The 288,358-nt window shown below is 41.8% G+C and overlaps 6 protein-coding genes and 1 pseudogene across 8 annotated transcripts; 3 read left to right on the forward strand and 4 right to left on the reverse strand.

The window, feature by feature from the left end:
* Positions 1 to 2,233: 2,233 nt before the first annotated feature.
* Positions 2,234 to 2,882, forward strand: LOC119826455 (FUN14 domain-containing protein 2-like). The gene has a single exon (XM_038347794.1). The coding sequence runs from the start codon at positions 2,334 to 2,336 to the stop codon at positions 2,880 to 2,882; it is 549 nt and encodes a 182-aa protein (XP_038203722.1). The 5' UTR covers positions 2,234 to 2,333.
* A 7,386-nt stretch (positions 2,883 to 10,268) lies between these two features.
* Positions 10,269 to 35,550, forward strand: LOC119826453 (major facilitator superfamily domain-containing protein 8). Its single transcript, XM_042055983.1, has 12 exons — positions 10,269 to 10,485; positions 16,664 to 16,755; positions 16,958 to 17,001; positions 18,700 to 18,940; positions 20,124 to 20,237; positions 22,053 to 22,197; positions 23,866 to 23,921; positions 26,630 to 26,738; positions 28,995 to 29,129; positions 30,524 to 30,627; positions 30,713 to 30,960; positions 33,514 to 35,550. Exons 1-12 carry the CDS (start codon positions 10,421 to 10,423, stop codon positions 33,718 to 33,720), a joined length of 1,560 nt encoding a protein of 519 aa, XP_041911917.1. The 5' UTR covers positions 10,269 to 10,420; the 3' UTR covers positions 33,721 to 35,550.
* Positions 35,551 to 36,638: 1,088 nt separating this feature from the next.
* On the reverse strand, positions 36,639 to 54,404 carry Plk4 (polo like kinase 4). Of its 2 annotated transcripts, none has more exons than XM_038347299.1 (16): positions 54,176 to 54,404; positions 53,429 to 53,524; positions 52,663 to 52,758; positions 52,472 to 52,586; positions 48,135 to 49,044; positions 47,132 to 47,232; positions 44,464 to 44,825; positions 43,223 to 43,327; positions 42,821 to 42,923; positions 42,081 to 42,230; positions 41,498 to 41,631; positions 41,328 to 41,419; positions 40,595 to 40,739; positions 40,144 to 40,272; positions 38,333 to 38,439; positions 36,639 to 37,133 (listed from the first exon to the last, which is right to left on the reverse strand). In XM_038347299.1, the coding sequence occupies exons 1-16, from the start codon at positions 54,203 to 54,205 to the stop codon at positions 37,031 to 37,033; spliced, it is 2,778 nt and encodes a 925-aa protein (XP_038203227.1). In that variant the 5' UTR covers positions 54,206 to 54,404; the 3' UTR covers positions 36,639 to 37,030. The 2 variants fall into 2 exon arrangements, with proteins under 2 accessions (XP_038203227.1, XP_038203226.1); XM_038347298.1 differs by lacking the exon at positions 54,176 to 54,404 and adding an exon at positions 53,659 to 53,875.
* An 8,307-nt stretch (positions 54,405 to 62,711) lies between these two features.
* On the reverse strand, positions 62,712 to 108,631 carry Hspa4l (heat shock protein family A (Hsp70) member 4 like). Of its 2 annotated transcripts, XM_038347302.1 has the most exons (19): positions 108,311 to 108,631; positions 104,284 to 104,341; positions 101,819 to 101,959; positions 96,620 to 96,742; positions 93,281 to 93,380; positions 92,822 to 92,955; positions 89,260 to 89,504; positions 89,048 to 89,124; positions 88,403 to 88,554; positions 87,754 to 87,860; positions 85,495 to 85,628; positions 83,298 to 83,497; positions 77,614 to 77,712; positions 75,230 to 75,367; positions 72,454 to 72,579; positions 72,120 to 72,227; positions 71,452 to 71,571; positions 68,193 to 68,354; positions 62,712 to 64,524 (listed from the first exon to the last, which is right to left on the reverse strand). In XM_038347302.1, exons 1-19 carry the CDS (start codon positions 108,415 to 108,417, stop codon positions 64,336 to 64,338), a joined length of 2,520 nt encoding a protein of 839 aa, XP_038203230.1. In that variant the 5' UTR covers positions 108,418 to 108,631; the 3' UTR covers positions 62,712 to 64,335. The 2 variants fall into 2 exon arrangements, with proteins under 2 accessions (XP_038203230.1, XP_038203229.1); XM_038347301.1 differs by lacking the exon at positions 75,230 to 75,367 and having other exon boundaries at positions 108,311 to 108,561.
* Positions 108,632 to 123,919: 15,288 nt separating this feature from the next.
* Positions 123,920 to 135,463, reverse strand: Slc25a31 (solute carrier family 25 member 31). Its single transcript, XM_038348200.1, is given in 8 exon segments — positions 123,920 to 124,120; positions 125,935 to 126,030; positions 126,032 to 126,061; positions 127,240 to 127,394; positions 128,315 to 128,341; positions 128,344 to 128,428; positions 130,897 to 131,023; positions 135,228 to 135,463. Coding segments are annotated over 8 exon segments (957 nt in total).
* Positions 135,464 to 141,804: 6,341 nt separating this feature from the next.
* Positions 141,805 to 207,415, reverse strand: Intu (inturned planar cell polarity protein). Its single transcript, XM_038347584.1, has 16 exons — positions 207,193 to 207,415; positions 194,592 to 195,130; positions 186,495 to 186,580; positions 178,231 to 178,434; positions 175,869 to 175,987; positions 172,419 to 172,508; positions 170,144 to 170,221; positions 166,617 to 166,806; positions 160,313 to 160,366; positions 157,327 to 157,389; positions 156,009 to 156,230; positions 154,854 to 155,324; positions 153,658 to 153,755; positions 147,704 to 147,893; positions 145,415 to 145,572; positions 141,805 to 142,666 (listed from the first exon to the last, which is right to left on the reverse strand). Exons 1-16 carry the CDS (start codon positions 207,336 to 207,338, stop codon positions 142,555 to 142,557), a joined length of 2,820 nt encoding a protein of 939 aa, XP_038203512.1. The 5' UTR covers positions 207,339 to 207,415; the 3' UTR covers positions 141,805 to 142,554.
* LOC119826512 lies at positions 191,337 to 191,830 on the forward strand (annotated as a pseudogene).
* Positions 207,416 to 288,358: the final 80,943 nt, after the last annotated feature.

Here is a 288,358-nt window from a genome sequence, read left to right on the forward strand (position 1 = left end):
CCATCTTGGAAATCTGTAGACCAGGCTGGCCTTGAACTCAAGAGATCTGCCTGCCTCTGCCTCCAAATAATGGGATAAAAGATGTATGACACCACTGTCTGGCCTATTTCTCAAACATTTCCAACAAAATTTGAATATCTACATGAACGTTTTCCAGTTAAAAAGTGTAGCTCTGGGCTTGAGATGTAACTAAGACAGAGTGCTTGCTCAACAGCTTGAAACCTTCAATCACTGCTATTATAAGAAAGCTACAGTTCTGATTTATGGGCAAACCTGGTTCAGATTGAAATTTAAGTGAAAATTAAAATTTACATTTCCATCAATTAATAAATATATACTGCTTCAAAATTTTGAAACAAATAATCAACATTTACCTATATTTTGTTTTTTTGATATATTACAAATTTAGTTTATCGTGTTTTTTTCCTTAGGGGAGGGGTCTCAAGTAGCACAGGTTAGTCTTCAACTCACTATGTAGTTGAGGTTACCCCTGAACTCCTGATCTTCCCCAATCTTTGCCTCCCAAGCTCTAGGATTACAGGTACGAACCACCTACCATGCCCGGCTTTGTTTTGTTCTCTGTTCTTTTTGAGACAGTATCTAGCTCTATAGTCCATGATTGTTGGTAGAGCAGGGTTGTCTCAAACTTGTGGCATTGCTTCTGCTTCAGCTCTCCAAATGGTAGAATTTCAGGTGTACAACAATCCTAGCTGCCTTATGATTCTCTCTCTCTCTCTCTCTCTCTCTCTCTCTCTCTCTCTCTCTCTCTCTTTCTCTCTCTCTCTCTCTCCCTCTCTCTCTCTCCTTTCTCTCCTCTCTCTTTCTCTCCATCTCTTCCTACCTCCCTTCCTTTTTTTTTTTGTATGTTTGTTTTGTTTTTCAAGACAGTGTTTCTCTGTGTAGCCCTAGCTGTCCTGGAACTCATTCTGTAGACCAAACTGACCTTGAACTCACAGAGGTCCGGAGGACTCTGCCTCCTGAGTGCTGGGATTAAAGGCGTGCACCACAACTGCCTAGCCAACATTTTTCTTTGTATAGTGTACAGCTTAACCCACACTCAACTGAATTGGCACTTTACTTTCTTCTTAGGACTGGACCAGCAAAGCAAGGTGTTCATACTTTCTCACAGTTCTCATGAGCAAATACTAGATTTGTCATGAGATACTAGGTACGCCTGAGGCTATCACAAAAACTGTCAAGCCCACAGCCCTGCATGAAGCCTACTTCTTTTTTTATATTTATTTATTCATTATGTATACAATATTCTGTCTGTATGCCTGCAGGCCAGAAGAGGGTACCAGACCCCATTACAGATAGTTGTGAGCCACCATGTGGTTACTGGGAATTGAAATCAGGACCTTTGGAAGAGCAGGCAATGCTCTTAACCTCTGAGCCATCTCTCCAGTCCCATGAAGCCTACTTCTATGAACATCTTTCCAGTAACAGACAGTCCTAGGTGAAGAGTTGCAATTGTCTAAACCACAATTCTGTAATCAGAATCACTTCTCTGAAGACTCTCCTAGTAAACAACACAATAGTGTGCAGCAAGCCTCTGTAACCAATGAATTTTTGTTTCAAAACAACCTATATGTACTTCTATTTGCCTTAAAAATTTTAACTTGTCTGCAGAGATGGCTTAGCAGTTAAGAGCACTTACTGAACTTCCAGAGGTTCTGAGTTCAGTTCTCAGCAACCACAAGGTGGCTCATAATCATCTGTAATGAGGTCTGGTCCCCTCTACTGGTCTGCAGGCACAGAACACTGTATACATAATAAATAAATAAATCTTTAAAAAAGAAAAAGTTAACTTGTCTCAGTCTCTTTAGAGTACACATATCCTAGGTTGTAATCACTTGCATAGCTCCAAGTAAATTCACTTCTTTGAGAGTGTCTCTGCTATTAAATGTAAAGAAGTAACACTTCTTATGTGAAATCATTCATTTGAATTTCTTGTAAAATACTTCTGGTTGAATGTATGCAGCAAACATTCGTGGTAATATTTTGAAATTTACTTTTTAAAGCCTTGGTTGTACTTTGTAACAAATCTTGTTTTAGATTGAGTATTTAATTGAAATCCCTTTTATTTGGGCAAACCCGCAAAATCGTCTAACTAGTATTTATAATATACTTTACTTTTCCAGTCTAACAAATATAGACAACCGAGTGAGTTTTAGCCTTTTCTGATCCTTAGGACACCCAGTTTGATAAAGGCCAAGGTGGCTTTGTGACGTAGCTCCGCCTGAAGAAAAGCTGAGGCGCATGCTCCACCTGCCCTCTTTCGCTGCGGCCGTGGGAATGGATACATCTGCCCACGTGCGGAAGGTCAGCAGGCCATGACAACGACCACCACCACCGTAACCGCAAAGCGCTCTATCTCCTGCCCTACTGACCCTCTGCGGCTGTCCTCTCGCAACTCGCAGCTCACAGAGATGGCCACGACCAGTCAAGAGCACTTTGACGCTCATGAGGCATTAGATCTTACAGAATTTGCCAAAAACCAGCCTTGGTGGCGCAAACTTTTTGGGCAGGAGACACGGTCCAAGGGCGAGAAGTATAGTGTGGCAACCCAGCTACTGATTGGCGGCATCACTGGCTGGTGCACTGGCTTCATATTCCAGAAAGTTGGAAAGCTAGCTGCCACAGCAGTGGGAGGGGGCTTTTTTCTCCTTCAGCTCGCAAACCACACTGGCTACATTAAAGTTGACTGGAATCGCGTAGAGAAGGACATGAAAAAGGCCAAGGAACAACTGAAGATTCGGAAGAGCGCCCAAATACCACACGAGGTCAAGAGTAAAGCTGAGGAGGTGGTGTTGTTCATAAAGCAGAATGTTTTAGTAACCGGAGGATTTTTTGGAGGCTTTCTGCTCGGTATGGCATCCTAAAGGGGTATCACTCCACTTCCACGGTTCAGCAGCCTCTATACACCATCGTAGAAAAATCCAGAGGCTTTCCACTTCCTCTTCATGCCTGCCCTCCTCCCTGTTGTAAATCTGAACGGCTTCCATGGGCATCTGCCCATGCAAGTTAACACAGGTCCTCCCATGGGCTTGACAAGCCACAGGGCAGCGGGCACTCCATCTGGAGGTCAACAGGAATGGTCCTTCTCCCGTGTGTAAAATCTACCCTAAACCATCTTTAAGATCTGTCCCTAACAGTCGAGCTGGAAGAGCACTATATGGAAAGGAACTGAACATATCTGACTTTGAGCATGGGAAGAAAGTAAAGCAGGGACAGTTGTGGGAGTACCACCCGCTAGTCAGCCACTTTAGGGGGACAGTCTCCTTACAAAACTTTACAAGTAAATTGATGCTGTCTTTTCCTCTGGACAACTACTCCAGTAAACTATAATTATAGTTATCTTAGTTTGGAACTCAGAAGTGTGACACTCTTCAAAAAGGGCCATGATCTAAATACCTGAAAGCTTCACTAAGACCTTTTTCTTTTCTTTTCTTTTCTTTTTTTTGGGGGGGGGGTAGGGTAGAGTGGTCATAGGGCCTTGCTCCTACTACTCATACTAGGCCAAGGGCTACCACTGAGCTATATATTCCCAGGCTTTTGGGTATTTTTCATTTTGAGAGGTCTCACTAAATTGCTCTCACTGGCCTGGAACTTGACATTCTTAGTCTCAGCTTCCTGTGGAGGTGGGATTACAGGTCCAAGTCACCGGGAACAGCTTCCCCAAGACCTTAAGAAAGAACTGAAGAATGCATCTCCGAGTCTACTTTGCCTCTTCTCAATCTTCTTATTTGCCTTTCCCCCCAGGACTAGTTTGCAATAACCCATCTAGCTGGGCTCTCTACTTCAGGGCCTCGACTACTTCAATCAAACGTCAGCTGGGTGAAATTTTCATCTAGACGCTTCAAGAAGAAGAATCTGCTTTCGGGCTTAGGTCTGGGGTACAATTTCTATATTTGCAACTATAGGATTGATTCACATTTTGTCCTTTGTCAACCAGAGGACCAGCTCGGCTCTGGGAGGCTATCCACACAGTTCATCTCACACGGACTTTGCTCTCGCCATACAAATCAGAAACAGCACTGACTTCTTTTCTTCACGACCAGGTGGAGAGAGAGAGGGCCCTAGGGGTCCAACAGCTCTGCAGAAAGGGCAAGTGTGTGAGTGCAATCAGTGTTTCCATTGCCTGTTGGTCAGAAGGTAAAAATCATGGGTTCTGCCCAAACTCAACACTGTGAGCAACGGAAAACAATGATCTTAAGGACCACCTTGGAAACTGTAAGCTACGTGGGAAGAAGAAATGGTTACTTCTCTGCCTTTGAGTATGTCTGGGTTTCCACCTTTAATACCAGGATTAGATCTTCATATTCTACCAATGGGGGCGGGGGACCCTACTAAAACCACAAACTCCATAGACCTGAGCAACAACCACTTGATTATAAGCCAATTGGGTCTTTATAGTTTAAATCATGTTTATATTCTTCCATTCACTTAAAACTCTTACTTAAAAAAGAACCCCTCCAAAGGAAAATGTCAATTAGTACTTTGTTTTCTTTCGTTTTTTTTAGTAACTTAGAAGTCATTAAACAAATGGTAAATAAAAATTGGTTTTATGGTTTTCTTTTTGAAACAGGATGTCATATAATTCAGGCTGACATCAAATCATCTTGTAGCCAAGGATGACCTTGAACTCCTGATCCACCTACGTCCACTCACAAGTTCAGGAACCACATGCATGTACTGCCACATGCATCTGGAAAATTGACCCTCCCAACCCAGATAGAGCTTCTCTGTGTAACAGTCCTGTCCTGAACTTGCTTTGTAGACCAAGTTGGCCTTGAATTTCTCAGATTCACCTGCCTCTCCAAGTACTGGGATTAAAGGCGTGCACTTCCATTGCTTGGCTGAAGATTACTTCTTAAAGGTAATCTATCTGCATTATATATGGACTTTACTGTAAATCAAGTATTTTCCACGGACTGGCTCAGGGGAGCCACTCAGACCGTGGGAGAAGCAGGGTCTTGGGACACAGGAAGGCACAAGTTCGGCGAATGACAGACACAACATACAAGAGAGTGGTTGGAATCTGCTGTGATTTTACTGAATTCATGTTTTTATTATATAGTATTCAAACAAAGAACAAATCAGAATGTCACATATCATTGGTTGGGACAGTATGAAAGCTTCTTTTAGTCACATCAATATTTAAGAAAAGCATATCAGGGACAGGTGTTAGACATAAAACATCCTTAGAAGAGGAAATCTTGTCCTTGGGAACGTAAACCTTAGACAAGTGGTTTCATCTTATGAATAGAAAGTTTCTGTCTCATCACTTATCATGGCCCTTCCTCTTTCTAACCCTTTATTTCATCTAGTGACCAAATATGCCTAATCATTTCTCAGTACCTGCTGAAATATACTTTTTTGTACCTTCTTATGCAGCAGACACCATGGGGGGATCTAGCAAGCCTATCCATAAAGTTCAAAGTATAGTATAACAGTCTTTGTCCATCAACATTAACCCATCTATTCCTTTGCTCATCGTATACCCCGTGTATGACAGAGGTTCTGCTGTAGTCTTATACATTCCCATACTGTGCTTCCCTATCCCAGAGCTGTTCCTGAATAGATAATCCTTGTCTTGTAGATACATAGAATATAATTATTAAAAGAGGTTGTGCAAAGCCCATATCCCGCATAGTCAGCTAGTCGAGAAACCTGTCTATGTCTCAGTAGTGGCTAATACCGGACCGTCTGCCATTTGACCTCCAGGAATCCTAGTCCCATAGGACACGTAGGCTCCCGTCCAGCATAAAGACATATGTCATGTCACACAGACGACACTGGAGTTGGTGTGGCAAGTATTAATATAAGTATATATATATGTATACTAATTATTTTTCCTTTAAGAATAAATGTCCATGTTATCTAATAAAGTGGAGCTGCATCTTAGTATGGTGCTTTTCTGGCATACATAAAGCCATTCCCTGCACCAACCGACCAACCAACCAAAAAAACACATTGTTTAGCAAGATGTAGTGACAGCTGTCTATAACCCTAGCACTTGTAGGTTGAAGCAAGATGGTCCTGAGTCTAAGGCCAACCTGGGCTACCACTAAGACCTCATCTTTAAAACAAGAGTATCTGAGAGGCTGCTGGTGTATGTGAAGCATGGACAAACCTAGGACTCTATAAGACCCAGTTCCTCCCAGGGTTCTTGCTACTGAGGTGGCTCATAGTGAGCATAGTGGCAAAAAGTTTCAGGCCACCAGAGAGATAATCCACATAATTAGAAGGTTGAACTTCAGGCCAGTTTGGAGGATGGGAACTGCACGTTATGTTCTATCACTGGGTCACATAGTTTATCATGTCTGAGTAATATAACCCCAATATAGACTCTACACGCTGGCTTTGGTGGAATTCTGTTGGACAGATATGGTGATGTATGAATGGAGATACTCCCTGACTCCATTTGTAGAGACCACATCTCAACATTTTTGGCTGTTTTTGTGTTGTATCTATCCTTTATTATAAGTACTTTATAATTTAAAAAAATAATCACTGTATAGGGTTTTTCAGAGTTCTGTCAGTCATCCTAGCAAATTATTGATCCACAAGAAACTTAAGAAAACTTTTCTTAAAGTCAAGTCAGAAGGTATCTTTATGATGGCCTGGATACCCCTGAAGTGAGACTGGCATCTAGGGCAGTGGCCTCTGTGAACCTACACCTTTAATTTGGGGGTTTGCACTAAATGGATTGTGACTATTAGAGGTGAATTAAACTGGTAAAAGAATAGCTTTACCTGAAATAATTACATGGAAACTGTATTCATTTAAAACACTGCCTGGCCCATTAGTTACAGCCTCTTATTGGCTAATTCTCACATCTTGATTAACCCATTTCTAATAATCTGTGTAGCAGCACAAGGTAGTGGCTTACCGGGAAGATTCTAACCTATGTCCATCTCGGGCCAGAGCTTCATGGCGTGTGCCTGACTGCTTCTTCCTCCCAGCATTCTATTCTGTCTACTCCGCCTATCTAAACTGCTATCCTATCCAAAGGCCAAGGCACTCTCTTTATTTAACCAATAAAGGTAACACATAGAAGACCCTCCTATATCAATTTCACTTTTATTTATTTATTTTTTTGGATTTTTTTTCTTTTTTTGATTTTTCGAGACAGGGTTTCTCTGCAGCTTTTTTAGAGCCTGTCCTGGAACTAGCTCTTGTAGACCAGGCTGGCCTGGAACCCACAGAGATCCACCTGACTCTGCCTCCCGAGTACTGGGATTAAAGGCGTGCGCCACCACCGCCCGGCTTTTTTTTGGATTTTTGAGACAAACTCTCTACATAACCCTGGCTGTCCTGGAACTTACTACAGAGACGAGGCTGGCCTCAAACTCCACAGAGATCTCCCTCTAGCCCAGGAGTGCTGGGATTAAAGCCAAATTTCAACATGCCCCATGCCCAAAGCACTCTAAAAATGAACAATATTGGGCCGGACGGTGGTGGCGCATGCCTTTAATCCCAGCACTCGGGAGGCAGAGGCAGGCGGATCTCTGTGAGTTCGAGACCAGCCTGGTCTACAAGAGCTAGCTCCAGGACAGGCTCTAAAGCTGCAGAGAAACCCTGTCTCGAAAAACCAAAAAAAAAAAAAAAGAACAATATTCATTATAAACCAAAGTGTTCAGTCCTTTTCAACCCTACACTAGAAAAGTTTCCCAAATCATTTTGCTTTCCTATGTAGTAGACCACTCCAAGTCTAAAGGCAAGCTATTTCCTTGCTATATTTACCAATTCACAGAAGAACAGAAAGCAAATCACACTCACACACACAGAGTTTATTGTGTATTTGGTTCTGAAATCTGGTATTATGCAGGTCTTCTTATCTAAATGATAGTTCTCTTTTGATGTATGTGTGTATTGTGTAGTCGTATGTGTGAGTGTGTACATGTGTGTATGTGTGCAGGGTCCCATGCCAGTGGAGATGCAGTGGCCAGAGGACATTGGCTGTTCCTCTGTATCACTCTGCCTTGAGAGCAGGTTGCTCACTGAACCCAGAGCTAGGGCTGGCAGCCAGCAAGCCTTAGCAATCTTTGTGTCCGTCACTCATACAGTGATAGCGATGACAGACAAAAGCAGCAATGCCCAGCCTTTCTCAAAGGCGTTGGAGACTTGAACTCAGATCCTCCCACTTGTGTAGAAAGTGTTCTTACCCACCGAGTCATCTCCCCAGTCTCTGAAAACAGAGCTTTCTAGGCAGGGCTGGCTAAGTTCAGGCTCTCCAGAACCATGAGTTTTCTAAGTTGGGATAAAATCAACACCACTTTACCATAGAGAAATGCCATCTGGAACTGTTCCAGGTACTAAAAGCCCTCAGGACAAGCAAGAGGGCAGTGAGATCCTGCAGAAGCAGCAGCCACTTTTGAAGTAAGAACCAAGCAAATGGAAAGGGACCCATCTGCCACCTCCATTTTTAAATAGCAAGTAGGAGCCGGGCGGTGGTGGCGCACGCCTTTAATCCCAGCACTCGGGAGGCAGAGGCAGGCGGATCTCTGTGAGTTCGAGACCAGCCTGGTCTACAAGAGCTAGCTCTAGGACAGGCTCTAAAGCTGCAGAGAAACCCTGTCTCAAAAACCAAAATAATAATAATAATAATAATAATAATAATAAATAAAAATAAATAAATAGCAAGTAGGAAGGAGAAAAACAAAGTGGAACAAAAATAGAAGTATGACCACAGTGCCAAGGACTGAAATGCCTTTCCTAGAGATGAGTTTTACTGCTATCGCAGCACTCACTGCTATTAATGTTACTCCATCTAGTACTTTTTAATCTCCTACTGCTCTGATATCTAAGTATTTAAACAAACATTACTTTTTCTTCCTAGACTGTATCATGTGTTTTTCTCAAAGGCATAAGCACATATCAAAAAGTGTCACCATGGAGAAACCCATTTCTGCAAGCTGTCTTCTGATGTTCTCACAATTTACCTATTCCATCTGCCCTTCGCTCTGGTCTACTTGAAACAAATACCTCTCCTCCTTATTGTAGGGATGACAGGAGGGAACTGAATAAGCATTCCTTTAACACACACAGCACATTCTGCTTGGTGGAAGGCTAGTTAACATTTTCTTCTTCCGCTATATATGCGCCACCAATTGTGTCAGCCTCGGGGTTAGAAAAGATAACGGTGACTCAGGAAGCAGTACCATGGTTGGAAAATGCTTCATTTTCTACCCGTCTATACTCTTGTAACCAATCAGAAGCAGCTGCATGTTTTTGTTACTATAAAGGAATCGGCAAAACTGAGAACGAGCAAGTATCTAATAAACCAGAGCTGGGTTAGGAAGATAATTGACAGAAGACACTTTTCAAATTTAGCCGTTCTCTAGTGGGATTGGCTGGCTATAAACGAGATGATGACAAGCGAACGATCAGAGGTGGGGTAACGGCAACTCCACACAACAGAGAGCTCACAGGAGGCAGGACAAACGCTGAGCGCTCCCACTAATGAAAACAACGGAGACTGGGTCCCAACTCTGTCACCTCCCCACCGAGATTCCAGGTAACTTATCTCGACCTCAGGTCGCGGTAAAGTAGAAGTGCGTCTGCTTTACACATCTCCTAGGATAGAGAAATCACATGACAGTGTTATGTAGAGCTAGCAAAACGTTGCGACACGCAATGATTTCTGGCACCTATTAGCCGACAAGTCCCATGGCAGGAAGTAAACAGCATCTGGTGAATATCCGTGCTCCTGATGGTGAAAGCAGCCGGTGGGCGCTAAGCAGGCTCTGCTGAAGGGGTTTGGGCGAAGCTGAGCCTCGAGGGGCCGGGAGCCAGCGACGCAGCAGCAGCTGGCTGCCACCTCAGTCCGGTCCCTCAGGCCCCTCAGGTGAGGAGCCACGGGCCAGCAGGGGAGGGCAGGGGCCGCCAACGCCCTCCCTAGGACCATGACCCGGCTGCGCTCGTGCTGCCCGGCACGTACGCAGCAGAAGCCGGGAGCGCACCGGCTGCTACTTACGGGCCGCTGCAGACGTACACTTGAAGGGGAGTCCGCCGAGGCGCCTGGCACCGCCGCTCTCCGCGCTCTAGGGACCGGACTTTCGCCTCAGCTCGGACAGCCGAGAGCAGATCTTCCCAGGTACCCAGCAGCCGGCTCGCTGCCAGCCCGGCGGGCAAGGAGGACGGACGCGGGGCGGGGCTCCCTCAGGACACGCCCCGAGCGGGCGGTTCCGGCCTCGTCGCGCCCCTTCCGGCCTGCATCGCCATGACCACCGCCGCCCACCGCCCACCGCCTCCGTCACCCGCGAGTCCCGGGCCTCCCACTTCCCCTGCCCCGCCGGTCCGCTTCCGGCCCTTCGGCGCGCACGCGCAGTCGCGGCGGTGTTTGACAGCTCAGGCCGAGGAGAAGGAGCAGGTGTCGCGAGAGTTGGCGCGCCGCCTGGTGCGGGCTGTCATTATGGCGAGCCTGGGAAGCGAGGCCGAGCGGGATCCTCTCCTGGGCCCTGGCTTCCCCGGAAGCAGGTGAGCAGGTGGGGTGGGACGGGCTCGGTCCTGCGTGTCCACTGCTCTGTTCCCGGACCCTGCCGCGCATGCGTGAGCCGGCCTGCCGCCCCGGAGCCGCTCTGGACAGGCTCCCGGGTAATTGCGTTTACTTGGGAATAGTGCGGAGCTTTGGACTTGGGGAACTGGGGTACCCAGGACGCCGGGGAAGGGGATGCTCACTTAGGGGTCGGAGGTCACAGCAGCTTCGCATTGGCTTCAGGCTCCTGTCTGAGTCCTGTTACGGGAGTTCCTGCTTGAGAGCTACTTCGTTTCCTTTTCCACTTTCGATTTTTCCTGTGTGTGTATGTATACATTACTCACGCAAATAATATTATTTATATAACAAACATAAACTGCCTCTTTTACAGCAGACCCTGCATTCCGTTGACCCGATATAGCTGACCACTGCCCAAAGTTTGCAAAAGTCACAATTTGATCCCCTCGTTATGACCGACAGGCTTGCTTCTTTTACTTTACTGCACAAACTTCAATTTAGCTAGCTAAGAGCCATGATCAGATTTATTGATCTAATTGCCTTAGGTCCTTTTTTTTCGTCTAGTGCTTCCAACTAACCTACTTTATGAGTTTCATTTAAGAGGTCAGGTGTTGGAACACAATATTTAAGATTGTTCAGACCTAAAGACAAAGTCAAGGATAGTGTAGATATTTGGTCAACAAAACAAAATCCACAAATCATAATAAATGAGGTAGATTGGTTTGTTGATGAAAGAATTTAGACTTGGGAGTCTTCTGTCATCAAACTGGTAACAAATATTCACCTGTAAATCTTAGTGTTTGCTCTCAAGCTACTGACAGGTGTGTTCCGATTAGGCCTGCTGTTAGGGTTTGCTAGCCCTACCTTAGAGTTTCCTGAAATGCTACAGGAGCCCCCAATCCTGTTGTAGCCTTACTGTACTATCTGTTCCTACATTGCCTGCACCTCTCCCCCGCAACTTCTTCTTTTTGCTTCTTTCAAACAAATTCTCATTATGGAGTTCAGGCTGGCTGGCTTATAAGTTGCTTTGTGGGCCTTGAACTTTCCGTCTTCCTGCCTTCCCTCCCAAGTAGTGCAGTAACGGTACCAGGCAAGTGGTATGTGCTCGTCTTCCAGTGCACTCCTTTATAAGACGTTTTTCTTTGTTATGTCTCTCCAGTTCTGTACATCACCAGCCTCTCAGGAAGCATATCCTGCTTTCTCTCCAGCCCTGAGTCTGGGTGTACTGCTCTTGAGTAGTGGAGTCCAGAGCTGTCCTTTTGTGAGTGCAGTGCTGCTGTGACCCCACTCGCGTCTGTGCTGAAAATACACTGAATCCAAAATGTAGCACTTGTTCCTATTCCTGTTCAGTTTTACCTAAGTGCTCCGTTCACACCGTGTATTGTGTACTCTTCCTGGATTTTAAGTCACACGTTTGTTAAACATTCTGTCATTGGGAGCTGTGGCTCTGGAAATGTTAGACCACTGCAGTTTTACTTGGGAGAGAATTCCAGTTGGAAAGTTAATGCCAGAATGTAGCACTGATAGTAGACAGAAAGGAAAAGTTGAACGGATTCCACTGGATATAAGTACAGCTTTTCTTTCTTTTGCTTGTTCGTTTAGAGAGGATCTCATTGTGTAGCCCTGGCAGGCCTGAAACTTGCTCTATAGACCAGGCTGGCCTCAAACTCAGAAGTCTTCCTGCCTTGTTTCCTGAGTGCTAGGATTAAAGGTGTGTTTCACCATGCCCATCTATAGTATTTCTTCTTACACTCAGGTAAAGCAGAAGTCTGTAAAAAGTAGTCTCAGCCATGTTTGTGTTATCAAAATTAAAGAGATACAAGAAATGTAGAAGCTGCATGGTGGTGGCGCAGACCTTTAATCCCAGCCCTTAGGAGGCAGAGGCAGGTGGATCTCTGTGAGTTCAACGCTAGCCTGGTCTACAGCGAGTTCCAGGACTGGCTCCATAGCTACTGAGAAACCCTGTCCCAACAAACAAACAAAAAAACAAAAAAAAGAAAGAATTACATGGAAAAGTTGAGGTATATTGGATGCGTAATACCTTTTCATTTAGTCTTTTCCACACCAATCAACTGTCTTTTTATACACATTTTTTTTGCCAAACTGAAGTAAGTTTCAGACATAATAGTGCTTATTCCAAGCACATTTTCAAAGCCTGCATCTTACACAACTCCATCATTGTTGTACGGCTAGAAATACCAGTTTAAGAGTATTATACAATTTATACTCTGTATTCCTTATTTCTGTAGCTGTCCCAATAATAAACATACACACTCATAATCTATACACAAGACAATCACTGTTCATATGTTGGTTCTATTCTGTTTTAAAATCTTTAACTTAGAACCTTCCGGCACTCAGGAGGCAGAGGCAGGTGCATCTCTGCAAGTCTGAGGCCAGTCTGGTCTACATAGGGAATTCTAGGACAACCAGGACCATATAGAGACTGTATCAAAACAAAACAAAATGAACTGTCCCTGGACGTATCTCTGCTCATGTCACAGTTGACTCCTAGTTTAGGTCAGTGTTCCTGAGGCTCTCACAATTTGGATTCATGAACTGTTTCTTTCTTGATCACAAGACTGTCATATAAGCAATATTGAGAAATGCTAGTACATTCCATCAGAAGTGCAGGCTGCCAGGCTCCCATGATGGGGAATCCCCATGATGGGGAATGCCAGACTCCATCATTTGTTAGAATGGTGAACACTGCAGCTTTCATTATGAATGTTCATTTCTTTTTCTGCGATTAGAGTTTAGACAGTGTGGGTTACTGTCCTCAAATAGCCCTTCAACCACAATTTGAGCATTTTTGTTTCATCCATTCTATAGAAGGTGGTCATTAAATCCTAACTTTAAGTTTTCTCATCCCTTCAATTTTTAAGAGATAACATTTTAAGAAGACAGTTAGGGGCTGGAGAGATTGTTTAGCAGTTATGAGCACTTGTTGTTCCTGCAGAAGATCCAGGTTTGGCTCCTAGCATCCATATGGCAGCTGATAACCATCTGTAACTCTGTTTCCAGGGCTTCTGTCACCCTCCTCTGGCCTCCATGGGCACTGAATATATTTGGTGCAGTGCACAGACATGCATGCAAGCAAGGCATCCATGTATAAAATCAAAAGCAAATTTAAAAAGTGAAAAATATGTCTTAAAAATTTTAAGAGAGAGTCTTGCTATATATTCCAGGCTGATGTTGAACTTGACATCTTTTCCGTGTCTTCCCTTTTCTATTTTGCCAGAGTCTTGGAGCCCAGGCTGGCATTGAAGTTATTACATAGCCCCAAATAACCTTGATGTCCTGATCCTCCTGCCTAGTGCTGAATGGTTGAGGCTTAAACCACCACAACATGTTTTGCCTCAGTTTGTTGAGTGCTGGGATTACAGGTTTGGCAAGGAAGTGTGTTTTTAATTTCTTTTTGAGACGCGTCCTCACTCTATAGCCCAGGCTGCCCTATATTCACTACATAGCCGAGGCTAGCTATGTATGTCCTTTTTTTTTTCTTTAACTGGAGTTACTTAAACAGTTTTATTGTCTTTCTTCACAAAAGTAATTTACTTCTCATTTCCTCAGCTGAGAAAGAGTTTAGGGAAATAAATATTTGAAATTCTAGATTGTCCTGATACTCCTTATAGAGTGATTAATGTGTTTAATTTCTAATCTCCAGAGAATAATAATGGGTCACTAAAAGTATAACACTAATCATGTATTAAATTGATATGAGAGACCATACTCTGGGATTAAAAAATGCATGCTTTTCTCAGTGTGTAGTTAACCTCAATGGTATACATTTAATTCGGATATGTTGATTTTTTTTTTTTTTTTTCGAGACAGGATTTCTCTGTGTAACAGTCCTAGCTGTCCTGGAACTAGCTCTTGTAGACCAGGCTGGCCTTGAACTCATAGAGATCCCCTGCCTCAGCCTCCCGAGTGCTGGGGTTAAAGGCGTGTGCCACACCGCCCAGCTGATATGTTCATTTTTTAATAGAGGCATCTTGAGTTCTGCTATTTTTCAGGTATTTCGCATCACAATTAAAAGGTCTCTGTGTAGGTCAGAATATTATATATGCAGTTTTCCAGCACTTTAAATGTTTGAGTAGTGGGGCCTGGAGAGATGGCTCAGTGGCTGTGGGAGCTTGCTTCTGAGCCTGATGACCTTAATGTTGATAGAGAGGACGACTCCCAGTTTACCCTCTGAGCACCACATGCATGTCACAGCACTCAAACCCATACACAGAACACAATAATTAAGATAATGAGTAAATGTAAAAAAATGAAATACATGTATATCAGTAATGATTATCCTTGGCAAATAGTAGATCTGAAAACATGTTTCTCTTGCTGTTCTCTCATTTGTAAACACAGCACATTTGAAAAAAGAAAGCTCTTCACTGGGGATATATGACAGCATCAAGGTCTATTTTATCAAATGCTTTGGACCACAGATACTGTGGTACAGAACTTTACTGAAGCAGGAGTCTGGGTCCACAGCAGCAACATCAACAAATCAACCAAGCCCTTTCTCCAAAAGAAATCCTCCTGGAGAATAAGTAGGCATTCTGTCTTTAAGTATATTTTGATTTTTGGAAAGAGTAGTGCTCACACAAGGTAAGTTTGCCAACTCTGGTACCTTTGTGATCACTTAATGAGCATAGACACTCAGGTATCACCTAACAGAGGTAGGATGTCAATTGATATATTACTCTTAGCCCTGATAGCAAAGGTCAGTGCTCCAGGAAGCTCCCCATGGGACTGTCTTAGGTGACATCATTCCAGTCAGGACAGCTCACAGCAAAGGTAATATGCTGCCATCAAGTAGGACATGTCAGAAACATAGGAGTAACTATTGGAAAACCCTTATCTTTACTGTACTTATTCATTTGTGTGTGTGCAGACACGTGTGCCATGATACACCTGTAGAGTTCGGTCAGCAATCTGAGAAGTCAGTTCTCTCCACCATATGGGTTCTAGGGAGGGAATTCAGGTCATCAGGCAGGAACCTTTTCCCATCTTACATTCGTGACAGTAATTAATTTTTCATATATCCCATTTGTGGGAGAAGTATTTCTTGTAACTAGTTTATGTAACTTTCCTTAAGAAAATTTATTCAGTCATCCTATTGATAAACAGAATTATTGTGCCAGGTGGTGGCGCAGCATGCCTTTAATCTGAGCACCGGGGAAGCAGAGACAGGCGGATCTCTGTGAGTTCAAGGCCAGCCTGATCTACCAAGTCAGTTCCAGGTCAGACTCCATATCAAAAAAAAAAGAGGCTGAAGAGATTGCTTAGTGGTTAAGAGCACTGCCTGCTCTTCTAAAGGTCCTGATTTCAGTTCCCAGCACCACTTGGTGGCTTACAACCATCTGTAATGAGATCTGGTGCTCTCTTCTGGCCTGAAGGCATGCTTGCAGAAAGAATACTGTATACACAATAAACATATCTTTTAAAAAAATCCTATTGCCTTCGCAATAGAGAAGTACAGTTGGGGAAATGGCTCAGAGATTCAAATGCTTGCTGAGGACTAGAGTTTGGATCCCCAGAAACGCATGTGTGTGTCAGGAGGTATGATGGCCCACTTTCCGCATCAGAAGTCAGAAATGGATTCCTGAGCAACCTGGATAGCCAGACTATCAGGCTGTCTACTATCAGGCCTCCACATGTGCGCCATGTAAACAGAAGTCTTTAAAGTTTTACCTCTGTAGACCAGACAGGCCTCCAACTCACCTGCCTCTGCCTGCCGAGATTAAAGGTGTGAGCCCAAACCGCCCAGCTCAGTGTTTTCCTTCTTAAAGGTGTCTTGTGTCTTCCATCCAGTGAAATTTAAAATGCTTATTCAGAGGTGCCAATATTAATAAATTATGTCTGTTATATAACTCTTACCTTTAGAGAAAACAGAGTAAAATTATTAATGAATAAATACCTGCCCCTAAAAACCAGGAAGTCAGCCCTTGTGCATTATCTGAAATGCTTGGGACTGTGCAGTTCTTGGATCTTTGAAGGAGATGGTACAGAGTGTCAATATGATTGCATGTGTGTTTTTGCTGTAATTCACTGGCTGAGGTCGATGGTAGAATCCCACACTCAGTTACTCTAACATTTTGGATTTGGAGTTTTGAGATTACGAACACTCAACCTGTAAACCCTCTTCTTCTTTCCACCTAGAGAATGGGACATGGTAGAAACCCAAGAGCATTACAGGAGTAGATGGAGATCCATTAGGATTCTCTACCTCACTATGTTCCTCAGCAGTGTGGGTAAGTGCTGGAAGTTACACCCACTTCTACGGTTCACAGTAAAATGCTTTGTGCTAGTTGTAAGATTATTTACTTATCTATTCATTCAGTTATTTATTTATTTTAAGAAAGGATTTAAAATCTGTGCTATATTTCCAAAAGCTATACTTGTAATAGTGATTAAATTATTATAACACTAATAAACATTTCTGCCTCCTTGCAGGTTTTTCTATTGTGATAATGTCAATCTGGCCATATCTTCAAAAGGTTTGTACATTTAAATCTGTTCTTTTAAGAAATAGTAGAGGCAACTCTAGTGTTGTTAAGCATTGGCTAGAGAGTGTCTTTAATATTCTCTAGTTTGATCTGTCCAGAATAACTTAAAATAATTGTTTCTCAAAGGAGGTGTAATTTGGTCATATGCTTTATTGTCCAAACCAAAACAGTTACAGCAGAAAGGGTGCTATGCCAAGAATAGACTCATGCCAGGAAAGAGGCAGGCAGAGTGAAGGTGTGCTCACCTTCTTACCCAGCCGTGCTCACATCCGTCACCACCTCCCTTCTGAAAGCAGCTCAAGTAGACAAAGTGATTTCTCAGAATGTACAGATGATATTTCCGAGGACTAACTTCATGATATTCCTGTGGAATTCATTTGGGCTTTCAGGAGAACTTTATGAGAAGGATGGGAAATAAGGCTGTCTCTTGCTATTCCTGTGAGATTGGTTTTCAGGTCCTCTCAGAGTATAGCACAATGTTTGGATGTGCAAGTCCATTAAAGAAAGTGATGTATTTGCATGTAACATGCGCACATTCTCCTGCATGCTGTAGTCATCTCTAGATCACCTATGATGCCTATGACAATGACAACATTATATAGTTGTGAATCTGCTCTATCCTGGAACACTGACCAGAAAGCAGTCTCTGTTCAGTTCATTTTCTGTCGTTTTTGTGTGAATGTCAGGGCTTACACTGTCCTCTCCTTTGTACCAGCTTTTGTCTTAACTCTGATTACTTAGTCTCGAACTCTCTGTATCTCATCAGCTCCCTCCTTGCTTACTGCTTTTCCAGAGATCCATCTGTGTCAGGCTTTGGCCTATAGCAGATAAGTGGGCAGCAGTGAGGTAGACATACCTTCTTCAGTGTCCCAGGTTCTGCAGGGCCACACAGTCACCTTTCCTAGCTCCTTTCCTGCTCCTTACTCGACTCCCATGCTGCTTTCCTTCTCTCCTTCCCTTCCTCCTCCTGCTGGTATTCACCCTGCAAGCCTGTGCTCCTCTCATGTCCTCTGGGAGCTTTGATTGTCATCACCCATCCTGGGACAGGTTTTCTGTGTACAGTTGGTCCCTCTCTTTGGGTTTTGAATCCAAAAATTCAAGTAACTGTGGTTTGAAATATTTTTTAAATCACCTGTACTATTTTTCTCATTATTACTCCTTCAACTCTACTGTGTGGCATCTATCTTTACAGATTATACATTGTAGTTGGCATCATATGTGATCAGAGATGACTTACACCTATAGAACGTATTTGTAGTTGCTGTGCAAATGTTCTATACGAAGGGCTTGTGTGTGCATCATTCTGGTGTTCTTGGGAGTCCCAAGTCAGTTGTGGGGACATCAAGGGAGGACTTCACTTCACCTCTGTGTCCTTACTACTTACCATACTTGCTATGATATTGAATATATAGTGATGGACTCCCCCATGGTTATTAAGATGTTCCAGGAGTTCTCCACAGAAATACTAACCCCCAAAGGTTCAGCTACTCTGGACTACAGCCTGCATATTTGTTACAAAGCTAAATATAGTTTCCCTAACTGATCTAGAAGTCACGTTTCCAGGTACTTAGTTACCTAGTGGTCTAAAGACTTACATTCACACAAGTCTGCCTTGGAATGTTTGTAGCTGCCAGAAGCTGAAGACTGTTGTCATGTAAGAATTCTTAAAGCATTTACTTTTCTCTGCAGATTGATCAGACAGCCGATGCAAGTTTTTTGGGCTGGGTTATTGCTTCATTTAGTCTTGGCCAAATGGTAGCTTCACCTCTATTTGGTTTATGGTCTAATTATAGGCCAAGAAAAGAACCTCTTATCGTCTCCATCTTTATTTCGGTGGCAGCCAACTGCCTATATGCATATGTCCACGTGCCAGCTGCTCATAACAAATACTACATGTTGATTGCTCGTGGATTGGTGGGATTTGGAGCAGGTAATTGCGTGTGTATGTATGTCATATTCTTCCTGCTGCTCATAGCCGCGTCTCCCGTGTCTCACATCCCATATACGTCTTAGGAACAGGCAGAGGTCTTTCTGTCATTTGCCTTTGCTCATGATCCTCCTGTTACCTAAAGGTCCTTCCGTTGATTTCCATCAGTCTTCACCTTCAAGACACACATTGAGTGCTTTATCTAGTGTGCAGTTTTCTCGAGCTTCTTGCCCTTGAATGGATCCTTTTCTGACCTCTTTCTGGTCTTTGCTTGCCCTGCTGCACTGGTTCCATCTTTTTTCATCAATTATAGTAAGCTTTTGCATTAAAAGCAGTAAATGATATTTTTTAAATATTCTGTGGTTGCTAGTGGAGTCTGTACTATAGCATAAGTGCTTAATAATTAAAAAAACCTTTTATTTTTATTGTGTATATGTATGTGCCTCTGTGGAGATATGCATGTGAGAGCAGTGTCCTCAGAGGCCAGGGCGCAGCATTGAATCCCCTGGGGCTGGAGTTAGAGGTGCTTGTGAACCGTCTGCTGTGGGTGCTAGGAACTGAGCCCTGGGCTGCTACAAGAGCAGTGTGAATGCCTTACCACTGCGCCCTTTCCAGCCCAAATTCCTTAGTTACATTCTTAGTGGACTCTTTCTGTTTCTGTCTTCCATTATTCCATGTCTCTGCATGCCTTCTGTTACATAGTCCTGATAGCATAGCACTCTGCTGTTAATGCACGGTCTGGTTTTTGATGAGAAAACCTTGGTATTATAACCATTTTTAAATCATCTGAGAGTGTTTTTATTCATGGGTGGGCTTGTTTTATTTTGATTCTTGTTTTTTTTGTGTGTGTTGGTTGGTTTTGAGACAGAGTCTCACTATTTACCTTAGGCTGGTTTAGAACTCACTATGTGGCCTAGCCTGGCCTCTGTCTCCCAACTGTTTGGATTACAGGTATGCACCACTCAGCCTAGCTGAGTTTTTGTACAGTCATACAGTTTTTGTATCAGTGAAAATACTTAGTTCCTTTAGTTACATGTTTATTCCATGAAAATCTTACACGCTTTGTACGATGGCACAGAGGAAGAAGTGACCATGGTATTTATCAGTATTTCTTGCTCTGTGTCAAGCCAGGCAGGTGAGTATTGTGGCTGATGGCTGATTCCTTTACTTATCACGGTCTCTTTAGGAAATGTGGCTGTTGTCCGATCGTACATTGCTGGTGCCACTTCCCTTCAGGAAAGAACAAGTGCCATGGCCAACACGAGCACGTGCCAAGCCTTGGGCTTTATTCTGGGTCCAGGTAGGTGGTCTGTATGATCTCCTTAAATCTGAGTTGGGAAAACCTTTGAGGTTCAAATTTAAATGTAATCCGTATATGAAGCTTTGTGGTCAAAGGGAAAAGGAGAGAGACTTTAGAAGGGATGGAGGGAAGGAGCCAGGGAAGTAAGGGAGTTAACATGAGAAAAGTACAGTGATGTTTATGCATAAAAACATAATGGAACACATTTCATGTGTTAACTGAAAAGCATAAAATAAAACAGTAATTCCTTCAGACTGTGTGCGTGTGTGTGTGTGTGTGTGTGTGTGTGTGTGTGGTACTCAAGACTTCATACATGCTAGGCAGCACTACCACTGAACGATAGCCTTATCAGGGAGGGACATTAAGGTTTTTAATACACTAGTATTGCTAGACTGTTTTTCCTGGACACCAGAGCTCTTAGTTGAATGCTGCTTGCCTCATTTTACAGACGAGGATCCCACAGTATAGAGAGTCTGTCCAGAGTCACCAGACAAGGTGGGGAGCCGGGGCTCAGAGCTGACATTTTTCTGGGTGTTTTGTACCCAGTGCTGTTGTAAGGGCAGCATCTGTTTTTGGTCTCAGTTGAAGTTAGATCTCAGTTACTGACAGGCCCATGGGAAATCCTCTCAACCAGGATTTGAACTGTTCCATCCAATTTTTCCTGCAGACTTAAAGTACACAGAAATACTCAAAATATTTTACTTGAAACTGTTATGTTTTCTTTCTTGTAATAAAGTTGGTCAAGTTTCTAACTAATTTAGCCAACAAGATTACTCAGTGGGTCTTTGTGCTGACTGCCAAGTGTGGTGGACTGAGTTTGATCCTGGAGACCACTTTGTGAAAGGAGACGTTACAAGTTGTTCTCTGGCCTTCACAGGTGCGCCTGGCAGGTGCAAGCCCTCCTTTCCCCATCAATGTAATTATTAGAATTTATGATTTACTCATTGAATAAGTTGTGTAGATTAACTCCTATAGAGTAGTTTTCTTTCATTTTTTGTTTTATATGTTAGGAGATACTGGGGTTTAGAGTGTAGCTCAGTGGTAGGGTGGCTACTTAGCAGGCTGAAGGCCCCAGTCCCTAGCACTCTTCCTCCCCTGTCAAAAGAGGACTCTAAATGGGTGGTAAATATGATAAGAACACACTATAGATCTATGAAAATGTTATAGTAAATTCCTTTATTATGTAAAATTAGTATATGCTAATAAAAAGGATCAAGAGGAAATGATGCTGAGTTGATTGATCAAATGATATAATCTTTATGAATGTACACATCTATATCTCATCATTTTAATACTCTCTCCTAGAAGAGCTTTCTTAGATGTTTTTCCTGTTTATTCTATCCTGCATGAAAATTTAATACCACATATCCATCAATATACTAATATGTTAGGGGGCTGGAGAGATGGCTCAGAGGTTAAGAGCACAGCCTGCTCTTCCAAAGGTCCTGAGTTCAATTCCCAGCAACAACATGGTGGCTCACAACCATCTGTAATGGGGTCTGTTGCCCTTTTCTTGCCAGCAAGCATACAGACAGACAGGATATTGTATACATAATAAATAAATATTTTTTTAAAAAATATATATACTAATATGTTTGAACACACACACACACACACACGTATATCTATGGATTATACAAGAGAAGAATAAATTGTCTTTACCAACCAAGAGCCAATTTTCTCACTCCAGTTGAGATTCCTTAATACACACGGTGACTTCATATAGACCCCAACAGTTCTGTAGTAAACACTTTTACAGTTTTTAGCTCGTGCTTCTCATATCAAAACTTACTTGTACACATAATACTTTATTAGTTTTTCAGACTTGCTTGGCACTCATTGGAGAAAACGGTGTAACGTGGGACGCCATTAAGCTGCAGATCAACATGTACACAGCACCGGTTTTACTTGGCGCCTTCCTGGGAATTCTAAACATTATTCTGATTCTCTTTATATTAAGGTAACTACATAGAAGCAGTAAGATATGTTTGTAAATTCTAAAAGTTAACAAGCTTTCTTACAACTGAAAGATAATTATCCCTATGAGGTCTTTTTGTATTTGTAGCACTGGGCATTGTCTCTTAGCAAGCCCTTTACTGTGTATCTTCCAGGCCCCTAGCCTCCATTACAAAGATTTATTTTTATGTTTTTAAAGTCTTTTGCCTATATGTATGTATATGGACCACATGCATGCATTATGCTCAGGAACCAGAAGGGAAAATTGGGTCCCCTGGAACTGGAATTACACACAGTTGGATGCCAGGAACGAAACCTGGGTCTTCAGCAAGAGCAGGGAGTGCTCATAGCTACTGAAAGCCCTCTCCAGCCCTTTTCAATTTCTACTCTTTATTTTGATAGAGGGTCCTGTTTAGTTGCCTAGGTGCCTTCAATTTCTAGTTCTCCTGCCTCAGCCTTCAGGACCGAGATTATAGACCTGAGCTGTGAGGCCTTGTGTTTTGCTGTCTATATCTGGGTTTATAGTTTTTAATCAGCTTAAGCGTGTTATACTGGTAACTGCATTAATCAGATGGATGAGGAATGAACATAGATTATGAAGATCTATCCCTCATTTACTAACTATAAGATCCTAAGTACAGAAATGGTATTTCGCCTGGTGGTCGTTGAGCACGCCTTTAATTTCAGCACTCTGGAGGCAGAGGCTGGCGGATCTCTGTGAGTTTGAGGTCAGCCTGGTCTACAAGAGTGAGTTCCAGAACAGTCAAGGATACACACAGAGAGACCCTGTCTCAAAAAACCAAAAGGAAAAAAATGATTATTTTATTTTCTAAAACTAGTATCATTACTATTTCTTTCTTTCTTCCTTTATTAAAATTTTAGCTTTAGAAAAAGTCTTACTGTGTAGTCAAGGCTGCCTGTGAATTCAGGATTCTCATGCCTTAGTCTCTGAAGTTTTGGAAATATAGGTGTATTACCAAACCTAATATTATTATGTTATATTTTTTAGAGAACTTTATTCATTTTCCATAGCCACTTATAATTTTTAAAACATTGAAAAGCTGAAATATGTACTAAGGAAAATCATGAATGCTTCTAGATAAATTTTGAAACAGTTTCATATTCTATCAGGAGAGTGAGGTGTGGGCTGACTTCCACCCCAGTGTTTGAGAGCAGCCTGGACAACAGTGCTGGGCCTCTGCTCAGCCCTGCTCACACTGTAGGGTGAGCCCAAGGCTTTGGGGCACGCTTGTCTAGCATGTGTGAGGCCCTACGCTTCATGCCCAGAATTGACAGAAGAAAAAGATTTTTTTTACATATATTGGTTATATTTATTAGAAATTAATAACTCTTACTTCTCAGAAGTCAATAGAAGAAATTGTGTTGGACTGTGGAAAAGATAGGGTGCCAATAATAAGAAAACTGATTCTGGCGCTGGAAAGATGACTCAGCGGTTAGTGGTTAAGAGCACTAGCTACTCCTCCAGAGGTCTTGAGTTCAATTCCCAGAAACCAGATGGTGGCTCATAACCATCCATAATAAGATCTGGTGCCCTCTTCTGGCCTAAAGTCATTCATGCAGATACAGCGTTCATAAACATAAAACAAAAAAATAAATCTTAAAAAAGCTTCTGAATTAAGGTCTTATTAATATTTCTGCTTTTCTTTTTAAGAGAACATCGTGTGGATGACTCAGGACGGCAATGTAAGAGCGTGAATTTTCGAGAAGGTACTGTTAACCTGTTTAGTGCCATTTAAATTCTGACTGTTCACTTTGTATTTATATGGCTTTTGCCTCTAAGTACAGTATGGTTGGTGACTGGGAAATATCTTCAAAGGCGAAAGGAACCCATGCCTATGAGTTATGTGGTGTTTATTATTGGCAGGGCTAAAAGCCATTGCTAAAAATCACTTGTGTTCTTCGCAGAGTCAGTGTCCTAAAACTCTTGTGCTCCTTGCTGCGCTTCTGGTAACCCTGGACAGGGAGTCCTTTCTGTTTCAAGACCTTTTCCAGTACAGTGTCTCAGAATGAAGCCCAGGACATGCTTGACAAAGCTGGCCTAGAACTTGAGATCCTCTTGCCTCAGCCTTGTATGTGCTGGGATCCCAGTTGTGCTACATACACCTGGCTTCCTGCAATTCCCATACCTTAATCATGATAGTAGGCACTCTATTATCTTATAAATGTATCCTTTCATCTTTCAAATTGTTTTGTGGGTGTGTGGTGTGTGCAGGTACCATGGAGGTCAGAGGGCCTACATCAGATGTTTTCTTATTTGCTCTCCACCCTACTTTCTGAGACAGTCTCATTGACGTGGAGCTGGCCATTTTGAATAGAATGGCTGGCTAGTGAGCCCAAGAATCCACCTGTCTCTGCTCCCCCAGTGCTGGGTTACAGTGGTTAGCACCACCGCGTTTGAGTTTCACGTGGATGCTGGGATTGAACTCAGATCTTCATGCTTGCGCAGTGACACTTTACACACAGCCCATTAACTCTTTGGTTTGTTTATGAGTTCCCGACCTGGTAAGTGGGGATGTTTTACTTAGTTGTTATTTAGTTACTGATTGTAGCCTTCAGCCATATGAAAAAATGCAAGATGGCACTTGCTCAGTGATTTTATAAAATCACACAAAAATCAAAGTATAATTTTACCAAATACTTTCACATAAAATTATTTTTATACTTTAATAAATATCTTGATAAAATATATCTGGTAAAAACTTACATGATTTTTTAATATTTAAAGATGTTCAAGTTTAAAGAAGTTTTCTTTGAGTGGGATTGTAATTTCTAATTACATAAAATTTGGGGGCAGGTGGCATTGATGGCTCAGCAGTTGAAAGCACTTCCTGCTTTTGCAGAGGACCTGGGTTCAGTTCCCAGCACCCACATGGTGGCTCACAACTTTTAGTAACTCCAGTTTCAGGGGATCTGAAGCTTTCTTCTGACTTCTGCAAGCACCAAACATATACATATATGTAGCAAAACACTAATACATATTAAAAAAAAAACAACCCATCATTTAATTTAAAAATTGGATCAATATACTGTGTCTTTCCTTAAAATTACATTATTATTATTATTATTATTATTATTATTATTGTTATTGTTATCATCATCATCATTTTGTGTGTGTGTGTGTGTGTGTGTTTGAGAGTTTGTCTTTGTAGCCCTGGCTGTCCTGAAACTCATTCTGTAGATCTTGTCAGCCTTGAACTCACAGAGATCCACCTGTCTCTGCCTCCTGTGTTGGAATTAAAGGTGTGTACCACCACTGCTTGGCCCTAAAATTCTTGTAATTGGGACACTTAGTCAGTTTCCTCATCTGGGATAACTTTCTGAGATTCCTTACAGCAGCCAGTCCTGGGTAGAGCCTGCAGTGAAAGCCATCTATGTAGGAAATTTCGGTCTGACCAGGCATCATTTGTACTTGTTTCAAAGAAGTCAGGACAGGCCCGAGGTAGTAACTTAGAATTAGAAAGGGGTACCCTAGATAGTACAAAGGCAGAATAGGGGCCTGCTTGTGTGAAGGTGGCCAGTACTCTGGTGTGACTGATAAGAAGAGTCAGAAGCCACTCCCTATAAATAATACCAAACATTTCTAAACCTCCTTTCCTGAGGTAGAAGGGCAGACACCATTACAAGAACATACACAAGCTTTGTGTGTCAGGAATGTCTGTCCTTTATAGAGTTTGATTGCATAGTTCAAGGTGAGAAATTATGCTTTACCCTCTAAAGCTACTGCCCTGCAAAGATACAAATACTTTTTATATTTGAGATAGCTCTCGTTATATAGCTCAGGCTGGCTTTCAGCTCATGATTCTGTTGCCTAAGCCCCCTGAGTGCAGGGATAACTGTGTATAACAACCAAGCCCAGCATTAACATAACTTCTAATTAGTATATTCTTAGACAGTTTCATATACGTACGCAGTACATACTGACCACTCATTCCCTCCCGCCTCTCATCTGCCTGCTACCTTTGTTACCCCCTTCATCCGTACAAATCTAACATAACTTTTTCAGTAACAGGGAAGAGAGAAATTAAACATTTATTTATTTTTTGGTTTTTCGAGACAGGGTTTCTCTGTGTAACAGTCCTAGCTGTTCAGGAACCACCCTTATAAACTCACCTGCCTCTGCCTCCTGAGTGCTGGGATTAAAGGCCACCATTGCCCGACCTGTGTCCACTTTATGTAAATACCATTTGAAAACTACTTACTTTCTGAACCTTGTTACTTCTTTCCTTTTCCTTCCCTCTCTCTCCCCCAACGCCCCTTGGCACAGGCTGGCCTCAGACTTGCTGTGATCATCCAGCCTCAGTCTCCCAAATGCTGGGATTATAGATGTGAGCCACCACACCCAGTTAACCGTTTCATATTACTTTATCATCATATGAAAATTGCACATATAGGTAATATTACTTTTCTATTTATAGAAAATACAGATGAAGTTCAGATTTCCGGAGGACATATCGATCAAGTTGCTGTTGTGGCTACCAATATTCTGTTTTTTGTGGTTTTGTTTATCTTTGCCCTTTTTGAAACGTAAGTTTTATTGTCTTTATTTAAATCCAATTCCTTACTAATCCATGTTTCTTAATGTAGTGTTAATTATGTATATAGATTTTGTTTTTAAAACTTTTGTTAGGCACATTTTTTTCTTAAAATTTTTGGATTTTTTTTTCATTTTGGTTTTTGGGACAGAATCTGTGTAACCTGGCTGTCCTGGAACTCTCTATGAAGCACCAGGCTGGCCTTAAGATCTGTCTTTGCCTTCCAAGTGCTGGGATTAAATGGATGTGTCAACATGACTAATTTAAATATAAATGTATGTAGATTTTATATCATGACATAATTAACACTTAGTCTGGTGGTATTTAATCCTTGATGGATAATTATAAAATTCACAACTGTGTAGATTTCATTCATCCTTTTAAAAAAATCACATGACTCTTTCAAAAGAAAATAATATGCAAATGCAGCATTATACACACACACACACACACACACACACCCTGCAAAAAGCCACTTCATATTTTTCACGTGGGGAGGGGAAGAATGTGTGAACATTCCCATAGCTGTGATGTCATCACTTGGCTTATTTCCATATAACTGTAACATGTCTGTGTCAGTAGATGTGCTTGGTATGTATATTTTCAAAATTACTCATCCACATGAAAGTCATAACTCATTTTAGGAAACATTTTTAATGCAAAATACACATTACATAAAATTCACCACTAATATTGGGGATTAAAGTTAGGATCTCAAGCATGCTGGTCAAGGGCTTTGCTACTGAGGCACATTCTCAGTCTGCTTTTTATTTTGAGACAAGTTCTCAATAAGTCATCCAGACTGGCTTTAAACTGACTCGGTAGCTCAGGCAGGGTTTAAATTTGTGATGCTTCAGTCTCAGCCTCCTGTGATTGGCTTACAGATCTGTACAGCTGGGCCCAGCATTTCAATTGTTTTTTTTTTTAAGTTTTAGATTTATTTTTATTTTTTTAAATGTGTTATGAGTGTTTTGCCTGCATCTAATATGTGTGCACCACGTGTGTGCCTGGTGCCAGTAGAGGTCAGAAGAAAGAACCGGGTCCCTGAAACTGGAATCGCAGATGGTTTTGAACCACCATGTAGTGATGGGAACCAAACCCAGGTCCTCCTCAAGAGCAGCAAGTGCTGTTAATCGCAAGCCATCTCTCCAGACCCTTTAACTGTTTTGGAAAAGTTGGATACAATGGCATTAAGTATTGTCGCAGCCTTGTGAATCATAACAACCTCATCGTCATCCCAAACAGGCTGCACACCCTCTCTCAGTCCCCCATGTCTTCAGCAGTCTGATGGCCTGTCTCATACGTTGCATCGTGCAACATTTGCTTTTGTGCATGCCTCATTTCATTGAGTGTGAGGTCTCAGGGTTCTTGTTGTGTAGGTCAGACTTGCCTAGCTTGCTCTGGCAGTTGGCTGCCCACTCACCTGTCCACTTTTGGCTCCATGTAGCTAAGCTGAGTGACACCGCTGTGCAGGTGTCTGCTGGAGTTCTGGCCTTCAGCCCTTGGGCCTGTACCCAGGCGGAAGTGCCAGGGCACATGTTAACCATTTAGCCCTTAGAGAAAGCATGCATCTGTTTTCTATATCAGCTCATCTGATTTCAATGTCTCAGATACTATGTTTATTTTTAATACAGCATTTAAAAATAAACTGTTTTGTTGTCAGCCAACAGAAGATGGTAGACTATAGGAATAGACTTGGCAAGGAAGAAGACAGGCATATAAAGGCAGAGGTATTCATAGGGAGGGAAGAAATACATAAAGTGCGGGTGAAGGAAGAATCCCCTAGGCTCGGAGAAGTAGGCACTAGTGACACGACAGTGTGACACTGCCGGAACATCACACTTTAATAGCGAGGGCATAGCGTCTAAAAAGTGCACCTCCAGCAAAACGGAAATAAATTTCTGATTTTGAAAATAATGTCAACATAAAAGTTTACTTTTGTAGAGGCTCTTTACAGTGGCCTCTTTGTAGATGTGACTCCCTAAAGGGAGGCTAGTCATAGAGTCTCACCCCCAAAGCTCACAGTTCCACCAAGAGAAGGGATCAGTTTCAACCACAGTGTAACCGTGGATAGTTGCTGGGAGGGTGGGACTGTAACTGACTTACGGTGTCTCCTCTTTGCAAACCTCCGGCACTGTGACTGTGCTCCTTCTGTAAACTGAAACGAAAAGCCTTGTACACTCTTGAAGGTATTATTATAAATGTTTATACTTCATTCAAGTGAATAAGCCTGACTTTCCCTTCCTAGAATCCTCACTCCGTTAACAATGGACATGTACGCTTGGACCCAGGAGCAGGCTGTGCTCTATGACGGGGCAATCCTCGCTGCTCTTGGAGTCGAAGCCGTGGCTGTTTTCATGGGGGTTAAATTACTTTCCCAAAAGTAAGTTATATGCTTTTAGTTTTATTTCAAATCCTTGTTTGAAAAAAGAAACACAAAACAGTGCTAATATAAATGAATGTGCTAGCACATTTTCTCATGTGTTACAGCTGTTGTTAAGGCAGTCTTACTGTGTAGCCTTGGCTAGCCTGGAACTCACTATGTAGACCGTCACCCCCCTGAGTGCAGGGAATAAAGGCATGCACCACCATACCTGGCTGTATTATAGTTCTTGAAAATTTGCAAAGAGATAAAAACTTTACTGAGAATGCATGGTATTCTTATATTTTATGGCATCACTTTGGTAAAGTAAAATGCCTTACAAAATAACTGTACACTAACTGTTGTTATATATTGTGTTTTAATGTATATATTACTAAAAGTGTATTTTATAAAACACTGGTTTTAAAACAGGGTTTCTCTGTGTCATAGCCCTAGCTTTCCTGGAACTTGCTCTGTAGACCAGGTTGGCCTCGAACTCACAGAGATTCTCCTGTCTCTGCCTCACAAGTGCTGGGATTAAAGGCATGTGCCACCCTCGGACTGGCATAAAACATTGTCTTTGGAGATTGAATGATTAAGTTTGGAAAATTCTGGTTATTAAAGCCTCTACACTGATGGCTGAGACAAGAGGACCATGAGTGCCTGCCTGCTACATATTAAGACCATGTCTCAAGGAACAAATTGAACTTACATAGATTTTCTGTGTGTGTGTGTTTTGGAGTCAGGGTCTCATGTACCCTGGCTTCCTCCACCTCCCATGCGCTGGGGTTATAGGCTTATAAGCTTAGGTCTCCATCCTTATGAATTGAATTCTCCCACTGGTCTACTTCTCTCTGTGGTGCTGGGGTTGAACCAGGGGATCACACATGCCAGGCAAGGCCTCTACCACTGAGATATATATCAGCCTGCCATAGAGGGTTAGCACAGGTTATTAGCTGATGAATGCTTTAATGGTTTAATATTCTTAAAATGTTGGTTGAAAATGAGCATAGGCAGGTATAGGCATGGTTGTTCTTCACACTGGTTCTGAGTCTCTGCCATAATAGTTACTGACAAGCTCTACTTCATCATCTAGAGTCCAGCCCCTAATCTGAAATCAGCAATTTATTAGAGAACCCTTTTCTTTTTCCCAAGACGGGCTCACTATGTAGCCCAGGCTAGCCTTGAACTCCCTTCCTATGGTTACTGCCCTGAACCTAGGTGCTGGGGCTACAGGTGTACACTGCCGTGTATGGTACTAGGTGCTTTCAGTGGGGGATTCTATTTAGCATTGCATTAATTGATAAATATAATGAATTGTATAACAATTTTACTTAAATATTTTTTTTAGTTATCATAATGGAACTGTGAATTCATATTGCATTTCTGTTTCAATCAGAGTTTCTGTTCAACAGGATTGATGAGCGTGCTATTCTTCTGGGAGGACTCGTGGTTGTATGGGTTGGCTTCTTTATCTTGTTACCCTGGGGAAATCAGTTTCCCAAAGTACAGTGGGAAGGTATGGTGATTTTAACTCCGTAGCACCAGCCCCTGCCATTCTTTCGTAGTAGCGGATGATAGCTAATCTTAACTTTATTTTTCAGACCTACACAACAGCTCAATCCCTAATACTACATTTGGGGAAATTATCATTGACCTTTGGAGTTCTCTGAGAGAAGATCACAGTCAACAGCCAACTGGGTGCCCAATTGAACAAGCTTGGTGCCTGTACACCCCGGTGATCCATCTGGCCCAGTTCCTGACAGCCACTGTCCTAGTTGGAGTAGGCTATCCAGCCTGCAACGTCATGTCCTACACACTATATTCAAAAGTTCTAGGACCCAAACCTCAGGTAACAGTCCTGAAGCCATGTAAACTGTAGCTCCCACATCTCCTTTTCTATAGTTCTGTTCCTACACAAGCTGGCTTAGCAGACTTTAAAATCTGATTTAGTATTTCAAATGAAAAAAGAAAACAAAACAAAAGGCTAATTTTGCAGGAGAGGTGGATTTTTAGGCTCTGCAGCTGGAGCTCACTTGTATACCATGCAGGCTCGAGCTTTAGGTTCTACCTCTGATTTCATCACTCACAAGTTCTGTAATGTGTGGTAAGATTTATCTGATAAAACACAAACTTGCTAAGTCAGAACTCAGATGTCTTGGATTCAGTAATCATGAACTCAGAATACTTTTCATGGAAAAAAAATCTCTGAACTTTAAATTTCTTCTACTCATTCTTAAAGTAGACAGGAGAAAACCAAAACTGGCAGCCAGAGATGGTTTAGGCTGTTACAGAGATGAAAACACAATAGTCTTAAGCAGTTTTGGCAGCTGTGTCTATTTCTGTTTCTGTGTGTGCTGGAGATTAAACCCAGGACCTTGCTGAGCTATACTGAGACCTACCTTTATGTGTTTTAATTGTTTGTTTTGTAGTGCTAGGATTGGATCCTGGGCCTTGCACATGCTAGGCTAGTACTCTGCCACTGAGCTAAAGCCCTGGTCCAAAATTAATTTTTAAATAAGAATGTCAGGACTGAGCTGGGTGTGGTCACACACACCTGGAATCTCAGCATCCAAGCAGCTGAGGCAGGAGTATCATTGTAGGTTCATGCCCAGCCTGGTGGACACAGTGAGGTCCAGGACAGCCAGGCTATATAGTAAGACTCAGTCCCAAATAATACAAAAGCACACAAAAAAATTCCTAGGCTAGAAGTACAGCTCAGTGGTAGAGCTTTTATCCTGGAATGCCTGACACTCTAGGTTTGATCTCTGGCCCACACAAACAACACAAAACAAGTAATTTCTGTATTCATTATATAAAATAAAAAATATGTAGATACAATATGAATAGTAGTTTCAGAGAGGTCATAATTACTAATATTTTAATAAAGTCAGGCTCCATTTCTAGTCCCTTCTCTTACTATGTAAATGGGTATATACAGTTTAAGAAGTACGTCATTAATTCTTCAGAGTTACTTTCAGTGAGACACCATTTCATTTTATATATGTAGTATCACTCATAATCATATTGTTTACTTTCTATATGTTTCTAACTTTCGTTTTTAATGGCAGTTATATAAATGGCCACAAATTATCTTAACCTTTGTTTTTTGGTTTTTTTTTTTTTTTTTGGTTTTTTCGAGACAGGGTTTCCCTGTAGTTTCTAGAATCTGTCCTGGAACTAGCTCTTGTAGACCAGGCTGGCCTCGAACTCAGAGATCCGCCTGCCTCTGCCTCCCAAGTGCTGGGATTAAAGGCGTGCACCACCACCACCCGGCTATCTTAATCTTTAAGAATTAGTGGGGCGATGGTAGCACACGCCTTTAATCCCAGCACTTGGGTAGCAGAGACAGGCCATCTCTGAGAGTTTAAGGCCAGCCTGGTCTACAGAGCTAGTTCCAGGACAGCCAGGGCTACACAGAGAAACCCTGTCTCTAAATACCAAAAATAAATAAATGAATGAATGAATAAAATTAACCTGAGATGGCTGTGGTGGCACATGACTATAACTCAGCATTTCAGAGGCAGGAACAGGAAGATCTCGAATTTGAGGCCAATCAAGGCTACTGGGTGACTCTTAGGCAAATCTAGACTATACTGTAAGATCATCTTTTAAAAGCAAACTAAGGGATGGATACAAGGCTAAGCAGTCATGAGTGCTTACTGCTCTCCCAGAAAACTGAGGTTTAGGTCCTAGCACCCAGGTCAGGAGGCCTATGTGACCTGTGACTCCAGCTGCAAGGGACACACTCTCCCTCTCTGAGACTAAATGAACAGTCAGGCCTTTAGTACCAGCACTCCTTGGCCCAGAACTCAGTATATATGTAGGCTAGGCTGGTTGGCTGCCTGGGGAACCCAAGGGTTCTGTTTGTCTCTAACTTCTCAATTCTGAGATTCCATGCACCTGTAACTACACCCCATTTCTTTATTATTTTTATTGAGAATTTCACATACTGCATTTTGATCATATTTGCTCAGTCCTCCCCCACTCCCCCATCATGCCCCAGATGCCCAGCTTTTAAATTAAGTTCTGGGGATTGAACTCAGGTATTTGAATTTAAAAGGCAAACACTACCAATCATTGAATCATCTTTCCAGCTTAGGTCAGTTTTTGTTCTTTTTGGTTTTGGATTTTTGAAACATGGGTTTTTCTAGCTGTCCTAACTCTCTCAGATCATATTTTTTGTTTGTTTGTTTGTTTGTTTGGTTTTTCAAGATAGGGTTTCTCTGTGTAACAGCCATGGCTGTTCTAGAACTCACTTTGTAGACCAGGCTGCTTTGAACTCACAGAGATCCACCTGCCTCTGCCTCCTGAGTCCTGGGATTAAAGTGCCCGGCTTACTGTTTTTATTTTAAAACAACTAACCCTGAATGAATCTGTTGTCCTCTGCCTTACCCCCTTACAGGGTATGTACATGGGCTGGTTATCTGCTTCTGGAAGTGCAGCACGGATTCTCGGGCCTGTGTTCATCAGCCATGTGTACACTTACATGGGCCCACGATGGGCATTCAGCCTCGTGTGTGGAATAGTGGTACTCACCATCTCACTCATGGGAACCGTTTACAGAAGACTCGTTGCCTTTTCTGTCAGATATGGGAGGATCCAGGAATAAGCTAGCAGTCTGGGCTGGATGCTTGCTGCCAACCATCTCTAACTCAGCCTTGGGTAGCAAACCATGTGCTGAGTAACTTAGCTATGAAGGGTAAGATGTGCAAAATCATTCTGGGTCATAATCTCCTCATCGGAGGTCATGAACTCAACAGAGGATGGAGGAATAGGTGTGAAGCTGCACCAGTGTGAACTGGAGCTCTCTAAACAATGGGACTATGCAGTGGAACTGGAGGAAGGTTCTGGTTTAATCAGCCAGAGCAGAAGGAAAGTTTAAAAAAAAATTTTAAAACAAAAGTAATTATTATTCAGCTTCCTAATGAAATAAAACTGAGCCTTAAATTCTTTTAGCCTGCTCACCAGCAGACTAGGCTTTAGTTTCTTTTCTGCCCAGGGTGAACCCATCCATTATCTCTCCCTCAGTGTAATTTGCACACTGCACCTTTGTCATTTTAATTTAGGATCTCATTTCTAAATTACCAGTGAGCAAGAATAATCTAAGGCTGAGGAGTAAGAGGACTAAGCGAAGGTGGCCCTGACTGCCACCTTCCAAGTGCTAGTAAATTCGCATCAGAAACCTAAGACAAATGTTTTAATATGGTATTAGCAGAAAATGGATTCTTAGAATTATCATATTTCCCAAGTCCTCTAAACTCTAGCGCAAACTTTGACCTTTTATGCCCTTTCTCAGTAGTGAGGAGCAGCTGTTTGCGGCTGTCTGCAGCAGGACTACAGCTGCACTTTGAATGCTGTGACACTCCCTCTGCTCAGGCCGATTTGAGGGAGAATGGCCAAAGGTGACTGATCACACTGCATAGTTTCTACCTCTGTGTGAATACAACACTGATGTGTGTACGGGAGTAACTGCAGACCATGCAGAGTGTTTTCCCATCCTGTGGCCATGGTTTCAAATCTGAGTGTGAATGTCTGTAGTCTGCTGAAGCACTAAATGACAGCAGCATTTTGCTTCCATCAGTTTCTGTTGTCAGGCCCTGGACTTTAGTCTTTTGGGTCACTTCTGATCTTAAACTCCACCTTTGTGTGTTATGCGGAGACAAAAGCAGTAACTGTAAGATCCTGCCTGCTTCCCCGATACATTCAAATGGATCGACATAGTTCTTATCTAAGTGTCTTCAGAGGCTACTACCTCTTGACTGCTGCACTTTTCAGAACAGGAAAAGTGCCCATAAGTTACACTACCAGTTACTTAATTGTGCTGAATTACTCGCACTATTGACCAGATTTGTAAAAATATTTGGGGAAATAAATTTAACAGAATGAATGAAGAAGCTTTTATATCAGCATACCATGTTCTTAGCAAGAACATAACAGAAGTTTCCCAGCCCTAGAATTATAATACTGTAATTCAGGTAATTATAACCTTGCAAAAGCTACTGCACTTTCTTTTTTACTGAGGCTTGTTTCTTGGGAGATTAGACTAATACACCTCACCAACAAAGAAGCGAGGGAAGTGACAGGTTTAGGAAAAGGGCTAGGAGGGAAAAATCAGCACAAAAAGACTAAGGTATGAAAACGTTACTAGTGTATAGTAAAGAAGGTATTGAAAACCTAGCAAAGGACTGTTTCCTTATTTTGAATGGACTGTCACTTCATGAGGCATCTCTAGCCATTATGCTTCTCTATCAAATAAGCTCTTCAAGCTCATTTCTTGTATTAAAATAAACTTGTAATTTTTAATTTAATGATGATAAACTATTTGTATCTGTTTAATACTAACAAGAAAATGCTGACTACCATTTACTATTGAAGATTTATTTATAACTGTCTTACATTGTGAGTGTTCATTTCAAATAAAGCAAGACTGTAAAGATAATGTATCTGTCAACTTTCAGAACACATTAAGAACCCCTAAACACATGCCTATTCCCATGTTCTTGTTGAAATCCGAGCAGTAACTTCTAGGCTTCCATCCCCCAGGAGCCTTAGACACTAATGAGCTGGTACAGATGCTTATGGTTGGCTGTGCAATGGTAATGAAAGCTAAGGACAGAGACCAGAGGAGCCCACCCTGAAGAAATTCCTCTAGGAAAATAAGGATTTGCTGGAACCTGGTGTAAGAGAATGACTGGAGTGGGAAAGGGTGGAAGAAATGCACTTTAGTAGAAGGCAGGACTTGCAAGCATCCTAGAGGTAAAGTATTTTGGAAGGCTTCTCAGAACTAAACCAAGTCCAAAGTGTCTGGAGTATAGCGACTGGTGAGTCCTATTAGTTCAATATGGATTCCTTATTAAATTCAAGCTTCTAATTACAAAGAAAATATGAACAGTAATTATGAACACATTTACAAATGACCACAGTAGACCAAATCTCAATATAAGGGAAATGATAAACCTCAGTAATGATGCCCAACACCTAACTTACAGGATTAAGACTTCACATTTTAATCTGGTCCAGAGGATTACTGTGCTTAACTCTTATTTATGGTGGACTTGGAACCAACTGAGTTACAACTGCCTGTAACTGAGACCCAGGGTATCTGACCCCTTCTGACCACTGTGGGTGAAATAGAACTTACAAAGGGTGCCTATATAGGGCACAGTAGGAGCTGCTAGCCAATTTCTTCTCTACTGACTTTCCAGAGGGGCCTGTGCAGGTTAATAGCCTCCCTTTGTGCAGACAGATGTTTTCTCTGACTGCCCAGCAGCCACTCTATCGCCCCCAAGTCCCCTTCAGGTCCCATGTCTTGTCTGCCCAGTAACCTCATCTCTCCTGGGGCTATGAAGGAACGCCCAGCAGAGGGAAGGTGGGAGCAAGAGAAGATAGAGAAGACAATCAGTGGGTTAAACCAACAAAAGCCCAGTCTCAAAAAATAAATAAGGGGGTGGGTGGGTTTCTTAAACAACAAACAAAATTTAAGAATGATCAACCTATTTTAAAACAAGTATTTAACCAAATACAAAGTAAACTTACCAATGTGTTTATTTTATAAAATGTATTTGCAGAAATATTTAATCACACACAAGCGCTACAAAAATAAATATAAAATATACATGTTTACTGCTTATATATACATTATTTACATATTCAAAACTATAGGCTGTTTTGTCCATGATTCTCACTGTCTTACTAGTACAGAAACAACAAACACAAACACAACACACAAGGTTTAGTGCAATACAAACATGAGCACACAGTCTATTCTATTTTGTTTCCTTAGCATATATTTTTTTATGATACAGATTAGAATTCTGTTTAATAGAAAGGCTTTCTGAAGTCATAGTAAACTAAAAAAAACTCACTTTACTTGAAAGCCAAACAAAGTCATTTATTAAATACATCTGAAAGGACTTTAGTTAGTGAACACTGGGAGTTGGACTAGAAAACATCAGAAGGATGGACGAAAGACACTGTAATTTCTGTTTGATGTATTCTGGCAATTTTTCATTTTCTCCATACCTAAATGAAGCAGAAAAACAAACAACTTCAATCCTTAGACCTTAAGAGAATACTCAAAAGCACATTTCTCATTTAAAGACAAGTGGTAAGTAAACAATACACTTACTAGAATTCCAAAATCAACTGAAGTGTATGCAATTTGTTTCTTTCAAAAACAGAACACTTGTTTTGTTTCATAGGTGTATATACTCAGTACAAGCACAGTACTTTTTTTAAATAAATATTCTTGATCTGTGATTAGTTGAATATTCAGAGATAACACTTATATATCGTGAGGACTAGTGGCTTGCCTTTAAAAATGATTGTTAGTACTGGTTGGTACAGTTCAGATACAGGGCTTGCAAAGCATTCACAAGGCCCAAGGTTCAATACCTACCATAAACAACAACAAGTCTTAAAACTCTTTCAAAAGTTGGGGGATACAACTTTTTTTTTTTTTTTTTAAAAAGACTGCCCGCATATATGCCTGCAGGCCAGAAGAGGGTACCAGATCTTACCACAGATGGTTGTAAACCACCATATGGTTGCTGGGAATTAACTCAGGACCTCTGGAAAAACAGGCAGTGCTCTTAACTGCTGAGTCATCTTTCCAGCCTGCCGACTGATGGTCTTTGCACCCACCACATCCAGCCTGAGGTCAATGTTAGATGTCTGTCTCAATTACTGTGAGACAAGGTTTCTCACGGAAACTGAGGCTTACCTATTTGACTAGATTGGGCGGCCTGTGAGCCAAGAATCAGCTTGTTCCCAGGGTGCATACTGCCTTGCCTTTTGCATGGGTGGCTGGGGCTCTGAACTGAAGTACTGCTTGCAAAGCAAGTACTTTAGCAACTGAGCCATCTCTCCAGCCCTCCATGTCCTTTGTGTTTGGTTTTTGAAACAGAGTCTCACTGTGTAGCCTCTGGCTAGCTTTGAGTCTTTATGTAGATGTGGCTGGCTTTGAGCTCTGTCTCCTAGGTGCTGGAATTAAAGGTATGCACTACCACACCTGGCTCCTCCATGTTCTTTTAAGTAAATAATCTATACACTGAATAGGGTTATTCAGTGAAATTCAAAGAAATCCTACCACTTGAGTTGATTATGAATAGTGTAAATAAAAACTGTCAAAACACTAAGCTCATCAAGCCACTTATTTTAAAGTATAGAGAAAGGAAAATGAGAGCAAGCACTGAATCCCACCCAGCGCTGTTAAAACTTACCTAGTCGTCTGACCATCTGGTGATGTGTAACTGATGGAAGATACTCCTGCTTGGACCACTAGCTGTGACCCATCATTAAACTGAACCCACACAGCTCCGCTAGTTAGCTAGAAAAGCAAGAAGCATATAAAATGACTATGCAGAAGACATAGAAAATGACTATACAGAAGGTACTTTTTTTTTTTTTGGCAGAGGTGGGGTAGTGTTGATGGTGGTTTTGAGACAGGGTTTTTCTGTGTAGCTCAGGCTGTCCTGGAACTCACTCTAGTGAGTTCTATACCAGGCTGGTATAGAGATCTGCCTGCTTCTGCCTCCCAAGTGCTGGGATTAAGGCAGACACCACCATTGCCCAGCACAACTTTCAGTTTTTAAGGGCTAGCTTAAAACGTGTTCTTAAAAGTTTTGTTTTATTCATTCAGTGTTTTATATTCCCCCATCCCACCCAACCCCACCCCTTTTGAAATAGTCTCAGCATAAGCACTAGCTGGCCTTGAACTCATAGAGATCTACCTGCTTCTGCCTTAAGAGTTCTAGGATTAAAGGCACACATCATACTTATTTTATTTTCATGCCTATGGGTGTTTTTCCTTCATGTTATGTCCATGCAACTTGCTCACAGAGCCTGAAAGGTCAGAAGAGGGCATCAGATCCCCTAGAACTGGAGTTACAGTCAGATGTGAGCCGCATGTAGAATAAAACTTTATTCTGCAAGTACTCTTAATCATGGGGCCGTCTCTAGCTCCGCAGTTCATTTTTAAGGCAGGGTCTCACTCACTACATAGCCCAGACTGGCATCGAGTTCACTCTGCTTCTACCTCATAAATACCAGGATTCTAGGCAGGTGCGAATATACCCAGACCCAATACAGCTTTTAAAACAACTGTCTCCAATAACTACAAATTTGGATTTGTAATTATTTTAAGCACTGAAAATACTATTTTCCTTTTTTCTCTTCAGATCATTCTTCTAGTGGCTAAGGCACCATAATATTAAAATGACTCAATAAATTTGGTTTCTCACAAATAGCCACTGGGTTATTTATGCAGTTGTTTTTTCCATATAGCAATTTTCCCAAGATAGGACTGAACGGCAAAAGCTCCCCTATTTTATCTCTTAGCTACTGAAGGTTCTCTACTACAAACGGAAAGGCATGTGGTCCAGGTGAGAACAGTATGGCCACCTGACCAGGACAGTCCTGTATTCACATCAGAATACAGTCACACACTGCAGGACTGTGCAAACCAACCCATCATTATAAAAAACTGTAATTTTACTGTCTTTAAAAGGCAAACTAGCCTAAGTTTTACCAGATTACTTTAGAGAACAAACTAGACAATGTGAGAAACACAGGCCCACACAGCAGGTGGTATTCAACAAATGTCAACAAACCCCATGAAGTACTAGAGTGAATTTGTACTTAATTGTTAAGTAAAAATACATGTGCCATACTCCAAAATTTCCACACTTCAAAACTTCCGATAACATACACAATGCAATATATACTGACATACAATTTCGCAAATTTCAATTCAATGTTGATTTCATTTCTGCAATTTCAAATATCCTACACATCACTCACTACTCCGCACAACCCTTATCATGACATCATTTACACTTTGGCAACCTGATATCAATATCAGAAGCTGCTGATATATACCAATTTAAAAAAAAGCCAAACTTTTAGGAATATATCCAATAAAAAATGTACTTAAAAATTCCTGGAAAAAAGTTGTTAAAATAATTTATATTATTGGGTAATAATTTAATCAATGAAAACAGTGAGGAAATCATCTTTCTCAGAAATGTCTTACCTGTGTAGCCCAACCAACATTTTTCACAAAAACAGATTTCAAAAGCTGTGCTGACTTGGGAAGACTCGAAGAAGAGAAACTTGCTCCTGTGGAGGTGGCTGTGTGGCCGCGTCCTTCAGCTGCAGCAGTCTACAAACGGTAAGGGAAAGGAGGAGCTTGCACATTTGTATAGTCTTTACTGGTATGGCAGTTCACTGGGGAAATCTAATTACTCAGTTGTGAGCGTGAGCCATGAAGCAGCTGATAGCACATGCAAGGACCTTTGGCTAATTCAAGCAGGCATATTGCAAAATAGCTCAGTGAGGCCCAGACAGTAGGTGATGCTTTATTTTCTTGGGTGGTGCTGGGATCTAACCTATGGACACGTTAAGCATATATTCTACACCTGAGCTGTACCCACAACCCACACCTTCACTTTATCTAAGGGCTGCATGTGATCATATTTACTTACAGAAGGGTTGAGTACTGGTGCCTGTGCTGGAAATGCCGCACTGTTCATGTTCAATCTGCTGGGTAATGCTTGCTCTCCCTTTGAGTAGCTTGAGTCCACAGGAGGTGGTGATGAGGCTTTAGGTGAACTAGTATTACCAGGTTTTCTGAAGGAAAGAGAAAGGTACCGCTATAGTTACCGAAAGCTTTTCAATATACAGAGAACTAAACATTTATTTAGCTTGTGTGTATGTGTTTGACACAGGGTCTCATTATGTAGAGCAGACTGGCCTTGAACTCAAGAGATCACTTGTCTCTGCCACTCCAGTGCCAAAATTAAAGGTGTATGTCACCTCACCTGGCTAGTTAAAATTTTCACTTTCAATTTTATTTACTATGCATGTATGTGTAAATTATATGGGAATATAGACACATATATGCTCCAGTGTGTGTGTGTGTCTGGAGGTTAAAGAATGACCACTGGAGTAAATTCTTGCCTTCAGTTTTATATGGGTTTCAGGGATCAAGCTTAGGTTGTTAAAGCTTGCATTTCAAGCACTTTACCCAGTGAACCATCTCACTGGCCCTTGTAGCTGTTTTGAGGTACAGTGGCCTCCAATATTTCCAGCCTCTACTTCTTAGGTGCCAGGATTATGGAGTGTGTCACTATGGTGCAACTCTAAAATCATTTATAATGTGATGTCCCAATTGTATCTTAAACATTTTAGCCATAGTTAGGAATTTTAAGATTTTACCTTCCTACAATTATTGGGAAGAACGAAGAGCTCCTGCTTCTCTTTTCCTCTTCTGAGATTACAGATTCTAGTGCCAAGCAGACACGATGACCCTATTACAGAGACGATTGCCTCTTGTCAGTTCACAGCTTTAACATGTGATTGTTAGTTGGATTAAAACAAGTACATACCTCATTAGCATGGTCCATATATATTTTCATTTCCTCTTTCAAGCTGGTAATTTCACTTTCACATTTTAAAGTGTACGATTTACCAGTTTTTTCAATCACGTGAATGAAATCTTCTGTTTTGTGTATTTTGGCTCCTGAAAATTAAGCAGAAAACCATTCTTTTTCTGTTCTTTTACTGTTCCTATACTGAATTATTATACTAGTACATAATGGTGGTCAGAAAAGTTATTCCCATCATTTATTGACAACTTGTAAACGGCACTCCAAGTGCCCAACAAAGGCAAGGCACCGTTTCTCTTGCAGCGTGTGTCTGACCTGACTGCACACAGGCACAGCACTCACACAACAGCAGGGATGGCGGGAACCATGTACTGAGGTGTGCACATGGGAACCCTTCATGGAGAGAGACAGAATGCTCAAACAGACTGTTAAACCCGTCCATTTGGGTTTCAAGGAAGATATGGATATTGCTTTTCATGCAGTTTATGTTATGAGCTGATGGCCAAGAGGACTATATCTCATACATTACAGATGAACTGCTGGATGTACAGCCATAAATCTGGATCACATGTATTATACTCACCGTCATAAAACCAAACCTCGAAATCAGCACCAGGAGAATTCTCCATCAAAATACATTTAGCATATCTTGTAAAATAAGTGATTTTGGGAGTTTTAGATCTCACGAGCTGAATAAATCTGGAAGCATACTGATATTTCCGCCAGTATTTTTCTGAAGAAAAAAAAAACACATAATATTACATAAGGATTGACTAAACATACAGTTATATCTGCATTCAGATTTCTGGTAAGGTTTTAGACAGCTTTCTTGTTTTTGAAAACAAGATGTGTTTATTCAGTAGTTATGCCTCAAATCACAGCTTCTAGGAACTTTTGCAGGAGGTAGTCAGTTACCAACAATTCAATTATACTATATATATATATAATATCTCTCCCTCTCTCCCCATATATATATATATACATATATATGTATATATATCTGCAGTGATTTCAAATGTGAAAAACTAGATACTTCATGCTGAAAATTCTGATGACTCTAGATAGACCAATAACTAAACAACAGTTCTGATGTTATTAATGCTTCAGAGCTAGTTTTCACTGAAGGGGTTTGTGGCAGTATATAACACATGAACGGTAGACAGTGGAGTAGTTAAGATACACCAAATCGTCCCAGACAATAAGTACAAGAACATGACCAGCAGTCAGACTGAAGCCAATGCAGTTACAATTTACAACCATACATGCAAAATTTATGTGCATATACATCTATTATCTCAATCCATGTCCTGAAAATGTACATACCTGGCAAATTATCAAAGCTGTACCTACTAATGTTGTCAGTAGGCAAGGGTGGTCTATCAGCAAGAGGAAAGCCTCGTCCATCATTTGGGTAATAAACAGTGATCTGATTAAAAAATAAATATATAAAACTTCTAATTGTATGCTATTAAGTATTATCCTTTGTTACCAAAAAGTACATAAAGTTCTGTTAAGCATTAATTTAGAAAAAACATTAAAATAGTTTCTAAAAGTAATAAAGTATTCTAATCTAAAATTTTAATTTTATTACTAGTTACAATTATTTTTATTTTTCAGTTTGTGAATTCCAAAGATACAGATTAAATACCATATTGTAAAAAGACCTCAGTGCCAAATGTTTAATGCCACACCTAAAATTACAAGTGAATAAAATCAGTACGCTACCATAGTCCCGTCACTAGAGATCTGAAGAACTTCTTTCACGTGTCCTTCAGATGCACATTCTTTTAGAAGTTCCACACACACCTCCTCTGAATCAAGGATGCTCACCTAGGGAAACAGAAAAAAAATCAATAAATTGTTTTTTAAGAACACTTCTGGCACATAATATTTAAGAGGGAAAAAAAGTATTCAACCATAGCAGAACTGTAAAATCCAACAGCTGCTTCACTTTCGCAGTCTAGAACAGCGATGTAGTTGGGTGCAGTTGTGAGCCAGAAGGTATAAAGGTGAGAATGTGTAATCAAGTGTGAAATGCTAACCAATGAGCAAAAGGCAAACAGAAGGTAGGGTGGGGAACAAGAACCCTGAAGACAATGGGGAGCCAAACAAAGCAAGACAGGATGACATGGGAAGCAAAGAACAAAGGGGATCAAGATGGAATCACAAGGTAATCATTCTATCTTCACATGTACTCAGTGGCTTCTCAACACAGAAATGCATATTGCTTTAATTTTAGTGGTTTTTTTTAAAAATTGTATTTTCTATATTACTTTTGATTTCAAATGAAATGCAGAACATCACCAACGGTAGGTGTAAATAAAGTGTTTAATGTAGCATGTAGCCAGTACTATTTTCACAGAACTGTCTTTTAAATATAAATAATTTAGGGGCTGGAGAGGTGGTTCAGTGGTTAAGAGCACTTGTTCTTGCAGAGGACCTTGGTTCATTTCCCAGAATCCACATGGTGGCTCATATCTGACTGTAACTCCAAAGCCAAAGAATTAATGCCCCTTTTTTGGCTTCCCTAGGCACCAGGCAAGCATGTAGTGCCATACATACATGTAGGCAAGACACTCACAAACACAAAATCGAAATAAATAAACTTATTTAAGTTCAAAGTTCCCTATTTATCAGAATCAACTAGCCATTGTCAGAAGCTAGAGGGTAGTAGGCAGGGTGGTAGTATACACCTGTAGTCACAGCATTCATGAGGTGGAGGCAGAATATTCAAAGCCAGCCTGGATTACCTACTGGAAACTCTTAAATACGCATAACAAAGCCCAAATATTACCTATCGAAACTAGAGGGAAACAAAGGCATTTTTCCATGGATACTCAATTTTTTCTTGTTAAGTTTATATATCTCAACTTCCAAAGATATAATAGGAACTAAAAAGATCACACTTAAGAATTGTATTCCAAGGAGAATGTCAAATAGTAACTTAGAAAAAATAATTGACATACCACAGCCTTTTTTGTTTTTTGTCTGATTGGTTTTAATCTGTGAGCAATCAACGGAGATGTAATGCTTCGTAAGTTTGGTTTCTGGTGACCCAATGTTGATTCCATACTTGTATTCTTGCTTTGTTCAGAACGAGTATGTAAGACCAGCTCTTGTTGCATGATCTCAGGTTTACTATGATATGCAGTCATGTACTTCGTGGTACTCGACTGCTTCACAGGATGAATATTAGCAGAACTATCAGCATTCTTGTTGGCTCTCGTATCAGTCCAAGCATTTCTTAACATGTCCCGTGAATCTGGATAGCCCTGGAAATCTCTGTTTGGGCCAACGGTGTTGTGCTCATTAGTTTCTCCTAAATGAGCTAAAATATACATTAAAAAAAATCAGTTTAGTAAAATGTAGCACAATGTAATTATGAGAGCATAGCAGGGAGGATGGTCTTTCTATGTAGTTCGGACTATCCTGGAACTCAACAGATGGGCTTGCCTTGGCCTCCCGAGTTTAAAGGATTAAAGGCATGCTGCTCCACACCCTGACTCTAAATAGCACCTTTTAACAATAGAAAAAAGTCAATTATAAACATTTGTGTATTACAGGTTTCTTTAATCAGTAAGTTGTAGTTGTTCTTTGCCAAACGGGGAACTGTGTACTGAAATGATAGCCATGCTAATTTCTTACACAGTAACTGTTTACTATCTATAACTTTATCATGTATCTTAAATATATAAAATTTCTTTTAAAAAAAGAAGCTATTAAGAAAATGAGCTCTTAATAAAGTCAAAAAGTAGTTAAAGGAACATTTAAGTCAGGTTGAAAAACTTTTAGTATTATTACGGCTATGAAAACGCACTAATATGAAATCAATTTTTCTTTCTTCCTTAGTTTTTCGAGACAAGGTTTCTCTGTGTCCTTGAACTCAGAAATTCGCCTGCGTCTGCCTCCTCAGTGCTGGGATTAAAGGCGAACGCAACCAATGCTTGGGAAATCAAATTTTCAATCAAAGCAAAGCCAAGTCAATGTTCATCAGAAGGGGCTCTGATAAAAATAAGCAAATTCTTTTAATATAAAGATTGTTTATCACATCTCTACCTAGAAAATGTGCAACTAAAAGCAAAACATTGACTTCTTTTAGTATTCCTATTTGCACCTATTGCAGTCTTACTAAATTCTACACCATATTTCATATGGTTTTCAGATTTTACTTCTAAAGAATTTTGTTGATGCATGTGTCTGTGTGCCTTTGTGTGTGCATGTGTGCTATGTACATGCAGTACTCAGCTACCAGACCTCCTGGAACTGGAGTGGCTGTGGGGAACCTGTGTGGATACTGGGAACCGAACCTGGGTCTTCAAGGAAGAACAGCAGGTGTTCTTAACCACTGAGCCATCTCTCCAGGCTAGAATTCCCTTTTTTAAAAAAGCCTTAAATAAATAATTTAATTATATAAAACTCTCTGTGGTAAATTTTAATTATTTTACTTTTTTTTTTTTTGAGACAGGGTCTCACTTATGTAGCCTAGCTGGTCTTGAAGTCATGGTCCCTATACCTCAGTCTTCCAAGTGGTGTAATTAAAGGCATGGGCCACCATGTCCTGATGCTATTTTTTTTAAGCTTTAAAATGATCAGTCATATAAAACTCTAGTTCTTCAGTACAAACTCTCAGAATTTTCATAATTTTATCTTAAATGACTGTAAAGTTTCTTGTCCTCACATTCTCATTATAAGGGAAAATATTTTCTATCAAGTAAAATACTTTAAAATTGAAGCACAACGATTATATATTTATATAAGGTTTATTTTTCCATCTGAGAAAAGCCCATATTACCAAGGAAAAATAACCTGTAAATAAGTATAAGAATGCAAAACTAAGTTCAGGGCAGTTTTGTAGTTTAAAAAACACACAAACAAACCAGTAAGCACATATGGTCAGATTAATTCCCTTTTAGCCTTCTGAAAATCCTATTTCTTGAGAAGGAAAAGATTCTCTTTACAGGGCATAACAAGTCTGCCTCATGAGAGCTATTATCTCTCACTCCACACAACACCATGGTGAAAGATGATCTCCTCCAGATGCTGCCTTTTAATTCTCTCTTCCCACCACTATTTCCCCCCACCTTCTGTGAGTGCTGTTCATTAATGAGGGACACTTAATCTCCACAGTCTTAATAATGACCTAGGGACAGCTGCTTAAATGTTTAAGGTTTTAGCTGTGTATTTCAGGATGAGGAACTATTGGAAAATTAAAATTCTCACATCAGCTTCTCACAAGTCAAGTCAGGCATCCTCTGATTACTTCATGGGCATCGATAACAGCAGTTTTTGACACAGTTTTCACCAGAATAGGCTTTAAGGTCCAGCCTGAGCCAGGACTACTTGAGAATCCTTGTTCTACTTAATCACAGATCAGTAGTGCAAACTGAGTTGTGTACACTTTGCTCATGTATAAATAGCTTTCTTCTTAATATTTGTAATGAAAACTTAACAAATTAACTAATCATATACCGTGAATATTAAGAACAGATAGGTTAAATATTCAGAAATGTTAAGTGTTTATTATTAGAATACATTTTATTGAAATTTATTAGAACTGTTTTCTTAGATACAAGAAAACTGCAATGTTTAGCAGGTTCAAGGCCATTAAATTTTGATTAAATATTAAAAACTCACCATTCATTTGTAGATTCCCAAACCACTGTTGTACCATTTCCATCTGAGGTGTCTGGTCTTCAAATGGAAAAGGAGTTTTTCCTAGGCAATGATGATTAGAACTAAAGAAGGGGAAAAAAGAAATCTCATAAACCAATTATTGGGGAAAGAAGGACTGGGGACAGAACCTGGGGGTACATACATACACACTAACTATGTGTTCTATGATAGCAGAATTCCTACACACTAACATTTTAAGGCAGAAACCTAGAACAGGGTTGGATACCTGAGTCTTGATAGTAACCGTAGAAAACAGTATTTGTATAATCATCTCTAAAATTCCTATGTCAAAACGCCATGGCACTATAATGGCACCACTGTATCTACTAATCTTCTACCCAGTTTATATTCCAAATATTAAAAGATTACACACAAAAACCCACTTAGGCACAAAAATTAGTCAGTACCACAGCTCCTCCTCACTCAGCCTCAGCTTCCCTATACATGCAGCAACTATTAATCTTATAGGGATCAAACCTGCTCATTAAATAGTATGTTTGTGCTAGAGATCTGCTGTAAATAACATACCTAAAAATTTAAATATATTTATGAATATATAGGTTTTGCAGTGCTGAGGACTGACATGAAGGCACTATGCATGTTCTTCCACTGAGGTATATGCACTTAAGAGACCTTAACCAACATTAACAGCACAAAAAGTTTTGAAAAAAAGACTAGAACTTGCTGCCACATAGACTGGATTCAGCTGTATGAACCTTCTGCCTGCCTGTGCCTCCCAAGTTCTAGGACGCCTGGCTCAAAATTGTAATTCTAATTCTATCTTCCCACCTTGTTTAGATGCAGCTTTCTATCTGTGCTTATACAATGTTTATCAAAATGCTTTTGACAGAATTATCCTTACAGTGCTTGGTCATTATTATGCCTTACAAAAGATCTACAAGTATTGGCTGTTTTGTCTTTAAGAAAATTTAAAAAACTGATACTGCTGTTTGTGGGGAAATACCTCTCTTCATTTTCATCCAGGGATCTTCTGGGCTTTGAAAGCATTTCTACTGAATGACATCGTTCTAGTGAGTGTGTTTTTGCTCGAGATGGAATAGAAGTGCTGGATCTATCAGAAGAATGAGCTCTGCGAAGGTATCGAGAATGTGGCCTCTCTTCTGCATCTTCAATTACTCTTCCCCGTCCCCTATTACTAGTTTCTTGGTCTGGGTTTCCCCACTGCATACAAAAATTGCTTCCATCTCCTGAAGAAAAGTCACTTAAATTCTTATTTTTTGGAAATACAGTAATTTTATTTGGAAGTGACTGACCAATCAAAACTCTTCTTCTGTCAAGTAAACTACCATTCAAACTGGTACTAGAAGCTGTCATTGTGGAAATTGTGGCATGCCCACTATCCATTGAATCCTCTACAGTCCCCAAGTCTTTACTTTTTGTTGAAGGATTTCGTGACATAAAAGGATGGTCCAACACAGAAGACAGACTTAACCGATCTGCAGGATTTCTACGAAGTAACTGGTGGATGAGGTCCTGGGCCTCTCGCGACAAAAAGGCTGGCATTTCATAATCTGCTAATACTACTTTATTCAATGTGTTCTTGACTGTATCAGTGTCGAAAGGTGGTCTTCCAATAAGTAATGTATAAAACATACAGCCCAGTGACCAAATGTCGGATTCAAGTCCATGTGCACTTCGAGTTGCAATCTCTGGTGAAATGTAATTAGGAGTTCCACACAGTGTGTAGTGCTTTTCATGTGGCATTTTCAACTGCGTTGCTAGTCCAAAGTCAGCAATCTTTATGTTCATATTACGTGTAAGTAATATGTTAGAGAGTGTGAGGTCCCGGTGTAATATGCCATGAGAATGAAGATACAACATTCCTGTGATGATCTGGTGCATGAAGTGCCTAGCTGTGAAGATGGAAAAAAAGACAATTCAAAAGTTTTGGAAAAATCCAATGTTTAGAATACATGAAAAAAACCAAGTATGCATGCCAGACTATTACATTAAAATCCTAGCTTGCAGCTGAGATTTACCAACTAAAACATGATTCTAGCGATGCTATCTAATTCCTCTTAAGAAAACTTAGGCACCTCTTTTAATCTTTGCTTTTGCCAACTTAAGAACATAGGGAAGCCAAATTTTATACCAGTTCAAAGTGTTTAGGGTAACTAGAGTAACCAGATATTCACAAAAATTAAAAAAATTATTTAGACAGATTCAATGCAATGCCCATCAAAATCTCTCAAAGACCTCGAAAGAACGGTACTCAACTTCATATGGAAAAGCAAAAAAACCAGGATAGCCAAAACAATCCTGTACAATAAAAGAACTTCTGGAGGCATCACAATCCCTGACTTCAAACTCTAGTACAGAGCTACAGTACTGAAAACAGCCTGATATTGGCATAAGACAGACAGGAGGACCAATGGAACCGAACGGAAGACCCGGATATCAATCCACACATCTTTAAACACCCAATTTTTGATAAAGAAGCAAAAAATATCAATTGGAAAAAAGAAAGCATATTTAACAGGTGGTGCTGGCATAAGTGGATATCAACATGTAGAAGAATGAAAATAGACCCATATCTATCATCATGCACAAAACTCAAGTCCAAATGGATCAAAGACCTCAACATAAGCCAGCCACACTGAACCTTATAGAAGAGAAAGTGGGAAGTACACTTGAATGCATTGGTACAGGGAACCACTTCCTAAATAGAACCCCAGCAACACAGACACTGAGAAAAACAATTAATAAATGAGACCTCCTGAAACTGAAAAGCTTCTGTAAAGCAAAGGACACAGTCAACAAGACATAATGACATCCTACAAAATGGGAAAAGATCTTCACTAACCCCACATCAGAGGTCTGATCTCCAAAATATACAAAGAACTCAAGAAATTGAACAACAAAAGAACACATAATCCAATAAAAAAAATGGAGTACAGACCTAAACAGAGAACTCTCAACAGAGAAATCTAAAATGACTGAAAGACACTTAAGGAAATGCTTAACATCCTTAGTCATCAGAGAAGCGCAAATCAAAACAAGTCTGAGATTCCATCTTACACCTGTAAGAATGGCCAAGATCAAAAACACTGGTGACAACTCATGCTGGAGAGTCTGTGGGGAAAGGGAACACTTCTGCATTGCTGGTGGGAATGCAAGCTGGTCCAACCCCTTTGGATGTCAATGTGGTGATTTCTCAGAAAATTAGGAAACAACTTTCCTCAAGACCCAGTAATACCACTTTTGGGTATATATCCAAAGGACACTCAATTGTGCCACAAGGACATGGGCTCAAGTATGTTCATAGCAGCATTGTTTGTCATTGCCAGAACCTGGAAACAGCCTAAATGCCCCTCGACCGAAGAATGGATAAGGAAAATGTGGTGCATTACACTATGGAGCACTACATAGCAGATAAAAATAATGACATTTTGAATTTTGCGGGAAAATGGATGGAGCTAGAAAACATTATTTTGAGTGAGGTAACCCAGACACAGAAAAACAATTATCACATGTACTCACTCATAGGTGGTTTTTAAACATAAAGCAAAGAAAACCAACCTACAAACCACAATCCCAGAAACTTGGACAACAATGAGGACACTAAGACAGACTTATATAGATCTAATCTACATGGGAAGTAGAAAGTAGAAAAAGACAAGATCTCCTGAGTAAATTTGGTGCATGGGGACCTTGGGGAAGGGTTGTGGGGGGATGAAAGGCAGGGAAGGGAGCAGAGAAAAATGTAGAGCTCAATAAGTATCAATAAAAAAAAAAACTAAAAAAATTTATTTAGAATTGTACAAATAATTCATAAATATATCAGCTGCTAAGGGGAATCTTATTTTTAGTTCCGGAGTGCCAAGTATGATAAACAGGCTTCTACACCCATAAGTGCATGCTTACATATATTTAAAGCTACAAACACATTATAATAAATGCCTTTAAAATATTAATTAAAAAACGGTATAAAAATAACTTCATTACCTTTCCTTTAGTGTATGTCTTACAGTTATTTCTCAAACAACATGATAGATTTTTATCTTACTTGTCATTAGACATTTGTATAATTTCTGATGTTTCAAGATTACAAATAATATAGAAATAAACATTTTTGTTGATGCTTACTTTTTTTCTATATGTTATGTGAGTTTTTGTGGTATGGTATGTATTATATATGTTGAATATATATTCAAAGATATAAAAATTTATTACTTTCATGCCTTAGCAAGCTAGCCTTTCAAAAGGCTGTATTCTCATACACATCCTATTAACATCAAATGTCCTCAATTCAGTATAAGAAAACAGTCCATTATTTCAGTCGTCACCTTCATGACTACTGCTGAGTCTGTGTATCTTTTCATGTTTGTTGGTTGTTTGAGTTTTCTACTCTGTGAATAATGTGCTCATATCCTATAGTTTCTTATTTGATTATCCTTCCCCTTTAAGGCACACCTTTAATTTTCCAACATGAATTTTTTAGCTATATACACTGCACACATACAAATACATCAGTGGAAAACAGAACCCAGGGCATGCACTTGGAATAAACAGGCTACCACTGAATGACAGCCCTAGCCCCACTGCTCATACATTTCACAGGTTCTTTCCATCTTTGTCTTAAATTTTGTTGGTGGGACGGAGGTGTTATCTCTGGTTGCATGTAAGTTTTTAAGCTTAATTCAGGCTAACATAATCTTTTCTTTATAATGTCTTAATAAATCCTTAATAAAAAAATTACATAGCAGTCTCAAAAAACACAGATGCACACTCATACACACAGCTAAAGAAATAAAATAAATAAGAAAGAGAAATTGTTGAGGCTGAAAAGACTGCTTAGAGGGGTTAAGAGCTCTGGCTGATCTTCAGAGAACCTGGACACCCACATGGTGGCTCACAATCAAGTTCCAGAGACAGAATATCTTCTGCACTCCTTGGGCACCAGGCATACATGTTCACAGACGTACAGACAGACAAAATCCCATACATGTAAAATAAAAAATTATATATATATTATCTTTGGTGGCATGTAAGTTTATATATTTAAATATATAAAAAGTAAGCTGGGTGCAGTGGCACACACGGAGGCAGAGACAGGAGTCTCCCCTGTTACTTCAAGATCAGTCTGGTCCATATATTAAGTTCCAGGACAGCAAGAGCTACATAATAGACCTTGTCTCAAAAACATAAAACAATTTTTTTACTAAATATTACAAAACAGCATTTTTCAAAACAACACCTTCAAAAGTCAAGTGTTTACCAAATGAAAAGAAAAAAAAAAAGAGAGAGAAAACTCTACCCCATCCCAAAGAAGACACTTACCTTCACTTTCTGAGAAAGGTTTCATCCGGTTCTTTAGATACCTGTTCATTTCTCCATTATGGCACATTTCTAATACCAGGTATACATAATTGTTATCTTCAAAGTAATTATAAAGCTGAAACAGAAAAGGGCGCAGTCAATGACACAAACACCCAGCTTTCCTAACTAATTCTATACACCTTGTATCTTACCTCCAAAACAGAAGGGTGTTTCAACTGGCAATGTATTTTCACCTCATTTTGGACTCTCTGAACCATTCCAGCTTTGTACATGGCTTTCTTGTCGATCTAAACATAAGAGGCCAGATTTATTTGATGTTAATGATCCTTTGGTTTGAACCCAGGGCCTTGTGCACGCAAGAGAAAAGTACTCTATCACAAAGCTTCTATCCCTAAGCTCAGATGAAAGCCCAAATATCAATCTAAAATTGTACTAAGTCTTTTTATATATCTTTAAAGTCAACTTACTCTTATTTATTTTCCACCCTTGCACCTATTGAATGTACCTATCAAAAGAATTCGCAGCATGTTCAAAACAGGTTGGCTTTGGACTTCTGATCTTCTTCCTTTTCCACCTCCTCAGAGCTGGGATTCTAGGCATGCACCACCATACTTGACAATAATGGTAGTTTGGATTACTATAGCCACACATAAGCGAAATATATAAATTGTTCGGATGTCTTCCCATCACCTTAAGCATTCACAGTAACAAAATATATAAAAATGTATAAAACCTTCACGTAAGCAAGGTTAACAGTAACACTGCTGAACTTAGTAACACTGTCTTTTGGTTAGGTAATGTATTCTACACACACAGACACACACACACACACACACACACACACACACACACAGCAGGGTGGCAGTGTGCACAGCCTCTAGTGGATAATGACTGTGACATTTTTAAATAGCATGCCTTTCTGGAACCTTGCAAAATATTGGAGAAAGAGTCACTAACCATTTTGATTGCAACTTCCAAACCGGTGTGAATGGACTCAGCTCTGTAGACTCCAGCAAATGATCCTTTACCAAGTAGATTTCCAACCTTAAAGTCCTTTTTTAAAAAAAATTAAAGATTAGATGTGATGACTCGCAGAACTAGAAAGTAAGAAAGTTGGGTAGGAACTGGAACAAATCTGGTAAAAAGGGCAGAGAGGAAAGAGGACAAGGTTCAAGCAGTCATCAGACCTCGATGATGCAGGTGCCTGGGATGTCAGGCATCTTGCCGCTCTGCGGGACTTGCTGAGCTCCAGCCGGGAAGGAGACTGAGCCCTCTAATGAGCTGTTTAGCTCGGCTCCCTCCTCCCGTCCACCCGGCTCCCGCCGCCGCTCCCGCCATGGTAACCGCCATCCCCGGGGAGGGGCAGGCGGAGCGACTCCCCAAGCGCGGCTTTGGAGGCGGGAGTGCGGCCCCGACGCCTAGGGCTGGGGACTGGGCGGGGCCCACAGCGGGTGACACACCTGCTGGGTGTCAGCGCCCCACGGGAGGGGAGGGGGAGGGAGGAGGGGAGGCTCCGAGGGGCGGGCCGCTCCGCCAGCCTCTCCGCCACAGCACCCGCCCGCCTCCGTTCGCCCGCGGGGCCCCAGCTCACATAAGCGGGCCACCGAGCCCCGGGGAGCTCCTGCGCCCGCCCGCCCCGCTCCACCCGCGTCTGCACCGAGCCTCACCGCGACCTTCCGTCGGCTCCCCGTTTGCCCGCCTCACCTCGATCCGCTCCCCGATGCACGCCGCCATGTTCCCGGGCCGCGGGCGCCCCGGCCGTCTCGCAGTCCCTCCGAGGCAGCGCTCCGAGCAGCCAGCGGGTCTTGGCGCCCATCAGGCTGTCCTTCCTATGCCGCCGCCGCTGGCGACGCCACCAACGCCACCGAAAGGTACCCCCGGTACCTCCGGAGGCCTGGGCGGCGCCTCGGTGCTCCCATTTTGAAAAATTCCCGCCGGCGTCTGAGCGAGCCAGTTTGGGGGTGACGTCAGCAAGCTCGCCACTTCTGAGAGGGCGAGAGCGACGCGCATGCGCAGGAGGAGCTTCCGGTCCTTCCCGCTCTAGGCCGGAAGTGGGTATTCGTTTGCGGGAAAGCGGTCAGTGTGAGACTGACCAGAACGCCGACTTAGCTGTGTGCGTTTGCAGGTGGTAGGTTGTATTTTGACCTGAAGGACGAGTCTGTTTCAGACTCAGGGACGTAGTGCAATAGTAGAGGGTCTTCCTAGCACGCTCCGGGCCTTGGCTCTCCCTAGCAAATCTTAAAAAAAAAGCGTTTAGACTTAGAGTTAGCTGGAAAAAAGTCCAGCCGGGCAGTGGTGGCGCACGCGTTTAATCCCAGCACTCGGGGAACAGATGCAGGTGGATCTCTGTGAGTTCGAGGCCAGCCTGGTCTACAGATCCAAGTTCCAGGACAGCCAGAGCTGTTACACAGAGAAACTTGAAAAACCAGAAAAGTCCATTGCTTTCCTTAGAACACCCTCCATGTACTCCGTTGTGGTAATGTGTGTGGTGATTTAAGAAAATGACCTGCACAGGCAAAAGTGCCATCTCTGCTTTAAAGTAAAATACGGTCTGGGGATGAAGATGAGTCTAACATGTTCCAGGCTAACCTGGGTTACTTTTCTCTTTTACAAAAATTTATTCTGAGCTGTATGTGAGTGACTTAGACTAGGGAATCAACACAAGTTTCCTTGAAAGTTGTTCTGGAGGAAAGAGTAGGTCCAAGGATCTTTACAAGCAGAAAAAAAAGGTAATTACAAATCAGTATTAGTAACTTTCCAGGCAGGGGTTTGCTTTTTTAACCTAATTGTCCTGAGACGCTGTCAGATGGAAAAAGATCAAAAGTAATAGCTTGTTTCCTGAAGGCCCCAAGTAGTGTGTTATTTCTCAGTCTGCCTGTTTTACCTCCTTTAAATAGAAACCCGATAGCGTTAGTCAAGCAGGTGTAGATGCTATCCTCAAAAGTCAGTGACTCCAGGACAAGCAATGAGGCAGGGGAAAGATTCATTTGGAAAGTCAGCAGACCAAAATGGCAGCTCTTTGGTTGCTAACAAAGATCATCTTATGGGACCCCAGGTCTCAAAGGGCAATTTGTAGTTAGGGATAGGAGTTAGAGGCAGTGGGCACTTTGTGAGGGCCTCATTCAGGGCCTTTTTGTCTTTGCTTGTAATATCTTTGAGATAACCAAATTTAGATCAGTCTCCACACATTTTAGATGAACACAGGGTTACCCTGCAAGCTAAGCATTATTTCACAAGTACTTGGCCGGCATTTTTCAGTTACTGTGAAAATCTGTTGGACTGGAGATTTGGTGCAGTGATTGAGAACTTCCTGCTCTTGGTGAGGACCACATTTGGTTATCAGCACTCATGACTATCAGCTTCCCTCTTGTTAACTCCAGGTCCAGGGTCTCTGATGCCATCTTCTGGCTTCTGTGGGCATCACACTCACGTACACCAATCCTTAGTCACATACACTTTGCAAAAATAAAATTTAAAAGCAAAAATCTCATTATGTGCTGGACATTCTCAGAGTTGCTTGAAAACAAAGATAAACATGCCAGAATGCCTGCTATTTAGAGCTTGCATTTTTGTGTGATAAGAGATAGTTTAATTGTATATGTATATATATATATATATATATATATATATATATATATATATATATACACACACATACATACACATCAAACAAACAAATCCATCTGTGGGATTTAATGGGTTCAGCCTTAGTTTAAGGAATATTTACATTTATAGAAGTAGTCTCTAATTTTCGATATGATTTAATGCTCTAGAATTTTAATTTCAAGCACATGAGCATATAGAATTTCTTTTGTAATGTCTTACTAGGCAATAAAATTTTTTGACATAGGGTCTTGGTATGTACCTCAGACTGGCCTTGAACTCCAGATCCTCTTTCAAGTGCTGGGATTTTAGGTGTATGCCACCATGTCTAGCTTCATAGGTGAATTAGACTGCTCTCTAAATTCTGATTTTGGTATTCCTGGGCTTTACTTTGTAGCCTACCATTTCTGTAAATATTCCATGTGTATTTAAACTGTGAGTCCATTAAAAAGTCCATGCCTGTTGCTATAAATCCAGTCCATCTGGCCACTTGTGTTGTTTTATTTATTTACTGTCTCCATCATCACTGTTCCTTTGGGCCTCACCTTCACTGGCAGTTGCTTCCTATATTCTGAGACTGTTGTGTCAGAGCTGCTACAACTCTGGTGAGTTGTCCGTAATCAAAGCAGCCCTGTTTACATTCTAAATGATTCATTTATCCTATTCATGTAGAGGGCACAAAATACTTACATCAACACATTCAGTAGGCATTTTCTTACCATAACTTTTCCTCTCTTTTACCTTCTTTTGAGTCTTTTGGAAAGCCACAAATAGTCTTCAAACTGCAAATGTATAACACCTTTTAGTTACTGGTCTTAGGTTTTTATTTGTTTACTTGGATACACGGTCTCTGTAGCCCTGACTATCCTGGTACGGGGTATGTAGACCAGGATGGTCTTGTACTTGCAGGGAACCCCCTCCGTCTGCTTCCCTAGTGCTGAGGTAACCAAAATAAGTGCCCCATCTGGCTCTTAGATTTTATTTTTATTTTGTGTGATTTTAGTTATTTAAATTATCTCCTACTCCTAATGTCATTCTTGTCATCTACAATGACTAAGAAAACCATTTCAGGTTTAGCTTGCTCTATTGGCAGTGAGTAAACAGGTGGCCAAAGAATCACTGGAGAGTGCTGGGATTTTAACATCATGCTGCCTGTGAGATTTGTGGGCTGTGTGAACATCTTGAATCATTTATCCAAAGGGGGAAAATTTTGAAGGTAAATTATAAAAGACACACACATAATCTGACGGTTCCTTGCCTCTAAAATGTTCTCTTTCCTCTTATGTGAGCAGTTGAACTGAGTAAACACCTATAATTCACCCATCGAAGACTTTAGAATATATGTATTTCATTTGGAAGTTTACAGTACATGGTATAAATGTTTTTTTCGAAATTGAGGACACACCTTTTAATTTTTTAAGGCTTTCTGACCCCCCCAAAGATTAATATTGCATTATTTTTTTATTGCATTAATTTTTATCAGTCAGTCACAGCAATTATTTTTTGTGCCTGGAACTGACTTTGTAGATCAGACGGGCCTTGAGCTCACAGAGATCCTCCTTCCCCTGCCTCCCAAGTACTAGGATTAAAGATGTACACCACCACTTCATCTTATTTTTTGCTTCAGATCCACATGCTTCTAATTGAATTTTACTGAGACATCTCCCCAGCCCCAGGACCAGCATTTCCTTTTATTATTATTGTATCGTGTATGTCTATATGTGTGCACGCGCATGCATGCATGCCATAGTCAGGACAACATTGTATAGCTGGTATCACCCCTTCCATCATGGGATCTAGGGAACAGACTCAGATCCTCAGCAAGCGCTCTATTGGTTGAACCACCTTGACAGCTCCAGGAGCAGCAAGTCATAAACAGAGGACACAAACCTCTCTTCTCAACTTACTGAGAATTTCCAAAGCTTTCCTTCTTCTCAACCTACTGAAAACTTCCAAAGCTTTCCTTCTCAACCTACTGAGAACTTCCAAAGCTTTCCTTCTCAACCTACTGAGAACTTCCAAAGCTTTCCTTCTTCTCAACCTACTGAGAACTTCCAAAGCTTTCCTTCTCAACTTACTGAGAACTTCCAAAGCTTTCCTTCTCAACTTACTGAGAACTTCCAAAGCTTTCCTTCTCAACCTGCTGAGAACTTCCAAAGCTTTCCTTCTCAACCTACTGAGATCTTCCAAAGCTTTCCTTCTCAACTTACTGAGAACTTCCAAAGCTTTCCTTCTCAACTTACTGAGAACTTCCAAAGCTTTCCTTCTCAACCTGCTGAGAACTTCCAAAGCTTTCCTTCTCAACCTACTGAGAACTTTCAAAGCTTTCCTCCCATCAGCACATCTAACATAAACAAACTGCCATATAAGGTTTCAGAATTAAGTGTCTGAGTTTGCAGATTTTGCCAGGTTACTCAAAAACTTTGATTGGTATGCAGATTTCTTTAAAATAATTTGGTGACCTGTCCTCAGTGTTTCATGCAATGCAATGATAGAGTTCAACACTTAAAAATTAAACCTCTGGTGTGCAAAACTTGTGGTTCAAGGAGCAGGTAGACTGTATATTTATTGTTATTACATGACTTCTTGACGATGTGGACTGACATCCAAAGATGAATTTCATTTATTATCAATTGTTTGTTTACTAGTATGAAGATGCAATGTACATACATAGGAAATGTTTTATATGCTTTGATCATTCCATATGCAAACATTTTGTGGATATATTTGTGAACCAAAGTCATATTCCAAAATATTTGTAGAATATTATCAGTAACATTGAAAGCCATTCTAATGTCTGTTCATTGAAGGTAATGGTCTATTATGTCAAAATTATTTTTATAGAAATGTCACATTTGATTAAAATTTTCTGCATTGCAAACAGAATTGATAAATCAAATGTACAGTTCTAAAAGGAAGGAAACTAAGAATAGTTACTAAGAACAAAACTCAAAGGTTATTTTACAGGAATGACTGGAGTAGAGTCACTTTGTACATAGTTATAAAGGTTGTGAGATGACTGGAATACCATTTACCAGAACTGAATAATTTAGGATAGCTTCCTTTCAAATGTGATGCTGAGTAACAGTGGCTTCTTTCTACCAGATCTAATAGGTGACCACTTCGTGTTAAGATGCTCCTTCCAAGAAACTAAGTCACAAAGTTTATTTTAAGGAAAAATGTAACTGTAAAGCTTCTTTTACCTAGTTTTTCATTTTAAATTGCTTCTTAACATGTACATTCTAAGCAGGCTGTCATGATTTTTAAAAGTATTTTCACTTAATTTCTCAGAAGGAACAAACTTAGAAAACTAAAAATAGTAATGCATACAAAGTTATACAGTGCTTATTTTTAATCAGAAAGCATCAAAAAGAATCAAAGGTGTCTGCTCTTTAACTTTCTGATGACCCTTGTTATTTTGTCATATTTAACAGACAATACTCACAGACTGACTTTTTTGGGTCCAGAACTACTTTAAATTACCTAACACCTAAAAGATGGAGAATCTATTCAATGCCACTATTAAAACTGGAGATTGTTAAAATTGGAGATGTTGAATACAGACGGAAGTGTATAGTCTTGTTTATTTCATATGAGTTAAGAGCCCCAAATCCTAAATATAAGACTCAGTATTACAAAGGAAAAAAAGGGCTGATCGTGGTGGCACACACCTGTAATCCTAGCACTGGAGGCTGAGGCATGAGAATCACAAGTTGGAGGCCAGCCTGAACTATGTATCTAGACCTAGTCTCAAAAATAAGGGGAGGGAAACTCCTAAACCTGTCTAAATTGTTAACTTAAACATCGGAGTGATTAAGATTTCAATATCATGAAAGAAGAATGAAAGAAAAATCAAGTTTTTTGGTTTTTTTTTTTTGAGACAGGTTTTTTTTTTTTTTTTTTTTTTTTTTTTTTGTATAACCGTCCTAGTTGTCCTGGAACTAGCTCTTGTAGACCAGGCTGGCCTTGAACTCATGGAGATCCGCCTGCCTCTGCCTCCCAAGTGCTGGGATTAAAGGCATGCACCTGGTGAATATCAAGATTTTAAAAGAGCAATACATTTGAAAACACTGGCCATATAAATGACATTTTATATACCATTGATTGTGAACGTGTTATTTATATGCTATAATACAATCTAAGACATGTATCTCACTGCCTCTTTATAGGATTTTAGGGTCTCAATAAGTTTCCTTAATCATTCTGTGACTTGGGTGATAACACTTCATACTTCAAGCATGGGCCATGTTATTTTCATTACTATGGATTTGACTGCATTATAACATCAGATGGTCATGACTTAGTTACTATCTTTGACTCCTTGATTTGAAAGCTCCCGTTTTCAATATATTTTGATGAATATGTCGTTTCTGTTACTATTTGCCCTAATAATATGCTAGATTCATCCGTAAGAATCCAGAAGATGAGGAAGCCTTTGCAACTGTAAAATGCTGACCACCTCCACAGGGATTTCAGTTTTCAACTTTCCTTTGAAGCAGTTTGATGTTCAACATTCTCAATATTCTAGATGCCCCTTTGCTGTTTAGAATAAGAATTTAGCCATGTTGGATTGTCTGAATAAGAATGGCCCCCATAGCTCATATAGTGAATGCTTAGTCACCAAGGAGTAGGAACGTTTGAGAAGGATTAGAAGTAATAGAAGACAATGAATGTTAGTGAGGCTGTCTACTCCAGAGCTGTCCCTGCTCTCAGACCTATTACATAGAATTATTATAAAGGACTTAAATTTGTCTGAGTTACCAACCAACCTCCAGCTATCAAAATCACATGGAATTGTTTCAAGGGTAACCATTACATTTCAGATGCATAAGAACTAAACAATGGCTTTACCTATTTTAGGTCACACTGATATAGTCACTCTGTCAAGGTCTCTCGCCTTTTCAGGTAGATTTTTCACAAGTCACAGATTACCTAATCGCTAACTTTGTGTGTGTGTGTGTGTGTGTGTGTGTGTGTGTGTGTGTGTGTGTAGCATTGGCTGAGTCCAACTATATAGTCTAGTCCAGCTCACTCTGCAGACCTAGCTGGCCTGAATATAGAGATCAGTCTGTCTCTGCCTCAGGAGTACTAGGATAAAAGGCATTTGCCACCATGACTGGTTTAATACTGTCTTCAAACTGATTATTGAGCTCCATAATTTAAAGATGTCTAGCTAGGAAATAATCACAAACACATGAAAACTTTCCTTCCCCATTTGTTCCCAGAAAAGTACCTAGTCACTATTTTAAAACTGACATCTGTTATTCCAGTACTGAGTTATTTGATATGATGTTTCTACCTTTTTAGATTTTAAGGATTCTGTACACTACTTAAAGAATCAGCCAGGTGGTGGTGGCGCACACCTTTAATCCCAGCACTTGGGAGGCAGAGGCAGGTGGATCTCTGTGAGTTTGAGGTCAGCCTGGTCTACAAGAGCTAGTTCCAGGACAGGCTCCAAAGCTACAGAGAAACCCTGTCTCGAAAAACAAAAAAACAAAGAATCAAAGCAAATTTGCTTTCTGAGGTAGGATGTCAGTATACCCCTGCCTGACCATGAGCTCAGAATCCTTCAGAAGCAAAGCACTTCTGGGTGCTTCCACCTTGTCTTGCAGTTTCTTTTTAGTACCATTTAACAGTCTTTGTATCAACACAGTATAATTGTATTAAGGGTTGATTTCTTTGGAGGGGGTAGTGGGTTCAAGACAGGGTTTTTCTGTGTAGCTCTGACTGTCCTGGAACTTGCTTTGTAGACCAGGCTGTTCTTAAACTCAGAGATCTACCTACCTTTGTTTCCCGAGTGTTGGGATGAAAGGCATGCGCCACCACTGCCTGGCTTAAGGGTTGGTTTCTTTCTTTTTTTTCTTCAAGACAGGGTTTCTCTGTAACAGCCCTAGCTATCTTGGAATTAGCTCTTGTAGAACAGGTTGGAACTCACAGAGATCCATCCGCCTGCCTCTGCCTTCTGAGTGCTGGGATTAAAGGCGTGTGCCACCACTGCCTGGCAAGAGTTGGTTTCTTAAAGGAAGATAATTTGTACTTTCGGAATTAAACCATACTAAGAAACTTTTAGTTTCTACCCTTCTTTAATAGTTTGATGAATGGTAACATTGCTTTGGCTATTTATGCTTTAAATAATTCACTATGTTTTGAAAACTCTTAGATCTAGAATTACCTAATTCAATGTATATTATAGGTGAGTTCAATCTGTCTACTAAGGAGAATGTATTTTCCTTTCTTTAAATTCCATAAATAACATGGGATTTTGTTATTTTCTCTTAACATTCACATCAAATTTAAAAACTATGCAGATTAACTTTGGATGTATTTAACTTATTAAACGAGACATTATATAATCACAAAAATATGTTACCTACTAAAACAATAAACTACTGCAAGTGACTTCAGAGCAGGGTGGAAAATGTGAGGCTCTGTTGGACATTCGGGTGCAGGGAGAGATGCTTCTGCCACTTCCAACAGGGTTCTGAGGAACAGCTCCTTACTGAGTGAGTACAAGTGTTAACCAAGAAGCAGCTATACAGTCTCTGTGTGGTCACATACTCCCTTCACAACCATGATTTTTTTTAAAGTGGACCTATGTATATATTCACCATACAAATGAAAAGTAACTGATAGCTACTTAAAAATGTATTTCTTCATTTATTGGATCTAATTATTTCATGTTAATAAAAGATTAGACATTTAAAATATGTTGTGACTATATGATTTTCTTAATAAAAAGGGATGATATCTTCCCCCAAAAAGCTGAATAAAAATTCCTGTAAAATGACCACCCACCCTCCTACAATCTCTTTTCAATGCAGACTACATTGTAGGAACAAAATCTCTATTAGAGAACTCATTTAAGAAATGACTATCCCTAAAGATAGTATACTCTCAGTCGTTAACTACTTAAGAAAAGTCAGTGTTGTTTAATATAAAGATTTGGGACAAGAGCCTTTGAAAACTGGAACTGAAGTCGATCTTTAGTAAACTAGCATTAGGAACACAAGGACCTGTACATCTGTCATGCTTCTTTCCCTTGAAGATCGATGCATCATTCCAGCCCTCCCCATGGTTAAATAAATAATTCCAAGCCTCAGGATAGAGCTGAATGGTGTGAACAAGTCTGGTGATAAACCACAGACCAGGTCCTTAATAGAGCTGAAGTACACTGTGCCTTTTCCCACTTAAGAAGCACCAAACCTGGAGCCAAGTTTTCAAAAGGCAATTTAACATCAGGAACTATAATTTAATCACATCATATCATATTACACTATGTAACATTATGTATTTTACCTACCGATGTAACACAGTTAAGTTTATTACAAGCATTATTTCCTAAGACTTATGGTACAGGTATTCCTTTTTTAGGAATTTCTGCTTATTTAATAGTGTTTATCTACATTGGAACATTAAATCAGTGATAGGTATATATAATGCAATGAAGTGTGCAATTTTCCCTACCCCAGATTAAGGTATTATAAACAAAAATCAATTAAGAAAACCAACACAACTATAAAAACTGAACTAAGCCTGTCGGCAACCTAGATGCACATCTGAACAGGTCAACAGTGCTTCCTCATAACCTGAAGGTATAGGCTTAGCATTGGTGTAGTAGCAGCTGGTCTTTAGGACAAGTAAATCAACAGTTTAAACATCAATCCATTCTACTAACAAAAGCAGCAAAGGCTGGTGACATCTGAATATCAAACTGCATCGTCTCTTTCTGACTCATTTATGTGATGACAAACTGGAGTTCTTGAGGCGCACCAGTGAGATGGACTAGTATGTCAGAACCTCTCGTTTGTTTTAATATTTAAATGGTAACAATGTGGATACCAGGAAAAGGTCAGTGCTGGTGGCTCTAAACCACATGAAATTCAGTTTCCTTTCACAGTAACAGTGCATTCAGGTCCCTGCCTCTGCAACAAAAGAGCGATGCAGTATCCCCTCCTGCACAGAGGAGCTGAGGGCTCTGCAGTAAAAGCCGGGACTAAGGTAGATGGATGCGAGTCCATAGCAGTCCTGCACACTGTCACAAAGTATGTGAGGAGAGCTCAAACTGATTTGTACATCTATATTCAGCTAAAGCTTCACAGCAGCAATGGGCATCAACAGTGCACTCAATATCGACACTTTTCAAAACTACTCCAGAAAACAAATGACAAAAGTAGTTAAGAACAACTGAACATATGTTGTGTGTACGGGCGTAAAGGATGAATGGACCCTGTGGTTCTCCCACTGCTGGAATTACATGAAACTTAGTCCACGTCCATCTCTCCAGATTCTGTATGCTGTGAGCTGCCTTTTGCTGGATCTGGGTTGGTCTCTGTACCACTCTGTCCATCCATTGGTCCATTGTGTTCACCGTTGGCTTTTGCTTTGTCTTCAGGAACTTCTACTTTTGGTTTGGGCTTATAAACGATGGGGTTACAGAAATTATCCAGTTCCTGAAGACAGAAACAAACCATGCCAAATATTACACAAAATGCTTAAGATGTCTGACAGTACTCTAACCTCTTAAAGCTTGCATTTATTACATTTAAATAGTTCAACATATTTAACATTTATATTACTGTACTTTTTTACTTATATATTTTGTTCTTTTTAAAAAATATTTATTTATTATGTACACAATATTCTGTCTGTGCGTATGTCTGTAGGCCAGAAGAGGGCACCAGACCTCATTACAGATGGTTGTGAGCCATGTGGTTGCCGGGAATTGAAATCAGGACCTTTGGAAGGGCAGGCAATGCATTTAACCACTGAGCCATCTCTCCAGCCTCTATATTTTGTTCTTTCAGGACAAGGTTTCTCTGTATAGCTCTTGCTGTTCTGGAACTCACTCCGCAGACAGGCTGGCTTTGAACTCAGAGATCTGCCTGTCTCTGCCTCCTGAGTGTTGGGATTAAAGGCATGTGCCCCTACAGCTTGGCTACTGCATGCAGTCTTTAATTCTTTATAGGTCAGATGTTTTGAGAATTATGTCAACACATTTCAAAAATTAAACTTTCTAAACATTTATATGAAAACACTTTTAATAAACAGAACCATAGTATCCTTTTGAAAATAGCTGAAGGATGAACAAAAACGCAAATGCATTTTAATTTTAAGTTTTATGCAATTTGTGTTTTAAAATTGTTTAATAGATTATAATTATATTTCCTCTCTCCCTTTCCTCTCCATATGCTCCTATAAAACCTCCTTGCTTTCTTTAAAATTCATGGCTTCTTTTTTGTTGTTATTGTATGCTTATATGTATATGTGCTTACATATATATTCTTAAATATAAGCTCTTCAGTCTGCATAATGTTACTTCTATATGTTTTCAAGACTGACCACTTGGTATTGGATAACCAATACCAGGCTTTTCCCTGGTGAAGACTCCTCTTGCTCTCAGTCTTCCTTAGTAGCCTGTAGTTCTTTGGGTAGGGTTGAAGGCTCATGGACTTTTCCCCTTTTACTTTGACATATCTGTTATTGTCATCCTGTTTAGCTCACATTTAGGCAATCATGATGGTGAGACTTTGTGGCAATTTGCTTTTAGTTTTCCTAATAGGCCAAGAAAGCAAATGCAAATAATTTTGTTTAAATGAACCCAAGGCATTTTCTCTTTCCTTGCTTTTTACAAAGAAATGAAAGATCCTTACTTCAAGTAATGGAATTGTAAAGTTTCTCCAGATTCTCCTAGGGGTTGGGTTAACATCTTTTGACAGAGAGTGACCCCTCAGGGAGAATGGTCTAGTTACAAGTTGCTTTTATGATCTTATTTGATTCACAGTGAAGTACTTATAAGCTTCTGGACAAAATAGAGCTAAAAACCCTTTTGTAAAACTTTAATTATACAGTATCTGCTTTTAAGAAAAAAGAGGAATATCATATACAAAAAAAATCAAAACAAGGTAAATTTTTTTTTTTTTGGTTTTTCGAGACAGGGTTTCCCTGTAGTTTCTAGAGCCTGTCCTGGAACTAGCTCTTGTAGACCAGGCTGGCCTCTAACTCAGAGATCCGCCTGCCTCTGCCTCCCGAGTGTTGGGATTAAAGGTATGCGCCACCACCACCCGGCAAAACAAGGTAAATTTTAATATTAATACTTAAGTAACTACTGTCTCTGTCTCTCTTTCTTTGTCTCTCTCTCTCTCTCTCTCTCTCTCTCTTTCTCACACACACACACACACACACACACACACACACACACACACACACACACTGTGTGAACTGAAGTTCCTAGAAGAATGCCAGAATGCCCTGTCTACACTGAGATTCTGCAGGCTGACTAATTAAAATGCTGTGACTGTGGAGAGTTGAAGTGTTGATCTAGAGCTAAAATTATGGGATATCTTAATTTAGGCTGGACTAATTTACCAGCACAGTAACTTTCACCATCCCCAAAGCCAACTGTGCCATCAGATAGTGTCTGAAACCTGGAATGGGATTTCCCTGCTGCTATAACATCTCTATCTTCAGCCCCTACAAATGCATTTGGTCAATGCCTTGATTTATGATTTACTTTTGTTCAGAAACTGCTGTGGGACAATGATCTGTACCCTATCATTTGTATTTTAAATAAACACTGACTGGCCAGTAGCCAGGCAGGAAGTATAGGCAGAACAAGACAGGAAGTAGAGGTGGGGCAACGAGAATTCTGGGAAGAGGGAAGTTTCAGTGTGCAGTCATCACTCAGACAGAGAGGAAGCCAGACACAGAGCAAGCAAGATGTGTCTGCCTCGCTGAAAAATGTACCAAGCCACGTGGCTAACACAGACAAGAATTGTGGGCTAATATAAGAGTTAATAAGAAGCCTGAGCTAATAGGCCAATTAGTTTATAATTAATGTAGGCCTCTGTGTGTTTCTATGTCTTTCTTTGGGACTTAATGACTTCAGGAACTGGGCAGGACAGAAACCTCAGTCATCAAGAAACTAAAGTTATAAGACCACTTCCATAATGAAATGTTACTCAGTGCAACCTGTACCTGTGTTCATGGTCCGTGATCACTCACAATAAAATGATGTCCTTATTTTGAAGCGAGAGCTGTGTTTTCTGCCTACAAATGTGATCTTAATAGGGTTTTATAATAATTTTTACTCAATATGTTGTAAAATGTTTATAAATAAAACATTTGATAGTTACATTCCATATACAGTAATAATTTCTAGAATTTTTGTAGTAATTTCTAGAACCGAGAATTTTGGCTAAGAGTTATAATGTACTCACTTCAAATGTCTACATATGTTTGTATATTATATATTCTGATACAATGTCCCAGGAAAGTTGTACACATTTAAATTGGTCAGAGGAGAGTACCCACTGCTCCACATCCTTCCAACTATAGCATAGATTATAAATGTGATCACAGCAAATGATGCAGACAAAAACACCTGCATTCTTAGTGACTGCGTACGCATCTCTGTCAGCCCCCGACCCAGTATCTTCGCTTATTTACATCTTTATGTAATTTTGGTGCCATGTTTTCCATGTTTTTTTTATAGCTTTTGACATTTTTATTATCAATGTTTATTAAATTTCAAAGTTTATCTAAGATTACATAAACTTAAAAACAGGACTTCACAGTGAAAGATTTCACATTCCAAAGATAGACATATTGCAATAAAGATATTAGAGGTTGCAAGGAATCTGGATATTTATGTTGGTCATATGGTGTATTTCATTCTGTATTACTCTTGGAACTTAAAGCCAGAAATGTCTAGCAGGTTGCAAAAATAGGTAGATACCCTCATAACCTAGAATTGTTGATGTCAGCAAAGCAAAGCCTGGCTTTAAACTTCTCTTCTGTGTTCTTTTGCAAGTTGATTACTTCTCAGTGTATACTCATTAAGTTTTTGGTCCCTAAAATTATTTTAGTGTCTAAACCTATTACAAAGGATGTTTTAGGTAGTGATATGGCTCAACAGGTAAGAGTGACTGGTAAGAGTGCTGGGTAAGCCTGGGAATCTGAGCTCCATTCTTGAAACCCATACAGAAGTGGAGCCAAGAGTCAGCCTGCACAAAGCTGTCCCCTGACCTTCTGTGAGCCATGGCATACATGTCCATACACTCATTGTGTCCTTTAACACACACCACAAACACATTTCTAAAAGGGAATTTTAGTTTCTTACCTTTGACCTTGCAACTATTTCTGAGACCTTTACCACAGGATCTTGAGTAAGACTTAGCTTGTTTTGAGCATTCATCTTACTGTTCAGCCAGTTCATGGACTCGCTGATGTACTGCTCAACCTTTTCCATTTCAGCATGATCCAGATGTTCATACCTTTCATCCTATTACAAAAGTAATACAATTGTAAAAGGAAAACAAGTAACTGAGTTTTCATAAGTAATGACTTATTGATGATTTCTTCTTAAAACGTTCAAGTTCTTATTATATGCTTCATGTATATTAATGTAAAGATGCTACATACAAGGTAATAAAAGCTGAGAAGACTGGGATATAATATAAAATCAGGATGGACTTGCAAAGGACTCTCAAAAGAGGTCAGCTTTGGAGAAGAACCATCAGTAGAGGCTCTGCACTGGGCAAGAGAAGCTAGGATAGAGTTGAATGAAAGTAGGTGCAGAGGTATATAGTGAGGGGAAAGAAAATTCTGAACATACCATAAAACTAGGTGGTACATCTTTGACAAAAAAAGACAATGAAATTCTGTCCAAACTACACAGTTGCAGCTTCTACATCCAGAAAACCAACCATGGTCACAGTTTGCATCAGTAACCAGCAGAACAGAAAGAAGCAGCAACATAACATAAAGCAAGAGGATTTCCTGATAAAGATTATGGATTGCATAGAAAATGCAGGATGGACAAGGAAAAAGGAGTTGTTGAGGAAAGAGAAGAGGACAATAGGATGCAGGACATGAAAGCAGAAGGCAGGGAAGGGTACATGGGTGTAGGAGAAAGTAGAGAGGGTAAAGCATTACCTTTGGAAATTCCATAATGAAATCCAATACTGTATATGCTAGTTAAAGTTCTTTTAAACAAAATTCTTTCACTGTATTTATTTTCCTTCAGATTTTTGAGACAGGTTTTAACCTAGCTAAACTAGGGCTTGTCTTTAGAAACCTTAGTTTCTTCAGCACTGATTAAACCCCTTGGGGATACCATTTTCAAAACTCTTAAGCTTTTCCAGTTTCCTTTGTAAGATAACAAATTACAATCTTCATATTGGACTTGGCTTCTAGGCTGCTACATTTTATTCACTTTCTTACTACCTCATGAATTAGGTTTTCCTTGCTAGTTATTTGCACTAATCAATATACATGTCTTTTAAAAAATTATCTAGAGCCCAGAGCCTTTCCCAGAACTCTCAATTCTAATCAACTTGAGGCTATTTGTAAAGTCTGAAATCTATACTACTACTATTATAACTACTAATAAACTGATAACTACTTTTTGAGGTTTTCTCCATGTCAGTATAGTTAAAAATGAAGCCAATTCATAATGATCTTTGGAGTAATTTTGGAATGTTACATTTGTATCTTATAAACAAAATAAATGCAGAACTCTAATCACTCTTGGTCTTTCATGATCAGGTTTGAGCTTCTATCATTTCTTGATTGTTTTATTCTAATGTCTTAACTAGTCTACTACTAGACTCTTCACAAACTAGGTCAAGTCATATTGCTTGTATGTTCTGAAAACCCCAAGCTACCTGTATCAGAGTAAACCCCAAACTTTCACAACAGCCCAGATAGGCCTGTGAGGAGACATCTGTCCCTTCCCCAGACTTAGGTCACACCAGCTTTGATGTTTCTTTTGTATGTTCCCCCAAGTAAGTGTGTGTGTGTGTGTGTGTGTGTGTGTGTGTGTGTGTGTTGGGGAAAAGGCTGTATTTGAAGGTCAGAGGGCAACCTACAGGAGACAGGTCTTTTTCTTTTATTGTGTGTGACCTTAGATCACCAGACTCAGTGGCCTTAATGACTCTATTTTCAAGAATATTTCTTCACCATCCATTCTGGCTCACTGGTCTGCTCTTTTCTCTGACTTAGCTCCTTAAAGTCCCTTACTTTCTCCATAGCCCCTTTGTTAGCACTTTATTTTCCAACTGAAGCATGAGACCAAAAAGGCCCAGGATTTCTGTTTGCTAAAGTCCAGGACCCACAAAACATCCTGGTATATAATGAGAACTCACATGCCTAATGAAAAGTAAAGTCTTAGTTTCTTTTGGATGGTATCTTAAACCCACCCTCAAGAAGACCACTAGGGTCAGAGGAGCACTAATCATGTCAGGAACTATATGAGATTTGAAATATGCTTGCTATTTTATCTGCCTCATTCTTTACTTTTCTGTTATCCATATATTCTGTTTGTGAGAATGCAGGCAGACTGGGCTAATAAATTATACATTTTCTTTTACAACACACATAAATCTTTTAAAATAAAAAATTAAATTGTATATTGGAAAACTGTATATACTGAGAGGTTGTATAACACTGATACCAGCTACTTCGGTTCCACTCCTGACTCCTATCATTTATGATCTGTGTAATCCAACAAGCTGCTTAAACATCCAGATCTTCTCATATGCGAATTGAGACAACAGCAGTCATCGTTCATGGGTAATAAATACCCTGGTGAGAACTGTGTGAGATAACCCACACACAGTGCTTGAGGAATCTAAGCGATTGGGATGATGCCATGCCTGAATGATCCTGGTGTTGCCCTCTCCTGTATATGAATGCAGTGTTAACATCAATGATCAAATCTGGTGATAACAGTATGTAAGTGGGGAGCAGTATATCTGACCCCATGGAACAACCTCAACAAGATGGCCTGTTTCTCTTGAGTTTGCTGGAACAGGGCTGTGTCTACTGGTGTATTGTGTTTATTGTTACTGCAATAGAACAACAGCGAAGAAGAGGTGAATGGACACAGTAAAGACTGTAAGGTACAGACCAATAATTTCCTAAACAGTCTGCTAGGCCTGATTGGTTACTCACTGTTCCATCGAAGTGGACACATGTTATATATAACCCTACCTGAAGCTTCAGAACAGAGGAGAGTTGAGAGAGATTTGGGTGTGTACAAAGAACGAAAAGAGATTATGGATTAATGACAGAAGATTAACAACAAATTAGGCAAGAAAAAAAATAGTCTGGCAGTATAGCAGCGAGGAAGACTTTTTTTCTTATAAGAAACACAAACATGAAAACAATGGGTTTTGTCACTGCATTAACTTAAAGCATGGCTTCAGGGAAATCTAAGAGGTGAAAGCCTCAGATTTTAAATGTCTTGGAGTCCTCTACTAGTAATTCCTCGTTAAAAAACTCTTGGTTAGGTGTGTTCGGTCTCTTGAGAAGCTGCACTCTGGGGCTGAGGGCTTCTCCACACGTCGTTCTCCGCAGCTGCCCTCACCCCCCAGTACCTTGTTTCTGTGTGCTTCTATCACTTTCAAGACAAGTTGAATTTTTTTTCCCAAGTCGTTTAATGCTTTCGGTCTCTCCTCATGCTCCACATACTTCATTTGAATGGGCTGACCATACTTCTATTAACAAGAAACATTTAAAAAGAGTGAATAATTTTAACAGGATACATTTATTTATCCCTTAGAGAATGATAGACAAAGAAGATAGCTAGACAAAAATACGACTTTTCTATTTTCCCACAAAAAATGTATTTCAGTGGCCCTTATCCTACTTTATAATATAACACTTATCTAAAAAAATTTACTCATGATTACCTCTTGACTCTTTTCAAAACCCAAAACCTAATCCAAACTGTCAATCTTTTCAAAGCAAGGTGCTAAAACTTTTAGAACCATTTGAAAAAGAAAATACGAACTATTTGGAATTTGCAAATTTAAAACTTGGTCTCAAATTTTATTTTTGAGACGGGGTCTCTCTGTGTAGCTCTGGCTATCTTGGAAATCCCTATGTAGACCAGGCTGGTCTCAAACTCACAGAGACCCATCAGCTTCTGCCTCCCAAATGCTGAGATTAAAGGCAAGGTGAACCAAACTGAATACCAGTGCTTTTGCATCATAATTTTTATAAAACATTAATATTCACTTACTACTTAAAGCAATTTACTAACCTTTAGCTCCTGAAGCTTATCCACATAAACTTGTTTAGGTTGGTCTTCTCCTTCTTCATAAAGCCAATTTTCTGTGTCTTCCAATATTGTGGACAGTTTGTTCATGTCCTAGTCATACATTTAAGAGACACTAATTACAAATGTCTTGGAAATAGAGGTCAATACCAGATTCTTCTGACCTTATTCTTAAAAAATGGTTTCACTATCCTCCTCCAACTTAAAAAAAAACGAGCCATCAAGAAAAACTGACAATAACAAATTTGATATACTTTTAAACATAATTCTTATGAAGATTTTCAAATAAACATTCAAGTTCTTACAGCTTCAGACTTACTTCTGGAGTGATGAACTTTTCGTAGACGGAGCCCAGTTTGTCTCTGAAGTCATAGACGTATTCTTCCACAGCGTTCTTAGCATCATTCCTTTCTTTCTCTAACTTATCCTGCATTATCATCTTCCCCTATTGAAAAAGTTTTAGATTGTCATAACAATATGCATTAGAGAACTGTTAGTTAAAACTATGACACCACTTCATACCTTGTAAGAGGAGCATATCACAACAACAACAGGTAAGGATTTTTGGACTGTAGAGACTATAGAGAAACTGAACTGGTGGAAAAAAAACACTCTACAGCTGTGGACCACAGGAACAGTGTGAAGGTTCCTCAATGTGTATATATATATATATAATATATATATATATATATATACACACACACACACACACTCTCTATATATATACCAGTTGTAGTGACACATGCCTTTAATTCCAGCACTTGGGAGGTAAAGGGAAGCAGATCTCTGAGTCTGAGGCCAGGAAGTTCCCTACTCCTGAGTATATACCCAAATGAATGAAAATCAGACACTTCATAGATATCTGTATGCTAGCATTTAGTGAGCCATTATTAATTATCACCAGAAGTATAAACTGAAACACCCATTAACTGATGAATGGATAAATGATATGTGTACACATACAACAGAACTATGAGGCTTAGAAAGGAAATTCTATATATACGTGAACCCCAAGATCATAGTAAAACAACCCAGGCAGAAATGGACAAGTATTATCTGCTTCAATTTATGCGAGCTGTCTAAACAAGGCAGATTCTTTTTTTTTGGTTTTTTTTTTTTTTTTTTTTTTTTAGAGACAAGGTTTCTCTGTAGCTTTTTTGGTGCCTGTCCTGGAACTAGGTCTTGTAGACCAGGCTGGCCTCAAACTCACAGAGATCTGCCTGCCTCTGCCTTCCGAGTGCTAGGATTAAAGGCATGTGCCACCACCACCTGGCAACAAGGCAGATTCTTAGGAGACAGGAAATAGAAGAGTGTTCTATGAGAACTGGGAGAAGGAAGGAGTGGAAAGTTTGAATTCCATGCTACAACATTTCCATTTGGGACAGTTGAAAGCTTTGGAAATAGTGGTGATGGTTGTATAATACCAAATGTGATAGTTATTAACACTGTATACTTGAAAATAGTTTTAAGATGTCAAATTTTAAACCACAAGTATTTAAAAAGTAATAATATATCCTCTAACCACTGACTTGTATGCTTTGAGTGAATGTATTATGGTATGTGACTTACACCTCAGTAACAGCATTTGAACACATCTATACATGTTTCAATTCCAGCATCCCCATTTACTAGCTGGAGACAGCAAAAGTCATCTACTCTGCATGCATGTTACATTGGTACCCTCAGTGACTAACTCCGCATGGATGTGCAGTATATTCCTCCACACGTGATGCACTACCATTGGTCAGGGATAGATTAACAGTGGTTGTGATGCTGAGCTTTGGAAACTGATGACCTAAATCCAAAAATGAACATTATTGTCTGACTGGGGTAGCATACTGCACACAGACTTCAGTTTTCTTGTCTGTAAGCTAAGCCCTTAACAGGATCTACGGGTTATGTTTGTTTTGAGAACCTAAAAGATGTTAGCAAGAACTATTATGACCAAAAACAAGGAAAGAATGCAATTATAATTTTTGAACAAAATTTTCACTTAAAAGCACCTGGTTTTCTAAACGCAAGGATTCCTTGACAAGCTGTAATACAATGACCTAGATTTAAAAAGAGACATTTAAAAAATTAATGAAAGTCTCATTTTGTACACAAACCTACTATGGTTTCCTAAAGTTAGTCCTTTGGAAAATTAGACTATAAACATATACATTCTGAGTATTATATGAGTTCTTCAGGAATTACTATGCATGAATAGATCCTTGTTAATAGATAGGTATTATGCATTGGTACTTTAAAAAAGAAGCCTTATAAAATCAAAATCTCTTCATGTAATGATGGACAGTAAACAGTTGAAAGCAACATGCTTCAAACACTGACCTAATGTCTACAGATATTAGGAACCACCATTTCAGTATAAAATTAGAGGACAAATACAATCACTTCATACAATTACTGCTAAAGAAAGAATTCACTTCCAAGAGACTGGAACTCTAAATGAAAATAGACAAGGGCATGTAAGAAAATGTTAATAAGGACAACTGTTTAAAAATCATTAATCAACACTCTGAACACATTTAAGAGAGGGGTTTGCTAGGCCAGTGGTGATGCTACATGCCTGTGATCTCAAAACTCAGAAGGTGGAGGAAGATTCAGGTCCGCCTAGGATATATAGAAAGACCCTGCCTCAACATCTCTTTAAAATGAAACACAAAGAATCGCCCAAACCAAGCCAAAACAAAAGTGGGCTGTTTCTATTTTATGATTGTTAGAGAATAAAGGAGGGACTGGGTGGTGCAAATGTTTACAATCCTAGCATGGAGGAGGTAGAGGCAGGAGGGCCAGGACTTCAAGGTTATCTTTAATTACACGATGAATCTGAGGCTAGTCTAGGCTACAGGAACCCTGATTTTAAAAAAGGGTGGTGGTGGTTATGAATCAGTCTCAGAAAGGTTTTTCTCTATAATAGATACCGGTTTTCATATAATTAAGATGAAAGTACTATGTACAAATACAGTTTATTATTTTGATAATGTTGTAATTCCTTAATAATTGCAGCTCAGATGCTGAGCTTTCAACCTCTGACTTCAATATAGTATCAGAATGCATTAGCAATTATTCAACCACAACTCCAACTTATATACCTCATTTTCAATGTAGCTATTGAGAAGATCTTGGGTCAGTTGTCTGTACAGGCTACTCTGGATAGGTAGATCAATACTCTTGACTTTGCCTTTTTTAATAGTCTGATTTATGCGGTCTTGCTTGTCTGAAGGAAGTGACTAGAAAAGAAAACCAAATCAAAAGTGAAATTTTCTAAAACTAACAAATTTTAGAATTGAAACAAAAAGAGCAAAGCCAAACATAAAAACTAATACTGATAAACTTTTTATTCTGGTTAATGCTAAAATCCTTTCTACATTTGGAATATGGACTTGGAAATCCAAAGCTATAATGAACAACCACTTCACATACAATACTATGGTTATAATCCATGACAAAGGAAACAAATAAGGTAAGGGTGTGGAGAAATTGGAACCTTTCTTATAAACTGCTGGTGGCATTATAAACTTTACAGTAATTGTTGCCAGATTTTAAAACAGCTGAACCATTGAAATGGTTTATGGGGTACTTGTTGCTAAGCCTGTCAACCTGAATGTGATCCCTAGGACCCACATGCAAGTTGTTCTTTAACTTCAACACAGGAGCTGTGGCATATATGTACACATACGCACACAAAGTTAGCCGAGAGGTTCTTCAAATGTTAAAACACTTAAATACCATTATGACTAGCAATTCCAATGCTAAGTAAGTGTCCAAGAAAATGAAAATATACAGAGAAAGTCGTCAAAAGTAACATTCTTAACAGGAAAATTATGTTGGAAATGTTTATCACTCATAAATAGGAAATCAGAATGTGGAATGCAGTGATACAATGCACTAATAGACCATAACTAGAAATGGAATAATAACTCATCACTAAGCTGAACTTTGAAGCCATGCTTAATGTAAGAGGCAGCTTATTTAAATTTATCTAAAATTTCCAAAATGGGCACGTCTGTAGAGACAAAGGGGAAAATTTAGAGAAAGGAAGAGCTGTAGCTCATGAGTACATGGCTGTTTTAGGGCAAAAAAATTCTCTAAAATTGTGATGATGCAGATGTGAGGACCCACTACTAATCTGTACACTAAATGGGAGAACTGTGTGATGTACCAGGTATACTTCAAACTCAATTCTGAGTAAAATGAGAATGTCAGAAAACAGGTTTCAGGTTTTGAATAATTTTATAATCTAGAATTTAAAACCTCTAAGGAAAAGAATCATACAGCTATGCTATGGACATAAATTAATCAATTATTATTATTAGTTATTATTATTGTTTTGAGACAAGGTTTCTCTGTTTAACAGCCCTAGTTGTCCTGGAACTAGCTCTTTTAGACCAGGCTTGCCTCAAACTCACAGAGATCTGCCTGCTTCTGTCTCCCAAGTGCTAGGATTAAAGGCATGTGCCCAGCTTCAAATTATTATTTTTTAAAATTGCATTTTTATCATTTTTAATTATGAATGTGCATGTATCTATGTGTAGGTTTGTACACTGAGTGCAGGTGCCTGCAAGGGAAGGAAGAGATACTGGGCCCCTGCAGCTTTGCAGGCCTTTGTGAGTCACTGAAGATGGCTGCCAGGAAGCAAACTCAGGTCCTCTGGAAGCGCAGTCAGCACTCTTAACCAATGAACTCTCTCCCCAGCCCTATTATCTTATTCAGAGACTTGAATGAAGGTAGGGAGGCCTAAGAAGTCAATGGGATCTGATGCTCTGAGGACAACAGACATGGAAAGTGGTAAGATGTAAGCCCATCAGCCCATCACCTCCCTGCTGCCACCAACCACCACAGCTGGCTCAGATACTCACATTAAAATAATTTTAGCTGAGTATGGTGGCACATGTCATTAATTCTAGCACTCTAGAAAGCAGAGGTGGAGGTGGAGGCAGAGGCAGGCGGATTTCTGTAGAAACCAGCCCGCTCAGTCTACACAATGAATTCCAGGTTGGCCAGGGAATGGGGAGACATTGTCTTCTACTCCCCAAAGATTTTTTAAAATACGACGTGACCAAAATTCGATGCAGAGCATTATACACTTAAATTCATTTGGAATTATTCCATTTCTCCGAGACAATGTAATTTCTATGTTTCTATATTTTAAAAGCTTTTAAGTACAACTCTGAAAGGTAGGTATTTTGGTTGTAAACTTCCTATGCTTCTCCGTAGCACTGCAGTTTGAACTACACATGCACTAAACAGACCAGCTAGGCACCTCATCTCATCTCATCTCAGCCGGGTATGATAGGTTATGCAGGCCTGTGACTCAACTCTTTGGAGGCTGCAGAGGGAGGGAGCACCATAAGTGTGAGACAGTTCTGTACTACACAGGAGACCTTGTCTAAAACAGACACACCCAAACAAGCACACACAAAGTCCAAACCTGACAAAAGCTCCAAACACACAATCACAAAACAGGAAAGCAAACCTTTGTTTTGGCTCCAGTGTGGTCAATCTCCTCTTCTGGGGTGTGCTCAGCATGACATTTTTGATGACCTCCTTCTTCTTGGTCAACCTGCATTTTGTCCTGGCAAAATATATAATGGATGGAACAGTCCTTTTCTAGTGAAAAGCACAGCCTTACTCCTGTGTCGAGATGTGGGTGCATACCTATGCAGCTCCCTTTTCAAATGATACTAACAATGAACAGTTAACGCCTATAAATGAAAAGGTCAGCTTGAAGATTCTCATTCACTTTTTTGACCAAAAATTTGTAAAGAATACAGACAACTATTCTCAAACTGGTAAGTCAGGATTCATAAAATTAAGCTTTAAAACAACTTGACATTAAAATATTACAGAGATGATATTAGTTCGATGGAAATGCAGTAAAAAAGATGAGCCTCAACCACACAATTCAGTTACATATTTCTAATTTTTTATTGAAAATTATTTTTATACAGTTTCTCCTACCTCATTTCCCCCCAGATCTCCCCTCCACCTTCCCAGGCTTCTAACTCCATGCCCTCTTTATGTTACAATTTTTAAATGTAGAAAATTAACCAAAACTTAGATGTCTCTGAAGCACTCAGATATAAACCATCAAATGGGCTGTCCACTTGGCAAGCAATCCTAAACAAGATGCACTGTTTACTCTTTCTCATCACACTCCCCACCATCCTCTTTTTTTTTTTTTTTGGTGTTTTGAGACAGGGTTTCTCTGCAGCTTTTTTAGAGCCTGGCCTGGAACTAGCTCTTGTAGACCAGGCTGGCCTCGAACTCACAGAGATCCGCCTGCCTCTGCCTCCCGAGTGCTGGGATTAAAGGCGTGCGCCACCACTGCCCGGCCCCACCATCCTCTTAAAAGAAGTAGCTAACAATGTAGGAATCATTGTATGTCTTGCTGTATCTGGACTTGAGTGAATATGAACTTCACAGTTAGCTTTCTTGAATAAATAAATGCATAGTTTTGTCAAAGAGAAAAACAGGCTAAATTATTATCTCTCTGCCTCTGGGAGTTTGACCCGGGGGCTTTGTGCATGCTCACTGGACAAGAGCTCTACCTCTGAGCTATAGCCCCAGTCCTCAGGATGTTATGTCTTATATTCCAATTCTTCCCTTACAACTCTACAACCTCCCACATCATGACAAGAGGTAAGAAATGCAGAGTTGTGGTCACAGAGAAGCATAATGTAAATATTAAAAGAAACATAGTAAAGAAAAAAATGTTGTTGGTGCTCTGTGCCTACTACTTGGGGACCAAGATGGGATCTCAGCTGTCAGTGCCACCATGCCTTTGCTCTGCTACCATGGACGCTAACCCTCTGAGTCTGTAAGCCCAATTAAATGCTTTCTTTATTAAAATAAAGAAAAAGGAGTGTGGTAGAGTGATTGCTTAGGGTTTTATATCCTGCAAAGCTAAATAATTTAGTAAACAAAATTAAAATAATTATAAATTGCATTCAAGTAAATGATCACAATGTTGTACCAGAATTTTTATTTTAAAGAAAGAACTTTTCATTATTATGATGTTAATTTATTAAAAGTTATTTTTTTGGTGTGTGAATAATTTGACATTACTTTACCTTAATTTAATAAGGAACAATACAATTAACAAAATGCTACACGGAGGCAGTCCTGCCCAGACACTGAAGAAGCAGGATACCTGCCCCGCTGAAAAAGGTACTGAGCCATGTAATTAACATAGATAAGAAAAATGGGTTAATATAAGTTATAAGAGCCAATATGAAGCCTGAGCTAATGGGCCAATCAGTTTATCATTAATATAGACCTTTGTGTAATTTCTTTGGGGCTTACTGGCTGTTGGAACTGGGCAGAACAAAAACCCCAACAAGCAGGCCCACATGTTATAAATGGCACCCACGTGGACAACTGCATCCACATAAAACCTGAGAGAGCTTGGAAAGTAATTCTAGACAGAAAAGAATAAAGCATGGCTTCTTGGTAGCAGCAATTTCTTGGATCTGCTCTGTTTGTTAGAGGAAAGTGCTCTCATTTAAGAGAGGCTTCCTGACTCAACTTTAGCTGCAAAATCCTGCAGATCTTAAAGAAGTCCTGCCATGAAACACTTAAATGGTGTTGATAAAAGCTGACTGCATGCTTTTTGGTTTTCAGCAATAGCAGGAAAAAAGCTGCATCATTTTAAAATGCCAGCTTTCTGGGCCATCCTGCCAGCACAAACTCTGTCTCTTTCAGGCAGGCAGTTTGACTACAGAGCATTTGAGTGTGGTTTGTGAGCACACTGCTGCAGCTTGCTTGCTGGCAGGGACCTTGAAATGCCAGAGTGGTGGCAATAAATGTGGCTACAGCTGGTACCTCTGTCATGAGGCTGAAATCTCAGAAAGCTAAGAAATGGGCTGAATCTAGCCATCAAAGCCACAGCTTCAATCCTCTCTATGTTGCTTAGCAAATTAAAGACTCCTGTGGTCATAAAAAGAGAGAGATATACAGTAAAGAGAGATTCAAAGACGAAGAAAACCTCTAAATGGTTTACATTGTGATAAAAATATATGCAAGTTTGGGAGAGTAAATAAAGAGGTTAAAGTCCTTAAAATAAAAAAAAAGAGAATAGTTGGGTTTGGTTGTAGACGCCTTTAATCCCAACACTTGGTAGACAGAGGCAGACAAATCTCTGTGAGTTCAAGGCATGGTGGCACACGTCCTTAATCCCAATGCTTGGGAGGTAGAGGCAGATAGACCTCTGTTAATTCAAGGAGTGGTGGTGCACACCTTTAATCCCAGCACTTGGGAGGCAGGGGCAGGTGGATCTCTGTGAGTTCAAAGACAGCCTGGTCTACAGAAAGAGTTCCAGGAGAGCCAAAGATATACAGAGAACTTGTCTCAAAAAGTAAAAGTAAAAATAAAAGAAATAGAGGTTAAAGTAAAATCACACAAAGATGGAAAATACATAGAGAATCTGGATACTGTATGTTATTATGCTCTCTTTGAATTGTTTAAATGCTGAGGAAGGAGCATCAGCTGCTAAAAGATATTTGCTTATAAATGCTGCTGAGTTAATCCAAGATAGGTATTTTGAAAATGCCTTGACTTCAAAATTGAAGTCAAAAGGTATGTTACTTTGGAAAAGAGATTTTGCTTTTGTTTTCACAGGAAATGAGAGGCTGTGGATTCATTCTGAGTTAAGAATAATCAGGTTTGATTAAGGAAAACCACCCAAGGAACAGATGGCCCGGATGTCAGAGTTCTACATGGAGAAAAGAACAGGTTCAAGACTGCTGCCTGAGATGATCAAGACTCACAGGATACTTCAGTCAGGACTTGATCATAATCCAAAATTTTCTTTAGGTCCCCATAAGATTATTAGCACCCCCAACCAGCAGGAAGTAGCCTGGAATACTATGCCCATATTCCCAAAAAATGGATTATTTTCCTTTGTTAAAAAAAAAAAAAGAGGGAGCCGGGCGGTGGTGGCGCACGCCTTTAATCCCAGCACTCGGGAGGCAGAGGCAGGCGGATCTCTGAGTTCGAGGCCAGCCTGGTCTACAAGAGCTAGTTCCAGGACAGGCTCTAGAAACTACAGGGAAACCCTGTCTCGAAAAACCAAAAAAAAAAAAAAAAAAAAAAAAAAAAAAGAGGGAGAAGTGGTGTGGGACAATTCTATATTCTGTCAATCATGTTTTAAATAAACACTGATTGGCCAGTATAGGCAGGTTAATAAGATCAGAAGAATTCTGGGAAGGAGGAAGCCCATTCCTCTGCAGTCCTGCCCAGACACCAAAGAAGCAGGATGTGACCTGCTTCACGGAAAAAGGTACCGAGCTATGTGGCTAACATAGATAAGAATATAAGTTATAAGATCTAATATAAGTTATAAGAGCTAATACGAAACCTGAGCTAATGGGCCAATCAGTTTATCATTAAAAAAATGCTACATGGGAAAATACCATAGGCCATAATTCACATATTTTAAGCTAATAGAACACCTTTGATCAATCAAGAAGAAAGGATAAAAACAGGTCACTTCCAAAGAAGGGGAACATTGTCCAGTAAAAAAGATAACTCCTCCTCCTTTTGAAATGGGTCCTTCCTAATGTCCCTCAGATATGGGCTTAAGCAACCTTTCCACTTCAGTTTCCAAAGTAGCTAATGGTACCCCCTTACTATTTCTTCTTGGAGACCTTCCCGAATAGTTTAAAAACACTTTTATTATTTTATATGTATAAGTATTTTGCCTACATGATGTCTGTGCACAACTTGCATGTCTTGTACTTAAGGAGTCTAGAAGAGGACATGGATTTCCTCTGGAACTGGAGTTATAGAGAGGTGTAAAGTTGACCTGTGGGTGCTGGAAATGAACTTGGGTTTTCTGGAAAAGTGGCCAGTGTTCACCCACTGAGCCATCTCTTCAGCTCTCACCCCACTTTTTCTTTTAAGAAAAAAATTAAATGAAGCTCTTCTTCTGTAGTCAAGGCCAATTTTAAGCTTTCTACAAAATTCCTTTTCCTGAGTGCCACTGCCAGAATTATAAGCATAAACTACCCACTGTGTGTATGTGTGTGTCTGTGCACGCGTGTGCACACGCATGCACATACTTTTAGTTGGAGGTATCATTCCTCTGGCACCACTTACTTAAAAAAATCACCAGGGTTTCTCACTGGATTCAACTCAACAAGTAGGCTAGGCTAGGTGGCAAGGCCCAAGTTCATTCTGTCTTTCCTCTCCAGACTAATCCAGTACCATCATGCTCAGCTTTTAAAATCTGGGTTCTGGGTTTGAGCACAGATCTTCATGTTGTAAGAAGCATTTACCAACCAGCCCTGAAAACCCGTTCTTGAATGCACAAATATAGAGAAGGACTTGGGAGTTCTTCCAAATGTGGCTAAAAAACCTGATAAATGCAATCGACAATAACATACAGATTGTGCGCATAAAAAGGTTAACTTTTTCTGTAAGTGAATAGAACCAAGCTCCCCCTGAGCTGAGCACAGAGACAAGTGTGCACACCTGTAATTCTAGCAGTCTAGACGTAGAAGCAGGAGAATCAGGAGTTCATCTGGTCTCACCTACATAGAGAGTTTAAGGACAGTCTGGGTACCATGAGAATTTGTCTCACAGTTCCCTAAACCTCTTTCCTCTAGAGTGCACTGGCAGTGAATTCAATGTCGCATAGATCTTTCATAAAGTACAGCATCTGCATCTGAATGTCAGTGGAGACACAGCATATCCCTCTGTTTAAATGCCACAGATGTTTTACAACTAAACTCTAAAATATTTAAGAAGCATGCCTTTAATCCCAAATGCCAGGAGGCAGAGACAGGTGGATATATATGAATTTGAGGACACTTGGTCTATAAAGTGAGACTCTGTCTACAAAGAACAACAAAAATGTGTTTAGTTTAAAAGTTACTACTAGTTTTATCTAGCTATACATATGCATGTTTTAAAGAATTTAACAATGGATTTCAAAACTTACATGTTCCATATAAGCTATGAAAGATGCCTTGGCCCCTGTGAAGTGCATTACAAGATATGGTGTAGACCATTCCTTAAACCAAGTCTTCCTTAGTATGGTTATAAAGATGAGGCCCTACAGAAGAAACCCCAAGGCTAACCTTGGGAAAGAAGGTACTCATCACTGGGGTGCTGTCATAATCCCAGGGGAGAGGAAGCTGGGACAACATTTCTACTTACTGCATCATCTTTGTTTTCAGTCTTAGATGAAGCTTCTGTTTCCATTGGGGCCTCATTGTGATCGCCTTCCAGATTCTGTTTCTCAACCACTGATGCACTGGCCACACTGAAGATTCCATGGATGTTAATACGAACTTTAACTTTTACCTTAGAACTATCACCATCAGACTGTGGGAAAACATTCTGAATAGTGAAGTTTCCTTAGGGGGAAAAAAAGCTTTGATTAGTGTATGAACATCAGATCAAACTCATTCAGGGTTTTAATAACTTCATCATCATCTTTAAGGCACACGTAAAAATATAATTAAATTCTGGATGATCGCTATGGAACAAGTGCTTTGATCAGATCACTCTCTTTGTAGTGTTAACAAAGCTGCTGTGAAGACTCACACAGTCAGTAGTTTTCTAGGAAAAAGGTGATTTTGTTATTATTTACATATTTATCATGTGCATGTGTGCACACACATATATGCCACCATGTGAGTGTGGAGGTCAGAGACAACTTTCAGGAGCTGCTGTTTCTTTTTTTCTACCATGGGAGTCTTCTGGGAGACTAAACACAGGTCATCAGGCTTGGTGGCAAGTGCCTTTATCACACTGAGCTATCTTGCCAAAGCAAGAACTAGGATTTTAAACTAAGGACAATTTGATTTGATTCAAAAGCCAGTAAATGATTTAAGTAACTTATAATTAAAAGCCAAAATAACAAGATCTAATTTCTGAATTAAAAAACTATATATATATATATATGCATATAAGCTTTGCTATAATTTTTATAAGTAATCATTATTGCTCATGAATAAAGCACTTCCAAACATTAAAAATAAATTCTCCTATGCCCAAATTAGTGGTATCAGCTAAAGAGAGACTAATAGGCCAAAAGTTAAGACAGGCCAGTGAACAAGTTTGACTAACATTTTTACTGGTTATGTTGTTCCCCAACGTTCATTCTATGTCCCAAGCAGTACTTCACAAACTGATAGATAGTATTGGTAGATGGGTTTTTATTTCTGTTTTTGCTTTGTTTTTTTTAAGGAGTATTAAATTGAAGACTGGTTTCCTTATCAAAGGAGGAATTAGAAAAAGTCCTACACACCCATATGAGAGTGCCACGTGACATGAAGATGGCAACTACAAAGCAAGGCGAGGGACCCTGAGCAGACTCGTCAGTGCAGCAGTGAGAAGAGGGGAAATGAAGACCAGGAGTTCAGCCTGAAACTGACTGGGATGACTCACTACCTACAGCTCAGTTCAGAGCTCTGGCTCCCAGTGGGAACTATAAACATTTGTTGCTGAGGCCATCTGCTGGTGGACCTGTAGCAGTCATAAAGACTAGTATAACTTGCAGTAACTTCTAATGCTTTGGTAATTACTTTCAAAGTTTATTTTCTCCTTTTTAGTCTATTAATACAGAAAAATAAAATTTTCTTTTAAATATTATAAAAATCACGTTTTGTATCTTATCATTTAAACACACAGATAAAACTGACATCATAATTCCCTATTTGCTCTTCTGTATCACTCAACAATACAGTTTCAGAGTTACACAGTCATGTTAATAATACAAATACAATTTGCCTAAAAGTATTTTCCATTAGACAACCTTGACACAAATTTTCCAGGCCAATTTTAGAACACCTAGCACACAGAGTCAATGAAAACAGAAGAAGGACTACTTGGGGAGAGAACGAGGAGTGGCAGAGAGAGAAGAGAGGATAACAAGGGTGCACATGCTCAAAGCACACTGCATGTATGCATATACACACCAAGAGGAAAATGTCATAAAGAAACCCATCATCTTGTGCAAACTACGCACGAATAAAAATATAGAAGCCAAAACATATTAAGACTATTTAAAGATGTTATTTTTCTAGAAATAAACTAAGCATGAAAAAGCTCATAGTTACAAAAAAGTACAAATTTCTTTAAAATCTGGACTAATTTAAATGAAAAGTTAATTTTTGCTTACTTAATTCTATATATTATCTATTTATTTATTTTGTTGGTTTTTTTGAGACAGAGCTTCTTTGTGTAACCTTGGCTGACCTGGAACTAGTTCTGTATACAAAACTGGTCTTGAACTCAGAGATCCACCTGCCTCTGCTTCCCAAGTGCTGGGATTAAAGGCATGAGCCACCACACCTAGGTATAAATTGTTTATTAAATGCTTAAAAACTTAAATTTTTTGTTGTCTTACCAATTCTTGGATCAGGATAAGGCACTTCATGCAAATTAGTATAAAATGCTTCTAGTTCAAATGGTTCCTTCTTGTGGAAAGTTATGACCTTTGAGAATGGGGCAGGATGGTTCTTAGAGAAGACTTCACATTCCCTAAAGTGCAGCAGAAAAGACACTTAAACAGGTTGCCTGGGAACACAATGTCAGAATATATTTCACTCTTAATTCATGAGCAGCAATTGCAAAATTGCTTACTTATGTAAGGAAAAACACCTATGGATTTTTCTATTTTCAACAAGTTTACAGTTGAAGGCTTTCAGAATGTCTAACATAATCGCTGTACACTAAGAGAAAAAAATGAGAATATGCATATTGTGAGGTCACATGTAGGAAGGACAAGGCAAACACTTGACCATATGCAGCCCTTTGAATTACAGCCCCCATTAAATACTCTTCTTTGGAAATAAACTTACAGAAGGATACAGATATAGAACAGTACAAAGAGTATCTGTGTGTCAGACACGTAGACTTGCTACTCTCCTTTGCCTTGTCTTGTCATTTGAATGCACATGTTATATCTGTGCATTTTTACTAAACAGCCTGAAAGTGACATGCTTATGTTATTATTGCAAATACTCCAGTATGTACTTCCTAAAACAGAAAGTCTCTGAAGTTTTAATGATATTTCAGTTGTTCATCTTATGCCTGTTTATAGTGTTTTCTTCCACCTAGAGCAGGAAGTTTTAAACTTGTAGTGATCTCTATTTCTTAAAGAACGTACCAGGAATGCTTATGACTATTGTTTATGGGTGTTTGTTATATAACATCATTGTACCACTTCAGTCACTCAAGGGCTTAAATACACAGACGAAACTTGTCTTCCTAGCTTTCAGGAGCCTACTAATGCTTTCGTTGTTCTTACTGTGCTCACTACCGCATATGCTTTTAAGCTTAGCTCTCTCTATATCTTGAGACTTTTCTTAGTTAACTGAAATTGAACTCTACAGAGAAATTCTTGACTTAAACTAAGATTAAAACAGCCATCCAAATACTCTGCAAGGCATTCCTATAAAGTTGTGTCTTTGTTAGGGTTTCTACTGCTGTGGTGAAAGATGACAGTAACAAAGTTGGGGAACAAAGGGTTTATCCACCTTCCACTTCCACATCAATTTATCATCAAAAAGGTCAGGACAGAAACTCAAGCACTTCAGGAACCCCGAGGCAGGAGCTGATGCAGCGGCCATGGAGGGGTGCTGCTTAGTGGCTCACACAGGGCTTGCTCAGTCTGCTTTATAATGGAATCCAAGATCACCAGCCCAGGGAAGACACCACCCACAATTTGTTTTAATAGCAATGTAAGGAATCCTTTTAGATATTGTACTAAACACTAATTTGCTAGTTTGAGACAAAACGGGTACTTATTGCTCTGGCTAAGCAATTCTACTCTGCTATTTTATAGATATAGCAAACATACCTAAACATTGTTATATGTATAGCTATGTTTCTAAACACCACTAAAAATAGCAAAATGTAATTTTCCTAGTGCTTTGGTGATTTACGATGGCATATTCAACTGTTGCAGTAGTCACTGACTGCTGTCATGGGGAAGTCCTATGTAGTATCTTTTTCAAAAGCAAATTATACTGGAGGCTCCACAGACAATTTATGTACTTTGTTTATGAAGACTCAAAGAACAGGGATAGACAGATACATTAGCTGCTAAAAATGGCTAATGTGAATTAACAAATATGCCCATCATGGTTTGTATGTTATTTTAATAGTCTTTTTTCTCTAATACTATTCAACACATTTAACATTTTTTTTTCCGAGACAGGGTTTCCCTGTAGTTTCTAGAGCCTGTCCTGGAACTAGCTCTTGTAGACCAGGCTGGCCTCGAACTCAGAGATCCGCCTGCCTCTGCCTCCCGAGTGCTGGGATTAAAGGCGTGCGCCACCACCGCCCAGCTTAACAATTTTTTAAATTATTTATTTGTATTTTTTTATGTTACACTGGTGTTTTGACTGCATATATGTCTGTGTGAAGTTGTTGGATCCCCTGGAACAGGAGTTACAGACAGTTGTGAGATGCCATGTGGTTGCTGGGAATTGAACCTGGGTCCTCTAGAAGAGCAGTCAGTGCTCTTAACCACTGAGCCATCTCTCCAGACCCACATTTAACAAAATTTTAAGAAGCATAAATTCCTCTAGTTTAGAAAAAGCATATTTGATTGGTTGAATATTTATGATAAAATATAATTAAGATTTTAAAAATAACTTACCCAGTCCCTTCTTCAAAAGAAGTCTTCCACCTTAATGTGACTGAATAGGGAACAAGGTCTGTTATGGAAAATTCCCGCACTTTAAATGCTGGCGAGAGGATTGCACACTGAAAGTAAGAAATGCACTTAAATGAGGAAGTACATATCACATTCTAGGTTAACCATAATTAAATTGCTTAGTAATGTCTTTATAGTAAAAATTGTTAAGATTTTAAAATTTGTTACATTTTAGTAATGACAAAAGAAAATTTAAAGGGTCCATGTATTTTGTGTGATTTTACAAAAGCTAATCTGAGAAAAGCTTTAAATTTCCAAAAGGAATTATTAATGTACATAATCTCAAGAATTCAGTTTTTAGTACATAAATATATTATCTTATCATAATTTAAAAATAGAAATCAGGCATGGTGGTGCATGCCTTTAATCCCAGCACTTCTGTGGCTGAGGTAGGTATACACACACACACACACACACACACACACAGAGCATATGTGGCCGGGGAGAAGAGCGATACAGAGATACAGAGACAGACAGACAGACAGACTTACAAGGACTACTTCAGTCTACTTTCAGCATATTGATGGGGTGATTGGGCAGATGAGAGGCCTGTCACAGACACTGTACAAACTACATATTAAGTAGTTCTAACCTGCAAAGCACATCCTCTGGCGACAGCTTCATCAGCGTTTAGGGTGGTGCTGATGTCTTTCAGAAAAAACCTAGTGACCTGCTCCTTGACTGCAGGAATCCGAGTGGCCCCGCCTACTATTTCTATGCTGTTTATGTCTTCACGTTGTAAGTCTGGAAGTAAGACATATTTCAGTGAAAGGATGAGAAGTCTTCAAAACTTGTACATACTAGTTGTTAGAATGTACTTTATATGTAAGTGGATTTTTTCTATGTGCTCACAAGGAGGTTTAAAAAAACAGTAATTAAGGAAAAGGCAAACACTGCATGTGTGACACCACTGTGGTCCAGACATCAGTGACAACAAGGACACAACTCGCAAGCTTTGAAGCTCTCCCGCGGTAACCTTTCTAATTTCCACTTCTAACTTTACTAAAACTAAAGACAGCAATTACACCTATTTCTAATTTAATGTCCTACTAAAGTCTTCTGTAATCACTTAAATATCCCAAAATATAGTTTGTTTATGATATAAAAAATATTATAAGCAAGGAAATGCTCATAAAGCTGGAATTCTAGTGTCCTGTTCTACGAGTGAATAAATAGTAATTTCTTTTTAAAAATGAAAAACACAAAACTTTTAAAGAACTTGGTCATTTCCACTTACTAGCTTGGTCCATTACTGCTTTTAAAGGTGGTTCAACCCTGGCCAAGAGCGAAGCACACAACTGTTCAAACTGAGCCCTGTGGAAAATGAAATAAAAATCATTTTGGGGAAGAAAAGTTGAAAACACCCTCTAAAACAACAGAACTAGGGAGAATCCCAGCATGACCCAAAGGGAAAATCAGCAAGTGCTCTTCCAAGTGAACACATGATACCTGTTCATCTTACTAGAAACATCCAGGTCGTTCATGAAGCACTCGATGTTCAAAGGAAGATCTGATGCATTTGCACTCATCAGCTTCTTCAGCTTCTCACACTCCTGATACAGCCGCAACAAGGCCCGAGAGTTCTCCTTGACATTGATCTTATATTTGGTCTTGAATTCATCACAAAAGTAGTCCACTAAAGCCTCATCAAAGTTCCTGCCACCCAGATATGGGTCAAAGGTAGTAGCCAACACCTGTTTAGTTGAAAGAAAATAATCAAGTTTTCCAATATACAGTGTCTTCGTTACTTTTTTTATTGCTGACAAAACACCATGAACAAGACACCTTATAAAAGAAAACATTTAATTTTGGGATTATAGTTTCAGAGGATGCGTCCATGATCATCAAGTCAGGAAGCATGGCAGCAGGCAGGCAAGTACAGCAGAGGCTGAGGTATTTTATCTTGAGACACACCACAAGGCAAAGAGAGCTGACAGTGACACACCTCCAACAAGGCCTCACCTCCCACTCCTCCTCAAACAGTTCAATCAACTGACAAGTATGCAAACACTGAAGTCTATGGTGCTGTTCTCATTCAAACCACAGCATTCCATTTCCTAGACATTATAGGCTTCTGGCCATACATAAAGCAAAATACATTTGATCCAACATCAAAAATCCCCTAGTTTTTCACAGTTTAAAAGTCCCAAGTCTCTTCTGAGACTCAAGGCAATCTCTTAATTGTAACCCCCTGTAAAATAAAAAGCAAATTACATCTTCCAACAAACAATGGCACAGAATATATATTGCCATTCCAAAAGGGAGACATAGTAAGGAAATACTAAACAAAAGCAGGAACAAAATACATCAGGGCAATCTCCAAGTCCCGTAAGTCGACATCTCATGTCAAAGTACATAGATGGCTCTGCCCTTTCAGCTTTGGTGTCTATAACAGATTTCTCTTTCTTTTTTTTGGTTTTTCGAGACAGGGTTTCTCTGTGGCTTTGGAGCCTGTCCTGGAACTAGCTCTTGTAGACCAGGCTGGCCTCGAACTCACAGAGATCCGCCTGCCTCTGCCTCCCGAGTGCTGGGATTAAAGGCGTGCGCCACCACCGCCCGGCCAGATTTCTCTTTCTTAGGCTGCTTCCACTCTGTGTGAAACTCTCACTAGGAGAGGGTTAGAGCCTATAACCACCATGGCAAGGACCATGGCTGCAGGTAGGCAGGCATGGCATTAGAGCAATTGCTGGGAATTTACATTCTGACTCACAAACAAACATAAGGGAGGGAGGGAGGGAGGAAAGGAGGGAAAATGTGAGATGAGCACAAATTGGGAATGGCATAGGCTTTTGAAACCTCAAAGCTCACCCTCAGTGACATACCTCCTCCAACAAAGCCATACCTCCTAATCCTTCCCAAACAGTTCTACCAATTGGAGCTCAAGCATTTAAACAATAAGTCTCTGAGATCCATTTGCATTCAAACCACCACAAACAAAAAACAAAACTAAAAGCCAAAAGTCAAAAAATGAAAAAATAAAATAAAAAATAAAAAAAACCTCTTTAAAATTGTAAAAGCAAAGGCCATCCAAAAGAATTTGTCAAATCACTGGGTGCCAAATGTTGGGATAAATTATTCCTGTCCCTGACTCAAATAGCCCACTCCTCTCTGTTATCTTCTCTACAGTTACACACCTCTATAACACAACTATAAGTCTGCTCTACAGTTACACACCTCTATAACACAACTATAAGTCTGCTCTACATTTACACACCTCTATAACACAACTAGAAGTCTGCTCTACAGTTACACACCTCTATAACACAACTAGAAGGACAATTCTAATTTTGAAATAACTGAGTGACAACTAAAATTTCATTAGCGTACATTCATTGGCTCTCTAATATACTGAACCCCAAATAAAGTTTAAGGACAAACAGCAGTTCTAAGTGCTAAGTGCACACACGAGCAAAACATCCAAGAGATCAAAAAACTGGATCAACAGTATTATGTAACCATTCAATTTCCAGATTAGTAGTTAAGCCTTTGGCTATGATCTTTTAGAAAACCTACTTATTTTTTACAATAATGTAAAACAAAGAAATACACAAGCAAGTAAAAATGGAAACAGAAAAAGAATAATTTGCTCCTCACCAGACTACCAATTGGCTGCTGTGTGTAGGCCAGTAAGTCAGACAACTCCAGGATATCTAACCCTCTCCTTGTGAAAAATGGCTACTTAACCTTATGATTAGGGAGTCATGCTTCTGTAGGCATGGCTCCTTGGCAGTTTCTTCTAAGATGGGACACCACATTAAGATGCAAGTACTATTAATGGCATTATCCCAACAGACTCAATACAAATGCACACATTCCATAGGGTCCAACGCTGCCCAGCATGAAATGCAAAATCATCCTTCCATGTGATAATGCAAGGGTGTGTTTACTTAAGAATCAGCGCCACAGTCTTTATCAGACTTCAACAGGACTCAGTGATGAAAAATGGATAATTACATTTAAAGTAGAAAAAGAAGGGAAAATTCACTTTTGTTACTAAGCTAACATTTAAGTATAGAGGCCAGGAATTAAGTCAATTTATACAAAAATACTATAATTTCATCACAAATTTCCTTTTTTTCTGATTATAAGGATTTTGTTATAGTACATGAAGTACAAAACAAAGGGTGCACTTGATAGATGAACACAAAAACAAAGACATATAACACAGAAATACTAAATGCCACATATTTCAAGCATTTTATATCTACAAAAATCCTAGGAGAAGCTCCACAGGTCATGTAGCCTACAGGTCTCACAGGAAGTTCCAGGGATACAGCTTCTGCAAGTCACCATGCTGCTGGGTGGGCTTTGTGACAATGCAGAGCCTTTGGGTCACCCATGTCCTTGTCAGAAGGTCCTTTACTCATACTCTATAAACTCTCTGCTTCACTTTTTTCTTTTTTTTTTTTTGGTTTTTCGAGACAGAGTTTCTCTGTGGCTTTGGAGCCTGTCCTGGAACTAGCTCTTGTAGACCAGGCTGACCTCGAACTCACAGAGATCCGTCTGCCTCTGCCTCCCGAGTGCTGGGATTAAAGGCGTGCGCCACCACCGCTTGGCTTCACTTTTTTTTTTAAGGCAACGTCTAGGACGTTGTTAATAGTAAAGAGAACCTAAGGTCAAGGAAAGTTAAGAATATATGTATATGTATATATGTAAGTGTATAATGAATGTTTTTTGATTTGTCTATGAATGCTTTGCCTACATGTGTACATGTGCACCACGTGCATGCCTGGTGTCTTTGGAAGTCGGAAGAGGGCCTCAGAGCCATTGGAACTGGAGTTTCCGATGGCTGTGGACCACCCATGGTGCTAGGAACTGAACCTGGTCCTCTGCAAGAGCAGCAAGTACTCTTAACTGCTGAGCTATCTCTCCAGCCCTGCCTTAATGGTTATGTTTTTAACATGAAACACAGAATAAGACCTTCAGCCCATTTGTTAAGGGTGTGTGCTCTTTACATAATGTATGTTCTTACTCATCGAAGTTATATACAGAAAGTAATTGAGTTACTTACTTTAAGTTTTCCTTTGTTAAAAGCACAAACAGAGACCTGGTAGGCAGAATGCCCCATGTCAATAAACACAACATTCCTTGGCTTCTCATCTAATGAGGGAAGATCCTGTTTATAAATTCCATATGCCAGCGCCACTGTATAAGAACAAACAATAGGTTAATTCCTATATAGCTGTCCTTTGGAAAACAAGACAAAGTTATGTTTATACTGCATTCTAATATACAATACAGTAAAATAGATTCAACCTATAGTAACTTTTCACAGATTGCTTAACGTTTTATTTTCCCTCCTCAGCTGTTAAAGCAGTAGCCATTCTTTAAGATCAAATGTGAATTCGACCGCTGTCAAAACTTTGTATTCAAAGCAACAAGTTATAAATGATGTCAGAGTTTTAAAAAGCTGTAGAGAGAAAAGCTGCTAACTGTTTTCTGATGGTAGTTTTCAAGTGGCCATACCAACCTGCAGTGGTTTCATTCATCAGCCTCAGACAATTTAGGCCTGCAACCTGAGCTGCCGCCATCACGGACCTTCTCTCGGCATCAGTGAAAAAGCTCGGGATCTGGTAAGAACAGTCACAAGTTACTGCCTCAGTGCCACAGACTTTACTAATAACCACAGAACACGCAACTTTAAATCAACGTAAAGTACTAGTGTAGGTTCTTAAGTCTGGCAGTTTCTGTACCACACAGATGGGATATGGAGTGAATTAGTATTGTAGGATCCCCAGTTCTGTTTACTCAAGGAGCCAGTGTTAGTCTGCTTACTGTGGTTTAGACAGCTGTCTCCAAGACTCGGGTGTTGGTCCTCAGTGTGCCTTTGTGGAGGTGGACAGTGGTTGAGGTGCTTAGATGAACTGAGAGGTATGCTCTAGGAAGGGATGGGGGACCTCATTTAAGACTGGACACTTGTTTGGCAATCTGGTCTTTTCTTCATACGTACTCTTGCCAATGATGCTGTTATTTCCTCACCACAAAACAAACTAGTAGTTTTCCATTATTAAATTCAGCTTCCAAAAGCTAATGGGATAAATAAACGAGCTTTCCTTACAAAGTTAGCCTGCCTACAGTATTCTGACACAGTACTGAGAACCTGACAAATCTATTAGACTATTAAAATACCGGTCCTGGGCATGGTGGCACACTCCTTTAAACCCACCACTCGGGAGGCAGAAGCAGGAGGATGTCTATGAGTTTGAGGCCAGCCTTCTTTATATAGTTAATTCTAGGTCAGCCAGTGCTACACAGTAAGAACCTATCTCAAAAAAGTAAGTTAATAAATAAAATACTAGTCCATCTTTAATAACAAAATTAAAACCCTAAGACTCCATTAAAATGAAATTAAGTATATGTAATATAGTATATCTCATATAATAGAATCCTAAGTAGCTAAGACCATCTAGATTTCCACTGTCATGAAATAGTATATTATGTTAAAAAAGGACATGCATGGCTCAGTGGTTAAGAGCACATGCTACTCTTGAAGAGCACCCACTTAGATCAAGCATAATTTCCTGTAACTCCAGTTCCAGGAAATCTGAAGCCTTCTTTTGGTCTCTATGGCGTGGCATGCACACTGTCTCCACACAGACAACCAGGCATGCACACACACATACACATACATACATACATACACACACACACACACACACACACACACACGGCTATACAGAGCATAATTTCATTTCTGTGGAATGTATATACAACTAGAAGATGAAATCCAATTGTTTTAAATGGTTATATTTCTAAGGAGGGAAATATATATTGCAGGAAGTTATGAAGAATCTATTTTGCAGCCATCAAAAGATATTGTGTTTATACTAAAATGTTAACCTCAGGCTTAAAATGTACAAAAATTTATTTATTTATTTAACCCCCACCTCCAATTTTTTTAACAGGGTTTCCTTGTGTAGCCTTGGCTGTCCTAGAATTAGCTCTGTAGACTACAATGGCCTCAAACTCAGAAATCCACCTGCCTCTGCCTCCCAAGTGCTAGGATTAAAGGCATGTGCCACCATCACCTATATTAGCCCCCAAAATTTTAAAGATAACTATTGAATATATTAATGTAGAATATTCCTCAACGCCTTCATGACCTGATGTTCAGTCTTCCTGCCTCAAATTCTCAGAATGCCAGTATTAGTATTGAATAACAATACCCCGCTTAATAGTTCTTTTACTATGATGTGTATGTGGGGATTGTTCAATGCCACAACGTGTATTTAGAGGTCAAAGAACAACTTTGTGGAAGCAGTTCTTTCCTTCTCCCTTCACACGAGTTCAGAGGATTGAATGCACATCATCAGGTTTGAGTGGCAAGTGCCTTTACTCAGAGACATCTTACCAGCCTCCAACTTGAGCCTTTTGTTTGCTGTTGTTTTCTGTATTTAGATAGGTTCTCACTATATATCTTGGCTGTCCTGGAACTCACTAAGTAGACCAGTCTGACCTTGAACTCAGAGATTTATCTGCCTCTGCCTCCTGAGTGCTGGGATTAAAGGCACAGGACACTATGCCCAGTTTAAATTTAAGTTTTAAGGTAGCAGCCTCTATTTTTACTGTGCTCTGTTAGATGTGCTTATGGTCCTGTACATTAGTATTCTTCTCCTGACAAATCTATAACTCATATATGTGGTTTGTATAGTATTCATGAGGCAATTTATGAGCCAAGTACTTTTGTGGCTGCTCTGCTCTGGATACAGCTCCACAGAGCAGTGGAGCAACCCCCACTATGCTTCCAGCCAGGAGAGGCCTTATGACAGCTGGACCACTCTCACACATGCATCCCAGTGGCGCCATGGGGTAGAGTCGCAAGCACACTCTTGGGAATAAAGTACCTCGATTCTCTGTAGTACGGACACGAGGAGGCAATACTCTACCCTTGTGGGGAGCTCAGACTTAAAACATAAAATTACCACAGTGCCTAGCTAATGGAAAACACTCTTATCTGCTACTTCTAATGATTACAAAGCAAAATAATAAGCTTTTACATTTCTTTCAATTAAATTTAAATAATGAAAATATTTAATAATTAAGTTCACTAAAAAGTTAATAATCTAATTCTTTTTTGTGATATGAGACTCCTAACTTATGTACCCAACTTTAATCACACTAAGTAAAAACATATATGATAAAAAGAGGCTTCTTCAGGGCATTTTCTGAGGTCTCTTTAAGTTTAGCCAACAACAATATTCAATGATATTTAAGAGATAAGCCATGGCAAATAATTAAATATTTTATTAAGAATTTTAAAAAGGATCCTTACAGAATACCTGTTTTTTCCCCTGAGACAAAACGTCTATAATTTCAAATTCCTGCCTATAACTTCACACCCCTAACTTTGAATTTTTAATTTATTCCCTAAAACATTAAAAGTATTTAAAATCAGAAAGTTAAATGCTACTAGGAAGATTATATTTTTAAGTTTTTTAGATTGCATGCATTTGGTGTCTATCTTTGTGTAGATTTGTGTGCGTACACATGTGGGAGGGAGCACACATGCAGAATCAGAGGACAACCCTCGGGAGTCAGACTCCGCCACGTGGTCAGTGCCTGAGCCCTCTCACTTGTTCCTTAGGGAGACTCCTAAGTGGCAGGGGCAGAAGCCACTAAAAATATAACACACGCTGGTTTTTGAAGGATCACTGATTATGAGAACTGACTTTATAGGAAAGTCGACCTAAACTTTATGAACTGAGGTGGTTTTTAAAAAAGTAAAGCCACTGTAAGTTATTTTGTGACCAAAGAGAGAAATTACAAAAAGAAAACCTTTTTTCCTTGATGTCAATACCCTGGAGCTCACCGAGATCACACAGTCGGCCACTGGTTTCTTCAGGGCATTTTCTGAGGTCTCTTTAAGTTTAGCCAACAACATTCCGGTGACTTGCTCAATTGCAAAGGGTCTCTCTTCCTCCAGGTACCGAACCTACAATCAAGATTGATACACTCAGTCACTTATTCACACAATGTGTGTGCACACCACACACGGCAGTGGAAACAGTGGTCCATTCCTTACAGAGGGTCACCAGCAACACTGAGCACAGTCTCATGTTTAGCTCCATACCAGTAAGCACAATACTTTGGAGGGAGTTCTAAACTCGTGAGTCCTCACCCACAAAAAACCATTCATTTTTATCATTAATTTTCCAAGTATGATGTAAACAGTGAAGGAAAAAAGATAAAATTCTTTTCTTTTTTTTCCCCTCGAGATAGCATTTTTCTATGTAACAGTCCTGGCTGTTCTGGACCTCACTTTGTAGACCAGGCTGGCCTTGAACTCCCAGAGATCCACCTGCATCTGTCTTCCAAGTGCTGGGATTAGAGGTATGCACCACCACTGCCCAACAAGATAATTCTTAAAAATTAGTACTCCTAGACTTAACATGTAAGCTTCAGCCACATGGTTTTGGAAAGAAGAGATTAATAACACCATAGAAATAAAGGAAAAAATCCTAATTATTAATCTGTATCAATCTATATACCATGAACACTGATTTTTGACAAAGACACTAAAAATATAAAGTGAAAAAAAGAAAGCATATTCAACAAATGGTGTTAGCATAACTGGGTATCAAAATACAAGAGAATGCAAATAGATCCATATCTATCACCATGCACAAAACTCAAGTCCAAATAGATCAAAGTCCTCAACATAAAAACAACCACACTGAACCTCACAGAAGAGAAAGTGGGAAGTAGCCTTGAACGCATTGGCACAGCAGTCTACTTCCAAAATATAACCCCAGTAGCACAGACACTGAGAGCAACATAAATAAACTGGACCTCCTGAAACTGAGAAGCTTCTATAAAGCAAAAGACATGGTCAACAAGACAAAACAGCAGCCTACAGATTGGGAAAAGATCTTTACCAACCCCACATAGGACAGAGGACTGATTCCAAAATATACGAAGAACTCAAGAAATTTGACATTAAAAGAACAAATAATTCAAAATTAAAAATGGGATACAGACCTAAACACAGAATTCTCAACAGATGAATCTCAAATGGCCGAAAGACACTTAAGGAAATGCTCAACATCTTTACCTATCAGAGAAATGCAAATCAAAACAACTCCGAAGTTCCATCTTACATCAGTCAGAATGGCCAAGATCAAAAACAGTGATGACAGCTTATATTGGAGAAGATGTAGGGTAAAGGGAACACTCCTCCACTGCTGGTGGGAGTAAAAATTCAAACAGCTGCTTATAGTGTTTTCTCAAAAAAAAATTAGGAAACAATCTACCTCAAGACCTAGCAATACTGCTGTTGGGTATATACCCAAAGCTCAATCATACCACAAGGACATGTGTTCAGCTATGTTCACAGCAGCATTATTCATAATAGCTAGACCCTGGAAACAACCTAGATGCCCCTCAACCAAAGAATGGATAAAGAAAATGTGGCACATTTACACAATGGAGCACTATACAGTGGTTAAAAAATGCTATCTTGAAATTTGCAGGCAAATGGATGTATTAGGAAAAACCATATTGAGTGAGGTAACCCAGATCCAGAAAGACAAATATAATATGTACTCACTCATAAGTAGCTTCTAGACATAAAGCAAAGAGAAACCAACCTACAGTCCATAACCCCAGACAACCTAAACAATAAAGATGACCCTAAGAGAGACATACATGAATCTACATAGGAAGGAGAAAAAGACAAGATCTCCTGAGTAAATTGGGAACATGGGGGTCATGGGAGAGGGGAGAAGGGGAGAAGGGAGGAAGGGGGAACTGAGAAAAATGTATAGCTTAATAAAAACAATAAAAAGTGTTTTTAAACACTTAAACAATAAAAAGTGTTCTTACACTAAAGTTCCTAGGAACATGCATGGATTATTTATATATAGTTTTTCAAGATAGTGTTTCTCTGTGTTACAGTGAACTCACAGAGATCCGCCTGCCTCTGCCTCCTGAGTACTGGGATTAAAGCCATGTGCTACCACTGCCAGACTTGGATTAGGCATAAAATTTAAAGATTAATGGAGACCAGATATCCGCTACACTTTATTGACTGGGTTGTATTTAGTAATATAAGAGTAATTTGAGCAAGAACCTGTATTTGAAAGTAATTTAACCTTTATGATGCTTTTAAAAGCAATGCAGAACAGGGCTGAAGAGGTAGCTAAGCATCGCAACTATCTATAACACTCCACCTCAGGGAATCTGGCCTCTGAAGGCAACAGGCATGCACACAGACATACTGCAGGCAAAACACCAATACCCATGAAATATAATACAAAGTGATCTGAAGAACTTGCATAAAACAACTGCTTTGTTGTTGTTTGAGATAGGATTTCTCTGTGTAGCCCTGGCTATCCTGGAACTTGCTCCTAGTCTAGGCTGGCCTCAAACTCGGAGATCTGCCTGCCTCTGCCTCCTGAGTGCTGGGATTAAAGGTGTGCACCACCTTGCCTGGCAAGACAAGGATGTTCAATTCACACAATATAAGCCTATATTCTTTACCTATAGATCCCAGAGTACAGCTTTATTCCATGACACCAACCTTTGAAATAATTCTGGAAAATTCTCTCAAGCCTAGCAATACATTTGGATGTGTAAATACATAAAAATCAATATATATCTAATGATACACTAAAATTGTTTTTTATTGTTTTCCGATCCATGTAGAAACACACAACCAATGCTACTGAATCGCTGCCTCTAAACTAAGGGGTACAGAGAAATGAATTACACTGAAGACAGTGAACCAAGCCACATTGTCTTACAGTAAGAGGTACTCAGTACTTCTTTGTATAAAGGTATTTGAAGGTTAGATAAAATAAGTATTAAGTACATCCAAGCAAATCTGTAAAAAAAAAAAAAAAAAGCAAGTGAAGAAAATTCACAGAGCTGACTAGCAGTCCTCAGCTTCCAAAGAGGGAGACAGTGGAACACAGAACTGACATTTCAAAGCCTTTAACTATCGGATAGCCACTCAGTATGAATATACAAAATTTTATTGCTTGAAAATTAGTTTTCTTTTTAAAACTTAGTTCTCAGCTGGGTGGTGGTGGTGCACACTTTTAATCCCAGCACTCAGAAGGCAGAGGCAGGTAGATCTCTGTGAGTTTGAGGCTAGCCTGATCTACAAGAGCTAGTTCCAGGACAGGCTTAAAAGCTACGGAGAAACCCTGTCTCAAAAAACAAAAACAAAACAAACAAAAACCCATACTTTCCTCAGCCCATTCACACAATCTATTTTGCATGTGTGTGCATGTGTGATTTTTTTCCCTAGTTCTGGGAACCAAACTCAGGCCTTTGTGCTTGTGAGACAAGTATTTGACTACTGAGCTAAATAAATCCTCAACATTTTTGCTTTGTTTTAAAGAGTAAAATAAAAATATATTAATGAGCTTAAATTGTAATCTCTAATAGTTAAGACTGTTAGGTGGTCACAAAAACCTAACCAGTATCTGACTTAATTTCCCTCTATGTTACTGCTCGCATAGCTCATTATCCAGCTCCACTTAACAAACTTTGACCTTCCACATTACACCAAAGTATGGCTTCAAGTCTTTAACCTCTGATGGGGCATCCATGAACTATCTCAACAGTTTCTCTTTATTAAAGCATGCTATCCAGTCTAGTCAGAATCCTCTTCTAAAACTGGAAATACAGGCATATCCATAGCATGGACACATCAAGCTTAGAGTTATTCAAAATAGCTTTAGGGAGACACAGTCACATAGCATAAAGTTCCAGGGATATACTTTAAGAGGGCTACAAAACTGTGCATGGATCTCCACTTTCTACTCGTACAATATTTTCATCACCACACCAGAAACCTCCTCATGGCTGTTAGCTCTATGTCCCACTCCCCCTTTCTCTTAGCCCTTAGCAGTCACTAATCTTTCTGCCCATACGAATTTACTGTCTCTGGGATACTGCAAATAAGAAGAATCTACTAAATTATGTGGGATTTTGTGCTGGGGTTCCTTTACTTAGTGTTTTTGAAGTTGTTATGCAGTGTGGCATGTATTAGTACTTTCTTTTATGATTGCATGCTATTTTACTATACAGGTGTATTTCATCTAACTCATAATGAACACATGGGTAGAACAACTTTATTACTATAAATTACACCATTAATATTATGAACATTCATGTACAGAAATTTTGTGGACATATTTTCAACTCTGGGGTTTGTAAGGAGTAGAATTGTTGAGCCATACACTGACTGTGGTTTATAGTATCTCACTTGTTTGTGCTGACCAATTTCTAGAACCCACTTCTTAGAAGAAAGTTTGCTTTACCACATCACTTCTAAATATTACAAGATTCTTGTAAACCTGAGACCCTGCTGGCAGCTCTACTACTTTGGAGGGTACTCTTCTAAGTTGCACATGGCTCTGCTTTACTCCCAACCAGTCTCATCTACTGGTGTTCTCTCGGTGATAGTCACTTCATATTTAACACAAAATAACTGTTTTTAAAAGTTACTATCTACAATGGAATGTTTTGCATTCACTAAAGTTACTACAAACTTGACCATCATGCAGGTGTTGTCCCAATTTATGATAAAACACCATGACTGAACCAACTTGGAGAGGAAAGGGTCTATTCATCGTATAGCTGTAGTCCATCATCCCGGGAAGTCAGAGCAGGAACATGGAGGCAGGAACTGATGCAGAGGCCATAGAGGAACGTTGTTACTGGCTTTCTCCTCCTCATGGATTACACAACTTGTTTTCTTATGCCCCAGGACCCCTATCTGCTCAGGGTGGCATCACCACACCAGGCTAGATCCTCTCACTTCTTTAACTGAGAAGACTGTATTACAGACTTACCTGTAGGCCAATAATTGAGGCACATTCTCTATTTAAGAGTCCCTTTCCATAACTTGTGACAACTGACAATAAATTAGCCAGAACAGATAGATGCTTATATGTACTATGTCTGAGAAACAAAGTTATACTTCAGGTTATAACAGTAACATTATCACATTGTTCTTTCCTTTAAGGGCACAGCTGTACTCTGCAAACACAAAGCTCACCTTAACTCCTGCACTTCCATTGGGCATCTTCTGCAGTTCATAGGGAAGCCTGACTCTCTCCGTTTGCACAGTGGGGTCATCAAATGATCGCCCATGAAGCTTTTTGAAGCCATGAATTGTATTTCTTACATTTGTAACTATCTGTTGGCAATAGACATGTGAATTTATCAATTAGTTAATGAGGCAAAATAGGGTAATAACCTAATACTTAAAACCACCAAATTCCTATTCTCATATACTCAAGTTCAGAATTTTACTTCATTCTTTCTCTTGTCCACTTAGAAATTTATAGTGTGAGCATGCATGTATCTTAAGTGTTATCTTTGCAGTTCTCTTCATATCCTAGAAATTAGTGAAAGAGACAATATAAAACCTGAAACTTGTCAAATAATATAGTGAAAATCTATTGACAAATCATCTCTGTTTATAGTACTTTGAAAAAAATTTAGGTGTTTGGGTATTTTGCCAATATGTTGTATGTCTGTACACCACTTGGATGTCTGGTGCCTCATAAGGCCAGAAGAAGGCATCAGATCTCTGGAGCTGGAATTACAGATGGCTGTGAAGCACCATGTGGGTGCTGGAACCAAACCTGTGTCCTCTGGAACAGAGGAACAGCCAGTATTCTTGAGCACTGTGCCATCTTTCCAGCCCATTCTCAGCACTTTCTATGCAGTAAATTATTTTGTTTGATGTTGTGTTTTCCTTTCACTTAGAAATACTTGATTTTGAATTATGTGCATGTGGGAGGTGTGGGTGCCTCTGAGCACAGGGCTCTTAGAGGCCAGAAGAGGAACTGTGATCTCCTGGAGGTGGAGTTACTGGTAGTGCTGGGAAGCTGACTCTGGTCCTCTGCAAGAGCAGTGTGTGCTCTTAGCTGCTGAGACCTTTCTCCAAACCTTTTCCCATTTTTATGTTTTTATTTAAATTGTTTTCAAATCATTTATTTTCCTTTCTTCTCAGTGGCTGTTTTCTTGAGAGATGTCTTATATATTGCTCCCATTGATAAGAATCACCCCTAGATCAGTATTTAAAATCCCTCCCATGAGGCATAGTGCTAAGCAACAGTCTTAACTGTAAATTACTAATATTTTGACAAGCTAATGTTTTGTTCAAACTATATACTGCTACTTAGATGCAGTATCTGCTTTCTTAGTGACCTTCAAATGGATCTGGAACTTCCCTCATGGGATGAATGCATAGGAGTGCTCAGTCAATTTAACTCATGGGAGATTAATAATAGTACAGACTGCTTTAAATAAAGGTTATTTCTGCTAAATTTACAGCACTCAAAATATGATGGTGCTAGAAAGATGGCTCAGAGGCTGAGAGATCTTGCTGCTCAGTCATGAAGACCTGAGTTTGTATCATCCCTCACATCAGGTGGCGGGCAAGGCCTGCCACTCCAGCACCCACCACTCTCTTCTGGCCTCATGTGAACTGCCCCACACCTCTACATGCAGAGACAGACACACAGATACACACAAATAAAAAGTAACTCTTAAAAAATGTGAGGTCTAAACCTAATTAAAGGAGCTATTTTAGCAGTAATTAACTTTTATATACAATATGAATGTACAAAACATAAAACACTTTCACATATAAAGAAGAATTAAAAGACATTCTTTCAAATTTTTGAGCAAAAGTTTTTAAATAAATGAGTAAATAATTCCTACAAAGTCACGAGGAAATAATGGCACATTAAATTACTGATTTTTCTGAAACAGGATGTCACATAGATCAGGCTTTAAACTCACTTGAGATCAGCCTTGAATTCCTGATCATCGTAACTCAGCCTCCTTAGTGCTAGGTTTACAGACATGAGAACAGGAAGAAAAGACCCAGCTATACATAAAATATATGAAATAACTACCAAGGGCTTTGGTTTAGGAAAATAAAGGAAAAGTAAAACAATATGAAGTCAACAAGCTAGTGGGCAAACAGGCAAACTTTAATATTCTATTCATAAGTATTTCAGAAGTCTAAGAGATATACTTAAATTTCATGATCCACATTAAGCCTCGCATGAAATGATCTCCTTTGCTTCCCCCACCTTCTCTTACTAAGAACATTGCTTGTTAGTCACTGAAGTATTCAGAAGACTGCCCCTTAGAGAAGTGACCATAGTAGGACATCCAACTTTACAATTTTTAAAGAAATAAAATAAAAAATTATTTTATAACTGAAAGCAAATTTATTTCTCCTCCTCCACCTTCTACAGCCCACCCTGCACTTCCTTTCTTTTGTTTGGGAAACGGTATCTCATGCAGCTTCTGCTGGCCTTTAACTCTCAGTCATACTGCCTCAAGAGCTGGGATGTGCCACCACACCCAGCAAAGTGTGTCTGACACAATACAAAGGTGTAGACTCTGCCCTACTTGTAATTCTCAACTGTGTGCTATGGTAATCAACCACCATGTAGTCAACTTTCTCTCCGAGTCAAAACATCCACACTAGCAACATACCTGGCTCTTAGCCGCATTTCCAATGGCTCGAGTTCTGGATCCCAAAGATATGCAGGCCCTGAATAAGATTAAAACAAGAGTTCCGCTGCTTATCCGGCACACTGTTTATATGGTTTTATATGGTTCTCTTCATACAAAAGTAAATTTAAAATAGTTAAGACAACCATTATTTTAAAATCAGGTAGTAGAAATAAAAACTCTGCATATTTTAAACTTTATAATAACAAAATAGTGATAAAAATTGTAGAATTTAAAAAACTGTGTTAATAATTGACAATACAATATTGGTGTCAAAACTGCTTTTCAAATTCTAATGGCCTGAGTCCTATTCAAAATAACCATATTTAGTAAAGTAAGGCTGCTCAGATTTCCACTCTGGCTCTGTGAGTTACATAAGCATCATTTGTTTTAGTTTCCCATATGGTGACAGTGCTGACAACACCTGCTCATCAGGTTACGTGAGGACCAGGAGAGTGAACGTAGGAGTTAAGAAAGGCTTTCGACACCTGGCACAATGTAGTTGGAGGTTGCTTGTTTATTTTCTGGCCACCCAGACCCGAAATAATCACACTGGAATTATATTTATTGCAACACTGTTGGCCAATAGCTTAAGTGAATTTCTAACTAGCTCGCATATCTTAAATTAACACATTTTATTAATCTGTGTATCGCCACGTGGTTGTGGCCCACTGGTAAGGTTCTGTCCTGTGTCTGGCATCTGTCTCCTGCAGAGGCTACAAGGCTTCCCCTGACTACACACACCTTTTCCTCTATCTCTGCTTGGAATTCCTGCCCTGCTCTATTCTGCACTCTCATAGGCACAAGCAGCTTCTTTATTAACCAATGGTGATAAAACATATTCACAGGTTACAGATGGGAATCCCACATCGGCACAATAAAAATACAAATACTTGTTGCTATTTTAATCACTACATTTTACATGTAACATAAAGACTAACATTTTTATCACATGATTGAAGAAAATATTTCCATGGTTTAAGTTTTAACTAAAAGAAACTATTCAATCAACAAATACTGTGCATACATAAGCTACTCTCTATCCTTGAATAATTTACAATCTGTTGAAAAATTCAACAGAACACATACCATTATTAAAAAGAACAATCACCTCCATATAATAGGGTTTCAAAAAAGAAATTTCTTTTTTAAATTAATTTTTTTAAAAAATTCTTTTCTCATTTTACATACCAATCCCAGTTCTCACTCTCTCCCTCCTCCCACTTCCCCCACCTTCCATCCACACCACCCACTATCCACTCCTCAGAGAGGGTAAGGTGTCCCATGGGGAGCCAACCAAGTCTGGCACATCACAGGAAAAGCAACTTATAAATTAAGACTTGAAAAGAGATAAAAAGCATTTAATTTATAGCTGTCTTGTGTAAACTGATGTTCCAGGCCATTAGAATTTGAAAAACAGTTTTGGCACCAATACTGTATTGTCACAGGTGCTCAAATTAGATATGGTTTCCCTATAAAGGTTCATATGCTAAAAACCTGGTCCCAAATATAACGACACCGAGATGGCACACCTCTGGGATGTAGCACCTCGGAGCCAGATCATGGGCACCAAACTCAGAAGATCAGTGTCCATTTTACAGAAGTATGTCAGGCCCCTTCCACATACAGCATGTCCTCTTTGTGACACAGCCAGAGGCCCTTGCCAGAACACCAGCACTGGGCAGGCTGTGTCCTCCAGTCACTAGGATCTGGAGCCAAGTGATTTCCTTAGAAGTTCCGAGTTTGACACTTTTCCCTGACAGTCCCATACAAACAGCACACCTGATCCTCCCAACCTAAACATCTCCTAGCATCTAAAAACCCATTTCTTCCATAGTATATATTACCATCCAATACAAGTTATTCTCCAGCTATTATCTCCAGATCAAATGTGAAATCTGTGAGGGAACGAGGCATTGTCCTCATTGTGCTATTCAATGTGGCAGCCAATGCTCACATGTGGGAGATAAAATTTAAAATAATAAAAGTCTGTGCCTCAAAACTAGTCACATTTCAGGTTATTACACTCGCATGTAGTTAGTAGATATAAAAACTATACAGAAACTGATCAGTGATTGTAGCTACATAGTATTAAATTATTAGGCTGAATATTTTAGGATATAGTCTTAATTAAAATTCACCCAGTCAAAACACAAACATAAATTCACAATTTTAAGGTTCTTTAAATTGTGAAAATCTGGCTAGAAAACTTGCAAATTACCATCTGCAACATACCTTTATAAATGAAATTCTACCAGATCTCAGTGATGATCATTAAGTTTTATAATGATCATAGACTAAAAAGACTACCAACAGCATGTGAAACATCATAAATTCATACCACCTATTTGTATTATGTAATGTCAGATTCCTTACCCATAGATCAACATAATGACTGGAGAATCATTTTATTTTGTTTTGTATTAATACTTGGCTGTTTTTAGAACAGTCTTAGGTTTGGCTATTTTCTAATTTGTACCCTCAAACTTTATAGCCTCCTAAACAAACTTAATTTAAAAAACAAAGCAGCAAATCTAGTCACTGGATTTTTTTAGAAGCAAAATAACCATACTAGCTTATCATTCAGTAAATGTGAATTCTCAAAAACAAAACAAATCCAAAACCCAACTCCAATCCACAAAGTAAAAAGAAACAAAAAGGTAGTTATTGTAACATTATTTGCAAAAATAAAATATAAACACATGAAGGTAGAACGTGGGATGAACTAATGATTATACAAACACTAAAACTGATGGTACAGAAATACTTTACAGAGAAGTTAGTGAACAGAACAACAATCTATTTTCCCCTTTCTATCTTAAAAACAAATAGAAACCATCTGGAAGTTTTATTTCTGGATAGAATTATAATTTTTAATTTTACCTTTTCATGTACCTATATTTCTAAGCTTAAGAATAACGTTTTACTCATAATAGACATAATGAATAAATCCTGAGTAAATTATTGGTCCTGGGATTATGACGGTTACCTTACTTATATCCACATTTGATTATATAAACATCTAGAATTTCAACAGAGAGGTGACGGTCAACCTAGAAAAAAAGGAGGCCTAAAGCATTCCAGGCTGCATCTGGAAAGTAATCATATAGTCTTTTACATTCATGTTTGCATACTGACATATTCTTAACTCCTAGATCGTAGTAACTTCAGCATTTAAAGATGGTTTAACACTGATCGTGGCTAACATTAGTTTGTTTTAAAATTAAGTCTGGATCATTACCTCTCCGTAAAAGTACATGAACAGAATTTGCCTCATAAAATTACAGGCCACAGGAGCCCACAAGGAGAGTTTTTCACAAGCAAGTGTTAGTTGTGTTCGTTGCCAATAAACTTCCCACGTTTCCAGGACATAACACTAAGAAGTCTTTCATCAAGTTCACAATGGCAGAACTCCCCAGTCCTGTTTATACAGGACAGTCGCCTCTGACTCACCACCCATTCACTCCGCAGAAACACACTTTAGGTCGTAGCCTCTGACCTCAGCAATCTTGACTAATGGACAGGATTATTAACATGCTGGGCCCAGATTCCCACTGCCCGGGCTCTCCTGGTGAACGCACCGTTAACCTAACCCCTTCGGAAACCGGTCAGATGGTCTCAAATTCTCAAGGACAACACCTCATCTCCCCTAGAAACAGACGGACTGATGAAGAATGCGTCTAGGGTTAGGATAACTGCCATTCGTTTTCTGAGCGTGCAGAGCGAGGGGTCACTTTTCTGGGAAAGCTGTCGCTCAGGGAGCTGGGGGGAGGGCGGAGAGGGGGAGGACACGCAGAGCTGTCCCCTGGCTAGCACGGGATGGATCATCCCAGGCCGGGGCGCGCAGGCCAGCGGGGTCCTTCCTTCGTGCCCGGGACGCCGCGGGGCTCTAGCGGGTCAAGGGCGCCTGCGGCCGGCGGGGGCGAGCGAGGCGGCCCGCGGTCCCCCGGCTGCCGACGCCGCACCTGTCCCGGACCCCACCCGAGCCCAGGGGGCGGGCGGCACTTACGGCGTGCACCTGTCGCTGTACTCGTTGGCGATGGTCTCGATGCCGCCGCTCCTCGCCACCGCGACGTAGCAGTTGAGGAAGCCGAGGTCAATGCCCACCACCGACATCCCGCCTCCGGGTCGGGCTGCGGGGACCGCGTCCCGCTGCGGGCCGCTACCGCGGGCGCTGCGACTCCTGAGAGAAGCAAAGGAGAGGCCCCGCTCTCCGTCAGTCAGAGAATCTAGGGCAGGGGCGTCGGAACTGCGGAGGTGGAGCCGCCCGCCTGCGCCGCGCCGCGCCTGCCCCGCCGCCTCCGCCCGGGCCCGCCGCCTCCTCCTCGCCACTGCGGTTCGCCGCCCCCAACCGGCAGTTACTGCGCTCTGCGCCTGCGCGCTCGGCCCCGGGAGGCGCGAGCCACCGGTCGGCTGCGGCTCGGCGGCCTCGCCCTCGGCCGCTCCCGTCAGCGCTCGGCAACGGCTCGCTGCGCAGCGCCGGGTTCGAGAAAGAGCTGGGAAAGGGGGAGGCCGAGGAGGAGCCGCGGCGAGGGGCGGGGCGGGCGGTCGCGCGACGCCAGGCGAGGCCAAGCGGTCTCCGGGCAACCGAGGGGGAGGACGCCGCTCTCCGGAGCGCCGCTCTCAGCACGGCCGCCCGCCTCGCCTCGGCGTCGCAATCCTCAGCACCGTCCGCCGCATCCTCCCGCGGTCCCCGAGAGCCTCGGCCTGCTCACTCACCCTCCGGCCTTGTCGCCCCGAGGGGCCCATGTGCGGCTCGCCCCGAGGCGCCTTCTGCAGCCTCTCTGTGAGGTGGAGCCCATTGTGCGGTGCCCGGGCCACGCCCGCCTCCCAGCCACCCCGCTGCGCCCGGCCCCGGCCTCTGACATTGAATGCTACCGCCACGAAAACCTTCTTCTAGGCGTTGACCTGCTGCCCAGTGAGCTGCAGAAAAGAGGCTGCCGTGGGCCGCGTGCTGCCTGTGCGCCTGGACAAGTTTTGAACTTACGAAGGCTGCTCCTTTCCGTGCACATTCCAGCGCGAACTCCGTTCTTTCTCCTCTAGCTCCTTCTTGGTGCCCTCTTCCTTAGGGTCCAGTTCTTCATGCCTCTGCTGACCCTTCTTCTCCAGTTCCTCGTGTAAGCCCTGTGGCATCTCCTCCAAGTTTTCGTGTGCCTCCTGTGCTACTCCGGAAGCAGGCACGGAGTTTTTATCCGCATGTTGAGGACTCTCAGAGTCCGTTTTTGTGCCTTTTCTTAAGTTACTCAGACGTTTCACTATTAGCACCGCGGTCACGGCAACAGCAGCAAGTGTGGCAATAGCTTTTGCTGTTGTTGCTACAATGAATGAGAAGTACATTTCAGGAAGGACACCAAGTCAACTGGAAGGTCACTATCGCCTCAACTGCAGTGTCTTTAAAGAACCTTTCTTGTCCAGAGTTTGCAGGAGGCATGCTCCATCCCACTCAACACTTCCCTAGGAGACCTCGCGACTTGGCTTCCCAGCCAACTGTGCGCGCACAGAGCAGGGATTGGGTGCTTCCGGCCCTTCAGAACTCTGAGTCTCAGTGGCTTCTACTACTTCATTGCCTCACTATCATCCTCAGGGATGATGCTCTATCACTTGCTAGAGTTGTTCCTGGATAACCTTGAAACTCTCCTAGGATCACAAATTCCATTTTGTATCTATGATGCCTTTGGAACCTCAGGTGTTAAGTTTTTTTTCTTTAAAACAACAACAAAAAAACCCTTAAAATATTAAAAAGAAATCTTTTTGATGCCAGAAACAAAGAGTTCCCACTCTTTATAGCTAACAGGAGGAAATGAGTACTTAGAAGTTAAAACAGGAAAAGTTTTAAAAGTTTTAGTTTTTAGGAAAAGTTTTACATGGATTTAGGTTGTAATCCCAGGCATATATAATTCTTGCTGCCTCTAAGACCTTTGGCAATTACTTTCCAAATCGTGGACTCCGTGTCTCTTGAAATGACATTACTCACTGGGCTGTTTTTAAGACTAATGTAAACATAATATCCGTGTCAGGCACTAAGAGTTCAACGTAATTATGCTTACTTCCAGTCGGACTATAAGGATAATGGCAATTTATATTGATCGTGTACCCAGGAGACTTGCTGCACTCTGTTGGAGGTTCTAGTGGTTTTGGTTTCTTGGTCTTTCTTAGTGTCAAACCATACAACCTAGGAAATAACTTCCTTCATTTTGTCCTTTATTATTGTTTTCTCTTAATGATGTTTAAGTTTGCCAATAAAATGTAGAATATAAGGAATAATAGTGAGCATACATGTCTCTAACAGAAAATATTATTGTTTATAAGAAATTCAAAAATTAACATTCCTAGTTTGCTACGAGTCTTTCTTCTCTTGGGTGCAGAAATTTAGCAAATGCTGGTTTCATCAATGAATAAAATAGTTCCCCTATTCCTAATATGTTCCTCAGTGAAAAGTATTAACAGACTCTTTAACATCCTCCTATTCCTGAGCCAAATCAGCAATCCAAAGGTGATTTGGATTGTTTTCAGATATGCCACATTTGACTTGATTATGTAGACCATTTCCATCTAAATTCACAATTGAAGCTGACAGTTTTGCTTCCTTTACTCTTCTTAATCAAGATAAGACCACCTTTCTTAGTTTTTTTTTTTAATTTATGTTATAAGACACAATGACCAAGGCAACTTACAGAAGAGTTTATTTGGGACGTCCATTTCAGAACATCAGTGCCCATGATTGTCATGGTGGGGAGCATGACGGGAGGCAGGCAGGCAGGCAGGCACTGAAGCAGCAGCTGACAGCATACATCTTGAGCCACAAGAGGAAGACACAGAACGCTAACTGGAAATGGGGTGGGCATTTGAAACTTCAGAGCCACCTCTAGTGACACATCTCCTCCAACAGGTCCCTCGTCCTTCTCCAACAGTCCCAACAACTGGAAACCACGCATCAGTGCAGGAGCCTGCGGGGCTGCTCTCGCTCACACCCCACAGTAGCTTTGGAGAATTAGAAGAGGATTCCTCTTTTCCGCTGACAAAGACTTATGACCACCAGTCAGCACATTATCTTAGTGACTACTTTATTCTTGGTTTTTACTATTTTGAGTCAACAGTCATATTTTTATTGAAAATTACTATTTTATCTATCTACACTTTTGAATTGGCACACATTGATTTATTCAGGTCAAATCTCTTTAGCGTTTTTATCTTTTTCCATTCTTAATTTTGCCTATGTCATTTTCTTGGTTCATATCACTATTATTAAAAGAATCAGCTTTTGGTTTTCTGGCGTTCATGTTTATGTCTTCATTTTGTTGTTGTTGTAGCTGCTCTTTACTGTTTCTTTTTGTTCTTGCCAATTGGGGATTGAACCCAAGATCTCACGCATGCTCAGAAGCATTCTGCAACTGAACTATTGCCTCAGCCTAGTCTATTTTCCCCTTTTCTAATCCCTACAGCTAAATATCTGCTTCACTAATGTGCTGGCTGGTCTCATGCCAATTCGAGACAGCTAGAGTCATTTGGAAAGAGGGAATCTCAATTAAGAAAATGCTCCCACCAGTCTGGACTGTGGTACATTTTTCAGTGATTGAAGTGAGACCACCCAGCCCATTGTGCATGGTGACACCCCTGGGCAGGTGATCCTGGGGTGTAAAAGAAAGTAGAATGAGCAAGCCTTGAAGAGCATGACAATAAGCAGCACCCCTCCATGGTTTCTTCATCAGCTCCCGCCTCCAGGGTCCAGCCTTGAGTTCCTTTCATAATGGACTGAGATGTGTGACTTCTTTTCCTAACAGACTGAAATGTGGAAGTGTAAGCAAAATAAACACTTTCCATTCCAAATTGCTTTTGGTCATGGTGTTTTATCATAGCAATAGAAACCCTAAGACAATGTTCAATGTTTTATAGTTCATATATATGAAGCCTTAAGAAGATTCCTTCTAGATATTATTTTAGCTATAATCCTACCCATATTTCCAAAAGTTGAGACAGAAGAGTGAGAAATGAAGATTAAAAATACTTTATTGCTAGTCACATTAATGTCTGATATATTTGTGGATTGGTGATTATTGAACCCCAGATATAAGGAAATTTAACTACCTAGGCATAGTGTAATTGACATCATATTCAAGCCTCCTTAGATTAAAACTTAGATTAGAAGGAAGAGAGTGGAATGTATGTAGACTCACAAGTGAAGTAAAAAGGGGGACAAAGTATCCCCAAATTCACAAAAGTTAGCATTTTCCTTTCAAAGCCAGTAAGCACTCAGCCAGGTTTATGATTTGTTCTCTCACCACTTCTTGCATACCATTCCTCGGTTCAGGTTAGCAAATCTTTCAGCAAAGGTCTCTGAATGATGAAACATTTAAAAAAATATTCTCTTGAATCAATGAGAGTCATAATTTAGCTGGATATAACGTTAAGGGAGTACTGGTGATTTTTAACCCGGGACCCCATGCATGCTGAGCACATATTTTACCACTAAGTTACATTCCCAGCCCCTAAAATTAATTGACAGTGTTTTCCCCTCTTTGGAGATCCATTATTAATGAATCTAAATATTAATCCCTTTAAAGTTTCAGTTGGTCTGTTTTTCCTATTTTGGTATTTAATTATGAGTCTGTGGATTTTACTTATTCAGTGTATGCTTTGTTAACCTCTAATGCTTTTCCAGTTTTAATTTTTTCTTTGAAATAATGATGGGAGCACTGGAATAACAACAGCTCAGAAGTCAAGAGTGATTGCTGCTCTTCCAGAGGACCCAGGATGTGTTCCCAGCACCCACGTCAGTTTGCTCATAACCAGCTGTAATTCTAGTTCCAGTGTGCACGCACTGTGCTGCCCATTGACTCATGCAGGCACACACAAATACACAAAATAATATAATAAAAGAATGGGTTTTATCACAACATTTTCATACACAGGTATGGTTGTACATGGTGCCATTTCACCCTTCAAGGTGGTTGAGAATCTTGAGAAGTATAAACCACTGTTCCTTTTGCTGTTGCCCCTCACTCCTTCCTATTTCTTTTGGATTTAATGGAATCCATGGAGTTTCTTCATTCGAGCCTCAGCGATTCTTAGAGCATCTTTTGACACCTGATTTTAATTTCAGTTTACCACCTCCACCTTTACAGACTTGCTTGTATCTTAATACTGCCTCCTTTTTATTAAAAAACAACCGATTTAATAATTTTAAATATAAATATTTAGTCTATTAGAGTATCCTATTACATTTTAAGGCTGAGGTGCAAATTCGTTTTGTTGCATTTACCAACTCTGCCACATAATGATTTTGTTCCCCTTTGTTATAACCATAAACTTCTCTTACTGGAGCCTGTTTTATCTGTAGGCTTTTTTTCTCAACCAAAGTTGTATTTCTTTGTGACAAACAGAACAAATGTAGATTCCTATAAACAACAGGGACCGCAATAGGCACATTCAAATTTGCTAAGACACTAGAGAAGTTTTCGTCCAAAAACAATGGCTAGGTGTCTAGTTAGAAACTACACAGTAACCAAGCAAACCAGTTCCTTCTTAGTGGTTGTGAAACAGGAAGGAAAGAGGCAAGAGATGTTCAGTGCATTATTTTTTAATTGTTTTTATTGAGTGATACATTTTTCTCCACTCACCTCCCTTCCTCCCCTCTCCTCTTTTGCCCTCTCCCATGACCACCACGCTCCCAGTTTAGATCTTTAGATCTCAGGAGATCTTGTCTTCTTCTCCTTCCTATGTAGATCCATGTAGATAGATCTCTTTTAGGGTCCTCTTTGTTGTCTAGGTTATCCGGGTTGTGGAATGTAGGTTGGTTTTTTTTCTTTGCTTTATGTCTAGAAGCCACGTATGAGTGAATACAAAATATATTTTGTCTTTCTGGGTCTGGGTTAACTCACTCAGGATGTTTTTTTCTAGTTCCATCTGTTTGCCTGCAAATTTCAAGATGTCATTTTTTTTTACCGCTGTGTAGTACTCCATTGTGTAAATATACTTCATTTTCTTTAGCCATTCTTTGGTCGAGGGGCATTTAGGTTGTTTCTAGGTTCTGGCTATTCCAACTAATACTTCTATGAACATAGTTGAGCATATGTCCTTGTGGTATGATTGAGCATCCTTTGGGTATATACCCAACAACAGTATTGCTGGGTCTTGAGGTAGATTGTTTCCTAATTTTTTGAGAAATCGCTATAATGATTTCCAAAGTGGCTGTACCAGCTTGCACTCCCACCAGTCATGAAGGAGTGTTCCCTTTACCACACCTCCTCTCCAGCATAAGCAGTCATCAATGTTTTTGATCTTGACCATTCTGATAGGTGTAAGATGGAATCTCAGAGTTGTGATTTGCATTTCTCTGATGGCTAAGGATGTTGAGCATTTTCTTAAGTGTCTTTCAGCCATTTGAGATTTGTCTGTTGAGAATTCTCTGTTTAGGTGTCTACCCATTTCTTTTTTTTTTTATTGGAAGAACTCAAGAAACTTGACATCAAAAGAAGCAATGCAACATTTAAAGATAATACCTGACTACAGCTGGCTAGTGATGTTACCCTAGCTGTCTCATTAGATATGCTTAAAACTCACATGATTTATTTCAGATGTAAAATGCTAGGTGAATATTTCTCACAAATTCTCTAAGTTCATTCTTATTGAAAAAAAAAACTCCCCATCATTTTATTATTAATGAATGAGTTCAGAAACCATTTTTGAATGTTAACCCTATAGTGTAAGGATTTCTGCATCCAGAGAACATTAAGAAGTGCTAATTTTGGCACCAAAACTTAGCTATGCATCATTGTCGATTAGACGCCACATCATTCCAAGTAGTATTTTTCCACGTGAATAGAAAAACAGAACAAATCATAACTCTAATAAAAGCTCCATTCAAAAATCCAGTGTGGCTTTCGTTTTCTTCAATCAAGGCTTTCATTTAGACTTTTGTTAATGATAAATAAAAACAGGACTTACAAAGTAAAATACATCACTGTTCTTTACTGTGTGCACTAAATGTCCTATTGTCAACAGGTCAAACATTTCAAACCAGGGTTTCGAATACCAAAGATGATTACTATGCCACTCTTCAGTAACGTCACTCAAACAAGCATCGCCAATGCAGTGGCAAAAGAGGGGAAAACAACAAAACAAAACAAAAAACCCCCAAAAGCCGAAGGCAAATGTATTGCATTGTAAGGACTTAAAAGACACACCCCAATTTCTGTCCTTCTCATTGGCACTGACTTCAATAACCCAGGTCCTGCCATGTCTCACTTCAACAAGAAGCCTATTGAGAACACACACACACACACACACACACACACACACACACACACACACACACACTGACAAGATGAAACACTTCCTGGCTTATCAGTTTTCTTCTAATAGAAACAGGAGTAGCCATTGTCTTCCATTTAAATAACTATTCTGTTTTGAGTGTTTAAGGAATTGAAAGGGGCCCTTAGGATGGCCTATAGCAATATCTTTAAACTTTAACCCTTCTTGCTTCATCACACTGATTTGATATTTGTCATAAGAAGACATTTAATGTGCAAACTGGAAAAACAGATGTGGAGGGAAGGGGCTTCTTTTTTCTTACATTTATCATTTTTAAATTTTTTATTTAAGTTTTTTCATTTTATACAGTAATTACAGTTCTCCTTACCTCCCCTCCTCTCACTCTCCCCACCTTTCCCCAACCTAACCCCCTCAGAGAGGTAAGGCCTCCTATGGAGAGTCAACAAAGTCTGGCATATCAAGTTGAGGCAGGACCTAGCCCCTTCCCACTGCATTGTGGCTGAGCAAGGTATCTCTCCATAGGGAATGGGCTCCAAAAAAGCCTGTTCATGCACTGGGGATAAATCTTGGTGTCACTGCCAGTGGCCCCAGTGGCCCCAAGACTACCCAAGAACAGAACTGTCACCTACATTCAGAGGGCCAAGCCTATGAAGGTTCCCCAGCTATCAGTCTAGAGTCGCTGAGCTCCCTAGCTCAGTGAGTCACTAGTTCTTGTCAACTGACTCTGTGGTTTTCCTCATCATGATCTTGACCCCTTTGCTCATATAATCGGAGGGACTTCTTGAAATGATGTGCCCAGTCAATTCAATTTTTTATAGTATCTTTCCATCAAAATGAAACTGATCTTAACAAAGCACAAATTAGTTCATAACTTTTCAATTGAGTAGGAAGAAAGCACGTTTACCCACATGTACCTTGTGAAAGCCCTGTGTAGATGTTAGCAGTAGCTACACCCACCCCTTATACCTGTACCTCTACAGTGGCACCACTGGTGGTTGAGGGTCCTTGAGTTTCTAATAACAAGGAACATCTGTACAGTGCTCCACTCGCTTGGCTCAAGGTTACAGAATTCCACTCTATTAACCAGGCTTTGCACTCCTCGTTCGGTTCCTCAGACTGTCTCCATCACCCAGACACTGCACTACACCCAAAGGATTATATTTGTAAACAGTTTGCCATCAGCAAACAAGCATTATCTCCAAGTATTATCTCCAACCTAAGTCATAGGAGCTCTGGAAATTCCCTGTCTATGAAATATATTAACAAGTGTGCCTAGCTATCACAATCAAATTTTTTCAACAACTGGGAGTGGGGTGGCTGTTCTGGGTGTTGGCGACAGCTGGAATTAACTAAAACTCAAGGAGCTGGGTACGCATGTGAGAGTTAAACCATCGGCAGTGGGAAGAACAACCATTAATCCAGACCTTTGGAGATGGTGCGGTCTGGGCCACACATGGAAGGAAGTCCTTTGTGCTTTGTCTGCTTGCCCCCTCTCTGGTGGGCAAATCCATTCCTTCACTGGAATTAGAGCCTGGCTCTTTGGGATTCTGGAACTAAAGAACAGCTGAGACATCCAGCCTTATGGACTGACAACTACTGGACTGTTGGACTTTCTGTTGGTATACAGCCATTATTGGAGCAGCAGGACCACAGCCTTTAAGCCACTTGTAAATCGTATATATCCGTTCTGTTCCTCTAGAGAATCCTAACATAGGAAGTCTCACAAACACGGTTAGCAAATTTTCTCTGGAACATAGCAGGCAACATCCATTCTGGGTAGCCATTACCATCAACTGGGTTTGTCCAGTCCTTGTTCAGCTCTCTATTGCTGCACACCATCTCTCAGCCCATGAGTGTAGGAGGAACCCGACAGACTGAGCCTGCATCTATGGCAGTACTGCCCCATGCTAGCATGGCCACTGCCATGGAGTAAATTGGCTGCCTTTCCACAGGGCATTCCATTTGGTAATAAAAGACTCAGATCCTTCATCTTTAGACACCAAGCATTATATGGGGATGATTTTTCTTTAAAATCATGCTGGGAAATACACTGAGGGAAACTTAACCCACAGAAGAAAGGGTTGAAACAAAGCGATTTTCTAAGGTGTGAGGACAGGCGGCTGAAGGGAAGGTTTCCAACTACAATCCCAGTCCTCTCAGGCCCCAAACTATATAGTCAAGTTCTTACACGCTAAGATTTATATTTTGAGTCTGGGCACTCAACCTGTGATTCTCCTGCTGCACCTTCATGTGCTATGATTTTATGTGTGCCCCACCATGCTTGGCTTAGATAGAAATGCCATCTGAAGTGTTATGTTGTAATCTGATTCCCCTGTGAAGAGAAAAATCATCTCTAGAGCTTGGATGGGTCATCCCAAGGGAAAGCACCTCCAGGTGATGGAGGGAGGCGGGACTCAGGTGGGAGGACGGATGTGAGAAGGCACCTTCAGGGGTGGGCAGAACTGCTTGCTTACTTGCAGCACAGCTCTGCTGATGCAGGAGATGGAGAAGCTGCATCCAGCCGCTCTGAGTGACTCATCTCCAGGCATGTGCAGGAGACAACAGCCTGCCCCTGTGCAGTATTTATATTCCAAACCATGAAAGCATGGCAGACAGGTTTTCTGTTCTTGTTGGACAACGGTTTCGGAACTTAGCGCAGTTTTTTGTGTTTAATTTGGAGTTTCTGCACCATACAGTGTGAACGTGTGTGCTCTAGATGGTGGGCGCCACACGCGTGCATCCTTATCCTCCACTTTTTCTTTCTTAGTCAATGCAGTTCAGGCTATCCTTGAGCTTGTGGCAATTCTGTCTCCGCCTAAACACTGGGATCCCAGGTGCACTCCCAGTGTGCATGAGCATACCTCAGCACTCGTCAGCTTTACTGGATAGCGCTGGAGCTGGAAGGCACGAGGAGCTTCAATTTCCAGTTCCCAGGTCAGCCAGAGCTGAAATTCCTATTTTCATGTGGGTGTCAAAACTACCCTGGTGTTGGCACTAGTGTTTCTGAAACCTACAAGTGGCTGCAACCGTCACTTATTTCCCAGTCTTACATATCTTCCTCCTTTCTTTTACTAAGACATTACCCTCAAGCCCCTTTGAATATAATTTATGTGTGTTTATGGGAGATGGACAACCATGCCAACAAAACTTGACATATTGGTGCTTCCTGGCATATACAACTGAGAGTTGCATGACCCAGAATCTCTTTTTCAACTGGAGTAACGCTTTGATTTGCTATCTTGTCTCTACTTTCATTGTCCTCCCCTGTCCCCGCCCATTACGGAGCCTACCTGTTCTCCTAAAGCACAGATTTGATTTTGGTAGTTTTTAAATACCAAATTTTTAAATAACGGTTGTCCACTGCCTGAACATTCAGCTCTGTACATCGGAGTCCTTCATTGCTTGATTCACGTGGGAGCTGGATGTGTCCTATCCAAGCTGTACTGAGTCGTGCCCGTGTGAGGTGACGAGGCCATGCGGGCTCCTGTCTCATTAATGGAGTCAAGAGCCCTATAAATGAAGTGTCACATGGTTTAGAGGCTGCTCCTGCCTGCTCTGTAGGACACAGCAGCACAGTTGCTGTCTTGAGTGTCAGGCGGCAGAAGTGCGGAGAACAAGCTCTTTATAAATTATTTGGTGTATTTTGTCCTCGCAGAACAAAGTGAACTGATCTATTCTCACTCTCCTGACACGTTTTCTACACCAGCTGTTTATTTTCCACTCTCCGGGCCACTTGGCATTATCCAAATGTGAGTTGACCGTTTCAAGTTACTGGGCCATTATCTCTATTGAGCACTGTACCGACTTCCCATGTTTCAAGCCAACATGGTGTAAGACTCAGTTTAAAGTCATGAGGCCTCCCTTTGCTGTCTGCTAGCTGATTCTGTTTCTTTCCTTTGATTGCAGTTGGTACCTTAATCTTTTCCAGTCTACCCACCATTACCACCTCTACCCATGTTAAGAACTCCACATTCTGACTGTGAGGTTACGAGTATGGAATATATCGGTTTTTATATGCTTCATACCAGTGAAGTCTTAAGTATATGAGTAGTTTTGAAATAAATAGGAAATCTACCCTGTAATAAATGCTCTAAAAAGGATTTGCATAGAAGTTTAGAAAGCTTTCATATTCAAAAGACCAAAAATGAGGCAAGTGATGGTTGCACACGCCTTTAATACCAGGAGGCAGAGGCTGACAGATTTCTGAGTTCCAGGACTGCCAGGGCTACAAAGAGAAACAGTCTAGAAACCAATAAATAAATTAAAAATGAACAAACAAAAAATACCAAAAGACCAGAAATGGAGTGCTACTTTTGTAGACAGAAACCCTTTCAAAAAGCCGGGTGGTGGTGGCGCACGTCTTTAATCCCAGCACTCAGGAGGCAGAGGCAGGTGGATCTCTGTGAGTTCGAGGCCAGCCTGGTCTACAAGAGCTAGTTCCAGGACAGGCTCTAAAAAAGCTGCAGAGAAACCCTGTCTTGAAAAACAACAACAACAAAAAAAAAAGGAAAAAAAAGAAACCCTTTCAAAAAACCTAATAAATAAGAAGCCTACTAATTTATCTTCTTAAGAATCAGGCCCCCACTGGTCCACCCAGCTCCACCCCCACAGGTCAAGGGTCCCACTATGACCCTAGCACTCTACTGCACTTCCTGATCTGTCCAACTCCTGCCACACACACAGAAAAAGAGAAACAGAATGGAAATACAAGACAGCTTGTCTCTTCCAAAAATTACTAATCCCCTAATAATGAACGTCAATGAGAACAGCCTTACAGAATTACCAAAAAATTAAAAAGAATGATTATTCTGTTGTAAATAAGAAAAACAAAATTGTGAAATTTGCAGGTAAATGGATGGAGCTAGAAGTAATCGTTCAGACTGCGGTAACCTAGATTCAGAATGACAATGATGTCTTCTATGTGGATGCTAGATTTGAATCTTCTAATATGTGTATCTGAATTCGAGTACCCATAAAAGGCAGAAAAACTAGTAAGGGGCAATGGCAGGGTGGATTTCAAGGAAAGGGAGACAGAGAACACACGGTTATGAATGGGGAAAAGGGAATATGGAACAGGAAGGGTTAAATGGGGTGGGGGATGAGAGGGCAGAGCAGAGAAGTAATTATGGTAAGGGATAGCTAACACTAAAGGACTTTGAAAATGCCGTATGGAAGCTTACTACTGTTGAAGCTTCCTAAAAAATTACACAGACACACATAGACATGCAGACATACAGACTTTAAATGGAGTTACTCTGTAATGAGGATCAATGCCTCCCTCAGACACCACAGGCTACCAAATAAAAACCCCAGTGCTAGGTATGGATTACCTCTTTTCAACCTGTTTGTCAGTGGGGTCCCAGAGATCCCCTAAACCTTACAGGCTATTGTACTGTTCTTGGTTACCCTACAGAAGTTGAGGGTAAGACCCTATTGCTAATGATAACACATCCTTGAATCACAAGATATGGAGAAATCAAACTAGCATCAATTTAGAATCTTAATCCGTATTGGCTAGCCTGCATGCTATCCAGGAAGAAATGTAATCAACATGTGCCATGCTGCGAATTCTGCAAGCTACAACTAGCCCAACAAGATATGGCCATTGGTGCCCAGCGGGGAGGATGCTGTAGGAGCAACCGCTTCCTCATTAGATTTAGGCAGCATCACAGGTCAGAACCTCTTGCCTGATACCTTCACCTGGGCTAAAGCCTGTGGTTAGCGAGGTCATAGGTCCTGGCCAGAGAACCTGTTACTATTTAGCTAAGTAAAAGTAATGATAAACTGCCACTCAGTTCTTATCTAGACCCATCTGAGTGTCTCTCAATCCTCTTTAGAGAAGCTTCTTTTTATAATAGAGAGCAATTATTACAGGGAACGACAACTGGTCAATGTGTAGAGACTGTAGCTCCCAGCTCTAAATGAAGCATTCATATGGCACCCTAGCAGCTCAGGGATCACGGAGGAGACTATGGGCTAGATGTGTGCAGTGGAATGAGATCTGCCAGGCGAACTCACAGTGACCATGATGACACGCACAAGACCCACACAAGATCAGGTCAGCCAGAATCCCAGCAAGGACGGGGGAGGAGCTATTGGTAACTGGTGGCTGCTGGGGGGAGGACTGGTTTCTTCCCAGGTGCAGCCACCCATGCTCCAGTAGTTTCTCCTACACCCGTGCTCACTAACTGGACTTGGGGCTTAAAACACCGATACTAGAGGTTGGCTGGTAAGGAATACTGCTGAAGAGGGCAGGGGAGAAACTGGAGGGGAGTGCATTTGATCAAAATATATTTTATCCATGTATGAAATTCTCAGACAGTTCAAAAGAAATTATGTCTCCCACAGTAAACTATTTTATTGAACTGAAATTATAATATCCACATACTAAACAGGTTCAATAATACTTTAAGAAATTGCATTTTGCTAAGTCCCACTGAAACACACATGAAAAGAAGCTATATATCTTATTTTAAAATCACTGTTTATTTCGGTCAGCATGTTGACTCAAATATTTCATGGAAAAAATGCTGCTCTAATTTCTAAGTGTTTTAGAAAAAAATTAAAGAAACTTATTAAACAAGACTAAGAAAATCAGCACTGGTAATTAAGTATCCATTTAAGTATGCTTTTGCTGTGCTTTGCCAATACTAGTCTTCATAACAAGTTATTTACTTAATAAGTCTATGCTACTTTGATCATGTAACTGATCTCTGATAACAGTTTAGTGACAGAGTTCAGCTCAGTCTAGGATGCTAATCATCTAACTTTTCTTTCCTGACTACAAAATTCTAGGGTTAAGACTGTAGTCTAGCCAGGCGGTGGTGGCACACGCCTTTAATCCCAGCACTCGGGAGGCAGGTGGATCTCTGAGTACGAGGCCAGCCTGGTCTACAAGAGCTAGTTCCAGAACAGGCTCTAGAAACTACAGGGAAACCCTGTCTCGAAAAACCAAAAAAAAAAAAAAAAAAAAAAAAAAAGACTGTAGTCTAGTGACTGAGTGGCTAGCTCATTCTTTACCTGTGTCATTCAGGACTTTAAAGATTTCTCTGCTGTAAGCATGACTCTTTTAAGTAGTAACAGCTTCGCTTATATTTATATGGGACATGATTCCAAATGGTTGTTTTATTAATTTTTTTGATCTGAAATGATTTTTTGTTTCTGACTTCTATGTTACAATGATAACTTCAAGAAACCATGCTAAGAGTTCTTAAGAGATTTTTCCTTTGAACACCACCTATATATCTTAAATTACTGTCAATGAAATACTGAAATATCAGGAAAATTTTCTACTCCATTATACCAATCGTAGTCTCACAAGATTTCTTCATAGCTTATCTCCACTGGCTTAACACTCTTTTACCAATCAAATCTTTAAAATCTTGAGTATTGTACTTTTTAAATTTTGCATCACTGAAAAAATGAGAACCTCCTACAAAACCTTGGAAAGAGCACTTACCACATCTCCTTAGAGAACTATTTGTTCTGAGACAGGGTCTCTCTGCAAATCCATGAATCTCTATGGTTTGAACTCTGAATCCTTTTGCATCCATCTCCTAAAGTGCTAGGATTATGGGCATTCTCCACTGTGCCCAGTTTGAGGACCATCTTTTGTTGGCTAGCTGTAATTAAGCCAGCTCCATGTCAACACACATGTGACTATCATGTCCTTATAGGTAAAGTTTGTTTGTGTGTGTGTGTGTGTGTGTGTGTGTGTGTGTGTGTCGGGAAGAAAAGGCTCATTACAATAGTTTTGAACTTGCTTTATTATCAATACAGAATACAAAATCTAATGTTGAAGGGAGATTTCTTGTTTCAAGATATACTCATACTAGCAAGACTAAACATTAGCAAAGTTTCATATAGTCTGATAGGAACTGTAAGTGCTAACAGTCATGCTTGAGATGCATTAACAGCTGCTGCAGAAGAAAGCTGATTTATGTAAGAGACACTGATGGCAACCCTTGATAAATGTTTAGGAACTATCTGTCATACTATACAACTTGTGAAAGATGGGATTACAGCTGTCCAAAGCAAACAAAAATTTAAAGATACTTTTATTTATCAGATTCCACATTATATAGTGTTCACAAGTATAAGAATTTTTTTTTAACAGAAGTAACATACACTATCTATAATAAAATGCCTTACTAAATGATTCTGGTCTAAGTGGGAAGAAACCCATTTTGTTCTGACTTTTAATACTAAAATCTTGAAAAAGCATTTTCTTTATTGCAGAATAAACACTGTCAAAGACACTGACAGTAGTAACACACTATCAAAATATATACAAATGGCAGCTATGTAATTTTCATGTTTTTACATTAGAAATATGCATATTCTCAATTTAATCTCCTGATGAACTACCTCCAATATCAATGTTGAGGAATTCTTTGATTTTATCGTATAGCACCAACACCAAGGCACCTCCTGTACCACGAAGAATGTTGGAGAAGGCACCACGGAAGAATGCAGCTGTTCCTTCATGTTGGTATATTTTCATAAAGCAGTCTAAGGTTCCTTTATACTGCCGTTCAGACTCACCGCTCTATGTGTAAAAGACAATTTTCTATTAGATTATTATCTTTGGGACATCAGCACTATGAATAAAATCCATGCTGTGCTGAGCTAATGAGAGTATACTTAATACTGCACTGAGGGAATGAAGACTGTTGGCATTTACAGAAGCACTGCCCATATGCTAGGTTTGCCAAATGTTAAAGGATAACATTACATAAATCATGGTTTAATCTCACCACATTTTAATTAACTGAAAAATATAGATCAAAATTATCACTAAAAAATACCTGTTTGGGGTTTAGGATTTTTTCTAAAAAGAAAACCTGGAAAAACAAATGGCCCCAAGACTCTTTATATTAAATCTGTAGATGAAGTATGAGTGATAAGTTTATAAGGGGCTAAAAAGATTGAAGAGTTTTAAAAGTTTAAGAAGAAATAAAGTAGGAACAAGTGCATAAGCACAAATTATAAGGGAAAACAAACACAGTGGAGTATGTGATGGAGGAGGTGGCCCAGAGCTTCCTCTAAGTGTGAGGACCTGACTTCAAATCCCCAGAACCCACTTAGTCCAAAGTCCTAGGGCTCCTATGGTGAGATGGGGTGGAGGCTGGAGACTCCTGGAAGCTCAGGGGCCAGCTAACCTGTCACGGGCAGGTAAGCAAGAGCCCTGTCTAAAGCAAGGTGGAGAGTGAGGTCTGACACCTGAGGTTGTCCTACGACCTTTGCATGTATGTCTGCACTCACACAGATAAACACACAAGTATGCATAAACACAGTTTTTTTTTTAAGTCAAAAGATAATGAAAACAATAACGTGGAAAGTTAAATAAGTTCTTTAAAATATATTGGGGGAAATTTTCTGTAAGTAATATTTTGGAAAAAGAATGACCTCCAAATTATTAGAAATTTCAAGGACAACATAAATGCAGATGATCAGAAATTTTGAAGAGTTACATATAACAAAATTTATGATAATTATTTTTAAATCTCAAAAAACAGAGAAGCAAACCTACCAAAACATAATTTACAATTTCCAGGAAAGTAAGTCCTAAAGCTATAGAATCAGTGCCTCAGAAATGCAACTGTCAAAGCTGCTGTCACAAGGAAAGCGGCATGTTCCATGGGCTCCACTCCATCATCACTGAGATTCTGCTATCAGGAGGCTGGATCTGATCACCTTAGGCAGTGTGCATTCCTAGGTCCTTTGCACATTTCTTTTTAATCAGTAACTGTGTGTCTTCAGTACAGCACTATGAGTTTGGGTGCAGGTTCTACTTGTACCACTAGAACTTAGTGTAGACTAAGCAGTCAAATGTTTACTAAGAAATGAGTGTAGCATGAAAGAGATAGAACACATAAAGTTTAGACATTTATGTTTAGAACACAGAGTACATGAAGTAATATTTCAAAGGCCCTAAGTTTAATTCCCAGAACTCATACGGTGGCTCACAACCATCTGTAAATCCAGCTCCTGGGGATCCAGTGTCCTCTTCCTGGCATCCTGGGCACTGGGCAAACAACGGGTGCACAGACATACATAAAGGCAAAATAACCACACCCATCAAAGAATAATTATTTCAGAAAAATTTAAAAGATGGGAATATTCATGTAATCTCTATTACTCCCTCCCTGCCACACTCCCAGACATTCAGGAGCAGAAGGCAGTTTTGTTCTCACAGCACAAAGGAAGAGCTTTGCGGGCTCTTTTACAGCAGGAAACAATACTAGCTGGAGCAAACGAAGTAGAAAAATGAACTTTGCCTTTCAGCTAAAATGTATCTGAAATCCAAGTATATTACATCTGCATGTAAGATACAGATTCAGATAAACATAAGTCTGTTACCTGCATCATCATACGTCTTCTGACCGTGTCAAAGGGATAGGAGAGAATTCCAGAACAGGTCGTCACGATTTGAGCAATGATGAAAGAGACAAGAAAACGGGGTTTCCTTCGGCTTTGGCAATAAGCCCTAGGAGAAAAATGTTATCAAGTAATTAATCTAGTTTTACAAAGTATCTTAAATTAATTCAAAGGATATTTTTTATAAATACATGAAAGATGATGAAATTATATTTAAAGTACAATTTAAAAACATCTGGAGCTGAGAATGTAGGTCAGTGGTAAAGAGTTTGCCTAGCATGTAGAAGGCCCTGCATTTGATATCCAGAACCACAGATCAAACCAAATCTAGCTGGAGTTCGTAACAGGAGATTGGTAAGAAAATGTATGATGTTCACACACGATGATGCTTCAGATTTATGGAAATAAAACATATAAAATGTTTTAGAAACTATTAAAATTAGACTATTAATGGCACATAAAACAAAATGTCAGCATCCACTGACTAAAAAAGGTCTTTCTTGTATAACTGAAAAGTGATATTTGATGAACAACTTGAAAGTTCCATGCTGGTGAAGAAGCATCCCTGATTGTTACTACTGAAGGAGATAACATGCACAGGACACTGTCTGTGATTACACATGCATTTGAGATACAAATTCCAATAATAATAGATTAAGCTAAAGTAATCTTTCTATACCACAATAACGATATTTAACTACATTTATAGTATTAAGAGGGGAAGAGGAGTAACATGCAAGTCTAGTATAAAATCCCTCTTAACTTTTAATAGAAAATGCTGATAATACTTCCATTGATTCCTTTTGGAAACATGCAACAGTGGTGAAGAGCAAAGATGTTTTGCTTATCATTTAATAATTTAATCCAACAGTGGCAAGTGGTTGAACCAAGCCATTTAATTAGCCCTTCCTTAGTTCTGACACTGATTATCTGCATATAAAAAGTGATAATACAATTAAAGCAAATCAGCAAAACAGTTAGAACATGCATTTTTTACCTACAGAAGATACAGAGACTCAACCAGCACACTTTCCATGATATCCTGTTTATTATGCAAAGCCTCAAAAACTTCCTTGTTGAAAAAAAATGTTCATGTAAAGTCTGTTATAATAGTTAAAATTTAACTGAATTATATTCATACAATTGTCATGGATTAAATAAAACTTATTCTCTACTTTATCATTTATTTTGCCTTATGTAAATAAAGTATATGTTAATTAGAATATATTAATTAGGATAAAAAGAACAAACCATGTATCTAACAGCAATTTAAAGTCACCAAATTACCTTAACGGTGTCATAAGCTCCAAAATAAGAGGCTCGGTAAACAATGATACCCTGAACGGAGACACCAAACCCTTGGTATAGACCAATAATTCCATCTGACTTTGCTATTTTCATGATGCAGTCACCTAACCCCTTGAATTGCCGTTGCTCGGGACCTAAAATAAAGCAATTAAAATTCTAAGTAATATTTATATAAAACATCTTAATCAAAGTAATGAAATACTTTAAAGATTCAAATGATCTGAGACTTCTACCCAGAAAATTTTTTGAAGGACACAAGTAATCTTCCCATTTATTCAAGGCTGTAGGAAGTATTTTAAAATAAATTAACTGAAAATATTAATCTCAGTCGGGCAGTGGTGATGCACACCTTTAATCCCAGCACTCATCTCTGTGAGTTCAAGGCCAGCCTGGTCTACAAGAGCTAGTTCCAGGACAAGCTCCAAAGTTACAGAAAAACCCTGCCTTGAAAAACAAAAAACAAACAAAAAAAGAAAGAAAAGAAAATATTAATCTCTTACTAAAGTAAGCAGTTTGACATAAAATATTTAGGAAAAAACAAAGGAAATCTCCAGAGTTACAGCTGTTAATCTCACCAGAGAAGAACCACTATAAACAATAAGGAATATAGAAGGGTCTATGAGAACAACAGAAACTTACTGGCAAGCTTTGGGCTTACTCATTTGTTAAATGTTCATTTCGATTTTCTCTTTAAAAAAAAGAAAAAAGTAGATGCTCTAAGCATGATTACTACATATTTGGTTCAGAATAAATTCTGTAGACTAGAAACTAGAAAGATGGCTCAGCAGTTAGGAGTGTTTGCGGCTCTTCCAGAGGACGAGTTCGGTTTCCAGCACTTATGCTAAATGGCTCACAAGTGCCTGCAATTTCAGTTCCAGGGGACGAACACCCTTTTCTGGCCTCTACCAGCACCTGTATACATGACAGTTACACCCACACAGACACACACATACACATAAATAAAAATAAATCTCAAAAACTTTCATTTGATAACAAAGTTGATACACAATAGCTCAAAGCACAAAGGAATAGTTTAATACTTATAAAATTGTACCTTTTCCAATATCAACACCTAATCGGTTCTGGCAAATCTAGTGGATATACCCACACAAGCTGTTGCTCCAGCAGCCCCTCCAGAAGCCAGGTTTGCTAGAAACCACCTCCAGAACTGAAATACACAAAGTTAAAAAGCATTAACCTACTGAATATGACAGTTAAAAATAGCTAAACCAACTTTTAAAAAGATTAAAAGCAACCCAGTATTTATAAGCTGCTCTTATGAACAAATATGCAACCTCTTCCCCATTATGTTCTCATGCTGGGGACAGAGCCCAGGACAGCATCATGGGCTGAGACTAGAACAGATTATCTAAACCGGAGCGTTAAGAAAAATGCAGGATACAAGGTCTTTGTAACCACAAAATAAGTCAAGTGAAAATATCCTAGCCAAATTCAGTTTCCTGCCTACATTCAGTTCCTAATGTTTTTAAAATTAGTTTTCAATCTTAGACTGCTCTGAAACTCCTAATTTTATTTTGGCCTAGAATGCCCTTCACACTGTGATGTAGGTGTGTCTTCTATCTATCTGATGATTTCACTGGTTAATTAATAAAGAAACTGCTTGGCCTGACAGGCCAACGTGGGGCTCAAACCCACAACCCTGAGATTAAGAGTCTCTGAGATTAGAGTCTCATGCTCTACCGACTGAGCTAGCCGGGTGGCTGGGAGCTGGGCGGCGGGAAGCGGCCCACAGCTCCTCACTACAACACTGCTTTTCATCAATAAAAACAGTTGTTGGATCATGCTTTAAGCTCTATTTCTTTCATGACATCTCTCCTCTCCAGCCCTGTAAAACTATAACCTTATATGGTCTATAACCATATTATCTTCCTATGAATAATTAAAGGTGAATCATAGGACCAAGATTCAAAATGTGTCACTACATTCTAGTCTTTTATTTTAAAATTATACTTAAAACTTTTTCAACCGTAGTTATTTATATATACTTATACTCCTACAGATTATAATTCAAGAGATCAAGATTATTGTTGTTTAATACATTTAAATACACTTTATACAATTTATCCTTGAATACAATTCAATGGTTGGATTCACAGAGTTAAATAACCATTACCAGTTTTAAAACATTTATATGACCTCCAAAGAAATTCTATATCCCTTTATAAGTCATCCTCCCTAACGCCTTGAATCATAGGTACCTATCAATATTTCTATCTCTATAGTGTCAATTGTGAAGATTCTATATGAATGAAAAAACATAGTATGTGATTATTTGTGGTAGTTTTTTTTCCATTTGATAATGCCTTGAGGTTGATTCATGTAGCAACATCTATTACTATACTTCATCCTGTTTAACTGCCCAATGAGTGCTATCTGGATAGATATATACTTTTTCTTTTTCATGTGCTGCTGGACTTCATGAACTAGAATTCTGTTGAAGAATTTTTTTTCTCTCCTATGTGCTCATCAAGGATATTGCCTTCTCATTTTTTGTTGTATTCTTTTGGTTTGGTATGATGGTGTTAAAGGAGGTGATTTTTAGTCTATTTCTAGTTATTAAAAAGTTTACTATACTATTAAACCTCCCACACCCTTCTATATCTTGTTTGCGATGTTTTTGTATGTGTGTGTTCATATGAAAGTCAAAGGACAACTTTGGGTGCCATTTCTCAGGGGCTATATACCTTGCATTTTTGGGGTGGGCTCTCTTACTTACTCAGCCAGAGCTTACCCATTAGGCTAGGCAGGATGGCCAGTAGACCCAAAGGTATGGCTGTCTCCCTTCCCCAGCATGAGGATAACTAGTGCACACCAGCAGGCTTCAATTATTTATTAAATATGTGTTGTGAAGCTTAAACTCATCCTGCTTGTGCAACAAATATTTTGTCTACTGAACTATCTCCCCAGCCTTACTCCATCTATCTGTTACATAATTTTCTCTTGGCTTGACCCTTCTTGTCTTAGCTTCTGTGCTGGAGATTAAACCCAGAGTCCCACATGCAAGCTTGTGCTCTACTACTGAACTACACTCCAGGAACTCCTCTCATGCTTCACTTCCATAAAGGAAAAACAATAATAATAATAATAGGGAATAAGCAACCCCAGTGGTAGGTAATATAAACCTGACAGCTGTTTCTTTATGCTTACAAGCAGCAGGAATTCTAAGATATGAATTACATTTAATGCTTACTCTGGGAAATAAAGCCTTGAGACTAATGAACCCTGAGCTACTGAAGCTAAGAGATTTCAGGAAATGTGTTGAAGCTAAAATAATTTTTGTAACTTACTACATATGCTAACTTGTTAACATTTAATATGCTCCATTTATATTTTTATAGCTACCAGAGTACCTTCACTCTAAGACATTATAGGTAAGACAAATTCAATAGTTTCTTAGAAAATTTTAGACATATTAAAACATAATTACCTGCCGGGTGGTGGTGGCGCACGCCTTTAATCCCAGCACTCGGGAGGCAGAGGCAGGCGGATCTCTGTGAGTTCGAGGCCAGCCTGGTCTACAAGAGCTAGCTCCAGGACAGGCTCCAAAGCCACAGAGAAACCCTGTCTCAAAAAACAAAAAAACAAAAAAAAAAAAACAAAAAAAACCATAATTACCTGTTTTTCTTTATTAACTCCAGACATGAATAGTTGTTTGTATTTGTCCTTAAAAGCGAAATTTAAAGCTTGTGTTGGAAAATATCGAATAACATTTGCGAAATTGCCACGCCAATAACTTAAAAACCTACAGAATCAAACACATAAATTCATTTTGATTAGTAAAGAATGTGTTTTAACATTTTTACTGAAGGAAGAAACAGCAGCATTAACTATACAGTCCACTGAAATTTTGTTCATTTCAAACAGAAAATCTAAAGAACTTATCAAAAGTATCAGCTAAACAAACACAGGACTTGTCAATGGGAAAAAAGCAGAAACCACTAATAACTTCTGGTCTCATCCCTAAACCTCGACGCCAGTTCCTACAGTAACAAAGCTGTTCTGTGCTAGTACAATGCACCAAACACACAGACTCACTTACTGAGTAACACATGCGACCACGAGAATTAAAAGGGGTAACAGAAACCTATATCCTCTTCTTTTTATGTTCTAGAACCATTTTGAAAGTGGGCTAGAATTTACAGAAAAGGAAGAAGGGTGATGCTCGGTGGCGGAAGAAGAGTTGATCAATTTTATTTCAAGATAAGTCTCTCCTAGTCTGTTGGAAGTAAATAATCCCCCACCTCAGTTCTCCAGGGACTGCCCAACCCTCATTACTGAGCTATTATGTGACTTAAAATCTAGAGCTGTCCTTATAGTCTAAAGTTTCTCTGGAACATGACTCACCCATAATCTTGATTATTTTCAGCAGATAGCAAACTGTCAAGTGGCTTGACTGTGTACTTTAAATAGGGCATCTCTAGTTCTAACTAGGAGAATGCCCTATATAGGGTCTTTAAAAATAATTCAAAAGACCGTGATTTCATAAAATGAAATGTTTTCTTATCTAGGACTTGAAAATGGGGAGAATGCAAATTAAAACCACAGTTATTTTGGATCTGTTACAACAGCTACCATCAGAAAGACAAGAATATTAGTTAAGTACATAGGGAAAAAAGAACCATGTATAATGTATGAGATTCTCTGCAAAACTAAAAGCAGAACTACCACAGGTTCCACAATCCCATCCCTGAGTACATATATAGAGGAGCTAAAACAGGATGTTGAGATGTCTGCATTTGCATGTGCAGTGCTACACACAACAGCCAAGATACAGGGTTATAGCCTAAGCTCCATCAGCAGATAAATTAAGAAAATGCAGAATATATACATAACGGAATTACTGTTCCTTAAAAGAAAAGGCATGGCACTTACAACTATGAACCCACAGCCAGACATTATGTGTTAAGATTCTAAATCAGAAGTCTCCACTGGGTCCCTCCTCCCTTCTCTTGGAGATTGGGGAGCCCCTTGAAAGATGGGGATGAAATATTGCAGGAATCAGAGGAGATGGAGAATACCAGGAGATCATGACCCACTGAAACAACTAAGCAGAACTCAAGGGGGCTCACAGGGACTGAAGGAACAAGCATGGGACCTACAAGGGTCTGCACCATGCCCTCTGAGTATATGTAGCATGATGTTTTTGTAGAACTTCTAACAGTGGATGGAAGCCTGTCTCTCTCCACTGTTTCTCTGTATAATAGCCGTGGCTATCCTGGAGCTCACTCTGTAGATCTGGCTGGTCTCCCCTGTGTTGGGATTTAAGTGTGGGTCACCACTGCTCAGCTGTATCTCTGACTCTTTTGCCTCTTATTGGATTGCCTTGTCCAGCACAGATATGAAGATTTTTGCCTTGTCTTATAGCATCTTATTTTGTCCTGTTTGGCCATCATCTCTTGGAGGCCTGCTCTTTTCTGAAGGGGAAAAGGGAACGTATCTTGGGGCAAGGGAAGATGGGGAGAAACCGAAAGGAGCGAAGGGAGGAGAAACTGTGGTCAGGATGTATTTTATTCAAGAAGAATCTACTGTCAATAAAAATAAATGAACCTGAGGATAATATAGTAAGTGAAACAGGAAAGCATGGAAAGAAAAATGTCATATGGTATCATTTATATGTAGAATTTAAAAACATTTAACACAAGAATATAGTAAAGCAGTGGTTCCCAGAGGCTGGGTAGGGGTGTAGCTGGCGGTTAAGTGGGCAAAAGTGAGATGTTGGTTACACAGGGTGGGGTGAATGAACTTTGGGTCTCTAACACAAAATATGGTGACTTTTTTTTTAAGCAAATGAGACAAACATTATAAAAGTAAGCAAATAGCTCCCCCTGGGATGGGAGGCTTCCAGATCTAGGGGCTCACAGGATGGCGACTATTACTAATACGACTTCAAGTTCATAACAGAGCAAATCATAAACATATTGAAAACACACAAAGTGCTTTAATTATACATGGTAATTAATATGTTAACTTGAGTACCACACAGCAGAGAAAAATAATGACATCTTGAAGTTTGCAGGCAAATGGATGGAACTTGAAAACATCATATTCAGTGAGGTAACCCAGACCCAGAAAGCAATTATCACATGTACTCACTCATAAAGTAGTTTTTAAACATAAAGCAAAGAAAACCAGTCCACAAATCACAATCCCAGAGAACTTAGACAACAATGAGGACCCTAAGAGAGACATACATGGATCTAATCTACATGGGAAGTAGAAAAAGACAAGATCTCCTGAATAAATTGGGAGCATGGGGACCATGGGAGAGAGTTGGAGGGGAGGGAGAGGCAGGGAGGGGAGCAGGGAAAAATGTAGAGCTCAATAAAAATCAGTTAAAAAAAGAAAAAAAATTGTGAAATTAAACAACAAAAACAAAGTTGTTCTAAATTACTGAGGATGGTGCAAAACTAATTTGAAGTATTTCTAATGGCAGTTAAATTCTTATTAGTTAATAAAAACTTTCAAAAACAGAGATACACATTTGTTTTCTCAGAGTCTGACCTCTGGAACAAAGAATTCACCGAATGAACCCTGAGTGTGTAAATGACACTAAGTGAGATTTAATTTTCTGGTAACAGCCACAGTAACACACACAACACTGGCATAGAATAATGTTCAGAAAGCACATTCTGGTAGGAGTCTTTCCAACTAAACAAGGGAGACTGACATTAAAAAAAATTAAATTAAACCAAAAAAACTGGTTTTTAGTCACATGAGGAAGGTGCTGTCATCCCATTTTGAGCTGGCTCACACACATTTGATCACGTTGGACATGGCTGATTCAGATCATGAGTTATTCCCCGTAATTCTGATTACTGTACCAGATGCTCATTTCACAAAGCATCCACATTTGTACTTCTCAGAAGCTTAGTGCTTCAAAAAAAATAACTAAGCCACTTGAATACTAATTAACATAAAGCATCTTGAACCCTGGGAAGTCATACATTTTTTTTCTGGGCCAGGCACAAGTGTTACTCAAAGTACAATCACTGCTATAACAGACCTACATGGAAAGTGCAGGCTAGGGTCTCACCTGCAAACAGGATTAAGAAACAGACCTGTAATCTCAGAGCTCTCAAAAACAGGCAGAAGATGAATTCAAGTTCAATTCCAGCCTGGCCCTTTAATAGTGAATTCCAGGCTACCAAGGGCTACATAGACCCTGCTCAAAAGTCGGTGTTTCTACACACTCAGCAACAACCCCCCCCCCCCCACCTTCATCGCACACCAAGAAATAAAAACAAAAAGAACATCTGTTAGGCTGTAGCTGGCAGCTCCCCCCACACAACACCCCCCCCCTTTCTGATTGAGCCCCCCCCCCCGGCAGCTACCTCCACCCCTACACATCCCCTCTTTCTGATTGACCCTCCCGCAGCTACCTCCAACCCTACACACCCCCCTTTCTGATTGACCCTACATGTTCTTCTGCATCACTCCCATTTCTGTGGGCCACCCCTTCTCCGGAAACCTACTGAGTAAACCAATTTCTCTGTGCCAACCCTTCCGGTGTCACCTCACCCTCTGAGTGAACCCTAGTTTGGATAATCTCTTTCCCCTGGGTTACCCCTTTTCTGGAAGAACTCCCCTGGATCAAATCTTCCTCTGGTCACCCCTCTTCTCTGGATGGACCCCCGCTCCTGATCTAGAAGATATTTCCTTTACTTCCTCTGGATTGCTCCTTCTGGGATCACACAGCTCCCTAACTGAGTCTCTTTTCAGGGTATCTACTGTGTCACTCTCTTCCCCTAGATAATCCCTCGCCTGGTCACCTCCCGTGCATGATCCTTCCTCTAGGTGACCCCCCGTTTCCCCGGGGCACCCACCTCTGGACCACCCTATGTCACCTCCTCCTTGGGTGACCCCCTTTCTCTCCGTGTCACCCTTTCTGCAGTCACCCCTCACCCCCACCCGCGTCTGGGCCGCGGAGGCCAAGGGTGGCAGCATACGCACCCTGCTCACGCGGAATGCGCACCAGGCAGTCCACCATGCCCTTGTAGCGCGCCTCGGGGCTGATCTGCTTGGAGGATGCCTGCACCTGCAGCAGCAGCTTCACTCGCTCGATGGGGGCCACGGCTGTCTTCGACACGGCGGCCGCGACGCCGCCGGCCAGCAGGTCCTTCACGAAGGACGCGGGGTCGAACAGTGCCTTCTTCGAAGGCTGCTTCCTGGAGTCGCTCGACATGCTGGACAGAAGAAGGACAACCGACAGACGCAGCGCCACACCGACACCCAAGCCGCAGCGAGGACCGGAAAACCGCTTCGGCTCTATCCTGGCGGGAAAGCGGCGCTAGGGATGCCGGGAGAACAGCGCATCCGGCGCGGGCCTGAAGAGCTGCGCAGGCGCGCCCAACGGCCTTGCCGCCTGGTGTGGTGCACGTGACGCCAACACGTGTTTCCCAGTGCGCGTGCGCAGTGTGTGCAGCTGCTTGTCCGAGACGCAGGGGAGTGGGGGCGGGGTACGCCCACTCAGTGCTCCTGATGGGCGGAAGGTCCTTCAACCTACCCGTACCCCAAGATTAAGTGCATCTGATTCAGGAGCCACACTGCAGCCCGCTGCTGCATCCGTGTAATGCCGGCAGGTGCAGGCACCCTTGGCTCCATAGCTAATGTGAGGCCAGCCTGGGCTACGTGAGCCCCTGGTTTAAATAGACATCGCGGCCTGCTTTAGCGGGGACCATTAGTCCAGTTACCCTGGACATCGGATTTGCCGTTTCCTCCTCAGAAGTCAACATGTTCCACTGCCGTATTTTATTTAAACTGCAATTGCTGTTGAATAGTGATTCTCCATTGAGACCGAACATTCAAGGGAGATAGGACAGTGGCATTAGATTGTTTAAATTTGTGTGTTGAGCTAGGTCCTAATAGTTAAGTCAGTTTTTAGGAAAATCATAATTCTCTCCATAGTCCCGGCCACCCAGGAACTAACATGTAGACCAGGCTGGCCTTGAACTCATAGAGTTTGCTTGCCTCTATCTCATAGTGCTAGGATTAATGGCGTACGCCACATGTGTGGGGCTCCCTTTGGGGAATTGTTTTGCAGGTTTATAACCAGTCACTTTCTAAAAACAGCAATTCACAAACTTTTTTTTTTCCTCCACAAACCTTTCTTTTAAAACTTGCAGTATCTACAGAAACCTTTTTTGTCGTTATTGTTGCTAAATATGCTGACAAGCACCATATTAAAATCTTAAAAATGTTAGCCGGGCGGTGGTGGTGCACACCTTTAATTCCAGCACTAGGAAGCAGAGGCAGGTGGATATCTATGAGTTCGAGGCCAGCCGGGCTACAAGAGCAAGTTCCAGGCAAGGCACCAAAGCTACACAGAGAAAACCCTGTCTCCAAAAACCAAAAAAAAAGGTACACTTAATCAGTTAAAATAATGAGAAACCTGTTGCAGAGTACATCAATAAATTTTGAATTATTATTGTAGTTTGGTTTTCAAGACGGGTTTCTTTGTGTTAAACTTTGCTGTTCTGAAACTTACTCTGTAGACCAGACTGGCCTCAGACTCACAGAGATCTGCCTGCCTCTGCTTCCCAAATGCTGGATTAAAGCTGTGCCACACCATGGCCCTTGAATTATTATTTTTTTTTTTTAAATTTGTGAGCTAGTATCTCACTCTAACCTTGGCTGGCTTCAATTTATGGCAAAATCCAAGTTTAGCCTCTGGACAGTAACCACCATGTATAGCTTAAAGTATAGTTTTATTTATTTATTTTTTAAAGTCCTGGCCAAGTTTCATATATTTAGTGAATCTTAGTCGTTTTCACCCTGGGTACTTGCAATGAAATCAGGGATTTGGCCTTGAGAGGCATGCCACAGTTTTTTTCTGGTTGGGGTCCATGGCTCCTGGGCTACTGCATACCTTTCAGTTCCTGAGATAGTCAAGTGTTCCCTTAGGCAGTGAAGCATTCAGGCTGCTGTGTGATTCTCTGGGTTCCCTAGAAATTAGCGAAGCATATAGGGGCTTGGCAGGACAGTTGGTCTAGCAGGTTAACATTTTATTTTTTTAATTTTATTATTTATTTATTATGTGTGCAGTGTTCTGCCGGCATTATGCCTGCATGCCAAAGAGGGCACTAGATCTCTTTATAGATGGTTGTGAACCACCATGGGGTTGCTGGGAACTGAACTAAGGACCTCTAAAGGAGCAGCCAATGCTCTTAACTTCTGAGCCACAGGTTGACATTTAACTCATGGAGTTCACAGTTGGGTGACAATGTTGCTGGCCTTTCCCCCAGGCAACCTACATAGTACCTTCCTGCACTATGGAAGCTACCTACCAGGTAGGAAGTCTAAAAATACATTTTCTGAAATTACACACACACACACACACACACACACACATACACACAATTCTATATATTATTAAGTCAGGTTTCTCTTTGCCACTCTAGTCTTTCAGGGACTAGCATATCTATATCTATCAATTATATACATTATATACAATTATATTGTTAATAATATAATTGTATTATATATTATATACAAATGTAATTATATATAATAGTATTGTTTTATACTTTTGAAAATTTAATACTTGACAAAAGACAGTTGGACTAAACATTATCACTTTGGTTTTTAGGCAATATTGCATATGTAACCCCTAGAAAATTCATTCCATGTATCAGTAGGACACAAGCTATGATGCTTAATTTTCTTCTATCTGGCTTTTTTTTTCCATCAAATATACCAGACTCTACTATGACAGCATATACATCTTCCTAATTGCTTTTTTTAAAGTGTATTTGATGCTTTTCAGTAAATACAGAGTCTGCCTTACCTTTTATTTGGGATGACCTACCAGGAACCTTGAGATACTGCTCTAGGGCTGGATGAGTTTTAGATGCTTTGAACACAGGAACCTAATTTTTCATTGGTATCTTAAGCACGCTATTTCCTTTCTAATTTTGTATCTAGGCATTCAGGCCAGGATCACAGAGCAGGAATTTTGTTAGCGTTTTGAGGACTGCCTATGACGTCAGCTGGCAAGTTCTCCTGGTTCCATGCATTCTCCTCCGCTTCCTTTCTAGTGTGGCTCATCTGCGTGTGTCTTCAGTCTTTATGTTTAATAGGCTGCGTCTAGATTAACCTTCCTGAAGCAACCACTTTAATCATCACTCATAGATTTTTTTGAAGTTAATCTTATCAGTTACATTGATTTCAAAACCCTTTGTGAAGCCCGCTGCTAATTCCAAAAGTGAGCGCCCCCTTTTATTTGCCAAGACCCGTAGGGAAATGTTACAGTCCCCTTTAAGTAATGAAGTGTCAACAAGAATGCTTGCAAAAGTTTAAGGGAGGCCTTACTTCGACGACTCTCCAAGTAAGCCTGTATTTTAAGATCAGGATCTATCTCTGGCCCTAACGGACATGGCATCTCTGAAGACATAAAAGCAAGTCCACTGCCTTCAGGGCACAGTGTTGCTTATTCCTTTCTGTATCCTCATCTGCACCCAGTGACAGAAGACCAACAGGAAAGGACTTCCTTAGAAATGTTACCTTTTGACACGGAGAGCACTTGGCCGAGTTCTCAGTCTAGACCTGAAACAGACTGGTTCGTGACAGTCTGCTGATCAAGGACAGAGAGTCTTCTGGTTTATGCAGCTATAAAACTACTTGGGTGGGGCCTCTGTGCTGTTTACTCTTCTCTCTTCGAGAATCAGCACAGTTCATTTTCTTATTTTGGTCTGAGGTCACTCCAGCAAATCCTTCCCAGGCCACCACGTTTACCAGCTTCACACCACAGCTTCTTACTCCCCCTCGCTTCTCCTAGCATTCAGCAGAATACTTTATCATATTTGTGGTCTCCCTCTGCCAGGGGAACACACACTCTGTGAGGGCAGAAAGCCTTACTGATTTGTTTGCTGCTGTTTCTGCAGTGTTTGGCAGTGTGCAGAAGTTCGGGAAGCATTTGTTGGGTAAGGTGTAAGTAAAGGTAACACAAGGAGAGCAAGATGGTTCAGTGAGTTAGGGCAGCCACTGCCAAGATGGTTCAGTGAGTTAGGGCAGCTACTGCCAAGCATGAAGCTCCATCCCTAGACCTCACAAAGTAGGAAGAGACAGTAAACTCTGCCATGGTGCTTGTGTGTGAGCACATGGACACATGCCTGTACACACACTCACACAAACATACACACACGTACACACGCACACACAAAATGTAATCATTTTAAAAGACAGTTTATACTGCAAACAAACCTCCAAAACACTTTTATTTAAAACTCTGGATAATGTAGAAAAATAGCTTTAATTACATACAGAAATAAAACTCTTTAAAAATTAAGTTAGTTCATAAGGTTTGGTGTGTAGGTTCAAGTTTTAGTAGCACTATTTTAAAAGATGTCCAAAATACACATCCTTATTGTCAACACAAGAGCCAGGAGTAGTTTCTCCAGGTCATTCCTGTCGTGTTGTGCAGTAGTAGACTTGACTTAGCTGTTTCCTTTGTTCTCAGGGAGAGGGCACTTAACGGTGATAAATAGTAGCTGCAACTCACACCTCATACTTTATAGTATGTGACAACCACAGTTTAGAGAACACACTTTAACACAGTGGTCAAAGCAGCCAAACCTTGTAGATTGGTTTCACAGATTTTTTTTTTCAATTTGTGTTGGAAATATTTAAAGTGATTATTTCACAATTATCAATTTGTTAGGCACGCATTGTCACCCACTGTCCCTTGGCACAAAAAGCGAAACACTCTGTACCTCCTAGGTACAGTTCTCTGACCTGACAGAGCCAAAAGAAAGCCAAGGATGGGGAGAAGAGGGAGAAAAAGGGCAAGAGTCTAACATTTATTTGGGGCCAAGAAACATGTGACAGAAGTAAGAGAGTCCTTGTGTTTTGTTTGCTTGAGATAGAGCCTTGTTGTATAGCCCTGCCTGCCCTTGAATTTATTATATCCTCCTGCCTCAGCCTCCTGAACACTGGGATTAGAGGCATACGGCACCATGCCTGGCTGTGTCTGACTTTTGAGGAGTGCTAGGTAGACACTGTATTTCATGTTTTCTGGAACATCATTATTAGGATGTGAATGAAGCCTAACTGAGGAAGGTTTCTCTGAGAGCCCATCGCTATGGGATTTGTACTTGTCTCTCTTTCCCCTCCCTGTAACAGAGACAGACAGAACTTTAATGCCCAACAGTAAGACTGATTGCATTTCAGGTGTGAGTCTGAACTATTCAGAGAAATGGTCAGCTATGTTTACCACCAACGCTCTCCTGGAGATGAAAAAGAAGACAGTATTTTATTTTTTTGAAAATGCAATGCCTCTTCAACATGGATATTATAGTGCTCACAGGCCACACAGCAAATGGCCCATCTTTAAGATCTGTTATCTGCTTTCTATTTTTATACCCCTTTTAAAATAGTGTTCTTATGGTTATCTGACACCAAAAAAAAAAAAAAAAAGCACCAAAAGATCAAAATTTAAGTGGGAAAAAAGTTCTCTGTATTAAAATCCCATCTTAGTTTGTTCTATTTGAAAATCTGAGGTGACCATGGCTACACTGAATATAATGATCAGTATTAGAAACAGCTTGGGATTTAAGATCTATCCAGAAATTTAAAGCATTTAATAAATACGATTTTAGAAATGCTGGGACACATACACTGGCACACAGGCAGTCTAAGACAGAGGACAGCCTTAACCAATTTGACTCTTGTTAAGAGGGGAGACAGTTCAAATTCTTTTCTACACTTCAAGATCCAAAATTTCCTTCTCTGCCTTGAAAGCTGAAATTAAAGCCCAGAAGTCACTGGTGATATAAACAGCCGGTGTCTGTCACCAATGCCTCAGCGAGAATCTCTTAACTGACAACAGAAGGGTGAAAGTTTCCTTCTAAGACCAAATGGCTCAGGCACTGATGCGCTTTGTAGTTTAAGGAGGGAAAATGCGGGGATGGACTTTAGATCGGCTTCAGTTAGCTTCCTCCTAACATATGTGATCTTTGAAGGAGAAGCTACCCAGGACTGTAAGGTGTGGGGACTATTGAGCATGGGGGATGCCCACCAGGGTAGATGGTAATAATAAATGTAGTATTTACTATATTTTTCTTTTCTTCAATATACTGAATTCTCATGACCAATGAAATCAATGTCTACGCAGTCTTCTCTACTCCTGAAGCTCAGGTAAACAGCTGTGGTTAAAGTGCTCCCTCCCCCTTTGGGAAAACCCAATACAGACTGACGCTAATCTCTAGGACAAAAACCAGTATTTTATAAATGAAGTTACCCTAGGACACTGTTAAGCAGTTTGGTTCAGTGTTTTGAAAGGGATTTTATTTTCTAATTGTGTGCTTGTGTGTCTGTGTGTATGCACTGTGCGCGTGCTCACACTCTTATCTGTGGAGGGCAAAGGATTCCCTGGAGTTACAGGGGGTTTTGAGCTGTCTGATGTGGGTGCTGGGAGCTGAACTGAGGTCTTTTCCAGTGAGGTACCTGTTCATGACTTCTGAATCATCTTTCCAGCCCTCTTCCAGTGTTTTTAGTATGATCTGCTAGAGGTGATGTAAAATATATGTGTACCAGAATGTACTTCAATAGAAGAAAAAAAAAACTTATGGATGATTAAAAATTTAAAAATAAGTCTCCTAATCCAAAATAAAGCTCATCACAAAGAATAAAGAGAATTGAATAAATATAAATTAACCTTAACTTCCATCCTTCCCCTCTTCCTCTGCAGTAAGGGATCTACTAAAATACTTAAGACGAATGAGAAGGCTTTTGATTTGCTAAGAAACCAGAACACAAATATTGCAAATTTAGATACTGACTAATACACACCATGAAAACATTTTTCTTAACAGGGACTTTAAAAACTCCCAGTGCAGTAATAATGTTATTAGTACACAGACTCTCTGAGCCCGACAGGTGGAGGCTCCTCACAGCACAGAGCTCGCCATCTCTTCTGTTCCATGATCCCTTCACCAGGTGTAAGTCAGCATTGGGTTTCAATTTAAAAAATGAGTTGAATATGATCCCCAAATAAATATCTATATTAATTTTTTATTAAAGAATTCACATTATTTAAAACTATTCAATAAGTTAGCATGGTATACCAAAATGGCAATAAATTAGCAATCTTTTCTCCATAGTTTGACCTGCTCGGACGTCTGACACACCAACCCAACAGCACTGCCTCTCAACATTTAACAAGAGAAGTTCAATACTGAAAAGTGACAGAGCTGAGCCTTATCTTTATATGAAAATTTCGGCCATCCTGGCACTGTCGCATGGTCCATTTGTATGTTGCTTTGTATTCTACAAACAAAACTACAATGTTAATCCAAAGAACAATTTAAATGCCATTTCAATGGCAATTTCTGTGACCGAGTCATGAAAACACACATACAGTTCCTGAGGTTTGGGGTGAAGGAAGAGCCTCCTGCAGAAAGAAAAAAACATGGTCATTTCAGAAATTAAAGGTGATAAAACCTTTTCCTTTTGTTTCTTTCAGTTGTGGGAAGAACCAATAATAGCTGAAAAACAAAAGACAACAAATACCCACCACCACTACCACTAACAACAAAAGCTCATGAATCTAAATCTACAGAAAATAGAACTTGGTTTCTAAATAAATATGTCCTAATTAATGCTACTGTCCTAGAGTGTAAACCTCCCATTTAATCAATGCACATCACCATACCCCTCAGTATTGAATATTAAACCTGCTTATTATTACCATCTATGCAATACTTCCTGTATCATCTTAAGCATGGTAGTCATGAGATATTTTATTTCCACTTACATTTTTAAGTTGCTATTATAATTAATACATAAAAATGACAACTCATTTGCAGATAGAATTGGATTAACACTACATTTGTGTGTGTGCTCGAGTATTCATGTACATTATGGTATGTGTATGTGTAGGCAAGCAGACAGCTTTAGGCATTGGCTCTAGTCAAAAAAGGTGAAACAAACTCCATTGTCTACTGCTGCTAATCTCAAGCTTTCTGAGCTTTTCCTGCCTGCCTCCTACCTCCCCAGAGCAACACTGGAGTTACAGATTGTTCTACCGTCTGGCTTTACATTGGCTCTGGGATTTGAACTTGGATCTTCATGTTTACAGGGCAAGTGTTTTACCCACTGATTTATCTCCCCACTGTTGTGGTATAATCTTTTTGTACACTTTGAAGATTTGTCACTGGTATTGGTTTAATAAATAACTGAACAATCAATAGCTAGGCAAGATTTTGGAGGCAGAGAGGATGCTGGGAAGAAGGGAGGAGATGCGGGAAGAAGCCAGACAGATGCTGAATGAGTCAGACACAAAAAATGGGAGAGAGGTAAAAGACATGTAATAAAATATAGATCAATAAAAATATAGGTCAATTTAGATTGTAAGAGCTAGTTAATAACAAGTCTAAGCTATTGGCTAAACTTCCATAATTAATAAGAAGTTTTTGTGTGGTTATTTGGGAGCTGGCAAGCAGCACAGAAAAATTTGCCTATACCCAACTGTCTAATTCTTCTATCCCTTGTTCTGAACATGTACCTTCTATCCTTGTACTGGGTATGTACCTACCTGGTAATACCTGTGGTCTGTGTACAGATGAATTATTGTAACACAGCTCTGATGGTATTACACAATTACATCAGGATAATATTCTCAAACCTAGTGGATTGTCTATCACATCACCAGGGAGCTAAAAAACAGAATCCTACTCCCAGATCTGACTCACTGGGTCGGGGCACAGGTGCAGGACGCTCTGGACTCCACAACTGATTAGGTGGTTCTCAATTCCATGGACCAGTGGATAGGCGTTGATTTGGATCCTTTGTAAAGTGCTTGTCTTAATTCTAGGTTTAGAACTACCTGGTAGGTGTCTGACTATGGTCCTAGTGAACTGTGCCCACTCCTCTATGGACTCTTTACCCCAACCTCAGCCCTTCCCTCAAAACTTCAGTTCCTTAGCTAGGAACCAGAGGCTCTCAGCACAGGTCTGACTTAAGATTCTAGTGCAGTCACTCAGTTTATCTTTGTGTGGGGCGTTCATATACATCCTGTCAAACCATCTTCTCACTGTCATGCCTGAGGACTGCCTTTGTGTGGACCCTCGCTCATCCGTCCCATTTCCTTAACCTGGAAGGCTCATTCCAAGGACAATTCATTTTTAAAACAGGATCAAATGAACTTTCAATATGCCTTGTTTTTTAATCCCTGCTTGGATTTTTTATCTTCAGAATTCCTGTAGTTGTTTGATCTAGTCTATTGTCTGTGCGTATATGCAAATATTCATAGTGCGTGTACATATTTCATACTTCTGCAAGATGCAAGACTGGAGGTGGTGACCATATTTTTGTCTCTAAATTCACTATACTACTCACTCATCCATCCATGCTGCTTGCTTTCCATAACTCCATCTAATACACCCTCACATCTTATCGAGTTGCTATGGAGTGCCAGGTGGCACAGCAGACATCACCAGTGGGGAAGACAAGGAAGAACCCTGACTTCATGAGGCTGGCATTCTGATGAGGGGAATGCCAGTAAGCGAACACAAAAATCAGTGAAGGAGGTGGTGCAGAAATGACACTTCCGAGGGGAAGGAAGCTCTGCATGGGTACCCTGGAGAAGATGACCTGTCAGTGTTGATGGACGTAAAAGGGAAAGTCCCACACAGAAGGAAAAGCAGAAACAGCTACCCAGTGCCACTGAAGCTGGCCCGCAGTGGACAGACAGAGTGACACAGACAGATGGGTCTTGGAGGAGTGTGAGGAAGTGAAGAATGAAAAGAGGTAAAGAAAGGAGAGACAAAGGAAAGGAAGATGTGGGGAAAGGAAGGAAATGGGGGAGGCGATGTCCTCTTAGTGATTCGGGAAGGTCTCTGAGCAGCCTTGCTCCTGGTCATCCCCCTCATTCATTCATTCATTCATTCATTCATTCATTCATTCCTTTGATTAAGCCCCTCCCCCATTATCATCTCTTATCTCCACTGGAAGGACACAAAGGAGGTATTTAGAAGAGAAAAAAAGAACTTGAAAAACAAGAAAAATCAAACTCTAAAATACATTAAAAGATTTTAGCTTGATTACAATCCCAGGGCAATTTTTAAACACATCAGTTATCTCTGCTGCTTTCCCTCACGTCTCTGCCCTTGTATTTCACATGCACACTCCCCACACTCACCCCACCACCCAGTAAGCCATAACTGGCGGGCTTTTCTTCTCGTCGGTCCAGTTCTCAGGCGAGCATTCAAAGAGCACACCATGCTCTTTCACGGGGGTCAGAGACGACACTGAGTCTGCAGGCTCCAGACAATCTCCACCACGCAGCGCTCTCCTTCTCTGCAAGCCAACAGCAGTTATGAGTATTAACTTTACTGACAGTGCTGCTAGAAAACACCCGGGGCTGGGACTGTAGCTCAGGGGTGGAATTCTTTCTTAGCATGCACAGAGCCCTGACTTCATTCAGTCCCTAGAGCAGAAAAACAAAATGGTTTCACATAAGTCTCCGAGGATGATGATGACGATGGCTGGCTCTGGTTCTAAGTGTCTACAATGGTATTACTCTTCCTGCTAACCTGCAGAAAAATTCCTATTCTTCAATTCTTGGCTTAAACATTATCTCCTAAGGTAGATTATAAGCTTTCCCCCTAGCAGAGAGCAGGGTCTCACTACACAGCCCTGGCTGACCCGGAACTGGTCTCAGCCTTGTGGCACTCTTGCTGTCTCTTATGCCGGAGTTGATGGATCACAGACATGTCGTCATGTTGGTCTTTTAAGGTTTGTGTGTCTGCATATGTGCCCATGCCAGTGACTTCCCACAGAGGCCTGCCATCCCTCTGCTAGAAGCTGTGCTCTCTGAAGAGCTACACAGCCCTCTCCGTCTTCGTTCCTGTCTGCTCACAAACGGCTTGACACGATCAGGGGAACCTGTGAATCAGGAGCCTGCACCACTCAGCCCGACTCTGATTAAATTCCTCTTGACACCCACTCTGGATTTGCTATCGGTCACTTGTTCAGCTCCTTCACAAACGCAAACAAACACGAGCTCATTTTCCTTCCTAGCACCTGGAATGGTGTCTGGTGCAGAGCAGATGCCTTAACATTCAAGGCCAGTTTCTGTCACTAAACGTGACGGAACGGGTAGATCACACTGCCAGAGCACCCACCAGAATGCTAATATAGGAAGAAAGCGCCCAAGAAGTGAAAGCAGAGAGGCCTCCCTGGTCAAACATGACACGTCCTGTTAATAATAGTTTCTGAGACCCTGAAAGCACAGAAGATAGAACTCCATTGTGGAACGGGCCCCGAGACGTGATATAATCCTGCTGGATCACTTTATAGCTGAGGAAACAGGAAGAGTCAGGGCTCCTTACTCCCAGTCCAGTGTTATTTTAAAGCCAAGTTCTTCACAAAATTGGTATGCTGCATACATCACACGCGTCGTCAGAGAGCTGCTCCTAGACAGATGTTACATCAGTTACAACTCCCTCTCCTTCTCTCTCCTCCTTTCTTCCTCTGTTTGGAAAAGATTTATTATTCAGGAGTATATGTGTGCCCATGCAGTTTACTGCATCATGCGTGCAGAGGCTGATGGAGTCCTGAGGGCATCAGATCCCTTGGAGCTGGAATTACAGGTGGTTGTGAGTCGCCTGATGTGCTGGAAACCAAGCCCCAGGACTTCACAAGAGCAGTAAGTGATCCTAACTGCTGAGCCACCTTTCCAGTCCTTCTTCCTTTTTGTGAGACAGAGTCTTATGTAGCTCACACTAGCCTATAAGGCTGGAGCTGTTACTATGACACTCTGCTGTGTTGGGATTACAGATGTGCACCACTGTATGGGTTTACTCAGAGTAGGAGATGGAACCCAGGGCTTCCGGAATGTCAGATAAGCACTGTGCCAACTGAGCTGCAGGCCTAGTCATAAAGCTCTGAATATTTTTTTCTATAATGAGAGAGCAATACCAATTTTCCAGTCACCACAAGAATCCAATTTATTTTTGACTATATATATAATATTACTACTTAAGAATGGGGTGTGGGGCGGTAGTGGTACATGCCTTTTATACCAATACTTGGGAGATAGAGGCAGGGGGATCTCTGTGACTTCGAAACCAGCCTGGTCTACAGAGCGAGTTCCAGGATAGGCTCCAAAGCTACAAAGAAAAACCCTGTCTTAAAAAAAAAACCAACCCCCCCCAAAAAAAACCAGGTACAACGTTGAAACATTAGACATCAATTAATAAATGCTTAAATCACAAACTTCAGATATGAGTGGCTAGCTGATACTATAAACTACCAATTTTGTATTTTGCTGTGGAAAAACCAGGCCAGCCATTTCCAAAGGTAAGATTACAGATCACAGAGCTCAGTGTAACTGAGTTAAATGAAACATTGCTTGTCATGTTGATTAAAAAAAAACCAAACAAACAACAGAGTTAATGTTGGCAGAAAACTGCATTTAAATATTTACCTCTTCCTTCAATGTCTGTTGGAAAACTGCACGAATAGCGAGACAACACTGATGGAAATTCTTAATTAGCTGAGCGTGGACGGAGCCGCCTAGCTGAGCCACCTCTTCATGGGTGGGGGTGATGAAGATGCCCTGCACTGTTTCTAAGGCGACATAGTGGAAGAGTGTATTCTCCGGACCGGAGGTCAATCTTGAAAAGGAGAGAGAAGGAAATTTAAGTAGAGTTAGAAGAATTATTTCACTTTCAATTTTGTATCTCCCACAAGACTACGTGAAATAAATTAGCAGTACAATCATGGGCAGAAAGCTGAGCCAAACGTCTAATTCCCTGTCCTGGACTCAAGCACAGGCTAGGCTATTCTTAATTCCCTAATGGAGACAAACAGTACCAGTCATGGAAGGATAAACACTAATTCATTTGCAGTGACTTTAATTGTCTCTTTGCTAAACAGTCAATTGGCTGGGCCCTCTTTTTCCATGGTTCATAAGAATGACTGAGCTTATGTTTGGCTTAAGTTTCAACAAGCCATAAAAATGGTATTAGTTTCAAGTGGGGCACATATGATATTATCTCCTACCAAACTAAACACTTTGAAATCTGCGGCACTAAACTTCTTTGCGTGGCAACAACACTGTGATCCTGAAGCAATATAAGAGGATTAGCAGCACAGTTCGATTAGCATCCTCATCACTCTGTCTAGTCGACAGCAACCCACTTCACCACACCCTTCTCACTTAGACTCAGTTCATCGTGCTAGAGGTGGTGGGACCTGGGAGCCTGGAGCCGAAATGAGGCCGGCTAATGTCCCATGCAACAGCCAACTTTATTCAGAGCATCAGACAGTTTATACTCTGAGGGTTAAGAGGAGTCACGTGAGTAAAGTGTACAATCAAAAGGGTAAGCCGCACACAGCAGACAAGCCACATGTACCAAAACCATGTTTTTCCGCAGAGGCATATAGACAATTTTCAATAGCCAGTTGGAATGGATAATCTGAAGTAAACTCACTCCTAGCTGCTACACCTGGGAGGGGCACGAAAGCACATTTCAAGAAAAATTCCATACTTTTGAAGAAACTGAGGTCACAAGATTCCGGTCTTCGTTTCTTGGCATTTTTCTCATAAGCACTCAGAATTCTCACATGACTCTATTCTTGAACCATGTTCCAGAAATATTCATTTACTGTTTTCAGTTTTTCTTTATTTTTAAAAATAATTTCTTGGGCTGGAGAGGTGGCTCAGAGGTTAAGAGCACTGACTGCTCTTCCAAAGGTCCTGAGTTCAATTCCCAGCAACCACATGGTGGCTCACAACCATCTGTAATGAGATCTCGTGCCCTCTACTGGCCTATAGGATATATGTAGGCAGAATACTATATACATAATAAATAAATTAATTAAAAAATAATTTCTTTAACTTTATGTGAATGAGGGTATTATATCTCCTGGATCTGGAGTTAGACAGTTGTGAGCTGCCATGTGGGTGCTGGGAATTGAACCCAGGTTCTCTGTAAGAACAGCCAGTGCTCTTAACCACTGAGCCATCTCTCTAGGCCTCCAGTTTTTCTTTTCTTTCCTGCCTCTTCCTCCCATACATAATCTCAGATAGGTCAGCAGAACCTATGAATAATGTTTATGTTTTTCCAAAGGAAGAAGAATTAAAGAATAACAAAAAAGCAAGAAACAACAACAGTTCCCATGAATGTCTTCTATATGCCACAGTGTGTGCCTGAGAGTACCTCGACTTTAGTTTTCATAATGATCATGCACGAGAGTAAATGTTATTCTGCTCCTCTTGACCACTGGGAAGCAGTGTCCTGGGATGAACTGGGATGAACAGGCAAGTGTGGCTTGGTGACTTTGCAGCCTGCTCTTTCTGTCCCATCTTCTCCTCTCTACTGCTGAGCTCCAGGAGCTGAGAGGCCAAAGCAACAAAGCCAGGGAGGAAAACGGGGACCTTTATCATGGAGGTGGGGGCAGGCTGGGATTGTGGAAACAGTGGATGTGACTGCCCCTGAATAAAATGCTTGGTATAAAAGATTTAAAATCATATATTTACAAAGGTGTGTATATACAAGTGAGAGTGATATAATGCATTTATTTAATAGCATGCTTTTAAAATGAACTTTCCACATAAGTAATGACATCTTTTAAATAAGAAACCCTGAGATTTATACACATGGATTTATGTAATCTATTTGTAGCACAAATAATAAAAACCCAGAGACAGATATTGGGGTTCAACATGAAGATCAGAAAAGCAAAGCAATCAAGCCACTAGAGAGTTCTTACATCTATGAAATCTTCAGCCTTAAAAGGAGAGACTTCCTGTCTCATTCTGCCTTACATTCCTCTTTAGTGCTGGGATTAAAGGCATGCACCACCACCACCTGATCTCTATGGCTAACTAGCGTGGCTGCTGGGATTAAAGGTGTGTGCCCATACTGCCTGGCCTGTATGGCTGACTACTGTGGCTGTTTTGGGTTCTGGTCATCAGGCAAGCTTTATTTATTAAAATACAAATGAAAAAATCACTATATTTCCCTTTTTTGTCTAAAATAAAAAGAAGGCTATAATAGAAGAAAAACTATATATAATAAGTACAATAACTATATACAATATATACAGGCAATAAATACATCAACAATGTCTAGTCCATTTGCATTTGGCAAAATTCAGAGAAAACACTCCATATTTATCCTATCTTGAGGAGTCAAAAGTCTTATACCTAATTTACTTTCTATTATAACTTGCTTTCTGTGTCTGGTAAACAAGAAAAACTATATCTAGTCTTCAACTCCCTCAGAGACCCAAGAGGAAAATAATATTAACTGAGCAAGCAGGATGTGCAAGCAAGCGAATTCCAAAAAAAGTTAGAAATGACAGAAAGAAGTTGGCTGCTTGACAGTCAATCTATAGTTCCTCTGCAATGTTGGGGTATCCATCTTTGACCTATAGGCCTAGCATATCTGACATACTTTTCTGTCAAGCAGAATATTATGAATGGCTGTCTCCCCTTGTTTTGATAATGCTTGGCAGTCACTTTCTTTTGTGTCCTGCTTGCCCAGTTAAGACAGCATACTGTCAGCAATCAAGGCAAGAGCATTTTCTTGCTCAGTGGCTTACTTATGCCACAAAGAAAATAAACTCCATGTGGAGTTTCTTTGATGCCTATTATCTTCTCTGAAGCAGATTGGTGCTGCCAGGAGCAGACATGTCTCATTGTCATAAAAAAGAGCTTATATTATTAAAGTATCGTAAATGTCATATTCTGTAGATATCTGAAGTGTTTGAAGATGACCTGTCTATTTAAAATATATGTTTGACCTACCTAATATGAGTGACTACAAGTTTGATTACAATAGGTAATTAACTACTAACCTGCATTTCCTTATTATCCTAAACAGCTGGTAACATTTTGAAGAACTAGAAATTTGCATTACACTGTTAAATGAGTTTATAAATCTACCCAAATGTTTGTTTTGTTGTTCTCTACAGACATATAATAGAAATAGTCTTTTTGAAGTCCCAGTCTAATTAAAAAATCAAAGCTGGCTCTGGAGTTGGCTCCCTCCTTCTCTAAACCCAAGTATGCTTGTTAAAGTGAAATCCAAACTCTCTGTCTCTTGTCAGAGAGCCACCTGATATGGGACAGAAGAAAAACAAATTTTTAAGGACTATTATATTGCCACTAATCTTATAATCCTTTGATTTTATATTGATTCTTTAACAGCTTTTCTTAAGATATAATGTGTATATATACATATATATATATATTTTATATATACATTATTTTTTAAACTTTTTGTCATGATATTAATGGTCATATAGGGTGCTAACTAATTCTAAAAAAAAGATGCCATTTACCTTTCTGTACATGATTTCGGGTTTGAGTCTTCTCCCGGCTAATTGTTCCATTTTCAAACTGTCTAGAATATTATCATACAGAGATCCAAACCCATCCATTGTAATGGTTTCTCCCATTTTTTAATGTGGGAAAGAATTCTCTCTTTTAACTAATTCCTCCCTGTAAGAATTCCCAATTGTCTTATCAAATCTGCTGACAATGTAGATGAAGATGTGAGGCTGATTGCTGGTGCATTGAACAGTAAAAGACTGACTGGATTTCAAGGCAGCTACCTAGTTTGGCAGCAGCCTGAGAAGGGGGTTCAGGGAGAGCCCACAACCCATGGGAGAAATATATATATATTTTTATATATATATATATATAAATATATATATATTTATAGAAATATATATATAAATAGAATATATTTATAAATATAAATAGAAATATATATATATATATATAGAGAGAGAGAGACAGAGAGAGAGAGAGACAGAGAGAGAGAGACAGAGAGAGAGAGAGAGACAGAGAGAGAGACAGCTGTCTGAAAAACCCACAAGAAACAAGAAATTGGTACGGGGCGTGGGGGGGAGTACATATAGTGGGGGACTCGTCTAGAACTGGAAAGTCCTGTGGCATTTGGAGCCCAGGTACTTCTGGAGTTTGGGTGGCAGCTGGAGATTGTTCCAGAGAGGATACAACAGGAAAATCCCAAACTTGCTCAGAGGCTTGGGGAGGAAAGAAAAGAAAGCCTAGCTGAGTGGGGCTGGAGCACCGTGTGCACGTCTGGCCTATGCTGGTGGCTAAAAAGTCACAGGCAAACAGCTTTTTCGTGAATCCTTATCCCAAATGTTGGGAGCCAAAAGTAGCATGAATAATAAAAAACCCAGAGACAGATATTGGTTTTCAACCTGAAGGTCAGAAAAGCAAAGCAGCCAAGCCACTAGAGAGCTCTTCCTTCTATGAAATCTTCCGACTTCAAAAGAGTGATTTCCTGTCTCATCCTGCCTTATGCTAATAAACCCTGAAAGTTTGCTCTTTTTTTTTTTTTTAGTTTTTTGAGTCAGGGTTTCACTGTAGCATTGGAGCCTATCCTGGAACTAGCTCTTGCAGACTATGCTTGCCTCGAACTCACAGAGATCCACCTGCCTCTGCCTCCCGAGTGCTGGGATTAAAGGTGTGTGCCACCACCGCCCGGCCTCACGCACTTGTACTTAGAAAGTATCTCCATCCTTAGGACGGTGGCAGTGAAACACCGATGTATGTGAATTCTATTTCGACATGTCCTATTGCTTAAGTGCAATTAATTTTGTTTTATCAGCTGGTCTCACACATGACATTAACATTAAATACCAGGCAGGATGATTCAGGCAGATCAGGTAGTTAGTCACGAAATAAATGTAAAAGAAAAGCTTATGAGGCTACGGTTGCTCACTCAGTAAAGTGCTTGCCTTGCAAGCATGAAGACGAGAGTTCGAATCCCAGAACCCACGCAAAAACCAGGGCATGGTGGTGCACATTTGCAACTTCAGCTGTGGGAAGGCAGAGACTGGGGAGCCCTGGGACTCATTAGCAAGCTGGTCTAGCAGATTAACTCCAGGCCAGTGAGAGACTGCATTTCAAAGGACAAGCTAGGTAGCTCCTGAGGCATGACCATTAAGGTTATCCTCTAGCTTCCACTCACCAGCATACACAAGCGCGTCTGCACACACACACACACACACACACACACACACACACACACACACACACAGAGAGAGAGAGAGAGAGAGAGAGAGAGAGAGAGAGAGAGAGAGAGAGAGAGAGAGAGAAACCCTGTCTTAGAAAACAACAAACAAACAAGTAGACATCCAAAAAGTACATTACCTGTGGGAGAGAGGTAAAAAGTAACTTCTATGTTTTGAAATACTCTTGGTGTTTTCATTAGGATAAGAATATGTTCACTCCCCTAATGTGGAGATGAAACACCACAGAATCACCACAGGTGTCACCTCGCACTGTGAGCTACACCACAGTTACGCTTGCTGAGTCATCTCTGCAGTTTCTCATGGTGAAACCCCTCAAGGACCACGAGTTTAAAGGGAAAAGGGATGCTAGAAGTTTCTTACTTCATCGTGTTATAGACTTCCACGTCTTTTTCTGAAAGTTCTTTTTTTGAATTTCCCAAATGAAATGGATTTGGAAGTGCCGACTTCTTCCTAGCGAGCTGGAAGAGAAGTAGGTAGGTCAGTTTGCATTGAAGAACAGGATCAAGGAGCAGAACCATTCAAAAATTTCAAAACCTTCTAAGAGTGCTATTTTCGTGATGCATTTGCTTCCATTAAAGACCTTTTCATGCCAATCTGCATCTCTTGGCTTATTCTTTGCTAAGGAGAGCTCAAGGTCAAGTCAGGGGGCACGGTGAAAACTCTCCACCAGTTCCATTATCAATGTATATGCATGTGCATTTGTCTCTCTGCTGTCTGGATGCCTCAAGGTCACAGATGTGTCTTGCTCCTGGCAGCTGATTAGACCTGGGGTATACATAATTTACCCAAATCCTCATAGTCTTATAGCTAGGACACAGGTACTTCCTAATAGGTTCTGCTCATGGCTCCAACAACCCATTGTTTGTGCACAGGGGAGAGACTATCTATGCACACGCTTGCCACAGCACTCAGGAACACAGAGCCCATTTTCAGATTCACGCTTCCTTCTGCCTTGTCTGGCATCACCTCCGTCCACTTGACCGGAAGTTTGAGAACTACCTGGGGAGCCCCCAGCATCACAGGAGTGTGTGCAAAGCTCCTGGGGTGACGATGGCTCTAACAACTGTGTGGTATTTCATGGTGTGTATGGAAAAGTAGGTAAAAGTCAGACTGTCAAGTGCGAACATCTGTGCTTCATGGCCACACTTCTGCTGTTTGTGATACTCGGAAGTGCAGATAATAAGCCTTAGCTATTACAAACAGGCATCTTCCCCCTCACTCTGATCATTGTTGCTGTGAAATATTTTACTGACCATTTAGAGTGACAGAGAAACAGCCCACAGCTAGGATGTTCTGTTATGAACACAGAAGAAAGGCTGATGGATGTGGACCAGGGGTTGAAGCTTCTCTACTTGGAAGCACTGTGGCCCAAACGTCCTAGATGCCAAGAGCTCATGTGGTGGCATCTGGTATTTCTTTCTCTTTTTAGTTCTAAATCTTTGGTTTTCCAGCAATGACTAAAACACCTGCCATTTCAAATAAGGAACACGCTCTAAATTAAAAAAAAATTCTAAACAGTTATGGATCACAATGCAGACACTTGGATGAACGCACACCTTAAGCAATGCCATGCTGTCCTCCGAACCATCGGCTTCTCTTTGCTTCCGTACTGCATCTGGGGTAGTGTGTGGGCTCAGACCAACACCTTCTCCACCTTCACCAGGCTCACATCCACCACTGCTCCGGGAGGGACTGGGCTTCCGTGCCTTGAAGGAATAGTCACTGAAAAAGCTTCTTCTGCATGTTGGAGAGGTCGCTGTTTTGGCAGACCCCTGTAGTCTACTGAGGATAGGGGAAGTGGTCAAACTATCAGCCCTTTCACGTGGTGCAGCAAGGAACCAGTCAGCACAAGACAGGCAGGGCCCCAGTGATGAGGCTAGCCGTTCCTCGATGCGGGAGTCTACTTCTTGCAGCTGATGAAGAGTTGTTCTGACCTGATCTACATAGATACAGTCTGGACCAGGATTCCCAACAGCTTTAGATGCACAGCCTCCAGCTTCTAACAGCACACACAACACATAATGACGCTGCAAAGGAGGATGGGTACAGGTTCAGCTGCCATGGAAACACTTAATATAGCCCATATGTACAAGCTTGTACTAAAGGCATACGGGCATTTGCGAATACTCGGTGAGTACTGAAAACCTCTCTCTCCTTTTTTTTTTTAACCACCATCAAAGCTTCTTGACCCAGAATGGAAACAATCTTATATTGTTTTACCTTGATAAAGCATCAATTCACCATCAGTCAGTTCTCTTAGTCCACAGAATTTCCTAAAATAACTTTCAAATAGCCTCAATTATCACCACCATCATTTCAGACAGGGTTTATGTATAGACCAGGCTGCTAAACTCAAACATGGAAATCCTCTTGCCTCACGGCCTTCCAAGTGCTGGGATTTTAGGGATCATCACCATACAGGGCTCAAATCTAAATTGCTTCATGTATTCCAAAACAAGCCCAAAGGAAAAGCCATGATAGGAAGGGGAACAAGACATCTTCAGACCCTGCTAAAATTGTACACTGGATTTTTACTATTTCTTTCTGAGTATTAAATAGATACAGAAGGAAGAAAATAGAGTGGCACACATTTTCTTGACTGCAAGTAATTAACATATTCTTACTTGTAAATGAGCATGTTTGTTTGTGTATTTAAGCAAGTAGATTTAAAAAGAATAAAACGAAATTCAAGAAAGAAGTTCATAACTCACCAGTCCAACAATTAGTAAAAAGTATCTCCCTTCAGGCTCCTGGAAGACCTCGGTGTCTGAGTCTGAAGGAGGCTGGAGGTGGTGCCGTGGGAAGACTTCTCTCCATACTATCAGCTGGCCAATTCTTTGCTTTGCCGCTAAAGGCAGCAGGTAGTACTGGCGACAGTACGCAGCAATCTCAACGACATCATCCTTGGGTAGATGGCTGCACACCAAATAACCCTGGGATTTAATCACACAGAGCCAAAGCTGTGGGTAAATGAATGGATGAGCCCGCACTTCTAAGAGTTTTATAAACACTGGAACCGTGGGCTTAAGGTATCAGAGCTCTAAAGTGGGTAAGTTAAGATCTGGCAAAATCCAGTCAAACTGCAGATCAAGTTTGACAGCTTCAGGGACCCAGCAGACAGAATTTACACAAAGCAAGGTCACCTTGAGTGCTTGGTAAAACTGGGACTAGAAAAGGAAGCAGGGCCAAGGTTGGCACAACTGGTTCTTTTCTGTATACCTCCTATATCAGCCGATTTCATGGTATGTTATTTATTGCTTTTTAAGATATTTAAAGCAAAATACTTAAACTGACTCAATTCTTTCTTTTTTCTTTTTTTCTTTTTCATTTGAGACAGGGTTTCCCTGCAGCTAAGCAGCTAAGGAGCCAGTCCTGGAACTTGCTCTGTAGATCATTCTGGCCTTGAACTCAGAGATCCACCTGCCTCTGCCTCCCGACTGCTGGGATTAAAGGCATGTGCCATCACCGCCTGGCACTGATTTGATTCTTAAAACTTTACATGGAAGCAGTTACTCAAAATATATGTTACTTCTGAAGAAGAGGCCAAAAAGAGCAAGAACACTACTGAAAAAGGAAATTAAGAATGCATTGCTGGAGAGAGCTCAGCGGGTAAAGGAATGGGCCACTAAGCCTGATGACCTGAGTTCAATCCTGGGAGCCTCACACGACAGAAGGAGAGAACGACTCCTTCAAGTTGTCCTTAGACCTTTACATACGCTCTGTGGCTCATGCATGCACACATACTAAATACAAGAAATTTTTTAAATTCTAAAAGAAAATAACATATTGATGTTTTCCTTTATATACTTTATTCTTTTAAGTACTGTATGCCTTAATATACAGTAAAACATCAATATTTACTGCATTTATAAATCTCTGCGGCCTTATTTCCAGTCCATAGTCTTGTGCCTACACACAGACGCAAAGTGGTAACATTTTCTTCTGTGTGCATAAAAGTCGGAGAAAATTTACTTTAGGTCTACGTGTGTAGAAGTTGAATACTAATAAATATTTCAAACTTCAACTTACCTTGTAAAACAGAGAAGATCCCAAAATTGTGTACAGCCGTCTCATGTCGCAGTAATCCTCGGACTGGGGGGAAATTCACAGCTGATTTATAATGTATTTGTAATATGGTACTTATTTATTTTATGCAAAAGGTAAAAATATTACAGCTAAGCTGCAACAATTGAAATGGAGATTACATTTGTTAGAAATAACTTTTTTTTCTTTTTGGTTTTACGAGACAGGATTTCTCTGAGTAACAGACCTGTTTGTCCTGGAACTCACTTTGTAGACCAGGTTGGCCTTGAACTCATAGAAATTCACCTGCCTCCTAGGTGCTGGCATGAGCCACCACTGTCCTAGCAATGACTTGTGACGGAATCTTAGACATCAAAATGCTAGGGGACCAGGGTGAAAGCCCAATGTGTTTCCACAGCCCCACAACATCACAGCACACGGCATTGGCTCTTCCACGAGGGCTCTGAAAACTGCCGCTACGACAGGAGCTCCTCTTATCATCCACAGTATCCAATATCACCAGGAGTCACTTTGAAAGCACAAATTGGCACAATTTATTTGTGGGCAAGTGCATGATATTTAAAAATTAAACTGAACACACACACACTATTTGAGTATTCCCTCCTCCAGGGATCTAGACAACAGCTGAGTGAATCAAGACATTTTTGTGAAAGTCAATAGTTCATTTGGAATACAGAGAAATTAGAGATGAGGCCACACTCAGGAATGGAGGGATGATCAGCTAAGCCTGGTGTTGTGTCGGAGAACAGTACAGGTATTGGAACAGTGCAGCCATCAAAGCTACTGGATGCGCTGCTCAGCAGAAAGTGCAAGTTCCAGAACAAAACACCACTCCATCTGTGTTTTGCTGATCTGTTTTACTTTCCCACAGCTATATGTGATATGTGTATCCATTCATGTGGGGTTCTGTGTAGTAATGGAAGGGTACAGAAAAGTCTAGAAAGATCCATCCCAAGCTCTGAGAGCAGTCACTGCTGGGATGCCAGTGGGAAAGCATGGAGAGAAACATTTGTCTTCTCTGATGATTTTATCCTCAACGCAGAGGAAACGAAAAACCAGAAATAACTAAGTGTCTTTGAAACTGTTCCGTCCATAGAAATAAGGGCACTGAATGAAGCTGGGCATGGCAGCACATGCTGGTGACACCAGAGCTTAGAGGCAGAAGGTGGAAGGCAGAAAACAGCAGCATTGGCTCTTCATGTCTACTACTGCCCAGACTGGACAAGGCGAGTGGGAGGGTCAGCTTGTTTCCTCATATCTTGCCTTTCCCTCTCTTACTACATTATTCTGACAAACCCCAGATCCACTTCTTCTGTAAATAACTTCAGAATGCACTCTAAGGGGCTAGAGACACAGCTCAGAGCTTAAGAGAGTTTACTGCTCTTGTAGAGGACCCAGGTTTAGCTCTCAACCACCTGCCACTCCAGTTCCAGGGGATCCTAGCCCCTCTTCTGGCCTTTATGGGATCAAGCATGTGCATAGTACACATACATACACTCAGGTACAAACATACACTTCAAATAAAATACTTTTAAAACAGTAACAGAAGAAATATTATGAAAATATATAGCCATCATGCCAGTGTTGAAAGATTTATTCTTATCTAATACAAAGCCATCAGTACTATATTTCCTTAATTGTCTCACAAATGTCTACTTACACACACACACACACACACACACACACACTTAGAGACAGGACCTCACTATGTATCCCAGGTAGGGCTTAACTTGAGGCTCAACTGCCTCTGTCTCCTTGTTGCTGGGATTAAAGGCGTGTGCCATCATGTCCCACTTCATTGATACTTTGAAAAACCTTGTTTGAATGAGAAGCCAAGGAAGACTGTACAGTGAGCTTGGTTTACACGGTTGTCTCTTCAAAGCCTCTTTCAAGGTCTTTATCCTCTTGTCTCCGCCTCTCTCCATCTTTCTGTGATTTATTTATTTTTTGGAGAAGATTTCCCATGTTCCCAGTCTGGATTTAACTGATTGTAATTTCCCTTCTACAAATAGAGTCATGTGACATGCCCTTAACTTAATGGTGGTAGATGATGTAATGCCTCATTCAGGTATTTCATGGGTGGCTATGTGCTTCCACAGTGCAAATAGTGCTCCTTGTCAACCTGCGAATACAGTATCATGTGGGATGTGAACCCCAGCAGGTATCTTAACTGACACAGGGACACCCATCTTCCACTCCCTACGCAGGGACTCTGGACGGTATAAATGGATGGGCTGCAACAGAGTACTTTATCACAGCCAAAAATACAGACGCCAAGGCAGCTGCTGACAATGTACTGCCTGCTGTCCTCTTGATCTCTGTGTGGTCACCTTGACGTGTGGTTCAGACAAGAAGGAAGCATGAATGTCTGGTTCTTCCCCACGTCACCAGTTTTCTCAGAAGTGACCTGGTTCCCTTCTTTCCAAGCATTATGAACTTACACGCTTCAGCGCCCTGGATGCCTTCCCATGTGCTGAGGCAGCCGACTTTCTGCCCAGAATGACCTGCGCCCATTCTGAAAGTTCTAGAACATTCCACGTCTCGGAGGAACTTAGCTCCTTTTCACAAGGAGTTGCTTATACACAGTGGCTTGAGTGTTAACGATATTGTTTACTGACGACTTATCTGTTGGTCTTTTCATTGGGGAGACAGAGGAAATGGAAATTTTAAAGAGTTTAAAGTCACACTGAGAGTTCCAAGTTAAGTTCAGACTTACAATATTCTCAAATCATCAAACCATCTCCATCTCTGTCCTCACAAAGTCCTAGTGTTTGTCAAGTTAATCACTGTCTAACCTCATTACACACTTTGTGTAGCTGATATTCAGCTGAATAGAAAACCTGGGGGCAAGTAGGCATTGGCCAGTGTCAAAACAGAGGCCGGATGCTCTAAGCCCGCTTCATAGATGCTTTGATTGACTGGTTACAGAGAGTTCAACATTGTACCTCTGTGGAAATCCTCCCCTTCTTACCAGTTCTTCAAAGTCGGCGGCCTCAAGGTCACTCAGCACTGTGTCCAGTTCCACCTGTGTGGACACAAGGAGGCGCACTTAGAGCTGCCTGAGGGACTGAGCAAGTGTCGTTCTCTGTTGCACTACCCAAGAAATATCTCTAAATGGAACACGTTATTTTTAAGCTTTCCAAATAGAAAACATTAACTTATTTAATGTATGTATTTTTTATTAAAAGTGGCTGAAAAATGGTGAAAAAAACTTCTGATCAACACAAAACAATTTATGAGATTAAAAAACTGTTTTCTTGTTTTAAGTTAATTTTTTTTAACTTGTTAAACTAAGCAAAATGAAAATCACTATTAATGTGGTTAACTGGTTTGGGTTGTTTCTCCTGCTTCCTGTGTATTTTTGGTCAGTTGGATTCTTGGAAAATACCGACGTCCTTCCATGTCTCTCTCCTAGAAACAATGACTTGAATAAAGTGTTGCCAATCGTTATTCAGATTAAAACATTACAGCAGGAGTTCCCCTGGGATCTGGCACAGCTTAACTTCCCCACAGAGTTATTAGACAAAAATCTTTTACATAGGATTTGGCTTCATTTCCATGGAAATTGCTGGAGCTTTTCCTTGAAGCATCTATATTTAAAAACAGAGTAAAATTATTCTGCAACACAAAAATGTGTATACATACAAAAAACAGTTACTTAAATATGTATCATACACACTATGTGTAAATAGGGATTCGCCTGCTTTTTTTCTCTTGTTTTCCTTAAAGGCTAAGGCATTCCCTGCAGGAATTCCCTGAGTCCCACACTGTGTTGTATCAAGACAACAAAAGCTCCTGAGACATCAGTCATGCCTTTCAATGCTTTTCACACAGTGTGACTTATCACTCACTTGTGACCCACATTTCCCTGCACCTAGCAAATGCTTTGTATTCTCTTGTTTGGTGAGAACCCTTTACCTTGTAAAAAACTGTCAGACAAAGAAGGCAAACACTTGTAATTTTTTATCTTGGGCTAGTCGGTAAATTTTGCTCTACTTGGTCTCCAGGCTGATGTTAGACTAATATGACTAACTGTTCCTCTAACAATACCAGTGTGCCCAAGGAAAGCATGGTGAAAAGACTCCCAACCACCTGGGAAAGAAAACCAAAGGGAGACCTCATCGTATACTAAACTTGGAGCAAATTACTTCCAAATTAAAACCAAATACTTCCACTGAATGCTTGCCAACTGTAAGTTGCCTCACCTACTTTTTAAATACAAGTCTTTATGGGATTAAATTCCTTACTATTTTCATTAGAAGATACATTGTCAGTAAAAGTTACTATTCTAAAATAGTGAAAAATCTCAAAGAAAAGAAGAAAACTTTCGTTGCTCAAACAAAAACTTTACGGATTCTGGTTTCTGGTCACACATGTAGAAAACCTACAGTAGGTATTCAGTACAAACAAGTCAAAAGCTTTACAGCACAAAAGGTCAACTCTTCTGTATCTGGAAGAGGGGCAAGAACACAGCAAACTGCTGACCTCAAGCTCCAAGACACAGACAGACAGACAGGCAGAGCTAGGTACTCATAATAGCTGCATAAAAGACTCAGGAGCTGAAACCCCCAACACAGGAGAACCTGCACTGTAGCTGGAAAGCTGCCAGGGGCTCTATGTGGGTAATTCCCACAGCTGAAAACTCCATGGAAACCCAGGCTGCTTGGTCCCCCAAGCTTTTGTGAGTTTTCCCACCAGCAGGCTAACCAGGTTGCCACAGAAAATGCCCTCCTGACTCTGACTCTAAGAGGGAACGGGAAAGGGACCACAGCCAATCTCTAGAGCCTGGGTTTTCCTTAACAAACCCGCCCCTATGGAGAAACTAGTTAACTACAGCACAGCCCCATGGGATGTGGCAGACCTGGGGGTAAACACAGTGGGCAATAGCCTTCCTCACTTCAGGAGAGGACCACGAAACCTCCTATGTTCCCACGTAGGAGGGAGATGCCCAGCTCTGGCTCATGCTAGCTAGCCAGCCTGTTCAAGCAGAGTGGAGAAGAAACCTGACAAACAATGCTAAGGCCCGTAGTCCACCAACCTCCAGGCTCACTAAGGGCTGAGCCCTAACCACGAGCCAGGAACACTTCCCCACCTCCTCAACAGGGCCTTCAGCTAGTGGTCCATCCCCATGTAGATGTCCAAATACCAAGAAAACAAATCACAAGGCACCAATCAGCGATCCCACATATTTAGGACAGAAAGTATCAGATAAGACATGGCTAAAACGAGACAAGGTGAAGGCGCTGGAATTAACAGTCAGGAAATTTAAAAGAAAACGACTGAGACACCATGCAAGAAAAGCAGACAAGGCAAGCTGAGATGGAGTCCCTGTGGAAGAACCAAGGGGAAGTGCACTGTGGAAATCACAGAGCAGAAAGGAAGGCTTTGAGGGCAGAGCTGTGACTGGGTGTGACCGAGGCCAGGACGCCTGCATCACACAGTGTTCTTTATGGGGACTGGGGTTAGACGGAAAGGTGTACTGTGGCTAAAAGCAGAAAAAAAAAAGAAGCAAAGTTGCATGAAAATTATCACTACGAAGAACAGAAAGCAAACAGAAGATAAGGGGATGAACATGGAACAATGACAGCAAAGAGAAACCACACCAAGTATGACTATCATTTCTCTTAAATTCATCTTATGATTCTTGTTAATATAATTAACTACACACAGGAGGAATTTAAAACTATTTGTTGTGTGATTTTTTTTTTTTTGATGGCATTCTGACAATAAAGTTTGCTTTGAGTCAAGAGGGCAGAGCTAGTCACCAGTTGACCAAAATTAATCACAGAGGTCTTGGAGGACTGAGGACAGATAGGAAACAGGAAGTAGTAAGGCAGGGCCGAGAAAGGCTTTTTGGACTGAGGAAGAGTGGAGGTTGGTGGCTTCTCCGTTCTTCTCTGATCATTCAGGTTTTTACCCCACATCTGACTCCTGATTTTTTTTCGATAAAGAATAATTAGATAAATACTTCAACTATTTTTTCAGTGCTAGGAACAAACTCAGGCCCTCACAATGCTAGGCAAGTGCTAGCTCTATCACAACACAAAAGGAAACCAGACCAACTTCTATGACTAACACAGATGCAAAAATTCACAACAAAGTAGTACTAAGAAGGTCTGACAATATGGCTCAACAGGTAAAGGTACTTGCTGACAAGCCCGAGGATCTGAGTTCAATCCCTGGAACCTCAATAGAGGAGGAAAAGAACTGACCCCTGCTCCCCAAGTTGTCTTCCGACTTCTGCAAATGCACCTCTAGCACTCACGTGCAAAAGTCACTCACTAACCTCATACACCATGACCACACTGGTTTCATTCCAGGAATTCAGGGTTGGTTTAGCATTCAAACCAGTAAGTGAGATCCATTGCCTAAACAGACTCAAAGACAGAAACCACAGGATCATCTCATTAGCTACAGAAAAGACCTTTGATAAAGTTCAATATCCTTTCCTGATAAAAAAAACACTGAAGCAATTAGGAATAGGAGGGACATATCTCAGCAACATAAAAACTACATACAACGAATTTACAGCCAACGTTATATTCAAAGTGGGGAAAATGGAAAGTATTTCTTTCTTTCTTTCTTTTTCTTTTTTTTTTTTTTTTTTTATCTTCGAGACAGGGTTTCTCTGTAGTTATTGGTGCCTGTCCTGAAACTAACTCTTGTAGACCAGGCTAGCCTCGAACTCACAGAGATCCGCCTGCCTCTGCCTCCCAAGTGCTGGGATTAAAGGCGTGCACCACCGCTGCCCGGCTGAAAGCATTTCTTTTGCAGTTAGGAAGAGGCAAGGGTGCCCATTCTCACTACTCTAATTCACTAAAGTATTCAAAGTCTTATTTAAAGAAATAGGACCAGAGGAAAAAAATAAAAGGTATACACACAGGAAAGAAAGCAGCTGAGTGCCCCTACCTAGAAATGACATCATTCTGTACTTAAAATGACCCCAATGATTCGACCACAAAGTGCTTAAGAATGATGAGCCACCTCCTGGCAAGTCAAAAATGGAAAACTAACATGCACGGGTCCAAGACTCTACAGCAATAGCCAACAAGCCAAGAAAGAAAGATAACAGGAACAAAACTAACCAAGGAAGAGAAAGCAAAAGACAGGGACTGAAAAGAAGCCTCAGAAGTCAGGGCTCTCACGCTCATGTGTGCATTGCTAGATTTAAAGTCACTTTGGTGGGTCACACATGTCTGGGAAGTTAATGGTTTCTTCTAGATTCTCTAGTGTTTTGTAATATGGGTTTCCCAAGTATTTCCTAATTATCCTCTGAATTTGTAAGAATTTGCAATATCCCACTTTTTATCTCAATCTGTTAATTTGGATCTTTTCTTTCTTCAGCAAACTTTGCTAGTTAGTGTTTTGTCAACCTTGACCGTCTCTTCAGGTATTTCTACCGCTTCCTTTGTGACTTCCTGAAGCTTATCTCTTTCTGTTCTCGGGGGGAGTCTATTCTGTTATCAGGTTACAAAAAGCCAATTACAAAGTCCATCATGTAGCCCAGAAATTCAATGCAAGCTAAACACATTGACCCTAAAATCATTATTACCTCTACCATCGGGTAGAGGGACCAATGGTAGAAGGATGGGCTATATACTATGAAAATCAGGTTTCTTCAATAAACCAATTATGAAACAGGGGCAGGAACCTGAGTGACTCTTAGCCTGGAAGCCAGCGCTCACTGGTGCCCTCTGATAACAAAGGACATGGGGGACTCCAGCCTCTCCATGGTTAAAAGACCCCCAGTAGGTGTGAGACAGGCTTAGGAGCCAGGGTTCTTCTATCTTAAAGGCATGCTATCTAGTCAAGTTTTCTCTTTGAAAGCACTGGCGATTTAGAAAGATGAGGTCGGGGATATAGCTCAGTGCCAGAACGCTGGACCAGCACACCTGGGCTCCCAGGCTCAAGTTCCAGGACTAAGGAAATGGTGATGGCAGCCTGAGACTCATGATTCACAGAACCAAGGACCAACCAAATAAAAGACCAGAAGGCAAAGTGTCCTGTACACGTGTGCTGATACCCAATTCCTTACAACTATGGTCCGAGAAATGGACCATCCACAATTGTAACTGAAGTTGCAGTGAGCACTACCGTTCCCCATCTCATCTTGACATGCTGACTTAAAAGATCGGCAGTAAACCATCATTCACTTAGGGCTTCAGGAAGAACAGAATCTTGAGTAGGTTTTTCCGGCAACACAGTCTGGATCTCTTCATGAATTTACAATGCCACCTCGTTCACTACTGAGACAATGCTGTAAGTAAAGGAATTACACCGCGGACCACACTGACGGCTCCTGGAGTGATCGTACCAGTTGTGTAAAGTTGTAAGTACTGGACAGCCATGGTGTCATACTGGACACACCAGACCAGAACAAAGCCCAGTGTCGGGAAACTACGTGTGGAACCATCCAAAGATAAAACATATATGTTCATGGGAGAGACCTGAAGATATGGCTCAGCAGTAGAACATATGCTTAGTTAGGATGCAAAGGCCCAGGCTTCACCCTCAGCATCAAACACAAAAGAATTATTTTGCTGTCAGTGGACCTTGCATTGTTATTGAGACTATCCCTTAATAGAGACCACCAAAGAATCTGTTTAGTTACAGTCTTTTACCAGCACTAAACAAAGTAACAGTCCCCAGATGCTCGTCTGTCTGAGAAGAAGCCCACCTGTAATATGGACAGAAACATAAAGCTGACCTTGTATTGTAAAGTCATAGTCACAAAATTGCCAAGTGAGACACATGGCCTAGATTTCTGGAAAGAATTCTGAGTTTGAAAAGCTTAAATATAAAATATGACGAGAGAACCAATTTCTATTTTTAAAGGACCACTGGTTGAAGTTTATATCACTGGATCTCCTACGTCAGCAGCTGCTTCATTTGTTACCTGTAATACTGAAGCACACACACACGCACACACAAACACACACACATGCACGCACATGCACACGCACGCACACACACACGCACACACAAACACACACACGCATGCACACACACACACACACACGCACGCACATGCACACGCATGCACACACACAAAGAGATAGGGAGAAGAGGGCCAGCGAGCTCAATCCTGGAACATAAACAGAGGTGGAGAAAGGGACCGAAGCATACCAACCAATCCTCTGACCTCTACACACCACGGCAACAGGTCTTCCTCATTTAGTACGTTTTTAAAAATTATTTTAAAAAGAAAATGAGACCGCTCAAGGATTAGAAGGAGGCAGATGGTTCCGATTCTTATCCAGGACCCCTAAGATTACCTTGAGCTCCTGTGGAAGTGTGAGCCAACGCACTCCAGGGAGGCTGTCCAAAAGCACAGCACTGGCTGCATCGTACTGTTGAGCACTGGGGCTGGCGCTGAGATGCAACTTGTCAGGTTGAAGAGCTCGTTGAAAGAACAAGCTGAAGAAATGATCCAAGCGAGGAGTGTTCTCAACCTGGCAAAAGGCACTGAAGAAACAGGAGCTGTTGTAGGTTGTTTTACTCTTTTGATTCTTTGCCACTTTGGGGGGGGCTGCCACCCAGCTCCCAAATAATCACATAAAGAGAATTAATTCTTATAAATGCCCACCCTTACTTAGCTTGGCTTACTTCTAGCCAGCCTTTCTTAACTTAAATTATCCCATCGACCTTTTGCCTCTGGGCTTTTTCCTTTCTTTATTTCTGACTTTCTTCCTTTCACTCATGCTCTGTGGCTGGGTGATCGACCCTTCTTTTCTCGCTCCTTGATCTCTGTCACTTCTTGATCCTCTCCCAGATTTCTCCTATTTATTCTTCTTGCCTGCCAGCCCCGCCTATCCTTTCTCCTGCCTCGCTATTGGCCGTTCAGCTCCATATTAGACCAATCAGGGGTTTTAGACAGGCATAGCAACACAGCTTCACAGAGTTAAACAAATGCAACATAAAAAAATGTAACACAGTTGGGTGGTGGTGGCGCACGCCTTTAATCCCAGCATTTGGGAGGCAGAGGCAGGCGGATCTCTGTGAGTTCGAGATCAGCCTGGTCTATAAGAGCTAGTTCCAGGACAGGCTCCAAAGATACAGAAAAACCCTGTCTCAAAAAAACCACACACACACACACACATACACACATACACCACACCACATCTTTGCAGCATTAAACAAATGATCCACAGCATAAACAAATGTAACACATCTTAAGTTAATATTCCACAACAAGGAGCTGGAAATGAGAACAACCCGTGGAGAGGTCCATCGCCTCCTGCAGTAGTTCAAGGGATGGGCGCCATTCCTGCATGGAAGCTCTCTTGCTCTCTTCCTCCCGGTCACTTAGTTACAGCTATTGTGGTGTGACTGGGGAGAGTTAAGAAATCCAACCCACCTACAAATTACCTAGTACTCAGAACACACAACTTCCTATGGTGCTTACTATGAGTACCCAATACACGGAAGAGAAGGAGCTAAGTTATTTTTCTCCTCAACTGAGGGCACAAGCATTGGAAGGAGGGAGGCAGGGGTAGAGAAAGGGAGGGGACTGGAGAGATTAAACAGCTGATTTTAGACATGCGAAAATAATCCAGCATTAATCGTGACTATTCCTTGGAACAGCTCAGAAGGTGACACAAGGGCTGGCTCGTATCCTACCAAAGTGACAGGCACTGATTCAACTGATTCATCCTGCAAGTGTGTCCTTCGTTCTGTCCCGAGTCTCTTTGCTGGGAGTGCAGCAATAAAATCAACACAAAAAACAATGAGCTCCTATGAAGCACACATTCTGAGGGAATGAGGCAAGGGGATGATGGGAGTGGGGATGGGTGCTAGAACTGGTCATGGTTTTATTTTAAAGAGCGGATCGTATGGCATTGCCCAGGCTGGCCTAAGCTTGTGAGGTCACGTGCTCCTTCAGTAACACAAAGAGCTGGGGCTATAGGTGTGCAACTTTGCACTCAGTCCGTTTGCTGTTTTAGAGTAAATGACTAAGATTAAAGACTGAGAAAAACCATTAAGCACAATACAGCAAAGTTCGAAGTCTACTATAACTTTCAAAAGGTGATTAATAGCACAGTCTCATTCCTCATTGGTTACAATCAAAGTAGTAAACAGCGAAGGCACTGTGTCTGAACGACCAGCCTTTTGCACCTCTTTCAAACAATTGTGTTGGGAGGGTTGTGCTTCCTCACAGGTTCCTGCAGTGGAGAATGTAACCAACAGAATGATTGATATGACAGGAGTCCATCCTCGATGCCCTGAGCACGGTGACAATGAAGTCTCATCACAGATCAGCAGAGGGATACCACCGTGTTTGGAAGAATGCATAAAAACTGTCTTTCAGTTTCTATTCTGGTATGCAAAGCAGAGGTACCACACTTGAGACCCCAGAAGCACTGGAACTTGCAGAAATTCCACTGGAGAAAAATGCTTCCCATTGATGATTCTGTGCATTTTAATGATTAACAGTTACCTCTATTTTTCCCCTTCAAGTTAATAAATATGTATCACATTATATTATAAGGTTAAGAACAACTGGCCAAAGGGCCAAGAATAAGTGATGGTTGAGTGCCTGGCCCTCAGTGGGACAGTGGGCCTAGAATCAAAGGGAAGAAGGGAAGAGTCAGAGCATGGAGGGACACGTGCACAAAAAGACTGGGTACAACAGGACCATTGCACCTGTGAACTTATTACAGCTATGGCTGTCTGCACCGGCCTTTACAAGACTGGGTTCACAGACATTTCGTCAGAGGTGGGGAGCGGCCCATAAGGGACTACTGGCACGTGATGGTTTCTTCAGTGGTGTAGCTACTGAAAAGTTGCCCATGCTCCAGAAAATAATCCCTGGCAGTGCTCATGCAGCAAACCTAATAACCCAGTGGGTCACAGGACACACGAGCTTGTGTGTGTGGTGGGGGGCGGGGAGGTTTCAGGAGAAGAGGAGGTGACAGAGGTAATGAGCACAACTAAACTCCACTGCCAAAGGATAAAAAATAGAAAAAGGTAAGCACAAAGAGTGCCTGAAATGGATAAGCATATTCGTGTTTTACGGAGAACACATGAAGGAATACATATGGCACCTTAACGTCTCATACAGTGGATCTCATTCCTACTAACTGTGCTCTGTTTGCTTATTTTGTTTTTTGAGACAAGGTCTATAACTCAGAGTGGCCTGGAAACTCCTTATGCAGCCTAGGCCTGCCTTGAACTTGCAGCAGTCCTCCTGCCTCAGATTCTCAAATGTCAAGACCACAGATGTAAGTTACCATGCCCAGATAAATGCACATTTTTAATTAAATTTTTTGAATAAAGAAACGTTTCAGGTCAGTGAAATAGCAAAGTAAATACAAACATTTACTTCAAATCTTAATCTTTGTTTTCTACACAGAAATATGCTATATTTGCCTCTAAAGAAATAAGCAAGTGTACACTGGTTTATATATTGTAATACAGAACTTTACAAATTAGTAATCTCATGAATTTCCACATGGAACCTACTGGAATATGCTAGGGAGAAAGCAATAGCATCATGGTTTCACTAAACCCGCTGTGACGGTTCACATCTATAATCTCAGCACCTGTCAGGAGTCCCGGTCATCCCAGGCTCCGTGGTAAGGCCTGGGTCAGTCTGAGCTACACAGTGAGATTCTGTCTCAAGAAAATTAACTCATAATTGAATTTAATAAGAATTAACAAAGAATAAAGAAAGAAAACACAAGAGAACTGTCACAAGAATGAACCAAACAATTTGCTTCACAAACAAGAGTCACTGCCAAGTGCAGAGGAAGACACAGAACCATGACCTGACACTTGAGACAGAGTCCAGCGAAATGCTTACCTGTCTAAAGAACCATACATGAACTTCAGGGTTTGGGCGACATCTTCTATCATGTTCCTTAGCTGGGGAAGAGGAACTCTTAAAAGAAAATATGTAGTTACTCATTCACAACATAATCCAATGATACAGACCCCAAAGCAGCAAGATGTCCTTACATTAACACATTGGTACAATTTAGTCAGCTGTGGGCAGAGCTGTGAAACTGTAAGTAGAGAACGGTCACCCGAAGGCAGGAAGTCGCTTCAGCTTTTCAGAGTCACTGTTTTACTAAAGAAATTGAACACCTGGGCAAAACAAACAAAAACAAAAACACTCCCCAAATTCTCCAGCATGAATAAATTCTAGGGGTGGTTTGAAAGAAAATGGCCCCAATAGGGAGCGACACTATTAGGAGGTGTGGCTTTGTTGTAGAAGGTGTGGCCTTGTTGGAGAAAGTGTGCCACTGTGGAGGCGGGCTTTGAGGTCTCATATGCTCAAGCTACGATTAGTGTGACAGTTTACTTCCTGTTGCCTGTGGATCACGATGTCAATGTCTCAGCTCTTTCTCCAGCACCATGTCTGCCTGCATGCTGCCTTGCTTCTTATCATGACAATAATGGATTGAACCTCTGAAACTGTCAGCGAGCCCCAATTAAATGTTTTCCTTTATAAAAATTGCCATGGTCATGGCGTCTCTTCACAGTAACAAAAACACTAAGACGGAAGTTGGTACCAGGGACTGCAGTATTGCTGTGATAGTCCCGACCATGTTTTTGAGTTAGCAAGCAGTGGAATGCTTTAAGCGCTGATTAATGGGCCATACCAGTAGGGGCATGGAAGACAGAGGTGCCCAGGGTGATCTGAACTGTGGGGTCTGACTCAAGAGGTTTCAAGGAGAAGAATTTCAGTATGCTGCCTAAAGATGGTTCTTGTGATATTTTTGGTGAAGAATATGACTGCTTTTTGTCCTTGTCAGAAAAGTCTGCCTCAGGCTAACATGAAGAGTTTTGGATTAATTTCATAGGCAGAGGAAATCTCAAAACAACCTAGTATAGACGCTGTTGTAAGGTTGCTAGGGTTGACTCTTATGAAGATTTACAATGAAAAAGAGAAACTGAGCAAGAAAAATACAAAATGTACAATTTGAGGAGGAAAGGGGCACCAGGAAGTGGAATGGAGCTAAACTTTTTATTCAAGAAGATAAACAGATTAAGAAATGAAATAAAGGGAGTGGTGACCTCAGGGGAAGACCCCACCCAGCGAAGAAGAATTAAAGAATATCTTAGGTCCAGGAATGGTGATACATGTCTTTATTTCTAGCACTCTGGAGACAGAGGCAAGCAGAGTTCTAAGTTCAAAGCCAGTCTGGTCTACAGAACAAGTTTCAGGACAGTTAAGCTTAGGTAGTAAAACTATTGAAAACAGAAAGCTAGTGAAGATGTAACTGAATTAGGGAGCCATGTTCCAGCAGGCAGAACTTGGCAGCTTTGGTTCTGGCTTTAGAATCAAGAGTAGAAGAAAGGAGTTATGGAATCTTCCTCCCCCTCTAAGGAAAGCCGCTGAGGCCAGGCGTATGTCAGGGGTGTCCCTGAATGGAGACTTGAGAGGCCATTGTGTGAAGCTGTGAGGTGAAGCCTGGAATGTCTTGAAGACACAGGATGCTGGAGACGCCAGAGCTGTGGGATAATTGCTGAGGAAGGCTGCAGACAGGGAGTGGACCCAGCCCAAGAGAAAGAAGTGCGCTGCAGCCAACAAAGCTGAAAGGAGTCGGAGAACTGAAGAGCATTCTGACATCAGACATGGAGATGCAGAGTTTGGAGTTTGCCCAGCCGGTTTTGGGTCTTGCTCTGGTCCAGTATTTCCTCACTATGCTCCTTTCCCTATGTTTTGGAATGGTAATGCATATCCTGTGCCATTATATGCTGAAAGTATGTGATCTGCTTTTTGATTTTGATTTTTCCAGGGGGATTACAGTTAAGAGATTGGCAGTTGTCTCGGAAGAGACTTTAGACATTGAAACCAATTTGAGACTGTTCTAGACTATGGAGATTTTTTGAAGCTAGACTGAATGCTATCTCTGTGTAGGCTGTTCTGACAGCTCCCCAAAACACAGTTACCTACTTCCCCAGTGCAGCACGCTGGGATCATGAAACCAGCACGAGGAGTTTTCTTTTTGATAAAAGTGGCATAATTTAATGAGACAGTCTTTGTTAACCACCATTTTACTTTTTGTTGCTGTTGTTACCATAGTTTCAGAAATTTTTTTAAAAGGTAAACAATAAAAATTTCAACTCACTCTTCAGCAGGCAGGCCAATTAACAACAACTTGTCAGACTCCTTCAAGAAAGCAACGTGAATTTGTTTCCCATTTAAATGGAGGGATGAGCTAAGAAAAACATAAAATCAAAATGTGGTTAGAGTAACTTTTATGGAGATATAAAAATATCCTTAAAAGGTTACACATGGTATAATTTAAGAACCAAATTGCTTAATAAGCAAGTTTCTTGGCACATACTTAACTACCACACAGAAAAGGCAGGGGTTGTGCAGCAACAAAAACATATTTGGAATTATTTCCAAACCCCCAGAATACACAAAAGTAGAATCATCACATGCCTACAACCCTGCTTTCAAGAGGCTGAGGCAGAAGGATTGCTGTGATTTCAAATCCAGCTTGAGTACAAAAGTTCCAGGACAGCAGGGCTACACAATAAGACCCTCCCTGTCTCAAATTGGGGTGTGTGTGAAATGTTTTGTTGACATTAAGTAGCTACATACAGTTTAGTTTCTTAAAACGACTGTTTCCACCCTAGCTCACTAATTCCACAGACTTTGTGATTGCCCATGTATGGACATGACTACTTAGGAGATTCCAAAGAAAAGAAAACAGTGATTCCGGCTAAAAGATGACAACACTATGAGATGTGGGCATAGGAGCAAGTGATGGAACCAGGGTCACATGCACATCTTGCTCAACGGGACTCTGGGACAGGGCTTGTGCGCAGTATGTGATGGATACAGAGGGAATGCGTCTGTCAGCTGTGACGTGTGTGCATTTCAAGCATGTGCAGTTTATTCTTAATTATACTTCATGCAGCTGCAAATGATTAGGTAACTTCTGAAAAGTTACAACAACCAACTATGGAAATACAGAGAGCACAAGTGTGTGCTGCTTTAAATAAAAACTAGTAAGAAATTTTTTTCCAAACTATCATTTTTATCTTAAAGTTTAGAGGTACATACACTTTTAGGCAAATATTAGCCTCTTTTATATCATACTAGCATTATTAAGTTTTTTTAAAAAAGAATATGCAACAAGACACATATTGTTAGGGAACTCTGAAAATAACATTTTACATTCATTGTTTCCTCAAAAAGGTTTTCCTCGATATCGTTATTTATCTTATCATTATTGACAAGATCTAACTACTAAGTAAAATGACATCTAACCTATACAGCAGAGAAAAACAAAGAACAAACCTACATGAAAAACCTTAAATTTAAAACAAAACCAAACCAAACCAGAAAATAAACAAGCAAACACAGATTAAAGCATTAGTCTAGGAGCTGGGATGATGGCTTGGTAGTTAAGAACAAGTACTGCTTCCCCGGAAGACAAGTTTTGTTCCCAGCACCCATGTCAGGTTCACATGGGTGTCTCTAACTCCAGCGTCAAGAAATTAGATGCACCTACATTCATGTACACAAATTACCCCAACTCACACACACAACTAAAAACAATTTTTTTAAAAAACAAATGAACATTTATCTTATGATTATATTCATTTGAAATGCCTCCTGCAGAGATCTCTGTAGACAAGGCTAGCAGGCCAATGGGTGCCTGAGCCTCGAGCTGTGGACAGGCTCATAGCTGAGAGGCACAGGGTTCCCTTTTAAGGTGATAAAAATGTTCTGATATTGACCACGGCCAATCTATGAATATGCTTGAATATTTACTTGAGTACTTTTTTAAAAAAGAGAGTGATTTGCTTTTATTTTATATATATGGTTGCTTTGCCTCCAGGTATATCTGTACCATGCATATGCCCAGTACTCACAAAAGCCATAAAAGGGTGCTAGATCCCCCTGAAACTGAAATTGCAGATACTTTGGGATACCAAAGTGCTGAGAACCAAACCCAGGTCCTCTGGAAGAGCAGCCAGTGCTCTTAACCTCTGAGTCATCTCTCCAGCCCCTACTTGTACACTTTTAAGAATGGGTGAATTGTATGATTTATGGACTATAGTTAAGCAAAGCTGTTAAAAAATTAAAAGAGAGGCTGGGGCCATAGCTCAGTTGGTATATAGCACTTAACGGACAGGCATGAGTTCCTTGTTTGGATCCCTGCAACGAATGAATGAATGAATGAATGAATGAAGAATAAATAGAAATCTGACAAGCTGATTTTATAAATATAAATTTATGTATGAAATAAAGTCTCAAGTACCACTGTCTTCAAATATATAATCAATATACCTATATGTTAAAAAACCAAAGATTTATACCTAACTTTTATTTAGGGAAACAAGTAAATTCTCCCCATTATTTTACATACCCCATATCTTCTAAAACTTTTAAGTATAATTTTTACCAGGATATGGGAAAAAAGTTACAATCTGGGATATCTAACTTCATATTTTATCAGTAATATAGGAGCTGTTAAAACTTGAACTAACCTTTTTTCATGAATTTTAGATTATTGAAATACTAAAGTAGAAAAATAGCAATAATTTATTTTACGACAAACCAAACTCAAAAGCTCTGAGCCCTTCATCCACTAACTTAACCATGGCATCAAAGTTAGGCCTGGCAAATACTGTGGCTGAGGAGTTCCCCTCCCTTCTTCTCTCTCCCCTCTCTCTTCTTCTTCCCTTGGTGCTACAGATGGACCCAAGGCCGTGTGCAGGGTGCTGACCACTGCAGGACAATGCAGTTCTGATCTCTGTCCTTTCATCACTAAGGAAACTTCACATGACACTGAGTTCTGAATCGTCCTCCTAAAGAACAGACTTATTTCTCCATCATTACTGTAAAATCAGAGTATTTTCTAACCATGTGAAAAATTTAGCATCTTCCTTAGTGAGTTGACAACCACAATAAAAACATAAGGAAGTCAAGAGTCAAGATATATAATAATGTCATGTTTAAAAGATAACACTTTCTTTTAAAGTAATTTTGTGTGTGTGTGTGTTGTACACATGTGTGCATGTGGCAAGTGTACCACAGCTTGAGTGTGGAGGTTGGGGACAACTTGTTGTGTGTTGTACACATGTGTGCATGTGGCAAGTGTACAACAGCTTGAGTGTGGAGGTTGGGGGACAACTTGTTGTGTGTTGTACACATGTGTGCATGTGGCAAGTGTACAACAGCTTGAGTGTGGAGGTTGGGGGACAACTTGTAGGAGTCTGTTCTCTCAATCCCCCATCTGGGCCCAGGAATTGAACTCAGGTTGGCAGGGTTGATAGGCTCGCGGCAAGCGCCTTTACCCATAAGCCATTTTGCCAACTCAAAGATGACATTGTCATGAAGAACTGTAACTATGGGTCAACAGCCAACTCTGTTAATTAAATGATCCTGGCACATCCCCGACTTACTGCTGAATTAAAAACATACACTCCAGATAAAAGAAATGTTTAGCTGAAACAGCTGCACCGCTGTCCTCCCCACAGTGGACTCTGCCACAGACAGGAATCCGTTTATCACAGATTACAAGGAGGAGAATAGAGAGAGAGAGAAACATTGTTACCTAGTAACTGGCGTCCCAGTCACACTTTCCAGCATGTCACAGAGGGTGAGAAAAATCCCCCTCACACTCTTGAGTTTCTGAGAGGCTTCAGACACTGGGTAATGGTACAGAATCTCCTGCTGTTAGGGGGAGAACAGATGATGAGCTCTCAGATGCTCCAACCAGCATTTGTCCTGAAAGATCAGACAGTGTACAAAGAACAGAGAGGGGATCCTTTCAGCTACAGTCGGAGTCTAATTCAGACCCAAGGGCAGAACTATGCCTGGAGTGTTAACACTTCAACAAGCATTTCAAATGCTACACTTGAAAGTGAGTTTAGAGACTGCATTGCCCAGGAGACCAAGCTACACAATTACAATTATTATTGGTTTCAAATAGTGCTTTAAGCTTTAATCCCCATGCGCTACTCCTAGGAATCTTTTAACTTCTTTCATGCTAAATCTTAAAAGATAATCATTATTTTTAGTAATATTACTAAATATTTACTTAATTATATTTATAAAGTGAGAATGCAAAACTGAAGAAGTACAAAGAGGAAGAAAAAAGTATCACAAGATTATAAAATCTCTAACTTAAATATGGGAGGGCTTAAACAGCATAACTCTATATGAATGGGCACATTTTATTATAAATTATGGAAAATGCTAATTTACATGATAGTTTAGAAAATGGCTACTATTTTTTCTGTTCTCAATGAGAACCTGTTTCTAAGAAACAGAGAGCTTTAACAAAAGTAAAATAGTGAATCTCTAAGTAGGACCTGCAGTGTGCAGATGTTACTAGAACATTGGGAACCTGCAGTGTGTTGACCTCCTAAAACATCAGGGACCTGCAGTGTGCTGACCTCCTAAAACATCGGGGACCTGCGGTGTGCTGACCTCCTAAAACATCAGGCAGCTTGAGCCTCACTTTCTGCTAACATTTAGGCAACATGTAGTTTTCTCACATGACAAATTAAAAGCAGACAAAAATTAAAACTTCTAGATAGAAATTGTGAAGAATTCAGAGTAACTTCCAATTACTCTAATGGCTATAATTGCTACACACAAAGTCCTAACTCCTCAAATCCTCAAATATACTGGCCAAGCTTTTCCTTGGTTCTGTATGTAAAGACTGCTGAACATCTATATGAGAAACAGTTATGTGGCACAGTGTCCGTGTATTCACAATTTTCACATTATCACAGATACGATTATGAGACACTGTGCAACCTACTTTGCATACTTACTAAGACCATCTTATATATGTAAATTATTCAATGTATGCTATGGGATATGTTTGCCAAATACACTGCATTATGATTCAAATTTATTGCAATTTTCATTATATTTATTTCAATTTTCAAATAGCTAAAAGGTATTTATTATTTATCTCTAGAAATTAAGTCAAACATGAATTAAAATCTGTGATGCTGACTTAATAAATTTAAACCTGTCCAAGAAAAATACTTCCATTCTATTTTGTCAAAATACCAAACGCTGTTTTAAACAGTCTTTGATTAGCGTTTCAGAAGCCTCCATCTTGTGATCCTTGCATTCCAAATCTTGTAACTGGAAGACAAGCTCTGTATCAATTATGTAACTCTCAGAGAAAGAAACGACCCTATGACATTTCATTGTAAAGTAACATAGTAGAGAAAAAAAGAGGCCATTTAAGGAAGTCTCCATAGGAGTCTTAAAAGCCTTGGTATTGAGGGGCTGGCGAGCTCTGCAGCCCTCAGCCAATTTAATTAGCTGCATTTTTAAAGCCCTCGTTAGTAGCTCGCACTTACAGAAGCTTCCACTCTGCATGGTAAAAATAAAGAGCCTCTCCTAATTACGATATTGCTACAGAACTGGCCACAGACAGCAACCTATTTATTTGTGAGGCATTCCCACACTTTCCCAGAGAAAGTCAGGCACGATGACATGTGGGCTGGAAAGGTTCAAGACAGTACCCCCAAAAGTTGCGAGGATTCAAAAATAAATGCTTAAATGGCTCATTTGTTCTAAAGATACAAGGAGCCAACAAGATGGAAGAAATAAGAATTATTAACATTGGAGGTCTATATATTTTTCAGAACACAAAACTGCCAAGTAGTAGTACATATACAATCAATTTCATCTTTACCACTTCAATTTTTATTAAACAGACAGAAAACAACACAAGGACATGCATATTTCATATGACAAACTGCAAAAGGAAGCTTTGCGGGTTCCATTCCCCATCGCTGAGAGGAGCTGAAAAAGCTCATACCCTCTTCTCTTAGTGGCTTGAACCCCTGGTGACAGAGTGCGCACATCCACAGAACACACACTGTATAGAGAACAGCAGAGGGAGCAGACACTCACCCCCTCCTGCAGCAGAGGGAGCAGACACTCACCTCCTCCTTGGAGACGTCTGACTGGAGCTGCAGCGAGAGGTACATAGTGATGTGGAGGGCCACCAGAGTGCTGGGCTGGGTGCCGTCGGCCTCCGACCCGCACAGAAGTTTCACCAAATCGTTCGTGCTCGACTGTGGCTTTTTCTTTTTTGGTTGGGTTGTTTCCTTTTTCACTGCATAGGCATTTTCAAATGTCAGCTTCACCTGAAAAAACATAAAACAAAATGTTTGATGTTTCAACAAGGCAAACATCAGATGTATTTTTTTTAAACAAAGAAAGCCATGTGCTGACATATATAGTCAGGAGTGCACATAAGGAGATGGTACCTAATGGGCTAATGGTGAGGACAGGGAGTTCACTTGTATCTGTGCCTAATTCCTTTCACAGTGGTGGGCACACACACATAAATTACAAATGTTTATTGAGTGAAAAGCACAATGGTCCCTATGAAAATACATTCACACAAATGCAGTCACTGACTGCACGAAGACAGACCACAGAAGAGCGGAAATCATATCGTTTGAGTACAGAATAGTCACTGCACATCTTTGCTGCAAATAGCAGTGACTCACAGAGAAAGTTAAGATGAAGAGATTCGGGCCAAGGGTAACCTTACACACTGGGAGGGAGTTGCCTTTCCTTCCAAATGGGGCAGTTTCAAATATTCTTCTCTCAGACGGTCTTTGTAGCCCTTTAAAGAGGAGCTAAAGAGAGTGTTAGCAAACAAACAACCACTGGCATTCTGGACACAGCACCACTAGGAGCATTATCTGTCAGTTTTATCAGGAAAGTTTTAATTTCACAGCCTGATGTCAGACTGGTCAGAATCCAGAATGCGGCAGTTTTCCGGCCTCTGACAGGCACCCACCCCTCCTTGAAAAGGGAGACATCTGCGCAGTGCCAGCTGGCTGAAGACAGCCTGCTCATCTCAAAGACACACCAGCATGAGCATATAATGAACGCTGGACAAGGAGGGCATCGTCATAAGCTCGGAAGCCACACGGTGCTCCAGATGTTTATATTCTAAAAATGCCCCTTTAAAGGGAATGACCCATAAAGTTTTAAATTTGGACGCAAATAGTGCTTTTCAAAGTAAGAGTAAGCCGGGCATGATGGTCGTTCCCCCACTTAATCTCTGCAGGTGCAGGTGAATCTCTGTGAGTTCAAGGTCACCCTGGTATATACAGGAAGCTCCAGGCCAGCCATGACTGTACAGTGATACTCTGCCTCTAATTAATTAACTCATTAATTAATGCTTGTTCAAGAATAAAGAAGTTTACCCAATGCTTGGAAGCAAGTAACATTGTATTAAGGCAGCAAGTTATATTTAAGGAAAGTACTTAAAGACTAAAAACGATACTAAATAATTCCTATTTTAATAATTTATTATAAGAGGTACAATTCTAATTCTAAATATGTGATAAGTACTAATACATTATGATTATTTTTAAAAACAACTTTTATATACTTTTGTATTTATAATATATACACACATACATACATATGTATACACATATATGAATATTTATGTGTATGTGTATATATATGTGAGTGTGTGTGTGTGTGTGTGTGTATGTGTGTATATATATAAAACCAGATAACCTTAACTACCTACCTACTCAACTGTTGTAGGTATTATATTGTAAAACAAAACATGTTGAAAAAATCTTCCAAAAGACAAAAAATACGTATCAGGTATTTTTTTCTTGTTGGCAAGGAGTGTTTGGGATCATAATTCACTTTTGCTTATCTGGAGCTGGTAGCAGCTTTTACTGACGTGAATTAAGTTAGACACATATCTTTCCTAAATCTCAGGATTTGCTGTGTAAGTAAGTTCCTTTGATTTGAAAGCGTCTCTCAGAAATTTACAGGGTAAAGGCATGGCCAGGGTACAGTGCTGGAAAGTCTCCATGTAAGAGGGGGCATGCCCTAGGGGGAACTGTGGGAGCCTGGCCCCTCTTCCTCTTTCTCTTTTATTTACTGGTTTTGGGGTGCACATTTCTGCCTCACTTGCTCCCCAACATTTCCATGTGGCACTCCACTAAAGGCTTCAAGATAAGGGGCCCATTTCATTATGGCCAGTCCTCACCGTCACCTTGACTAGAGTTAGAATCACCTAGGAGACACTCATGGGCCATGTCTGTGAAGTTGTTTCCAGAGTTTACTGAGGGGAGGACTTACCCTGAATGTGGGCAGCACCATCCCATGGGATGATGGCCCAGACTGAATAAAAGGGAAAAAATGAAAAACAGATGAGCATCCACGTTCATCTTTCTACTTTGTGGTCTGCCCAGACAGGAAGAGTTTCCTTCAGACACTCCAGCAGCCATGACCTCTGCCACATGTTTCCCAGCAGCCATGACCTCTGCCACATGTTTCCCGCTATGATGGACTTCCCTGTACCAGGATTTTTCTTTTGGGCCACCAACCAGCTCCCAAGTCATCCCCCTGGAGACGTCTTATTAGTTATCAGTGCTTGGCCTCATTTTAGCTTTTATTTTAATCTGCTTCTCTTTATCTATGTTTTGCCTCGGGGTTTTTTTATCTTTCTGTATCTGTGTCTGCTGACAGGCAGCTGCCTGGCTGGCCCAGACCTCTCCCTTTCTTTCTCCCTCGCTCTCTCCTCTCTTCTTCCTCTCATTCTTTCTTCTTCCTATATTTCTCCTCCTACTTATTCTTTCTGCCTAAAAACTCCACCTATCTCTCTACTGCCTAGCTACTGGCCATTCAACTTTGCATCAGAACAATCAGGTGCCTTAGGCAGGCAAAGTGAAACAAATGCAACACATCTTTACACAATTAAACAAACAGGGCACAAACAAATGTAACATATCTTTACATCATTACCAGAGGCAGCAGAAACAAAAGTAACACACCTTCACACAGTTAAAGTCATATTCCAAAGAATAAACAAATGTAACACATCTTTGCCTAGCTAAAATAATATTCTACATTTCCCCCTTCCAAACCAAGAGCAAACATAAACTTCCCCTCCCGTATGTAGTATTGTGTCAGGTATTTGGTACCAACTATGAGATAAGTAACAAACAGACCTGATTACAAATGAGACCCTCTAAAACTACAAGCCAGAATAAAACTTTTCTTCCTAAGTCAGCCAATTCAGGTATTTATTACAGTGACAGATGCTAACCTACATGTAGCAAAGAAAGGGTTTAAAATCATCTAGATGTGCTTGTTGCTAGTAAAAATGAAGTAGTCTAAGACTAACAGGAAATTACTTAGAAAGGGGAAAATTTCAAAACAGAAAGCACAGTGTCTATAGAATTTTTTAAACGTATTTTCTGTCAACACAATATGGATGAAAATTAACATAATTAAAGAAAGAGTGGAGAGAATATGGTTTTAGGAATTATCATCTTAGATGTGAAAACGAGTATTTGGGGCCTATGAGATGGCTCTTGGGTAAAGGCACTTGCTTCCACGATGATAACCTGAGTTTGATCCTGACCTACATGATAGCAGGAGTCAACCCCTGAGAGTTGTCCTCAACCCCCCCCCCCCCCCAGAAGTGTGTCTAATAAATAAATGTCACAAAAATAAAACTTGGTGTGAGCTTCTGACATAAACAGGCTACATGGAAGATGGCAGCTATTCTGGGGGAGGGGTACTGGAGGGTTCACAGAAGAGACTTCAGAGAAAGAGCCATGGCTCATACCAGGAGGGCATCTTCTGCAGTGGAGGTTCTCGTGGTTGGGAAGGTTTAAAGACTGGGCGTGACTCACCGAAAAATGACAACGGGAAATGAGTTGATGAACTGAACAGTCGCTAATTAGACTGTGAGAAGCAGCAGTGACCTCAAATTTGATACTACTTTGCTATGCTTGTGGACAATGACATGTGTGCTTTAAAACTAACTTTAATATTATATTTTGCAAATGACATGACCTATTTTCTTTCTCTTTTTTCTTTCCTTTCTTTTCTTTTCTTTCTTTCTTTCTTTTTTTTTTTTTTTTTTTTTTTTTTTTTTTTTTTTTTGGTTTCTTTTGAGATGGGGTTTCTCTGTGTAGCTTTTGGAGCCTATCCTGGGACTCACTCTGCAGACCAGGCTGGCCTCAAACTCACAGAGATTTGTCTGCCTCTGCTGCCCAAGTGCTGGGATGAAAGGCATGCGCCACCACCACTACCCAGCCTCCATTACCTATTTTCTGTTGTAAGCACTTTTTCACCTTGGCATGAAACAAAGTCAAACAAAAACATGTAGTGAGGGCTGATGGGCTGTGTTCCTGCCTCCCGGCTTTCGGCCGCCGGCTAGCTTAAAACCCGAAATAACAACACACAAACTGTATTCTTTTAAACACTGCCTGGCTCATTAGTTTCAGCCTCTTACTCACATCTTGACTAACCCATATCTAATAATCTATGTAACACCACGAGTGGTGTCTTACCGGGAAATATTCAGCATGTCTGTCCTGGTGGCTGGCTTCATGGCGACTGTCTCCCTGAGGAGAGGCATGGCGGTCTCTTTTTCACTTAGGAGAGGCGTGGCATCTGACTGAGCCATCTACCTTACTTCCTTCTTCCTGTTCTGTCTACTCCACCCACCTATGGGCTGGCCAAGGCAGTTTCTTTATTAAAACAGAAGACCCTCCCACATCAAAAACACACTCCATGGGACTGTTCATTAATGTCCTCCAATGGACAGTTCTAGCACCATTTTGATTTAAGAACAGTTGGTTCTATAAGATAAAATTACATTTCAGAAGGACGTTTCTGAAGTCCTATATGATAAGCAACCGTAAATGCTGAGTTCAGTTGCCTTGACAACATGATAAGGTGTAACATGTAACTAAAGAGATAAGCACTAATTTTTAAAAAGATTGATAGACATAGGTATTAAGGGCACTACATGATTATAGGGATAAACTTTTATTGAGCAATATCTAACAAGTCTCGTTCCTGTTGTTTCTAGTTTCCTGTTGTTCCTCCACAGACTTTATCATGCAACTAACTTCAGGATCCCACATTTCCTGCCTCCTCACTTGTGCAATTTGCCCAAACTTTCCCCATCCCTTCCAGGCTCAGTGATGATGCCCTGGTTCCCTCGGGTCCAGGGATGTGATTTCTATAACCCATCACCTCCAAAGTCTTGCATCCTTGGTTATCTCCTCCCTACTGTCTTCAACCCACGCTACCTAAGAAGCAATTTTTATCCCTATCAAGCCCCCCTCTTCCCACTTTTAAGTTAGAACCCTCTCCGCAGGGGCATACTGTGGGGTGGTGAGGACCCAATGCCACAGCAGAGCTGGCCTGCCTTGCACCTACCTGTGAATCAACACAGCTTTTCTCATAGCTTCCTGCTCTCTGCTGCCTTATCCTTTCTCTTTCAGCTGGCAGGAGGCAGGTGCTTTCAAAACACCTCATGAATAAGGCTCAAGAAATTAGTCTAATTGACTCAGCAAATTCTCTCTCCTTCAGACTCTTCTCCTTTTGAGCAATCTCACTGAGTGCCTTAAGGTAAAGCTCCTTGGTCTCGAACTCTAAAATACTGTAAAGTTCCAGACTTTCTGAGCATCTGTGTGGTGCTTTACAAGTTTCAGATCTTTGAGTATTCAGGGTTTCAGGTTGTTCTGAATAGGGAGGGTACCAATTTGAATGAATATCTCTCTCTCTCTCTCTCTCTCTTTCTCTCCCCTTTTCCTTCCCTTCTTCCCTCCCTCCCTCCCTTTCTTCCCTGCCCAGAACTCACCCACTCCCTTCTGGTTGCAAGAATTTTAGGTAAGGAATACTCAGCCACTACTACTATCTAATAAATTACAAGACCAGATTTCCCCAGTCATCCACCATAGCTCTTCCTCCTTCAATCCAGGAGCATTCCAGGACTGCCTGCTGCATCAGATACAGTCTGTGGTGGGTTGGATAGAACTGGCCCCCATAAGCTCACAGGGAGCAGCATTATTTGGAGGTGTGGCTTTGTTGGAGTAGTTGTGGTCTTGTTTTAGGAAGTGTGTCACTGTGGAGGTGGGCTTGAGGTCTCATATATGCTCAAGTCACACCCAAAGTCTCAGTTCCATTTCTTGTTGCCTGCCAATCAAGATGTAGAACTCTCAGCTCCCGCACAAGTCTGCCTGCATGCCATTATGTCCCACCATGATACTAATGGACTAAATCTCTGAGACTATTAGCAGCCACCCCATTAAATGTTTTCCTTTATAAGAGTTGCCGTGATCATGGTGTCTCGTCACAGCAATAGAAACCCTAACTAATTCACAGTCGCACACGGTTCAATCTGTTTTAATGTGTAAGAGTTTTCCAGCCATTTTTTCATGATGTGTGTGTGTGTATGTATGTATGTATGTATGTATGTATATGTGTGTGCGTGTGTGTGTGTGTGCTGGGCTTTGTAAGCCAGGGCCTTACACATGCTAAGCACACACTCTACCATTATTCCACAGTCCAACACCATCGTGCTATTAACACTTTTGAGGCATCTAGAAAGACAAAAAACAAAACCACAAAGCTAGTTGTGGAATGTTAAAATGGGCTTTGCCTCTGCATTTTATGTCAGCATACACCAGTGGAGCTGGAACTGGATTAGAAGACTTCCCTTTAGATGCCCTCTGATTACAGCTGAGGAAAGCTGATCTGGAATCTGTGAGGTGTTATGTGGAGGTCTGATCTGTTCTCCCAGTGTCTTTCTTCCTGTTACACTGTCTCGAAGGCCACTGTCTGATGGAGAACAAGAAGCAATAGACCTCGCTATCGTCTGAGTGCATTTTTATGATGTCACTGCTCGGCATGCCCAGGATTAAAGTCTCTTTAATTGCTTATAAACCTGCACTCTCTTCCTCTCGTTGCTGGAGGGACTGTTTCGCACATGCCACATCTTGGACAGGTCTACCTCAGTTGGTTCCTGCCCACCAAGACAGCAGAAGCACACAAGTTGAAAGGAGAAGGAAGGAATATGCTTTGGGTTAGCCTGCAGTCTGGTACTTTGAGTAACTGATTCTGCAGCTTTGGGGGAATCACTAAGCAGTTCCTAAAGTCTCTCTTCCATAGGATCTCGTCATCTAGTCTAGTCTGTCTCACAATCCTCCTGCCTCAGCCCCCTGGGTGCTCCAGAGTCCTTTTCGTTATGTATAAACCATGACCACCAATCACCGGACTCCTGCAGATCTATGGCAAGGCCCTAACATGCCAGAAGATTGGTATGAAGAAGTGCAACTGCACTCAGGGAACACCACAGAAGAGTTGGCAACAAGTCTTCAAGAGCTAAGGGTCCGCAAGCAAGCATCTTCCAGACCTGAAACTGCCCGTGTAAGCTCACAGCAGTGTGGCTGCCTGCAGGAGACCTGCAGGGGAGCAAGCCAGTTTGCAGGACAGTATAGATGGGGGAGGGCTCACAAGGCCCAGTTGTCTGAGGAGTTATTGCCAGTGGATAGCCACTGAGGCACAGAGATCATCTTTTTTCATTGGTGTGTTTCATGGTAGTTGATCGTGTTCCACACTCATGCACACACACTCAATTCTAATTTGACTGGGGGCAGGAGGATGAAGGGGGATGAAGTCAGGAAAGGGATACACTGGGTGGGGACTTCAGGAAGATTGGAAGGAGAGGAGATGGACATTGGGCACGACAAAAAAACACACTGTATTTATCCATGGAATTATTAAAGAATGAAATTGTTTAGCTAAGCAATTTTTGAAAGAAGTGGTCTATTCTGTGACATCTACGCCTGACGGCAGCTCAGGAGCCTGGGAGCTGATGTAAAGATGTTCTCAGAAATGGGCTAGAAAACCAGATGCCTGACAGAAATGCAATATGCATTTTATCAATGCACTGAAGCCATGATTCTGAATTTAAAGTTGACAGAAAATTAATCTGACAGGAAATCTCAAGGCCACATGACATTCAGACTGTGGCATTGTGCTATTTGAAGATTTTAGCCAGATTAACAGTGAGAATCAGAAGCAGGAAACAGGACAGAAACATTTGAAAAACTTATATTTTAACCAGAAATGGAGTATGTTTAAAGTTGCTGCCAGCAGATATGTAAAGACCGGCACTGTTAAAAAGAGGCCAAGGACTCTGCACTGGGACAGTAGAAAAGCTACTCAGAGGGCAGCCAGTAATTGGCCAGGACTCCCTTCATCTCCAAAGCTAAGTATTGGCAAGAGGCGAAGCTGCCCTCGGGGCTCAGGCTTCAGTGTCACGGGACATAATCTCAGCATCTTACAAAGAAACCAGCACAGAACGGATGTACTTTAGGCAACACCGTATACAATATGGAAGGGGTGGTCACACCTGCATTGGTCCAGGGATGCAAGACAGAACTCTCTCTATGTTTTCAGAAGTCACATCTACATCATTCACGGCAACAAGGACATCGCCTAGAAAGAGAAAAACAGAAGACAAATGGGTGAATATTCCAAACCGAAAAGTCCTGGACTCGCGACACAAGGAAACAGCTGTCCAGATTACTGCAAGGGCTTAGTGGAAAATGTGGTACATGCAGGGACTCATCCGAGGTTATTCTGAACATTAGTGACACAGCCAATCACCCAGCTTGGGCATTATGCTTCCCAACAGGGCACCATATCTCTGCCAACCATGAATATTTGAAGATATGGATATTCCTAGTCTCAGTGTAACTAAGGGGTACGTGAACCCAAAGGACCAATGGAAAATTCTTAGCATAAACCAAGTATTGCACTTAACAAAATTGAATCTAACCACTCAGACCCATAGTAATAAAAAAAAAAATCCAGCTAACCTTTTAATTAAACCCACGTGGTACATGACAACACACTGTGCTATTGCTGCCACCACTGGATGGTGTCTGCAGAACAGGCCTTTGTACCACAGCTTCCGACGATACCGGCATGACAAGCATGTTTTGGGCAAAATCTTTACCATGACTGCTCTTCAGATGCTTGTATTTATCTAATTTCAAAATCGAGACCACTACTAAAATCAAATTTTACTTTCAAACTATTGATACACAACACAGCTCTTGCCCAAAGAGAGTAAGAGTCAATTTATTCTGGGGTTAAGCCAGAGTGATCCTGGTTCAGGAGCTCAGATTTGGGGTGCCTCAAACATGTTTTGCTGTGGAAGTGGTTACATGAGCCAGAATAAAATTTAGCTGTAAATCAGTGCAGGGGCAGTTACCAGATTTACTGGTGGGGTCCCAGGTAGGTGGGCTGGCATACCTTCAGGAGTCTATGAGCATCACAGGCTTTCTGGAGGGAGTCTGAACTTGCGGGTTGGTGGAGGCTTCTGCTTCGCTAAGAATGCATTGCAAAAGCTCTAGCTGACAGTCAAAGGCTGGACATGGAACACTATGTGAGCCTAAAACACAGATATGGGCTGTGACTAGGGCAACGGCCGTCCAAGATAGCCTGGGTCTGCATCTTCAGTACCCCAAATTTCCTCAATCGTGAAGTTCTAAGCAGTCACTCAGCCTTGCAGAGTCTTCAGCCAAAGGTGTAGCTTTCTCTCTGGGATCTTCAGTTTATAAGAACTTAATTGAAAGTAATATCAAAGCCCTAGTAAGCTGTGTTAACAAAACCACACACATATCTAGGGGACTGTCTCGTCATTCCAGATTATACACCTTTAACTGCTGCAAAAGAAAATCAAGAAAAGATTTTTAGAAAGACCAACTCTCTCCTCTCAGGAAGCTTAATACTCTTTGAGGAGGGTAGTGAGCATGCAAGTGGGCTACATAAACCCAACAGCTTCTGAACATCTTCTGGGTCTGGGTTCTGTCATCTTTTCAAGAGTATTTGTCTCGGGAGGCAGAGGCAGGCGGATCTCTGTGAGTTCGAGACCAGCCTGGTCTACAAGAGCTAGTTCCAGGACAGGCTCCAAAGCCACAGAGAAACCCTGTCTCGAAAAACCAAAAAAAAAAAAAAAAAAAAAAAAAAAAAGAGTATTTGTAAGCCAGGCGGTGGTGGCGCATGCCTTTAATCCCAGCACTCGGGAGGCAGAGGCAGGCGGATCTCTGTGAGTTCGAGACCAGCCTGGTCTACAAGAGCTAGTTCCAGGACAGGCTTCAAAGCCACAGAGAAACCCTGTCTCGAAAAACCAAAAAAAAAAAAAAGAGTATTTGTACAGTGCACAGCTTGAATGTCAGAGAAAATGTCTCTCGAGTACAGTTATTGTACAGTGTGAAGAGGACACACTCTCGCTCTAAATGGAAAACACTGTCCAGAAGAACGCCTCCACCGTGGTAGGCTGAGAAGATGGTCACATGCAACTGTGGCCTCCTCGCCCACAGCTTTGCTCCTCAGGAGACTAGACAAGCACTGAGAAATGTCCGGAACTTCCGGTCACTGGCCTTATCACTGCAGCCGTGACAATGTTTGAACATTGAGTCGTCTTCACTCTGCTCGCCAAAATGAAGGATGAAATATTTTTATATTTTAAGCCTCTCAAGTAGCAAAAACTTTTGTGCTAGTACATAGTTTCTAGAATTGTAATTTTATTGGCCAAATGACGTAACTTATACCCTAAACGTCCATGCACTTGCTTGACAGTTTTCTGCTTTCACTTATGAAAACACTAAGTTTTAAGTGCTTCAATGAGCCTTTTTGTGCTCAGTTTTTCTTCCTTCCTATGTGTGTGTGCGACATACGCACACATGTATGTGTGTCTGTATATACGTGTGAGCAAAAGGACAGAGGGGGCAATCAGATGTCCTGTTGTCACTCTCTGCCGTATTCCCTTGTGACAAGTCTCTCACTGAACCTGGAGCCAGGCAGGCAGCCAGCAAGCCCCAGATATTTTCCTGTCCCACACACCAAAGAGGTTATGGGCAAATGGGAGCAACACCCGATTTTTGCTTCTTTAATACTGATGTTTGAACTCAGGTCCTCATGTCTCCAGCTCCTTTTTTCTATTTTGATCTAGGCTTAACAAACTTCTATTATTCATGCTTCGGTGGACGAATGGTCTGTGTTCAACTGCTCAGCTCTTCCACCAGCTCCATCTGAACTCAGCCACTGACAACAGAAAAATGGTTGGGGCTGTGTGCAATAATATTTTATTTCCAAACACCCATATTTGGGTTCCAAATACCTTTCCTATGCTGTAAATTATTTAAGCCTTTAGACAAGCTACATAAAACGTAGGTAGTAAGCCTAATGTGACCTTGCAGCTCTATCTCATTTGCCTATCTGTTTTGAATGGTTTTTCAAGATAAATGTCCAGAAACGAATCAAATGGGCTAAATTATACACTGTTGCAGAGTAAAACTCATGTCTAAATTATATTTTGAATAGCATAAACAATTTCTTTTCCTCTATTTTTTTCAACGAGAAATAAACCCTATGGTGCCGTCCCCATGTACAGAAGCAACCAATACAGCAGGCCCGCGAGACTAAATGGGGATGAGAACATGGGCCCAGGTCTGTCAGTGATGAACAGTTTGCTCCTGAGTAGCAGGTACTAACTGTAGCGGTGGCTTCCCAGGGAGGAGACACTAAAATCCTGCGCTTCCAACAAACTGTGTGTTCTAGCCCCTCTCTTGCAGCCGGAAAGCATGAGAAGGAAAAGCCAAACGCTGTCGGGGACAGAATAGGACAGAGACACTGTTCATAAGAAACTCAGAAAGTCACAGGAGTACAAACGGAGAAATAAAAATCTATTCTAAAAAGATAATGAAAATTCATAGAGAACAACATAGTAAGTGTTCATAAAAACCAAATCTATATTTTATATTTCAATATTTATATTTCAAATATTTTAATTGAAAAAAGGTTCAACAACAATGGAATGAAAAAAACTATAAAAAGTCTACATAAAGACTATATAAAGTCTATATAAAATGAATATTAGCCAAGCATGGTAGATATGCCGTAGTTGCAGCACATGAGGGCTGAGGCAGGGGGGCTGCAGGCTTGAGAGCAGGCTGTACTAGAGTGAATTCTAGGTTAGCTTGGGCTACACAGTGAAAACCTGTGTCAAGAAAACACCAGAACCAAACATAACAAACAATGCAAAGGAGTTCTGCATGCCAGCCAAGTGGGACTTCCGCATCGTTGTGTGTAGGGCCGGGGGCGGGGGAGGGACTGTTTGCAAGCCACGGTGTACACATGAGGGCCACAACATTGGATGTTGGTCCCTGATCTTCCACTTTGCTTGAGACAGGGTCTCCTGTTCACCACCACTGCACATGCCAGACTAGCTGGCCATGCGCTTCTAGGAACTCCTGTCTCAACCTCCCTCCTGCACAGGAGCACCAACATCACTCATGCATCCTGTTGCATCTGGTTTTACGTGGTGGCAGGATTTCAACACAGGACTTCATGCGGGAAGAGCTTTAGTCACTGGGCCAATTCCACAGACCAACAGGAATACTTCTCATAGATATAGCTTAAGTCACAGAGGATATAAATAATGAGACACTAGAGAACACACACACACACACACACACACACACACACACCCATCCACAAAAGCTGAAGAACAAACTAAATCAGTTCTGTTCACTGAAGGTTCAAGGCTGCCTTACGAAGGGATGCTGACTGACCTGAGGCATGTGGAAGAGACATCTAGGTACAGAAAATGTTGACTCTTAACATTGTCTTAAGCAGGAGAACACACATATGACAATGATCAATATACACTCAGGAATAGATGGCATACCTCAAGAACATGCCTGAAAAGTGAGCACACATCCTCAAAAATATAAAGAAAAACATAAGCCACCTTCGTCATAAAAACAAATCCACAGTTGAGAACTTAAGAAACTATACAAAACAGCTTGGAATTAAAATCTTCATTCTGTATCAGAAATAGTCTTCATGGGAGGGGTGGTAATCTGGAAAATTTAATGTGTGAAAGAAGCAGGATGGTGTTACATTTGTAATCCCAACACTTGGGAGGCTGAGACAGGAGAATAAAAAGCTTGAGACCAACCCATGGGCTACATAGTGCTAGTTCCAGGACAGGCTCCAAAGCTACAGAGAAACCCTGTCTCAAAAAACAAAACAAATCAAAACAAACAAACAAAAAACAAAAACCCCCAAATCCCCTAAAACCAAAAAATAAAACAAAACAGAAAATAATCAAAAATAATGAATAAATATTATTTATAAGTAGAGAATATGTGATTTCCTTCTCTCTCTTCCTATCCTTAAAAAGAAACAAACAGTTATCCACCTGCCCCACTCTCAGAAGCCAGCAAGATGGTGGAAGTGGAGAAGAAACAGACTGTTCACCTACCATGGTCTGGACCTGAACCAGCTGCTGGGTATGTCCTAGGAGCAGCTGATGCGGCTGTACAGTTCCCACCTGAGGCAGCTCAGAAGCAGGACTCCCTATGTACGTGCCTGAGAAAGGGCAAGAAGGAGGTACCACCCATGGAGAAGCCCCAGGTGGTGAAGATCCACCTGAGGAACATGGTCATCCTGCCTGAAATGGTGGGCAGCCTGGTGGGCAGCATGGTAGGCACACACGATGGCAAGACCTTCAAGCAGGTAGGAGCCAAGCTACAGGTGAGTTCTCGCTCCATCACCTACAAACCTGTGAAGCACAGCTGGCCTGGCACCCACTCCTCCTGCTTTGTCCCCTCCAAGAAGCCATGGCCAAAAGACCCATGTTCAGTCCCCAAGGAAAACAAAAGCCAATTATAAACAAAAATGAATAATATTGAAGAAAAAAAGCCCCACCAAGGCAGCTTCCACGATGTAGGTAAGAGAGTAAATTCTATTTGCTCTGGTCTGAATGATACCAGCTGGCTACGGCTTCCAGCTGATTGCCAAGCTTTCAGAAAATTCTTAGAAACAGAAATGTAGACAAAGTAGCAAATACTGGTACCACCCCCAAAGGACGAAAGTCTCCGAGACCTAAGCAAAGAAAGTAAGCGCGGATGGGTTCTGCTGTTGTGAAAGGACACAGGAGAAACATCACAGGCCTGTCTCACTAATGACAGGCACACTTACAGCAGACAAGCCACACTCACGGACAGAGGCCAGAAAGCAAGATGTGTACATGTGTATCGCCATAGTGGGTAGCCGTGCACAGCGTCCTCACTGCGTCACCTGGAATACCGAGACCGACAATCTCAGTTACTGATGGAGCTGAGACCCCGAGACATCCAAAGTCATCAAATGCAGACACGGGAAGAGAATACCTTTTTAACTGCTAATAAAATTTAAGCCAGATTTTATGGCAAACACCTGTAATCCTAGCTTTTTGGGTGTAGAGGCAGGAGAATCAGGAGTTCAAGGCCAGCACAGGGTACTGTGAGGAAGGCTCAATGTGTTTATGTGCATACCTGATGTTTGCATGCAAAGCTAGCTTAGTAACAGTGCATCCCCTTGGAGTCTAATCTGGAAAATAAACAAATATAATGAGTTGAGACTTTCTAAGACACATTGTAAAATTTACACCTCCAATATTAGAGATAATGGAGAAGTGTGTGCCAGGGAAACACACAGACACACAAAAATAACCCAATACATAATATAAAACACTGTCGACACTTTAAAATAATAGGTAGAAAAATAACTAAAGATTCAAAAACAAAATCCTCCTAAAGCTGAAAATACTATCTGGTATATAAAGAAGTTTACTACGAGAACAGACTATGGGCAACAGCTTGGCCAATGCCCCTGGTCTTTCCTGATCACAAGTGTAATTGAGGGTCTTGACTTGCGATGGACAGCAGTTATTCTATTCAAGGCACTGTCTCTGCATGGGGCTGCTCTTTCTGGAGCTCTCAAATCTATATATACCAACACGAACATTCCGAATTAAATGTTCCCACCCTCAGCTCTCCCTTGAGTATGTGGAAAGCCATTCCGCATGCACTTGAATCCAGACCACACGTCTGGCAGAGCAGCAATGACGACGGAACAGCACTATTGCTGCCTGAGTGTCTTCTTATACTTCCATGCACTTCCTGAGCAGTGACCTTGCTGAATCCCTCGATGAGGAGGCTTTCATCCACTAAAAGCTCCAGGAGCTACAGCAGCTGGAGTGAATGCCAGTGCAGACAAACGAAACACTGGAAGGTCAGTCCTTTCCCCAGAATTCAATGTTCTATCCTTCTTGGGTGGCCTTTTCTCCACGAGAAGTGTGTGTGTGTGTGTGTGTGTTACATGCACGAGTGTGTGCAAGTTTGTCCCTATGTACATGCAGAGGCTACTCAAAAAGCTGGAGTCTTCCTCTATCTTTCCCTGAGAGAGGATCTCTCCCCAAATCACAGCTGCTGCTTTGGCTGGGCCACATCTCGTTGTAAAATGTGGATGTGCATTTTGGAATCCGTGCACTGACAGATATCCTTCAGACATGTGTCCTTAGAATTCACTTTGTGATGCTCTGTCACGTCATCTGTCACACTGTGATGCTGTCTATTTCTGATGTCCTCCTCCTGCTGTTACATGAGCTCCTTTACACCAGCAGTCAGATCGTCACTGTAAATTCCACATGCCTGACACTTAACAGTCAAATGCGTTCTGAATCAATGAACAAACAATGCGATTTAGATTTCAGGCCAGACAGATCTGAACATGTTTCTAAAACTCCTATTTTAGGCTGGGTCAGCTGAGAAGACAGACACACTTCAGGGCGGTTACAGGTTTGAAGTTTTGTTAAGAATGTGCTTCCAGAGCCAGCAAGATGTTCAGTGAGTAAATGTACTTGCCAACTAGTCTGGTGATGCCCAAGCCCGGAACCCATGATGGCAGGAGAGACCCACTCCCACGAGCTGCCCTCTGACCTCCACACATGCCAGGTACATGTGCCCAGGTACAAAGAAATAAATAACCGTAAAAAGAAATATATTTTCACATTTGATTAGTCTATTATTATAAAGTAGAATAAGGTTGCTAATTAACTCACATGTTATACCACATGACTTAAAATCAACGATGCAAAAATATGCATCTTAAAATGTTCAAAATAACTTGTATTTTTCCTCTCAAAACTGGGATATTTTAGAGAAGTGCCCTTATAAAGGAACTTACATATAATACCACTGCCGTTAAGAAGGTCAGCTGGCAGTCTACAGCCACTCCAAGAACTTGCTGTCCTCAGTGCAAACATACAATTTTAAAGTATTTTTATTCATAAATTATATATTTTGCATTATGTTATTGGATACAGCTGTTCCAGCCTAAATGATGACTGTATAATCAACTTAGTTTCTTCTCCTTGTCAGCAATCATAAGCAAGATGAAATGAAATTATACTATTCAAAACCTGAAGATGAGCTATGCTCCCTAGTCTGAACTAGGTGCGTGTTTCTGTTACTCAGAAGCATTCCTTTTCAGATCATTTGTATCGACTTTACTTAGAGACTGTATCCTGTCTTCTACACCATGGATCCCAGGGTACTGCCCTTAACCATGCATCTCTGCAAACAAGGACTGGAGCTGCTGCAGCACTTACCAACCAGGACTTGACCACTCTTCATGGCAGAGCCTCCTGGCAACAGGCCGTGCACCACAAGCCTCTCTCCATCAGCCGGCTTCCCGCTCCTTCTCCAGCTCCACTTGCTCTGATGGACAATTCCCACCAGCACTTCCAGGAGTTTGAGCTGCTCCCTGGGTTTGATGACGGTTAGCTTTCTGGGGTTGATATAGACAGTCACATCCTTGTACCGCTGTTGCACAGTGACCCCGGTCTTCTGGTTGGACTGATGCTTCAGAATGGACACTGGCCCGTTGTCATTGCTGTTCTTTTTGTGGTAGCGCTTAGGTAAAAGTCTTTTGCTCTTCAGGATCTTGGTGAAGCGCTTGAGCTTGGGTTCATGCTTCTTTCTTTCTCTGGAGTCATCCTCTTCAATGATGACCTCCTTCTCACTGAACCTGACATGGTTCACGGTCTGTGTCTCCGGAAGGAGGCTCTCCTCCTCGTCCTCACTCAGTTCCAGGTAAAACAGCTCGCCATTCCTCTGCACACTGTCCAGCCACTCGGGCTCCAGATCACTGTGTGAGAGAGGAAAGGTCACCTGCATGGTCACCCAACCTGAGAAAGACAGTCCCACCTTCCCGTGTGGGAAGGGCAGCAGGCTTGGTAGTAGAGATGAGGGCGGGGTTAGAGTTTTAAAGAAGGGGGGACAGATCAAGCAGGCAGAGTGCTACCAAAGAAAACCAATGAAGACGGGGAAGGAAAGAACCTTTTCTTTAATCTATTGGGCTATACTTTTTAAAATAAAACTTATTTAGGCTTGCACCTGTAATTCCAGCACTTAGGAAACTGAGGCAGGAGGACTGGGCTACACAGTGAGTTCCAGGCTACAAAGTGAGACCCTATCTCAAAAGCCAAAAACAAAGCAAAACAACAACAAAACTAATTCAGAGGCTGGGAAGATGGTTCGGTGGGTAAGGTATTGCTGCGCAACTATGAGGACCTGAGTTCAGACCCCCAGCACCCACATAAAGTGTTGGACTCAGGGAGGACATTGCACCGTGGAGTCCTCTGAATTAACATGTTCCTTCTAGGAGGGAAGGGGAGGCTCAGGAGATTCAGGAGATAAAGAAAATGCCACACGTCTGGGAAAGTAAAAACTTGACAGTTTTAGAAGACCCAGATTTACAGAAAGAGCAGGAACTTCAGGAGAAGAGACTCTAAACAGCAGCTGCACAGGGGAGATGCTTGGGCCTGTGGAGCCGCCCACATGCTGTGCACAGGGGAGATGCTTGGGCCTGTGGAGCCGCCCACATGCTGTGCACAGGGGAGATGCTTGGGCCCGTGGAGCCGCCCACATGCTGTGCACAGGGCTCTAGGGCTGCAGCTTCTGGGGTCTTCCTACATTCTGGGTGAAGCATATGCTTTTGAGGTATCCCTGCCCCTTGAAAGTAACCCCTTATAACTCCTGTTAGTGACCCCACAGATCATCACTGACTCACCAAGTCAGACACTGCTGTCTACTCTGCAGTGAGTAAACACATATGTGTTGTGACTTCTGAGAAAAATCCATCACACAACGACATGGTAGCACATGTCTAGCTCCAAGGGCGAGCTCCAGGTTCAGTGAGAGACTCTGTCTCTAAAAGTAGGGTAGAGTGCAATAAAGGCCCAGCAATATCACCTCTGGCCTCTACGTGTGGTACCTGGGCAAACACATCCATAAAACCCGTATTCCCAAATGTGCTTGTGTACACACACACACACACACACACACACACACACACACACACCACTAACCCAGCCACCGTGTAGTTATAGCTCACTTTGGACATCTCAAAGTTCACATTAGTCATTGAAAGTATTGACTGAACCCACAGAAGCCAGCTGCCTGGAAAACATGGGTAAGCGTCCTATCTGCATGGGGAACACTTGGGATGGCTTCAGCTAGAATGAAGCCATGCATCGGGTAAGCATCCTATCTGCATGGGAAACACTGGGGATGGCTTCAGGCTAGAATGAAGCCATGCATCATGTACTTTGTTTAGATAACAATTTTCAAAAAAGCAGCATTCATCTTTCCACAAACTGCAACCATGGCCGAAACCAACCAGTTATAATCATAGTCCGCAATGAGCCTAGCTGTAACCTCTAATTTCTGCACAACGCCTCATTAGCAGTAATAGTAAGGAGAGTAAAGCCACACTTTACATAATTCATCCTGTGGCTGTAAAAGAGGATAGATGGGAAGTCGGTCGTTAGGTGCCCAAATTATTGCCATTAAGATGGAAAGAGCATTAAACGGCAACAACACGCATGCTGTGGCAATAAACTGATGGCTCTGTTCTGTTCTGAGGCACAGGCTGCCTTCCGACTGCCATTCTTTGAAGTGACACTGGTTTGTCACCATGTGGGGAGAGTCTTAAGCTGAGCGCCCAGGCAGGAAAGGGTCTAGTTCACCCAACAGAAGTCTCCTTTCCTTTCATGGGTGTTTATTAGCAACTCTGATTCTTGCATTAAATTTTTGTCAAGTACTGCTTTCTGAATACCATAAAAACTAGTCCCCAAAGTATCCTATCCTATCACTATCGTGGTCTGTACAGATGGTTAGTACATAGGTCAGCATAGCTGGTTAGTACACACGGTCTGTATAGCTGGTTAGTACATATGTTCAATATAGCTGGTTAGTAACACATGGTCAGTATAGCTGGTTAGTACACACAGTCTGTACAGATGGTTAGTACACACAGTCTATCTAGCTGGTTAGTACACACGGTCTGTATAGCTAGTTAGTACAAATAGTCTATATAGCTGGTTAGTACACACGGTCTATATAGCTGGTTAGTACACATAGTCTGTATAGCTGGTTAGTACACACAGTCTATACAGATGGTTAGTACACATGGTCTGTATAGCCGGTTAGTAACACACGGTCTGTATAGCCGGTTAGTAACACACGGTCTGTATAGGTGGTTAGTACACAGTTAGTATAGCTTGTTAGTATACACACAGTCTGTATAACTGGTTAGTACACACAGTCTGTACAGATGGTTAGTACACATGGTCTGTATATCTGGTTATTAACACATGGTCTGTATAGCTGGTTACTAACACACAGTCTGCATAGCTGGTTAGTAATGCATGGTCTGTATAGCTGGTTAATATATACAGTCTGTATAGTTGGTTAGTAACACAGATTTTTCAAGTGTACATTAATCATAAAAAAGTAAAGCAATAGGTGGCTAAAGACACCAAAACTAACACGTCACTGGTCTAGATGGTTCCAGTACTCAGCATCACTTTAGATGCTCAGTGGCACTTACATCACCAGGCACATATATGGGGCGCTTCAACCTCACCTGTCCTTGAAGTCAGTGTTTAGCATCCCACAGTTCTGATCTGCGGATTCCAGATGGCTGAGCCTCCTGGAAGCCTTTAGGTGACAAGTGAACAATAACCTTTTCTAAAATTATTTTTATTTTATGTGCATGGGTCGTATCCCTGGGAACTGAAGTCACAGACAGCTGTGTGCTGCCATGTGTGCTGGATGGAGGGGGGAGGGCCTTGGACTTCCAGCAGGGCAGGGTACCCTGCCCTCTCTTAGGACTGGAGGGGGAGGAGGAAGGGTGAGCGGGGGAGCGGGAGGGAGGAAGGAAGTGGAAATTTTGATTGGTATTATTTATAAAGTAACAAAAAAGAACAATAAAATAAAAAAGTACATTACTGCTGACTCTTGAAGTCACTACAAAAATGTGAACTGAAACAGCTAGATTTAATTCCTGCTCTAAAAGAATTTTTTGGGTTCATTTTTGATTTAAAGAAGGTTGCAAAGGTGCTCCTACGTTCCCATAAAACTGTTCCCCCGTGTTAACATCTTACCCAGCTGTTACTCGCTTGCCAGTAAGAGGCTGATGCTGGCCTGTGAGCTGACTGCAGACTCCCATTAGCTGTTACCGCTCTTCTATTACCGGTCTGTTTGGGCTCCAGGATTCCACCCAGCAGATCGTGTTGCTGCTGTCATCAGTTCTCCCTCGCCTCTTGTGGTTTATGAGTTTCTCAGCCCTTGCGTGGTCTCCCCCATCCACCTCTTGGTTAAGGCGATGTCTGCCCAGTGCCCTGTTCTACAGCCAGTTGTTAACTCCCGTTTTTCTTTGGCTCCCTAACTCTCCCCCACCATTTCCCTTTTGTGCCTTCCACATGTATCATCATGGGTTCTTTCTCAGCTTCTCTTCCCCACTAAACAAAGGTTTCTGTTTGTTTTTTTTCACTTTGTGTTTTATTTATTATTATTGTGTATTTGCAGGTGTGTGTGTGCAAGTACAAATGTGCCATGTGGCATGTGTGAGAGCAGAGAACTCTGTGGAGTCCATTCTGTTCTTCCACCATGGGGGTCCCAGGAATCGAACTCAGGCTGTCCGGCTTAGCAGCAAGCAGTTTCATCTGCTGAGCCATCCAGATATCACAGTAGAAATGTTTACATTTACCACGGTGCCTGGCCTTGCAGATTTACTGCATTTTCTGCCCGCATGGATCTTGAGAAGATCCACACAGTATATATCCTGACCCGCACATTTCCTCATTTAAGTAAAATGGATATTTGCACTATCCCGAATAATTACATCCTCCTCCTCTTGAGAAAAGAACAGTGCATTTTTCCCAAAGTGGTCACCAAGTACTTAAATGATACTAGCAGGTATAACAGCAGGACAAGTGTAGACACGCAGAATAGAAAACCAAACAGGGGGTGATGAGGTGATGGTTAATCTCAATGTCAACCTTATGGGGTCTTGTATGGGGTCTTTCAACTGTATTTTAATAAAGACTGTCTAAAGATCTGAGAGTGAAGCAGTCCTACTGGTCAGCTTTACAGACAAGATCATGGTAACATATGTCTTTAATCTCAGTAGCCACACTAGTTGCCATGAAAATTGGAAGGTGCATGCCTTTAATCCCAGTGGTGCACATCTTTAATTCCAGCCCTGGAGAAGAATATAAAACAGAAGGAGACAGCTCTCAACACACAGTCTCATTCTGAGATTCCTGGAGGCAGGATCGCCATTTCAGACTGAGGTCAAGGTAAGAGCCGGTGGCTGTGTTGCTTTTCAGATCTTTAGGTTGACCAAAATTTAAATCAAAAGATATGTTACTTTGGAAAAGAGATTTTACTTTTCTTTCCACAGGAAGTGAGAGGCTATGGATTCATTCTTGGTTAAGAAAAATAAAGTTTGGTCAAGGAAGACTCCCTGAGAAATCTCCAATGGGAACAGATGACCCAGATGACTCAGCATTTCAGAGCACCTCTGCTGCAGTAACAGCTTCAAGACTGCTGGCTGAGATGATCCAGCCTCACAGAATACTCCAGTCAGGACTTGACCATAATCCTAAATTTTCTTTGGGTACCCATAAGATTATCAGCATCCCCAATCAGCAGGAAGTAGCCTAGAAAACTATGCCCACATTCCCCAAAATGGATTATGGATGTTTTTGTTTAATGTGTTGGTTACAAGCTGTTATAGATAATGGTCAGGAAAAAAAAGCTAAACAAAGAAACTTAGATTCAACGTTCTTGTTTTGGAAGAAAAAAAAAGAGGTCAGGGAGTGATGGTGCATGCCTTTAATCCCAGCACTTGGGAGGCAGAAACAGGAGGATGGATCTCTGTGAGTTCAAGGTCAGCTTGGTCTACAGAGCGAGTTCCAGGATGGGCTTCATAGCTACTGAGAGCTCCATAGCTACTGAGAAACCCTGTCTTGAAAAACTAAATAAATAAATAAATAAATGAAAGAGAGAGAGAGAGAGAGAGAGAGAGAGAGAAGAAAAAAGGGATATAGATATAATAGGATAATAAGGTAGATTACTGAATCTATGTTTTAACAGCAACTATTAGTTTTAAATGTTTTACACTGGTTTTACTTTTGTATTTTATATACAAATTTTGTATATTGATACAAATTTGAGATTAATTTTGTTAAAACATATTGTACATATATTTCTAATTTTGTTCAAGGTATTATACCTATACATCTCATTTAATAAAGTAATGCAAATTTCTAGTTCTTGAAAATTATTATTACCAACTGTTTAGGATAATAAAGAAATATAAGTTAGTAGTTAATCACCTAGTATAATTGAACTTGTAGTCAATTTTTCAAGGTCAAACAATTGTACAATTTAGATAGACAGGTCATCTTAAAACACTTCAGAGATATACAGAATATGGCATTTAAGATTTTTAAATAACATATATTCTTCTTTTTTATGACAATGATTCAGGTCTGCTCCTGGCAGCACCAATCTATTCAGAGAAGATAATGGGCATTGAAAAAAACTCTACATAGAGTTTACTTTCTTTGTGGCAAAAGTTAGCCACTGGGCAAGAAAATGCCCCTGCCTCGACTGCTGACAGTATGCTGTCCTAATTAGACAAGCAGGACACAAAATATCATGCTTCACAGAAAAGTCTGTCAGATATGCTAGGCCTGTAGGCTGAAGATGGATGCCTCAACAATGCAGAGGAACTTTGGGTGACTGTCCAGGCAGCCAGCTGTTTCTGTCACTGCTCATATTTTTTGGAAGTCACTTGCTTGCACTTCCTGCTTACTCAGGTAATGTTATTTCCTTCTTGGGTCTCTGAGGGAGTTGAAGATTAGATAGCTATAGTTATAGTTTACCAGACACAGAAAGCAAGTTATAATAGAAAGGAAATTAGGTATAAGACTTTGGACTTACCAAGATAAGATAGATAAGAAATATTTTCTCTGAATCTGTCAAATTTAAATGGACATTGTTGATATATTTATCACCTGTATATATTGTATATAGTCATTGTACTCATTGTATATAGTTTTGTATATTAGTTACAGCCTTCTTTTTTATTTTAGGCAAAAGGGGAAATGTAGTGCCATTTCAATTGTATTTTAATAAGTAAAGGCTGCCAGAAGATCTGAGAGTAAAACAGTCCCACTGGTCAGCCTTACAGACCAGGTTATGGTAACACACACCTTTAATCCCAGTAGCCACAATGACATGCAGCTTTAACCCCAGTAGCCACACTAGTTGTCATAGAATTGGGTGGTGCATGCTTTTAATTCCAGTGGTGCACACCTTTAGTCCCAGCCCTAGAGAGGATTATAAAATGGGAGGAAACAGCTTTCAACACATAGTCTTATTCTGAGATTCCTGGAGGCAGAATTGCTATTTCAGACTGAGGTCGAGGTAAGAGCCAGTGGCTGGCTGCTTTGCTTTTTGAATCTTCAGGTTGAACCCCAGTTTCTGACCCTGAGTTTTTATTAATCGTGCTTCAGGGTCTGTCCTTGATTCATTTCTGTTGTGTGATTAAACACCCTGACAAAAACAATGTATGGGAGAAAAGGTTGATTTTAGGTCACAGTTCCAGAGGCCCAGATCTACCATAGCAGGGTAACATGGTAACAGGAAGGAAGGTGTAAAGAGGAGCAGGAAGCTGGCCTATCATATTGTATTTGCATACAGGAAGCAGAGAGAAACAGCAAATAGGGTTAGGCCATAAACCCTCAAAAGCCCAACCCCAATGACATACTTCCTCCATTAAGGTTTCTTCTCCTAAAGGTTTCATAACTCGCCACTCGCCACCCAGATAGCATCACCAACTGGATACCAAATGTTTAAGGACATGAGCCTATGGGGTACATTTCATATGCAAAACACAACAGGATCTCCTAGGAGAAAGGTCTCTAAACAGGCCTGTGACTATCTAAATTAGGCTAGCTTCTGGGTATGCCTGTGACTATCTGGATTACGCTAGCCTCCGGGTATCCTATGACTATCTAGATTGGGCTAGCCTCTCGGTATTCTATGTCTATCTAGATTAGGCTAGCCACTGGGTAGGTTATGTCTATCTAGATTGGGTTAGTCTCTGGGTATGCTATGACTATCTAGATTAGGCTAGCCTCTGAGTATGCTATGACTATCTAGACTAGGCTAACCTCTGGGTATGCTGTGACTAGATTAGGCTAGCCTTAGGGTATCCCATGACTCTCTAGACTAGGCTAGCCTCTGGGTATGCTATGACTAGATTAGGCTAGCCTCAGGGTATCCCATGACTCTCTAGATTAGGCTAGCCTCTGGGTTTGCTATGACTATCTAGATTAGGTTAGTCTTTGGGTATCTTATGACTACCTAGTTTAGGCTAGCCTCTGGGTTTGCTATGACTGTCTAGATTAGGTAAATCTCCAGGCATGCCTATGAGAGATTATCTGCACTGGGTTAATTGCTGTACAAAGACCTACTACAAATGTAGATGGCACCATTTCATGAACTGGGTTTTTGGACTGAATAAAGAGGAAAAAGTTGTCTGACCATTAACTGATCTCTGATCCTTGACCATGGATAAGAGGAGACCTGCTGCCTCAAGTGCATGCTACTATGACTTCCCTCCCATGATGGTTTGTTCTCCTAAACTGTAAACCAAATAAGCCCTTCCTTCTATAAGGTAAGTATATTGTTACAGCAAGAGACAAGCATCTAATACATCAAGGAATTAATAGAATTCTGTCTGGCATATGTCCAGTAGGCGTCAGTCTGCCTGAGCTTTTCTGTGGTCCCCTGATAACATCTGAATTTCACCTCTGATAGTCTTCCAAAGGAAAACCATCATGCTAGATGCTGTAGCAGCTTGAATGTGGCAACCTCAGATGGACTGAAGTTTGTCTGGCCTCAGTCACCATGGGAACAACAGAAAAGCACGTCTGAGAAGACGGGGAAGCAGCTGAACCCATAACTAAGCACTCATTGTATGTAGTATCTTTCTGCACCAGGAGCGCAGCTCCATTGCAGCTATGACGATAATGACCCCATTCCTACTTCTCATCCTGCAGCCAATGGGCACACCTACATACTACAATGTAGGAATATGATCTAATGTGGGAAGAATCTAAACCACAGACCAGCAGCACATTCATGCTTATGCTAGGCTTTAATGTACTTTTATTTTATTAATCGTGGGATGAAATCTTGCTATGTAGCCCAAGCTAGGCTTAGAATTGCAATTCTCCTGCCTCCGCCTCCATAGTTTTCAGGATGACAGGCATGGCCCACTGAACCTACTGCACTTTTGAAAATTCAGCTGTCCAGAGAGCTAACTGAATGGCAGAAACACAAGAACCACACACACACACTCCTAGAGGGTAAATGGTAGAGAAATTAAGAAGAAGCCGACAAGGTTCTATGAAAAGGTAACATTTGAGTGGCGCCCTTTGGTGATGCTGACAAGTAGAAACAGAAAGAGGTTTCAAAGCCACAGAACAAAATGTAAAACGCTACAGGTATAAAAGAACGGCTGGACATTTCTGTGCAGGAGAACCCAAGTAGCTCAGAAGATGAAGGTGGGTGCTGGGGAGACGGTTCATTAGTCAGAGTGCTTGTTCCATAAGCATGAGGACCAGAACTAGAACCCAACAGGTTGGAGGGAAGAGGGCCACTTAGGCTTGGCACCCCAGCACTGAGGTGTGAACAGGAGGATCACTGGGGTTTGTAGATTGCCAGTCTGCCTCCAGGTTCAGTGAGAGACCTTTTCTTTCTTCTTTTAAAATATGTATTCATTTATTTTACATCCTGACTGCAAATCACCCCTCTTCCTATTCCTTTCTCCATCTCCCCTCTGCACCCCCTCAAACCCCAGTCCACACTTCCTCTATTACTATTCAGAAAGGGGCAGGCCTCCCATGGGTGTCAACAAAGCATGGCATATCAAGTTGCAATAGGACTAAGCTCTTCCCTATGTATTAAGGTTGGGCAAGGCAACTCAGTATAGGGAATAGGGTCCCAAAAGCCAGTCAAAGTGTTACAGACAGCACCTGCTCTCATTGCTAGGAGTCCCACAAGGAAACCAAGCTACACAACTGTCACATATATGTAGAGGGCCTAGGTTGGTCCCATGCAGGCTCCCTGATTGTCTGTCCAGACTCTTGTGAGTTCCTATGAGCCCAGGTTAGCTGTTTCTGTGGGTTTTCTTGTGATGTCCTGACATCTCTGGTTCATATAATCCTTCCTTCCTCTCTTCAGCAAGACTCCCCAACTTGGCCCAATGCTTGTCTGTGGGGAGAGACCTTTTCTTATGAAATCAAGGAGAATGACAGACAAGTGACCCAATATCCGCCACTGGTCTCGATGAGCACATGGGCACACACATATGTATACATATACCACACACACATAACAAAGATTAGATAAGCCAGGAAAAGAACTTTCGAAGTTATCCTAAGGAAGGAATCTAAATATGGGGAGTCACTGAGCTTTTGGGTAACGCAGGAAAGTAGTTTAGAACTATGCTGTCTTTTAAAGATTTACTTTAAATACATTTTTATTAATTCTTTGATAATTTCACAAAATTGTATTCTGATCATATTCACCCCAACTCTTCCCCCTAACTATTCCCAGATGCCCCCTCACCTCTGTTCCAACAACCTATTATTATTTAAGGACCCACCATGTCCAATAGTGTTGCCTATGCACTCTTGGATGTAGGGCCATTCACTGGGGCACCGTCTACCTATTAGGGACGATACTCTTAGAGAAAGCTGACTCACCCTTTCCCAGAAACCACCAGCTGTCCATAATACTTCGTCAGAGGTAGGGATTGATGAACCTCTTTCCTCTCCATGCTAGAATGCTAACTTGCTTGATCTTAGGGATCTTAGTGACAAATCTTTAGATCTGGATGTTAAATTTGGGGTGCCTACGGAGTCCAGAAAACCAGAATGGGGTCACCAATGGGGGAAAGAATGAAATGGACTTTTCTCCAATCAGGAGTACTGTGTTTGAAAAGTAAACTCTTGCAGCTGGCTGGAGGAATGACTGGCAAGAGAAGCAGAACGTCTTGTTAGAAGGAAGCCCAGAGTGTGAGGCTTTGTGTAAGGCAGAACGGAAATGGGGAGGGGTGAGGGATGGGAGCACAGCACAGATCCAGGACAATCAGAGACTCACCAAGCAGAAGGCGGTGTTGAGAGGATGGGTGAGAAACAAGGAAGAGAATTCTCCTCAACACACTGAGCTAGAGGTAGCATTCCTATGCCCATAGGAATAGTACACATGGTGTCCAGGCTAACATGTGTGACTAAGACGTGGAGAAACCGAACGTGGGAATGTCAGCCTAAGGCTTCCTAGAGCACAACTAAATAAGGTTCTGTATCATCTCCTCCTGGGGAACTCATGAAATAACCGTGTCCTGGTTAGTGTTAACTGCCAACCTGATACAGTCTAGAGACAATCTCAATTGAGGAACTGCCTAGATAGGATGGACCTGTGGAAAGCTCTGTAGGGGATTGTCTTGACCGTTAATTGATATAGGTCTCAACCCACTGTGGCCCTGAAACTATACAAGAAAGCCAGGTGAGCATAAGTGTGCCTGCCTACCAGCACCGCCCTCCACGCTTTCTGCCTTGAAGCTTGGCTGTGAAGTGAGCTCTTTGGTTCGGAGGGATTGTTATAGGATAAAGAGCAAGCAGACCTGTCTTCAAGGCCCTGCCTTGACTTCCCTCAGTAATGAATGGTAACCTGGAATCGTAAGACAAGTAAACCCTTTCTCCTCTAACTGGGTCATAATTTCCTATTGCAACAACAGCCATGAAACTAGAGCAAACCACAAATTTCTAAAGCATTTTTAAGATGACAATGATAACTTAAAAAAGTTGATATTCTCACATTTGTTCAAAATTTTAAGAATATAAGCTACCCCTATTAAGCTTCCAGAATGGATTTAAGCAGGGTTTTCCCCTCACTTTTAATGACAAGAAGAAAGTGTTACATACTGTTCGGTGAAGATGCTGTAACTGCTAGTTCTAACCACACATAAAATGTCATCCTAAAACTATGGATGACCAGTGGTCTGAACGCTTCCACTGCCAGGCATTCACTATAAGTCACCACTGGCTTCTCCAAGAAGTCCTTAATCCACAGCAACAGGTATGGATTATTCAAAAAAAATTACTGTGAATCAAAATAACTCATTCATGGTATTACCAATAATTCTGACTTGAAATAGAAAGCTCTGGGGTTGAATAGAAAAAATATAGCATGAATATCCATCCTGAAGCCAGAGAGGCTGTCTTGATAGTGAGGCTCTGAGGAGACTTCCTCTCTGCTATCTTTTTCTTTCCATTAAAAGGAAAACATCTCCATAGTTTAAAATAGTTGCCCTACAACATGTGTAGTTTCTCTTCCCTTGTAAATACGCAGAGGTCTGCAGGTGGAGAGGGACCTCAGAGGCTGGGTGAATTTGCTGCTCTTGGAGAAAACAGGAGTTCAGTTCCAAGCACTCACACAGTGGATCACAACCACTGGAAACTCTAGTTCCTGGGATTCAGCGCCTTCTTCTGGCCTATGTGGACATTGCACTCACGTGCACAAACACACAAAGACACATAGGTGCACACAATCAAAAATAGTAAAAAGTAAATCTTTAAAAAAAAATGCGCCAGAGTCCACGTCACAAGTAAGAAGGCAGTACTGCAGGACAGGGTTCAGGAGCAGCACAGACATCCTTCACAGAGCAGAGCCCACCGGGAGGCGGGCACCGCAGCAAGCCGACCAGCGCCGCGCCCACACGCCCGAACTCCGGGCCGAAGACCTGCAATCCCGAGGACCCGCCTTCCCCGGGAGCCTTACGTGTCGCTGCTGGCTGAGGAGCGGGAGTCCAAGTCGCTGGCCCCGGCTTCGGAATCGCCCTCCTCCTCTTCCTCCTCCTGTGAGGACAGGTCTCCGGGGAGCTCGGCCTGGCGCCCACGCGAGTCTCGCCACGCGGGGTCCGACATGGTCAAAATCGCGAGAGCTCCAGGTGGAAACACTCAGACCCCAGCGCCAGCCAGCCGCACCTCCAGCCGCGCCGCCATTTTGCCAGGCCGGGCCACGTGACCCCGATGTTCAGCTGCGATTGGCTGAAGCGCCGGTTGCCCGGGAGACAGAGAAGCTTCCCGGTGAAGACGCGGAGCATTGAAGAGAACCAATGAGTTCTTCCCACAGGCGTGCACTCTCTGCTCCGCGGTTCCCCAAGCAGAGAGTGAGGCAGACATTCTTTTCCCCCTTTCCCTTTTTTCTCTTCCAGGCTGATTATTTTACAGTTTTACTTTGTCCTGTTTTCTTTTTTTTTCTAGTTTTTTAAAAATGTGATCCAAAAGGATGGGTTCCATTTGGCCAGGTTTGTTGTTGTTGTATTGACAGAGCCTTAGAGATAAAGAGCTTTTGCATTCATGCACCCCTAGGTGCTAATGCAAATATTTCAGTTCTTTCTTTTTAAAAAACAATTTTAAATCTGATTTGTTAATACTTACATCAAGTATTTTTAAGGTACATAATAGCTATTACTGAGTCACTCATTGCCAACTCAATTACATTCAATCTCAATTCATATACTATGCGAAGTATTTGCATACAATGAAGTAAATAGTTCTCTATAATTAAATAAGAAACTGAAACTTAGAGAGGGTAAGAATGGTTATGCAGCTAGCAGGCAACAAAGTCAACCAAGAAATGAACTTTAATACAGCACACTACATTTTCTCCTCAGGAGCCACTTCTCCAGGTTTCATTTTCCAAGATCAGCCAAGTGAGAAGTATTATATGATAAGTTCTCAAAGTGAACGATATGTTCTAGGTTGCACATCACTCTGGGTCATGGTGAAATCTCACACAGCCTTGCTCCCTTCTCTTGGTTCAGTGTATGCACACTAGCATACGCAACTCACCCGCTGGTCCCTTCTAGTGGCTGACTGGTTAGAAGACAAGTCGTCAGGGTGTCTGTCAGTACCACAGTGATTGTGTTCAAGGAGGATGACTAGATCATTCACCTAATATCTGCATCTAGAAAAAAAATACTGTTTTTCTGCTCCTGATATACCACAATCAACAAAGAAGATGCCTGTGACCTCAAACGGTATGGAGATGTCTCTCCACAAGCAGGCAGTGGGCACCAGCAGTGTCCAGCTAATCCAGTAACTTTGACACTGGCTGGAGATGCTCAGATCCCACATGTCGAGGGATCATTCCTAAGACTGCCGCCCCAGCCTTACCCTTAAAGATGGCAGTCACAGGCTCCAGCTTGTTTTTACTTGTCTACTGCCTACAACATGAGGTGCCCATAACTCTCTCCTTAAATTTGAGTAATCTACTTGAGTGGCACACAGATCCAGGGAAATCCTTATAGTTACCATTTTATTGTACATCATTACAATAAAATGATGAAAAGATACACAGGGTGAAGTATGGGGAAAGGGTGCAGAATTCCAGTGGTGTCCTTCACTGTCCACTCTCTGAGAGCCTCCGTAAGCTCATCAATCCGGAGGGTCTCTAGACCTTGTCTTTCTGGTTCTTATGGAAATGTAATCACACTGGCCAGATTGCTAACAGGCTGCACAGAAAGACTCAGCAATGCCTACGTTTATCTATTCTTCTGTATTTCTTTCTTCTGGGATGGGGCAGGATCCCTCTGGAATGACAAGTGTCTTATGACCTACTGTCAGATAGGGACAGGTCACTGTATTAAAGAGGCTTGCTGTAATCATTATATTTATGATAAAACGTATATACTTTCCCACCACTACAATTTCAAACAATCAGAGTTGCCAAAATCTGATTTTCATTCCAAAATAAAAAAAGTGCTTTAGGCATCTGCTTGATAAGTTAGCCTTTTGTTTGTTATTTGTTGTTTGTTTGATACAGGGTCTCACTGTGCAGCTTTGGCTGGGCTGGAACACACTAGGTAGGCCAGGCTGACCTTACATTCACAGAGATTGGCCTGCCTCTGTCTCCCAAGTTCTGGGAGGAGATATATACACACCTATGTCTGACTACATTTCTTCATTTTTAAAGCAACCTAGTAGAAGCTTTTTCTTAAAAGGCAAAAGGCATTTAAAAATGTTTTATGTTATGTATGTGGGTGTTTTGCCTGCATGTATATCTGTGTACTAAGTGCATGCCTACTGCCCTCAGAGGCTAGAAAAGGGTCACAGACCCCTCTGGAATTTGAGTTCCAGACAGTTGTGAGCTGCCATGTAGCTGCTGAGATTCTAACCTAGATTCTCTTAAGAAGAGCAGCAAGTGCTTCCAACCACCATCTCCCCAGTCCTATAAAAGACATTTTCATTAACAAAATATCCAATTTTCTTCCCCCAAGCAATAGTCTATAATTTCTATGAGCATCTATTAATTTTACACTGTGCTCATAAACCTCATAATATTTTACTTCACTATAGAATAGAGTCCAAATTCTGTATAGCCTTTAAAATGCTTTTCCCAGCTCAGGCTGGGGAAGCAGCTCATTCGGCAGAGTGCTTATGTAGCATGCAGGAAGCCGTGAGTTCAATCCCCAGCATTATATAAACCAGCTGTGGTGGTGCACATCTGTAATCTCAGCACTAGGGAGAAAGAGGCAGGAGGAGCAGAAGTTCAAGTTTATCCTTGCTTTCGTAGAGAAGTTGAGGCTTGTCTGGGATTCATGAAACCTTGACTCGGAAACATTTTTCTCTATATCAAATAACTGAGTATCACTTAGGAGTTAGACCATCATTCCTATTATCTACTAACCTCATTAAGGAAGTGTGGCCAACACATCTGATCAAAAGGGATCAGTCACAATTTACTAAAAGTACAGTTTTTGAGACCTTGTCCCACATCCTTGGGATCAGAATCTGCAGAGGAGATGCCTATAAACCTCTGTTGTTGTTTTTCAAAAGATTTATTTTTTCCTTATGTATATGGATGTGTTGCTTGCATGTATGTGTGTGCACCACGTGTATGCCTGGTACCTGAGCAGGTCAGGAGAGGGTGTTGGATCCCCTATAACTGAAGCTACTGATGGTTGTAAGCCACTACGTGGGTGCCGGGAATCAGACTGGGTCCTCTGCAAGAACAACAATTACTCTAAACCATGAGCCATCTCTCCAGCTCCAAAATCTCTGTTTAAGTGAGAGGCCCCGAATGGTTTGGAAGTCTTGGGAAATGATGCCCTAAGCTTTGCCCCAAAAGTCCTATATGGGACAGGATGGCTGGTACTTTTTTTTGTTTTGTTTTTCGAGACAGGGTTTCCCTGTAGTTTCTAGAGCCTGTCCTGGAACTAGCTCTTGTAGACCAGACTGGCCTCGAACTCAGAGATCCGCCTGCCTCTGCCTCCCAAGTGCTGGGATTAAAGGCGTGTGCCACCACCGCCCGGCTGGCTGGTACTTTTGAACACTCTGCCACCACTCCCACTTGGTGAATTTGAACCCAACTGACTGTCTCTGAATCTCTCCACAGAACCACATCTGTACACCCCCCCAGCACGTCAATCCTTTGCAAACTTCACTTTCCTGTTCTGTGAATCCAGTGCATGGGACTGTTAGGAGTATGGTGAATTGATTCGTGTAAAAGACCTAATTGCAAGCCTTGTCAGTAGATAGAGTCACTCCGTAGACTTAGGCAGTTCTCTTGATGCTTCTGCAGGATGCATCTGTTCAGGTACAATACAACCTTTACAGTACAACAATAGCTCTCTTTTTAAATAGCATTCCAGATGTACCTACCCAAGTCAGAAGTCCTTTTTTCTATCTTCACTCAATCAAATATTCCATGCATATACATGTATGTATATGTATGTGTATGTATATGTATAAGCATAAATGCCACCAAATGACAGTCTCCTAGAGACATGATGACATGACTGGCTGTCCCTTCTTTAAACGTCTCTCCTTTCACAAACTTGACTCACAGGGAAAAAAAAAGAAAAAGAAAAGAAAAAAGATCCTCCATAAAAGTATATTATAAAAAACTCCCCATAGTAGACACTCCATATGTCAGGTTCCTGAACTAATTAGGTTCCATCTGTTAGCTTAATGAGAGAGAGAGAGAGAGAGAGAGAGAGAGAGAGAGAGAGAGAGAATGTGTGTGTAATGACCATGCTTGATCTTTCATACAGACCCACATACAATATAACAACAATTATTCTTATTCTTAATTTAATTTAAGAAGATGTATTAGCAACTTTTATCTCTAACTTTATTAATTTTTAATATCCTTGTACGTGTTGGGAAGGAATGGAGAAAGAAAAAGACAATGGCATCAGGATCTTGTGAAAACACTCTGTTAGTCCAAGGGTTTAATAATTAGAAATCACAAGAAAACTTTAAAGACTTAGACTGTGCTATATTCTCATTCTCTATTTTTGACTACATAAAAATTGAAGTTCAAAAATGTTTAGTTTAACATGTAGGAGACAGAAGGTCCCAATTTCCATAGATTACTATCTTAATTAGGCAAACAATACAATTCAGACATAAAATACACCAGATAAGAACATGATTAAATATTTACTATTGTTCGCAGGCTCAAGGGCTCTTTATTTAGTAGCTGGAGAAGCCAGCAATGAGAGATAAATGAAAGCAGGGCTATGGGAGGTGATGTCCAGTTACACTGTGGGGCACAAATTTATGTAAGGGAGCTTTGTCGGGAACTAATCAGTATTGCCCTAAGCGTGAACATAGGAATATGCTTTATGAAATGAGCAATGATAGGTTTAAAAAATATTTTAAGGTGATTTTTAAAATGATGATAGGCCAATAAATATTTAAAATGCTGTGGCTTTCTAATGTTGAGTTTTCCAAAATTGAAGATAGAATCACAATATACAAAAGACACTCACAATGCTAAATTTATGTATTGAAGTTACAGTCTGAAATTTTAATTTCCTCATATGAAATTGGAATCCCTTGTTCATATGTACAGCACTTAGTTGTGATAAGAGCATTTAAATGAGAATAGAGCACAGAGGAGGCTCTAGAAGCAGGCTGGGTAGCTCAGTGACAAAACGCTTCTTTATCATGCATAAAACTGTAGGTTCAATCCCCACTTGTGCAAAAACCAAACAACGGGATTAAATTATTTCCCATTCGGTCACCCAGTAATGGAAGCAAATGACACCACTCGCGCCCCAAGCCCAGTTGTTCCGGTCTTACATGTCTTCATTCTCTATCTCTACTTAAACTATAAATGCATTTGTTGAGCTGTTCTACCACCAGTTTCTTGTGCATATAATGAATTTTAAGTTGTCTAACACCGCTTTATCCCATCTCACCCCTTCCCTGTTAGAACCCTTCTTCTCTAAGTCTTGGCCTCCTACTTTCAAGTCTTTGAGTGTGTGTGCAGCCCACTGGGTTTAAGTAGGGTTGTTTACATGAGCACGAGATGTTCCTAAAAGGAAGACATAGAAATGTTGCCAATACAACTTTAAAGCACAGATTAGGCGCTGGTCTGGTTAATGAGACTGGAAATAAATGGATGGATATGATTTAAAGGGTGTTTCTATTATATCTATACAAACCCTTATATGTGTCAGCAAAAGGTATTTGAAAAGTACGAATGTGAAAATATATCTTCATCAAGTGAGAGAGAAACTTTGATACAAGGTTTTAAACGGGTGTTTTGAAAACACAAAATGACAATAAAACACAAAATAATAGAACACAGAAACATCAATGCAGTACGAAGATGAGAAGACTTTCATAGTCTTTTAAAAAGAAATCCCTGTGAGCCATGGTCCTGACAAACTGTGTTTCAGAGTTTTCTGGGCTGCTCGGGCAGATGGTAGCAGTTACTTGTAATGCCGATGAAGTAGCTTTTTGGTCTAATGCTGAGCAGGTGTATTCCGGAAATACTCATTCTGAAATGATCACCCCCCAGGCCGAAGACCCCAGTTTAAACAGTTTAAACATTTTCTTTTGCCCTGCTTCATTCACGCAGGCTTGTGCTTTGGGTTTGAGGCCCTGCACTGCTAATCAGTTTGGATTCTTTTTTTTTTTTTCTATTTGACATTTCAAACAAGAAAAATATGAGAAAATTCTATTGCAATGGAGTCTTGTCGAGTTTGAAATAAATTCCCCTCCCTGCTAGGCCAAAATCACGCTGCGAAGGTTTTTACAGTGAGAGCTACTCAGGGTCACTCCTCAATTGTAATTTTGACAAACACAAGGGGGGGGGGATTGTCCTTGAGAATTTAACTCCTCCTTAACAGTATTTCATTTTACATGGCAACAGTTGTCTAGCGGGGTGCAGAACGGGGCGCAGAAAAATTCAAGTTTCAAAAGACAGCTCTGGAGTCAAAGAAATCCGATTTTAAAACCCCTTGCATAATGCCCCCTCCCTCACCCTTTCTGCAGCTCGTATGGTTTTGTACAAAGACTTAAAAGGGTCGCTTGAAACGTTTACAGATGAGAGAACTCGCGTAAACGTCCCTGGCAGATTTTTACTAAGCTGGCTTACCCGCCCTCACCGCAAAAGTATTCAAGAGAAACTTCATTTACGTCTTAGCGAGTCCCCCTCCCATCATATCTCAATAAGGCCGGGACTTCCGAGTTAGCAACGTTAACTGTCAAGATGTACCGCGTGGATTCCTTTCTCACCAATAAACTCATCGCCTTCAGCGTGGGTTTTAATCTTTGTGAGTCTGGTTTGCATAAAAGACAGGGTTGAATACGCTGATGGAAAGTTGAGATTCACTTCCTTAGGAGAAGAACTCCTGTGTTGTGTAGTTAATGTTCCGCGGCGCGTAGAGGGTGGGGTGAAATTAGATTTGTTAAAATAGAAATTCTTTCTAATCTCACTCACAAAGCCCAGGCAAAGCTCTCAGCTTCCCTCAAATCCCCCACAGAAAGTGCAGAGCGCCTTGAAAGACAGCTTTGGCTACATACACATGGTCCTCTTGGAGTCTCACCGAGCCTATTGGTGTGGGGCTGGAGTCTCTGGGACCCGGGACAGCACAGACTCCGGGAGGGGAGCTCTACAACTAGGCGAACCCCTAGCCCAGCCCGGCCGCACCCTGGGAGCCCACACTGACCTGTGTAGCAGGACGCGCTGCACCGAATCCAGGTCCTCCAGGTTGCGAGGCGCAGGCTTGGGGATGCTGGTCTTACCCCCTTGAAACATACCCGTGGGGAGCCGCCGCGTTGGCGAGTCTCGGGGCAGCGGCGGCTGTCAGCGGGTCCCCAGTTCCACTAAGGTCTTGGATAAAGGACACGAATGCCCAGGAGGCACTGTGGGTCCCTGTGTTCCGGGGTCGCCGGAGTAGGGGGAGCAATCTCGAGGTCTCTGCAGGTGGGCGATCTAGTGGTGCCCCCCGGATCCCCGGGGCCCGGGTGCCTCGCGGTTCCTCTCTGCACCCGCGGTCGCCCCTCCAGGCACTCAGCTCCAGAGGCGCTCTCTTGTCGCCCAGTGCGCGCTCCGCGCCTCACCTTGAGTTCAGGGACCTCAGGCGGCCCCAGTCTAGGACACCAGTGTCCAGGCGCCGCCCCAGGGCAGGACGCTGCCACCTGAGGCCACCAACGAGCCAGGCAGGAGGAGGCGCTTGCGGGAGGAATGAGCCGGCCCTGTGGCTGTGCAGCAGACTGAGAAAGTGAATTGGGAAGAGGAGCCAGATGCCCCTATGGGTGGGACTTTAAACCCTTTAACCATATGCAAGCTGGGTTGGTGGCGCTCTTTTCTGCACTCGGGAGGCTGAGGCAGGAGGATAGTTATCAGTTGGAGGCCAGCCTGCTCTATGTAAGAAGTGCCAGGTCAGTCAGGGCTACATAGCAAGGCCCTGTCCCGAAACAAGCACGCAAAAATCAAAACAAGAAACCATATATGAGTGAGTACAGTGTGAAGGGAGGGCGCAGGCCTGTCTGATATGGAGTCTTTATACTCCTTGGGAGATAGGTTTGAAATGTACTTGCCTTCAGTTGTCCCTTGGTTTCAAAGCAACATGTACCCTTGCAACCCATGGAGGGGGGGTGGGCGAGTAGAGGAAGGGAGGGAAGGAGGGAGGAGCGGAGAGAGGGAGGGAGGGAGGAACGGAGGTGGGGGGGACTCTTGGGGGACAAATGAGCAGGCCCTGTGGCTGTGCAGCAGACTGAAAGTGAGCTGGGAAGAGGAGACCAATGCCCCTGTGGGTGGGACTTTAAACCCTTTAACAGGGGAGGGGGGAGGGAGGAAGAGAAAAAAGAAAGGGGAAATTAAGGTTCGCTTAATGTTCAGTGGGGGGTGAGGGTTGGGGTTGGGGGATGACCCATGAGAGACTTCAGGGTCTATTTTGAACCCGATTCAGAATCAGATAGAATGGTAGAGAGAAGGAATGGAAAAGTTGGAAGGTGTTTTCAAAGGTGTCGAATCAGTGATGATGTAGACACAGACTAATTGTAATTGATAACAGATTGATTTTATACCCCTGATTAGATGGGACTTCGCTTTCTTTGTAGCCAAGTCATAGCATGTAGATTGTTTTTCTCCTGGGAGAGTTTCTCTTGTTCCAGCTGCTAAGTGGGTGAAGAGGGTGAAAGAGAGTGGTTTCATCGTAAGGCCTAGAAACCTCCACTCCACTCTCCTGCCTGCAGTGCTTCCTCGGCTTGTTCTGCACTCTCGTCTGGTGTTCTTCCGCCGAGTATCAAGAAACTGAAGGGTTTGTCTTTTGAGCCAAGGAAGGAAACAAAGAAAGTGATGCTTAAAGTATAATTTACCAGAACAAAAATCTAAAAGATAAATTTCAATAATGAATGTTTTTTAATGTTTGTTCATGCAATGACGTGATCTGAATTCACAGAATGCAATTGTATGAAATTTAAATAGAATGTTTGATGGCAATAAAGTAATTGCTTCAAATTTATGTAAATATTCAAGATGCAAATTTGTACATTTAGTTTGTATTCGTTATTTGTCTCCTTGCTATGACAAAAGACCCCACAAAGGTGGTTTAAAGAAGAAAGAGTTTATTCTGGCTCCTGGTTGGGGAGGACAGCATGTCAATGGGAGCCAGGGGGTGGCTTGTCACATGGCTTTCCAGTCAGGAAGCAGAGGGCCACGGAGGTGATGCAGCTCACTCTGTATCCCAGGACAGTCTTCCCTTCTCATTTCCAGGTTTCCAGGAAACACTCCTCAGACATGCCCGGAGCTGTGTTTCTATGGTGATTCTAAACGTAGTCAAGTCATCAGTGCGGATCATCGATCTCATTGTCCCTGAGACAATGAGTTGAGGTCTCTGGTGCTGTTAAACACTGATCTATGCCATCCTAAGTATAATGGAGTTCTTAACCCTAATGGGTCCTAATTTCAAAATAGTCTTTGACATATAGCAAAGATGACATTATACTGAATTAGGGTGTTATTTAATCAGTTGGGGGGGGCGCTTTATAAGACAGAAAAGTGACTGGGAAGGGCTCATTGGTTAAGGGTAATTGCTATTCTTGTAGAGGACCTGGGTTTGATTCCCAGCACCCACACAGTGATTAACTACCATCTATAACTCCAGTTTTAGGGGATCCGATAGCCTCTTCTGACCTCTGCTTGCACTAGGTACACAGGCATGCATGCAGGCAAAACGCTTGTGCATATAGATACACATGCAGCCATTCACACACACACACACACACATACACACACTATATATGTATGTATATATACATACAAATATATATAAAATAAAAGAACAGGAAAAAGAAACACATGGAAGGAGCGAGCATGACAATACAGGGAGAGAGAGAGAGAGAGAGAGAGAGAGAGAGAGAGAGAGAGAGAGAGAGAGAGAGAACACCGTTGGACAGCAGATATGAAGTGACAAATCTGTATGTGTGGTTGTGAGCTTTCCGTCACTACCATGAAAGACCCATGGGAAACAGATGGCCCCATCTGATGAGCAGGTATGCACACTGCCTTTAGGAATGTCTGATGTAAGTAGCAGCAGACACTTGGATAAGCAAATTCCTGGCCTCGACACCAGGAAGCAGAGGAGGAGGAGAAAGAGACCCATGGTCCCTTGAAAGGGCTCTCTTCTAATGACTTAATAGAGTCTCATGTGGTCGAGGTTCCCCAGGAACACCACCCTGGAGGCCAAGCCTGAAACACATAAGCCTTTGGGGTCAGTCAGTGACGGCACAGAAGCGAGGAGCAGTACCAAAGATCGTCGGCAGCACCAAAAGACAGGCATGGAGCCAAGCATCCTCTAGAATCCCGGAAGGGTCATGGTCCTCCTAACAGCTTCATTTGAGGCTTCTGGTCTCCAGAACAATGGAGAGATACATTTCTCATGTTTCAAGCACCTGAGGCGCAGCAGCTATTTGGTTCAGGGAGTTAGCACAATTAGCTTCTTCCATGTGTGAAATGGGAGTCAAGATCATCTGCCAGGTATGACAGGGGTCAAGCCAGAGGTCTGAGGAAAGCACAGGAAAGGTGAACTCCTGGGGCCAGAGGAAGAGGTTGACCACAGTAACAAACATAAAGAGATTTCCAGGCCTTTTGAGAGTTGTGATAAACAGAGTTTCTGAACATTCTCCAAAGATATCACACTGGAATCCACAGGGATTGAAAGCACAATGACTTAGCACACTGGTCCTCATGGTGCAGTAGGCTGTGGGATGCAGAGACTGTTCAATGAGAAAGACCTAGTTGCGAGAGTCCTGAAGAGCGAGAGCTATGTGTGACCGATGGCCAGAGAGAGTCAAGGGGCTGGGACAGAAGTCTACATAGGTAAAATGCTTGTCTCACCAGCATGAGGATGGGGAGGGAGCTTGATGCTTAGAAACATGTCAAAACAGCTGGGTGGCCTGCTTGTAATTCTAGCACTGGGGAGAGGTAAGTGGATCCCTGGTGCTTGGTGGTTAGCTAGCCAGCGCAGGTAAAGAGAACCTCCTGAGTAGAAGTCTGTGGAGCTGTGGTGGCCTGCGGGCAGAGTGCTTCACAGGAGTAGCGTTAGCAGCAGAGAGTGCAAGCTGGCTGAGTGCCAGCCTGGAAATGGGGACATAGGTTTCACAGCCACAAAACAACTGCATTCTGCCAACGACCTGCATAAGTTCGGAAGCCCCTCTACCCACCCGGATCCTTAAATGTTTTAACCTCACAGAAAGCTTGACTTTGCTCTGTGAGACCCTAAGCAGGACCCCTGGTTTTACTAGACTTCTGAACCTAGTTGTTCAGTGCACAAAGTTAGTGTATTGTTGTGTGTCAAGAGAAAACGAACACGGGGCATTTTCAGGGGTGCAGATGGCAAGTTGCCCATGGAGTAGATACCACCCAGTTGGCTTGTGGGCAGGAATAGCTTTAGCCGTGCTTGGCAGCTGCAGGGCAAGCATAAATTTCTCCATACCACACTCTCCTGGGGTTCCCTGCTCTTGCATTTTTTTTTTTTTTGGTTCTGGTTCTTTTTCTTTTCCTAAACCATAAAGGTTGGGACTCTTGCCCCTAAACACACAGAAACTTCCTTCAGAGGTCAGAAAGGCTCTCATGTAGAATAGATTACTCAAATCAACATATTGTCAGACAGACTCTTACGTAGGATAGACTCCTCAACTCGACCTATCTTCTGAGGTTATAATCAGGACTTTCTACAATGGCACATATAGCAAAGGCAGTCAGGCCCTTTGAGAAGTTGCTTCTGAGATGGAGATTTCCACATATGAAGTTTATTGGGAAATGAAGGGGGATTAAGGAGGGAAATGAAGGAGGATTCATGTGGGCAGGAGGAACACTTAAACTATAATACGGTCTCAATAAATGTTCAGTCAATTCTGTGTCCTTATCAGGGGATGATCTTGCAGTACCATCCTAAATCAAAGCGAGCAGGACGGGTCCTTGCATCCTGAAAGGATGTTTGCTTAGGTGATTCTCTCCAGTGAAAGTTGTTACAAGTCTACAGCAGAGAATCTCGGCTGTCAGTCATCAGCAGGATGAAGAATGGTTGGTTCCTGAATGAAAGGGCAAATGGGAGTGAGGAGGGATCAAAGACAGGCTCCACAGCACCTAGCTGAACACAGAAGAAGATCATAAACCTATGCGTGGAGGTGCAAGCCTGTAATCCCAGCACTCAGGAGATGGAGGCAGGCAGATCATTCAGGGACAGGCTGGGGTACAGAGAGACAATTCATCTTAAACAACAGAAGGGGGAGTAGGGGAAAGAGACAGAGAGAAGAAGTAAGAGGAGGTGGTGGAGGTGGGAGTTAGGCAGAAGTTCACTAGTCGGACATGGATGTCTCTGCCAGAGGAGTTTCTCAGTAGAGGCATTAACAGCTGGTGAGAAGGCTGCACAGCAGGGATCAATATTAAATCAAAGCCACAACACCAGCAGATGCAGTCTGAGTGCTCTGAGACTTCCAAAGCCCTTCTCCAGCACTCCTGTCTGCACCCTGGCTCACCTGTGCAGCATCACTGCAGAGACCATCTGTGTATTTTGTGTCTTAGAAAGAGCATGCAGCACAGGGCAGCGAAAGGCCAGTGCTCAGTGGCACAGCGCTTGCCTGGCTAGCACGCACAGAGCCCTGGACTCTATCCCCAGCACAGTAAAGGAAAAGGAAAGCATGGAGCGGTCCTACCCCCTGACTTCTCTCTATGCGCTGGATGCAACTTTGCCCTTCCATTGCAAAGACAACATATACGTAGCAAGTCTAGGTCTTAAAAACTGCAGCAAATACCAGGTGTGCTGGTGCATACTTCTAATCCCAGCTCTTTGGGTGCAGCGGCGGGGGATCTCTGTGAGTTCCCTGACAGCCAAGGCTACATTGAGAGACTCTTTTTTTTTTTTTTTTTTTTTTTTTTAAAATAGTAATCCTCCTGGATATTGGAAGTAGACACGATAGCCGGGCAAAAATTGGGAACTTGAGGGTGGGGCGAGACGGGGCCAAGGGAAGATGGGGAGAGAAAAGCGTGAAGGGGAGAATGGGGGAAGCTCAGAGGATTGGGATGCTTGGGATACAGGAAGGGTGGATATGGGAGCAGGGAAGCATATATCTTAATTTAGGGAGCCATCTGAGGGTTGTCAAGAGACTTGACTCTAGAGGGGTTCCCGGGTTTCCAGGGAGACGCCCCCAGCTAGTTCCTTGGGCAGCTGAGGAGAGGGAGCCTGAAAAGGCCAGATCCTATAGCCATACTGATGAATTTCTTGCATATCACCATAGAACCTCCACCTGGCGATAGATGAAGAAAATGACTGAGCCCCACATTGGAGCACCGGACTGAGCTCCCAGGGTCCTGATGAGGAGCAGAAGGAGGGAGAACATGAGAAAGAAAGTCAGGACCATGAGGGGTGCGTTCACCCATGGTGGGACAGAACTAATGGGAGATCACCAACTCCAGTTGGAATGGGACTGATGGAACATGAGACCAAACCGGACTCTCTGAATGTGGCCGACAGTGGAGGCTGATTGAGAAGCCAAGGACAATGGTGCTGGGCTTTGATTCTTCTGCATGGACGGGCTCTGTGGGAGCCTTCTCAGCTTGGTTGATCACCTTCCTGGACCTGGGGGTAGTTGGGAGGACCTTGGTCTTAACATAGAGTAGGGGACCCTGATGGCTCCTTGGCCTGGAGAGGGAGGGAGGGGGGGTATGGATGGAGGGGAGGGGAGGGAAGGGCTAGGAGGGGAGGAGACAGAAATTTTTAAATATAAAAAATCATATAAAAAGCAACAAGCATTTTATTTATTTATTTATTTATTTATTTATTTATTTATTTATTATGTATACAATATTCTGTCTGTGTGTATGCCTGCAGGCCAGAAGAGGGCACCAGACCCCATTACAGATGGTTGTGAGCCACCATGTTGTTGCTGGGAATTGAACTCAGGACCTTTGGAAGAGCAGGCAGTGCTCTTAACCTCTGAGCCATCTCTCTAGCCCCCATTGAGAGACTCTGTCTCAACCAAAACAAACAAACAAAAAATGCAGAAGTGTCTTGATCTAATCTTTACAGCTTTACCTCCGAAGGTTGACTTTCTTCGGATTTTGTCATCTACAAAGCACACTTCTCTATTTTCTTTTTAATTACACCAGTGAGGAGGGGCCTTTTAAAGACGAGTATACGCTGCAATCAATTATCAAGGGAGCATAGGTCTTACCTATGCATCTGAGGTCATTATTGCACTGCAGTGGGGGACACCAGAGTGGTGGGGCACCTGGCAGAGGTGCCAGGTATTCACTACAGAATAGTGAATGTAGTTTTTTTGTTTGTTTGTTTTGTTTTTACTTTTACTCTTGGGGAGGCCTGCCACCCAGTTACTCCCCCCCCCCAACACACACACACACACACACACACACACACACACACACACACACACACGGAGGCTTATTCTTACTTATGAATGCCTGGCCTTAGCTTGACTTATTTCTAGCCAACTTTTTTTTTTTTTTAACTTAAATTATCCTGTCTACCTTTCCCTCTGGGCTTTTACTTTTCTCTATTCTATATCTCTTTCTTTCCTTCTTATTTCGTGCTGGCTGGGTGGCTAAGCCCTGGTGTTCTCTCCCCTCCTTTTCTCACTCTTTGCTCTTCTCTTCCCCTCTTATTTATTCTCTGTCTGCCAGCGCCATCTCTCTCTCTCCTGCCTTACTATTGGCCATCCAGCTTTTTAATAGACCATCAGGTGTTTTAGGCAGGCAAAGTAACGCAGCTTCACAGAGTTAAACAATTGCAACATAAAAGAAGGTAAGACATCTTTGCATCATTAAACAAATATTCCTCAGCATAAACAAAATATAACACATAATATTCCACAAGTGAAGGTAGGAAGTGAGGAGAAAACTGAGAAGGAAGAAGGAAGACGGGGCTTTTTGAACACACAGCACCAGTGTTATGTGGATGCAGAGGAATATTTACATATTACAAATGCAATTGTATTCAGGATTGAACTAGTTAAGACTTTCTCCTGTTAATGTTCTATGTCTGTACTTTCTTTCAGACCTTGCTGAACATACTGGTAACAGAGTGTCTTTTTATAAGACTGTATTTTCCTGTTGCTGCGCTAAAATAACTGACAAAGGCAAGTTAAGGAAGCAAGGGTGTATGCTGTCTCCCAGGTTGATGGTACCCAGTCCACCACGGCAGGCAAGACAGTGGCAGGAGCATGGGGCAGCTGATCACAGTGCACTTGCACCAGGAAACACAGCCCACTTTCTCCTTTTCATCCAGTCTGGGACCCCAGCCCATGGAATGATGTCATCCTCAGTTAAAGCAGACCTTCCTACCTCACTTAACCCAACCAGAAACTCCCCACAGACCCCAAAGGTGTGTCTCCTGGGGACTCTCTGTCCTGTGCAACTGATGAGCAGAGTTAACCATCACAGAAAGCTGATAACAGTTTAGCATTTCTGGATTTCCCCCTCATGCCTATCATTGGCTTTACCAATATTTCATTTCTTCCTTCCCTCCCCTTCTTCCTCTGTACTTCCTTCTCCCCAAGCCCCTTTCTTTTAGCATCAAACTGGCCATCTTTCTGTTTCCACGTCCCAAGTGCTGAGCACAGATGTGCATGTCACCACGTCCAGCTTAATAAATATTCTTGAGAACATATTGCTGTGCTAACCTTCAGAAACTCTTCTCAAGGCATTCATGCAAGGCTCCTTTTCTGTCTTCCTACCTGGGGGTGGGTGGGAAATTGGGGGTTCCATCATCAGCTGCCCATAGGACTGAGAGTCCCCATCTTTCTCAGAAGTTGACTCTTAGCTCTTATGCACTAAACTCTGTCTGTCTGTGTGTCTGTCTAAGGCTATTTGAGCTGCTGTCCAAGACAGGGGCACCCACATCTCCACAGTCTAATATTCTCTTGCTGTACCATTCAGAGACTAATGAACACCATTTAGGTGTTTTCATCTTTAGATCTATGAGAGAGAGAGAGAGAGAGGGGGGGGGGAGGGAAAGAGGGAGAGAGGGGGGAGAAAGAGAGGAAGAGGGGGTGTTATATATATGATAGATAGATAACGTGATTTGGACTGGATCTAAAACTTTTCTGTGTGTAAAGTTTTAGAACAAACTAGGTGGGAAAGGCCTTCTGCTGACCCTTTCTGGGGCCTGTCATACACCTCATCTTTTAGCAACTGGGGGTCACTTCAGAGGCATAAAGGATTACTGATGACTCCCCCAGCTTCTTTTGAATTTATCTTTAATCAGCATACCCACAATTAGGTTTCACTGTTGCAGTTTTTCAAACAAGGTCTGTCTTGTTTCTCTTGCTCCCTCTGCCGCCTTGTGCTCTTCTTCCCCCCGGAGCCTCCTTTCTGCTTCTGTGCTGCCCCGTCCTTTTGCCACCCCGCCCGCCCTGCTTCTCAACACCTCTTGCTCCCTTCCCACCTCCTACCTAAGGTCAAAGCCCATACCCATCCTTAAGTCCCCTTTCTTATGTACATACAAGCGAAAGAAGTGATAGACGCTAGGTGCTTCTCCTTCCCTCACTGATAGAGTCTGTCTCAGCGCACAGGAGAGCATATGTTTTGATCAGTCTTGGATTCTTGGTGTCTGTGTGAGCCGCTCGTGAAGAGCTGCTTCACAGTAGGGAGAGCCACCTCCCACTCAGCCTTCAGGGCCACAGCCAGATGAAGGTGGCCTGGGAACTTGTGTGGGAGGAGGGGATGGGTGGAGAAGTTGCAAGGCTGCCTCTCCTCCCCTTTGCTGAGGGCTTCGATTCTCTGAAGGCCCAGGTACCATTAATGACACACAGGAGTGGTAAACAGGAGGGCGATACATTCTCATAACTATGGGTTAAACCTTCCGTGAGGCACTGGCTGCACAGGGAGTGGGTGTCTGGCATTTAGGGGGTAAGGGAGTTCAGAGGGTGTGAGCAGGAGCTTTCTTTGGGTGGAAGATAGTACTGATTCTTTCTCTTAACACAACTGGCTCATTTGTGTTGCTGTGGAGGTGTGTGTGTGAGTGTGTGTGTGTGAGTTTAGCATGCAAGGAAACATTTCACTCAGTTCCCATTGGTGTTATCACAGGAAAACAAGCTGAAGACGGCAGGTGATTTAAAAACTAGGACGAGGACTCTCACAGACATTGTTCAATTTTAAGGAAGTCATGATTATTTGCATTCAAACTAGACTTAAAAGCAAAGTCTGTGATGTTTGAAAAGACCTTCAGGTCAAAATACCGGATGAAAGCCTTGGTGCTCTGAGGTGCTTGGGAGCCTTCGCACACACTGCCCACTATGGAGCACAGACCTCTTGGGTCCACAGAGCAGGGGGTTCTTGAACCGCCTAAGCATGAAATAAGTCACACTTGCTTCCCACTTGAAATTTCCTGACTAGAAATATATTGGTTAAATTAACGATTGGCTTTTTCAGAAACAGAAATATTGAAATCACCTTCTTTTAATACAGTGAATCAGTCCACTTTAAGGGCATGGGGTAAGGGAGTGTAAGAGTCTTTTACCAGTAAGAGAGAGGCCCACACTTTTCGAAAGGACATAGAGTGGAAAGCTCACTGAAATGAAGTCACTGCACTGAGCCTGGGTGCTGTCTCTCAATATTACTGTTGTTGTTTTAAGCTTATGAGTATAGGTGTTATGCCTCCATCTTGTGCACCATGTGCATGCAGTGCCTGCAAGAGACCAGCAGAGGAATTCCAGATGCTTGCGAGATACCCTGTAGGCGCTGGGAGTGGAACTTGGGTCCTCTGGAAGTGCAGTCAGTTGCTTTTAACTGTTGAGCAATAACGCCACCGCTGGATGCTATTATTTTAATGGTTCTGAAAAACCAAATAGATCCTGTCAAATCAGTTTATCTTGCTCAGGCTTTTCTGATTCGCCATCGAGTTGCTCCTTTGGATGCTGAGCACCCTCAGGCTGGTGATCGTAACCTTTCCGTGTAACTCACACTGTAGATGTTTTTTCCATGGTTCTTGGAGAAAATGAAGACTTCCTAGTTTTTTTGAAAGACCCTTGGCAATCTGGTTCTCACAGGTCCTTCCAGTCTTTTACATTCCTTATCCTGATTAGTTTTTGTCAACTTGATACCACCTAAAATTATCTGGGAAAAAGAACATCAACTGAGAAAATGCCCCTATCAGATTGGCCTTGTACGCATGTCTGAAGGGCGTTTTCGTGGTTATAGATCGGAAGGACCCAGCTTATTGTGGGTGGTGACGGCCCTGGGTAGATGGGTCTGGCTAGTATGAGAAAGCAGGCTGAGATAGCTATGGAACGCAAGCCTGTGAACTCTTTCTTTGTTTCTTGAGACAGGGTTTCTCTGTAGTTTTGGAGCCTGTCCTGGAACTAGCTCCTGTAGACCAGGCTGGCCTCGAACTCACAGTGATCTGCCTGCCTCTGCCTCCTGAGTGCTAGGATTAAAAATGTGCGCCACCACAGCCAGGCCGCCAGTAAACTCTTTAATGGTTCTACTTCAGTTCCTGCCTCCAGGTTTCTGCCTTGGCTTACCTAGCTGCAAGCCAAATAATCCATTTCCTCTATAAGTTGCTTTTGCACATGGTGTTTTCATTGCAGCAACAGCAAGCAGACTGTGACATACACCCGAGCCCTGGGTGCTGTTTTAGCTGCAGACTGTGACATCCACAGGAGCCCTGGGTGCTGTTTTAGCTGCAGACTGTGACGTCCACCCAAGCCCTGGGTGCTGTTTTAGCTGCAGACTGTGACATCCACAGGAGCCCTGGGTGCTGTTTTAGCTGCAGACTGTGACGTCCACCCGAGCCCTGGGTACTGTTTTAGCTGCAGACAGTGACATCCACAGGAGTCCTGGGTGCTGTTTTAGCTGCAGATTGTGACGTCCACAGGAGCCCTGGGTGCTGTTTTAGCTGCAGATTGTGACGTCCACAGGAGCCCTGGGTGCTGTTTTAGCTGCAGACTGTGACGTCCACCCAAGCCCTGGGTGCTGTTTTAGCTGCAAACTGTGACATCCACAGGAGCCCTGGGTGCTGTTTTATCTGGGCTGACACACTCACTTTTCAGAATTTGACGTTCTTTCTCACCTGCCGTTCTTTGTAAAGTCAAAATTCCTCTTAAAACCCTGTTTTAATGTTTCATTCCATACCCCTCTTCTGTGGAGTCTCAGGTAGAGAGTAACTTCTTGCTCCTCCGTCGGGTCAACTGTCGGATTCGCCTGCTGTAGCTCCCCCAGACCCTTCTTCTCCAAGTTGCTTTAGGTCAGGATTTTGTCATGGAGACAGGAAGCAGATGACACACAGGCGATGGCATCTCACACTCTACCTCGGAATATGTGCAATTATTAAATATATGAAAGCAAGAGCTGAATTTCTTACAGACCTTAGCAGGTGTGCCACCTGTATCACTGATTTTATTATTATGTTTTTTTCATTTTTATTATAAAATTCTTTTAAAAAATTTCCTGGGATGATAATGAAAGCTTCTTATAGCACAGGCACAGAACAAACCCCTGGTCAAGGCCCCAGTCTGCAGTGTAAACAGTGTTAATTGTGTGTGCTGCCTTCTTTGGGGGAAGGACACAGAGAGGTTCTTGAAAATATTGTTCTTGGGCTGGGAGAAAATTAAATCAAAAAGCGCATCCCTCAAGAGCACAAAGGCCTGAGTTCAGTGCCACTACCCTGCCCACAAAGCCGTGCTGTGTGGGGCCATGCATACGCTCACACACGTGCACAGTGTACACACATGCACACACACACATGCACGTACACACATGTGCAAGCACACACATGCACACATGAGCATGCATACGCTCACACACGAGCACAGTGTACACACATGCACACACACACGTACACACATGTGCAAGCACACACATGCATACATGAGCATGCATGCGCGCACACACATACACACACCCCTCAAGCCTGGTTGAAAGCAGTACGTTTCCTATGCAGGATGCATTTTGGATGAATGGAAAGTAATTATGAATTAAGTGGGAGACTTGGAATAGTGTTTTCAGCAGCTAATGAATATGATGATTAAACGTTTTTTTTTTAAAACTTTTTGTTGGAAAAAAGTAGACATACAGCAGTATTATGAAGTGGGTGCCAACTAGGGGAAGGCAGACAATCCGGGTGCAGAGAGTTGGGGAGGGTCAAGAGTAAGGACTAGGACGTACATATATGGAACTTTCATGATGAAACTCATCACTTTTTATGCTAGCCTAAAAAAAAAATAATGTGAAAAGCAGCGTTATCTATGACCTTGTGTTTAGTCTTGGTGGCTTTTTTAAAGAAAAATAACCTTGCGATTTGAACAGTCTGTAGTAACTGGGGGGAAATCAGGCTTATAAAAGTTGCAAATACGAAGTGAAGCCACTCAAGTGATTTTAAAAGATGATTTAAGAGCTTTCAAACCGTCAAACTAACCCTGTATCAAATTTAAAAAGTTTTTTAAAAGGCAAAAGAGCTCCACCTGGTGGTAAACCGATGAATTGCCCTTGTTTGGAAAGGCTTTCGGAATCCTCCTGGAGCAAAGTCATTGATATCATTTCTGAATTATATGGAATCTGTCCATTTTAAGAATAATCTATTTTTTAAAAAGGATCTTGTTTTTAATGTTGGAAAGTTCTAGAAACGTCTACATCTTCCCTTCACACTGTCTGTGGTGGGGAAACCACTCCTGACAGTAAAGTCCCACTTCTGGGCTCTGAAATCCTGCTTAGTCCACGCCTCCGGCAGGCTGCAGCTCCCAAGGACCTAGCCCAGGATGCCAGACACAGATCACACCCTGGGGAGACAGGTGGACACGATCTCCCATTTAGGACAGCTGTACCGGACATTTAACTCCTTCTTTGGTACCTGCCTCTCTAAGACCCCAGACTAACGTGAGATCCCTTCTGAAAGTCGCGTGAAAAATGAGGATGTGAAGGCACGAGGCTTTAGAGCCTAGTTTTTGGACTGCTTTGTTATTAGCGCTCATGTCCTGGGATACCAATGATGCCTGAAGCTACAGAAGCCACGGCAGGGAGGATTTCAGAGCCCCCTACCCCCGGGTTACAGCAGTCAAGATGGTTTTTGGACTACAGTGACGGCAAATCCCTTTCTAGAAACACATTTCTGCGAAGAGCCCTGGGTGTCGTCTCTGTATACACACAGCGCATCGTGCTGACAGTTAACTACGGCTCAGTCTAAGCGCTGGCGGTGGTTCCTCTGGGGAGCCAGAGTCTATGGACATTTTCCCTGAAAGGGGTTGTGCACCGTTGTCCTGTTCCTGGGCACTGTTGGTGGCATGGAGGGACAGGAGGTTATGGTTCTCCATAGAAAGGCCTCGGTAACTTATAACTTCTGGAAAATGCAGAAGGGTCTGGCGTCACACTGTGCTCTCGGTTTGCTCGACTCCTGACACTCACATGCTGACAGGACCCTAGGGAAACAAAGCTTCAGGTCACCGTATAGAGTGACAGAAACAAACGCAGTGTGGGGCGGAGAGGTCCCGCCGAGACCCTGCTTGGCGGCACAGCACCCTCATGCATGGGTGAACCCCGTGCCCTTCGTTAGCCCCAGTTCCTTTATCTGGCAGAGAAACCAGCCTCTCCTCTGTCACACTTTTAAGACTTAAATAAAACGAACCGATTGAGGACATTCAAACTAAAGCACCTTTGCCTACTAAGGTTTTATTATTAGTGATAATAATTTTTACGAAATTATCTGCTAAAGAAAACAAACAGGTATTTTAATCTTTTATTAGGATTTTTTTGCAGTATATACTAAGAGACTTTGTGCTCTTTCCACTCCCTCACCCCGCTTCTGCAGGTTCCACTGTCCTAGAGCTTGGCCTCCTATTCCTTCTGCTTCTACCCCTTAGCTGGTGTTGGGCTTACAGTGTGAACTATCAAGTCTGACTCAGAGGTTTCTTCAAAATATTCTAAATCAACTATTTAAGTACAACTATTGTCCTTACTTTCCCTTTGTTCTATAAGCTATATGGATTATTTAATAATAAAGATTAGGTCATTGAATCACCTTTTGGAAGGTTAATATGGAATAAGTATGAATTAAATTGGCTGAAGGGCCTGTAGGAAACCAGAAAAACAATGGAAAAGGGGATCCTTTCATACTGCCTCACCACAGACGCAAAGAGCCGAAGGAGATAGACTTCTTTGTAGACAGCAATGAATACTACTTTTCTCTAGTAATTTTTGGTGTTCTTTCATAGTTTTTTTAAAAAAAATTAATAATTTATCTCTCCAATTATATTTTGAAGCCACAATCTCAATGATATTATATCCTGCATGAATTATTCATTTGTAATCAAAACACAATGAGACAGCAGTCACTTTTGTTCTTCATGTTTTAGGCAATTGTGACACACATGGCATTATTATGAAGTAGCTTGATAGTGTGTCCTGCTTAATCTAAGCGGGAAGAGATTAACAGCCTGCGGCTTTTAGGGAGTGCAGGAGCCGGCAGCTCAGGCCGTCTAGGGAACACGCTTTCCCCTCCCTTTGGTCCGAGCTTTATACTCTTGGGTTAAATTCTGACCAAGGTTGCCTTTTTGTGCCCACTCCTTGGTCCTCAAAGTGTGAAACAGTCTCCACGAAATACCAGTTCTACAGAAGATGGGCAGCGCCGGAAAGAGCCTAAGCGTGCCGCAAGAACGATAACAGGCACCAAATGCCTGAGTTAGTCCTCACCTGCTAAAGGGCCTTTGTTGGGGGTGGTTTTAGTTTTCTCGTTTTTAGAGATCTTAGGACAGAATTTAATCAGAATGGTGTCTCCACGTGTTCATTTCATCCCTCTCTGGATGTGCCATACCAGGAAGACCAAGCACTAGTTGTCAAACCCTGAGGGGCTGGCATTTCTTCTTCCTGGCAAGGCTTCTTAGAATGGCTGTGGAGACGGAGAGTTAAGGTAAGACACACTGGAAGACCGCAGTTTGGCGCCTGCCTGATTAAATCCTAACTGTTTCTGGTTTTCTCTTTCTACCACAGTCATTTCCAGCAAGAGTGCTCACTTCCTAGGGACAGCAGATGTCCGTGGAAATGAAGTTTAGCTCTTTATTTATAAAGAAACTCCTTGTAGGCATAGACGAGTGTGGCTTTTGAGATTGTTTCTGAGAACAGCTGCAGATTGTTCCTTTGAGAATGTTTCTTGTGGCTGCTTTTGAGCAGTGATAACTAGAAAAGAGGCAAAATGTGATATATATATATATATATATATATATATATATATATATATATATATATATTCTTGGTGCAACTTTGATCTTTACCATCTTGTGTATAATACTGTAATATCTATTATTTAAGCAAGACAAAATATTCTTGTTTCTTTTGTTTATTGTAATATCTAAAACATTTTACTTCCTCAGATTTTATCATTTATGAGTTATTTGTTTATTTTTGAGGCATGGTCTCACTTTATAACCTATGCCCCCTCCTACAGCTCATTAGCCCAGGCTGGTCTTGTATTGGTGATCTTCCTGCCTCGGCCTCCCAGGTACTGGGTTTGCAAGTGTGAGCCATCATATCTGGCACACATTTATTTTTTACGTAGTTTTGAAATGTTATTTAAACAGACAGTTTATCTTTCCGCTCTCCAAACATCTATTCCAACAAACACTAGAGGGCATTCATTGCTCTTCTCAGCAACAGAAGATGATATTGCTTCACAAAGAGCTGAGGAAATCAAGGGTTTCTTCTTGTGTGTTTGCATACATTTTATCCGAGTTTGATAACTATGGCATTAACATGTTCCTTGCTGACCTTTTTAGGAACTCATTTTTCACATTAGGTGAGAAGCTAATGAAAGTTAGTTAAATTTCAGTGCTGTACACGAAATCTTTTAAGAGTGTGACGACACGTTATTTAACTCCAGAAACTGCCATTTGGGGGTCTGCGTTCTAATGTTGACATCTGTCAGTTGAGTGCTTTCAGAGCGAGCGCCCTCCTGAGCCGTGGCTGTGGTTCAGAAGGTCCGGGAACTGCAGGGGGCGGGGCTCCTAGAGAGCAGAAAGAGAAAGGCAAGGAAAACTCCATCAGATAGAGGGAATTGGAGAACAGAGAAAAGAAGTCTTGGGTTTTATCTGATGTGACAGTACCAGGCTAACAGGGGAGGTGAAGAACTGCCAAATATCTATGGCTCTTCTAAGTTCTATCCTGACACTGTGTTGGGTCTCAGACTTTTGTAGAGGCTCTGTTTACAGGTTGTCCACTTCCCAGCGTCTACTGCTTCTTCTCTCGGCCCTGTTCTGACCTGTTTCCTAGTGGATAAACCAGTGCCACATTAGCAAATAAAGGACAAAACACCTTAGACGTAAATGGGAAAGCCAGCCTGCTAACATTCTAAACCAAGTCAAAAGACCATGACTTTTGGGTTGTTCAGTCATTCATGTCTGGGCAGCTGTGGTCCCACCCAGTAGGCTGAGGCGGAAGAATGATCTGAGTGCTTAGCTTACAGCATATAAGTTTGAGACTAGTCTGGGCAGCAGAGCAAGTCTCTATCTCAAAGCAAACCCCAAACCTCCCAAACCAAAAGTAAAAAGTGCATAAATTTAATTTTTTTTTAAAAGAGGATTGGGGTGGGGTTAGGGAATATTTACTGATGTTTGCTGACCATGTCTTGGGTATTCCACAGACTGAAATATGCCTGCTGGCTTCATGTTGACATCAGCTACATTCCAGATCAACATTGTGGACCCAGCCAGCCCTCTGTGTGTGGCATGAGCGTCCACAGCCTGGTGAGACATTGGTCCTCTTCAGCTGTGTCTCCTTTGGTCTCTTCAGCCATCACACTGTTGCTAATGTTCCTTTTCCTAATATTACTTTTGCTAAAATTCTCTCTAAGAAGACACATATGCTTCCCATGACAGGAAAATCAATGTTCTAAAAGTGATGGCTATGAATGAGAAAGTATTATGCCGGGCCAAGGAGCTTTTACTTCTGTGAGGCCACCTGATCTTAAGATTGCTTTTACCAGTTAGTCATGAAGACATTAAAGATGCTTATGTTTTGTTTTTTTTTTTTTGGTGTCATGTCAATATCAGAAATTAGGGCAGGTATATGGAACTTGCTGAACGTCCTTATAAGGAAGAATAAAAATAAAGGTCTCAGATTTATAGGGATTTATTGATGTGAAGATAAGATAATTCTCAGGCTAATTTATTTATGCAAATATTTTGCCTGTAATGAAAATAAAATGTTCATGTAAGTTCTGAGCCATTTGAACAGAAGATTACTTATGCATGTTCTTCATTAGAATTTATAATTTCTTTGAATGGATTTTGGAATTTTAGACAAGATTGCTCAGACAGGTGGTCTGATGCCCTCCTGTAGGACAACTCATGTTCAATGTCGAGTGAAGAATGCACAGCAAATAGTGTGTGCCCTTTGTTACATAGACTCATGTGTGTGTGTGTGGGGGGGGGTGTGGGTGTGAAAGTCAACAACATTTTTATGTAGATTATGTGTATTTAATGCATTTTTGTATTTCTAAACACTTTCTAGAGTTACTATTATAATCATACAAAGTACTTTAAATATTTAAAATTTTATATAACTACACACACACACACACACACACACACACACACCAGGTGGTGCATGCCTATAATCCCAGTACTCAGGAGATAGAGGAAGGAGGACTGTCAATCAAGACTAGTCTGGACTGTGTAGCAGACTATGTATATGTGTAAATAACTTGCTAGATATGCATGTAATATGCAAAAAAGTCTACAAAATATTACCTCAAAAAACAAATGACATGTTTGTGTCTTGCAGAAATAATACAGGCAGGACTCTGGATTTTTGAAATGAGAACAGTGAATATTCGATTCGCAACAAGGCCTGTTAGGTAGGTAGCATTCAGTACATAAGGAATGAACGACCGATCTCCACATGCCCTGCGTGGCTGATGTGTCTGCTCCTAACTGATTTGCTTCCTGTTACCCTGTCGGCCCCTCTGTCTCGATGCTCCTCTTTTTGTCTCCAGGCTGTGAAAGCTCTGAGACAGGGGTACATCAGATTTGTGCATCGTTTTTTTGACTCTCTAAAAATGTAGACGTAAATGACACTAAATAAAAGCTTGGTGAAACCAGTTATGTTCTTTATCATTGATGAAACCACAGGGGCAAATATAAAAGAATGTCTTTCATCGTAAGTGTTCATCCTTATGCCTGTCATGTTTATAAAAATTTCTTTTTCTTAATTATGTATGGGTGTGCATGCACATGTAAGTGTACGAGTGCCTGCAGAAGCCAGAATTGGGTCCCCTGAAAATGGAGGAGTTACAGGTGTTCATGAACCTGATGTGAACCCTGGGAACCAAACTCAGGTCCTCCATAAGATCATGCTCTTAACCACCGAGCCACCACTCCAGGTCCAGGCCATACTTGTTCTGAAATCCAGAACTTTACTCTCACAGCTTTTCATGGAAACAGTCTGCACATTGCAGTATATGCGTGCAGGTATACACAGTTCATGGCGCATGTGGACAGAAGACAGGTCAGATGACAACCTTGGGTGTCTTGGTTGGTTCCTGCTTTGCCTGCAAGCCTGACGGACTCATGAGTTCCCAGGGTTTCTCCCATCTTTACGTCTCACCTCTCTATAGAAGCACTGGCATTAGAGATGCTTGTACCATGTATCTGCCTTCTTACGTGGGTTCTGGGGATTTGAACTCAGGTCCTCATGCTTGCACAAAACAAACACTTTACTCACTAAGCCGTCACCCCAGCCCCCAGTATAAATTCTTATTTCCTTTGTGGCGAGAGCTGTATATTCTTGTGGACAGTTTTAGTATTCAGGCTGCTTGAGTTTGGGGTCAGGTATCTCGTTTTCCTTTGCTTGACTCCAAAGCCCAGGATCTTGAGCACTTTATTGTTTCTGGGGGAAATGGGTTCCTGGGTGACAGAATTGATGGGTCACAAACCAAAGCCACTAGAGCCCATTTAGTGTTCTGTTTAGGGTACCAGCTCACTCTTTGATCCCAAACCTCTGACCCATCAAACCACCCAGCCTTGGCCCACAGGATGAAGTGAAGCATGAAGAAGCCTCTCTTCCTCAGTTGGTCCTGCTGCCACGCCTGTCTTCACTCAAGGCCAACATCACTCTTTTTACTTGACCTAAATTATTTTCCATGTTGGGCTAGGAATGCTTCCAAATTAAACTGCACAAGATTAAGGAGAATAATTCTCTTATTTTTCCTTCCAAAGAGCAATGCACTGGGGTGAGGAGGACAGGCAGAGTGCACTTAGCGGTGAGCAGTGAGGGCCACTCTGTCCTGCCAGAAACCAGCCTCCTGTTTAATTGTTTTCCTGTCTCCAGAGATGGCCACTTTAAAGAAAGTCAGGCAGGAAGACACATAAGTCATCTTCTTTGGAAAGGAGAAATATGTGTTATCTGAGCGGAATAACTTGAATCATCATTTGCAAATGACATACTAATCACCATGGCATGTTGAAATAAAAAAAAAAGCAGGTTAATAGCCGTGCATAGTTTTCTTTGAATTCTTGCCGCGTCTTTGTTTTGTCTTCCTTGTAGGAGAAGACTGCTATATATACATCCCAAAGGATTCTAGAGAGTTCTTTCTTAGTCCACACCTGGCTAAATACTTTTTGCACTCTACAGCTTTGGAGATAATTGGATTTATTGACCAGCAGGGTGGGGGTGGAGGTGTCAAAAGTCTCTCTCTCTCTCTCTCTCTCTCTCTCTCTCTCTCTCTCTTTCTTTTTTAGGCGACTAAATGATCTGGAAGATTCCAAAGACTGGAGAATTTTGCAAATTAGAAATCAGATGCAGCTAAACCATTTCTAGAGATCTAGAGATGTTTACCCAGGAAGTAACAGAACAAATAAACAGAGATGGAAATGTCAAGCCGTCCATTGAAGAATTATGACAATAAAAATGGAAAATGACTCAAATGTACTAGGCAATTATAATAAATTTTAATTCATTTCCTCTATGAAATACTACTTATTCATCAAAACTCATGTAGATCTATATTTCCTCAGATAAAATTCAGTGTATTGTGTTATGTGTATATGAAAATATATGTAAATGTCTATTTATTTACACATAGAGTAGTTGTGATAGTTTTAGGCAATTATGAATATTATTTTTCTTTTTGATGATCTATGTCTTTGATTCTTCTCTACTAAAAACTGAGACCCAAAAAGGTTTAACTAGCATGAAACCCAAGCACTTAGAACAGTCTCCTATAGATTTTCCCCATTTACTATTTACTTTTTGTTTTTTTGTGTTTTTGAGACAGGGTTTCCCTGTGTAACAGTACTAGCTGTCCTGGAACTAGCTCTGTAGGCCAGGCTGGCCTTGAACTTACAGAGATTCACCTGCCTCTGCCTCCCAAGTGCTGGAATTAAAGGCCTGCGCCACCACTGCCCGGCACCCATTTACTTTTGTCCTAGTAAGATGTGTCTGAGCATGACCATGAACATAGATGGCAAACATTGTTCTGACAAAGCCTATAGTGTAGTTTTAGGATTCAAGTTGAGGAGGGGGCTTATTGTTATTTCTGATCAGTGTTGTAAGCTCCTGATTTGATGGTGTGTTGCTAGCTATCTGCTGCTCTTCTCTGTCTCCTACTTGCTTTTATTCTTTTACTTTTGCTTGTTGTGTACTTAACAAACTTGCTCATTCAAAGCCCCAAGACTGGCTATCACAATCCTTCTCCAGTCTGTAAAGAACAAGTGTCAGAGGCATCCCTGACAAATAAATACAATTCCTTTAAAATATTGGTAAGAAAAAGGCAAACAACCCAACAGAAATTTGGGCTAATGCTATGACCAGTCATTGCACAAAAGAAAAAAGAAAGGGAGATGACCAAAAACATCTGAAAAGATGATCAATCTTACCAGTGACCAATCAAAGGCAAGCTAGAACCACAAAGAGGTACAGTGAGATTTTCTATCTCCTGTAGTGGGGTACCAACAAAGCAGAGATCTTTGCATGCTGATGGTTAAAATACAAGTTGACACAAAACTTGGAAAACCTGAAATGATGCTGTCATGTTGGAAATTTGTAAATCTTTCCACCTACAGGTTAGATTACTGTTTTCACATCCGGGGGAAGTTTTACACCTGTAGCTCAGGAGAGATGTTCGAGAATACATCCGGATGCTGTGTTTATGACAGTCCCAGGCGGGAAGCAAAGCCCACGTTCAGTGGAAGGGGACTTGATGAATACGCTGTAGGGAACTCATGCTACGGAACCCCGCACTTCAGGGAAAATGAAAAGATAGACATAGCTTGCAAGCAAAACATGGACTGTAAAAGCTAGTTCCAGAAGACTGTGGGCAAAGCTAAGCAGCATATTTTTAGAGAAATAAAGCTAGAGAGTGAAACACCGGGGGAAGCAAGGGGGTGATGGACAGAGGTGGAGACTGGGGGGGAAAGGGAGGTGGCAAAGGCTGTTGGGGCAGAGAGCACCAGGGTGTCAGCCTGCTCCACAGTTCGCTGTTGGTGAGTCTTGGAATTGGCCAGCAGGGGGCAGACTCCAGGGTGATGCTTACTATCTCAGTCTGGGTAGTTGATAATATAAATATTTTCACATATAAAAGAATTAATAAAGCTGAGCATGGACCCTAGCATTCATGAGTCTGAGGCAAGAGGTTCAGAGGTTCAAGGCCAGTCTGGGCTACATAGTGAAATCCCGTCTCAAAAAAATATTTAAAAAGATATTGGGTGGTGTTCTGGTTAGTTCTGTCAACTTGACACAGATTAGAATCACTAGGGAAGAGAAACCCTACCTCGAGGAATTGCATTCATCAGATTGGTCTGTAGGCAAGTTCGTGGGGGCTCTTTCTTGATTGACTGATGCAGAAGGGCTCAGACGGCCTTGAAACGAATATGGTATGTGATCTCGGGATGGACAAGAAAGCAGGCTGAGCACCCCATGGCAAGCAAGCCCATAAGCAGGACTTCCCCATGTTCTCTGCTTCCTCTCTGGACTGAGTTCCTGCCTTGACTGTCCTAAGTGACAGAATGTGACCTGAGAGTTCTAAGATGAAATAAACCCTTTGCTCCCTGAGTTGCTTTTGGTTGGTGTTTCTATCACAGAAGCAGAGTGTCTAACCAGAACATCAGGAAAGGTGGCTCTGTGGTTAAAATGCTTGCTACACATGCTCAGATCCCTAGAACCCAGGTGTGCATGGCAGCACATTTGTAATTCCAGCCCTGGGAAAGCAGAGACTGGATGCTGGAGAAAGCCAGATGTCGACTAGCCATGTTAGTGAGCTCTACGCCTGAATGAGAGAAACGACTTTAAAAACTCAGGATGATGAGTAGTCAGAGATTTCTGTCAACCTCTGTCCTCCATATGTACTCTTTCATGTTTGCACACACACACGTATGCACATGAACACATTACACACACAAACACATGAAAAGAACAACCCGGGTGGGGGGGAGGAGGCTGCCAATAGAGAACCTGGCTCCTCATCCCAGTGCCGCCTCCTCTACAAACCATGTCGACTTTGGCAAGCCACTTAGTTTCACCAGCCTCATTTTTACATAAATTACTTTTAACAAAGCCAGCCTTACCTTTTCCTAGGGTTGTGTGAGGATCAAGTGTACTTGAAAGCATTTGGTGTGTTGTTAATGAAAGGCAGTGTCCACAGGCAATATAGTTTTCCAAATATGAACTCAAAAAGTTCATCTGTCCAAACTAGCGTTCAGAACCCACATGATGAGAGGTGGGAATGATCAATTTAATCGCACTTCCTCCTCCTGCCAGCCCAGCTTTCTGTGGGGTTGTTAGCCAAGCGCTGTCTGAAGCTGTTAGCTGGAGAGATGCAGCTGGCCTCAGGAGAGTCGGCCTTGGAATCAGAAGAAATGGCTCCGAATCTTGGCTTGGTCCCTGACTAACTGAGGTGCTGGCGATTGGCGGCCTACTCGAGCTCTTGGATTTCTTTGTCAAGTGGTGGCTCTGTTGCCAATAGAGAGTGGAAATATTTTCTTAAAAGGGATCAGGGCTCTCCATCATCTTTCATACCCACCTGGGTGCCCAGGAAGCAGCAGTCGGCGCTTATTTCCCTTGTCCAGCAAACGGTTCACCTGAACTGCTAGCTTTCTCCCACGTGGATGGCGACTTGCTCTGCCTTTTCCTGTTTGACTGCCGGAGGGCCGACCGGTTGTGGGGGAGAAAACACGTGCTAAGTCTCTCATCCCTCTGTGCCTCATGCTCCCTGCTCAGCAGGGTGGTTGCTACTGTTTTACTATAAGTTAATAGGAAGTATAAGGTCAGGTGAAGGCACTTGTCTCCAAGCTTAATCGCCTTAATTCAGTTTCCAGAACCACATGGTGAAAATAGAGAATCCAGACCTGAAAGTTGTCCTTACACACACACACACACACACACACACACATACACACACACACACACACACACACACACACACACACACCTTGACATCAGTGTGTGCATGCACACACAAATAGATAGATAATGTGATCAAATATTTTAAAAGCAGTATATGTAGCAACCAAAAGTGGATGGGGCAAAGTCCCAAGAGTCCCCAAGCCTGCGGCCCATCAGATGCTGTCTTTGTGTTGTTTTGGCAATCCCTAGAGGTCTGTAAAACTACCTTGTTGTGGTTTTAACTGTCTTTTCCTTCTGGATGTTTATCAGATACTAACATACCTGTTATGTGCCTTCCATGTCTTCTATTCGTCTTGGATTTTTAAAATTTTACTTTTTATTGTGTGGATATGTGTACACATTTGTAAGCTCATGTGTGCATGTGTGATCCACACCTTTGTATGCTTATGTGTGTATGTGCGTGCGTGTGTGTGCACACGTGTGTGTCACAGCCTCTGTTGTTCGTCTGCAGGAACTTTCCATCTTTTGAGACAGGCTCTCACTAGTCTGGAACATTCTTAAGTGGGCTAGGCTTGCTGACCTGACGTGTAAGCTTCCAGGAAATCTGCCTGTCTCCAACTCCTGTCTCACCACTGAAGATATTACAGTGTGTACCACCACACCCCAGCATTTTTAACATGGTTCTGGGGATCCAATCTCAGCTCTTCATGTTTGTGAGGCAAGCCCAGCCAATGGCTTTCTCACTAGCCCCTAACAGTTGATTTTGTGAGATGCGAAAGTCTGTATCCCCATCCTTTGTGTAAGTGTTCTGTAGACACTGTCTCCCTGCCTGCAGCTCGCGTCTTCCCTCTCCCCACAGGGCCTTTGGAGAATGGACATTTCTACTTCTGATAAAGTGCAGTTTATTAAGCTTTCTTCACCCGCCAGGATCCTCTGGCTGACCTGCCTCCAATGCCTTCCGAGATAAAGTTCCGTCCTGAATTTGCCAGCTCGTGTCTGTACATTTCCAGAGAGTAAAACTCACATGAGACACAGATTTCCAGCATGTGGCTTGGCACACAGTAGGCGTTCAGCACCTATTCAACAAATCACACTGTGTGGGGGGAGTTATTCTTGGTCTCTGTAGACTTAAGAGCTTCCTTTGCTAGTAGGGCCATCTCCCTCCTCATTCTACAGACAGCCCCACCCTCCTGGTTTACTCCCAGGCTTGTTCCTTTACCAGCCTTCTGCTGTGAGCATCCTTTCTCGTCCATGGGTAGAAGAGTGAAATTAGACTCATATCTGTTACTCTGTACAAAACCCACTCCAAATGGATCACAGACCACAGCGTGAAACCAGAAATGCTGAAACTTCTAGAAGAAACCGCAGGCAGGACCCTGCAAGGGTCAAAGGGGCTTTCTGAGTAGGACTCCAGGTGCTCGGGAATTGAGGTCAATAACTGACAAATGGGACCTCCTAAAATCGAGAAGCTGCCGCACAACAAAGGAAGTAATCAATTGAATGAAGGGGAAACTCAGAGTGGAAGAGAATTGTGGCCAGCTATATATACATTTGTTAGAGGATTAATATCTAAATTATACAAAGAACTAAACAAACAAACAAACAAAAAACCAAGTCTCAAGGAACAAATGACCCAATTAAAAAAATTGGACTACAGATTCAAACACAGAGCTCTGAAAAGAAGTAAAAATGACCAAGAAATGCCTGAGAAGGTGTCAATGTCTTTAGCAATTAGAGAAATGTAAATTAAAACAACTCTGAGCGTTCCTCTCACCCCAGTCAGAACAGCCAAGATCAAGAGAACGACTGCCAGCAAGTGCCGGAGGGGCGCAGGGAGAAGGGGACACTCAGTCTCTGTTGGTGAGAGTGCAAACTGGCACAGCCACTCTGGAAATCAACGCGGGGAACCCTCCAGAAGCTAAAAATAAATCCCCAATATGACCCGGCTATGCCACTCCTTGGCATACGTCCAAAACGCTGGACGTCCTACCCCACAGACACTTGCTCAGCCAGGTCCCTTGATGCCTTAGTCACAGGATCTAGAAATGGAAACAACCTACGTGTCCTTCAGCCAAGGAATAGATAGTGAAAATGTGGTCCATATACACAAAGGGATATCATTCAACTATAAAAAAAAGGAAAAAAAATTGCAGGTAAATGGATAAATCTAGAAAACACACTGACTGAGGTCACCAGAGCCAGAAAGACAAAAGTCACATATTCCTTATCTGTGGATCTTAGCTCCTAATCTTCAGATGTGAATGCATAACTATAATAGATACCAGGAAAGTAAAAAGGGACCATGGTGGCCAGGGAAGGCAAGCTCTAGAGAGTGGGCCAGGGGAATGGGAAAAAAAACAGGGGGACCTCTAACTTGAAGGGGCAGAGGGAGGGGCATAAATAACACCAAGGATGTTTTAAAAAGCCATAGAAAACGTTACTTTGTGTTTACTTAAAAATACATATGATAAAAATTTTAAAAATTTTATTAGTGTGCATGGATGTGAGCACACATGCACATGTGTGCTATCGTGTGTGTTTGGAGGTCTAAGGATATCTCTGTGGAGGGTATTCCCTCCTTTCCCCTTTATGTAGATTTTGGGACCTAACTTAGATCACCAGGGTTACAGGAAGCTCCTTTAGCTGCTGAACCTTCTTTTCTTTTTTTCAAAAAAAGATTTGTTTTTATTTATTTTTAATTGCGTGTCTGTGTGTGTTGTACAGAGGCAGCACTGGTGCACATTCCTCTTTAGGGGTACGCCTCCTGTGGTCTTCACACTGTTCTTGGCTCTGGGCTCTGTACTGAATCTATTAAATGTTCCAGCCAATTCTCCCTCTGTCACGTTGTCAGGATTTATTAATCAGTCTCTGTGGCTCCCAGGTTTCTGATTTTTATGCCTTTCCTGTTTTATTTATCTGTTTCTCGGGGGCTTATCTGAGGCAGAACAGCACAGCGTACCAGAAGCAACAGGTTCTGAAGCCATGTTGACCAGGTTCACGTGGTAGCTATTCTAGCTCTTTGTTCTCCATTTCCTCCCAGAATGATGGAAACAGCAGCGATAGCATCTTATCCAACACTGTGATGTGTACGTGGCTTATGATACATGGAGCAGTTGGAACACTTTCTCGGACATGGCCTGTTATTGGCAACTAGCCACCAACAGATGTCTTAATTTGGGATCCACAGAAAAGGCTCTTGAAGCAGACTTAAGTATGAGGAGTTTATGTGGGAGGCAATTCCATTAAACTCCAGTGGGTAAGCGAGGAAAGGGAAAACAAAGCCATTAAGCACAAGCAAACTATCTTAAAAGTTGGTGCTTATTCCCATTGGAAAACTCTGGGAGCCGTTTAGAAGATGTATTCTAAAGTTTCACCCGAGGGTTGAGGGAACTGGCTGTCATAGACACTGTCATCATATATGGATAGGGGCTCCTTTCAGTGAGAGGGTTGGATCTGCCGTTCCAACCCATCCCAAGCTTGTTTTGAATGCTTGCTTCCCCGATGATGATGCTCTTTTGGGAGGCTGTGAACTCCAGGAAACGGGACCTGGCTGACTGATGCAGGACCCTGGGGAAGGGCCTGTGGGAGTTCATTATTTCTATCCTAACTAGGTCTCGCTTTCTCCTTCCTCCTCTGCTATGTTGTGAACAGCTTTCACTGCACACCCCACCGCCACCACCACACCCCTCTGCCACCGCCACACCCACTGCCACAGCCGCACCCCACTGCCACCAACTGGACTGCTTCCCTGTGCCTTCCCCATCACCCTCTGAAACTGTGAATCCAGTTCACCTGTTTTCCATTTCAGTACTTTCTGTGAGATATAATCACAGCTACGCAAAGTGAGTTAATGACCTGATGCTTCTTTGTTTGTTTTGTCCAGTGAGAGGATCTCCAGTCAAAAAGATGCAGTTGCAGATAGAATAGCTGGAGACCAGCCCGAGGGCACAGAAATGAGCAGCCAGGGAGTATAGGAGGACTCCGATAGACCGTGTGTGTCTGCCTCAGTTTATCAGCTGGATTCCTATAATGACTTTATCTGTCTGAAAGGTGGACAAACATTACTTCAAGAAGGGGGAGGAAATGCCGTCAGCTTGGCAAGCGAGGGTAATAACCAAGGGAGCACGGGTAACAGATCAGAGTGGGCCAGCGCCAGCAAGGATTGGCTCAAAGATCTAAGCCTTGGTACTGGCGCTTCAAGGTGCCTCATCGCTTGCTTACCGATTTATCTCTTGATGTTTTATCACTCCTCCACACGGATGAGCTTGTTGCCGTAGCATACACACACCCTGATCGTTCTCACGTATTTACCCACTTACTTACTTAGGTTTTTTTTGAGACAGGGTTTCTCCGTGTATCCCCGGCTGCCCTGGACCAGGCTGGCTTCAGACTTAGAGATCCGCCTCCCTCTGCTCCGAGTGCTGGGATTAAAGGTGTGCACCACCACAGACCTACACAGCAGTCCCTCTTTAAACAAGGCATGACAAGATGGTGCATGAAGGAATGTGGGAAGAGAGCCACTCGCCAGCCCAGCGCAGAGACACAAAACAACAGCAAGCAACCGATGAACTACGGGAATCAGCAGTTTCCTGAAAACGTATTCATAAATATTGAGGAAGTGGTTTCAGCTTTCAGATTACTTTTCAAAGGAAAATTCAAATTTAATTTTAAGTGGTTCATAAAATATAAATATTACTTATATTCTTGGGTAACATGGAATGACTAAATCCACGCAAACATTGTATGCAAACAGGCCAAAAGTTCACAGTAGTCCTTCCGCCTCAGCTTCCTGAGTGCATCTCCAGCTCTTTCATTAAATGATTAATCTTGTCTTGCCTTTTTGCTTAAGGAAGAATGATTTCATTACACCAAGCTTAAGTGAATGCAGGTATGGTCAGCGATAATTGTGTACTGTGCATCTCAGAAGGCTAGAAGATGAAAATTTTGAAGGTTTTTTGCCAGACCAATATTTTAAAAATCCAAGTGCATTTGCAAAAACCCTTTCAAACTGTTGCTCATCAGCTGGACAACCAGAACTTTCCATTTGATTTCTCGGGGGTTTCTCTGGAAGCCACAACAGGAGCGAGAGTACACAGAGGGTATCTCAGGAGGGACATGGCTTGTTTTGTATCTTTCTGGGTTGATTTTGGAATTGATCTGTGACCCAGAAACACAGAGGACAGTGTGGGCTGGCTTTCATCAGTGGGCTCGCCGTCGTCTCTTGGAGCCGTTGGGCTGTCCCCACTAGGAATGTTTTTGAAGTGGTATCCTCATTAAAAATCTAAAACCCAGAAGAAGCCATAGGAGCAGAACATAGCAAATCACTCCTGTTTACTTAGGCTGGGCAATACCACTGCGCTGGCAGCAGCTCTGTTTTTTCAGTTTGGAGTTGATCCATTGAAACCAGAGCTAGCCTCTTCAGATGTTCAATCGGCACGTTATTTGGTGGGCGCTCAAGGAGTAGATTGCTGGACGTGAGAGTGAACATGGCAAACCTCAAACCTCTGTGCTAGAGCTCTCTCTTTCTCTCTGTGTGTGTCTCTCTGTCTCTCTGTCTCTCTCTCTCTCTCACACACACGAGCATGTGTGTATGTACACGTGTGTGTGTGCGCGCGCGTGTGTGGGTGCGTGTGTGCGTGCGTGCGTGCGTGCGTGTGTGTGTGTGTGTGTAGGTCAGAGGACAACCCCAAATGCCTTCCACCTTTGGTTTGAGACAGGGTTTCCCGCTGACTTGAATGTTGCTGAGCAGGCTAGACTAGCTGGCCAGTGAGCTCCAAGGGATTTTCCTGCATCCGCCTCCTCATTATCTCTGGGAGTACAAGCCTAAGCCATCGGGCTTGGCATTTCTGTCTGGCTTCTGGGGATACAAATCTCAGGTCCTAACACTTGTAAGGCGAGGGCTATACATCCTGGGCCATTCCATAGTTTGTAGTTTTATAGGAAAAATTAATGTGTAAACAGAGCAGTTGTGTAGTTGTTGAGGTGTGCTTAGGGAGAGGAATTGGCGAGACCTGGGTTCCTGGACTGAAGCTATGGGAGAGTTAAGTGAATATAACTGTGATGTTGTGTTCCTGAGCTAAACTCCTCTTTCTTCTTTCCCCACGCAGGCTGAGGAGGGATGCGATGTACAGACGGGAGGATGTTTGACACAATGGCTCCAGCGGGGTGACAATGAATGAATGTTTTACACGGATGGAGATATCATGGGGCAGCTCAACACTAGCCTTGAACCACTGGGCAAAGGCACTGGAAATATGGTCACGCCACTGTGGAACCAAAGCTTCCATTTAATGGAAACTAAAATAGTCAGGTTTGACTATTCTATGGGTCCTCCCAGGATAAGACAATGAGCCCCCTCTGGAAGAGCGGAAACAGGAAGAGCAGACAAGGAAGGCTGTGAGCCCTGTGACTCAGGTTGCAAAAGTGATCTTGGTTTTGGAGGGAAGGCTCACGTGTTAGGCCAGGTTCACAGCAGAGACTGAAGGCATGCGCTCTGTTTATGTTTACTCATATAAATGAGCCGTCTGAGTACTTTCGTGGTATTGTACAACCATCCCTGCCCAGGTCCAGAACATTTTCCTTCTCCCAGAAGGGAGCCTCATGCCTCTTAAGAAGTTGCCTCCCCCCCGCCCCACTGATTCCTGTCACTGATTTGGAAATCACCACTTAGTATTCAACAAGGACTTACCTTGCTGGATATTTCTTATGAACAAACTCATACCATATGTGGCTTTTCGCATTTGACTTTTGTCAGTTCCTATCCACACTCTATACAGTAACCCGTAAGTAGAAACAGCCCAATCTCCCATTGAGACCCCCCGTACACAGTACACAGTACACACACACACACACACACACACACACACACACACACACACACAGAGGAATGTTATGCACGTGTAAGAAGTGCAGAGAATTGAGTCATCCCCAGAGAGGTGCGGCTAAGGCCTTTGCAGGCAGGGTGCTGGTTAACTGGGGCTGTGAGTTTGAGAGCTGCTTCAGACTAGATATCTTAGAAAAGTCACAAGATTCCATTCTAGCCCTGCTGCTGCTCTGGGAATGACCAGGCTTTGGGAGGCAACTCTTAAGGGCCTAGCATGCTGTCAGTAACCAGACAGATACCAGCATGAGGTCGACCCTGTCTCCAGCCCTGTGCTTCTTCATTCTGCCTCCTGTTGGAGAAGCACAGCATGGAGTAACCAGCGGAGTGCAGTTTGCGGAGTCCCTGCCCCAGTACGATAGAAGGACGGTTTGGAGGCGGGGGCGTTCGTTTAGTAAGGAGCACAGTTCATAGAAGAAAAAGAACGTGGGCTGTGTTGGTGGAGCTCGGTATGTGAGGGAATGCAGAGCAGGACCTGAACTCTAGCTATGTGGGCTTTGATCCTCCATTCCTTGCTGGAAAAGCTCTGCATGGCCAAGGAGAAAGAAGTAGAAAACATTTCGTCCTATCCACGTCATTCTAGATTTGAACGACTTTTTCAGACTGTAAGGAGAAGAGAGTTCCTGGAGGTTTAAGGCAAGAGCAGAACGACTTTGCCCATATCGGACCATTCTTTACACACACACACACACACACACACACACACACACACACACACACACACACGTACGTACATACGTATATATCTTTTTCTTTCTTGTTTTATTTTCATGTATGGGTTCGTGGTGTGTATGTGCGCATGCATGCCTGTGTGTTCCTGCATTTGGAAGCCTGACCAGGCTGATGCTGGGAGCCGTCCTCTGTGGCCCTTCCACATTCACTGAAGAAGACTCTCAATCAAACCCGAAGCTCCTGGATATTGTCATTAGCTGGCTTGCTCCGGAGTTCTCCCATCTCTGTTTCCTGGTGCTAGCATTACAGGCAGGCAGCCTGGCATTTGTGTGGGTTTTGGGGATCTGAACTCCAGTCCTCATGCTTGCCTATGGGCTAAACACTTTAACCACGGAACCATCCCCCTAGCCTGTGGCTGGCCGTTCTGGGCCTCGTTTCCAGTCATCATTTCTCAGCGCCCTTAAGAAAACAACAACAGCAAAACCACACGTGTATACCATGCAACCATTTTAAAATGTGCAATTCAATGGTTTCAAATGCTTTATAAGAATGTCCCTCTACCCCCTAACGCCACATTTTGACCCCTATTAACTTGTCACTCACCACACCCCTTTTCTCCGCCTCTGACAACCACTCCCTATCTCTGTGAATCTGCCTGTTCTGGAAGTTTCTTATAACTAGAAACTTACATTGTGGCCTTTGGAGCCTGGCTTCTCACACGTAGCATCTTGTTTCCATGGTTCATGGAGCACCATGTTGTTCCCTTGTATGGTTGCATGTTCACCGTATGGCTACGTCATATCTTGACCATGCACCCGTCAGGTGTCCACATGGTTGTCGCGACCTTTGGCTCTTGTTAGTAGCATACTGTGGTCATTCATGCATGAGTTTTTTTGTGGATATGTTTTCCTTATCTTAAATATATACCCAGGGGTTTAATCTCTGGGTCATATGGTGTCTTAGTCTATTTTCTGTGGAATAGCAGAAAATCCAAGGTTAAATAATCTATATCAAGAAGTTTATTTTGATGGTATTCTTCATTCTGGGAAGTTCCAGATTGGGCACCATCATCGGATGAAGGCCTTGTGCTGTGCCAGCTCGTGTGGTACATAGAAGGGTAAATGGGTGTATGCTCATTTTACAGAGCTCCACCCATCAGATAATCCTTAACAAAGTCACATTAATCAACCATTCGCGTTTTGGCAGGGAACCTCCATATCATTTCCTGGGATGGCTATAGCTTGCCACATAGCAGTGTTTTCAATTCTGTTAGGATTATTTAAACTAGGTTAAAAATATACACAGGACTACATCCTGAGCCAGTGCTTATAAGACAGCATGGAGGAATATTAGCTTACAGCATCTATTTCCGTGGTTGGCTAACCCTGCTTTGGGGATTCTGCCTTACAGGCTTACAGGATGGAATTATTAGAAATGGGGCATGTGTATGAAGATATTAAAACAACACTGGCCAGAACCTGGGAAACAAACCCCCATGTTCATCAATAGTGGGATTGTTGGAATGTTTGTAAAGCGTTTTTACGGCACATTGTTGGTGCAGCCGTGAAAAGTGAGTTTGTGGCATATCTGTTCATATTAGTCCAGAAGGGCGCCTGTCATCTATTGCTTGTGAAATCCATCCTAAACTTGGAGATAAGGCGAAAAGCCTGACTTGAGCATCCCGCTAAAGCATTTTCTAGGCAGCCTGAAGGTCTGTCTGTCTTTCTCCCAACCGTAAGGAGATTTGGCTCAACTGATGCTTACAGTGGACAACGGCCAAATGTCTCACAGCCTGGCAAAAGGCTAGAGGCTTCCCTGTGGGACTCTAGGAGGAGATTACATTTATTAGTTCTCTTTTTTTCTATATGGTAAAGAAGATAACCCCAAAGTTATGGCTTTATTTCCCTGTAGGGCAATGACAAATTTTACATTTATAGTATCCACATTTTACAGTTTCTATAAATCCAATTTTGAAGTGCTCATAACTGCTAATATCTGTGTGGAACCTTTTTAAAAAAGCAATTTGACAGGTTTTAATATTATTAAATGAGAAATGCTAGCTATTGAGAATATGCTTAATTTGTTCAATCATATAAAATGCCTACTCGTATGTCTTAATATTCATGTCTTCATATTCATATTCATATACAAATGTGTGGATACAAGTATGGACAGACATATACTAGAGTGTCAATATTAGTCTTGTTACCTTAGCAGGAAGCGTGTGAGGAAAATGTATCTATCTCTATCTTGTTCTCAGTCTCTCACTTTTCAAAAAATGATTTATTTTTATTTTATGTGTGTAAATGTTTTGTTTAGGCCTGTATGTATACGTGCAAACCACACGTGTGTCTGGTGCCTGTGAAGGTCAGAAGAGGACATTGACTTGCCTGGAACTGGAGTTGTGATGGTTGTGAGCCACAGTGTGGGTGTTGGGAAACGAACCCTGGTCCTTTACAAAAGCAGCCAGTGCTCTTAACTGTGATTCCTCTGTCCAACCTCTCTCTCTCTCTCTCTTTCTCATGACTACCTTATCTCTTCTTATAAAATCTATTTATTTCTTTAATTGTGCAGATATACATATAGCGTATGTTAATGTAGCACCCTATTTTGTAAATTATCTTTAAGATATCAGTCTTGAAAACCAGGCAGTCTAGAGCGCCTCAGGGGATTGTCTAAGATCCTTTGTTTCCCATGAACACACCAAGAAGAAAATCCAGAGCTTTTACTCTCTAGAGATGAGGTGGTGCCATTTAAGACAATACTCCAGGCCTCAAGTCTTGATGCACAGGGGCATCAAGTGTCGCAGAGACACCACCAGTTCAAATGACTGGGTTGCAGAAAGCTTTAAACCTAGTGACTCTTAGTTCCTTTGTCTCTTGTTGCTCAGGCAGTAGGGACTCATGACGAAACACTGGACTTCCGACAGCAGAGCGGAGGCATATCTCTCCTTCTGTACCAGTGTTGTGGTGAGCTGGTGTATACTCTTTTCAGTAACGGCATATTTAGAATCATAGTACGGTGGGAGGGGCCTGGCCACTGGTAGCCCACCTGACTCTTTTGTATTATGAATTCTTCAACAGGTAATTTGTTTTAGCTTCAACAACCTTTTTTTCAGTCTGGGTTTTTGAAGGCAGGGTCATACTGTGTGAATCTGGTTGGCCTGGAACTCCCGGTGTAGATCAGGCTAGCCTTGAACTCACAGAGGTCCGTCTGCCTCTGCCACCTGAGTACTAGGATTAAAGGTCTGTGCCACCATGCCTAGTGACAACCTTGACATTTAACTCCTTCGTAAGATGATAATGTATGTAATTTGCTTGGTACAAAGCATGCTGTCGGACGTGGCAAACAATCTTCTCGGCTTTCAGGGTGAGAGGCCAATGTTCAATTCTAGAGAGAGTCTGTAAAAGACTTCTCTCTGTCCAGCACACACTGGGACATCGCCCATCTAAAGTCTGAAGTTGAGGAAACCCCACATTCCATATTCAATAAGAAATTTGTCATGGTTGCTTCCTGCTTTATTGATGGATCATTTTCTTCTTTTAGAAATTAGGAAGGCTGACTGGACACTGGGAAATGGGTGTGTCCTGCTAAAGCCAACGAGAACTTCATAAAGACAAGCCCACTGGGATCAGAACTATGTGTGACTATAGTTGAGTCAATTAAGGATGTGCAAAGAGCCTCTTTTACAGGGCTCTCTGACAGTTACAATGGAATAGAAGAGAGACACAGGTATGAAGTAATGATTTGGGAGTAACAGGCAAAGTCATCTTTAACGGGTAATATTTTTATATGGATTGCCTGGATGATAGACAGTTATTTTGTTTATTTACTTTTGTGGTGCACAGAACCACATTATAGATACTTATAATCCCCTGTTTCTTCTCACCAGCATACCTGGAGCATTCACACTGTACACTAAAGGCTGGCCAGTGTGGCGGTGACTTGGAAGGACACTCAGGCAAGTAGGTTAGGGTTTAATGTAGACTCTGATTCCTTTGATCAACTCCGAGGCATGTTTGGACAACAGGCAATGTTCAGTGAAACAATGGAAATATTTAGTGAGCCAATCAGATCAACATATAAATGATGCTTGAATTCGTGAAGGGCTTATTGATTTCCCTTAAACAACTTCCAGATGGGTTTGCATTTTTTTCGTGATTTACTTACTACAACCCATATTATAATATTTATAAATAATACCAAGAATTCTTTGGAGGTTATGTGACATGTAATATGCTGATCTACACCAGATGGCATTAGGTAAGGGCAAACACTGGTAAAGGGTGGGCCTGTGTTGAACAAGGATTAAAGCAATTCTCAAGCAGCTCATAAAATACCAGATATGTAGAAGTAGAAAATGTGAGATGTGTCTAAAAGAGAAACCTTCATAAGTTTCATCAGATTTTCATCTCATGTGTGAGTTTTTTTCTTCAGTTCAAGTTAGAAAATGCTATTGTATTGCAAACTTTACTAACAAGCCCATAACTCAACTGTAAGTGATATGGTTTACCAAGGTCTCTTCCTTAAGTCACAAGACAACTGCTCATAGAAAAAAAAGCTTATTTCTTTTTCTCAATGTGTCTATATTCTGTAACACCTGAAAATGCATTGTAAAACAATCATATGTAATAATCATGACGACACACATCTACGCATATAAACTAAGGTAGTCTATAGTTGGGCAGTAGGTTGACTGTGGTATGAACATGAGAGAGAACATGTGGGAGAACGGTCTGTATTCTGTCAATTATATTTTAAATAAACGCAGATTGGTCAGTAGCCAGGAGGAACAACCAGACAGGAAGTAGAGGTGGGTCAACGAGAACAGGAAAATTCTGGGAAGAAGAAAGCCCATTCCTCTGCAGTCCTGGCCCAGCCATAGGAGAAGGAAGATGTGACCTGCCTCGCCGAAAAAGGTACCGAGCCATGTGCTTAACATAGACAAGAATAATGGGCTAATATGTTATAAAAGTTAATAAAAAGCCTGAGATACTGGGCCAATCAGTTTATGATTAATGTAGACCTCTGTGTGATTTCTCTGGGACTTAACAACTGCGGGAACCTGGCAGAACAGAAAACCTAAGACAGTAAGAGCAAGCTCACCTACAAGGACATAGCTAAGTTAGGCATAACTACAGAAAGCACTGGAAGGCTCTGTGACAGATGATATCACAAGTGACAGGCAAGACAAAGGAATACGAGAAGAAAAAGAAACATTTCACTTTGTAAAGAAGCACCACGACAGAAAGCGTATTGGGGCCGGGCGGTGGTGGCACACGCCTTTAATCCCAGCACTCGGGAGGCAGAGGCAGGTGGATTTCTGAGTTCGAGGCCAGCCTGGTCTACAAGAGCTAGTTCCAGGACAGGCTCTAGAAACTACAGGGAAACCCTATCTCGAAAAACCAAAAAAAAAAAAAAAAAAAAAAAAAAAAAAAAAAAAAAAAAAAAAAAAAAAAAAAAAAAAAAAAGAAAGCGTATTGAGGGTTTCATTCTTGCTGTGCTCTGCTGGGCTGTGGCATATTCTGGGCCATTTTTGGAGAGAGGGATGATTTCTAGTGAGAAATTTCGTCATCCAAACCGTATTTTAGCAGCAGTGCTTTCTTTGTGCTCGTGATCTCACTGGTAGTAAAGAGTGCACATCATGGGCACACTTCATAGTACCGGGCAAGTGTCCCCTTCCTGAACATTGCCTCTAATGCCCCCTTGCTTTTTGTAGAACAGTGTTGGCATCTGAAGGGACAAAATGATGGATTACAAGCTCTCCTTTTATATACACAATAGTTTTATATTATTAATATTGATTTAAGGTGTTTTCAGTCTTCAGCCTCCGATTGCAAAGTGGACTTCCTCCTTATGTGAACGCTTTCCTCTCCACAGCCGCCCTGGCAGCCCTGGTTGGGAAAACACTATTTCTCACGTTGCTACTTGGTTTTCACGTCAGGAGCCGTCACTCTCTGCCATCTGTCGCATACATCGCAGAGAGAACGACGGGAACCTGTGAAACTCAGAGCTAGCGATTTACTCACTGAGGTGGCTTTAGCAAAGAGGTGTTGCCTACAGCCTGGTGTTCACATGTTGGGAGGTGACTTTGATATGGACACAAAGTGGTTACTTTGCCTTGGTGGTGTCCACAGACAATCCATTCAGGTGGTTTAGGTGAGCAGGTTATGAGGTCAGGGTGGGCCTCAAACTTGCTGGGTAGCCTAGGTTGGGCTCTTGCTTCCACCTCCCAAGCGTGGGATCATAGGCAGAAGCCACCACACCTAGATCATTTTTATCTTTCTTATTTCTTGCCTTTTTGGAGGGGAGAAGTGTACCTGGGAGGGAGGTCTTTTGAGGAGTATGGATCAAATTTTATCTCTTCTCAAATAACTAAACAATTGTTCCAACCAATTATGAGAAGTTTTATTTTTGTTATCGTGACTTCAGATGACATTTTATCACATATTGAAGTTGAATATAAACTTGGATATTTTTTTAACATTTTTAAAAATTCATTGACAATGTTATAATTTTCCATGTGAAGTTTAATATCATCCTGCCTAGTCTAATTTCATTATAATTTTGTTGGTATTTTAATGAGATTTGTTTAGTTAGAAACCAATATATTTTTCTGTTTATTTGTTTTCTGTGTCTTTTAGGAACATGTAGGAGTTTTCTAATATGAGTTTTGCATACTTCTTGAGAAAAATTTCCTAGGTATTTTCATATATTTGTTAGCATTATAAATAAACTTTTCTCTATCTTACTAGCACCTAACTGGTTATTAATTATATAATAAGGGTCTTTAATTTACATACATTATTACTCACTTACTTGAATAGGAAAACTCAGCAGTATAAAAATTGCTGTGGGACAATGGTCTTGTGCCCTGTAAAGATTTGTCAGTTGTATTGGTTTAATAAAATGCTGATTGGCCAGTAATCAGGCAGGAAGTATAGGTGGGGTGACCAGAACAGGAGAATTCAGGGAAGAGGAAAGGCTCAGTCTGCAGTTATCACCCAGTCCAAGAGGAAGCAAGATGAGAATGCCTTACTGATAAAATGTACCAAGCCATGTGGCTAACACAGACAAGAATTTTAGGCTAATATAAGATGTAATAATTAGTTAATAAGAAAGCCCGAGGTAATAGGCCAACCAGTTTATAATTAATGCAGACCTCTGTGTGTTTCTTTGGGACTGAACATCTGAGGGACCAGGCAGTACAGAAACCTCTGCCAACAAATGGCAAAACCTCTGTCAACAAAAAATAATCTGTACTTTCATTAAAAAAATGAATAAAATTGGGGCAGAGAGATGACTCAGTAGTTAAGAACACTGACTGTTCTTCCAAAGGACCTGGTTCAATTCCCAGCACCCACATGGCAGCTCACAACTGTTTGTAACTCCAGTTTCAGGGGATCTGACACCCTCATACAGACAGACATGCAGGCAAAGCCTCAATGAACACTAAATAAATAAATAAATCTTCAGAAAAAATGAACAAAATATTTCAACTATGTTTGGGGGAACAGACAAAATTAATTTTTACTTGAAAAAAAAAGTTTTATAATAAATGTTTATGAGAAGATAACTGATTAGTGACACACTAAAGTGTACTATAAAGCTTTGGTGGATAAATTATCTTGTAGAATATTACCTTAGTATCTGCTTAGGGAATAAAATGAAACAACTGAGAAAGCAATATTTGTGTATATAAAAAGTCAATTATGACAATCTTGCTGTTAAATATATATTAATAGAAATATAAACTACTTAATGAATCATGTAAGGGAAGGTGGTGATCACTTGGAAAAATGCATTTATTCTTTTGACCTCTATGTATTAGTCACCTTCTGTCCCTGTAACAAATCCTGCAGTTAATCAACATATAGAGACAGGAGCTTTGCTTTGGTGGTTTTGGTCCACACAGTCTTGGTCCTGTTGCTTTTGGGCCTGTGTGTAGCTGTATTTCATGATGACATCATGGAATATTTAAGCCTGGGTACAAGAAAAAATAACCAGAGTCTACAATTCCCTTTAAACATACCTAGACCTGCACTCAAGGCTCCGCCTCTTACATTTCTATCATCTTTCAACAGAACTTGGGTGGGGACTAAGTCTTTCACACGTGACCTTTGAGGATCATTTGATAATCACACTAAAACACTGTACTGAAATCAGCTTAGTCGTACCCAACTCTCATTCATATGTGTAAATAAAACCATATGAATAGTGGAGAAAATATTGTCATATGTTTTTTTTATCATTTTGGGTAATAAACATTTCAAAGCATCATACCCATCCCAGAAAATATACAGGTATAAATTAAAAAACTTAAAATGCAAAACCCCCCAAAGCAAAACACCAACCGATAGTAACCTGGGAGGGAGGGAGTGATCGGTGGGTCAAGCACTCCTTAAACACTCCCAAGTTCCATCCCTTGAAGCCAGAAAAAGGTGGATGTCAGGAACCAACTCCAGGACGCTGTCTTCTGGCTTGCATATGTACTGTGTAGCACGCATGCTCTCCCATCATGGATATGCATGTACACTCATGCACACAGCCCAGTTAAAAGAATAACTCAGGTTAACAGCAATAAAATACTGTCCTGAAAGGGTTGAAGGCTGGAGTATAAGCTAGGAAAACATTGGTAACATATGTAATAGATATGGGCTTGGAAATGACTTCTAGTGTGGAACTATTATGTGCACCAGTGTAACTTTATTTAGAATTTGGTGTTATAATGTTTAGCTTCATCTTTTATTAGTACTATGGCTACTTCTTAGTAAACTTACTGAAATCTAGTGGTTCCTCAGGGTTCAGGGTTTTCTATAGACGTTCTACATTGCACCTCTGTTTCCTAGGTGGGTGTCTTAGTCAGTTGTTGGAAAGAGACACCATAACCAAGGCAACTCTTATAAAGGGAAGCATTATGGGGGCTTGCCTACAGTTTCAAAGGCTTAGTCCACTATCATTGCAGTAGCTGAGAGCTATGTTTTAATCTGTAGGCAGAGAGAGAGAGAGAGAGAGAGAGAGAGAGAGAGAGAGAGAGAGAGAGAGAGAGAGAGAGAGAGATCAACTGACTGACTCTGGGTTTGGCATGTGCATTTAAAACTTCAAGCCCACCCCTCCCCCCCCCCCCCCCCCGTGGTACACTTCTCCCAACAAGGCCACACCTCCTAATCTTTTCAAATAGTTCCATTCCCTGGTGACTAAGCATTCAAATCTATGAGCCTATGGGGGTCATTCTTATTCAAGCTTCCACAGTGTTCTAGGTGGTTGGGAGGTCCCTGGTGTAGGTAGAAGGAGGACGACCTGGTCCTTGGGTGTCTTACACTAGGGAGCGCATGTAGGTGGACATGACACTTTCGTTTGCGGTCTCTAACACACTGCATCTTCTGCTGACATTTATAGTATTTGGTGTTTTTGCATTGGTCACAGCTCATGGTTCACAAAGCTACTACTTTGAGGAAGGTGTGGCTTTGATCTAATGCCCCTGAGTCTCTCAGCCATTTCTTAGTAAGAAGGTGACAGATTCTTGTAGACCCCTTTATGCTTAGTTACTCTCATATCTTTCTTGGTCCAGGGACTTTAGATGGGTCTTGATCCTTTCATCTTGTAGGAAAGACCAAGGCCTCCACTCTTGGAGTCACTGAACTAGCCCAGTAGGAGATTCCCTTCTGTTCTGCACAGTCATGTAGGATGTGTGCTTCTGAGGTCCAGTATGCATGTCATTCAGTGACACTGGCCGTGGGCTGAATTCACACAGAAAAATCCCAGTGTTTTGCAATCAGAGATTCGAATCTGTCTGAATGTCAGGTACCAAGTGACTTTCATTTAATTCACTTTGAAAGAGAGAATCAGCCTTTATATCATCTCGCATTTTCTATAATTCCACTGAGTATAAACTTTATGCAGAAAATGTGTCAGGTTTTGGCCCTCGATATTTTCCTGGCTTTCAACCTGACATTTACATTCACTGTTCTTATGACTTCAGAGATTATCATCTCTACGGCAGCTATCGAGTGTCTGTTTCAGAGCTCAAATTCAAGAAATTGAATTTTTATTTTCTTTTTAGACAATGCGGAAACACTAAGTTCTAGTTTTAATGGAAAAGACTGTCAAGGAAAAGAATTTCCAAAAAGAAGTAAAGTAAAAATATAATTTATTTTTTTACAGTGCTCTTATGAATTCCTAAGAGACAGATAAGCTTACCAGTAGAAAAATGGCCCTCAAGCTAACATTATCCACAGATGGAGATGTGCGAATAGCAATACGAGCACAAATCACTTTATTTTTAATCAGAGAAAATGAAACAAACACCTAAAAAGATGTCCCTTTTTAACCTACCGTACTGAAAAAAGGAGAAAGTATATAGTAATGCTCACGTTACTGTCACAGTAAGCTTCAGCTGTCAAGCTGACACACTTGGGAACAGGGAGCATCAGCTGAGGGACTGGAGGAAGGGACTCTCTGGTGGCCATAGACCCCTGGTTCTGTCCCTGTCCTCTGCTTCCTGCCTCACTACACAGTCCAGCCATCTTAGATGAAGCTGAGCCTTCCCCAGTACGATGGACTGAAACCCTCTGAAGTTAGAGGCAAACAAAACACCCGTGTTCCCTTAAGTTGTTCTGCCAGGCATTTTGTCACAGGATAACAAAGTGAGTAGTATATTCCGAGCACAGTAAAAACTGGGACTTCTGATGAGCAAAGACAGGAACATGTGGTGGATATACGGTGGACAGCATTCATTTCATATCCCGAGAATTACTGTCAGATAATAATCTAGCATCTCCAACAACATTCATATGCACATCTGTAATTTTATTATAAAATTTTCATACAAGTGTATATTGTGTGTTGAGCCTGTTCTCCCCATCTCCACTTCTCTCCCCTCCCATTAGTTACCCTAGACAGTTTTAAATCTACTTACATGTCATACATACATACATACATACATACATACATGAATTTGCATATCTAAATAAAATCTAAAAATTCCAAGTGAGGGAACATGATGATAATTGTCTTTCTGAGACTGGTGTTCTTTGGTTTGGGAAGAGAGGGCACTCAGTAGAGAAAATGTTGTCATAGGATTGGCTGTGGATACATCTGTCACACATTTTCTTGATTGATGATTGATGTGCGAGGGCCCAGCCACTGTGGGTGGTGCTAACCCTGGACCCTGCTACAGGATTTAGATGCTGCCTCTGATGATATTCTTAACCTGGTAGGTAGAAGTGTGTGGCTCATTAGTATATCCCGAAAGAATTTACCCAAGCATCATACAGATGGTCCCTGGCCAAGCTCAGAGGTGGGTGGGCACCAAGTGGTTACTAAGGGGCTGAAGACAGTGCCAGGTAATTTGGCTCCAGACCTGTAGTGAGGAGCTGTGGGCCGGCTTCCTGCCGCCCTATGCCCCAAAATAATTACACACAAACTGTATTCTTTTAAATACTGCCTGGCCCATCAGTTCCATCCTTTTATTAGCTAATTCTCACATCTCTTGCTTTAACCCATATCTAATAATCTGTGTAACACCATGAGTGGTGTCTTACCGGGAAATATTCAGCACTTCTGACCTGGCAGCTGGCTTCATCGCATCTCTCTCCCTAAGAGACACGGCATGTCTGTCTAACTTAGGAGAGGCATAGCATCTGACTGAGCCATCTACCTCACTTCCTTCTTCCTGTTCTGTCTACTCCACCCACCTAAGGGCTGGCCAATCAAATGGGCCAGGCAGTTTCTTTATTAGCCAATGGGAGTCCTCCATCACAGACCTGCAGTGCTCCATCTCTTCCCATTCACAGAAGCTGACTCAGTCTATCAGCCATGTAGAACCTTTAACATAGGTGTTGTAGTTAGGGCTACTGTACCTGTGACAAATCACAATGACTGAAAGCAACTTTGGGAGGAAAGGACTTGTAGTAGTTTGAATGCATTTGGCCCCCACAAACCCATAGGGAATGGCGTTACCGGGAAGTGTGGCTTTGTTAGAGTAGGCTTGGCCTTGCTGAAGGAAGTTTGTAACTGTAGAGGCAGGCTTTGAGGGCTCATATATGCTCAAGCTATGGCCAGTATCTCAGTTCACTTCCTGTTCCTTATATCAAGATGTAATCTTTCAACTCCTTCTCATGTCTGCCTGCATGTTGCCATGCCCCACCATGATAATAATGAACAAAGCCTCTGAACTGTAAGCCACCCAATTAAATGTTTTCCTTTTGAAGACTTGTCATGGTGTCTTTCACAGCAACAGACACCCTAAGACAACTTCCATGTCACTGTTCACCACAGAAGGGAGTCAGGACAGGAGCTCACACAGGGCAGGAACCTGGGGGCAGGAGCTGATGCTGAGGCCATGGAGGGTGCTGCTTGTTGACTTGCTCCCCATGGGACTGCTCAGCCTACTTTCTCATAGAACCCAGAACCAGCAGCCCAGGGTGGCACCTCCCACAATGAACCCTATCACAAATCAGTCACTAGTTAAGAAAATGCTCCACATTGCCTACATCTCATTCTTGTGGAAAAATTTTCTGGATTGAGGTTCTCTCCTCATAGATGACTCTAGTTAGTGTCAAGTTGCTATAAAACTAGCTAGCAAAATAAGCCCTTTAGGGGGCGGGTGGCTGGAGGGGGGGGTGGGAGTTGAGTTCCAGTGTGAGAGACAAAGTCAAATGCTTTCTCTTGTGTCCGGGTCCTAGATTTTAGAGTGGTGCATAAAATCATAGATGTATGCATGATATGAAAGTATTAGCAAAGTCCCCTGATGGATGAAGGTGGCTAATGTGTTGGGGGAGGGGAGAGGAAGGGGTGGGAGGGAAGAACAAGGGATGAAGGTGTTGGGGAGGGGAGAGGAAGCGGAGGTCGAGGGACGAATGAGCTCAGAGCATAGGATGCACTAGCGTGGAAATGTTCTCATTGAACCCAGGACTGCGGGTGATCTCAAGCTGTATCTGTTCTGCACACTTTCTGGTGGATTTTAAGGTAATATTTTACTTCTGTTTTCACTATTCTTTCCTAAACTATTTATAAGGCTTCTAAATGATTTGCTTCCTTTTATAAAATAATTCATTTTCAAAATAGAAAAAAAACCAACAACAACAACATTAATTCTTTCAGGCTAACATGGCAACGGAGGCCTCAGCAATCTTACTTTAAAACGAAATGTGTTTATGAAAAGCAGGAGACCCATACAGGGCTGGAAAAGGAAAGGACAATAGTAAAGAGAATTTCTCCACTTCTAGTTTCTCCTGAGAGTCAGGTGAAGGCTGCTGAAGGGGTGGCGATGACCTCGTGTAACTTCCCGGCTTCAGGAGCTGCCATCACGTTACCACGTGAGCAAACCACACACCAAAGCACGGCTTTCTCCTTTTGGGAATGGTTATCATGGCTAGCCACTCCCTGAGACACACTCCTTTAGGGCTAATTGCCTGTTAGGGCGCCTCCAAAGCATCCTTCCCCTTTGTTTCAGGTATAACCTTTTGAAGGAAACACCACAGGCCTTTCTGTCTGTCACCTTGACACCAGGTGAGCGGGCTCAGAGGTATTCCTGCACACCCCTTAACCTTTCCAGAAAGGCTCATGACCTTGAACTGATCATGCACCAAGCATGTGTCTACATTAATGCAGTTTTTATGCATGCATTTGCATGTGTGTGTGTGTGTGTGAGAGAGAGAGAGAGAGAGAGACAGAGAGACAGAGAGACAGAGAGACAGAGAGAGAGAGAGAATATGTCATGATGTCATGGTACCTGTGGCCTGCATGGAGGTCAGAGGACAACTTGTTGAGGAATTGAGCTTAGGTTGTCAGTCTTGATAGCAAGCACCTGAGGCAGTTTGCTGATCTGTCCATCCTCCCTTTGAGAGAAACCCTCACTGAATCTGAGGTGGAGAGCTCTTGGTATCCCCCTGTCTCCATCGCCAGTGCTGGAGACAAAGGCATACAAGCTATGCCTGGCTTTTGTGTGGCTGTTGGAGATTTGAACTAAGGTCCTCTTACTTTCCTAGAAAGTGCTTTTATCCACCGAGCCATCTTCTCAGCCCTTGTCTCTCATCTTTCTTCTTGAAGTACTACTTTAAACTGAGCATGTTCAGAAATGTGAAACAGTATCCCATGTGGATGGGTATAGGCTTGTCTTAGTGTTTCTGTTTCTGAGAAGAGACACCATGACCACAGTGACTCTTTTTTTTTTTTTTTTTTTTTTTTTTTTTTGAGACAGGGTTTCTCTGTAGTTTTGGAGCCTGTCCTGGAGCTAGCTCTTGTAGACCAGGCTGGCCTTGAACTTACAGAGATCTGCTGCCTCTGCCTCCCAAGTGCTGGGATTAAAGGCCTGCGCCACCACCGCCCGGCCACAGCGACTCTTTTAAATGAAGAAATTTCACTAGGGTGGCTTGTTTATGGTTCAGAGGTTCAGTCCATCGTCATCATGGGGGGACATGGCAGTGTGCAGCGTCAGTGTGCAGGCACACACAGTGATGGAGAAGGAGCTGAGAGTCCTACATCTTGTAGGCAGCAGGAAGTGGTCCAAATGTCACCCCCGAGGGAAGCTTGAGCAAAAGGGACTCAAAGCCACCCCCACAGTGACACACTTCCTCTAACAAGGTCATGGGTGTTTCAGCAAGGCCACACTTCCTAATAGTGCCATTCCCTTTTGGGGTCATTTTCTTTCAAACCACCTCAAGGCTCCACAGAAAATTCCCACACTTTCCCTTTTTGGGTAGAGAACTGCTCTGGAAAAGCTTCCATGTTTTCCTTCCCTGCTGCAGTTTATAAAAAATGTTCTGCACTCTTATTTCTTGGCATGCTTGGTTGTGAAAACTCACCGAGATAGGAAAATGGAATCTTCTGGGTTCAGGTGCACAGCTGCATGTAAGCGGAGTTAAATCCAAAAGGCAGTTCCATGCCATTGTGGATTCTGTGAGTCCCTTTCTGTGTTTGCACTTGAATCTCTAGGCTGGAACTCTAGGACTTACGCTGATACATTGGCTTAATGTAGAATTCTTCCAGCCCCACAAGGGGTGAGGATGAACACAGTTCCCAGTACTTAGAGCTCTACATGGATAGACTTAAATAATACATCTTAAAATTGCTTATTACATTTTATTATTTATTGTTTTTGTGTATGTATGTGTGTGCACACGCATGCATGTGCAGTGTGTGTGCGGTGTGTGTGCATGTGTGTGTGTGTGTGTGTGCTGTATATAAAGTTGGTCCGTTTCACTGCAGCTTATTCCAGGAAGGCTATTTCAATTGTGCCCACAAAGCATCTGAACTCTATTCCCCCATACTGCTTCCTCTTCCCTCATGGATCGGTGGCCAACAGTCCCTGAGGAGGAAGGAGACACATAGTAATTGAATAGTGATATTTTTCTCTGAGTCTTTTTTTTCAATTTAAAAGAGAAAATTGACTGAAAAATAAAGCCAAAATAAATGAATAAATGGTTTTTAATGCCATGCTTTTTGGGTGGCCGTGATGGTTGACTTTGACAACTTGACTGGGTTTCAGTGTCTGGGAGACAGAGAAGTATTCTTCGGATTTGCTTGTGACACTGTTTCCAGAGGTGACTGGCTGGGCTGGCACAGAGATAGCCCCCTCTGACTCTGAATATACCAGCCACATTCTGTAGTCCGGGGGAACACATGGAAGGCAAAGAGAAATCCACAGCCAGTGTGTACAGCTGCCTTGTCTTTATGCTGTGAGCTGCCCTGCTTTGTTTTGGAAACTATGAGCCAAATATATCATGACGAAAGTCTGACTAACACAGTGATAATAACTCTACAGATGCGCAGCAGGACATGAAAGAGAGTTGATTTCCAATCTCCCCAAGGTGTTTTGTGATGCTCAGATGAATTAGTACTCCTTCTGAATATTTAACAAGGCTTTGCCTGGAACTGTAGAACTGTACATCCGTTGGTCCTAAAATTGTAATGTGTTCTTAGTAAATCTATTGTTCAGCATTTTTTTTTTTTAAACCGAGATGGTCTCTAAGTTAGTGCTATCATAGCAATTTACAAGTGATGGAGAAGTTGTGGTGGTTTGGACGAGAATGGTCCCTAGAGGTTCACATATCTGAATGCCTGGTGGAACTCTTGGGGAAGGATTAGAAGGTGTGGCCTTGCTAGAAGAGGTGTGTCATGGGGTGGGTTTTGAAGTTTCACAAACCCCTTTATTCCCAGCTTGCTCGCTTTCCCTTGGGTTTGTGGCTCAGATGTGACTCTCAGCTACGCCAGCACCAGCCCTGCTTACTGATTGCCTGCTGCCATGCTCCCTGCAAGGGTGGTTACGGACTCTAACCCTCTGGAACCAGGAGATCCAAGCTAAATGCCTTTTCTTACAGGTTGCCTTGGTCATGGTGTCTCGTCACAGTGATAAAAAGTGAAGAAGACAGAAGCTTCTTGAATGAAATAAGGGAAAAAAATATTTTGAGAGGAAATGAACGGGCTGCCGTCATGAACCAAACATCACCAATTCCCCTCTTTATTTAAACTTAGGAACACTGAGCCATGGGAGCTGGCGGGCAAAGGTCAAGGCTGAATAATTATTTCAATGCAGAAAGTGAAAGGGCGTGACAGGTCAGCGGCTGTGAAACCAAGAGATTTTTATCTACCTGGTTCCGAAGGACACTGAGCTGGGTAATTGGCAGAGTTGAGCTTCAGACCCCAGATGGACAGAGTGAAGTCATTAGAGAGACTTAAACCCTGGGAATGCTGGGAAATGGGAACAGAAGTAAAGAAGGATGGAGATGGTGCAATGGGCAGGACCTGGGAGCAGCTTCCAGGAGTCGAGTGACCGGTAGAGAGAATGGGACTAAATATGGCCGATGGCCTAGATCAGCTTGGAAGAGCGTTTTCTCCACAGAACTTCTGAGTGAGAACCCAGACAGTAACAGCTTGAACGTGAGGCTCAGAGAGAAGAGTTAATTGCATCAAGCTGAAGACTTCAGGTTGACTTAGTGGTGAGATGATACGTACTGCTGTCTGGGGAAGTTGACTTTGTTATGAGGGCTAGAGAGTTAATATCGATCGCAACATGAGGTAGACCAAACTTGAAGGTATTTGGAGATCCCCAGCTCAGCTTCAGATTGGATTTGCCTCTTGTCAGCTGTTTGGTGCTGGATCAGCTGTATAACCCCTGTGAGTGTGTTTCCTCACCTGCACTGACAAAGGATATAATGACTACCATATTGGTGAATAGACAAAGCCTTTTATTATTACTGCAAGCTCCCTGTGTGTTGGCATGTGGGAGACACCCATACGTAGTTGGTTATTCCTTTTTCTCCTTCTTATTCTTGCAGGCTCTTTACTCTGAGTTTAGACATCTCCAAAGCAAGGTCAAGGCTTTTTCGGGGGGTTGTTAGGGATATTGATATTTCTACTTTTATTTCACTTACATACACCATGACTTCAGAGACAGTGGGGAAGCACATACGAACATCAGATATTCTCTACTGAGCCCGACATGGAGATTTGCAGTGACATTCCTTTCTCACAGACTATTTTTGTTGGGGGAAAGTTACTTTTAAAAATAAAAATATTATGATGACATAATAGGTTTATTTTAGCATCTGAAATGGGTCCATACATTTAAACATTTTTTGAGACAAGGTCTTCCTGTGTAGCCCAGGCTGGCCTCATAATTGCATCCTCTTGCCTCTACCTCCTAAGTGTGGGGATAATAGGTATGTACCCCCACATCTAGTTTTCATTGTTTAAATTTTATTAATTTTCAGTGCGGTGAATAGTAGCAACATACCAAAACTCTCTGGAGTCCTCATTAATTTCTGGGGGCAAAGGGGATCCGAGACCCAAGTTTCATACATTAGCATGGAACCCAGAACTCCCCAGGAAACCATCATCTTTGGGGAGAGGAAGATGCTGAGAAAGAGCTGTGTAGAAAAATGAATTTAGGAAACCCTGTAAGGACGAGCCAGTGCTAATGAGCCTTCAGTTACTGTAATAAAATGCCTGTCATGATCAACCTAACGAGGGAAGGACAGACATGACTCATGGTGTCGGAGGTTTAGATTTGAAACCTTGACCTTGCTCAGCTGAGCTGGTAGCTCAGAATCTCATGTCAGAGGGCATCTATATCCCTCATGGTCCCAGAGAGAAAGCAAGGGGCTGGAGCCCCAATATCCCCTTTACAGGAACTCCTCAGTGACTTCACTTCCTCCCACTAGAAGCCACTTCTCAAGTGTTCCACCACATCCCAATAGCACACCGGTCGGGGGGCCCAAGTCTAAGGCTTGTGGGACACAGGTCAGACCGCAGCATCGTCTCTACTCAACCAGGTGTGCTGCTGAAGGATTCTGGGATCCTAGTAAGGCAAACTGTGGAGGTTTGAATAAAGTGGCCCTCAAAGGCCCACAGGGAGGGTGCTATTAGGAGGTATGGCCTTGTTGAAGAAGGTGTAGACTTGTTGGAGGAAATATGTCACTGGGGAGGGGGTGGGTTTTGAGGTTTCAGAAGCTCAAACCAAGTCCAATATCGCTTTCTCTTCATGCTGCCTTCTGATCCTGACACAGAACTCGCAGCTCCCTCTCCAGCACCATGTCTGCCTGCATGCCGCCATGCTTCCCACCATGACGATAATGGACCAAACTCTGAACTGTAAGCCAGCCCCAATTGAATTTTCCTTTATATGAATTTCTGTGGTCATGGTCTCTCTTCACAGCAATAAAACCCTAACTAAGACTCAAATATAATTAGAGTTTGCTTAGTTCAGTGTTTCCTTAGCTTAATCTGTTCTCTCCTCTGCTCTCTTGACCTGTATGTGTGTGTGCATGTACAGGCCAGAGGTCAAATTTGGGTGTCAGTCTTCAGATGCTGGCCATCTTGTGTGTCTGAGGCAGGGTCTTTCTCTGGTCTGGAGACTGCCGATTAGGCTATTGCTGACTGAACAACAAGCCCCCTCCCCCAAATCCTGCTGTCTCTGTGCCCCCAGCATTGTGATTTCAGGGGCATGCCACCACACCTTGCTTGGTACATGAGTGTTGAGGATGAAGACTCAGGACCTCCCTTTTGTGTGATGAGCACCGGAACAATTGAGCTATTTCCCACACATCCCCCAGCCCCCGCCAGTCTGTTCTTGATGATAAAGTCAAAGTTTCTGACAACCAGTTTAGCAGCCAACAGCAACAAAATTAAGGTGCAGGCTCAAAGTATTTCTCTTTAAGGGCATTAGAAATGAAGAAAAAAAAATTCCCTCTCACAAACTGTCTAGGCAATGGACAGAGTTTAGTTATTGCTGATTTTCTGCTAATTTGTTGGCCCCAGTTACATCTTTAGAATCTTGTCACCCCAGCCCAACTGGCCTGAGATTTAAGAGCTGTCATTCGCCTTCAGAAGGAGCCCAGGAAACCCTGGCACCCGGCTCCCAGCAGGGCCTAAGGAGAGGTGGCACATTCTTTCTTACCTTCTGTTTCTGGAACAGTTCACTTTTGGGACACAGAAATCTCCCTATCTTAAAATAGTCTGAGAAAAAAAGTCAAGCTGCAAACCATTAAATGTTGCCCCAGAATTGCTGAGAAACCTCAACAGGACAGAGGACAGAGAAGTGGGAGTCGGGGAGGTTCCCGCAGAGAAGAAAGAGAAAGCAAAACTAAAGCAGAGAACAGGGACTGGGGATTCAAAATGCAAGGAGGAGAAGCTTTTTTTTTTAATTAGAGAAAGACTATACATAAGTCAGGATCCTAGCATTCCAGCAGTCCCCTGGGCCTGGGCTGTCTTCATTTCAAATATCTCTTTCTTCCTTCTGTGAACCAAAATTCCTAGAAAAAAAAAGCCGTGTCTGCAAGTGCTGACTGTGACTGACTAAATCTTCAGTGATGTGGAGATTTGGGATGCTGCAAATCCAAAGCCTAATTACAATTTTTCTTGGGTGACCTTTGACCCACTAAATCATAATTTCTTGCCCCAGTTTGTTTTGGACCTAGCATCCTGTCACTAAGCGATAGAGCTGGACTGAACATCCTGCTGCACAGGCAAAAACCTGGGCTGTACAAACTTAACAGAAACCCTAGCTTCCCATTGGCCACAGGGCCAAGAGTCGTCATGCAGCATCTAAGGTCGCCATCAGAGTAGTTCATCCTGCTAAGACGTGGTGTTCCCATCAATGTATTTGCACGGTGTCTGGTGTCTTGATTTATGGCTTTCTCGTTCTAGCCACCATAAAAGGCTCACAAAATTGGTCCCTCTTTGGAGCATTACTGTTAGGGAGACCCAAATCTCTACTTCCAGGCCATGGCCACTCATACTTTGATCTAGGATAAACACCATCTTTTATTTCTTCGAGGTAAGAGCCCTTGCCTTTGTTGAATTTCGTGATCCCCGCTCTGCCCCGTCCCAAGTCTCACTCTTTCTCACAGTGACTATAAAACCTCAGAGCGTTCACGTTTTCAGGTGGTGGAAGGCTGATGGGGGAACAGCCTGGAGTGATGGAAATGCCCGATACTGCCGTGCCGACATCACTGGTTTTGGGTCTTGGAGTCAAAGCCGCTCAAATGCTGCCTTTGCTGGCAGGCTTCACCTGCAGGGCCTGCTTAGAGGGCTCATTTTCACGCGTTGATAGTTTTTCTCTTCCTTTTACTCCTCTGCCCACTCCTTTGATTTTTTGACTTAAGCCACCGTTAGTCAATTGATTGGAAGGCGAAGGAACCTGGATGATGCCATGCAAAACAAATTCCGTTTTGACATAAAAAAATATTTTTGAGTCAAAGATACTTAAGAAGTATCAGGTGGGGGTTTAGAGGGAAAAGAACACTGGCTGCTCTTGCAGAGGACTTGAGTTTGATTCCACACGTGTTGGTGGTTCACAACCACCTGTAACTCCAGGACCAGGGTGTCTGGCACCTCCTTTTGGCCTCTGCAGGCACTGCATGCATGTGGTGCACAGACAAAGCTGGGTTCTTTGCAACACAGTGAGAACTCCTAGGAGCTCACACCAACCAACCTTCCCCCTGCCGCTCGTCTCTTGGCTTCACGCCCTCGGAATCCCAAAAGCCTTTTCCTTCACTCGCAGGTTTGTGGCTTTGTGTTGAAGATGCTGTAGACCAGACAGCTCTTGAAGACCAGGCTGGCCTCGAACTCACAGAGATCCATCTGCCACTGCCTCCCGAGTGCTGGGATTAAAGGCGTGCACCACCACCGCCCGGCCTCTTTTGCCTGCACATGCAATGTCTGAGGAGGCCATAAGAGGGCAGCACATTCCTATTGGCGTTAGAAGTGGTTATAAGTCTCCACGTAAGTGGTGGGAATTGAACACAGAGTCTCTGTAAGAGCAGGCAGTGCTCTTAACCACTGAGCCATCTTTCTAGTTCCTGCAATCATCTTCTGTCTCTTTTGGTGGAGCCTCAATCATCTCTGATAGGAAGCTACTTAGTTTGTGAATTGCATTCGCTCAAATGAAATTTAAATGAAAAACTTGTTTTTTTTTCAGGTGTGAGTGTATGTCCGCGTACACAAGTACACATGAGTGCAAACTGGTACTCGTGGAGATATAAGTGGGCACGGGATCCCTTGGAGCTGAAGTTACAGGCAGGGGTGAGCTGCCCATCTTGGGTGCTGGGAGTTGAAATTGAATCCTCTGGAAGAGCCACCAGTGTTCTTCACAGCCGAGCCGTCTCTGCAGGCCCCCAGGTGAACTTTAAAAAGGATTTTAATGCTCTATAGTTTATCTCTGAGTACTGCATACTGTTTCAGCACAGGTTATATATATGCTAGGTTCACTGCTGGAGCCCCCTGTAGAGCACAGCTCTTCCCTTGTATGATGAAACGCTATTCACAAACTCTATGAGGTAGCAAATACTTATAACCCCAGCGTTCTGGAAGCTAAGGCAGGGAGATAGTAGGTCTGAGGCCAGCCTGGTCTTCATGAAAAGACCCTGTCTCAAAAAACAACAAAACACCCAAATCCCTTGTCAGGGTGTGGAATATGAGGAATTGTCGTTTTGTATCGAATGTGTCGCTGTGTACGCAGGCGGGTGGTAAAGACCGAAATAGCGCACAGCAGAAGGAACTCTGGCTGGGGCTCGGCTGTTAGGATTGCTGCGTCTCCTTGTAGGAGAATAGTCTCTATTTACTTTGCATTTCTGAAGGAATTTCAATTTTGATTTTAATGAGTATTTTTTTTAAATCTCAGGCCGACTGTCTACTGTTCTCAAATAAATGTGTGTTTCAGTACATTCCTAAGAGACATGCTGTTTCAGAGTGGATTTTAGTGACATATTTTAGCACACACACGCACACAAAATAGGAATGGTACTTATTCACTGTGCTAAAGTTCTTAAAAAATTGAAAGATGAAGTCATTGTAAAAATAGCAAAGAAAAAAAATTAAATTTAAATTTAATCCAGAAATACGATGCACTTAAATTACAGAAGTGTTTAGGATTCAGTCTCTTGGAAACATAAAAGACACTCAAATTCATCAGCTCCCTTTGATTGGTGCATGCTTTTCTGTAAGACATAGACTCTTGAAGTCTATTTTTCTTTTTTTCCTTGGAGATTTTATTAATCTTTTCTTGTATTATCCTACAGGGTCAGGCAGTTTGGTGCATTCGTTTTAGGATTCCTCCCTGAATGGACTTAAATTCCTTTACTTAGAAGCTGCTCCCGCAGGGAATAGAGAGCTTATCTCCTCAGGCTGTGAGCTTGTCTGTGCACTCTTGCCCAGGACAAAGGCTGTGCACATTCCAGCCCTGCTGAGTAGCATGGCCTTCTGAGCACTGGGGATTGTTTCTCAGCTCCTTCCTCCACTTTCTGGAATGTCCCTTCCCATCCCTTAAACCCCCTACTCATCTTTCAAACCCCTGTTTATGAATTGGTTATTTGGAAGCCTTTACCTTGCCATCCTCAATTCCCTGTACCCTGACCCACAATCTGAGACCAGACTTAAAATAGCTTCTGCTCTCGTGTCTTTGCACAATGCACACACTCCTGTTAGCACATTTATTGTACACTTGTCTTTGCACAATGCACACAACTCTGTTAGCATGTTTATTGTGCTATATTGTAGCCAATATAACTTAGCATTCAGGGACAAAGGGTGACCTTTCCAATGTCTGTAAGCCATACCCCTGCATCTTAAAACAAGCCTCCTCAGTAAGAAGTTATATGGAATACCAAGGACTAATATTTAACAAGGGATTACCACCATATTTTATCAATTCAGTAATATAAGCATCCCCAACCCATTTCTAAAACTAAGCTGCATTTTGAACTGGACGGAAACTTAGGTTTAGTGAAATATGTGTTTGCCATTCTATTGCTTTTAAAATATTGTATCTTACCCTTAGCAATCTAACAGGTATTATTTTAGTTTATGGGTGTGGAATAGAGGCATAGAGAGATTAAACAGCTGACTCAGAGTACCATAGAGGAGCAGGGACTGACTCTTGTCTGTGTTTGGCTCCTTAACCACTTGTTCTTAATGTTTAACATGTTCTTAATGTTTGGGAAAATCGGTTAGAATGGAAATAATTTTTTGTATCTCTCTGTGATAGCCACTGTGATGGGTACTTAGTATTCCGTTTTCTATTAATTTCCTTTAAATATTTTGCTCTGTCTGTTATAGACAAGGAAACCTAGGTGCCTGCTGGATTGGCTGTCAGAAGTCACACAGTGACGTGCCGGCATTCCTTTCTGCTTCTTGCTCTGCAGCTATGTAAGCTCCTGCTGCCATACCTTGCCCTGCGTGGTGGACTGCACTTCTCAAACTGAGAGTCAAAGCAAACCCTCCTCACTTAAGTTGCTTCTCATGCAGCACTTGGTCCCAGCAGTTAGAAAAGTAACTAATGGGTAAAATCGGTATAAAGAGTGGAGCCACAGCTGTGATCTCAGCATACACCCATTCGACCCTGGGACTGGCTTTTGAAAGGAGTAAGGAACAGTTTGGAGCTGCAGGCTAAAGAAGGTCCAGGATGACGTAAGCAGAGTTTAACAGGCCATTCTGGAGGACAGAGGTCAGAATGTGAATAGCAATAGTTACAGTGGAGGCCAGGCTCATGAGGTTCCAGAAGAGACACTCCCTTAGGAAATAGTCTAATGGGTTTGAGGCAAAAGGGTACTCTGGAGATCGGAGGGACAAGGAATGCTGCAAAAATCAGACCATGCAACAGATCTCACATGAGAGACTTATTGGGGGGATGCAAATGGCTGCCTCTGAGTGGGGATGAGAGACAGGAGAGGGGAGGGGGACAGAGAGAGGGAGGAGAAGGAGAGGGAGGGGAAGGAGAGGGAGAGAGTAGACTGTGATAGTGAGGGCTAAACTTATGGGGGGTTAATGGAACATATAGGGAAAATATGCAACAGTGGTGTTTGAAAGAAAATGCCCCCAAAGGGGTGGCACTATTAGGGGGTGTGGCCTTGTTGGAGTAGGTGTGGTTTATTTGGAAGAAGTGTGTCACTCTGGAGGTGGGCTTTGAGGTCTTTTTCTCAAGTTCCACTCAGTGTGACAGTCTGTCAACTTCCTGCTGCCTTCTGGTCAAGATGTAGTCAGCAAATGTCTGCCTACACACTGCCATCCTCCCTGTCATGATGATAACGCACTAAAACTCTGAAACTGTAAGCCACCACCTCAATTAAATGCTTTGTTTGTAAAAGTTGCTGTATTCTAGCCTACAGAACGGGAAAAGATCTTTAGTAACCCCCACATCAGACAGAGGACTCATCTCCAAAATATAGAAAGAACTCAAGAAACTAGACATCAAATTGCCAAACAATCCAATCAAAAATGGGGTACAGATCTAAACAGAGAATTCTCAACAGAAGAATTGCAAATGGCTGAAAGACACTTAAGGAATAGCTCAACATCCTTAGTTATCAGGGAAATGCCAATCAAAACGACTTTGAGATATCATCTTACATTAGTCAGAATGGCGATGACCAAAAACACCAAAGATAGCTTACGCTGAAGAGAATACAGAATAAAGGGAACACTCCTACATTGGTGGTGGGAATGCAAACTTGTACAGCCACTTCGGAAATCAGTATGGTGGTTTCTCAGAAAATTGGGAATCAAGCTACCTCAAGACACAGTAATACCACTCTTGGGCATATACCCAAAGGATGCACACTCATACCACAAGGACATTTTTGCTCAACTATGTTCATAGTAGCATTATTCATAATAGCCAGAACCTGGAAACAACCTAGGTGCCCCTCAACTGAAGACTGAATAAAGAAAATGTGGCACATTTATACAATGGAGTATTACTCAGCAGTTAAAAACAACAGCATCTTAAAATTTGCAGGCAAATGGATGGAACTGGAAAAAAAAATCCTGAGTGAGGTAACCCAGACCCAGATAGACAAACATGGTATGTACTCACTCATAAGTGGATATTAGATGTAAAGCAAAGGATAACCAGCCTATAATCCACGATCCCAGAGAAGCTAGGTAATAATGAGACCCCTAAGAGAAACATACATGGATTTTCTGAGAAAATTGGGAATTGGGGGGGGAGAAAAGGGGTGGGAGGAGGAGAGCATGAGGGAACGGGATGTTCAAGAAAGGGAAAGATCAGAAATCGAGAGCAAAGAAAGAGATATCTTGATTGAGGAAGCCATTATGGAGCTAGCAAGAAACCTGGCATTAGAGAAATTCCCAGGACCCACAAGGATGACCTCAGCTAAGACTCTCTCTAAGCAACAGTGGAGAGGATGCCTAAACTGTCCTTCCCCTGTCATCAGATTGATGACTACCTTAATTGTCATCATAGAACCTTCATCCAGCAACTGTTGGAAGCAGATGCAGAGATCTACATCAGAGCACTGGGCTGAGCTTCTGGGGGTCAGCCCAGGAGAGGGAGAAGAGATGATATGAGCAGGGGGATCAAGACCATGATGGGGATACCCACAGAAACAGTTGACCTGAGCTAGTAGGAGCTCACTAACACTGGACTGATAGCGGGGCAACCTGCATGGTCCCAAGCTAGGCCCACTGAATGTGGTAGAACATTGTGAGCCTTGGACGGTCTGTGGGGCCACTGGCATTGGGGTCAGGATTTATCTCTAATGCTTGATTGGCATCTTGGAACACATTCTCTTTGGAGGAATACCTTGCTCAGCCTGGATATGTGGTGGAGGGCCTTGGTCCTGTCTCAAAGTGATGTGTCAGACTTTGTTGACTCCCCATGGGGGACCCTTGACCTTTCTGGGGGGGGTGGGTGTGGAGTAAAGGGGGGCAGAAGGGAGTTAGGGAGTGGGTGTGGGGGGAAGGGGAGGCAGAAGGGAGGTAGAGAGTGGGAGCAGGGATGACTGTGTGGAATGAGAAAAGACTGTATTTAAAAAAAGATTAAAAATAAGAGTTTCCGTGTTCAGGGTGTCTTTTCATAGCAATGAAAACCCTAGGACAAGTAGCGGCATAGAAATGTGTCACACTGGTCTTTAGCAATGACAGTGATTGGAGGTGCACTGGGGATGGGGAGCACACTGTTCTGGAATGTTCTAACTCGTGCTGTGCTGTATTCTAGCAAAGAACCTGGCACCCATCCGTATCCTAGAAAGCTCGGGTGAAGCTGAATTAGAAAGCACTGTGCTAATTTGCTTGATGGAAGGCATTTTTTGCTCAGCCAACAACCAGACCACGGCACGCTCTTCATTCTCTGCACTTACCCAGATCTAAAGGAGGAAGCAGGGCCAGAAGACAAGAAAACGTAGTTTGACAAGGAACGTAGTGGCTACCCAGCTAAAGCGGCAGTCAGAAGGAGCAGTTTGCTTGTGGCGAGGAACCTGAACCTGGTTAAAACCATGGAGAGGGCAGGCGCAGACAAAGTGGTTGACATTGCTAATGGGATTAGTATCGTTAAGGAGAAATCATGGACTAAGCACTGAGGTGGTTGGAGCGATGCCTTAGAGGAAATTAAGAATTTAGGTCAGAAAACATCAAGAAAGAGAAAAGGTGTGGTACCAGCATGGAAACAGCGAGGGACACTGGAGTCAAAAAACATTGGTTTGGATCCAGTTTAAAGGCTAGACTTTCTTCTTAAAAAAATCTTTCTGTAGGTGCTCTATGTGTGGGCGGTGCCCACGGAGGCCAGAAGGGAACTTGGACTCCCTGAAACTAGAGTTACAGGCAGTTGTGAGCTGCACTATACGGGTCCCGGGAACTGATCTGGGGTCCTCTGTAGGATCAGAGGGTGCACTTAATGGCCAAGCATCTCTTCAGCCCCCTAAAAGCCAGGCTTCCTAGCGAAGGAGATGAAATTTTAAATGGCTCCCGTTATGTATAGCATCATTAATTCTTCGGAGCGTGTTTATACAGAAACGTCTCGAGCTACTGAAATGAATGATTCATATTAGCTTGAAAATGAAAACCCTTGGGGTTTTTCATGTCTGCTCAGGTTTTTAACTTGCCAGCCATTATTTAAAGGCTTATTCAAGACTCAGCAATAGCAGACAGGCTGGCAACAATGTCAAGCTCTAACCCCAGTCAAACATAATAAGAGCAAATTGTGTTTTCCCTGGAAAAGAAAACCACAGCATATTTTCCTCCTGGAATAATTTGATTTCCTTTCGCTGTAGAAAAGTCCAGAGAAAATGGCTGCTGCTCTACCCTAAGCTTCCGTAAGCTCAGCCGAGCGAAGGTCTGTGATTTCACTTCCCATCGTGGTTTTCTATGTCTACGCTCTGCGTTCCATTTCGGAGCCCCTGATTACTGTGAGATCCTAATGGATCGAGGCACGCTTGGCTTGGCTCTGCTCTGGGACCGTGGCATCTAGCCTGCTTCTGTGATGAATGTGTCTAGTGCCTTGGCCCTGAATGCTCCAACCTCCAAGGGACAGTCAATTTGGCCGCTGACATTTATGAAGGACACCTGTGTAATGTCTGACCAGAACTCGAATCTCCGCATCCCTGCGTTTGTTCAGTTGCAGGGAGCTGCGCGCTAATTAGAAACGCTGGCCCACGTCACCTTTCTCCTGGTGACATCTGTCAAGTGGGGTTTGAAATACTTTACTTCGTGGACCACCAGAAGCAGATCAAATTTCAGATGCCTGTGGCTGGTGTGAGAGTCAAGATAAATCTTCTTTAGAAGAGTGTAGAGAAATTCTTAAGAGAGAGAAAAAAAGAGACAAAACAAAACAAAAAGTGAAGCCTGTGGCTTCATCCATTTTCCTTGTTCTGTGTTGAATTTTCTAGAAATGGAAAAAGAATGCATTCTTAGAGTTACAGTTTTATATAGAAAAGCAAAAAATGAAGTCTTGACACTTTTCCTGTTTCTAGACTTTTGAGAGCCAATTCTGATCTGTTCTCTGCCTTTGATTTAGGGATTTTCTCTCTCTCTCTCTCTCTCTCTCCCTCTCTCTCCTCTTTCTTTCTTTTTCTCTTTCTCTCATTCTCTCTTTCTTTTCTTTTCCTTTCCTTTCTTTTCTTTTCTTTTTTCCCCAAGACAGGATTTCTCTGTGAAGCCCTGGCTGTCCTGGAACTCGCTCTGAAGACCAGGCTGACCTAGAACTCACAGAGATCCTCCTGCCTCTGCCTCCTGAGTGCTGGGATTAAAGGTGTGTGCCACCACCACCACCACCAGGTTTGACTTAGGGATTCTAATCAAGCTCTTCTTAGGGGATCTCTTCTCTACAGTGTTCTTACTCAGCTACTGGTGAAGTCCAAAGGCATTGTGGGTATAAGTTACTGCTGCTAACAAAATTCAATAGCCCTGTTCCCTATATGATATCATCTCTAAAAAGATTATTTTTATTTTATGTATATGAGTGTTAGCCTCTATGTATGCATGTGTGCTGTATGCATGCCTGGTGTAGAAGGAGGCCGGGAAAGAGGTTTGGATCTCCTGGAATTGAAGTTACAGATGGTTGTGAGCCTTGATGTGGTTTCTGGGAACTGAACCTAGGTCCTCTGTAGGAGCAGCCAGTGCTCTTAATCATGGAGTGACCTCTCCAGCCCTATGATAGTTAGACCGTCTTTTAAGAAGAGAGGTTTTTTAAAAAAAAATCTTTTGGGTATATATGCTATAAAAATGCAAAATGGCAGCAATAAATGATGTAATTTGAGAAGACTTTGTGTGAGAGAAAACAGAAGCAGATTCCATGGGACTCTAAGGACAGGGCACAGCTGCTCCTGCTCCCAACAGCACAGTTGCCAGGAGATGCCAAGGACTGGGCACAGCTGGTCCCGCCCCAGCCTGCTCACCTCTCCTTTGTCACACTCTCCCCCACCCCCACCCGACACACACCCTGTTCCTGACAGAACACTAAATTCAATAGGAGACAGAACCTTGCCCCCCACAACCTTCTGGGCTTAACGTGCATCACAGGATGGTTCTTCAGAGCAGGCAGAGACCAGAGAAGGCACCCTACAGTAGAGACAGACCCAAAGCTCAGAGAAGTGACCTTTGTAGTCAGGGATGGCGATAAAGTGAGTCTTCCCCCTGGGGGCGCATGGCAGTCAGTGCTGCTCCAGTAAGGACTTGTGGATTAGTGTGTGCTCAGAGAGCACCCAGCAGGGCACAGCCTCGTAGCTTGATGACTGTGAGGGTTTATTTGGCTAAGATACTTGGAATTCTTCTCCAGACCAGTGCCTGGTTTCTGTTTCTTTGCGATGCCAGCCTAGACTGTTCAATCCTTTGGAGCAAAGAAAATCTACAACTCAAGCAACAGGATGGCCAGGGTACCAAGGAAAACTCAGGTCCCAGCACCAGCAAAAGTGAGCTCTCTTTTTTCTACCTCTCTGAGGTTGGGGGAGCTCTCACATTACAAGCTTGGAGCCAGGCTCTCTGGTTCCAAGGCAGGAGTCAGGGAAGGGGTTGAGAGTAGGATGTGTGGCCAACAGTACCCCCTTTTGATGTAAATCCACTCTCCAGGTGAGAGATGCTGGCCTGAGAATGCTTTGGTGCCTCCATAGAGTACCCACGGGTGTCTGTGCAGCACACAGAGAAGCTGCTGTATGGTACTGGGTTCCGTGCAGCAGCCGGGCTATAGCGTTATATTCGTACACATTCTCCTTGATAAACCACGCTTGCGTGTATGTTTTTACAGATTAGAAAAGTCTGTAAATAAGGGGCTCACCCATCTGTGCACCAAATACACACATATGTTCTTTTCCTCGGTGTCAAGAGAACATGGTATCAGGTCTCTGCTATCAGATGTGCTATCAGCTTCAGTGGGCACATTGGAAGCCACACCCTTAGCTGCCTGCAACCTTCCGGTCATGGGCATTTTAGGCATACGACGAAGGTGTGTGTTTCTGTTTAAAGTCCCCTGTCTGAGAATGTATCCAGGGCCTGTTGTCATTGTTACTGTAGTCTGGTGTTCGCATAGCTGCGAAGTTGAGGCATCAAGGAGAGTCGTACATTCTGCCGTTGACCCTGCCCCTTAGAAACAAACCACTCCACATGCGTGTGTTTCCTCAGCTGGGAACACAGAGAGATCAGCTTTAGAAGCCGTGTCCTTGCATAGGTCCCCTGGGAAAGCAGTTTATTTTCCATCCCTGTTTTGGCCTGTAGCAGCTTTCTTGTTAGAGCTCACACAAGTCTCTAGAATAACAAGGAGAGCCATCTGGTTATCTCTTGCCATGTGCTTTGCAAAGTCCAACTTCACACACCTCCTCACCCCTCATCTCGCCAAGGCAAATTGTCTTGTATAAAGACCTGTGGGCTGTCACCACCTCATCATACGTACCCAAATTCACGTACAGGCAACAGCTTAAACCAAAACCAAAGCCCCTGAACATGCTTAATGAGAGTTCTCACAGAGCACCATGGCATGTAGGAGCTGGGAACAGACCCCAGGGTCCTCAGTAAGAGGAGCCAGTGTGCTTAACTGCTGAGCCATCCCCTAATAAGTGCTTATTTCAGTCAGTTGGCAGGATGACAGTGGGAGAGAAAAATGTAAGGACAGAGTTTAATGACACCTATGTATGACAAATGCCACCTTGAAAACTCACTTTGTTTGCCAGTTTAAACAGTTAATTTAAAAAAAAAAAAACAGAAAAATGGGACCTGGAGAAATGGTTCAGTGTTTAAGAGCATGTGCTGTTCTTGCAGGGGAGCTGAGTTCTGTTCCCAGCACCCACATGGTGGCTCATGACTCATATCTGATACCCTCTTCTGGCCTCTGCCGGCACTGCATTCAAGCACATCCTCATACACATAAAGAACAATACAGTTTTAAAGAAAACATTCATTGCCTTTATTGTCATTGGTTTCCTGGGTGGTAACCATTCTGACTGACATGAGATTGATCATCAAAGCCGTGGAGGACCAAAAATGTGAGCTTGTGTCCATCTTGTCTGAAGGTCAGAGAGTTTCAGCTTGTTCAAAGTGTTGCCGTTCCACCCTGACCAAAGGTCAGAGAGTTGGAATCTACTTCTGTTCCTTCGAGATTATTGTCTGTTTGGTGTAGGAGGTTCTTCTTTCTATCTGTTACTTTCATTGGTTGAATAAAGAGACTGCTTTGGCCTTTTGATAGGGCAGCCCTTAGGTGGGCGGGATAGACAGAACAGGATGCTGGGAAGAAGGGAAGTATGGTAGACGCCATGATTCTCCTGCCTAAGATGGATGCTGGTTAGACTCACGCCGGTAAGCCACAGTCAAGGGGTGATACACATTAATAGAAATGGGTTAATCAAGATGTAAGAGTTAGCCAATAAGAGGTTAGAACTAATGGGCCAGGCAGTGTTTAAATTAATACAATTTGTGTGTTGTTATTTCAGGGTATAAACTAGCTGGGTGGCCAGGAGCCAGGCGGGATGCAGCCCGCTTCCCCTCCTTACTACATCACTACATCTGTTTCTACCTCAAACAAAGGTCCCACCTAGATTTAGATCAGGGAGTTCTGCTCTCTCAAGGTTATTGTCAACAGGTGTGGCTAATATCCAGACCTTGTATTTCAGGACTAGAGAAGTAGATATGTTTCTACCCCAAACAAAAGTTTAAGGATCCTACTAGGTTCCTACTCCCTTAGGGAGGTAACAATGGATTCCACCCTGGGAGTGGTTTGCCTACAGAATGTTTTGGTCTAGGGTATGAGTATTAATTATCTTGTTCTAATAACAGAATGTTTAACTATGGATGTAGCCTGTAACCTTCAACTGGGCTGTTCACTTCCTTGTATCTTGTTAATGCAGTGTTTTCTCACCTTTTGGGGTCAGGGTATTTTAAGCAAATGGGAATTAAACGTGGGTAATTTTAGTATTCACTGGGACTCCCTCCTTGTACTCTCCTATGTTTCTGTTGTTATTTTCACTCATGTCTTAGTTCTCTTCACTTATTTTTCAAATCCCCATGCCCCTACCTTGGTAGGTGCTATTTTTGTCAAAGCTGGTCTCTGACACAAAGCAATTTTAATTTTCAGTTAGGGAATTTGAACTCCTTTTCAAGTATTTATTGACCATTGCTGTAGTTCTTCTCTGAGAGCTGTCTGTTCAGCGAATGAGCTCACTATTGACCTAATGGTGACTTGCCAATATACTGTTTATTTTTACAGTTCCTTTATGCCCCAGATGTAATGCACTGTTGGGAAAGGTTTCTTTTCTGTTTTGTAGGCTGTCTCTGCCAACCATCCTCTAGCTGCCCAGAGGCCTTTTAATATCATGTAGGACCATTTGTCAACTCTTGGGGTTTGGTTCTTTGCCACTGAAGTACTTTTTAGAAAACCTTTGCCTATGCCGATATTTTGAAAGTATTCCTTCCTGGCTGTTTCCAGGTTGCTACCTTACATTAAAGCTTTTGATGTGCAGGGTGAGAGAAATGAATCTAGTTTCATTCTTCAACACGTATATTTTCTCTGCACCACATATAAAAGAGGCCTTCCTTTCTCCAATGTATATTTTTGGCAACTTTATCAAAAATTGGGTGCTGTGTGTGTGGGGGGGTTTATTTCTGGGTCTTCTATTCTAGTAAAAGACGTCTGTGTCACTGTGGCTCTAGTATAATTTGACATAAGATACTGTGAAGCTTCTGGAATTGCCCTTCCTGTTTAGGATTGCTTGGACTGTCTAAAGTTTTCATTTGTTTGTCATTGGGATCTTGATGGGGATTATATTAAATATATAGACACTTTCAATGTTATTGCCATTTTATATTAGTTCTGCTAACCCACAAACATGGAGGTCTTTCCATCTTCTCCTCAAGTTCTTTCATTAGTGTCTTAAAATTTTCATTGTGTATCTTTTACCTTGCTTCTTGATTTTATTTACTTCTCCCCTCTTCCTTGGAGCTAAGATGAGCGGGATTCCCCACAATCCCTGGGATTTCTCTCCCCTCTGTCTCTATCTCTATTGCTCTAAGCAGTATTTTTGAGTAAGAGTAGAGAGAGTCACCCACCCTATCTCCTTCCATATTTTAGAGGAAACATCCAGTTCCTTATTTTGTGTAATGTTGGCCAAGGGTTTGTAGCACATAGGCATAAAACTCCTCCTGACTTCAAGGATTTTTATCACGAAGAGATGTTGAACATTATCAAAGGACTTTTCTTCACTGATTGAAATGGTCATCCTGAAGTCTGTTCATGTGCTGAACTACGCCTTTTGATTTGCGTATGTCAAACCAATCTTGTATTCCTGTGATGAAACCAAATTTCTCGTGGTGCATCTACTTAATGCATACTTGAATTTAGTTTGTCAGAATATTGTTGGGGATGTTTACATCTGTGTTAGTAGACCAGCTTATAGTTCCCCCCTCTGCTTCCTTCTCTGTGTCATTAGCCAGCTTTGGTATCAGGGAAGTTCTGGCTCCATAGCATCAGTTTGGTAGTATTTGCTCCCAGCCCACTTTACAAAACAGTTTGAGGAGCATCATTAGCTCTCCTTAATGGTTTGGTAGAATTTGGCGATGAGTTTTTTGCTGTGACCTAGGCTTTTTTGGTTGTGAGATGTTTCTAAAATCTGCCTATCTTATTGGTTGTTACTGAACTGTTTGAGTTTTCTGTGTCATCTTGATTTAATATGGGTAGGTCATGCATGCTTAGAAATTTTTATCCATTTCTTCTCAACAGTCCTGCTTTAAAAATGGAATTTTCAAGGCATCCTCTTGATCCTTTGTATTTTACAGGGAGATGCACTAGCTTCAACTCTTTAGTCAGAGTTTTATTAATTTGGGTTTTTCTTTGTCCTTTGGTTAGTTTATCTAAGGATTTGTCAATTTTCTTTATTATTTCAAAGAACTAGCTCTTTTACTTGAGTCTATGTATTGTTTTCTTTCTTCATTTTATTAATTTCTGCCTTGATTTTCATTATTCCTTGCTGTTACTGATTTCAAGTTTAATTTGCTCTTGTTTTTCTAGGATTTTGACTAGGGTATTTTTCCGAGTCTTCTGACTTTTATTTCTATGTTTTGGGGAAAAAAAAGTAAACTTTTTTTTTGATTCTTTGTGGATTTCACATCATGCATCCTCCCGTCCCCTTGCTTTCACCTTCTGCCCTTGAGACCTCCAGCCAAAACAAAATTTAAAAGTAAAACCAAAACCCCCAAAAACCTACTAGAAAAAAAAAACCACAAAATGAACAAACAAACAAACCTTGGTGTGGAAGCCATGCTGTGACATAGTGAGTCACACGGTGACTTTAGTCCCACATCTTTACTTATGAGTGTTCATGGCTGTGAGTCATTGGTCTGGTTTGAGGCCCCCACTGGGACTCCTCTTGGATATCCTATTGTTGCCCTGTGTCATGGAGATCTGGCAGCTTTGGGTCTGCAGGTCCTTTACATGCTCCAGCAGTTCATAAATGAAGTGGGTGTTGGTGTGGGTTACCTTGTAGTGCAGGTTGTGGGCTTGGGTGGTAGCTAAACTGGTCAGCCTGCTGGCTTCCCACATCATCACCACTCAGGCAAGCTCTCCGGCACTGCCAAGGCTAGCTCACAGCAGACAACAAGGAGCGGGGCCAGTTCTCTGCTCATACCCTCGGGTCCAGATGCCAAGGCTAGCTCACAGCAGACAGCAAGGAGTGGGGCCAGTTCTCTGCTCACACCCACACTCACATCACCAGGACCCGCTCTACTCTTTCGCTCAGGTGAGCTGCAGGGCTTGCTCTTCCGTTCTCATGCTCCCAAGGTTGGCTCTCCCACCTGCTGCAGGTGGCAAAGGCGTGTGTGTGGGCTGAGGGCACATTTTCCCTACCCTTGCCAATCCATGGCACATGAAGGAGGGGCCAGGGGCAGCTATGCTGCTCATGCCCACAGGCCTGACCCACCTGCACCCTCATTAACAGGGTCAGCTTTAGTGTGCTGCTCAGGTGAGGTGCCAGGCTCGCTCTACGGTGTGCTGCAGCTGGTGAGGGACAGGGCAAACTCTCCCTCACCCACTCCAAAATATGTCAGATGAAGGGTGGGGCCAGATCTCCCAAGAGCATTTGAGGCCCAGGATCGCCTGCACTTCCGTCATGGGGGCCAGCTCTACCTTGCTGAGGTAGGTGCAGGGCCCACTTCCCCGGTGCTGCAGGCAGTGAGGAGCAGGATCAGCATTTTCAGGCTCATGACCCTGGGGCCAGCACTTCCTGAATTCAGTAGGTGGCTAGGTGTGGGGGCAAGAAGCAAGGAAGTAATCTCTCCCTCAACCATCCCACTGTGTGACAGACTTGAGGCTAGCTCTCCCACTCTCTCACCCACACCCCTGCCAGCAGGGTCCTCTCTACTGTGCTGGCCTGAGAAGGTAGAAAACCTGCTCTCCAGAATGGTGCACATGGCGGGGGTAGGGGGGTGGGGTAGGGATGGGAGTAGGGGTGGGGGTAGGGGGCAGGACCAGTTCTCCCCAGGTGTCTAGTGCCCGGGAAGGAAGAATTTGTAATTTTCTATTAATATTTTTATACAATATATTTTGATAATTTTTTTTTCATTCCAACATCTCCCAGATTCTCCCTGCTTCACTACCTACTCAACTTTGTTTACTCTGTTTTCTCAAAACAAGGTACCCCCCACCCCACAGGCTCCCAAACCACTCAAACCATTTCTTCTGATTTTTAAATGCAAGCTCACATAGTTATAAATCTACCCCTTCCAGCTTCCTGAGCTGCACCACAAAGGTTCTGGTAGGTTGTACTTTAATTTTCATTTGATTCAAGAAATTTGAGTACTTTCCTTTTGATTCTTTCAACGACTCACTGGGTATTCAAGAAGATACTGTTTCTGGCAGCAGAGGTGGAGTGAAGTCAGCCAGAGCCTAGAAGACAAGTAGTGTGTGCTGCGGAAGGCAGAGATGGAGAAGTGACCCCAAGTCCCCCGGAGACTCCAGAAGATCGTGAGGGATCCCAGACAGCTGGACATTTGAGTAATTTACACTGTTGCGGTTTTGTTTTGCTTTGCTTGGATTGTGACTGCCCGGTTCTTCCCTCTTGAAGAAAGTGGTTAACTTAGTTTGATTGATTTTTCACAGGAGCTCACAATTGAGAGATTTTGGAATTTAAAAGAGATTTTGGATTTTTAAAGATTTGGTAAGATATTTAAAGAGACTAAACTTTTAATTATGTTTGAATTCGTAAGGACTGTGGGACTTTTAAAGTTATTTATGTCTTATTTTGTGATATTAATATTAACATTACATCTTGGGAATAAGTAAGAAAGGAAAGGTTCTAATTGAAAACTGTTATGATTGTGTATTAACTTGCCAAGGGGTCGGCTATACTGGCAAGCTTTACATCAGCTTTCCACAGGCTAGAATTATCAGAGGAAGGGGGTCTCAATTGATAAAGTGCCTTCCTAAGAACTGGCTGTAAGGCATTTTCTTAATTAGTGATCAATGGGGGAGGGTTGAGCCCTTTACAGGTGCTGTCCCTTGGCTGGTGGTCCTAGGTTCTATAAGAAAGTGGGCTGAGTAAATGAAGAGTGGGTTTGTTCCCTCTCTGCTTTTGATGATGAACTGTCATGAACTGTGAGTGAAATAAGCCCTTTCCTACCTTAAAAAAGAAGAAAGAGAAGAGGAGGAAGAGGAAGAGGAAGAAGAAGAAGAAGAAGAAGAAGAAGAAGAAGAAGAAGAAGAAGAAGAAGAAGAAGAAGAAGAGAACTGTTTGTTTGAATCCTTCCTACTTGGAGTGTTGGGGCTAGCTCACACAAACAATCATGGAATTTGTTTCAACAAACACACATTTTAAAGTCATTTGTTCCTATGGTCACCCCTTCTGTGGATGGATGCTTATAACGAACAAATGGTCCTAAAACGTTAATTGTTAAACTAACCAAATGTTCATCTTCTGTAGTCAAAGACACGTCCATTAGTTCTTTTAAATCTAAGATGTTTGCTTTTGAGGTGAGAGCAATAGTGTGTGTTGGCAGCTTAATATCTTCAAATCCTAATATGCAGGAAGACAATTGAGAACTTCTCAAGGGAAGAGTGGATTGTATGTCCTTTTGATAATGCTGTTTCTTGCAAGTAGATTTTAAAAAGTTGGTCAATAGCCAACTTGAGGTTGCATTTTCTTTGGCAAGGAACTAGCTTCGTGTGTCCTGGATTCTTGATTAAGAGCAGATCTGCATTCTTAGGAAACAGCTGAAAAAAATAAGCAGAAGGCAGGCTCAACTTTTCTTACAGAATTAGAAAATTGGTCTTCTTGCCTAAATTATGATCCAGCAATTCATTGTTTTCTAATAAAAAGCACTTTTTTATTTTTAAAGAAAAACAGTGCTTTGCTTTGTAGATCTGTTAACCACCATTTTACTTTTTATTTAAAGGCAGTGGAGGTAGGGAGGGGCAGCAAGACAGCTCAGTAGTTCAAGAGCAGCCAAGGCTGACAGCCCTTGTTCAATACCCAGGACCACACAGCGCGAGTAGAGAAGCAATTCCTTTATGCTGTCCTCTGACCTCCACATGTGTGCTGTGATATGTGCATGTAATGAGTGCTTATGTGTGTGTGTATATATGTGTGTGTGTACACGCATGCACACACACACTCATGAGAAATAAATAGAGTATACAAAGACTGCTGAGATATTAGCTTGATCTCTGGCTTAGAGAAACTTTAAAGTATCTTAGAGTCTTGTCAATATTTAACTAACTGAGAAAGGCATTTGGCGTGTTAGATACGTTGTCATCTTAGTTCCTTTCCTGATTGTGGTGACAAAATGTTGGACAAAAGCAACTTCAAGGAGAGAGTTAGAAGGATGGCCCATCATGGTGGGGAGGCAGCTGCTCACACTTCCCAGTCAGGAAGCAGAGAGGGGAGCTCGGCTCACTTCCTCATTTCTACTCCATCTGTGACTCACCGCCCTCCCCCCTCCACAGCAAGGTGGTGCCCTCAAGGTGGGTAAGCCTTCCCATCTCAATAAACTCAATCTAGAACCCCTCCCAGCCATGCCCAGAGGCCAGTTTCCATGGTGATTCTAGATCCTGTCAAGTTGGCAGTCCGTATTAACCATTGCAATTACTATGAGAGCAGGGCTAGGGAGAGCCTTTAAAAGCAAAGAAAAATATCAAAAAATAGGAATCCTTCCTTCCTTCCTTCCTTTCTTCCTTCTTTCCTCCCTCCCTCCCTCCCTCCCTCCCTCCCTCCCTCCCTCCCTCCCTCCCTCCCTCCCTTCCTTCTTCCCGCCTTCCTTTCTTCGTTTACTTATTTATTTAAAATTTTCTTCAAAACAGGGTCTTTATGTAGCTCAGATGGCCTCATGCTCTTTCTCTCTCTCTTTAAATGATTTTTGAAAGATGTATTTATTCATTCATTTATGTGTCTGTATATGTATGTCTCAATGTATATATGTGCTCCTTGTACACGCAGGTGCCTGTGGGGCAAGGAAAGGGTGTCAGATCGTTAAATCACACGTGAGCCACTACATGTGGATATGAGGAACTGAACCTGTGGCTTCTGCAGGGGGCATAAGTGGCTCCTAACTGCTGAGCCATGTCCAGCTCCCTGCCCTGAGACTCTGGATCCTGCTCCCCCGGCTTTCTCAGGCAGGGACCGTGTGTACTGCCTTCCTCACTGGAGAACTGTTTCTCAGGCAGGGACTGTGTGGGCTACCTTCCTCACTGGAGAACTGTTTTCTAAGAAAAATCTTGGTTTTTCTTTGCACTTTTTTCTGTGCAAAGAGGGCCCATTGATTAGTAGTACTGTTGGTTGCAAAAAACATTTTACATGTAATTAATGCCATAAATTTCTACATTTGATAATGGTTAAAATGGCAGATTTTATGTCCATTTCCACTTCTGTAGCTTCAAACTGTTTTCTGTTGTACTGTCCTTTTTCTAAGACATATTTCTTTTGTTGAAACATGGAATATTTAAGGTAGATGCCCAGGCCACCTTGTGCCTTAAGTCACTTTCCTCCCCTGTGGAACCCACCATCTTCTGTGGTGGTTTGAACAGGAACAGTCCCCATAGGCTCATATATTTGAATGCTTAGGCATTAGGGAGTGGTGCTACTTAATAGGGATTAGGAGGTGTGGCCTTGTTGGAGGAAGTACGTCACTGGGGGCAGGCCTTTTCCCTGTCTTCCTGCTACCTGCCTATCCAGATGGAGAATTCTCAGCTATCTCTCCAGCGCCATGTCTGCCCACATGCTGTCATGCTTCCTGCCATGACAATAATGGAGTAACCCTCTGAAGCTGTCAGCCAGCTCCAGTGAAGTGTTGCTGTGGTCATGGTGTCTCTGCAGCAGTAGGACACTGACCACTGACCAGGACACCTCCTTAAGAAGCCTGCTTCTTTCTCTCTCCCGAAATCTCTCCGCTGTTTACAGTATTAGGAAGGCTAAAGGAAGTGATCGCTTTCTCCCTTTCAGTTTATAAAAAGAGAAATAACAATATCTTCAGCTGAATTTAAGTGTGAGGTCTTGAGATGCAGTAGACGATGGTTTTGGAGGCCCTGTGATTTCATAATTACCACGGTTTGTTAAAGGAGGAAGTTTAGAGGATTACAAAGGAGAAGGGAGTGTTTCAGGTACTGAGGGAGTGTGATTCAAATCTCGGAATCATTGCATTTCTCCTCCAAATAACCAGCAGTTTATTATTGGTCTTCTCTCCTGCCCTATTAGGATATCCCTAGTCCTCAACTTTAATCTTCTAGAGCGGACACAATCACACCCAAGGCGCACACACAGACACCGCCAGTTGAACACCCAGGTTGCTTTCTTCCGCCAAGCTGTGGTGTGTGCCAAAGTTGCTGAGGTGATTTTGCATTCTCTGCAGAAAGCGCTCTGTGGTAAACCAGGTTTTCTTGGCCACAGCAATATCCCCTGCTAAGAGAAGCCTGCCTGGAATTTAGATAGCTAGATAGCTAATTGCTTTCATGTGTTTGCTTTAGGATGGGGCATGAACCCTGAACTAGGGAGCTGCACAGAGGTCATGATTGGAATCCAGGTCTTTCCCTCAGAGAGTGGAGACAGAGCCTCCCCACAGCCTCTGCTTCCTGGGTAATATACTCTATAACTTCGCAGAAAGGTGATGTCAAGGAAGGATTTTTGGCTCCAGCCTACTGTAGTTTGCCTTCTCCATTTATTTTGGTTGTTCTAAAAATCATGAAAGAATGTAAGTAAATAAAGCTGAACCTTTACAACTAAAAAAATGAAAAATCACTTTTAGGATCTCTGTGTATCATGTACTTTATATTTTCTCAGGCAGGTAACTACATTACATGCCATTATACAAGCACGAACACGGAGGCTCAGAGGGAGACCCTTGCCAATTATTTTGGAGATAAAGTGTGGGCTAGTAGGGATTCGAGCCCCGTATTTCTGATTCCAAAATCCTGTTCTTTTTTAATTTTTTTTATTTTTATTTTTACAAAATCCTGTTCTTTTTCTGAGATTTATAACATGCATTTTTACCTGGACATATGTTTCTGTATTATGTAAGGACTTTCTGTAAGTGTTAGCATGGGTGTCCTAGGTGTGGATATAGGTGTGGATCTAATATTTACAAAAGATAGGGACAGAGACATATACACGAGGCAGAACTCGTGAGACTGGATTGTCCTAAGGACTCTAGAGCCTGATCTGCTTCAGACAGGCTAATTCCTCTGTAGTTCTGATGGCTTAATCACATAGATCATGATTTGTAAGTTATCTGAACACAATAAACCTGCCTCCTTGTTTAGCTGTAGGAAATATTTCTGGCTCCCTGTTTAACTGTACACAACAAACACGCTGAGCTCCTGAGGTGCTGTGGCTTCTCTATCAGACAGCCCAGTCCACCTGACCCTAGGTTTTCTACCTGTCTGTGTGTCTTTCTTTATTCCTTTGCTGACCCTAATAAAATTGCACCACTGAGGGCCCTGTAAGGATTTGTTTAATGGCTGTATCTTTTTATTTCAAGAACAACTTCTTTAGAAAGTAGGATAAACCTCACTCAGGCATGTAGTATAAAATTAAAAGGATAACGAAACCATCCTCCTTGAAGCTAAACTGTATTTTATTTAACTGTGAATCACACAGTGGACTCTTTAAGATGACGTCGTCCTTACAGCTGGATGGAAATATCTTCAGACTGGAGAATTTAGCTTCCACACTGTGGGTGTTGGCATACACAACACCCCCTTTTCAGAAGGGTGGGTGTTACAGACAACCACTGTGGAAGATCATCTTAATTAAGCCTTTAATTCTCACCCAGAGTGAAAGTTTCTGTCTGAGCATAAGGCTTCTCACCTTTTGAGCCTTCACAGTGATCATCAAGAAAATGGTTTGCGCCTCTATTTTACGCAAGATTAAAAATGAAAGGTAGTGGATACTTGGGCTGTAATCAGTGACAGACAGTGACTGGACAGCATCTCAAAGTCACTGATAGAATTTATGTGGCGTACACGGGTCTACTGCTTAAGGAGAAGCAATAGAGTAAATACAGTCCAGCATTTTCACAGACCTCTGGTCGGGGACAATTCTATATTCTGTCAATTATATTTTAAATAAACACGGATTGGCTGATAGCCAGGCAGGAAGTATAGGTGGGACAACCAGACAGGAAGTAGAGGTGGGGCAATGAGAACAGGAGAATTCTAGGAAGGAGGAAGCCCATTCCTCCCACTCCTGCCCAGATCACCGAAGAAGCAGGATGTGACCTGCCCTGCTGAAAAAGGTACTGAGCCATGTGGCTAACATAGATCAGAATAATGGGTTAATATAAGCTACAAGAGCTAATAAGTAGCCTGAGCTAATGGGCCAATCAGTTTATAACTTATGGAGATTTCTGTGTGATTTTCTTTGGGACTTGCTGACTGTGGGAACTGGGCAGGACAGAAACTCCCACAAGCCCCTCATGTTACAGACCTCATCCTCAGCCTGTTCTCCTATTCTCCCTCTGCTGCCTTCTCTCCTTTGTCTTTTTGTCACCCTCTGCCCCAGTTAGCTTCTCTGTCACTATGATGTAGCACTGATCAGAAGAATCGTGTGGAGAAGGTCTATTTGGCTCATGACTGAAATAGGTCAAGGCAGCAACTCAAGGCGGACTGGAACCTGG

Source organism: Arvicola amphibius, chromosome 11, assembly GCF_903992535.2.
Source record: "Arvicola amphibius chromosome 11, mArvAmp1.2, whole genome shotgun sequence".
Lineage (NCBI taxonomy): Eukaryota > Metazoa > Chordata > Mammalia > Rodentia > Cricetidae > Arvicola > Arvicola amphibius.

What these genes read in the sequence shown, in the direction of transcription:
- LOC119826455 (XM_038347794.1), top strand. Translation starts at nt 2,334, where the DNA reads ATGACAACGACCACCACCACCGTAACCGCAAAGCGCTCTATCTCCTGC.
- Hspa4l (XM_038347302.1), bottom strand. Translation starts at nt 108,417, where the DNA reads ATGTCGGTGGTGGGCATTGACCTCGGCTTCCTCAACTGCTACGTCGCG. An exon ending in GAAATGCGGCTAAGAGCCAG is followed by an intron (nt 101,960 to 104,283) that starts GTATGTTGCTAG and finishes TATTGCCAACAG; the next exon opens with ATAGTTACAAATGTAAGAAA. An exon ending in CTGAAAACAAAGATGATGCA is followed by an intron (nt 77,713 to 83,297) that starts GTAAGTAGAAAT and finishes ATATTTTGCCAG; the next exon opens with GACAAAATGCAGGTTGACCA.
- Plk4 (XM_038347298.1), bottom strand. Translation starts at nt 53,691, where the DNA reads ATGCCTGACATCCCAGGCACCTGCATCATCGAG. An exon ending in ATATGGACCATGCTAATGAG is followed by an intron (nt 41,420 to 41,497) that starts GTATGTACTTGT and finishes TCTCTGTAATAG; the next exon opens with GGTCATCGTGTCTGCTTGGC. An exon ending in TTCCCAATAATTGTAGGAAG is followed by an intron (nt 40,740 to 41,327) that starts GTAAAATCTTAA and finishes TCTTTCCTTCAG; the next exon opens with AAAACCTGGTAATACTAGTT.
- Intu (XM_038347584.1), bottom strand. Translation starts at nt 207,338, where the DNA reads ATGTCGGACCCCGCGTGGCGAGACTCGCGTGGGCGCCAGGCCGAGCTC. An exon ending in TTTTACTAATTGTTGGACTG is followed by an intron (nt 155,325 to 156,008) that starts GTGAGTTATGAA and finishes CCTCCTTTGCAG; the next exon opens with CGTCATTATGTGTTGTGTGT. An exon ending in AACAGACATTGAAGGAAGAG is followed by an intron (nt 145,573 to 147,703) that starts GTAAATATTTAA and finishes GTTGGCTTGCAG; the next exon opens with AGAAGGAGAGCGCTGCGTGG.
- LOC119826453 (XM_042055983.1), top strand. Translation starts at nt 10,421, where the DNA reads ATGGCGAGCCTGGGAAGCGAGGCCGAGCGGGATCCTCTCCTGGGCCCT. An exon ending in CTGATTCTCTTTATATTAAG is followed by an intron (nt 22,198 to 23,865) that starts GTAACTACATAG and finishes TTTCTTTTTAAG; the next exon opens with AGAACATCGTGTGGATGACT. An exon ending in GTTAAATTACTTTCCCAAAA is followed by an intron (nt 29,130 to 30,523) that starts GTAAGTTATATG and finishes TCTGTTCAACAG; the next exon opens with GATTGATGAGCGTGCTATTC.